Raw genomic sequence first — 288,358 nt, 5'->3', positions numbered from 1 at the left:
TTCCACCACTTCTTGCTGCTACCCCCTTTGACTTTCTCCTGCTGCCTGGAATACAGACATGATGGATGGAGATTCAGCAGCTATCCTGAGAGAATAAGGACAAAGTTCATATCCTAAGAATGGCAGAGCAGAAAGCTAGAAGTGCCTGAGTCTAGATAGGCTTTGTGGAGCTCTCATCTATTTCACCTGGACTTACGTTACTTGAGGAAAATAAAAATCCCTATCTATTTAAGGTGCTGCTGTTTGGAATTTGGGTTGTCAAATCTAGTCTCAGATGGATAACACTGAGTTAAACAGAGAAAGCAGGATCTTGGACACGATGTGTTCAGATTAATATCTTCACTTGCCCTGGTTTCAGAGACATCAAAATCTCAGACCGGAAGAATCCGAGGCTTCCTGCCTGAAGACTTAGTGAAGGAAAAGGACATTGAACTGAGAACTCAGAAAACTGGATTCCAAGAAAACTGGGTTCCAAGTCCCTTTCTGCCATTCACTAGTTGTGTAGTTTGGACAAGTTGGGTAGTTTCACAGGGGCTCAACTTCCCTTAATTATAAAGACAGAGAGTAGAAGTAGATCTCAAAGTTTCCTTCTCTTGTTCTAAGCCACCGTTTCTCTCAACCCATGACTGAGTCTACACTGGAAGTGGATCTGTGTAGAGTCACATTTTGGGGCAGTAGTTACAGGTTGGGATGTTGTGGGTGGCACAAGTATGAGAAATAGCTTTGCTTTTAAAGGCTATTTCTTGCTACGTATAATCCAGTTTACTAAGGATTTTCTTCATACAAAAGTCTTTGTATTTTTTTGTGAGTTGATTATTGGCTTAATTAGTATAATTAAGCAGAATTACAAAATTAGTGCAGATCTCTGTAATTAGGTACCAATAATGTGTAATTAAGTAACTACATCTTGTAATTATAGACTTGAAAATGCAGTGCCACTTTAGAGTCTTTGTTCTATTTTGTCAAAAAGTTGTTCTAAATCTACACACAGAAAATTTAAGACATTCACTTTACCCCATAGTTGAATGGGTGTTTTTTTATTCCTGTAAATTATTAACAACACTGTTTTTCCCTATTAGATAAAAATAACATTGTATTTTATTTTCCAATCAAACAGCTTTTTTTGTGGAGGGTCACAGAGTTAAAATAAATTTCCTTCACACTTTAAGAAAAAGTAGTTGTGACTCAAAAATCAAGTCGAGGGTCTGAGAAATGAAAGGAGAGAAATGCTGGTTTCAGTTTAGAGCATATAAAATCAGAGCTGGCAGGCTTGAGAAGAGTGATTTGAATTCTAGAAAAGGAAACCCAGAATAGCACTACATGAATCACACTGAAGTCACATCATTAGTTGTTGGAAGTAGAGTTTGGCTAATTTTCCAGGTATTTTATATACATTTTGTTTGCATCCAAAATTTTAGATGCATAATATTTTTGTCATTTGACAAATTTATTACAAGGGTTCCAAGATGATGGAAATGCTCCAGATTTGTGACATCCCTAGTCTTTTCAAATAGATTTGCAAGAATGGTCCTCCAGAGAGAGCACCCCGAAAGCTTCAAAGGGAATCTTCTGCTCCTGTTCTGTTCTAAAGAATAGCAGGTCCTATTGCTGTGTGAATGGGTTAGGAGCTGGGTGTAGTCGCCGTGTTGGTGGAGTAGAAAACCATAAATAGTGACTCACATTCGAGGCTGAAGCAAAATGATATGGCCTCTAATGCTCCCCTTCCTTACAACTTGAGGGTTGTGACTTCCTTAGAACTTAGAACTCCTAAGAGGTAGATGAAACGCCCTAGGCTGGGAGTTGGTGTATACTTAATTTGGGTGCAAGTTCTCCCTTTGACTAGTCTTGTGATTTTTCTGTTTCCTCACCTGGGATATGTACCTAAAAAGTGGTTCTTTTAGTTTATCTAGTTGTCAGGGTCAAATGGACAAAGGGTATGGAAAAGACCAAAGACAGTTGTAAAGCATATCTTTGTGTTAGGTTTTATTTCCTATTATTATTTGGGGATATGGGAGATTTGGGGGATGCCCTTCCATTTTCTTCGTGTAGGTCACTACTCCTCTTATTTATACAGATGTAGCTTTTTAATGAAACACCCTCATTTTTCAGATGAAACTGAGGCCCAGAGAAGTCAAGTGGTTTGTGTAAGGTTCAAAGTTGTCTAGCGATGGAGCCATTTTTAGAATGCAATGTTTTTTGACTTCCCATCAAGTGCCCTTTCCAATCACTCTTATTACTTATGGCTAGTGTTGTCCTTGGGGACTGATGGGAGTTGGGGAACCATCTATCCTCGTGGATATATCTCTAGGAGTAAAGCAGACCGTTCTTATGTTGACATTTTCCTGGAGGAGATCTGGATGTCCATGCTTCTCAGTATACATCTGAGACTAGATTTGACAACCCAAATTCCAAACAGCCCTTTTCCTGAAAGATAGGAGGAGGCAAGAATTGCATTTGTTGAACTAAGATGACGCTTTCTCGGGTGAATTATGAAAACTTGGGTTGAAGAGGAAAAGCATAGGGTGAACTGGCTCTGCCTTACGCAGTGTGTGGGACGATAGTCTGGGGACTTGAGATGAGAATAGAGGGGGTGAAGTTGTTAGGGCAGTGGAGGAGATACTGGGTGTCAAGGAGCTTTTTATTGTATAACGGAAGGAGTTCCGTGGCTTTGGGTAGAGCAGGTTGGTGGTAGATCCAGAGCTATGGTGTATAAATACTCTAGTTATTATGTTTTTGTAACACAAGTTGAAATATGCTTTTTTATGTCTCCACTGGTTACCATTTGCTAACTCTTAACTGAGATGTTTGTTGATCTGCTTTAGGACTTTCTCTTACAGTTGGTGGAAAGAGTGCTCTTCCCTTAGGATTGGATAAAAGGATTCAGTTTGGATGACTGAACCCACTCTGTGGAATGGATATACAATTTACAGAGGACTTAACTTAGATATAGCTTATAGGCAGAACTACAACCATGGTATAGTATGATTTTTATTACCTCATCTCTCCTTACTAAGAAATGGAAAAAATTTGAGACATTTCTAGTTTCTATTCAGCTTCTCTTCTTTCAACACTTTAATTTTTAACTTCTTGTCTGTGCTTCCCTGCACTTTGCATTCCACACTAAACTGCCTTAGAAAGTTTTCTTTAATTGAACGATGAACTGTGGTGTCGATGAAGGAGACTATTCAGTGTCTTTACATACAGTTATTCAAGTTCAGACTGGATTTCTAAATGGACCACTTCTCTGAAGCTCTAGTTACCTTAATTCCCATTCCTAATATCATGCTAAAACTTCTAACTCACACTTTAAACAATGCCTGCCACTTCTTTGGTATTGGGAAAGCCTATTGGGCTTTATATCTCTGCACAGGCTGAACTACTCGGAATTGTTCTGTGGCAACAAGTTTACCAACCCTAAATTTTGTTGACCAGATGAGAACAATGGCTAGGAAGTTTAATCACTGTCTATAGACGTGCATCAAATTATATGAAATTCTTTTATCATCTGGTATTGATGAACAGGACATCATATATTTTGTCTACCCTGGATCAAGGGCATTGTATTTTCCGTTTAATTATTTTAAGCCCACTATGTTAGGTCAGAAACAGTGAAGGGTCTGAGATTTTATTCTACATGCAAGCTAATGAGTCATCCTGCCATTGCGTGTCCTCTGTGTATATGTGTGTGTACTAACAGAAAACCGAAGACCTCTGGGTCAGACACAAAGACAGTTCATTATGTACAGAAAAACCTGCAGCTTCTTAGCTCTAGTTCTCCAAGCCCCAATCTGCACGTGGTGATACGGTGAGGGCCAGATAGTAACTGCGCATGTGGTAGGGTGCATTACAGGAGAGGAACTCCACAATAAGGAAGCTCTGATCTTACATAGGGCCTCTGGCAACTTGCCCATCCTTCACTTCCAAAAGAAAGAGACCTCTCTTTAGTCTCTTTAGATCTTTCTTTAGTAAACCAGTCTTTTTCAGGTTGGGAAGGAGTCTTTACCTCTACTACCCTGGAATGTCTCTGGGGAGGGGTCTTTAAACTTTCCCATATTGGTCAGGAAACAGATCCTTCCTCGGACGTGGAGGGATACACTGTGTCTAGTTTCCAAAGTTGTTTGCTAGTCGAACATTCTGGAAGAGATAGTTTGAGATGTGCATAAACATCAGACTCATGAAGGATTATCTCTCAACATATATGTAGACAACATCTTCCCCATAAACAAATTAATAAAAAAACAAAAACACATAAACGTTTGAGGCTCCTCGTGAACTATAGGATAAAATCTAAACTTCTTAGCCTGGCGTTCAAGGCCCTTCTCTCTCTGTCTGCCTTCTACAATTCCCCATCTCTAATCCTCTGCTTGGACATAACTGACTTCTCAGTGCTGTCTTTTCCTTTCTGCATCGTCTTTCTCATGGCCTTCATTCTCGCTTTCCCCTGCTTTTGGAGTGCCTTCCCTCATCTCCTTTCTATTTTATTAATTCCTTCCCATATTTCAAGAACTAGTTCATCAAGGGTGCATCACGCATCAGACACCCATTCTTTCCAGTTGTAGGGTAGGTACATCTTCCTATCTGAGCTAATACTAAAACCTGGCATTCATTGTATGCAAAAGCATACATACAGTGTGACCTGATTTCCTTGCAAGGAGACTATCACCCCCAGGGCTCAGCTATTTTAAGGTCAGGATGCAGTGGTGAGTAGAGTGGATCACACTGGTCTGTGGCCTGGTTAGCCTGGTACCTCAGTCCTTCACAGGCCCCTTAGATTAAAAGCAGGTTGCTGAGGAAGCCAAGGCTGCGGACTGTATTCTGATCCCCTAAACTCAGGATTAAAATGCGCCCCCAGCCTCTTCAGCTATGTCCCACTTCCAGCTCCAATCAGCCTTCTAGAGAAGGGCTTCTCAGAGCTTAACATGCGTGAGAAATACCTGAGGAACCTTATTTAGTAGGTCTGGGGAAGGACTTCAGAATTTGTATGTCTAAAAAGCTCCTGAGTTATACTGATGCTGCTGGGCCATGGATCACACTTTAAGAGGAAAGGTTCTAGATAATTTTTAGGGATCAGGGTATGTGTGTACATACATGTGAATCTCTGCAAATGCTGTTTACCTAGAAAAAGAATCCAGAAAAGGAACTGATGTTTCTGAGCATATTATATCAGAGGCAGGATTTTTTTTCTTTTCCATTTTACAGCTGAGAAAACTGAGATTAGAAAGGATAAATCTTTCTGATAATAAGCAAAAGAGCTAGAACCCATACTCATTCCTTCTCATTCCAAGTCCTCAGTCTGTCCACCACACTAAGGTCAAGGTATTTCAGGCCTGTTGACTGACACGTGGAAATAATACCCTAGGCAGCCCGCAGGCCCTGAATAACTATGCAGTGCTTTCAGTTGAGGTGTCTTGCGGAGCAGGCAGGCGGGGTATGTGGTCAGCTTGGATCCAGTTGACGAGAGCCCCTTGGAAGACAAGGTACCTTGTATACAGAAGCATGTTGGAAAGTTCACGGAGTTCTCTTCTTGCTCTGTAACTTTCTCTGAATTTTCCAGGCCATGTAATCCTCTGTAGTTTCCAAAACCTAATAGCTTTTATTTTATTATTTATTTATTGAAGTATAGTTGATTTACAATGTTGTGTTAATTACTGCTCTACAGCAAAGTGATTTGGTTATACAAATATATACCTTCTCTTTTAATATATATTCTTTTCCATTATGGTTTATCATAGGATATTGAATATAGTTCCCTGTGCTGTACAGTAGGACCTTGTTGTTTATCCATTCTATATATAATAGCTTACATCTGCTAACCCCAACCTCCCACTCCATCTCTCCCCTAGCCCCCTCCCCCTGGCAACCACCAGTCTGTTCTCTATGTCCGTGATTCTGTTTCTGAGATAGGTTCATTTGTATCATATGTTAGATTCCACATATAAGCGATATCATATGGTATTTGTCCTTTTCTGACTTACTTCACTTAGTATGATAATCTCCAGTTGCATCCATGTTGCTGCAAATGGCATTGTTTTGTTCTTTTTTATGACTGGGTAGTATTCCATCGTATATATGTACCACATCTTCTTCCTGCATTCATCTGTCGATGGACATTTAGACATTTAGGTTGTTTCCATGTCTTGGCTATTTGTGAATAGTGCTGCTATGAACATAGGGGTGCATGTATCTTTTTGAATTATAGTTTTGTCCAAATATATGCCCAGGAGCAGATTTGCTGGAGAACCTAATAGCTTTTAATGGTTTTTTCCAGTGTTTATTCATTGCTCTCCTGATTAAGGTATTTAGCTTTTAACCACATGGCATATACAGTGGGAAGTCAATACCAGGAAATAGCCTCATGGGGCTGGACAGAGGTGCTGCCCCTCCCCTGGCCTCCTTCTCCTCCCCTCCCTGCCCCAGCCCTACCTTCTCCTGACCACACCTGTGGTCTCTGTGCGGTCTTGGGGGTAGAGACTGGCCAGTGAGCCATGGGCAGAGTTGTTTCAACCCTCATCTTCTGGTACTCCCTTCACTAGCAAGGGCTCCCTGAAAGTCCAGGACTCCTGGACCATCAGTCCCACTTGCAAAAGCAAGTGAGCTCAGTGGCTCTCAGACTTAGCAACGTGTCACAGTCACTTGGGGAACTGAAAAAAAATACTGATTCCCAGCCTCACTCGGCTCTAGTGATTCTGAGTCTCTGTAGATGGGGATCCCATACTCTGGCTTCTTAGAAGAGCTACCTGGGTGGTACTGAAACAGCTGGTTCTTTGACCAGCCTTCAGGGCTCTTGTGTGTAGGAGGGAAAAGACCCTCACACCAGGTTGGCAGTCAGGGTTGATTCCTATCACCACTTATTTCCTGGGCCCTCAGGCAGGGTCATTTTCCCCTGTCCTAGGTCTCTGTTTTCACATGTATAAAATGAGGGATCAGGTTAGGTAATATATTTGACTGCCTATGGTTTTAAGTTTCAAAGACTCCACTGGGGTTGCTGTGGCCCTAGAGAAAGCTCAGAGTGGCCTCAGGGTCGCAGTCACCAAAGGTCCTCCGAAGTGTGGCTCCCTTTTTAGTCTTGCTTGTTCCCCTCTTCAGGCATAAGACAGAGTTCTTCCCCTCCAGGGCGCTGTAGGACGAGCCACTGCCGGTGTTTGTACTACTTCCAGGGCTCACCTCCTTCCCCACTAGTCATGTGGAGACACTAGATATTACCTTTTGGGGGTTAGTAATATTTTAACTGGTTTAATTCGATTTTGCCTAAACTTACTCAGCATTACGACATGTCTAGCCCTCTGCAAGAGTTTATGAGCTACAGTTCCTATAGTGGCTGGAGTGGCTTTCCATCTGGCTGCGGCAACATGATGTCAATATGCTGAACAGAATAGGGATTCCAGGTGGGTATCGTAGGTGTTCAGGGATGGGAAGATGGGAATGGGCTGGGAAGCTGGGAAGGCTTCATGGAGAACCTGGTGTAGTTTTAACTGAGATTCTAGGCACAGGCAGAAGTCCCAGATGGGCAGAGATAGAAGAAGGAGGAGGCTAATGTAGGAAGACAGATCATCCTGGACACACATCCTGGGCCATTTCTAGAACAGGCAGGAGGAGACTAACTGGAAGGAACATACTGGGGAGTGTAAGATGAGGCCAGGGTGATAAACTGACATGCTGAAGGATTCAGACCCTGTCCTGTGGCAACAGGGAGTCATGGTAGACTCTTGAATGAGGTAGGGATGTGATAAAAGCATTGTTCTGGGAAGACAGTTTGGGTAAGAGTATACCGAATAATCTAGAGAAGAGAGAAAGCTATCGTAGTATTAGTCAAGGAGTTAATCCGTGGCTGTGGCTGCTGTCCTGAGAGCCCAGTTCTGGGGCTGCCTTGGCTTTTTGGCCTGATGAAAACCCTTCACCTCGGATTGGATTCCTCTGGTGCAATATGACCTCAGTCAATTGAGTACACATCCACCCAAACACTTCTCTGTCTGCAGCATTCAGTTAGGTTCTCTAGAGGATATGACGATAATCAGGACAGCGACCCTCCTTTCAAGATTGTAATCTGGTAAATAGCTGTGTTCCTGACCTCTGTGACCTGGCCCCATGCCAGTAAGGTTCAGGAACTGTCTGTCATGCATCTGTTCCCGTATCCATTCTCTGAGTACCTTATTGTGCACTAGGAACTATCAAAGGCAATAATGAGAATTCAACTCACTAACTCTCATGAACCTCAGGGTTTATGTGGAGAAACCTGTGGACTTGGGATGACAAAATTAACAGTCGCCTGCTGAATGATGAGATCTCCACTCTTAATGAAATGGAAGCCAAAGAAGGAAGAGAAGGTGGTGATGAGAGAGGCCGGAGAAGCCTTTGTTACTGAGCAAAAGGGCTCGTGTGCCCATGGGACAGAAAGCCAAACTCTGATGGCAGGTGTTTGCAGCAAAGCAAGGGTTTATTGCTGGGTGCCAAGCAAGGGAGTGGGAGACAAGTCTTGGATCCACTCCGAATTGGTCTTTGAGTGACAGGTTTTTATAAAGGGGAAGAACTAAGAAGTTGGGATTAATCATCTTCTTGTAACATTTCTTAATCATAGTTTTGGGAGCCCGAATGCCTAAGGTTTACAAGTCTCTGGTCTGGTGGCCCATGATCTAGGGGGTCTGGTAGCTCACCTTGCCCTGGAGAAACAACCTGAGTCTGTATGTTAACATACAGACATAATGTTATTGACCACAGCAATTTTAGTCCTCTGACTCTGTTTGATTATTGTTCAGTTAGCACAGGATTGAGGTCAGAGGCAACAAGAAAGGGGATAACATTTTGGATAGAGAGGTTAATCATAAACTCGGCAGGGGAACTCGGTTTTAGGAGCGCTCGGTTTCACCTTCCTGGAGGAGCCGAGACCTCATCTAGCAAGGAGAGAGGATGTGCTCAGAACAGCTCAGAGCAGCTGCAATATGACGCAAGCCAGAAACGTCATTTTAAGTTTTCGAGTAGCCACATTAAAAAACTAAAAAGAAATAGGCGAAATTCGTTTTGATATGTTTTATTTAACCTAATACAACCGAAGTATCAACATTATTATTTCAACATGTAAGCAATATAGAAATTATTAATGAGGTATTTTACCATCTTTGTTTTTTTTTTTGGTACTGAATCTTTGATGATTTTAGACGTGTATCTTACACATACAGCTCATCTCGCTTTGGACTAGCCACATTTCAAGTGCTCAATAGCAACATGTAATGGACATCACAGGAGGGTGGGTAGACAAGCAATTCCACATAGCGGTATTAACCCTAAATATATGGGTCTCAGTGCAGCTGTCACAGGAGGGAAAAGCCCTGGGCCCAAGGAAGCAGACACACTATGGGAATAAAAATAAGTTCCAGGGACTTAAAAGACTTGGCACAGGGAGGTACCCATGTTTTCTGACACAACAAATTGTAAATGGCTCTGGGAGAAAAGAGGCCCTGAATAGGAGCTGCATTTCCAGAGAAATGAGAGTCCTTAAAGCTGTCTGAATAGAAAATAAGGTTATCATTATTCCTTATCATTAGAAGAGAGAAGAATATTAAAAGGACTCAGTTCAGCTTGAATAAAAAAGATAAATTTCAAGGAAACTGGCGTACAGTTTATCCATGGCTGGATTTGCTGTAATAAAGTCAGCCAGGGAATAAGCCCGGTGATTTACAGGGAGCTTGCTTCTGTAAAATTTACAAACTGCTGTGATAAAATGTCACCTTTTATGATGCGTTCCACCCGGGCTGCATATATAAAAGGCACTGCAATGGAAAGAGTTGCAAAAACAAAGCAGTGGCCTGGCTCCCCAGCTGCCTTTGTCTGCTTTTCCAGCAGAACTGGGGATTTATGGAAAGATGACCCAACCACTCGCCTTTTACAGTTGTGGTTTGCAAACTGCCAGTGAAATGGCATCATTTCCTTTGGTTTTATTTTGCCTCCTCAGGGACTGCTTTCAATAATTTCGACTAGGAAAGCTTGGGGTGGGGTGCAAAAGGCTGGGATGAGAGAGACAAGACCCCTGATTCCAAGGGTTTCCAATCCAGTGGGGAAAGCAAGCATGCCCCCGAGTGATTTAACACAAATGTGGCAGGTAGGAACGTTTAATACAATCCATGTCATAATCCTTTACTTTTCTAGATCAAAATTTATCTGCTCTGAGTCTCCATCTGCCTGTTTGGTGGGAAATTAAATCCCAGTCCTTACTGGGGTTCCTTCCCTACTCTATGAGATCATAGATGAATCCTGGACTTTCACAGTACCCCAAGCCCAGGAGAGCCAGGTCCTCGGGACATGATTTGTCCATCTTCACATTTGTCCTTTTGCCTTCACAGTGGCCCTGTTGAGAATGATCCTGTCCGTCTGCCTCTCAGTCCTCGTGTTCTGGGGGAGTCACAGGGATAGCCCTCTGGTACCTCCCCCAGTGACCGCAGCCATCCACCCAACAGCCCCAAACAGATCTCCTATCCCCACCCACCCAGGGCACTGCCTCTCAGTGAGGCCACTGGCATCTCGCCTTAACACCAGTCTCAAAGGAAACTTCACTCTCCTCAAGTCGGTGGCTTCTCTCTCCCCTCTCAGCACTCAAATCCATGTCCCCTTTTCAGCAACCCCAGCTCTATGTTCCTCAGTGGATCTGAAATATAAATTCTGTGTGTGTGTGTGTGTGTGTGTGTCTGTGCACATATGTGCATGTATGTGTGTAAAGATAAACTTGGATCTTGAAAAAAAAGCGATGTTGGCTCCTTTGTCCCGAGGTGGATGTAGGGAAATCAGTGTTCACACCAGTTACTTAGTTTCTCTTCTGATAATTTTTTTGGCTATACTAGGTAGACAAGGAGCTGTGTTATAACGAGGCTAGAAGCAAAGTGCCTGGGGATGTCAAGGGTGAGAGAGAGAGGACTTTGAACATGGAGGAGCCAGGGGAGGCTCCAGGGAAGAGGTGAGGTCTAGATCAGGCTGTGAAGGACAAGAGAAGCTTGCTCTGTAGGCAAGGTCAGTTCGGGCGAGGTTAATTCAGGCCTGAGCTGGGCCTGCAGTGGGGGGATGGGCCGGGAAAGAACCTTCCCTTTGTGTGTGGGTGAGATGGGAGGCTGTGGAGGAGGAGGAAGTGGGGCTACAGGGTTTGGATACAAGGAAGTGGGGTGGTGGCTGCTGTGTGGGTCGCTAAGCAATGTGAAGTGTACTGTCATGTGGCTATATCAAGTACTTAAGCTCATCCTTGGCAGTTCTCAAGTAGTAGATGTAATTTAGCTTATGAAACTGGATACGTGGTATGTGGGTGGCACTGAAAACAAAAATGCATTCCTGAGACGCTGCCACAAAAATGTTTGTCCATCAGATAACAGGAAAAAATCCAGGCTGTCATAGCCAGACAGGTACTTGGATAACTTCATCCAAAGAGTGCTCCTTGACATTAACTTACCCAATACCTAACTCTCCATTGCACCGAGGGCCTTGGGCAGTGTGCAACACTGAGATCCCTCCCAATACCCTAATCCCTACCCACTCCCCTTGCCCCTCTTTCTCTGTTGTGCAGGTACTGATGTCCGGCTCCTGCCTGTTAGACCTGGCAATCCTGGAAGGAGGAGGGCCGGTCTCTCAGGAGGCAGAGTCCAACAGAGGCTCCTGGGGTTGCCTTGGCCAGGGAGGCTGGCAGCTGGAGACAGGCTTTCAGGAAGGAGAACCCCGGGATACGGTAGTGGGAAAACCACTATTATAGTCAGTAGCAAGTTGGGAACAGACAACAAAACAAGCAAGCAATCCATTTAGAGGCAAGGAGAATTGAGAGTAAATCAGTTCAGGAATGGGATCAGGTCAGTGGTTCAGAACCCAGGCTTAATCAGCAGCAGAATACTGAATTCCTTGGTTACGTACTGCTTGGTATGTATGATGCTGGGTGGCCATGGGGATTTGCAGGGACTGTAGACCTAGTTTGCTAAAGAGGGAATGAAGCTGGTTGCTTTGAACTTCCACTTGCCCTGAGATCTGAACCCTCTTAGCTGGAAAAGGGAAACATCAGCTTCCTTGTTCCACTCTTCCTTGGTTAGAAGGTGCCAGGGGGTCTGGTAAGAGAGTAGCCTGGACGGCTGGATAAGGTCCCAAATCCAAACTGTTGGGCAGCCCTTCTGTGTCTCGGTTCTCTGCATCCTCAGTCATCAGGCTTCGGGAACTGTCCATTAAGGATCTGTCACTTGCAAAAGATGTATCTCCCAAATTAAGAGTTTAACTAGATTTTATTCTGGGAATTGAGCAAGAATTGGCAATAATTTAGCTTATAAAACTGTAGTTTAATGAAAGTATAGGACAATAGGCCTGGAAGAGGCTTTTTACTATCATAAGATGAGAGTTTCTATGGGTGTTCTGACAGATTTACTGTTGTTTAAACTTAATAAACGATTTCTGTTTTAGCGTTGTTACTGTTCCCGTGGTTATAGGACACTCTATATTGTTTTATTATATTATCCCTCCCCCTCGGTTTTTATGGTGGCATTTTTCTCTTTGCTTATCTTGTAAATATACACATTTCTTCTGATCCTCCCATCTCTTCCAGGCACATGTAGAAATACCAGTTTGTCAGTACATGGGGTGGAATTTGCCCCAACCCATCCTTCCTTTCTTCCTTCTGGCTCATAAGGGCAGATTCTTCTTGAAGTCAGTACCCTCCTCCCAAATTGTTTTCATTTCTTCCCTCAAGCCATCCAAATAAAAATAACAGTTATAAGGTCTTATGCTTATAAAGCATTTTTAGCTTTAAAATATGTTGTCTGGTGTGACCTTTATGATTGTCTGTGTGATGGGCCGTATGGAGGATGGGGATGTATTACTGTCTCCATTTTACATTGGGAAACGCAGTTCTCAGAGGATAAATAGGATGCTGAGGATTGCTTAGCAAGTCAGTGGTAGAGGCTGGACCAGAGCTCAGGTTTCCTGGCCGGTGGTCAAGGCACTTCCCAGGTTGGAAGGGCTGGGTGGAGGCAGAAGGACCAGTCATCAAAGTGGTAGCCTGTTGGCCATGGAATACTCCATCACTGTTCCATTACCCACTCAACAGATAATACAGAGCCTTAGCCTGTCTTTTCTTCTCTTCTTATTCCCCAAGAGAGAAATCGCTGCCAGGAAGGAAAAGCAAATTTAAATCTATATCCTCCACTGTCACTGGACAGAGCCCATCAACATTAGGTGGACAGCAAGGTGGTCAGCATTATGTAGGGGAGTTAGGACTGGCTGGAAGGGAAACCAGGTCAAGTAGGAAAGGAATGGAAGAGAACCAATACCTGTGCCTGGTACCTCGTCTCAGTTAATTCTTTTAACAGCCCTGCAAGGTAGGTGAGTCCCAACTTCCAAAGACAAATCTGGACAAAAAGAGTCAGGGACAAAAATGGGGGTCAAGCACCCAAGCATGTGACAGCACTAGATTCAAATTTTCCTCTAAAACCCAGAGTCTTGGGCCCCTGTCCACTTGTCCACCTTTTACCCGTTTTTCTTCCTCAGTACCCAGGAGCCCATATCTCTCATGAGAGTCCCCATTCCCTCCCAGGACTAGGGGTTTAAAATTTGGTAACGTCTGATCAGAGTCAAAGTATCGTTAAGAGATAAAGGGCTAACAAACCTAAACCTTTTGTCTGTATTTGAATTTTAAAGAAGATTAAGTAAACTATTGTTTTAGATTAATCTTTTTCTGGAGGATGATTTGGGATGGGAAAAGGTGAAATGACTGTTCCTGGAGCCTCTGGCAGCCAATCAGGATGAAGCTGCAGTCCTCATCCATCAACATCCATCAGCTGCCGGCTCCTCAGATACGATGGAAAGATCTTTTCCAGTTCTAACACTCTATGTTTCTATGACTGAATTCACCTAAGTTGGCCTCTGTCTGGGCCTGGACCCTGTGCTCCGTTCAGGAAGGACATGCACCAAGCCTGTGCTTCTCATCTAGCTTTTTATTTGTTGCAGCTGGTCCCTTACCCAGTTCACCTCCTCCTTCCTGTGGATAAGCTCAATTACAGCCCTCGGGGAATTTCCTGCCCAAAGTCCTTAACCCAGCTGAAGATCCAGAGTCTGGGGGAGAAGGGGGCTTCGGCTTATCAGGGTTCACACTCTCTACTATGTCTCTTTATGTTTTCCCTCCCTCTTAAGTCTTTTAAGATTTCTGGGATTTGAGTTTCAGAATGATAGGGAGAGAGCGCTTTTCCTAGAGACTGGGCATTCTCCTTGACCTGTAAAGATCCCGTTTACCTCTCTAGTTTACTGAGGCTTCGTACAGTGTAACTTTCTTTCCTCTCTTCTTTTCCTTTCCTTCCCTCCCATTCTTCTTTTTTAAAATTTGTTCATAAGGTTTTTGCTGAACCCTATCAGAGGGAATGCTAAGCAGGATGGATCACGGGGGTCACCCTAGGAAACACTGTGATGTTCTTAGGGTCTGTGCCCTGCCTGGTTCAGAAGTGCCGGAACTGCTAACTTGGGGTTGAGCTTCGGGATTTCTTATATTCCAGGAGAGTATTTTTCCTATTATTAGTAGTAGTCTTTTTTTCTGCTCTATCAGCCTGAGCCTTCCTAGCTCCAGGTGACTATCCGATTCACCACCAATATTTTAATTTCAGCCAATTCTGCTATTTCTCTGAGCTCCAAGTCAGCATCCCAGATCTCAGCCTCATAATTCTGAGAGGAGGTGTAGGGCGTGGGCCCAGGCTCCGATATGGCTGGTTACAACCCACAGTAATTATTCTGTAAGCACAGAATTGAATTTGCACTAAAAACCAACTGCCAGGGCCAAGACAGCTTTTGGGCAATGATTATGGATTGCTGACAATAAAGTACTGCCAAAAATTGTTTGAGGAGGTGACAGACAGAGTCAACGTATCACTTCATGAAGTATTTACTGAGATACTAAGATACTTCGGGTCAGTGACTGTGTTTTACTCATCTTTAATTCCCAGTGCAGAGCTCAGCTCTGAGAATATAGAGGCATGGATACTTTGAGTAGGATTAATGGATAAATGAATGGATAAATATGTGCATGGCACTGATTGTAGAGAGGCGAAATCAGAGGCTGGGAACATTTTCAAAAGGCCATGGTAATCGTAGGATAAAATGACATGGTGATTGATCACATATGGAGGGAAGGAAATAATAAAAATTGATTTTAAGTTTATTATTAAAACTTTGGAGAATGGAGACATTATGTCTTTGGAAATAGAAGAGATAGATAAGACAGCTGGATTGAGGTGGGGGGAGGAGATGTCAACATTAGTATAGGCATGTAGAGATTGAAGTGATACTGGGACATCCAGATGAACACGCAGAACAGGCAGCTAGAGAAAGGATGGGAGATCAAGACAGAGGCCTGGGCTTGGGGTGGGGATGCTGACGTTCTTTTCTAGTAGGTGGTATTTTCTGTGGAAGAAAATTAGATATCTAAGGGAGGGAGTGCAGAGAGAATAAAAGAATGTCTGAAGAATGTGACTTGATGGGAAACTATGAAGCCTTTATATGGGGCTGATGGGTTAGTCTAAATATACTTCAGTGACACAGAAAACTAAATTAGTTATGGTACCATTTCCAATGCTATACACCAATTCCTGATGACCACTGTTTAAGAGTACTTCTGTCTGCAAGCCAAGAATGAATCTTTATATGTGGTATAGAGATCCACCCATTCATCTACCCACCCATCCATGTCTGTTTACCTCCACATCCATCCATCTATCCATCCTTCCATCAACCTACCCTCCCACTCACCCATCCATAATCTCTCCAACATTTATGGAATGGCTTTTCTAGGGTAGGCTAAGGAGCAGAGACTTTTTAGCACTACTGATAAATCTTAACACGCAGCCACATTTGTACTGAGTCTGCCCACATGTGTGTCCCGGTAGTAGCAACTCCTCACCATGTCTACCTCCTTTTCCTTCTGCTCCAGATCATATGAAAATGTGACACCCCACAACCTGCTGTGTCCTTGTGGTAAATTTCCCTTCTGTAACCACTTCTCCCTCTTGAGCCTTCTTTTTTTTTGTTTTTTTTTTTTTTGCGGTACGCGGGCCTCTCACTGCTGTGGCCTCTCCCGTTGCGGAGCACAGGCCCCGGACGCGCAGGCTCAGCGGCCATGGCTCATGGGCCCAGCCGCTCCGTGGCACGTGGGATCCTCCCGGACTGGGGCACGAACCCGTGTCCCCTGCATTGGCAGGCGGACTCTCAACCACTGCGCCACCAGGGAAGCCCTTGAGCCTTCTTGTTACCAGCTCAGTGTAGCTCCTGCCCAAGCCCGCTCTTCCCAGGAGATGCCTTGGTTTTCAGTCCACCTCCCAAACAAAACAAAACTTAGGACAAAGTCAGTAACCCTAGAATTCCATTCTCTGGTAATCCTTTTGCAGCTGCCCATCTGCTGGGGCGGGGGGTTCCCATTTATAGAAGGCACTTAGAGTGAGATAGCTTACCTTGAAGGGCTAATAGCAACTCTGGTTGACTCATGGGGAGATATTTGGGTAGGGCGTCTTCCCAGAGCTCCTCCAGCCCCTCTGTGATGCCTATTCTGCGGTACGCGGGCTTCTCACTGTTGTGGCCTCTCCCGTCGCGGAGCACAGGCTCCGGACGCGCAGGCTCAGCGGCCATGGCTCATGGGCCGAGCCGCTCCGCGGCATGTGGGGTCTTCCCGGACCGGGGCACAAACCCGTGTCCCCTGCATCGGCAGGCGGACTCTCAACCACTGCGCCACCAGGGAAGCCCGTTGTGATGCCTATTCTGGCAAGGCTGGTCTTTGAACAAGTCACAGTGGTTAACACCATGGACTTTGGAATTGAATAAGCTTGATTTGAAGCTGGCTTTGCCAGTTCCCATCTGTGTGACCTTAGATACTTTCTGTTACTTCTCTGAGCCCCCTTTTCTGCATTACCAAAGTGCTGATGGTATCTATCTCACAGGGCTGAATGAAAGTTAAATGGAACAGTAACAATATAGCTGTTTATCTGTGGTGCTTAGTGTGTACCAGGAACCAGTCTAAGTGATCACTATGGGAATTACATAATTTAATCCCTTATAACAACTATATTATCCCCATTTGGTAGCTAAGGCTCAGAGGGGCTAAGTAACTTGCCAGGGTCACACAGTTAGCGAGTGGCAGAGTTGAGCATGACTCTGACAGTAAGATTTTGTAGCCATGCTCTTAACCAGTTCACCATATTGCCTCCTAGATCCTGAGGGTTAAGCCCTTGACGTGTGGTTAGCACTCAGTAACTGTCAACCATTACCGTACAAATATCCTCCCTAAGGCCTAAATTTATTCAGTGCTTTTACTCATTTACTTATTCACTCACTCAATTTCTAGGATATAAGCTCCATGTAGGCAGGAATGGGATTTTTGTCTGTTTTACTTAACTGTTGCATTCTTGGTGTCTAGAACAGAGGTTGGTATAGAATAAGCACTCAATAAATTGGTAAAGGAATGCATCTACTCACTCACCCATTTGTCAGAAAAGGTGTATTAAGCACCTTCTAAGTGCGAGACTCTGTGCCGGGTGCTGTGATGGGTTAGAGTCCCTGACCTCAGGGAGCTCATGATCTGACAAGGGAAACAAACTTGTGAGCCAGTAACTCAATTTCAATATGATGTATCCAAGCGTTACCGAGCGCTGGGGTGAATGGATGAGACCCCTATCTATTCCTTCGGGATGCTGCCTAATGTTCACTTAGTGTTGCTACCTGCTGTCTCTCAAGTCAGCAAGTTCCTATCTGTTAGAGTGAGTTTACATTCAGCCGGATGAGGTACAAGTTCCTGCAAAGAGGAGGAGGAGGTGGCGGCAGGGCTGAGGCTGGAAGTGTTTTGCTGGGCAGGCCGTGCACTGCACAGCTCTAGGGGGTGCCATTCATGTAGACTCTGATGGGAGTGGTGCCATCATAGTTGTGCAACATGGCAGCCCTGTGACAGCAGCCTTTAAGGCCACCTCTGAATCATTTCTTTCACTAGGGACCTTGGGGATTGCAGATGACTAAGACAAAACCTCTGAGGGCACTTCCCAATGCATTTTTCTTGGTCCCAGTGACCTGTGTGAAGAGCCAGGCACATAAGCAGTATGAACGGCCTGCATTGCTAAAGGGAATGAACTCCACTGGGGTCCAGTCGCTGTTTAAGCCTTCGTTGGGTGCGGGCCACAGTGACATCGCTGACATCATCAGGGACATGACTCTGACCTCCAGGTTCCTCCTTATGACGGCCTTGGGCACCTTTTATTTGCCACGTACTCTACTCAGTACCATATTGTCGCCTAATAGGGTGGGGAGCAAGTTCAGTCCTTGGCAACCTAGTGGAATTGAAATGAGCAGTTTGGGGTTTTTTAAAAACGAGTTTTCTCATGCTTTCTCAGCTCTTCCTACTGGGAACTGGGGCGAAGCTTCTGAAACTCATTACCCTGGGATGGCAGGGACTCCATGCCAAGGGGACCCTAGGGTTGTAGCAGAAGACTTTGGAAAACAATGATACCTGTCCCCAAAGGGAGGAGGATGCTCCGGTGATGGGATTTTTGTCTTGCTGAGTAGGCTGTGTCCCTTACATTAGAGCTTATAAACGTGCCCTGTATCTGGGCGTGGGGCTCCTGGTACGGTGTGTGCCTCATCCTTCTTTCCAGGACCTAATGCCACCGTATAGGGTTTTAAGGCAACCCCAAAGTTTGGCCCTCTCCATGGCAAATTAGTTCCTGTCTTCTGACCTGGAACTCCAAAGAATGGGTCAGTGTTTCAGAGTATGGTGGAAAAGTTAGAAAACTGAGCCCTAGACTTGTCCCTGTCACTCTCTGGCCATGTAAGTTTGGGGTAAGTCAATTTCCATTCTGGGTCACAGTTTCTCCATCTGTAAATGGTATCATCACATCACTTAGGCCTTCCTCCTTGAGCTTTTATGAGGATAGAACAAGATAATGAATGAGAAGGGATTGGAAGCAATATTTGTGCTATAGGAAGGAGTCATGTTGCATGTTGGCTGTTTCAGCATGGTTTGACTTGATCACATGGGCCTCTGGACACAGAGAGGTGCTTTTTAGTTTCCAGATATCAGGGATTGAGCCCAGTGGTAGGTAGGACCAGTGAGAAGCATCTTAAGCTTCCTTTGGAATAAAGAGTAAAGTCTGGATTTTTAATGGGCTACATTAGTTAGAGTAATACTGGTGGCTGTAAGAAATAAAACCCCAAAGTATCAGTAGCTTAAAACACACTAGAAGTTTGTTTCTCACTCATTAACAATCAAATGCATGTCAAATGCATGTGTTTATTGTCAGTGGGTGGGTTTTCTCCTTGCAGTGTTTGGAGACCCAGGTTTCTTCCATCTTATGGCTTCACCATCCCCTTAGGGCAGTGGTTCTCAAGCTTGGTTTCCCTTGCAGCTTTAAAAAGGATTCTTGGTTCCCACCCCAGAGATTCTGATTTAATTGGTTTCTGGTGTGGCCATTACGTTGGGTTTTTTTAAAGCCTCAGGTGATTCTAATGTGTAGTTAAGTTTGGGCACGCCCACACTTCGTGGCGTCCTCGCACTCGGTGGCGTCCTCTCCTTTCTAACATGAGAAGGAGAAAGAAACAGAAGAGGGTGCATTTACTTCTTAAAAACGTCAGCCCATGTTTGGTGGACATCGCTTCTGCTCACCACCCTGGCTGCAAGGTAGGCTGTGAGATATGGCCCCAGGTCCGGCGCTGTTTCCCCATTTGCCAGCAATGGTTGTGTACTTTGGAAGGCGAGCATTTTGGTCTGTTATTTATCTGTGTCCCCGGGGCCAACAAATTGACTTACCCAGATGCTAAGAGACCTAACCTGTGGCACAGAAGCTTCGAGCCGTAGTCAGTTCAAAGAGGCTTTCCTGAGGGTTGGCAGAGGAAAGGCTATCACCTAATTGTCTGGGGTCTGGTGGCTGTGGCTACCCACTTTCTTGTTTATATCCTGGGATTAGAGAATAGTTTCTCGTTGTAAAGAGCACAGACTTTGCAGGCAGGCAAACTTGGTTGAAATCCTCACTTACTGTTATTAAATGTGTGGGGCATGTTAATCAACATCTGTAAACTTCACTCTTCCCAAATGTAAAGTATATATAATTACATCTAAGTTGAAAGGTTTTATAATAATCACACACAAATGCCTACCTTGCCTTAAATAAGATAATGTCTGTTATGGTGCTAAAAATGACAGGCATAGGGCAGGGGTAGGATCCTTGGAGGATCTTCTCTCAGAAGGGAGGGATGGTGGGGCTCCCTGCAGTGGCGGGGTACCAGGGAGTGAGGAGAGAGGCTGAGTTTCACTGCTAGGCTGAGAAGCAGCCTCAGGACCACACGTGCCCGGTTAGGTTGGAATAATGGGACTGGCTTCCCCCAACAGATGGGACCCTCCTGGATCAGGCTTCTCTGCTCAGTCCAGGGGCATCAGCCCCCTCTTTCCTTTACATCTCCCCAGTCCCAGCTCCCCACCCCGCCAAGGAGGAGACTTAACTTCTAGGTCCTAAGCAGCTTGGGAGAAAGACTCCTACCCCGGAGCAAGACTGTTGCAGCAGGGCTTGGGCTCATCAGAAGCCTGGCTGGAGGCTTCCCGCTGGGGTTGCTGCAGCTGCCGCCTGGGGCTGTTGATAAGGAAGATGGGGAGATAGCAGGACGCCTTCCTGTTAGTGCCTGTGAAGAGCCGGCCTGTGCAGATAACAGCCTGTCAGCTCATAGCCTGGAGTGTGACAAGACTGCCTTTGTGTGGCTCTAATTAGCTCTGTATGTGTCTGGTTGGCAGTGGCGGTGGGGAGGACAGTGGCTGTCGGAGGAGAGAGGCCTGGGCAGGACTGTGGAAACTGACAAAGATGCTTTTGGGGGGCTTTCCCTCTCCCGTCTTCACGACTCTTTCCTTTTCAGCTACTCAGCCCCTTTGGTTTCTACCACAACCCCTTTCTCCATGGGTTGACTTGGATGAGGTGGGGCTGAGGTTACTCCAGGTTATTTGAGGTGATTATCTCCTAGGAACCCAAGACAGGAAAGGTGAAGCAGCTTCTGCTGGGGGGTAGGGGGGCGCACTGCCTGACGTCTCATGCTGATGGGTCTGCCACACTCCGGGAAGACGGCAGCAGGACTACAACATCATCAGTACCCCTGGGGAACCGCCCCCCCCCACTCACCTTATAGTTTCTCTTTTGGGGTCCTTTAAGACCATATCTTTTTGTTTCTCCTGGTATGCAAGTCTGCAGATAAAGCTTCTGTGGTCCTTCGTACAAATTGCTGAAAATGACATCAAGCACCTAGTGTGTGCGATGCACCGTGCTTGACACAGTTTCTAGGGATGGTTCAGGCTTCACAGCAGACGTTCAGGGTGTCTATTTTTATCCCATTTTTACTGATGAGAAGAGGGTCCTGGAGAAGCTAAGGAATGTGTCGAGTGTCATACATCTTGTTAAGAGGTGCTGGACTGTCTGTTTTCAAAGCTGCCTCCTCTGTGCTCTGGTCCCCAGCTGGTTTTCTAAAGCACCTTTGTAGATGAACAGTGCATTGTATAATAAGAGAAGGCATGCTGTTTTATGAGGCAGAATTTTATAATCCCGAATCCAAACATATCATTCTCTATCCTCTTAAAAAAAATTATTATCTGGAGTTAGAAAATTAAACCCTAAGATCCCAACATGCCTCCTGCATCTCCTTGGCCTAAGATCGCTTTTCCCAGATGACACCCCATTATTTTGGTACAGTATTCAGCAAGCCCGCTCCTATTTCCTCTTATACTCTGGCCAACCAGTACTAAGCAGTTTCAGTTTGTTTCTTAAACTATGTTCTCAGCCAGTGTCTAAGATGGGGCTCAACCAATATGATGGGATATGGTGGGTGTGTGAGCCGTCTGGGACAGAAGGATCAGAAGTTCTGGAGGGCGTGTGTATATTTTAAAAAGCATATTCAATGTTGTAATTACTTTGATTTGTTTTAGTCATAATACTTGTGATAATGTTAAATAATAGTCGTAAGTTAATCCTGAGAAATATAAAAATTTACAATAATGTGTGAACGTTGAACATAAAATGACCTTTCTCCAAATTTTTAAATTCTAACATTAATTCTAATGTGGCTGTGACAAAGGAATGATGAAATGTCTACAGTGAGGCAGGCCAGTGAGAGAGATGAGCGGGAGAAGTTATAGGAGCCAGAGAGTTTCTGGGACTCACCCCCAAGTCATCCCCCGCAGAGCCCAAGGACGGGTTTGAGTAGCCTGGGGAGATTAGAGTCCTCAGTCCTCCTCTTGACCCTCCAGGTGGTAACTGTCTCCATGAATGCTCTTTAGAAGACTGCCATCAGGTGGTGTGTTTGTGGTGGGGATGCGGGGATAATGAAGGGCAGGAGAACTTGTTTGGAATGGAGGGCGAACCCATTGGAATGGAGAGAAAACCCGCTGGACCATTTTGTTCTAATTGTCAGGGAGGACGTGGTTGCAGGTATACTCGCAATGTGTTGATTTGTGATCAGTGTGTAGAGGAAGCAGGACTTGTGTGGGAAAGAGAACACCACATCACCTACATTCAGATGTAACTCATTGAGGAGCTCTTTCTCGGCCCCTGGAGGACTGTTCTGAAAAGCTCCATGGCTTTTATGCTCATCCTCAGGAAATACAGTCCAGTGGACTCGATCAGTTACACTCCTCAATCCAGGAATCAGAATATCCAGTCCAAAATACGTGTTAAGTCTTGAACATAGGAGCTCTTCTCCTGCGTCGCCCCCGTGATTGCACCTGTCTCACTCTGGAAGTCCCCACGTAGGACTTGCCTTGTGCTTCTCCTGCCCACCCTGAGCCTCTGTTTGTTGCTGTTTTGATCTCCTAGGGACTGGTGTGAGAAGAGGGGAGGGGATAGCTAGTTTTCATTCGCTGGGTTGGCTGCATTCTTTCCGGGACTGGAAAGTAGTTAAAGAAGCCTTTGAGTGTTGACTACTGTTGGTAAGCTCTTTGGGGTTTCCCTGATGGGTCCCCTTCCCTGCCCTGCTATTCCAGGTGTTCCCTTGGGGTTCCTTCCTCAGCTTCTGGACACTGTGTGCTCTTTCAGCTGAGGTCTTCCCATCCTTCCAGGCCACCTCTCAGGGCCCACGATGACCCCATGCAGGTTTTCATCCGTGGGTGGCGCATGTGTGGCTCACAGGGAGATCTTCCAACATTCCTTGGGAGTATAGGTGCATCCTAAAGCAGTGACCTCTCTCAGCTTCCACCAAGCAGTTGCTCTTTCTTGACTTCTACATTTCCTGGGCAGGAATAAGACCTCAGTCTACAGTCCCTGTGATCTTCCCGGATGTGAGTCAGGCACCTGTCTTCAGCATCTCCCAGCTGCAGAAATCACACTTCAGAGCATCCAGTGGTTGCCTTGGGGCCCTTCTCTAGGTGAACTGTTAGAGGCAGCACATCCCTATCCCTGAACAGAGAAGGGCAGGGTGGGGAATCACAGCTCACAGCCCCTCTCTCCGAGGAAATCTCAACCAACTTCTCTTAAAATCCTTCTCTAACCCAGTTTTGTATCCTTGATCTTGTTGTGGGGTCCACACATCACGGACTAGGTTCTCCTTCATTTTCTGTAAATTCTTACCCTATGTGTGTCTGCTTGGGAGGTCTGCTTACCACTTCCTTTGATATCCCGATATCTATGGCATTTCTGTCAAAACTGCAGCAGAAAGAATGCTGTTCTAATATCCTTTGCGTGATCCATCTGAATCTGGCTGTCATTCTTCAAGTAGACGCTTTGCTGAGTGGAGATACAGTAGACTTGACAGCAGTTGATCTGAGGGTTCCCGCTGTACCAGTCACAAGGCAGTAGGGATTGGGGGTGGCATAGTACAGAAGGGCACAGATGATCAGGGGAAATAAATGGATGGAGGAAAGGGCACCTGATGTACCCTGTGGTGATAGAATCCCTTGGCTGAGGCTTTGACCCCATGTGAGAACTGCAGTCTCCCAGGGGTGGGACTCTAACCCTTCGATCAGCATCAGCCCATGTCCCTAAGCCACAGGCACTTGGCAAGGGCACAGGGCTCCCCTAGGAGCAGGAGGGGACTTTCTGGGACGCTAACACTTTGATTCACTGCAGAACCTCCAAAGCACATCCTCCATCATGGTCCTGACTTGGCCTTTTCTCAGCTCCTTGTGCATTTTATCACTGTGTCCTATTGAAATCAGGTATAAAAATGGGCCAAATTTATACAGCTCTTGGGGGCAGGGCCCAGGGATGAGTGCAGGTTGCCTGAGTCCTGGGGCTGGCAAATCCAAGGGGATGTCCCCATTGCCAAGAAATGCCTCTTGCATTGCAAGCAGTCCGCCTAGTAGAGAGCTCCACTCTGAGTGAGGACCTCAGTACAGAGCTCTGAGGAGGCACAAACTCCTTCAGAATCTCCATGCTTTGGTCTGTTGGCTCCTTGCAGTGGAAAGCAGCACCATGCAGGGTTTAGGAACCCTATTCCTGGGGTCAGGTGACCTTGGTTTGAATCTCTACCATTTAAATGTCAAATTGTATAATGTTGAGCAGGTTTTTCTCTGGGCCTTAGTTTTCCCATCTGGGAAATGGGGGAGTAATAGCAACATGATTAATTGAGAAAAATCCTTGCAAATCACATGGCACATAACTCTCTCTCTAACCATTACTCTTGTGAAATTACATTGTGGAAGCCCCAGAAAGACACTAGTTGGTACTCAGAAACAACTCCTTCTGAACTCGTTATGTTATTGGCCTCTTGTCTGTCCTCCTTTTTGCCCCCCTACATCTCCTTTCACTTTGGCACATAGAACTATTGCCAGATGAATTATTTGAGATGAAAACATTTTAACTTATTTGAACTCTCAAAAAATTAAAATGCCCTATGTTTTATTCACCAAAACAAACCAACAAAAACACAAAACAGCAACAGCGCTTCTCATCACTGCCCCCCTACCCTCACCCAAAATACACAACACTCCACAGGCAACCCAGGTAGTGGGAGAATCTTTCTTGGGGATAGACCCTTAAGTTGTCAATCAACCACAGAATTAATAATATCCACGCCCCCATGGTTTTAGCACAATGGCCTGCTGTCTCATTCCATCGGAGTGCAGGTCCTGTCTTTCTTGGAATTGCATTTCCCTAAAAGCAACCTGGATTAGTGAGCGAGGGGCAGTGAGAAGGAACCCCATTAAACTGGGCAATCCTATTTAGGAACCATGTTTGATCCCCAGTTTTCCCTGCCCACATACCCCCAGCCCCATCTACAATCTTAATATTTGTAGTTGCAGTTTGCTGCTCCAGTAGAAAAAGCCAGAGTGTTCACAAATTGCCTCATAAAAGAAACTCCATGTAGAAAGTCTTATTCACTAAGGATTTATTAGCTCTTTACACTCTGGAAGCCTGGAGTTTTAATTATTCCAGAAATCCCTAAGTTTTAATTACTTAAATAGATGGTGGGGGTGGAGATAGGGCCGACATCTCTACAAATTCATTGTCCAAGAAGATTAACAGTAAAATGTGCAGGTAATGTAAGCTCTGTATGTGGCCAGAGGCAGGGTGGAACAATAAAGAAAGGTCCCACTTGAAGAGTTAAGTGTCAGTAGGAGGCAACTTTGTCAAGGTGGTGTCAAGGGTCCAGATGAGTAACTGTGAGCTGAATGGTATAATGGTGAGAGCCAGGTGTTGAGAGGAGGATTGGTCAGGGTACAATGGGCTGGTCAGGGAAGGCTCCATGGAAAGCAGAATTTTAACTGGGCCTACAAGCATGAGTTTTATTTGGACAGGCAAAGAGGAAGGGGAAATGCTTCAACTTTCTATCTCCCTCCACCCTGCCCCCAAGGCTTAAGAACTGAGTAACTAATGCAGGTCTAAGGGAAAATAAAAGTTGGAAGTTATTTAGTACTGGAAGTACAATCCAGAGCAATTAGGCAAGAAAAAGCAATAAAAGGAATCACAAATTGGAAAGGAAGAAGTAAAATTGTCACTATTTGCAAATCATATATGTAGAAAACCCTAAAGACTCCATGAAAAACCTGTTAGAAGTAACGAACAAATTTAGTAAAGTTTCAGGGTATAGAATTGTTGCACAAAAATCTGTTGCACTTCTATGCACTAATAATGAACTATCAGGGAAATTAAAACAATCCCACTTACAATTGCATCAGAAAGAATAAAATACCTGGAAATAGATTTAACCAAGGAAGTGAAAGACCTGTATGTTGTAAACTACAAGACATTAATTAAAGAAATTGAAGACACAAATAAATGGAAAAATATTCCATGTTCATAGATTGGAAGAATTAATAGTCAAAATGCCCATACCACCCAAAGCAATCTACAGATTCAATGCAATCCCTATCAAAATTCCAATGGCATTTTTCACAGAAATAGAACAAACCTAAAATTTGTATGGAACCATAAAAGACCACGAATAGCCAAAGCAGTCTTGAGAAAGAAGAACAAAGCTGGAGGCATCACACTGCCTGATTTTAAAGTATATTACAAAGCTATAGTAATTAACACAATAGGTATTGGCATGAAAACAGACACACAGATAAATGGAATAGAAGAGAGAGCCCAGAAATAAACCCACTCATATATGGGCAATTTCTGACAAAGGATATACAGTGGGGAAATGTACAATGGGGAAAAGGATATACAGGGGTATACAATGGGGAAAAGAACAGTCTCTTCAGTAAATGGTGTTGGGAAAATTGGACAGCCACATGTAAATGAAACCAGACCATTATATTAGACCATGAAAAAAAATTAACTCAAAATGGATTAAAGACTTGAATGTAAGACTGAAACCATTAAACTCCCAGAAGAAAACATAGTTGGTAAGCTCCTTGGCATAGGTACTGGTGACGATTTTTTGAATCTGACACCCAAAACAAAAGCAACAAAAGTAAAAATAAACAAGTGGGACTATGTGAAACTAAAAAGCTTCTGCACAGTAAAGGAGACCATCAACAAAATGAAAAGGCAACCTACTGAATTGGGGGAAATATTTGTAAATCACATATCTTTATAAGCCCCAAACCTAATTTTGTCCGTTTACTTTGCCTACTTTATATTGTCTATTTTATCAGAAGATATTATATCACACTCTACTCAGAGGCTCTTGACCGAATACTGGAAATGAAAAAGAAGTTTATCAATCCTTCCCACCATTCTAGTGCCAAAGCTAGGAGAAATGTCCCACAATCAGCCATGGTCACCACAAAGTGACAAGGTAAGTCCACATAGACCATCCCTATGTTTTCAGGAAGAGCTGAGGTAAAGGAATTCTGAAATAGTTACGTACAGTACAGTTTTGGAGAATCTGTTTTTAAAAAAATTGTAAGTTATGTATGTATTTTTTGTATTTAGTAGCAACTATGGCAGGTGTCTCCTGAATTTTTTTGGTGGGGGGTTATTTCAACAACCTGAAAAACATTCACAAATGTGGAAGTGGGATCCAAAGACCTCTGAGGACCAAGGAGAGGAGCTGGCACAAAGCCTGTGAATATCACTCTGTAAGAGAGGCTGCAGGGGCACCTCCTGGCCAGAGTCTATTTTGAGTTATATGAAAATCAAGGTTTGCCGAGGCAAAGCAAGGAAGGGGAAGAATGGAGATGGAGGGAGGGAGGGCTGCTTGAAGCTGACGCTCTGAGAAGTTCCTGAAAAGAGGAAGAAGATAGAACAATTGGAAGCCGCTCAGTGTAGAAGCAAAATCTTCCATCTTGATTACGATACCATAGAATAATCCATATCGAGATGAGGCTAAGATCAATGAAATCAATATCAAGATTAGGGATATTAAGAAAAGCTTAAAAGATGTACTTTTTTTTTCCCCATTTAGGTCGAGGAAGAATTTTAGATTTCTCTAAAAGTTGGTCTCAATGGGATGCGAGAAATAGGTGAGGGAGATTAAAAGGTGCTAACTTCCAGTTACAAAATGAGTCTTGGGTATGCACCGTGTGGGGAATATAGTCAATAATAATGTAATATCTTTCTGTGGCAAAAAAAAAAAAAAAGTTGGTCAGCAATGTATTGGCATGTAAAGGGGGAGTGTGAATGCCTGCTTCGGAAGGAGGGACCTCTCTCCTGGGGACTTACTGTGTTGGGTGCCCTCAGCCATTGTATCCTTTGATCATCACAGCTCTGGTGAGATATTCCATTTTATCTTTGTGGAAACTGAGGCTCAGAGAGATCAGGTAACTTGCTTGTAGTCATACAGCTGCTGAGTAGTTGAGGAAGGATTCAAACCCACTCCTTAGGCCATTATAAATTCTACCACCATTTATGTAGAAACCTTGTTTTTCAATAATGCTCATGTCAGAGGTTTTGTTGTTCTACTTTCTGTGGGTCCTCTGCTGGGAACCTGAAATAAAACCACCTGAGGACAGGCACTAGCTTGGTTTAATGTGAAGAATCAGCGTCTGTGCCATCCAGTATTTAATAAAGGTTTTCCAAGGATAGGAGGATGAGCTGTGATAATTCATATACAGTGCCTTGCACATAAGAATTCAGTAACTGATATCTATCATGACGATAATGATGATGGTAATGAAGATGATTAAACAGTCTCTGCCCAGAAGGATTTCCTCTGACAGACTATTGATTTCTGCAAAAGAATCGGCTTTGTAGGATAGATATTGTCATCTCCACATCATTAATTATGAAGCATTTATCAAGTGGAGATGAGCAAACAAGGCTCTGGAGCCCAGAGCTTAACCTCTTGTTCTGCTGCCTCCCTGTGCTGCTCCAGGGCTGGACAAGGTACGTTTTGTTTTGGTTTCTTGAGTCAGTGAGAAACATTAGAGGCTTCTCTCCTCTCAGAGCTAACTTGCTGAATGATCTTGCAGAGATTTTCCTTTAAGAATATTCCCAGTCGCTTCTGCTGAGTGACAGGTGTCCTCTTAGCCAGTAATCTCTGGCTCTCCTTTTGCATATCTGGCCCATCTTCCCTTGACCTTTATCCCCTCCATCCCCTTTGTGATGACAGAATACTCTGCATGGTGAAGACCCTCATCTTGGCCCGAGGGAAGGAGAGGGGGCACCATCTTTTGGCCTTGACTTCCATACAAGAACACCAGGTGGGGAATTAATTGCCAAATGAATTATACTAAAAGTAATTGCTAGAGGACTTCAGAGGAGGAGCAGGTTTTATATCTGGGCTGGGGTGGTCAGGTAGACTTCTTGGAGAACATGGGTCCTGAACTGGTGGGGCCTGAACTGGTCCTTCAGAGTTGACTGGTCCTTAAAGCTAGACTCCTTAGCATTGAATCTCAGCTCTGCCACTTAGTACCTGTGTGACCTTGGTAGGTTTTTTTTTTTTTTTTTTAAATCTTTCTGTGCCTCAGTTTCCTCATTTGTAAAATAGGGATAATAATGGTACCTGCCCCGTAAGGTTGTTGTGAGGATTAAATGGGTTGGTAGATCTCAAGTGCTGAGAACAGTGCCTAGCGTCTAGGAAGAGTTCAATAAATATTTAGCTATTTTTACTGAAGACTGGGGGATGATCTGGATAGAGTGACGCCAGATCTCAGAGGCAGGAGAGAGAATTCAGGTCAAGTTTATGTTCCCTCGCAGCCAGGGCAGGAGACCTGACTCATCCTGCTTCACTAGTGACACAGCTGAGGACAAAATGTTTATTGTTTGTTTTCCCCAAAGGCATAAGTGGCTCCTGGGGTGACTGCAACGTGGAAAACAGTTTTCTGAAGAGCTTAATTTGCTCTGTGGGAATATATTTGGGCCTGGGAAAATGCGGGCCCTGAGGGGGGACATTTTTGTTTCTTTTAGAAAACATGGCCTGCTGGGAATCCAGAAGACTTGCGTGCTCAGCTTCACTAAAAGCCATGCCTGAGCCCAGCTGTTGGTTTACATATGGTTTATAGGGAAGACCTGGGTCTAACCTGATCTTGCATCTGTTCTGAGGCAACATCTGGATTCTTTTCACTACTCAGTAGGCATTTATTGCTTATCTTCAGTGTGCCACTGAAGTTTCTGCCTCTACAGAGCTGCCAATTTCCTAGGTGACAGACAAGTAAAGAGGCAATTACATTGAAGTGTGACAAATGCTCTCATGGGGGAAGTGTAGGGTACCTTGGGAGCAAGTGGGAGGGGACAACCAATCTAGTCCAGGACAATGGAAGAAGGGACTTGCAAATTGAGCCCCAAAGGAGGAGGGGGAATTAGCCTAGAGCAGCAGGGTTGGTGGTGAGGGACAGCTGGTGTACTGGCCTGCTGACGTGGGCCAAGGTTAACGCTGTGTGTGTATGTGAGCCCAGGTGTGTGTGTGAAGGGGAAGAAAGAGGCGAGAGGGGCAGTCTGGGGGAGTGAAGAGAGACCTGATCTGGATTAAGGAGAGGAATCCAGTTTTTGCAATATTTTACTGGCCGACTTTGGGCAAGTCACTTCACGGGTATGGAACTTAATTTCTTCATCTGTGAAATGGAGGTGAGAATATAAATTTGGCCTATTTCCTAAGGCTATTTCCTAATAATAGATATGAAAGGGCTTAAAACATACATTACTATATTCTTTTAAGGAATTATCATTGTCATCATATGATTTCATTTTGTAAGGCTGACAGTACTTCTTTCATAAACCCACGGTACCATGGGTATGTCAAAGTGAGTGATTAGGAATCACGTGACGTCATGAACAATATCTATAATGCTTCCAATGCCATTATCAGAAGCAGAGAAGTACAGCTTCTCGTTGTGGTGGTTGACAGTGTTAGTCTATTAGCAGACAGAGTAAGTGGTCACCTTTGCTGTGCCTTCCTCCTGTCCTACAGCCATCCTCCACCTACTCATGCCCCAGAGGTGATGACTGACAGGATATGCAGAAAAGATGGAGACTCTTTCTTTCTAAATCCCAGTTACCACACATCAGTCCTTGCTATTTTCCATTACTTGTTTACAGAGATTACTTGGTCAGATGGCTCAGCTGATGGTGGGAATATTGTGGGCAGTGGAACAACATGATATAGGAGGGGGACTTTTTCCTCAGCAGAGAGGTGATGGGAGGACTTCAGACGCAAGCTCTAGGCATGAGAGGATGGTAATCTTGTGATCTGGTAAGGCAAGTAGTCTTCCATCCCAATCCTAGTTTCAAGGTCACTGTGTGACCTTGGCGGGTTACTTTCCTTCTTTTATTTTATTTTTTTAACATCTTTATTGGAGTATAATTGCTTTACAATGGTGCGTTAGTTTCTGCTTTATAACAAAGTGAATCAGCTATACATATACATACATCCCCATATCTCCTCCCTCTTGCGTCTCCCTCCTACCCTCCCTTTCCGACCCCTCTAGGTGGTCACAGAGGACCGAGCTGATCTCCCTGTGCCATGCGGCTGCTTCCCACTAGCTATCTGTTTTACGTTTGGTAGCGTATATATGTCCATGCCACTCTCTCACTTCGTCCCAGCTTACCCGTCCCCCTCCTCGTGACCTCAAGCCCATTCTCTACATCTGTGTCTTTATTCCTGTCCTGCCCTTTCGTTCTTCAGAACTATTTTTTTGTTTTTGTTTTTTAGATTCCATATATATGTGTCAGCATATAGTATTTGTTTTTCTCTTTCTGACTTACTTCACTCTGTATGACAGACTCTAGGTCTATCTGCCTCACTACGAATCATGCAGTTTCGTTTCTTTTTATGGCTGAGTAATATTCCATTGTATATATGTGCCACATCTTCTTTATCCATTCATCTGTCGATGGACACTTAGGTTGCTTCCATGTTCTGGCCATTGTAAATAGAGCTGCAATGAACATTGTGGTACATGACTCTTTTTGAATTATGGTTTTCTCAGGGGATATGCCCAGTAGTGGGATTGCTGAGTCAAATGGTAGTTCTATTCTTAGTTTTTTTAAGGCACCTCCGTACTGTTCTCCATAGTGGCTGTATCAATTTACTACTTTCCTTCTTGAAGCCTCGGTCTCTTTATAAGCTGGTGATAATAATATACCAATTTTATAGAGTTGTTGTAAGAATTATTAAAAAGTAAAATCATGACATACAAATATAAAATGAACACCTGTCAAAGATTGTGTATAACTCATTAATTTAAAAGGAAAGCAGTAAGATGATACTACTGGCTTAAAGGAGAATTCAAAGAACCACATGTGATATAGGCAATAAGGAATGTCGAAATGAATTTAAAAATAGGTGCAGACTGAGTTTATCCACAAGGCAGTAATCAATTGCATTCCACTGGGCACATTTCATTTGCATTTCAACTGACAAATTTATTTGCATTGTTATTAGTTTTCTACATATCACAGAGTTGTAGAATAGGTAAAAAAAGAAATCATAACCCAGCTCATGCCCAATTTTCTATTGAAAAAATCCTGTAATCTTTTTGGTCCATTTCAAAGTCTTTCTCACACTTAATTAAATAGAGGTAATGCATATAGAGTGCTTGGCAAAGAGTAAGTGCTCAATAAAAGCTAGCTATTATAAAAGTCAGTGAAATTAATAGTAATAATAAAAATCTTTTGCACTGCTGGCAGAGTTATCATCCTGAAGTGAAGCTTCTCAAAAACTTTCAGTGACTCATCATTGTCTCTGAAATAAATTCTACACTTCTTAGCTGGACATTTAAGGTTCTCTGATCTGTCCCCATCCAGACTTGCCAGTTCATTTCCTACACCTAACTCCCTGCAAGATCTGTCATGGTGCCTGGAATTTCACCCTTAGGGATCAAGCTTTGTGGATATTGAAGACTTTTGGGTCTCTGAGCACTCCCTCTGAAAATGTAAATGCCACCAAAGGAGAATTTTGCCTGGACATGATCTGGCAGCACCACAGTTGTCCAACTAGTAAGTGTATCAGTCTGCTCAGGCTGCTACAACAAAATACCATAGGCTGGTGACTTAAACAACAGACATTTACCTTCTCACAGTTCGGGAGACTAGAAGTCCATGATCAAGGTGCCAGCTGATTTGATTTCTGATGAGCGCTCCCTTTGAGGTTTGCAGACAGCTGTCCTCACATGGCCTTTCCTCTGTGCATGAGGAGGGAGAGAAAGATCTCTGTTGGCTCTTGCTCCTCTTATAAGGGCACTAGTCCTATTGGATCAGGGCACCACCCTTATGATATTTTTTAACCTTAATTACGTCCCTAGAGGCCCTATCTCCGAATATAGTTATATTGGGGGTTAGGGCTTCAACCTTTGGATTTTAGGGGGATACAATTCAGTCCATAACAGCAAGGTACAAGAAAACAGAAGGTGACCAAAAATGGAGATGGGGAAGTCTGGCCTCATCATTATACCACAAACCAGTTCTGCTGAGCTTTCCTTGTGGTAAGACCAGCTCTCACCGGGATGACTCTGCACATGGCTCCCATATCTCAGAACACCAACCCCAGATGGGGAAGATGGTAGGTGGGTGGACTGGGTTCTTTCTTGCCATCTCTCAGCCTCCAGTGGGTGTCTCACTTAATTTAAAAACCTTGGACAGTTGCCTAGGTCTGGCTGAGATTTTCACTGGGAGAGAAATACCTAGCAATGCTACCAGGGTCTCTTTACAGGTTCTTAAGATGATATGGTTTACATTTCTCGGCAGCTGAAACATGATTTTCTTTGTTCACACGTTTGATTTTTTTTTTTTTGGTCCAGATGTGTTTGTTTCAAAGAGGTCTTTCTTTCATACCACCTTTTTAGAGACATTATAGGGAATAATTTGGCTTAATCACAATAATCTAGCCCATCTTCATGCTAATAGGTGAAAAAAAATTACAAAATAAACATATAGCTTTTGGGTAGTCAAGCACCCGGGATTAGCGAATGAAGTTTTTGATCTTGGGAAAAGTATTATTTTTCATAGTGTGTTATATGCCAAACTTAATGACCAAGGTTTGCAGGCAGACATTTGGGTACTTTCAGGAGCAAATTTAGGGTAGGCACGATCATATGAAATTGTTTGCCAAGTGAGTGCAAATCATTTCCTATTATTGTGGTTTATTAATTGGAAGCCCAGTGGATGAGAGTGTTAACTGGTACTTACATTAGTTGAGGCAGCGAGACATAGTGAAAAAGGAGAAAAAAGATGACATACTAGATTTGTAGTCTAACAGATCAGAGTTTGTCACTAGCTCTGACATTGGGTAAGTCCCTTAATTTTCTAGGCCACAGTTCCCTTATCTATTAAATGAATGTTGATGATCTCTAAGGTTCTGTATTAGTATAGTTCTTGTTGCTATAACAAGCTCCACAATTCTAGTGGCATAACACAATAAAGATACTTAAAATAATTTTGATTGAATTTTTATCCTAATTGAATTGTAACAAGCATGTTGAAAAATGTACACATCAAAGATTGTAGCTCAATTAAGTTACTAAAAGTGAACACTCATGCAACCAGTACTCCAGGAACACCTTTTGTTTGCCCCTGACCACTCCCCTCTCCAAATTCCTCAAAGCAACCACTATTCTGATTTCTAATACCTTAAATTAGTTTTGCTTGTTTTTATATAAATGGAATCATATAGTAAGTATAGTTTTGTGTTTGGCTACTCTAAGGAAGATTCAAGTATGAGATTCATATATATTGTTGCATGTAGCTATAATTCACTAATTTTGATATTGTGTGAATACATCAAAATTTATCCATCATTTGATGGTTATTATGAATAATACTGCTATGAACATTGTTGTACATTCTTAAAAAATTTTTATTGAAGTATAATTGATTTACAATATTATATTAGTTTCAGGTGTACAACATAGTGATTCGATATTTTTATAGATTAGACTCCATTTAAAGTTATTACAAAATAATATATTTCCCTGTCTTGTACAGTATATCCTCACTGCTAATTTACTTTATGCATACTAGTATGTATCTCATAATTCCCTATCCCTATCTTGCCCCTACACCCTTCCCTCCCCCCACAGGTTGCCACTAGCTTGTTCTCTATATGTGTGAGTCTGCTGCTTTTTTGTTACACACACTCATTTGTTTTATTTTTTATATTCCACATATAAATGATAAAAGAGTATTTGGCTTTTTCTGACTTATTTCACTTAGCATAATACCCTATAGGTCCGTCCACATTGTTGCAAATAGCAGAATTTCATTCTTTTTTCATGGCTGAGTAATATTCCATTGTATATATTTATACACCATATCTTCTTTTATCTATTCATCTTTTGATAGACACAGGTTGCTTTCATATCTTGGCTATTGTAAATAATGCTGCGCTGAACATTGGGGTGTATCTATTTTTCGTATCAGTGTTTTCGTTTTCAATGGATATGTACCTGGGAGTAGAATTGCTGAATCATATGGTAGTTCTATTTTTAGTTTTTTGAGGAACCTCCATACTGTTTTCCATTGTGGCTGCACCAATTTACATTCCCACCAACAGTGTACTGGAGTTCCCTTTTCTTCATGTCCTTACCAACATTTGTTATTTGTAGACTTTTTGATAATAGCCTTTTTGAGAGGTGTGAGTTGATATCTCATTGTGGTTTTGATTTGCGTTTCTCTAATAATTTGCAATGTTGAGCAGTGTTCCATATGCCTGTTGGCCATCTGTATGTCTTCTTTGGAAAAATGTCTGTTCAGGTCTCCCACCCATTTTTAATTGGGTCGTTTGTTTTTTTGATATTGAGGTGTATAAGCCGTTTGTATATTTTGGATATTAACCCCTTATTTGTCATGTCATTTGCAAATATTTTCTCCGGTTCAGTAAGTTGTCTTTTTGTTTTGTCGATGGTTTCCTTTGATGTGCAAAAGCATTTAAGTTTAATTAGGTCCCATTTGTTTATTTTTGCTTTTCTTTCTTTTGCCTTAGGAGACAGATCCAAAAAAATATTGCTGCAATTTATGTCAGTGTTCTGCCTATGTTCTCTTCTAGGAGTTTTATGGTTTCAGGTCCTACATGTAGGTTTTTAATCCATTTTGAGTTTACTCTTGTGTGTGGTGTGAGAAAATGTTGTAATTTCATTCTTTTACATGTACTATAGCTGTCCAGTTTTCCCAGCACCACTTATTGAAGAGACTGTCTTTTCTCCATTGTATATTCTTGCCTCTTGTTGAAGACTACTTCACTGTTAAGTGCGTGGGTTTATTTCTGGGCTCTTTATTCCGTTGATATTTGTCTTTTTTTTGCCAGTACCATGCTGTTTTGATTACTTTGTAGTATAGTCTGAAGTCAGGGAGTGTGATACCTTCAGCTTTGTTCTTTTTTTTCTCAAGATTGCTTTGGCAATTTGGGGTCTTTTGTGGTTCCATATAGATTTTAGGATGATTTGTTCTACTCCTGTGAAAAATGTCATGGGTATTTTGATAGAGATTGCATTAGATCAGTAGATTGCTTTGGGTAGTATGGCCATTTTAACAATATTCTTCCAATCCAAGAACATGGATATCTTTCCATTCTTTTGTATCATCCTCAATTTCTTTCTTACCATATAATCAGTCATATTTACTTTATTTATTATGTTGTCTTTTATAACCTTGTTTTTTATTTCCTTATTTGTCATGGACTGAGATTAGAGTATCCTAAGGCTGATGTGTTTTTTCTCTACTTCTCTTTGAATCACCTAGACATTTTGTTTTATGAGTATTACTCTAGAGTTCATAGATGTTCATACTCTTTTATCTTCTTTGAGATTTGCACCCTTCGGCAATATAAAATATCCTTCTTTGCCTTGTTAAATACTTTTTGACCTGAATCCAACTTTTGTATAACATTCAGATGATGATTTTTTAAAAAAAATTTTTATATGCTATTGGGGAGGAAGAAATTTTCCTCTACCCTTCTAGGTTCTTCTGGCTGCTCTAAGAATTAAATTTACATGAGACAGATTAGCAGGAGAAAATCAAACAAAAGTTTAATAACATATACATGGTAGGGACCCAGAAAAACTGAGTAACTTGCCAAAATGACCAAAGCCCTCACCTTAAATACCATCATCAGCTAAAGACCAAAATGAATGTTGAGAGTGGGGAGAGTCAGTTTTGGAGGTTACAGGAAAACACAGTAAACAAAGAACAGGATGTGATGCAGGTTTAAGTCATTGCCTTCTCCACTGATAAGAGTTTCTAGAGATTTGGTCATCCTCTTAGTACAGCCAAGGAGACACCCGTACAAATGGAGATTTCCCTTATAAATGTAAATGTTTCTTACAAAAGGGCAACTCCTGCTTGGTTTTCAGAGTTTCTCCCATGTCTGCTGTTTCTTAGAAAATAACCACCTTTAAATATTACGCCAATGACACATGTTGGGGTGGCAAAGTTTGCTCTCCTGCGATGCATTTGCCTAGTATATTTTTGTCTATTCTATTATTTTCATCTTTTCTGAGACTCTATATTCAACAGAGACTTGAACTATATGTTGTGATCCAATCTGAATGTATTTTTTCTCTAAAGAGATAAATTTAGCCCATTCACATTTATTGATATGATAAATATAAAATACCTCAATCCTCTATTTCTTTACATAGGATCTATTAATTTTCTGATGGCCAATGGATAGAATTAATGTATTATCTTTTCCTCTTTTCTCTGCTCCACCTCCTGATACTCCATTTATATTATCTTTCTTATGTCTGAGTTTGTACTGTTCTGTATAATTTGGTCTTTGTCACTTGATTTTTTTTTATGCTTAAATAATATCCTTTATTCTCAGCAGAATAATTGTATCTACCTACCTCTCATCTTCTTTCTTCCTTCTTCTGTCAGTTTTTGTTACAATTCCACATTGTCAGGACATATAAAATTTACCTTTTGCTCTGTTACCTTATACTCACATTTGTTTTAGTCTTAGCAATGCATTTAGATAGAGTAAACTGCTCTCCACAAGTCCTTTTTCCATCATTTTTTCAGTAATGTCTTAGTTGGATGAAGTTTAGCTTCTACTAATTTCCTTAAGAAGGGTTTATGCCAATGATCCTATCTGTTTTATTTAATGTATATCACAGTTTTATTTAAACTTAAAAATCTTTGAGTCTTTCTTTTTTTTGTGGATTTCATAGGTGTTATGCCACTCTTTTTTCCACTACTGAATTTGCTGTGAAGAGGTCCAAGGCCGAGCTTGTTTTTCCCTTTGAACTTTGTGACTCTTTTTTCTAGCCACCCAAAAGGTTCCTTCTTCATCTTTGATATTGATGCAGAAAACTTGGCCTCTGTGCAGCAGTGCCTAATCAAATCTCAGAGACAGAGTTTTGGGTGAAGTAGAAAACAATAGCTTTATTGCTTTGCCAGGCAAAGGGGGACACAGTGGGCTGTTGCCCTGGAAACTGTGTGTCCCAACCCAGGAGGATTTGGTAAAGAGTTTTATAGCAATGGTTCACGGGTGGGGTTGCTAATAAGATTAGGATCTGTGCAGGGCCTGCACTCCTTTAATCTGGTCTCAGGTAATCTCTTGATGAACTTCTCTGGTTCCTTTAATCAGGTGGTCTTTTCTGGAATGAAGAATGCTAACTCCATTTGTTGGGGGTTTTGGTTCTGTAAAGAGCTCAAAGATACTGTTACATGTATCCCTTGAGGCAGAACCAGGACCCTGCCCTGAGGCTGCACTATTGTTTCTTGGCTGCTCCTCCCTTGTCTCTGCATCCACTCCTTCCTCTGATTAGCAGCTGTTTGAACCTGCCCTTTGGAACTCAGGGAAGGTCATGGAGGCCTGACAGAAAGGCTTCTGTACCCAGGAGCCCCACAGGGTCCTGCTCGGTTTTAATATCTGGAATATTTATTAGGATATGTCTTGGTACTGGCCGTTCAACGTCATTTATCTCTAATATATGATGTGCCCTTTCAATAGGTAGGTTCAAGTTTTTAAAAATTATATCTTACAGTATTGTGGAAATAAACTCAGAGCACCCAAGCAACAACGAACCAAGGCTATTTATTCAGAGCTTACTATACAAGGAAGTCAGTAAATATCATTTGTGTTTGACAGAAACTCAAAGTAGGCAGAGGAGTGGGAAAGCTTTATGGTGGCCAAAAGGGTAGACTTCAGGTGTGCCCTGACTGGAGGAAGATTTGGGCGTGGGGAAACTTTAGGCAGTCTAACGATAAGCGGGGTATCCTATGTGACTGGTTTGGGGAGCATATTTGGCTTTCTCTGATTATTTCTAAATGCAAGTGTGGGCAGAATTAAGGAGGCTGGCAGTACTGATCAGGTCCTGATCAGCCCGTTTTGGGCTACTTGCTACTAGGAGAATTGTTCCGTTTCCTGGGCTGCAGAAAGTGAAGCATAATTGTATTCTTACATGTGGTCCGAATATTGTCCAATTGTATATTCAGTCTCACTTTTTATTTCTTCCATTATTTACACTTTCTTCCTTGGCATTCTAATTATGCTTACTTTGACTACCCTTTATCTTCATATCAATCATCTCTCAAGTCCTTTTAAACGTTCACTTTTCCTGTGTCTTTTTTTATGTCTCATACAGTGTTCACTGGTGTTTAGTTTTCCTTTTGCTCCTCCTGATTTTGCCTTTCTTTTTGCGATTGCTTTATTTCTATTTGTTCTACTTCATTCCCGAATGCTGCCAGTCCATATTTAATCTCCTTTTCTTGTGCTATGCATTCCCTGAGCTCTTGCATCTGTGCTTTATACTCCCGTTTAATAGGAGGAATTGTTTTATTAGGTATTTTAAATTTCCATCACAGTTTCATTTTCTCCATGACAACACTGTTCTGTGTTCTTCATACCCATTTGCTTTTCTTGATTTTTTTCTTCATTTAAAAATTCTTATATTATCTTTGTGTAAATCCTATGCTTTCAAAAAAATTATTCAACTTTAAAGGAGGCAAGTTATTCTTGGTCTACTAAATGTTATATAAGGGAGGAGCCAAGGCTATTTAGATTAAATTTTTTTGTTTGTTTTTGTTCGGTGATCCAGGGTTTTGTGTGTGAGTTTATTTAGACTTCTCTTCATCTAGTGAAGAGAGTCAGGTTTGTTGCTCTTTATTTATTATTTATTTACTATTACTATTATATGTATGACTGTCTTCTCCTCTGATGCCACAGACACAGACTGAAAACATGCGATTTATCCCAGCCTCTGTTTCTGGTATCTCACTAGTGCATCCCAGTTTGTATATTCCTGTCCTTCCTATTACAAACTAACATTTACATCATGGTGTGTACCCCTCATGGTGTACCCCTCACCTTCAAGAAGTATATGTTGCCTCATACTTTAGGGTAGCTGTGGCTGAGTCTTCCTTTGCAGAATCTTTTTTTTTCTTTTTTCCTGCTTCTTCCTACATGGCCCCTTCTCACTTACAGTGGTTGTTTAAAGCTCTTGCATTTTTGGGCGTGGGAGTGAAGGTGGGGAACTGAGGTTTTAACTGTCTACCAGTTGTTGAAAATGGACTTTGTTTCTTTTTGTTCTTGCCACTTTTGGATGATTTTGTATATTTTTTTAGGAAAATAAGAGGGAAATGTTGATTCTTTGCCATCATGTTGAAACCATTTCAAAGTTGCCCTGTAAGGGACACAGGGAAAGATGGCATCTGGCAGTGACTGGGAATGTCCCATGGCATGGCTGACTCAAAAGAAGGGATTCCCAACACTTCTGTGGCCAGATCAGTCTCTTACTCTGATCTGTTCCCCCACTTCAAGTGGCATTTAAATCGTTGCACGGTATTCCTCATTTAAAAAAAAAAACTTAATTATAAGGTATAACAATCAGGCCTCTGAGGTCTGCCTTTAGAAAAAAATACATCTTCTTTATCTTTTTATTGTCACATGGTGGAAGACAGACTGCAGATCAGTGTTAGAATTAGTATTTTGGGGAGAAATTGAGAAATAAAGTTTAGACTTTGGTCTTGGTGGCATATGATAGATAAAATATTAGGGGGGAAAACTGCGGTTGGGTGGGGATGGTGGTGTGCTGAATTGGGCGATGGGATTGACATGTATACACTGATGTGTATAAAATTGATGACTAATAAGAACCTGCAGTATAAAAAAATGAACAAACAAAACAACTAATACTAAACTTTCATTGGGTTATTTGTATGGAAATATGTTCATATAAATGTTTCAGACATTACTTGAAATTTCTAAAAATCTTATATGTTCTGGTATAATGTTATAAGTCATAATTCTAGTTATTACTTTAAAATGTATATCTCAGAAATAACTAAATTTCCTTGTCAATTGCATTATTATGAACTTTCATCAAATCTTTAACTGTGGTCATTTTTAAGTCTTTTGTCATTTACAGACAGTTCTGGGTGTACCCTGATGCTTTTGCAAATGTGTTCCTATAAAAGAGTTTCATCTTCAAGGAATTCATGGAAAAGACTGTCAAGTACAGGTTTCTGGTAACTGACTATACTGCTGAACTGAATGAATAAGCATTTTCAGAACGCTAATGGAAAACTGATGAACTCATAAAAGTGCTAACAAAAGATCAAGATGAAAAAAAAATTACATGGGACTGAGTGAACTGGTGAGGATGATTATAATTTTGGTGACTTTCTGTTTGAATTAAAAAAAAAAAATCCCACAAAGACTCAGAGGCAAAGAACATACAAATCAATTTTCACTGCAAAGTAAAGGAGTGTTATAGTGGAGGACTACTGGACTGAATGTCAATATTATGACATAGTATAAGAGTGTTTTTGTGTTTGGTAATTGCAATCATTGTTGCTTTTGTTGTGGTCATCCATTTATAATGCTTGGTGTCAGTCTATTTATCTCTTGTAAAAATAAAATACAGTGGGTGTGTGTGAAAAAAAAAGTAAAAAAAAATTTTTTTTCTCATTGAGTCAACTTTTCCTATAAAATCATCCTAGATCTGGTCTTAGAAGAAGATGAAAAGACAGTAATCTTTGGAATGTGATTTTGAGAGGAAAGCCCCCTGGAAACCCGGCCCCCCCCTACCCCCCCCCCCCCCCCGCCCACAGTGTGTCATCCAGGGGCTCTTTTTCCTGCTTGAGTTTGCAAGGACAGCCATCAGTTTGCAAGGACAGCCATCAGTTTGCAAGGAATCCCTTCAAGCCTGCCCCTTCAGTCCTCTTGCAGATTTCCACGGGCAAGGCAAAGCACTAAGGATGCGTTCTAATCAGTACTGAACTATTAGCCATTCTTCTTCTCATTTGATTCTGTTAAAAATCAAAACTGAACAGAGTTAATTTAAATATCTAAATGGTTTTAGTCAATGATTCATGAATCAGGCAGCATTCCATCTAGCAACTAGAAGGGTTCTCTGAGGGGGTTATACAAAATGGGAGGTTTTTATAGGAAGAAAGGTGGGGCAGGGAAGCTATTAGCAAAAGAAAAGAGAGGATTATTTTTAGGCCAGGACATATTTTTTTTTGTGGGAGGAAGAGAATGGTACAGGTTTTATCATGCAGATTGCCCCTTCTTCCTCTGGGGGATGGAGAGGGCTCACGTGGCAGATTACTTCCAAACTGGTTGATTAAGTTTATATTTCTGGGGAAGGTTGAAACCACAGTGAGGTTGGGTATTAAATCTCAGTTTGGTATCATAGGCTTTTAGCATAAATGATACTATTTTGGGCCTGTGGTTTTTCTATTTAACAATTCTCACAGTAGTTCTTTGAACAAAACCTCCCAGACAGTTTTCTGGCTCTTCCTCCTAGGGTGACAGCTGTTGGAGCTGAGGGCAGGCTGACCTCAAATATGCCTCAAGGGTATATTGATTATTTTGAATTAAAGTTTCTTAAGAAATGGCCAATGCAAGGGAGACACTTTGACCCTCCTCTCTCTCCCTGAAAATAGGAACTCTCCCATGTGAAAGGTGCCTTCCCTGTGCCAGGGGATAGAAGGACACCCTTATCACCAGAGATAGGGAATTAGGGGATGAGAAACCTGTATTTAAAAACAAAACAAAACAAAAAACAAACAAACAAAAACACCCCTTCTTCTTTAATTTACTATCCCAAGCCCAAACTTCACTTAAATTCCTTACTAATTAAGCGCCCAAAGCCTAAGTTTCTTTGTCCTATCAATTCCTCACAATTTTGTTTCTCTGTGTTGGGGAACAAAACTTGCCACACTAAAATGTGTCTTTTTAGCATACAGATTGTTTTGAGCTGAAAACAGTCAAGGCCCAGAAGACTCAGGAAGAAACTGTGACCTTAACTGCCTAAAAGAATTTAGATAGAGGGCCTGTTCCTGGAATAGAGCTATCATCAGTGATATCTGCAAAGAATATGGGCTGTGGTGGTAGTGGTAAACTTAGTGGAGCCTAGAGATCAGAGTCCATTCTGTGTCCCAATCTCTGCAAGGCCCAGCAAATATTTATCACACATTTGATTTTCCATCTCCATGTGCATTACCTTCCTCCCCTTTGAGGTTCCAAACCACTATCCCCAATATTCCCTTTTGTCTTTAGCTGAACATGATATTTGAGGTGAGGGTTTTGGTCATTTTGGTGAGTCTTTCCCATGTATACATGCCATTAGACTTTTGTCCACCAGCGGGTAGACAGCAGAAGCAAGAAGAACTACAATTCTGCACCCTGTGCAAGGAAAGCGACATCCACAGAAAGATAGACAAAATGAAAAGGCAGAGGATTTGGTACCAGATGAAGGAACAAGATAAAACCCCAGAAAAACAATTAAATGAAGTGGAGATAGACAACCTTCCAGAAAAAGAATTCAGAATAATGATAGTGAAGATGATCCAGGACCTCAGAAACAGAGTGGAGGCAAAGATCAAGAAGATGAAAGAAATGTTTAACAAAGACCTAGAAGAATTAAAGAACAAACAGAGATGAACAGTACCATAACTAAAATGAAAAATATACTAGAAGGAATCAATAGCAGAATAACTGAGGCAGAAGAACGGATAAGTGACCTGGAAGACAGAATGGTGGAATTCACTGCCACGGAACAGAATAAAGAATGAAAAGAAATGAAGACAGCCTAAGAGACCTCTGGTACAACATTAAATGCACCAACATTTGCATTATAGGGGTCGCAGAAGGAGGAGAGAGAGAAAAAGGACCAGAGAAAATATTTGAGGAGATTATAGTCGAAAACTTCCCTAACATGGGAAAGGAAATAGTCACCCAAGTCCAGGAAGCACAGAGGGTCCCAGGCAGGATAAACCCAAGGAGAAACACACCAAGACACATAGTAATCAAACTGACAAAAATTAAAGACAAAGAAAAATTATTGAAAGCAACAAGGGAAAAATGACAAACATACAAGGGAACTCCCATAAGGTTAACAGCTGATTTCTCAGCAGAAACTCTACGAGCCAGAAGGGAGTGACACGATATATTTAAAGTGATGAAAGGGAAGAAACTACAACCAAGATTACTCTACCCAGCAAGGATCTCATTCGGATTCGACAGAGAAATCAAAAGCTTTACAGACAAGCAAAAGCTAAGAGAATTCAGCACCACTAAACCATCTGTACAACAAATGCTAAAGGAACTTCTCTAAGTGGGAAACCAAAGAGAAGGAAAGGACCTACAAAAATACAGCCATAACAATTAAGAAAATGGTAGTACAGATATACATATTGATAATTACCTTAACCATGAATGGATTAAATGCTCCAACCAAAGGACACAGGCTCACTGAATGGATACAAAAACAAGACCCATCTGTATGCTGTCTACAAGAGACCCACTTTAGACCTAGGGACACATGCAGACTGAAAATGAGGGGATAGAAAAAGATATTCTATGCTAATGGAAATCAAAAGAAAGCTGGAGTAGCAATACTCAGATCAGATAAAATAAACTTTAAAGAATATTACAAGAGACAAGGAAGGACACTACATCATGATCAAGGGATCAATCCAAGAAGAAGATATAACAATTATAAATATATATGCACCCAACATAGGAGCACCTCAATACATAAGGCAACTGCTAACAGCTATAAAAGAGGAAATCAACAGTAACACAAAAATAGTGAGGAACTTTAACACCTCACTTACACCAATGGACAGATCATCCAAACAGAAAATTAATAAGGAAACACAAGCTTTAAATGACACAATAGACCAGATAGATTTAATTGATATTTATACATAGGTTTTTTTTTTTAAAAAAATATTTATTTATTTATTTATTTTTGGCTGTGTTGGGTCTTCATTTCTGTGCGAGGGCTTTCTCTAGTTGCAGCAAATGAGGGCCACTCTTTATCACGGTGCGCGGGCCTCTCACTATCGCGGCCTCTCGTTGTGGAGCACAGGCTTCAGACACGCAGGCTCAGTAGTTGTGGCTCACGGGCCTAGTTGCTCCGTGGCATGTGGGATCTTCCCAGACCACGGCTCAAACCTGTGTCCTCTGCATTGGCAGGCAGATTCTCAACCACCGTGCCACCAGGGAAGCCCGATTTAATTGATATTTATAGGACATTCCATCCAAAAATGGCAGGTTGCACTTTCTTCTCAAGGGCACATGGAACGTTCTTCAGGATAGATCACATCTTGGGTCAGAAATCATGGCTTGGTAAATTTAAGAAAATTGAAATTATATCAAGCATCTTTTCTGACCACAGTGCTATGAGATTAGAAATCAATTACAGGGAGAAAAATGTAAAAAACACAAACACATGGAGGCTAAAGAATACGTTACTAAATAACCAAGAGAGCACTGAAGAAATCAAAGAGGAAGTCAAAAAATACCTAGAGACAAATTGCAATGAAAACATGACGATCCAAAACCTATGGGATGCAGCAAAAGCAGTTCTAAGACGGAAGTTTATAGCAATACAAGACTACCTCAAGAAACAAGAAAAATCGCAAATAAACAATCTACCCTTACACCTAATGGAGCTAGAGAAAGAAGAACAAACAAAACCCAAAATTAGTATAAGGAAAGAAATCATAAAGATCAGAGCAGAAATAAATGAAATAGAAACAAAGGAAATAGTAGCAAAGATCAATAAAAGTAAAAGCTGGTTCTTTGAGAAGATAAAATTGATAAACCTTTATCCAGCCTCATCAAGAAATAGAGGGAGAGGATTCAGATCAATAAAATTAGAAATGAAACAGGAGAAGTTACAGTGGACACTGCAGAAATACAAAGCACCCTAAGAGGCCACTACAAGCAACTCTATGCCAATAAAATGGACAACCTGCAAGAAATGGACAAATTCTTAGAAAGGTATAACCTTGCAAGACTGAACCAGGAAGAAAGAGAAAATATGAACAGACCAGTCACAAGTAATGAAGTTGAAACTGATTTAAAATCTTCCAGCAAACCAAAGTCCAGGACCAGACAGCTTCACAGGTGAATTCTATCAAACATTTAGAGAAGAGCTAACACCCATCCTTCTCAAGCTCTTCCAAAAAATTGCAGAGGGAGAAACACTCCCAAACTCATTCTATGAGGCCAGCATCACCCTGATACCAAAACCAGACAAAGATACTACAAAAAAAGAAAATTACAGAGCAATATCACTGATGAATATAGATGCAGAAATCCTCAACAAAATACTAGCAAACAACAACACATGCAACAACACATTAAAAGGATCATACACCATGATCAAGTGGGATTTATCCCAGGGATGCAAGGATTCTTCAATATATACAAATCAATCAGTATGATACACCATATTAAAAAAATTGAAGAATAAAAACCATATGATCATCTCAATAGATGCAGAAAAAGCTTTTGACGAAATTCAACACGCATTTATGATAAAAACTCTCCAGAAAGTAGGCATAGAGGGAACCTATCTCAACATAATAAAGGCCATATATGACAAATCCACAGCAAACATCATTCTCAATGGTGAAAAATTGAAAGCATTTCCTCTAAGATCAGGAGCAAGACAAGGATGTCCACTCTCGCCACTATTATTCAACATAGTTTTGGAAGTCCTAGCCATGGCAATCAGAGAATAAAAAGAAATAAAAGGAATACAAATTGGAAATGAAGAAGTAAAACTGTCACTGTTTGCAGATGACATGATACTATACATAGAGAATTCTAAAGATGTTACCAGAAAACTACTAGAGCTAATCAATGAATTTGGTAAAGTAGCAGGACACAAAATCAATGCACAGAAGTCTCTGGCATTCCTATGCATTAATGATGAAAAGTCTGAAAGAGAAATTAAGGAAACACACCCATTTACCATTGTAAAAAAAAGAATAAAATACCTAGGAATAAACCTACCTACGGAGACAAAAGACCTGTATACAGAAAACTATAAGACACTGATGAAGGAAATTAAAGATGATACAGATGGAGAGATATACCATGTTCTTGGATTGGAAGAATCAACATTGTGAAAATGGCTATACTACCCAATGCAATCCATAGATTCAGTGTAATCCCTATCAAACTACCAATGGCATTTTTCACAGAAGTAGAACAAAAAATTTTACAATTTGTATGGAAACACAAAAGACCTTGAATAGCCAAAGCAATCTTGAGAAAGGAAAATGGAGCTGGAGGAATCAGGCTCCTGGGCTTCAGGCTATACTGTAGCTTTGTCGAGACAGTATAGTACTGGCACAAAAACAGAAATATAGATCAATGGAACAGGATAGAAAGCCCTGGTCAACTAATCTATGACAAAGGAGGCAAGGATATACAATGGAGAAAAGACAGTCTCTTCAGTAAGTGGTGCTGGGAAAACTGGACAGCTACATGTAAAAGAATGAAATTAGAACACTCCCTAACACCATACACAAAAATAAACTCAAAATGGATTAAAGACCTAAATGTAAGGCCAAACACTATAAAACTCTTAGAGGAAAACATAGGCAGAACACTCTATGACATAAATCACAGCAAGATCCTTTTTGACCCACCTCCTAGAGAAATAGAAATAAAAACAAAAATAAACAAATGGGACCTAATGAAACTTAAAAGCTTTTGCACAGCCAAGAAAACCATAAACAAGACGAAAAGACAATCCTCAGAATGGGAGAAAATATTTGCAAACGAAACAACCGACAAAGCATTAATCTCCAAAATTTACAAGCAGCTCCTGCAGCTCAATATCAAAAAAACAAACAACCCAATCCAACAATGGGCAGAAGACCTAAATAGACATTTCTCCAAAGAAGATATACAGATTGCCAACAAACACATGAAAGAATGCTCAACATCACTAATCATTAGAGAAATGCAAATCAAAACCACAATGAGATATCATCTCACACCGGTCAGAAAGGCCATCATCAAAAAATCTGTAAACAGTGAATGCTGGAGAGGGTGTGGAGAAAAGGGAACACTCTTGCACTGTTGGTGGAAATGTAAATTGATACAGCCACTATGGAGAACAATATGGAGGTTCCTTAAAAATCTAAAAATAGAGCTACCATACGACCCAGCAATCCCACTACTGGGCATATACCCTGAGAAAACCATAATTCAAAAAGAGTCATGTACCACAATGTTCATTGCAGCTCTATTTACAGTAGCTGGGACATGGAATCAATCTAAGTATCCATTGACAGATGAATGGATAAAGAAGATGTGGCACATATGTACAATGGATTATTACTCAACCATAAAAAGAAATGAAATTGAGTTATTTGTGGTGAGGTGGCTGGACCTCGAGTCTGTATACAGAGTGAAGTAAGTCAGAAAGAGAAAAACAAATACCATATGCTAACATATATATGGAATCTAAAAAAAAAAAAAATGGTTGTGAAGAACCTAGGGGCAGGGCAGGAATAAAGACACAGATGTAGAGAATGGACCTGAGGACACGGGGAGGGGGAAGGGTAAGCTGGGACGAAGTGAGAGTGGCATGGACATATATACACTACCAAATATAGAATAGACAGCTAGTGGGAAGCAAGCTGCATAGCACCGGGAGATCAGCTCGGTGCTTTGTGACCACCTAGAGGGGTGGGATAGGGAGGGTGGGAGGGAGGGAGATGCAAGAGGGAAGAGATAGATGGGAACATATGTATAGCTGATTCACTTTGTTATAAAGCAGAAAGTAACACACCATTGTAAAGCAATTATACTCCAAGAAAGATGTTAAAAAATATGCTAAAAAAAAAACCCGATGCTGAGGAGAGGAGGCTTGTGCCAAATTGCCACTGTTTCTGTCCCCTGTCCGAGTTTCATTCACTTGGGACCTCTCTAGATTTTGACTATTAACTGGTTCCCGGCTAAGGCAGTGGCTTGTGACTACTGATGATATTACCTCTCTCAGAAAAAATTGTGTTACAATAGCAGAGGCTTGGGCATAAACACACTGCCCTCATGCTAAGGCATCAGTGGGGCCTTTCACAGGCTCTTCCTTTCCTACTGGCTCAAACCAAGCTCTGTGAATGGAAAACCTACACCCTCTCTCTCCCACATACACATACAGGTACTGCTCTACTGACAGAAGCTTCTTGTAACTGATAAGCTTCCTAATAAATGCTCTTAATAAATGCATGCCCACCCACTCCATTCCCCAGTCGCACTTAAACTTCAACCCAGGTAGGCTCCCTCTTTCTCTGGACTTCCATTTCATCAGAGAATGAATTAGTCCCTCAACTTGAAGCAAACCTGATGAGTGAGCTATCCCTAGAATCCAACACTGTTAAAACATTGAGCAGATTATGTCAGTTCTCTGCCTAAAACCCTTCAAAGCCGTCCCATTTCCAATGGAATAAAAACTCCTTAACCTGTGCTCGGGGCCTTGCCTGCTGTGCGCTGCCCACTTCTCCATTTTCCTCTCCTATAGGCTCCTGTTTGCAATGGCACCTTTCAATTCCAGGAACTGAAAGCTGGTCCCATCTCAGGGATTTTACACACAGTATTCCTCTGCTGGGAACACTGGTCCCTTTTCAATTGACTAGTCTGTTACATGACAGCTCAAATGTCACTTCCTCAGAATAGGTTGTCTAAAGCAGATTCTAAATTAAGTTGCTTTCGTTAGGCTACATAACACATTCTTGTTTGTGTTTTTGCTGATTTAATATTTTTCTCTCCATGTAGACAGTCAGCTCCATGAAGAGAAGGACCACAGTTCATTACTAAACACCTAAGCCTACCATCATAATCATACCTGGCACATGAAGTGCACCCGATAAATATTGGCTAAATATGTTTTCCTAATTGTTTCCTATCTATCTATCTGTAATTTTTCCTCTCTCCCCATCATGCAAACTCTTGGGGACCAAGATTTCTGCTTCTCCTGTTTCTACCACAGCACCTAGTACAGGGTCCACTCAATAACTGTTCATCTGAAGCACTGTTTTCAACACATAGAGAAGGGACCTTGGGGAATCGGCTTCATGAGAGGCTATTTCTTTAATTTTATAGTTTTCTTACATAGGATATAATGTCGTTTTTAAAAATAGACTTTATTTTTTAGGGCAGTTTTTTAGAGCAGCTACATCACAGCAAAACTGAGCAGCAAGTACAGAGAATTTTCCCATATACCCCCTGACTCTGCACATACATAGCCTTTCATGCCATCAACACCTCCCATCAGAGAGGTACACTTGTTACAATGGATGAACCTGCACTGACACATCAGTATCACTTAAAGTCTGTAGTTTGTGTTAGGGTTCATTCCTGGTGTTATAATTCCATGGGTTTGGACTAAGGTACAATGACACGTATCCACCATTATAGTATCATACAAGATAGTTTCACCACTCTAAAAATCCTCTGTGCTCTGCCTGTTCATTGCTCCCTACCCCGTAAGCCCCTGAATACCACTGATCTTTACTGTCCCCATAGTTTTGCCTTCTCCAGAGCATCATATAATTGGAATCAAATAGTATGTAGCCTTATCAGATTGGCTTCTTTCACTTAGTTGCATTTAAGTTTCTTAATATAGTTTTTTTTTTTTAAGCTATAATAGTATTTAACTCGATGTATGTCTCATGGTCCCTGCACCTCTAGATGAAAAAGTGGTCCGTGGTCAGTTAGCTTGGAAAGCCTGAGTACCCTCTCCTTCTTAGGGAGGGTCAGGTTCACACTGCATTATTAGCATTGTTAACCCACTGTTTGCCTCAGAGACTTTTCCAGTGAGAGCTATTAGTTCTTTGCCATGGGATGTGGTCCATGAAACCTTTTTGGAACCCAGTCCCTTGTCTTACTCCCTCTTCTTCTGTTTTGGTTCCTCCTCAGAGACAGTGGCTCATTATATCCTCTTTAACTCTTCTGGTGGAAATAATACCAGAAAGTACTTCATAAAGCAATATTTTAGCAGTACCACCTGTTCTGTGTACACCTGTTGCTGTGGTAACAACAGAAACAGCCAAACACTAGATAACACAAACCAGCAGGCAGAACTAAATTTGCTTTTAATAAATTCATGGTTGCCTTGGGAAAGCTGGGCATGCTGATGAGATGTTAATTTAAGTTCTTGGAAGAATTGCGATATGACTGAAGGCAGAGTCAGTGGCTGAAAGTTTCTATCCATATAGCATGGTCAAGGTCATTTGAGTACACGTCAAGCAAGCTAATGTCAGAAGCTGGCTACCATCTGCCAATTTTGTGCAAGTATGACAATGTATTGACATTTCCGTTCAAGTTTGATAACTGGTTTATTCCCCCTCTGTTATGTAAAGTTGGGACTCTTATGTCAGGTATTGGCAGTTGCCCCAGTGGATGTTCTATTGTGTCACACCCCTGAGTACATCTTTTTCCTTCTCTCTGCAATACTCTTCCCCATCTCAACTGAAAAACACTCATCTCTCAAGACCCAACCTAAGTTGTCTTTTTTTGGTGAGGCTTTGCTTGACTCCTAACCATCCTCTCTTCCCACAGAACTTTGAGTTTTGTTATAACTCTCACCTCTCTCACTGTTTCACAAAAATTCTTGTCATGCTAGATTGTGAATTTCTTGAGGATAGTCACAATGTCATATTTCTCTACCCCAGAAACCAGTCCCACGTCTGGCACGTAGTAAGCACTCTAAAGCATTCTGTAATAAATGTTTGTTAAACAAAAGAAAGAATAAATGAATAAATCAATCACTCAAGTATATAAGGCCTTAAAAATCAGAAGTTAATACTGAGGATATGAGCAAACGCAAATCTTTTTGATTGCTTTTTAGGCTTAATTAGCATCAGTTGATGGGAATACCTTTTAGTAAGGACAATAAACATAATTTAGACTTTCAGGTTTCCAACTAAATGATCAAAGCAGGCACACAGTACTAACTTTGCCTCCAAGTAACAAAAGTTGTTCGTTTCACACTTTTTGCTATGGCAAAGCACATGTACAATTTTTTGCCTAATTAACTCTCAAAAGTTTAGAAGTTGTTTCTTAATTTATGAAAATGATTTTAAAGCTAAGCAAGAGTTTAACATTTACGGAAACAATTTCCTTTTGCTTTTCTGCTTTTTGCCATCAACTATGCAAAAATTGGAATTTCTCTGAGTTTCATTACAGGTCACATATGAAAGGTAGAGCAGAAAAACTAAGAAACTAAAGGTTCGAGATGATGATGGAGATTTTGTTCTGTTGAATCAAGGAGACAAGGATGAGAATGTTGAAGTTTTCCTTTGTGCCTTTCCTCATTTCTTATATTTGTTTGTTTTCTCTTTCTCGACAGTAACAAATAAAACCCATCAGAGCAAGTCTGCTATCTCATTTGGTCCCTGCTATATTGCCAGTGCCTGGTAAATGCCTGGTATGTGATAGGTTCTCAGCAAATATACAGAGAACAAATAATAGTTGAAAAACTGTGGTCAGAGTGGAAGAGAATGAGGGCCTGAATCAGAGTAGTGGCCTTGGGGAGAGAAGGGAGAAAGGGACGGGGAGAGATCAATGCAGATACAGACCTGACTGCTCCTGGAGATGGTTAGATGAGAGTGCATTGGGAAAAGGAGTTAAAAGAGCAACAGAATATGGAGACTGATGGATTGAAATGGTGAATAAAGGGCAGTGGAGTTGGAGGGTAAGTTGCTGCTCTCTGATTTAGGCATGTTGAGTTTGAAATTCCAGTGGGGAGATATCCAGTAGGCAGTTAAAAATGTGACACTAGCGCTTAAAAGAAGTCAGGAATGGAGATACCGACATGATAGTTGAAGGCACAAATGTGATGGATTGTCAGGATAAAGTGAAAAGAATAAAAGGAGTCCCAAGCTAGATCTTTGGGGGATATATCCATAGCTTCAGAGGCATGGTGGTGGTGGGGGGACTAAAACTAGAGGCGTGATCAGAGAGGTATGCATATCATCAAGAGAGTATATAGGTCAAGGAATTAAAGATAGAGAGTTTGAGGAAGAGCACTTGGTCAAGGGTGCTAAAAGCTTCAGAGAAGCTCATGTTTAGGACCGAAAAAAGATGACAGAATTTAGCACTTAAAAATATTTGTTTAATAGGAAGACAGCGGATTCTATGGAATAGTGAATGGTGTGCAGAAGCAGGCTTGCTAGAGGACTGTTCAATACTTACCTAGCATATTCATGTTATTTTTGAAGCCTAGAGCATGTGTTCAAAAAATACTTGATGTTTGAGCGTAGAATCAGAATTCATGTTATTTTTAGAAGTAGCTTGTTTTGCTTGAGTAGTGCTTGCTCAATTTTCAGGAAGTTGCTAAGATGCTTTGAGGTCCTTTAGTGAAGTAGAGTCTAGTACTTACCCCGAGTTGTGTTCATCTATAATGATCTGCCATGTGGTCCGTATCTAGTCTTCTCTTGATGCTTCTTTGCATGTCAAGCTCTAGGCTAAGAACAGTCCACTGGCAGGGTAGATCATTACCTATACATGAGTCTAAGTGTATTGACTTAGTAAATGCCTAAATCTTAAAATCATTTAAAAATTACTCTGTTTTATATAGTTAAAAATTCCTTATTTCCTCTGTAAATTATTTCTGTATGTTTGATGGAAATAATGGCGGGGTGAGAGGTGGGCATAGGAAGAGGGCAAAAGGGGTGCAAGGATCTGCCAAGATGTGGTGTGTAGCCTGTAGTTAGTAGCGCTTACCACTAGATGGTGACCTTGCATTGGCCTGGAGATTGCCTGTTAACAAAGGGTGGCAGAAAGTCAACTGTGGGGGGTTGAAACCCACCACAGTGAAATAGAGAAGCTTTTTAGAGGTTGTGAAATAAAATGGTTGATGAGATTTGAAGTAATAAAAGTCGAGAAATGCCATTGTCCTCCCAACTCTTTGCACAGGCGATGATGCATTGAGAATACTTGAGCATCTGGTTAAAAACCTACAGTGTTGGGCGATGGGGAGAAGACTGTTTTAGGAAGTACAAAAGCTGCATTCTAGTTCACCCGTTGCCACTTGTTTGTGGTATATTTGGCAAGTCATTTAACTTCTAGGAGCCTCAGTTGCTTCATCTGTAAAATGGGAGATGATGATACCTAACTTGTCAGAGGCTGGGCCAGTTTTCCCCAAGACCTTCTCCTGAGGTTCAGTGTTTCTTAGAAAGGAGAAGGAAGGGACTAAAGGATCTTGGTTGGTCATTATCTACTTTTCTCAATTTTTAACTTTCTTTTTTTAGTCAGGTGGATGGAGTCTTAGTAGATATTTTTCTCATTGGGAGAACCATATGTATGAGTTTTGGCTACAGGTTGGGAACAGAGAAGGAAATAAAGGCAAAGGCTGAGAAGGGAAAACATTCTGTAATGGTGTTTTGTGTGTGTGTGTGTGTGTGTGTGTCTGTCTGTCTGTCTGTCTGTGTCTGCCTGCGTGTGGGTCTACTTAGATCTAGAACCAAAGAGAGGAGGAGAAATCAGAAATTTCCTGGGATTCATTATCACTGGGAATTGTATCGTTATTGACCTGTATTGATGGTCTCATGTCCCTGTTTTACAGTAGAGGGACTTGGGGGAAGTCTTGTAATGTTCAATATATTAAAGATTTACTTTCAATCTCACCATTAATATAATTCATAATGACAGCATTTTTATTTCATGCTTATTCAAAGCACTTTGTATGAGGAACACTTTAACTGTTTATCCAGAAGTGATTTGGCTTTTAAATTGATATTATTTCATTAGGTGAAAATAATGTCTCCAGCAGGGCAAATTCCCAGGAGTCTCAAGTCATGGCCGCCTTTCTCAGTTTTCCATGGGATAGTGTGCAGATACTGAGTTGACTTTGGCAGAATAAGGGAGCTTGATTCTGTCCTCTGTAATCCAGAATTTCTGTAATTGAGCCATGGGAGTGTCTTGCTCAGTCTCAGAGTAATTAGTGTTTACCCAGAATTCATTGAAGGAACCAGATTGTAGCCTTTCTGATATGAGAACCCATGAAACCCTGAAGGACTCTTTGTCCCAGCCATTGTTCATATCTTTTCATTGGAACAGAATAAATAAAATTAGAATAGGTATTTGATATCAGAGAGGGAAAGGAACAGAGAGCTATGAAAATGTGAAAAGATACGTTAAAAGTAAAGGTGAATTAAATGAGGTCACAGACTGTGCCCTATAGGATATATTTCTGTGAGCGTGTATTCATTCCTCTCAGGAGTTATTGCCTTTGGGCAATCGTTGGAAGTAGTCAGACGTTCTCTCTCTAGTGCCCCTGGTGAGCTTTGATTAAATTAAATTGCTTCTAGAGTTCTCTCTTTGGCTTGAGGATGGTCAGGAAAGCTGTGCAGCCTGAGCTGGGAGCTGGCATGTAATCTAGCTCTGTACTCAGTCATCAATACCTTTGTCTCAGTGTATTTTAAAAAAACTTCTCTTGACAAGGTTTTTATTGTATAGCCTCAATATACCTGGGGTCCCTTATCACTCAGTATTTGCATGGTGTTGGCTTTCTTCTCTGAACTCAACAGTGGAGATGTCACAGGAAAAAAAGATTGGTGGATCTCAGCCGTTTTCATTAACTAATGCAAAAACTGTGAGAACCCTAGGGAGATGAATGTGTTTTGTTGCCAGACTGGAGCGGAAGAAGGCCAGGGACATCTGAGGGATTGGCTGGCAGAGATTTTGAGTGTGTCCTTTCTCTTCCCCACATTACTCTGGTGATGCATTTCCTGCCTTCTTTGTGGACAGGAAAGCAGTGGCACCAGGCAGAAGTGGCAGGGTAGTGCCAGGGCAACCCCAGAGCCAAAGTGAGAAGCCAGTAGCCACAATACCTTTGTGCCCCCTGAGCGCTCCCTTATCGAGCCTTCTCCTTCCATCCTGTGGGCTAGGCAGTGATACGAGAGACTATCTGTGCTTACAAGAACATGCCTGGTGATGAGATGTTCCCTAGGCCGGGTTGTTGGTGGTGGTCAGAAAATGATTGAATTCAGGTTGCAAACTTTGAGATATTTTTCCTTGAAGATCATCTTCCTTTAATTCACTTGGAAAACAAGCAAAGCCTAAGTTTTTACATCTCTCTCAGGTATTAGCAAAACAGTTGATAGTCCTAAAGGAATACAAGATGAGCTTACAAGGAAAAATGGTGAGATATGTGAGGAGTAAATGTTCTATGAAGAAATTTAACAAATAAGATAAACCAGGGGAAATAGAATGAACAATAATTTAAAAATTAAGCATAGTAAATATCCTTAGAGATAAAGGAGAATATTGAAAAAAATAAAGGAGAAGCAAATAGGAAGAGAAACCAGTTGGAAATATTGGGTACCTAAATATAATTGTTGAAATAAAGAACTCAGTGGATGGGCTGTATATGGGAATGGATACAGCCAAAGAACACTTTAGTAGGCTGAAATACTGGAGGGAGGAGTTTTCTCAGAAGGCATTGGAAAAGGATGAAAGATGGCAGTTTGAGAGAGACGAAGGATTGAAGTAGAAGTGGAAATTTGCATCAACAGAATCACAGAAGATCTTGAACTGACAGGACACAGTGTGTGGAAGAGGAGAGGTGACCTCACACAGAAACATTCCACAGTGACAGTAAAGAATATAAAGAAAAAGAGAAAATTCTGAAAGATTTCAAAAATAGAAAAGCACATTACCCAAAAGGAGCAAGAAAATCAGATTATAATCAGACTTTGTATGATTATACTTGCATACCTTGTATGACCATATGTATAATCAGCAGCTACACCAGATATGGGAAAGCAGTGAATTAATATCTTCAAAATGTTGAAGAAAAGACAATAAAACTAGAGTTTTATAGTGAGCAAAATTATTATTTAAATGGGAGGCTGGAATACAGATATTTGGGGGCATACATTGTCTCCTAGTAATTACTACCAAGGGTTTACTTTGAAAGAAGTGAAGGATGTATTCCAGCTAGAAATGAAGTGAATCTGGGAGGAAGCGGTTAAATTCAGGAAGAAAGGTAAATAAGCAATGAACAAACACAGAATGCACATCAGTTTGAGTAAAAAAGAGTACTTAAAAAAACTGGCCATGAAACTATGCCACAAAGGATTCATCATTAAATTCTAAAGAATCAACTTTATTCAGACCAGTTCTCCAATATGAAGAAATAGTTCAACAGTAATTAAAAGCAACTTATATGTTTATTGGTGTTTTTAAAAGAATGGTGCAGTGATCATTTTTGTACATGTCTTTTTGTGCATAAGGATAAGACTTTTCCTTGGAACATATTCTAGAAGTCAAAATTCTAAGTTTCATGATATGTGCATCTTTACTTGATACAGCCAAGTTGATTTCTAAAGTTCCATGAATCTCTACCTGTGAACTAAAGCTGGGAATTTCATTGGAATTGCATTGAATTTATACAGTCATTTGGTGGGAGGGGATAATATCTTTACAATATTAAAAGTTCACGTTGGCGAACATTATTTTATCTTCACTTAGGTCTATTCTCAATAAGTTTTATAATTTTCTTTGTGAAAGTCTTACACTTCTTTTCTTATATTTACTCCTATGCTTTATAGGTTTCATTGCTATCATGAGGGGTTTTTTTTCCCCCTCCTCTGCTATGTTTTCTAATTGCTACTAAAGGAACACTATCAGACTTCTTTTGTGGATTGTCAAAAAATTGAGGTATAATTTACACACAATAAAATGCACAGATCTTAAGTGTTCAGTATGGTAGGTTTGATAATTGTTTACATCTGTGTAACCACCACACAAACCATAGACTATGTCCATCACCATAGAATGTTCCCCTTTCCAGTCAAGGCCTCATCCCAAGACAATCACTTACCATAGAATGTTCCCCTTTCTAGTCAAGGCCTCATCCCAAGACAATCATTTTGGACTTCTGTCACCACAGGTTAGTCTTGCCTGTTCTTGAACTTTATAAAAATGGAATCATACAGTATTTACTCCTTTGTGCCTGGCTTCATTCATTTCACATAATGTTTTTGAGATTTACCAGTGTGCGGTATGTATCAGTAGTTTATTCATTTTTATTCTGAATAATATTCCATTGTTTAAATATACCAAAGTTTATATATGCATTTGCATTCACCTTTTTTTAATAACCTTTTTTTTTTTTTTTTTGTGGTACGCGGGCCTCACTGTTGTGGCCTCTCCCGTTGCGGAGCACAGGCTCCGGACACGCAGGCTCAGCGGCCATGGCTCACGGGCCCAGCCGCTCCACGGCATGTGGGATCTTCCCGAACTGGGGCACAAACCTGTGTCCCCTGCATCGGCAGGCGGACTCTCAACCACTGCGCCACCAGGGAAGCCCTCCATTCATCTCTTGATGGACATTTGGGTTTGGAAACGTTTTTGGTTTTATGAATAAGAGTGCTATGTACATATCTTTTTTTGAAGTATTTTAAACGAATTTGTGTAAATATCTAAGAATGGGGTTGTTGGGGCATATGGTAGATGTGTTTGTTATCCTCTTATTTCTTAGATTATCTTTTTATTGTTCATTTGTAGTTTTTTAATGTACAATCCTTTGTCAGATATATATTTTGAGGGTATTTTTTTCTCAGCCTTTGGCTTGTGTTTTAATTTTCTTAATGTGTCTTAATTTTGATCAAATCCAAATGATCATTTTTTTTTTTAATAATTAGCACTTTTAGGGTATAAGAAATCTTGGCTGACTTTAAGGTCATGAAGATAATTTTCTGTGTTTTATTTAAAAGCTTTATAGTTTTAGCTTTTACAAGCTAAAAGTTATATTGCCATTTTTATTTTGTTGTGTTTCCGTTAAGTGATTATCCTTTTGTTTTAAGCATACATTTTTTTTCTTTTTGGTGGCAAAATATTTTATTGCTGCCATCCCCACGGTGGACCACTGGGGGTTATGAGGATTGAAGTTGGTAAGCATACATTGTTTACTAAATTTTTTTCTCCATCTAAAGTTATTTTCTTTCTTTCCTTATCCAAGACATAAGGAGTTAATACTCTATACAGTTTGAACAACTTGGTATTGATTTTTAAGCAACAAAAAAACAGTTGTTCTTAAAAGACTCAATAGTTGATGACATTGACTCATATATGTTGTTTCTGTGCTTACCACTACTTCTTACACCCCCTATTTCCCTGTGAATTTACTTCCTCTCACAGGTTTAAGGTGGTCAACTCTCACAGTCATTGTAGTCTGGAAAGTCTGCTTTGCCCTCATACTTGAACAATGTTGGCAGAAAGAGTACAGAACTGTCCATTTTGAAGCTATAGCCGAGTTTTACTAAGTATTGATTTCTGTTGATAATCCTGCCTTCCTGGTTGGTCCTTTGTGACTGACTCTCCCACTAGGGCCCATGCTGGGCTCTCACTGTCTTCTGGGCTGTGCCCTAGCAATGGAGGAGTCTGAGTCATGTGACATGGACTGGGTTGTTCTTCAGCACTCCTTCATTTCCTTCCAGCTGTTTCTTCTCAAGGATGTCTTGAGTTTGCATAACTCACTGAGGACGTATGAAGGCCTTGAGTTTGGTTAATTCACTCTCTCCAAAGTTCTCATGTTGCCCATCTGGCTGCCCAATAAGTTCTCATTTTACGTGCGTCTACCCTGTCTCCCCAGCACCCTGACTCTCCTTCCTCTATCAGGCAAGCCCTTGTGTGCCCTGTTCTCTAAGAGTAAAGCAATAAGAGGCAGCAGGAGCTCAGTTAATTAAATCACTCTGAGTTAGACACTTTTCCCAAGAAACTTTTACATTTCAACTGGGCCAATATTCATGATGTTTGGGTAGTTTCCAGTGTTCTTTCATGCATTCTAAATCATACATTCTTTCCAGAAATAGGATATTTCCCCTTATTTATAGTTGCAGAAGCTGAGACTCCTAGACAGAAATTGAGAATCCTAGTGATTTCCTTAAGGTCACAAAACCACTGAGGGGTTTAAACTTCAAACTAGGTCTTTGGGCATGTTGTTCCTTGCTCTTTCCACCATAATGCATCTGATTGATAGGGTGGGGATTTCAGGTATTGCAGGACACTGGTAGGGATGGGACTCTGGATTTGGTGGGGGAGAGGGTGGTGGTGATGAGGGAAAGAGGTGAGTAAGCTTTACTTCCCTTCAAATCACATCATGTGTGGGACACTCCCACCACACCTGCAGCCTGCAGATCATAGTGTCCTAACTAATTATCCATAGACAGCAAAGCATACACTAATAATCTTCTTATGATCCTTCATCTTTGGTCATGCATCGATACAGGCACAGACCTCCCTTTTATTCTGTTGAGGGTGAGAAGCATTTTATGAATTCTACAGCATCTTAGGAAAAGACTCCGAGAGTCATTGGCAATGGTCAGGTTTGCAAATATTTGCTAGACTTGGAGATAGTTGTTGAACATGTGGAATGAAAGTGGATTGTCACATAAACTGCAGAGGCACACTGAAGGGATGGAGGGAGTCATGGAAAGAGCTGTGGTTTGCAACTAGACAGATCCTTTATCATCCTGTCTCAGCATACATCCCCTTCCCAGATCCTCCTGATTATATCCCTCTGTTCATTTATTTATAGCACTGTACCAATCTGTCTTTATGTTGCTTCTTTCTTCACTTAGTTGTTCATTATCTGCCTTCCCAGGCAGAAGGCGATCTTCATCTGGGCAGTGGCCACCTTGGCTATTGTGTTTATGTCTGTATCCAGGAGTCTGGCATAATACTCAGAACATACTAGGAGCTCAATAACCATTGAAGGAAGGGAAAGAGGGAGGGAGGAAGGGAGGGATGAATCAATCCTGGCTCTGCCACTTGCCAGCCATGTAATGTTGGATAACTTCTTTCCCTTTTCCTCCTAGCTTTATTGAGATAAAATTGACATTATAAATTTAAGGTATACAGCATAATGATTTGGTATATGTATTTATTGAGAAATGATTACCATACTGTTTTAATTACTATAGCTTTGTAATATAGTTTGAAATCAGGAAGTGTGATGCGTCCACCTTTGTTCTTTCTCAGGATTGCTTTGACTATTCATGGTTTTTTGTGGTTCCATATGAATTTTAGGATTTTTTTTTCTATTTCTGTAAAAAACATGCTGTTGGAATCTTGATAGAGATTGCATTGAATCAATAGATGGCTTTGGGGAGTATGGAAATTTTAACAACGTTAATTCTAATCCATGAACAATCTTTCTGTTTGTGTCTTCAGTTTTTTTCATACCTGTCTTACAGTTTTCTTTGTACAGATCATTCTGTACAATAAATTCAGGTTAAATTTATTCCTAAATATTTTATTGTTTTTAACACTATTGTAAATGGGATTGTTTTCTTTTTCAGATAATATATTGTTAGTATATAGACGTGCACCTGATTTTTGTATGTTGATTTTTGTATCCTGTAGTTTCACTGAATTCACTGATTAGATATAACAGGCTTTTGGTGGAGTCTTTAGAGTTTTCTATATACAAAATCATGTCGTCTGCACACAGAGATAATTTTACTTCCTGTTTTCCAGTTCTGAATTCTTTTTTTCTTTTTTTTTTGGGGGGCGGTACGTGGGCGTCTCACTGTTGTGGCCTCTCCCATTGCAGAGCACAGGCTCCGGACGTGCAGGCTCAGCGGCCATGGCTCACGGGCCTAGCCGCTCCGCGGCATGTGGGATCTTCCCGGACCAGGGCATGAACCCGCGTCCCCCGCATCGGCAGGCGGACTCTCAACCACTGCACCACCAGGGAAGCCCCTGAATCCTTTTATTTCTTTTTCTTGCCTGATTTCTCTGGCTTAAGACTTCTAGTACATGTTGAATAGAAGTGTTGGGGGTAGGCACCCATGTCTTGTTCCTTATCTTAGAGGAAAAGCTTTCAACCTTTCACCATTGAGTATGATGTTAGCTGTGGGCTTGTCATATATAACCTTTATTATGTTGAGGTATGTTCCTTCTATACTCAATTTGTTGAGCATTTTTATCATGAATGGATGTTCAGTTCTGTTAAATGCATCTATTGAGATGATCATGAGTTTTATTCTTCAATCTATTCACATTATGTACTACATTCATTGATTTATGTATGTTGAACCATCCTTGCATCCCAGGGATGAGTACCACTTGATCAGGGTATATGATCCTTTTAATATGCTGTTGAATTCGGTTTGTTAGAATTTTACTAAGAATTTTTGCATCTACATTCATAAAGGATATTGGCCTTTAGTTTTTGTTTCTTGTAGTGTCATTATCTGGCTTTGTATCAGACTAATGCTGGCCTCATAAGATGAATTTGGAAGTGTTCAGCTTTTTGGAAGAGTTTGAGAACTATGGTAATGATTCTTCTTTAAGTGTTTGGTATAATTCACCAGTAAAACCATCTGGTTCTGGGCTTCTCTTTGTTGAGATGTTTTTGATTACTGATTCAGTCTTCTTATTGGTCTGTTCAGATTTTTTATTTCATCGTGATTCAGTCTGGTGGTTGTATTTTTTAGTAATTTAATCTGTTTCTTCTGGGTTGTCCTATTTGTTGATGTATAATTGTTCATAATAGTCTCATTATCCTTTGTCTTTCTGTGGTATCAATTGTAATGTCTCCTCTTTCAGTTGTAATTTTATTTATTTGGGTCCTCTCTTTTCTTTTGTTGCTTAGTCTAGCTAGAGGTTTGCCAATTTTCAAAGAGCCAACGTTTACTTTTTTTTTTTTAATTTATTTTATTTAGTTATTTTTGGCCGTGTTGGGTCTTTGTTTTTGTGTGTGGGCTTTCTCTAGTTGTGGTGAGCGGGGGCCACTCCTCATCATGGTGCACGGGCCTCTCACTGTCGTGGCCTCTCTTGTTGTGGAGCACAAGCTCCAGACGCGCAGGCTTAGTAGTTGTGGCTCACGGGCCTAGTTGCTCCGTGGCATGTGGGATCTTCCCAGACCAGGGCTCAAACCCGTGTCCCCTGCATTGGCAGGCAGATTCTCAACCACTGCGCCACCAGGGAAGCCCCAACTTCTAGTTTTGTTAATCTTTTCTGTTATTTTCCTGTTCTGTCTTTCACTTATCTGCTCTGGTCTTTAGTTCCTTCCTTCTGCTAACTTTGGGTTAGTTCTTCCTTTTTCAGTTCCTTGAGATATAAAGTTAGGTTGTTTGAGAGCTTTCTTTTTTCTTAATGTAGGCATTTATCACTATAAATTTTCCTCTCATAACTGCTTTTGCTGCATCTCATAAGTGTTGGTATGTTGAATTTCCATTTTCATTTGCCTCAAGATATTTCTTTATTTCCCTTTTGATTTCTTCTTTAATCCATTGGATGTTCAGGAGCATTTTTGTTTAACTTCAATGTATTTGTGAACTTTCTAGCTTTTCTCCTGTTACTGATTTCTAGTTTCATACAATTGTGGTCAGCAAATATATTTGATAAAATTTCTATCTTGAATTTGTTGCAACTTTTTTTGGGATTGATTATATGCTTGATCTGCCCTCACAGATGTGAGACCTCAGGCTCTCACAGGCCACAAGAGTATTTGTAGGCAAAGGAAGTAGTAGGGATGCTGAAAACCTTCCTTCCCTTTGCCAATGTTCCCATTACACCCCATCCCTCCATTACTATGTGGAAGCTGTTGTGATTGTAGTTTGTATATTAAAGAATTTTTGTATTAAAATGCGTGTCTAAAAATAAAAAATATTTTATCTAGGGGGAAAAAAAGCCTTGAAAACCTTCGGTAGTTTTCTCAGTAGTAGGGATGGGGGGGCATCAGTCCATCTCCAGTTCTTCATGCAGACCCATCATTAACATCTGCAGTATTCAGGTAAGGGTGCCAATGGAGGTATTGGACCCTAGCTCCTCCCTTCTCCTCCCATCCTGATTCCATCCAGCCTGGGGCCGCCCCAGCCTGTGCCTCTGACCTCCCTCAACATCCTGTGAACTGTGATCCTCAGGCCTTGTGGTATGCACACTGGGGGTGTGGTTCACCAATTTGGGCAGGAGATTTGGGGGGCCCTAAATATCAGCACATTCAGTGTAGGCTTGGGTGGTCGTGTTCCCTTGGCCTTGTGGACTCCTAGACCCCTTGGCTCTGGGTGGGGCATGACTGCAGAAGGCCAGAGTGGTGTCCAGGGCAGGGACCTAGTTGCCCAGATCTAAGGGCACTTCTGTCCTCATATTGCTTTGTTGTGATGACTGATTGTGGCAAAGAAAAGGGCCCAGGCCATGGAATGGTCTTATTCTCTTTAAACAATGGCTCTTTTAGGGATGAACAAAAATACACTTAAAGTAAAGATTATTCCCTTCTTGAGGAAATAATTTAGTTTTCAAATTCCTTCTTAACTACCTCGGCCCACAGCCAAGTTTGGCCCACGATTTAGGGCTCTCTTGGGTTAGAGTACACTTCATGGACTTCATCGTTTTTCCTTCTGGCTTTTGCTGAGCTCAGCTGCCTGCCAGTCAGGGGGATCCTGTGCTTGGAGTCAGGAGGAAAAATGTTGTACAGGGAATTAGTAAAAATCCTACTTGAGTGCTGGGCTTTGCTTTGTGATTCTATTTTCCTTGTTCATTGGATTAAATTCACACCATCAAGGCTTCGCTGTGACCTCTGAACACCAGCTGTGAGAGAACGTGGTCGCTGGTTAGCTGTTGGTCCGGTCCTGCTGCCGGAAGTGTCTCATTTAGGCTACTGCCCTTCATTTCATGCTGAGACTGGTGTTTCCAATATCTCTACTTTTAAGTAATTCTAGGAGTGGGAGAGCAGGAGACTGGAATTCTAGTCTTACTCTGCCTTCCCTTAGTATGTCCAAACCTCTGAACGGTGATTTCTTCTTTTTATAACAAAAGAATACTTCCTACCTCACAGAAATGTTTTGAGGACCTAATGAGCCAATGAAAGTCAATGTCTTCTCGAATGCGTAAAACTCACTGAAATTTAAGAGATTATTATCACTGTGGTGTGAACCATTTATCATCTCCTTTACAAAATGACAGCTCTGCAGGAGAGCAGCTTTGGAGCAGGGAGGATGGAGAGACAGTGGTGGAGGATGTAAAGTGTGGGCTGGGGAAACCAGAAGGATGGGGGTCCAAGGAGGATGAGGTGGAGCAAACTGTTAAAGGAAATGAAAGTGGCTGAATTCAAGATCTCCTAGTGTTCAACGAAGGCTAGGCCAGGCCATCCACGCACAACAGCTCAATGAATACTTACTACAAACTTTCCAGTACTTTTCTGCCACTTCACCTTCACCTTTCCAGAAGTAAAGCTATCACAATGACCTGGCTCCCTGTAGTTTTTGTCCTTGTCCCTTACTACTCTCTCCCACACCCCTTTCTCTGCTCCGGCCACACTGACCTTATTTTGCTGGAACTCAACGAGCTTATCGTAGCTGGAGGGCTTTTGTGCTTGCTCTTCCCTCTGCCTGGACCAACCTTCCCTCAATATTCACGTCTCACTTTCCACTTCCTTCCTGTTTTTAGTCAAACGTCACCTTTTCAGGGAGGCCTTTAATTATTCCCTGACAGTTTATATCATATCCTGCTTCCTTGATCGGTGCTTTGTCCTGGGCACTTACCACTGTCCAGCATTCAGTACATTTTACTTATTTCGCTTGTATGTCCTCTGTTCCCTCTCCTAGAATGTAAACTCCATGAGGGCAGAATTTTTGTTTGATTATTTACCACTGTTCTTCCAGTGACTGGAAAATTCTGGCTTACACTAGGCGCTCAGTAGATATTCTTTGAGTGAATGAATGCAAAACAGAACTGTGTGGGCTTCTTCAGAGTTTTTGATTTCTGGAGGTAGCCACCAGTGATGTAATTTATCCCAACAGCAAATATTTACACAATTCCAAATGCTAACCGTTATGTCTTTCGATTAGATTCCCTCCCACAAGTAAATTGGCTCTTGAATTTTGATCTAAAGCTGTTCACTGAAATACATAGCAAACTAAGCTGCCTTAAGCACTCCAGACATCCTAGGAAAGAGGGATTAACACACCAGCCTGACTGACCCACAGCCAATGTTCTTTTAGCTTAAGGTGCATGGGGCTCTTCCAGGGCTGTTTCCTGGAAGCACTACCATGGACTGTGGCATTGGGGAGCCTGGGCTGGAAGCAGCCCCCTGCTATATTTGGAATAAATGGAGAGGAGGATTTTGTCAGAATTTCTGCAGGGATGTGGTCTGTGAAGGATTCCCATCACTTTATAGGCAGAGACAGTGTATTCTTATTGGTATTTTTCAAGTTTTCTTCCTTCCTCTCCTTCCTTCTCTTCCTCCTCCTCTCCCCCACCTAAAGGAAAACAGAAACATATAACCCCATTTGGTAGATTGATTTTTGGGAGACTAGGAACCCTGTGGTACAGCTTATGCTGTTTACGAAACAACTTAAAACCTTCTTTACCCAAGCCTCATCTTTATGCACCTCATTAATACATGGAAGTTTAAATGACCCTAGCTAATGATACATGGGGGAAAAAATTGCCTGAAAGTTCTCTAAATGCAGAGCCAGAAATGCTCTTTGCATCTTATTATGTGGAAAATATCACTAAAAAGAAGATGATTTTTATAATATTCTCTCTTTGTATTTGTTTATGAAGAATGCGTCAAGATTCAAGGAACCCTGTGTTGTAAAGAAAACAGAAGAAAAGGAAGCAAGCGCACACAAATCGTGCTCTTACAGACTTTGGGATTGAGTGCATTTTTGAGACTTTTCTATCCCAGAACAGAACACGCAGAGGCTGTGGGTAATGCTATTGGAGAGAATAGAATATTATGAAGACCTGGGGTCCTGAAGAAGATCAAGCTGTCCTTATACTGATGTCTGAAGTGAGGAGGCCTTGAAGACCTTCAGCAATATTTTTCCATTACTAATCCTTTGAACCAGATCTTGGGGATCCAGATCATGTTACATAGAGCCCTGGGAAGTCTAAACACCATGGTCTGACTAGTGGGCCTTTCTACTGGGATCTAAGACTCAGGCCATTCAGTGTTTTGAGTTGAACCCTTTGCAACAAGTTGTAAGCATTTTAAGCCCAAGATGGGCAAGTTCTAGCCCAAAGAGATGCAGTCTGGGCCTGGCTCCCTTCCACAGTGCTCCTTTGTTTAACTTGTCCTGCCCTTGTCTCTCTCCTTCTCCTCATGTCTTCCTTCTTCCTATCCTAGTGCGTTTCTTTTGTTACTTTTTTTCTTTATTCTCCTTTTTCTTTTCTGCGTCTTGCCTCAAACAGGGCATTTCTTGGGCAATGTTTTTCTTTTCTACGTCTTGCCTCAAACAGGGCATTTCTTGGGCAATGTCTGACTCTAGAGGTTGCTTTCAGATCTGAGAAACTTTTAAAGTTTGTTCCAGGGAGGAGTAGAAGAGACTAACATGGGGAGGAGGAGAGGGGCTAGGTGGAGGGAGAGAGGAGAGAGGGACGAGGACACAGAATGCGAGGTGTCAGTGTGCCGTGTGCATCTGACCTGGAGCCTCACGGTCTTCATCCCGCGGGAGGGGATCTGAATTGACTCAGGGTGGAGGATGAGGTTGCCATCATTCCTCCCGCTGTAGCTCCTCCTCTGCCGCCCTGGCTGGCAGAGCCATCCTGCTGTCCTAGAGGCTAAATATGGCACAGCTTCCTTGTCCCACCTCCCTTACAGCCAGGGTAGCAATCTTCAGGAATGGGGAGGAAGGAATGTTTGCTGAGGGCCTTTGGGGAGAAATTTTCTCCCCTTGAAAAGAAAGGTGCATGGAGGAAAGACCTCTCTTCTTTGTTTCTGGATTTGTTCATGCCTACCTGTGGTGTCTGGAACTGCTACAGCAACCTTGCTACCGTGAGGGAAGCGTGGCTGAACACTCCAAGGATGGTGGGGCAAAAACATGGATAGGTCTTAGGTCCTTGAGACCATTAAGCTGCCCATCCAAGTCTGGAGCATCTTATATAATTGGCCTCATTACTTAAGGTATTTTTAGTTGGAATTTCTGCTGCTTGCAGCTGACTGAATACATTTTGATGAGAACCAGCAAGCATGACCTCATGGTTGGGCTTTACTTTGTGCTGACTTCTGGTTAGTTTCTTTAATGTTATATATTAAACAGACACAACTTTCTATGTATTTGTCCTGTTTATCTAATGCTCTCTTCCCTCTCTATCTGGATCGCTATCCAGAGTCGGAAACTTCATTCTTTGCTTGTCTCCATAAATTTTCCTAATAAAATGAAATACTTCATAAACCCAAAGCTTGCAGCTATCACACTAGAATAAAAAAATCAGTTTCAGTGGTGTTTTGCTGATTTTCTCATGAATGCTAAATGATGTTGGCCTAAATAAGGCAGAGTATCACTTCTGGTATGATCTGTTATATCTTGCTGATGCAAGCACAAGAAGGGCTTTTCCTCTTGTTTTATTCCACCCTCCATGTATCCCTTCCAGAAACAGGGTCTGAAGGGTACCTTACATTTAACATATGGAGCCCTGTGGTGAAATACAGTCTCCAGTGCCATCACCCCTCCTCCCATTATTGCTTCTGAAGGTGGCAAGATAAAAATTGTTTATTAATCTGTATACCCAGTTCATCATTTCACTCTGTTCCCTAAGAGCTTCTGGATTTACTCATTCAGTTTCTTTGCTCTGACCCCTCCAAGGAGGATCCTATACTGTCTGACAGCTTCTTGGGATTCAGTGAAGGAGAATCAGGAGGAATGGGGCGTTGAGGAGGAAGGTGATATGAGAGGCTGGCCAGGATGGGACTGAAGGAGTTTATGGTGGGTTAAAGTTTGAGGAAAGATACATGGGAGCAGGTCCAGGTTGAGGCTGGGGGGTGGGAGGTAAACATGCAGGGCTGGCATTCACCCAGTTTGTATCAGGATGGCCCAATGGATTGCTCACAGCCAGGGTTCATTCTGAGATCAGTACCTGGGTTGTAACAGTTGTTAATATTTTGACTATCACCTCTGGAGACATGTGTACTTTAAGAATTCTCTGGCAGATAATTGGCCCTCTATGGTGTTCAGGATTATAAATAAAAGTTTTAGAAAAAGAACAATTTGGGATAACATTTTGGCATTTATTTTGGTTGTGTTTCTTTTCTTTTTTTGTTTTTCTGTTCCTTTCCTTCCCCTTTCCTCCTTCCCCATCCCCCTTTCTCCATTTTCCCTTCCCCCCTTCCTTTTTCTTTTATTTTCCTGGGTCACCACTTACACTGAAGCATCACCCTGGGAGGTGCAGACTAGAGGTGTTACCTCTAGTCTGTATTGTTACTGTTACTGTTTTGTATTGTTACTGTATTGTTACTGTTTAGGGGCAAGAGTAACTGATACACTGGACTCAAGTTGTTTTTCATTCAAATACAGGAAACAGAGAAAGTGTTTTTCCCTTAGGACTTGTCTGAAGGGTTTAGAAACACTGAATTTAGCTACCTATAAATATATTTGCTTACTTGAGAAAAGTCTCCTCTCTTACCAGGAAGTGTAGTGACAGAGTAATGCAACAAAAGTCTTCTGAGCTTCTCTTGGTATAAGTTTATCTTTGAACATATTCTTGACTCTCAGAACCACTGTCTGTTAAACCACTGGGTCATCAGCAGCTATGCTGTGAAATAATTAACACTGTATCCTGTTTTTCATTTAACTGCTGCTTGCTTTTGAGTCCAAATTCAGAAATACATTCCCTCTGGCCACAAACAAGGAAGAAAAATGATTGCAGATGGAGTTGGGAGAGCCCAAGAGTGCGGCAGCGTGGCATGGGGGCCTGGGGAGGACAAAGCTAAATAAAAATGCTTCATTTTCACATAGCTCTAGACCTGTGCTCTCCAATAGACATATAACATGAGCCACAAACATGATCAACTTAGGTAATTTTATTTTATTTATTTATTTTTACTGGAGTATCATTGCTTTACAATGGTGTGTTAGTTTCTGCTTTATAACAAAGTGAGTCAGCTATACATATATATACATCCCCATATCTCCTCTCTCTTCTATCTCCCTTCCACCCTCCCTATCCCACCCCTCTAGGTGGTTACGAAGCACCAAGCTGATCTCCCTGTGCTATGCGGCTGCTTCCCACTAGCTATCTGTTTTACATTTGCTAGTATATATAAGTCCATGCCACTCTCTCACTTTGTCCCAGTTTGCCTTTCCCCATCCCCGTGTCCTCAAGTCCACTCTCTAGGTCTGCGTCTTTATTCCTGTCCTGCCCGTAGGTTCTTCATAACCTTTTTTTTTTTAAGATTCCATATATATGAGTTAGCATATGATATTTGTTTTTTTCTTTCTGGCTTACTTCACTCTGTATGACAGACTCTAGGTCCATCCACCTCACTACAAATAACTCAATTTCGTTTCTTTTTATGGCTGAGTAATATTCCATTGTATATATGTGCCACATCTTCTTTATCCATTCAGTATGGAGGTTCCTTAAAAAACTAAAAGTAGAACTACCATATGACCCAGCAATCCCACTACTGGCACTTAGGTAATTTTAAATATTCTAGTAGCCTCATTAAAGGATATTAAAAAAATGGATGAAATTAATTTTAAAATATATTTGTCTCAGTATGTCCAAAATAATATTGTTCCAAGATGTAATCAATATCAAGATTTTTGAGATACTGTAATTCTCTTTTCTCTGCACTAAGTATTTGAAAGGCAGTGTGTCTTTTACTTACAGCATGTCTCAGTTCAGGCTTGCCAGATTTCAAGTGCTCAATAGCTACATGTGGCTAATGGCTCCCGTACTGATCAGCTCAGCTCTGTACTATTTCTACGGTACTTATTCCATTTCTCACTAATGCTCATAATAGGTCAAGATGGTGCCAGGTCACATCAGCAGAGGTGATTGCTTTTTCTTCAGCCCTCTAAGGACTCCCCTGTTAATACATTTGGGACCAACTTTTGAAATGGGGCAAGAGAAGGAGGGATTGGCTTTGACATGGAAAGAGGATACTCTCCGAGGAGACTCGGAGCTTTGTGGGCTGGTCATGGCACAGTGCTTGATGGGGATTTGTGGTTGGTGTCTATGATCCAGATTATCCAGATGGAGTCAAAGGGGAAAATAGGGGAAGTATAGTTATGTGTCAGGAGTAATATGATGTGATGGAATGAGTTCTAGATATTGTTCGGGAGAACTGGGCACTAGTCCAGGCATTGATCTGGGAGGAGAGAAGTAAATTGACATTCAACAAGCCTATTACAGCATCAGGCACTTTACACCTATTTTCTTTTCCAATTCTTATAGTAAGCCCAATAGTTAGATGTTATAATCAACTCCCATTTACAGAGGAAGACACTGAGCCTAGGGAGGAGGAGTCCTGGCTTATCATGGAGTAAGAATAAAATCTCGGCTCCGATTCCAAAGCTGCTGTTTTTAACATTATAATCCATATGCATGCCATATAGGTTGTGTCTTCTGTCAGGGTTTGACTGAAGAAGCAAAAGCAGTCATGCATGCATGTAGGTATATATGGGGTAAATATTTGTTACAGGGAATTGGCTTACATGCTGGTGGGGATTGGTTAAGTGGTCTCTGTAAGGATGTTGTCTCTACATCTGATGCTAGAGCTTGAAGTCCATAGGGCAGGCAGTCATAAGGGAAGACCACGAGCATGCTTGAAGCCAAGCCACAGGCACGAGACGGACCCCCACAAGGTCAAACCGAGCTCCATTTCTGTTATTGTGGCTTCTGACCTTGGTGATTGGGGTTCTTCATCCTGGAGCTAATAAACATGTATATTTGGCTTAGGAAGCAGAGAACCTGAAGAAGATTTCAGGGGATAGTGGAGCCATTGCAGGCCCAGCTGTTGCATCACAGAAGTGAGCTGAACCAGCAGCTGAGCGACAAAGCGTAAGTGAGAAAATGGCTGCAGCTTCCCTTCCACCCTCCTACATTCCTGAGAATCATCCCTGTGGCCCACATGGGAAGCATATAAGAAAGGGAATTCTGGCAAGTGTAGTTCAGCCTACTCAAGTTGACACATTACAAAGCCATCACATCGGTGCTCAGTAGATATTCGTTGAGTGAATGAATGAATGAATGAATGAGTGTTGTGTGGCATCTCTTGGAAGTTCCCTGGGAGTCAGAACACTTAATTTTGGCTCTGCCTCTTGTAAGCCAAGCAATTTTGAGCAAGTCACGTAACCCTTCGAGTCTTGTTTTTCTCATCTATAAAACTCCAAGAATAATTCCTGTTCTGCCTGTTTAATAGGACTTTTCTAGGGATCGGCTGAGATGACCCGAACAAAAGCACTTTGAACATTTATAAAGGATAAAACAAATGCGATGTAGCATTACATTATTTTAATTATTAATGTTGTTATTAATACTTCAGCTTCCTAATGAATCACATAGATTTAATAGTTTCTGACTAATTTACCTTATGGATGTGCCCGGAAGATTAAATTAGATGAAGCACGTAGAAGTGCTCTGTCAGCTATGCCATGGCATATTCTTCAAAGGCAAGACTTAATTGTCATTCAACACTCAGAAACGTTTGCACAGTGTGTTTTAGTTCTGGGCTAAATGGCTTAGGGGGATAAGTGTGTAATTGGAACCATTGGTAACCCTGGGAACTGGAGGGCAGTGGCCATTCCTTGGATGAAAGTTGTGGGCAGTGGATGAGGTTTCTGTCCTATAGGTCTGGGCTTGCATTTCATAGAAGCCAAACTTGCTCAGCAGAATGAAGAAATCCCTGCGGAAGTTCTTGGTGAAGATAGCGTAGAGAAAGGGGTTGGCACAGGAGTTGATGGGGTAGAACAGGACCAGGAGGATCTTTGACTTGGACACAGTGATGAGGGGCACCTTGAGGGAGGCAGAGATGGCAAAGAAGGAGATGGGCGCCATGCAGAGGAAGTCAGTGAAGATGAGCATGGCCATGCGCTTGGCAATCTTGGTGTCACTAGAGGAGGATGTGATGTTGGGGTTTCTCACCGTGAGGTAGATGTGAGTGTAGCAGCCACAGATGACCACAAAGGCCAGGACGTTGAGCACAAGGAGGGACATAACATACAGTTGTGACAAGGGGCTGTCAATATCCATAGGCAGGCAGATGCTCACCTTCATGTAGCTGCTGATGCCAAAGATGGGAAAGAGGGCGACTGCACAAGCAAAGATCCAGCCCACCAGCATGACGCTGGTAGCATGGCGGAGCTGTACTTTGCGTTCTAGCTGCATGGCATGGGTGATGGTGTGCCATCTTTCCAGCGTGATGGCTGTCAGAGTGTAGACTGAGAGCTCACTGGCAAAGACGGTGAAGAAGCCGGCAGCATCACAGCCTGCTCCAGTTTGCCAGTCAATGGCGTAGTTGTGGTACTGGCTTTTGGTGTGGACATCAACTGATGCTATGAGCAGCAGGTAGATCCCAATGCAGAGGTCGGCAAAGGCCAAGTTGCACATAAGGAACCGGGGGACTGTGAGTTTGTACTGGCTGGTGATCAGTATTAAGAGCACTAAGATGTTCCCAGTGATGGCCAGGATGCTAATGAACCATATCAGGACCCTGAGAATATCATACCCCATGATATCTTCGCATGGATTGAATGCATCTGGCTCGGGGGAGCAAGTGATGTCAACCACTTCATTGCATAAGTCATAGTCAGATTCACTGTACATCATGTCAAATCCTTTGGCGTAGCTGGACTCATCGTCTTCTGCCAGAGAGACTCTCTGACCCCTAGCCTGAGTCATATCATCGACTTCTTGCCTTAAGATAGATGTGTTGCAAATTGGATGCAGGTCAGAGCTAGAAAAATACAAAAAGGAATAGAATCAATATGTTGGATGCAGATTGGCAAATATATCACTGTCTTTACACGGGGTAGAGAGTGGGGTTTCTTCCTGAGAGTTTTTATTTTTTTCTTCTTCTAACAGTTTGTCTGCCCTTGAGGCTAAACTCAAGGGTTAATGCTGCTTACTGTAAATGAACAGAACAACTCGTGCATATATTCCTAGAGTTGGATGGTCCACTGGGGAAACCATCTGGCCACAACCTGAATGTGGGGAGGAAGGCGCCTGGGACTAGCTAAGCTTTGCTGTTAAGTGCAAATAATTTACAGACGATATCAACTCTACCCTCACCCTTCCCCATCTCCATTCAGCTCTCTCTTCGTATGCCTGAGTAGGGTATACCCCCTTTCCTCTACTATAAACTCCAGTCCTGGAAGATCTGGACTGTTCTCTGACTCAAATAAGAGTTTATTTTATCTACATAAATTAGAAGATCAGAGGCTGTAGTTGGTTCCCAGCCAGCCCTGTCCCTGGCTCTTTGGTACTCAGGCTACCAGGAGGTCTGCTAATTTGCCTGTAAATGTTAGTGAGGGGCTTATTTTTTATTATTTCACTCCCCAGGGGCCACAACAAGCCTCAGGCATGTATTTGCAAGGTAATCCTGGCTCTCTCACGTTAAGTAGTTCGCTAGTGAGTGCCCAAAAGGGCAAGTGCAGGTGCAAGGGGGCCTAATTTATTCCAAGATTGTAACTCATTCCCTGAGGAGCTACCTCTTCTCGGGCTCACATTTCTGTCTCAGCTTTCCCTTTAAACCCCAATGTACAAGAGGCCTCGTCAAGAGAACAGAGGCACTTGCAGAAGGGATTTGAATGAAAGCCAGATGATAAATGTTCCATCCAGACAAGTGGACAGTGCATGTAGAGCCAGAGGGTACTAGTTCTGTTTTGAAGCAAAAGCTTAAGGAATGGGAATGTTTCACATTGGGTCTTCTTTTGGATGGAAATGCGTGTGTGTACACACAGACACACACACACACACACACACACAGACACACACACACACACACACACACACACACACACACACACACACCATTCCCTTCCTCCCTCCCTGAAGGGCAAGCTCACAGCAATGGTATTGCATTTCTCCCGGGCCTTAACGTAATCTCTTAAGTGAGTGGGGAGGTGAGCGTTAAAACTCTTCAAAGACCCCCCTCCCCAATAAGACCGAGAGAGTGACTGGGGCGTGGACGAGGTGAAGATTCCATTAGGTACTAAACGATGAGGGCTGGCCAAGTGTGCCAGCAGACCCGGACTGAACTTTTCCACATCAACCTCTAGGAGAAGGGGCTGTTAGTGAGAACCCTCTCCTTTCTCTCCCCTCCAGAAAGTGAACCGAATTGCCAGAACGTCATTTTCCCTTGGATCAAGGGACTCCTTTTTTTTTTTTCTTTCCTGGATAATGTGTCATTTGTTGTTTTAGAGACTGATAGAGCTTCTCACAGCAGTCACAGTTTACACTAAGGCGGTTAAACAGTTAACATACGTGTAATTGAAAATGTGCAGAAAATCTTTTGGTGTAGTCAGAGATCTTACAAGAAAGGTGAGGCAAGTTCAGAGATGGGCAAAGAGGGGACAAGAGAATTACTTTGTTTCTTATTCTAACTCCCAGTTCCTAAACCCTGTCATTGGATTAGCGGCAGCCCAGTTCTAGGAACAGGAAGTAAGTAACCTGGTGCCAACAGACTGTGATTCGGTTCACTGAAACAGATCTGACCATCTAGACAGACACAGCCTTCACTTCCCGGGGCTTATGTTGGCTTCGGTGAAGGTGCTTATTTTTGATACTGCTACGAACATATTTTAAATATAGATGCTTTCCTTTCCTGAAACAGAAGTGACCGAGTGACATGAGTGGGGGAAGGGTAAACAATGTATGTCTCTTAGAGAAGAACAGAAAGAAAAATGGAAGCAGGGGAAATAAAATCACGCCTCTGCAGTACCTCGGCAAATCCTAAGTATTATAAAGAGTTGGGAATTCAGTTTGGGGTGAGGTTAAAAAGTAGTACTCTTGGATCCCAATAAATCAATGAACAGATACTTGGGAAATGCATGGCGGAGTGGCCGAGAGCCTGAGCTTTGCAGACAGACAGACCAGAGAGTTTGGATCTGAGTTTGTTTGGTGTTTGTCAAGTTATTTACTGTCTCTGAGCCTCAGTTTCTGCCTTTGTGAGAAGGGAATAAAAATGGTGTTTTTACCTTTGTGAAAATTAAATGAGATAAAGCTGCAGAGTATCACAGTGCCTGGCAGTGAGTCCTTGACAAGTATCAGCAATATGAAGAGAGAGGATGTGGTCACTTACTGAGTTCATGTTGAGGTCTAGGCCCTATATGAGTACTCAATGAATATGCCACAGTGCATCAGTTTAAAATCTAGCCGGGAAGAAAAGGCCTAAATACAATAAATAACAAAACTAGGGCAAAATATCAATGCAAGCTGAGTATGGACATAACTGGTTAAATGACAGATGAGGGGCATGGTTAATAAGGTCGTTCCATGAGAGTCCACAGGGTCCATGGGCCAAAATGTCACAGTCACAAGGGCCTAACATTTACACTTTGGGCATTATTTCCAAACGGGGATTGGAGGAACAATTTCATCACACAACTTTAAACTCAAATGTCATTACCTAACCACACCTACAGTTATCTTCTGAATAGCAGAACCATATTGCTTTGGGTTTGTGAATTTGTTAAACATAAAGACTAAACACCATTGCTATTTTTGTTACCCCGTTTTGGCATGTCTTCCTAGAAGAGGCGTGGGCCTCTCCTTTGCCGCACCTGACGAGCCCTGATGTAAGTTACAATAGGGACCTAGAGAGGGTGAGAGCCTGGTGGTCTGGAGGGATCAGGGAAGCCTTCAAGTCACGGTACAGTGTAAGGCAGATGCGGAGATTTCTAGTCGGGAGAGCCCTGAGGCCACATCTACACTACGAAGGGGAGTCTGAGCAACAGAGGAAGAGGATATATTTCTCTGGGGTGTGGGCGCTGAGGCAGACAACACATGATGTGCAGCTCCTCAGTGGTCTTAACGTCCTCTGAGATTTCTCCTGGAGGGTATTTAGTTCCAGGGTTTTGGCAGTGAAATGGGTATCTTTCTTGCCCTGGCTGGAATATCTCTTCCTGGAATATAAAAGAGGCGGGCCTTGCTGCCTTAGCCCAAGCCCTTAAGAATTCTAGTCATTAGGAAGAAATCCCCTGGCCCTTGAGCTAATCTGTGAGGAGTGTCTGATTCTGGAGAGTTCCCCAATGATGCATGCTAATTCTGAAGAGCGGCTCCTTTTCCGCAGATCCTTTAAATGGGTCTGAGTGTGGGCTGCTAGTTAACTTAGGGTGTGTACTGTTTGGTTGTTTCACTTTGCTTTAGAGGAGGGGGCACGTCTGCATGTTAAGGCTGAATAATAGCGACTGCGTTGAGCAGTTGAAAGAGTATCCCAGAAGCTGTATTCGTGCTGGGCTACTGTACAAGAGTGGGAATGAGGTGTCATCTGATTGAGTGCCACGGTGTGGTATGAATTTTATCAGTGAGTTTAGGAGAGGCAGAAAGCTTTGAGAATTCCTGATACCCAGTAAACTATATCTCCAGTGGATCCTTTAAATACCTGAACATGTAATCTCTAAAGTACTCCCTCTCCACTCTCTCCAGAACCTCAACTTTTTAACCCGTCACCCACTAGGACTTGGCTTTGTTTGGACTACCCTCTGTAATTTGGGGCTCCGGGAACCTGAGCAGCCTGGAAAGCCAAAGTGAACAGGTGTCACAATCTTAGTCCCCCCTCTGAGGTGCTAAGCTCCAAAGATGGGTTAGGGAGGTTTCGAGTTGCTGGGATGTGTTGCGGGTGTGTGCGTCAGTCTTTGCTATGGCATCTATGCTTCTCCCTTCCAAAGCTGACTTTGATGGTCCCTGGCACACTTATGGGGTGCAGAGTTTGGAACTTGAAGGATAAATCCATGTCGGGACAAAGGGAAAAGGGAACAAATATTTATTAAGCATCAGCTGCGAGTCAGGCTTGCTTGGTGTTTTTTATGTTAGCTCATTTAATATTTGGTAGGTAGCCTGCCATGTGGGTAGCCCTCTCCTGTGAGCCCATTTTCAGAGAGAACACTAAAGCTTTGATCTAGACTCTGCCTAAGGGATTTCATCGTGGGTGCCTCTGCCAGGGGATCCTCTTCATGCCACACAGGTGTAGAAGTTGTGGACCAAGGTCTGCGTTGGAGAAATGCCCAAGTGGGGCTCGGGGGCGGACACGAGAAGACTCACATCTGCCGCCTCCAGTTGGTAAAGATGCAGCAGTGGCTGGGGTAGGTGAGGCTGGCCTCCACGAGTGTGACAAAAGCTTCCAGACTGGGGAGCTTTTTTAAGTTGTGAGTTGACTTGGCCCGCAGCTTCTTAAGATTTCCTAAGCCATAGCTGGGCAGGGAATGGATCCTCGTTCTTGAAATATCTCTGTAAGGAGAAAAGGTAAACATAACCTGATTACTATGGGCCTAACATTTTCTGCTCTGTTAGCCGTCAACATAACAGCTACAGTAGTAATATTTTTACCGGGGTGAGGAGGGAGACTCCAATTCATCCAGCACGCCTTGGTCAGATTAATATTTGGCTAAAGGGACATTTGGCCCTTATATTTGTGGTAGGAGGAGATAGATAACATGCCACTCTGTATCCTGGATGTACTTGCATCCTGGCTGATCTGGGGCTTAAATGTATCTCTTTTCCCCTTCCACAGTCTATCTATAGAATAGATACCCACGAATTTGCATAGGACCAAGGAAGTGAGATCATTTCCTCCTCACCATAAAACTAGATGTAAAAATATATCCAGTGAGCTGGGGTGGCATCTGTGGCCATATTTCAGCAAAGGATGCAAAGAGAACACACCATAAGGGGAAAAGGTATCTGGTGGGCAACAGAGGTACCCTCAGCACAAAGTCAAAGTGGCAATAGAGAGTGGTGGTGGTGCGCGTGGCATCCACAGCCAGACTTGCCTGCTCGTGTACCCTGCCCCTCTATCTATTAGACTGGTGACCTTGGTCAAGTTATCTCATTTCTCCATGTGTCAGTTTCCTCGGCTATAAAACAGGAATGATAATCATACCTACCTCAGAGGGTTGTTGTGAGAATTAAATGAGCTAACGTTCATAGAGAACTTCCTGACCAACAGACAGCACTTGATGACTGGCCGCTGTTATCAGAAAACATCTCACACACACACACACACACACGCAGTTGTTCTTGCTTTGTCGGAGAGCCTCTGCCTTGGTGAACCAGGAGGTCTATATGGAAACCAATGTAAATGGTCATTTTAACCAGGTCCCTGTCACTGGAGGGTTCCAGAGTCCCATCCTTTCTGGCAGCAACACCAGTAACATGGGCCATTTTCTGGAGGCACCGTTGGCAGCTGAAACCCTCAAAACAACCTGATCAGTGGGGTGGGAGTGAAGAGATTTAAATGGCATCAGCTTAGACCTGTTGGGCCCAGAAAGTTGGCCGTAAATGAGTACTTCTGATGGGAGTGGTAGCAAGTGATGACCAGGATGGATTCATTTCAAGCATCCTTGGATATACTCAGTGAAGGAGAATCTTCTAATGTCTGCATTTCCTGTAAGTCAAAGCACTGGGCACTAGGAGCAATGAAACTCGGGGGTGTGAATATATATCTGCTCCCCCGTATGTTCTCCCAGTCTGGTGAAAATTACTTTCTCAAAGCCTGGTTTTCATTGTGCCATTCATTCTCTTGCTCAAAAGTTTATAATGCTTCCTGTTGTTCAATGAAACCTACTCGTAGCTGCTGCCTTATTGTCACTTCCCTTTCCCAATCAAACTTCTTATACTAGTTGTCCATACTTGACGTCACCATTTCCTCATTTCCTAATCCAACTCAGTTTCTTCCCAGTCCCTAGAGAAACAATACACACTAAGGTAGCTATGATGACCAGCACATCACAGCCCGCGCTTTGTACTTCATTAGAAGTTCTAACCTTAGTTCTTCATTGGAAGTTGCTCTTAGTTCTAACCTTCTTGATTTCTCAATTACATTTCACCCGTAAAACACTCCTCCTTCCTGAGACAGTCTTTTTCTTGGCATCACATTCTTTTCAATTTCTTCTGACATCTACTTTGACTTATTTCTGATTTTTTCTTTTTCCTTTATCTATCGGAGTTCCTCTAAACTCAGGCCCCTTTCTGACTGTACATAATCTTCCCAGGTGATCTCACCCACTTCCTTGGTTTCAGATACCAGGTATATGCTGATGGCTTCCCAATGTATATCCCAGTTCAGGTACTACTTCTGAACTCCAAGCCCAGATAATCCACTGTCCATCAGATCCCACTCTTTTGATCACTTGCAAATATCAAAACTGAATTCACCATCTTCCTTGTAAATATGTTCGTCCTTTTGCTTTTCTTATCTTAGCAAATGATTCCTTCATCTCCCCCTGTCGTTCAGGATAGAAGCCTGGGAGTCATCCTTCACCCCTCCCCCCTCCCTCCCTCCCTCGGACTCAGTTTTCTTCTTCTCACAAGCCTAACTTTTACATTTGTTTCAAATCGGTCCGCTTTTTTTGCCACAGCTTTAGTCTAAGTCACCATAATCTCTGCCTAGAGAGAAAGGCAACAGTCTCATAACTGTTCTTCTCATGACCATTGTATTAAGGTTCTTCAGAGAAACAGAACCACTAGGATATATAGAGATATATAAGAGGAGATTTATTACGGAATTTGGCTCATGTGACTTTGGAGGCCGACAAGTCTCATGATATGCCATCTACAAGCTGGAGAACCAGGAAAGTTGGTGGTATAATTCAGTCGGAGACAAAGACCTGAGAACCAGAACAGCCACTGGTTTAAGTCTCAGAGTCTGAAGGCCCAAGAAGCAGGACCCCTGACGCACAAGGCCAGGAGAAGATGGATGTTCCAGCTCAGGAAGAAAAGCACATTTGCCCTTCCTCTGCCTTTTTGTTCTATTAGGGCCCTCAACTGGTTAGATGATGCCCACCCACACAGGGAGGATGAATCTTCTTTACTCAGTCTATTGATTCCAATGCTAATCTCTTCTGAAAACACTCTCATAGGCACACTCAGAAATAATATTTTACCAGCTATCTGGGCATCCCATGGCCCAGTCAACTTGACACATAAAATTAATCATCGTGGCCATCTAGCTCTCTCTCTAATGCAATCTTTACACTGCAGGTTGGGTGATATTTTAAAAATGCCAATTAATTGTGACTTCCTGCCTATAACCAGTCAGTTGTTCCCCATTACACTTCCAATGAAGTACAAAGCATTGGACATGATGTGCTGGTCTTGCCTCACTTCTCTCATATCCGTTCTGTGCCCTTTTCTGTGTTCTGCTCTGTATTGCAGGAGAGGTGGCCTCCAAGGGTTCCATTTCCCAGGTACCACCTTGTCAATCAGCTTTCAGTTGGTTTCAGCAGATGGCACTGGTGGGACTGGAGGGTGGGTGGAAGGGTGAACTTAGGCATTTCTCATTCCTTCTTTACCTAGGCAGCAGCTCCTCTGTGATTGCAGCTGTCATCAAACAGATCTGCTGAGGATCCAGCAGCTACCAGTCGTCCCAGTTCCCACATCCTCACTGGGCCCTTAAGTCCTAGGACTAGTAGCGATAATCTCAGGACTGCTAAAGCCCTGCTTGATATTTAGACAAATTTACATGATCAGGGTTAAGGATTACCATTTATGTACAACCTATGTAAATTTTACTTAGTTGCTTTCCTTGTTAGATGCCAAATAGATCAAATTTGTCAATGCTATTCAAATACTTCAGTGTGCTTGCTGATTTTTTTGCTTGCTTGTTCTATCACTCCTGAGAAAAGTACACTAAAATCTCCGACTATGATTTTGGATTGGTATACTACTACTTCAAGTTTTGTCAATTTTTGCTTTACATATTTTTGAGGATAATTTTTTAGGTACATATAAATATAGAATTTTTGCATCTTCCTGGTGACTTTCTTTATATCTAGTCTTTGTCTCCTGACTCTTTGGACATTTCTTCTTTGCTGGTTCCTTCCTGAACTCCAACTTTTCGACCCATGGGCTCAGAGCCTAGCCTTCTTTCCTCCATTTTCACTTAGACTGTAGGTGAACTCCTCTAGTCTTATGACTTAGACACCATTTATATGCTGATGTCCCCTCCCCGCTCCCAATTTTTATCTTGAGGCTGCTTTTCTCTCCTAACTCCGGACTCATATTTCAGCTACCTCCTTATAATCTCTACTTGGATGTCGAATAAGAAGGTGAAGCTTTAGGCATTAAAAATTGAGCTCCCGATATCTCCCCAAACCTGCTCTACTTACAGCCTTTCCAGTTGTTCCTGCAAAAACTTGGAAGTCATCCTTGACTCCTCTTTCTCTCACACCCCACATGCAAACCCTCAGCAAAATAACTTGGCTTTACCTTCCACATAGATCTGGAATTTAACTACTGCTCACAACAGTCATTGCCATCACCATGAGGTAGAAGTTCTCGGTGTTCCAAGGTCTCTTTTCTAGTTCTTGCCTACGTATTCTAATTCTTCAGAGCTGGGGTCCCTGGAGATAAGTGTCTGATCCATGAACCTGTGTCCTTGTGAGGAGTCTTCGCTCTCTGCTGCTGAAAGATCCAGGTGTCCTGTCCTGTTCTCCACTTAGCCTTTCCAGTGTTGCAGAGCTTCTCAACTGTATTCTCTGCCCTAAAATAACGTTTCTAGTTTCTCTCTTCAGGCAATTAGCTCCTCTGACCAGTTCTGCTATTGATACTCTGTTCCCGGAGATGAAGTTCTTGTTTTGCCTGGTCTATGGGGTCGTCTTTTTCCCCTCATATATGGAAGGGAGCAAAGATTGCCTGTTTTGTCTAAAGCAGTTCAAGGCTTCCTCCAAGGAATGAGGTGAAGGTATAAACAAAGTGCTTCAGGAATAATTTAAACCAGGGCAATCATTTATTACCTGCCGTCAACATTTTTCATATTTCTAAAATCAAGTGATACAAAACAGACTATCCTTTCTTAGTTATGCCTTCCCCCCCTTGATTTTAAAATATACAAAAATCACAGTAATTGAATATTTCCAAAAATAAACAGATTTTTGTATTCTGTGCAGTGCCATGCTATTCTCTCATTGACTCTGTAGTCGATTAAAGATGACTGTAAATTCTTTATACTCTTCCATAGAGGGTCTGTTTGCCCTTCCCTTGAATCCAGGCTGAACTGTGATGTCTCTGGCCTATAGCAGAGTATGATGAAAGTGTTGCTGTACCAGTTCTGGACCTTGCCTTTCAGAGCACTGATAGCTTCTAAATTGGTCTTATAGAGCCCTAAGCTGTAGTGAAAGAACTCTGATGCCCTGAGAGTGCCATGCTGGAAAAAGTCTAAGCCATGCACAGAGGGTTCTGGAGGACGAGGTGCCGTGTGTGTGTGTGTGTGTGTGTCTGTAAAGAGGTACCAAGGAGGACAGATGCACCAGATATATGGGTGAAGGGTACAACTTGGAGTAGACCCCCCGGACCCAGCCACCTGAACCGACATCACATGGATCAGAGACAAGCCACCCAAACTTCTAAAACATAAAACTGTGGGGAAAATGGAATGATTGTTTTAAGGCACTGAGTTTAAGGATAGCTTTTATGCAGAAATAGAGTACCCAAACAGACTTGCATTGACATCTCTGAGATTCTGTCATCCCCATCATTTTTAACAGCTGTAGATGTATTTTTCCTTGAATGCCATTAAGAGTGCAGTAGCACTATAGTCTGTATACTTTCTGCCTCTCTCACGTACCATCTTTTGCTTTATATACTAGCTGTTTGTATTTGCATTTTCTCTCTCCTGGAGGGCAGAGGGCTCCTTGCATTCTCAGCAGTGCCTTTCACATAGTAAGCACCCAGAAAATTGTTGCTTTGTTCAAAGATAGGCTGGGGAATGGCACTGATGGAGGATTGGGAAAGGAACTAGATAGATCACCCCAGCCAGCTGTGATGTCTTCTGACCTCTAGCACTTACAGAGACTCTAGTACCTTGTATTATCTCTTCTGCTGTTTCATACTATTCAGCTTTTCATGTATATTGGTTTTGTTTCCTCAGCCAGGTTTCAGATGCTCTGAGAGCAGGGATTACTAAGATACTTTTGTGTTCTACACGGTATTAATATTTGGCACAGAGCTGGGTTCGTGAAATCTACTCAGTGGATACTTGTCTGATTAGCAGAGATGCCTCAGCATCATAAAAAAAAAATGAGAAGTTGAAGCAAGTCTCACAGAAGAGCAGTTCTAAAGGGAGAAAGATGCAAGGCAGATTGAGGAAATCTGGATTTAAAGGGGGCTCAGCCAAACGGTGCTTCTGCAGCAGGCAATTATATGTGACTGAGAGTATCAAAGGAATCAAGGAAGAGAGCATCCTTGTGCAAAGTTTACACGGAGATAGACACAGATTGAAGACGAAATAGACTAATGTGTGTGTGGGTTGACCTGCGTGCAATCCAGTGACTAGGTGTTGGATGGGGAAGCCTGCTCGGGAAGCGTTGGTGCCTCTCTGTCTGCTGAGTGTTCTGGAGTTAGCTTGTATTTCGGCTTCCTCCTCATTACAGCTCCAAAACATGTGAGCTGCTGTCTTTTTCACTAGGTGGCTTCGCTTCTGGGGGACTATGGCGTCTTGTCAGTGTCCTGGGATCCCGAGCGTCTGCTGGTGGATGTTGAAAGGAGGGAGTGGTTGGTAGGAGAGAGATGCAGAGTCACTTAGAGTTTGGTAAAGCACAAGTCTTTAGCAGAAGTGGTTCCTGGGTGATAGGGAAATAAAAGTGTTTGTAGAAGTGTTTACTTCAAGCTTACTGCATACTTGCTGGGGTGAGCAAACATGGAAACTATCATAAGGCTTCCATATTTTGGACTGGCAGAAAAATGTTTCTCTGGTATCTCCACGGATTAAGAAAAGTCCATAGACATTTATATCAGCAGGGGAAGGGGTAATCATGGGCTGGTGTTTTTAATCCTTGTCTTTCAGGCTGGTCTCATGCCGGCAGCCTTTCTTTTTAAGGTGCCACTTTGGTTAACATTTCAGCACATGCTACATTCTGGCTGGTTTTGAGAATTTAAATCCTGAAACGTAGTACCAAAGGAGACTCATAAGACAATGGCTGAAGAGATTTAGTAATCCTGAACTGTTTCAACATTGTTAGGGTTCTTGATTTTGAGATACAAAGTAGAAAGGGAAACAGCAGTCAGTAATAAGACACTGAGTCAGGAGAGTTAAACTGTGCTCTGTGCCCCATTTAATAAAGTGTGTTATAGCCAGTGCCACAAATTTGATTTGAACAATTTCTACTTTTCCCAGCAAAGATATTGTTACAGGTCAATCATTTCCATAAGTGAGAGCACATTTCTGGTGTATGCTACACTGACAAATGGCTAGAAGACCTCTCTTTTATGATCCCAGGCGGAATAAAAAGGCAATTTGCTTATCTATAGGACTGTGCGTACACTGGTAATGGAAGAGAATCATTCTTATACAAATACCTCAGTGTTTGAATCTGAACTATCAAATGAATCTGAGCTATAGCCACATCAATTTGATAAACCATCAGAATATGATTGTACCGGCTCCAGACTGCAAAGGCAATGCATTAAATTTTCCCCACAGGAAATGGTTTCCCAAGGAAACAGCAGTTGCTTGATTGCTAAAAAAAAAAAAAAAAAAAAAGAAGGAAGGAAGAAAAAGAAAACTTAAGTGAGTTCAGAATATCTCGTGAAAACTCAGATGGCTACTGATGTTCAAGGTCAAGACTCATGAGGGGGAAGTCAGGATGCTAGACTGCTCCTCGGAAGCTCAATGGAGATTGTCTGTGTGCCCCTAGCTTTCTCTGCATCTATTTCTCTTTGCAGTGGAACATCTTATCCTTGCACCCTCAGGTGTTCAGAGGCTCCCTGTTTTGCACTCAACTAAAATTTTTGCCTTCAGGAAAGGAGTTATGTTTGGTTTGAGTGCCCTCCCCTTAACTCTTTTAGAATCCCTTGCATATATCTCCTGGGGACAAAACACTGAGCCTGTTGGGGAGGGAGATTTCACCACAGTTAGCTCTTGGAGGAGATATTCTGGAGACCCGGCCAAGCTTCCCCATTCCCAGCACTGGTTCTAGGGCAGTGATTCTCAGTGTGCTTTCTGTACCAGCAACGTCAGCTTCACCTGCAAAGTTGTTAGAGGTGCAGGTTCTCAGGCCCACCCCTGACCTGCTGAATCAAAAATTCTGGGGGTGGGGATCAGCCATCTAGGGTTTTACAAGCGTGCCGGGTGATTCTGATGCAAGGTCAAATTTAGAACCATGGCTTGAGGGCAGCTGAGGACCGCTCACAGCGTAGGTGGCCCGTAGCCGAGTTCTGCTCTGGATTTGCCCTCGCCTGACTCACCTGACTCACCCGAGACTTGGCTCTTCCTCAGGGCCAGCCTGTACCCAGTGACTGTTGATGAAAAGGCCTGGCCCCTTACCTTCAGTCAATTTTGAAGGGGCATCTTAATGCCAGAGCTCCCCATAGGATCAGCGGAAGCTTCTGTTGCAAATGCATTGTAATTCAACTTCCCTGTTAGCCTGCTTCTGCGTCCATCAAGCACTCCCCACAGACTCCAAGAGCGCTCTCCAGTAAACCTTTTGCATGCAAATATCAACATCACAGTCTGATTTTCTGGGAGGGGAATCTGACCCGAGCCACCGTCACAGCCCTAACCTGAGCCGCATCTACTGTGGGCTGAGTGGTCTGCACACACTCCTTCTGCAACCCGTGAACCCACAGCACCAGCATGGGCTGGTCCTCTGCACACGCTAAACAAGCAGCTCTCAGGCCAGGGTTTCGCGGGGGTTGGCGCATCAGGTTTGCAGAAGTAGGGGATGGGATAGGCCCTAGAGTCCCAGGTTAGCAGCCAGAGAGGCTGGTAAGACATCTGCGGACTAACCTGAAAGCCCCAGAAAAGGAGGCTTGTTGTTAAGCTGATCAACCCACTTGCCCCTAAGGGGAGGAGAAGGAGACCAGCAGTTACAGGCTGGGCTTTCGGCCAGGACATTGCACGTATGTCCTCATGCATTGAAATGAAAAGATGTAGGAATGTATTATCACTCTCTACCTTTTTAAGTCATGGCAAGTGCTTCGTAATTCCTTTGGATTTTCTATCCATTTTATTCACTGTTTCTGTGGTAAAAGGGTGGAAAGTGGGCCTGTAACTCGAGGACCCTGCAGAACTGCTGGGGATGACGGCATCCCTTCCTGCCGGCATTCGTGGCAGGGCTGGCTGTGGATTCATGTTTGTGTTTTCCACTGGACACTGATCAGACACACCGCCCAGTGCCTCAGCCTGGGACCTGCTTGTCAACTGCAGGGGGCGTTCTTCTATGCTGTGTGTGTGTGTGTGTGTGTGTGTGTCACTTACTGGTGTTCTTGGGCTCAGGGGTCTGGTGTTTGTAGTTATCTTCCCCCCTATTTTAGTTCACAGTTAATTTTAGGGGCCCTTTTAGATGTTTGATTGGACATGTTTATGTACTTTTGGTGACATGGTATGTTGGGACTACATGGGGTATAAGGCAAGACACCTAGTTGCTGGTTTAAGCTCTGCCACTTAACGGCAGCGGTGTGATCGACAGCAGGTCACTTCGCATTTCTGTCTCTAGTTTCCTCAGCTGGGTAATGAGCTAGGTGGGGATCCTGTCCAGCTTGAGTGTTCTCAGTAGCAGACAGTGGTTAAGGTGCTGTGATTTTATAGTGTACCTGGTACAGGTCACATACGAAGACCTACCCCATCACAGGTATGTTCTTACGTAACAGATAGAGGGGCCTGTTTAGGCACATTCAAAACCCTCAGGACTGTTAGCTAAGTGAAATTGACACACTGCTCTTCTGCTGGTCAAAGGCATCAAAAGCACTTTCTCTAAGTCTGTCTGTCTCCCAGGTACTCTAAGAATAAGAAACATTGACTAAGCGTTACAAGTTCTGAAGACTCTGTATATTGGAACTCAGGGACTCTATGCCTGGCGCTTCCCGTTTGTTACACCCGTGTCCTACTTGGTGCCTCATAGGGCACATCGTGACCTGATATTATGAAGTTGCATATTTAGTTCTATTGTCTGACTCCCCCTTATGAGAATGTAAGCTTTCTGTGAGGAAAAACTTTTGTTCCTTGCACTATATACAGTGCATAGCACATGGCTGGTGCTTAAGATCTATCTGAGTGAATCAATGAGTGAATATAAAAATATAAATATGTATATATACACACATATATAATATTATTAAGCTTCAAACAGTATTAGGAAATAGGTATTATTGTTTCTGCCGTTTGTTTGTTTCTGCCCTTCTTTAGGTGAGGAAACCGAGGTTTAGAGAGGTGAAAGAACTGGTTTTAAACTTCGGTAGTCTGCTCTGGCATCTGTGCTTTAATCATGTGGGCACTCCCTTCGTTTGTACATATTGCCTATCTGAAACCACGCATTCTGGAATAATCTTTGAACTTCTTCAAAGAGACAGAGTCCCATATAAGGTCACAACATATCCTTTATCATCAGTAATAACCATTTATGGAGTTCCTGCGCTACCATACAGGATCTCATTCCAGAGATGCCTGGGTTCCAGCCTGAAGGAGAATACAGTCGCCCCTTGGTGTCTGTTGGGGATTGGTTCCAGGACCCACCACAGATACCAGAATCCACGGATGCCCAAGTTTCATAGCCCTGTCCTCCTTATCCATGATTCCACATCGAGGATTCAACCAACCACAGATAGTATATATTTATTGAAAAATATCCACATGTAAGTGGACTCAGTTCAAACCTGTGTTGTTCAAGGGTCAACTGGATAAGCTCTTTGGTGAAAATGAAGTGATGTTGATAGATGGTACGTAGATAGGTAGATAATATATATACTGACTGCCAAGTAAGAGGTGCTGGCTAGTGGCTCCCAAATGCCCCAGCTGGCCTTAGGCAGGCTATGTGAGGATCATCTAACAAACCTTTACGTCTAGTCACATGTTTATCTATTTCTTTGCTCACTATTTCTTCTTGGATCTGACTCCTTCCTTCCAGATTCCTTTCTTATTCCTACAGTACATTTGTCAGTAGATGTAGTGGGTCTTGCTTGAGAGCCTAGGAAAACACATTTTTAAAAAGCTCTTGCAGATTTGGGCCCCTGTAGCCATGAAGACTGTGTGAATCACAGAAGGAGGCATTCACTGTTGGCTGAGATTGTCAGGGAAGAGGTGGGTGACCCTTGTGGAAGGGCAGGGGCTGATGAGAAGAGAATAGGGGAAAGTCACTCTTGGGGGGAGAAATGGAGATGAGGAAGCAGTAATAGGAGGAGAGGTGCTGATGCAAGGCTGAGAGGCACTGGATACATCCCAAGAGATCTGGAATCGAGACAAAGAGGATCCAGGCATAAATGTATGTGTATATCTCACTGGTTTGAGGGAAACTCCTGGACACTGAGAGTGAGGAAGGAGAGATGTGCTTTCCCTTTCAGGGAAGAGATGTATAGCAGAGTGGTTAAGAGTGTACTATGAGTTAGACCAGTTTGGTGTGGAATCTGTGCTCTAAGATTTCTGTGACCTTGGATGAATTGACCCCTCCAGGGAAGCCCGTTTTTTCTTCTCTAAAATGGGACTAATAGCTCCCACCACAGAGGTTATTGTAAGGATTAAATTAGAAAATTCATCTTAAGTTTTTAAAACACTGGCTGGGACTTGGTAAGTGCTCATTAAATGTTAGTTGTTGTTGTTACTCTTGCTACTTTACTGAAATTTAGAATGTGGATCAGCCCTAAATTGTCCTATAAATCTTTGCAGATGACACAAATAAAATTTGATCTTAATTGCCAGCCCTGCGTCATAAGCTTCCCTGAATTGGAGAAAGTTGACTTCTAAAACGTAAGATGCTGATCTCTTGCACACGGAAGTGGGGGAAGCTACTCACAGAATGACTGGTCCAGAGGCTCCCTGGAAAACATCATTAGGCAATTCTTCCAAATTATTGTTATCACTTAGATTCCTGGGGATGGAGTTGAGGGAAGAAGAAGGGAAACACAAAGCCATGTAAACATTACTGTTGTAAGAGCCATTTCCCTCTAAATGACCTGGAAGAATAGTCAGGGCTACTTACAGCTCATCTAGTTGGGTTCCATTGAATGCACAGTTGTGTATTTCTTGAATCCCATTCTTACTCAGCCATCTGAAATAAAAGACCCATTAAAAAACCAATACTGTCGGATGCAAACAATACATGGGTCTCATAATTGGAAGCACTGGGGCAGGGTCAGACAGCACAGGTCAGTGGCATAAATAAAATACCACCCTTAAAGCTTGGGGTTGGGGTGGAAGGGAGACTGATTTATCACTGTATAACCTTTTGTAACATCGGAAGTTTGCGTTATGCGCATGTATTATTCAGAGAAATAAATGAAATTTAATTTTGAGAAGGCACACTTAGGCATAGCAGCCTGGATCCCAGAAGGTCTTTGCACATATCAGTTGTGTGCAGAGACAATGCCATGGAGAGAGCAGACAAAGATCTGTCCTGTCCTGAAGGACAGAAATCATACAGTTATCGAGCAAGTGTTTATAAGAGAAGTTGTATCACCTTTCTGTATGGCCTTAAGCCTCTCACTCAGGCTCATTCACAGCAGCAGGCCTGGCTGTCATCAAAAAGTGATCTAATTAAGCTGTCAGACAACCTGCACATCTCCCGTGACCTACAGGGACTTGGTTATTGGTGGTTTGTGGAGGTGGCTCTGGGTTAAGCCAGAAAGGAAGAGAAATCAGTGATAGAGACTGTGGGTCGTGGCGGGGTGAGGTTGTGTGAGTGGGCGCGGGGGGGAGGCTCTGGGGGAGGGGGGGGCTGGATGTGGAACAGTCATCCTGATTGTGCCAAGAAGGTCAGTGAGCAGGTTTGCCTGGACAGGGGAGCCCAAGGACACCTTGGGCTGACAGCGCTGCATTGCTGTGCCCCTAGATGGATCTGAAAACAAAAGCAGAAATCCAAGGTCGGGAGAGCTCAGCCTGAAGAGCCTCTGATCCGTTGCTCTTGATTTGCTGTCAGGTCCTTTCCCTTGTCAGGCTCAGTAGGTGTACAAATAACACTGTTCCAAAAGCTGACCCAGAGAAGTTTCCGTGTGTTCAGGACATCGATGGTTTCCGGTGCTGCAGTGGGTAGCTCAACACACTTAAAATCACAGGAGGACAACCGCGTGTGTTTTTCTTCCTCTGGAAAGCCAGTTAGCTGAAAATCCACACAGGAGTAATGCAAGTCTTTCAAAACATTAGCAACCAATTGGTGGCTTCCGATGGCCAAGAAGTGTCTGTGCATCCCAAGTCCTGCCTGCCCTACGCCTACCCAAGTGTCCCCAGCACATCCAGCCTCCGGACTGATTTGTCAGCCTATTCCTGGGGGGGGTGACAGTTGCTGGAGCAGCTGCCCGTAACCTGTGGGAGGTGGATCCTGGGGGTTTTGGATCAAAGGGGTCAGCAAACTTTTTCTGTAGGAGGCCCAATAATAAATTTTAGGTTTTGTGGGGTTAAGAAGCAAAATGAGAATATTATTGTTACATAGGTAATTTATATAGGTACTTATAAAACAATTGCCACGAAATTTTTATTGACCGAACTTAAAGTATAATAGTAATAATTGAGCACAATTTTTTTTTGTAGTATAGGTCTACTATTGAAAAGAATGAATTTTTTTCTTTTGTTGGAGGTAACATTTTGCTTCATTTAGGTTTAGTGTTTGTGTTCCCTACCATCAAAATCTTCACTTATAAAAGCTAGTCCTAGATCAGGGACCAGATATGCCCCATTGGGTGTAGTTGGCTGACCCTTGACCCAACAAAAGCAGTGTGCAACTCCATATGAGCTCTACCTAACTTTTTTTCTATAGACCAGATAATTAACATTTTCTGCATGTATATGTCAGGCAAATAGATGTTGCTATGATTAAATAAAATGCAGACTAATTTAAAAGAATTATTGTATTTAAAGTAGCCCTTTGTCTTTATGGATTTTCTTAATCAGTAGATGCCATCACATGGGGAGCGGGTGGCATTTTTTGATGTCAACAGATCAGCACACAAAAAACATACTATGCACAGAATTCTTGCCCTGAGTTTACATTAGGCTGTAAGACTCTCAAACTACTACCAGAGAAGCTGATATTTATCACCTATATGCCTAGTTTCTTAAGAGAGGTAGTGCTGGTTTACAACCAACCTCATGATGATGGTGACGACAAACAGGGCAGAGCGTCAGCTAGGGAGTAACGGAATCATGCTTTCCTCAGTCGTTTTGTTTTGTCCCTTCCCTGGTGTGTTCACTCAGTGCAGGCTCAGGAGGCTCCAGAAGCAGAGTCTGCCCTCATCCTAAAGAATGAAGGTGCTGGGGGACCTGGTCCATGAAATCTCCTTGAGGGGCAGGCAAGTGAGATGGAAGCCAGTTGAGGAAGGGAGGAAATGCACAGGAAGTGAGCAGTTCCTGTGGCCGGGCTGTGCTGGGAGATGGCACACATGTAACCTCATTTCATCTCTTCTGAATTAGCCCATTCTGCTGGTCGGCCATAGCTAGGTATTTCCCTGTTCAGAATTTCTGGTTGCAGGGCAGAGTAGGGGTGGCTGCTAGCCAAGTGTCTGATAATCCTTCATTGTTGGGCTGTTTTGAAAACAATATATATTTATATATATAGAACAGGGCTTCACGATTTTGAAAGATGCCAATGTATAGAAAGCTTTTCCAGTCATCAGAGCCATTTTGCCAGGCTTTTTTTTTTTTTTTTTTTTTGCGGTACTTGGGCCTCTCACTGTTGTGGCCTCTCCCGTTGTGGAGCACAGGCTCTGGACGTGCAGGCTCAGCGGCCATGGCTCACGGGCCCAGCTGCTCCGCGGCATGTGGGATCTTCCCGGACCGGGACACGAACCCGTGTCCCCTGCATCGGCAGGCGAACTCTCAACCACTGCACCACCAGGGAAGCCCCAGGCTTTTTTTTTTCTTCCTGAGTACCCTTGGATGTCCCTAGGAGGAGGAAGTGCCCCTGCATCCAGACATAGCGCCTGGACTAAGCACAACTGGAGACTTAAATTGTGGTGAATGTGGATCTTCTGATTCTGTTATCTATGGATTAAGTGCCATCTGAGGTTAAAAAAATGCTGACTCTTAAGAAAGCTGTCCTCGCTAGGAGAGTATGCTCTCAGCTCTGGGGAACCACACAGTATCCGTGGACAGGAATCAGTGAAGGGTGGCTATGATCTCTATGCTTCTTTTGTAGTTTTGGGCTTGCGGGACACTCTCCAAAGTTCTTACTTTCTGAAATTCTTTTCCTCCACTTGGGAAAAGTTAAGACTAGGTAGATCAGGACAGGTTGCCTTCTGTCTTATGTTCTGGACAAAAAGGATGTGTGTCAGTATGCAAAACTGTGAGAACGTTATTAGTACAAACGGACTTTTTTAAAAAATTGAGATAATGGACATCTAACATTGTATTAATTTCAGGTTACCACTTATATATTTTCTGTAAAATACTCTGGGAGTTCCCTGGTGGTCTAGTGTTAGGACTCTGTGCTTTCACTGCTGTGGCCTGGGTTCAATCCCAGGTCAGGGAACTAAGATCTCACAAGCCGCGTGCCGCAGCCCAAAAAAAACGCTGTTAATAAACTTGCCACATGAACTAATTTTGAATCACTATATTTAAAAATGACACATATGTTTAGAGCAGCGTTTTTTTTAATATAAATTTATTTATTTACTTATGGCTGCGTTGGGTCTTCGTTGCTGCGTGCAGGCTTTTCTCTAGTTGCGGCGAGTGGGGGCTACTCTTTGTTGCGGTGTGTGGGCTTCTCATTGCGGTGGCTTCTCTTGTTGCGGAGCACGGGCTCTAGGCACGTGGGCTTCAGTAGTTGTGGCACGTGAGCTCAGTAGTTGTGGCTTGTAGGCTCTAGAGCACAGGCTCAGTAGTTGTGGTGCACGGACTTAGTTGCTCCGCGGCATGTAGGATCTTCCCGGACCAGGGCTCGAACCCGTGTCCCCTGCATTGGCAGGCGGATTCTTAACCACTGCACCACCAGGGAAGTCCCTAGAGCAACATTTAAAGAAGCACAAGCATCCAGGTACAACTGATTACGTTTATCACTAATCTCCTCCCTCCATTATGTAGCCAAGGAGTCCTTTTGCTGCAACACACCAGGCCGGTTATTACTCAGGTACTCACTATTTTCCAAAAGTTCCTTTTTAGCTTTTTTTTTTTTTTTTTTAAACCTCTTTGGCCTTGAAGATTCTGTTTCCTCTGCTCGTCCTTTGCCAATGCTGTGGCTAAATCCCACTCGTCTTTTAATGGCCATCTTCGACCCAACATCCTTTCTCAGCCACCTTCCTTCCCTCATTGAACTCTTCCTTCAAGCCTCGCGTCAAATCACATTATACCTTCTTTATGCTTAGAACAATTGCTTTTATTTTGCACATATTTCATGCTGCTTTTTTCCTTTGCTTTCCCTTTCTCTCAGACTTCTCACACCCCATCAACTCTTTCCAACACATACACACACAGAGATTCCAAATATCATGAGCATATTAAGTGAGAGGATTAGGTATTACCTACAATTTTGTCCTACTACTATGTACTCTGAGTACAGGCCTTTGATTTTATTTTTTTCCTTCATACGTCCTATTTCTCTGCTAATCTCTTTCAAACCTTTTCTGTTGTTCTCTGTAATAAATTTACATCAAATATTGTGCTTTATTCTGCAATATGTTCTCATCTCTGCCCCTCCCACCACCTTGCTCCTTTGTTTTGTTTTTTTGTTATTTTGGTACAGATGGGTCTCTAAATCGTATTATTGTTTTGAGAAAGGCTAAAATTCTTTCTGGACTAGAACTTACCTTTTGTACATATCAGCATATTGAAACACATGTATATTTTTAAAAAAACACAACATGTGTGAAATGTAAAGAGAAAATACTTTTCTTACAGGTGTAATTGCAATTACCAGTTCCCCAAATGTCATTCTATGCATCTAACTTCCATGGGTCCCACAAACACTTGGGTAACCCCTAGTGCCCTATTTCTTGGCCATCTCGGGAAGCACGTAAACTGCCACGCAGGCTACTGGCACAAACAATTAGAAGGTAGTCCGTTAATAATGCAGAATGCACTTAAAAACTTTCCCAAAAGTCAGAGAGATTAACTCAAGGTCATTAAAAAACGTGATTGTTTCAAGAAAATGAGAAGTCATCTTATATGCTCAGCGTGGGGCTGAACAGAAGCTGCTTGGCATGGTTATGAGGGAATATCCATGTCTTCTTGATTCAGACTCCTTCTTGGTCTTTTTCTTTGGGCAACAAAAGCCTTGCCAGGCAATAACTAGCTTTATTGATGCGTGAGTTGTTCTGGCCCTCAGAACAGATGTTGCATCACAGGAGACCATCATTCAAAGAGCAATTTTAAATACTTGAATTGCACCACAGAATCATAAATTATTAACATGTCTCCATGTTGTGATTTGGAAATGTAAAGATGGGAAATGAGAGAAAAACACAGAACCAGAGAGAAACTGGAAAGGTGAAATGCCAAAGTTACCCAAACAAAAAAAAGGAGCATACCATTATGAGAAAGAAATCATTACATGAAAAACCAAATGTTCCTCCATTGGAGTTTTTTCCTTTACTTACAGAATCATACTTTCAAAGCTTAGCCCCACGAAAGAATTTCTTTCAACTGTGTGGATGTTTATATTATCTTGAATATCTCTAGAAGAAAGTACAGACAAATTAGGTATTTATGTCAGCTCCACTCCATGTCACCTCCCCACAAGCAGTCTACTTGGCATGGTGTAGTCTTTAGCTGAGGTAATGTTGGAATAGCTGTTGTTCTGAAAGGTTGATGAGCTCAATGTTTGGGAAGTGAATGGCATCTCATTTACCTTTAGTATATCAGTTCTTCTTAACAGTGGAATTGCAGACATGCAGCCTCTTCCCTCTCTGAAAGTCTTCTTAGCTAATTCAACTGTGCTGAGGTTCTAACAGACTCATTTGTTACCCTTGCCTCCACAGTTGGTACCTGATCAATAGGACAAAGTCACTTAAGCTGACCTTTCATCTCCAGACCAAACTTCTCCATCCACCTTACTTGGGCCTTCATCTTCCTCCATCTCAATTCCCTTCTCAAAGCTAGTTTCCTTCCTCTGTTCTCCTTGGGTCACAGAAATTTTTATCGTTGGTTTTTCTCCTCCTGACTGAAAGGATGAAGAAAGTCTCGGTTTTCTGTTTGTACCCCTCATCCTCTGAAGCTTCCCTGTTGGGTCTGATCTAACATGTAAATGTAAAAAGAGTAAATTGCTTGGAACAATTTGAGAAATGGGGGATATTCTCTAGTTTTCCCTCTCCCTCCCTCTCTCCTTCCTTCCTCAGCTCATTGCATCTCTTCCCTACCTCTTCCTTTTGGCTCTGTCCAGATTCCTACAATTTCACTATGGAAAATAAACTTGCTGTTATACATTGCCTTTTCTCTTGCTCTTTCAAAAGACATCGTCATTAACAGTTCACTGTGAGTTTGTCAGGTGGTTTCTTTATGCTTAGGGCAGCATGGGAATTCTGGAGGGAAGAGGAGACGATGGTGGAAGACAAAGGGGGTTACAGGAGGGAGGTATGTAAGGTACTAAATAGTGAAGAAAGGGGAGACTTCCTGATTTGCTACAAGCTGGCTCTGTTGACAACTGTCTTACTGAGGAGCCTGCTGACTTTCTCCAAACTGAGATTAGCTGGCCTTAAGGTAAAACCGAGGACACGTGCTGTTTGCCTTCCTACCTCTGCTCACCCAGAGCAACATCTTTGGAGGATGTAGACTACACAGTGCATATTGCAGGCCCAGAGGCTGTTGGGCAGGACAGCTATCGAGTAAAGAGTTGGTAACCACTCTTCAAACTTACAGTAACACCTTTTGGAGAGATTGAATCTTGTGAACAGCTGGCAAGTGCTTAATACCTGTGTTGGATATTAACCTAGAAAGAGACAAACTGAGAGTGAGTGAAAAACGAAGCTGGTTATTTTAACAATTGCTAGAGTCTAAGCTTTCCAAATTCAAAATATCAATTTTGAGCTTTCAGAAAAACCTACCAGAAAATCCCATAATACACTTGAATCATGCTAATGTTTTCTATTTTAAGACTCTAACCAGGATATAGGAAGCTACTGATACCTTAGAGAAAGGAAACTTACACTTCAGGCACAAAGATCTGTTAGTATACCACAAGGCATACCTTTTTTTTTTTTTTATTAACATCTTTATTGGAGTATAATTGCTTTACAATGGTGTGTTAGTTTCTGCTTTATAACAAAGTGAATCAGCTATACATGTACATATGTTCCCATATCTCTTTCCTCTTGTGTCTCCCTCCCTCCCACCCTCCCTGTCCCACCCCTCTAGGTGGTCACAAAGCTGATCTCCCTGTGCTATACGGCTGCCTCCCACTAGCTATCTATTTTACGTTTGGTAGTGTATATATGTCCATGCCACTCTCTCACTTTGTCACAGCTTACCCTTCCCCCTCCCCATATCCTCAAGTCTATTCTCTAGTAGGTCTCTGTGTTTATCCCAGTCTTGCCCCTAGGTTCTTCATGACCTTTTTTTTTTTTCTTAGATTCCATATATATGTGTTAGCATATGGTATTTGTTTTCCTTTCTGACTTACTTTACTCTGTACGACAGACTCAAGGTCCATCCACCTCACTACAAATAACTCAATTTCATTTCTTTTTATGGCTGAGTAGTATTCCATTGTACATGTGCCACATCTTCTTTATCCATTCATCTGTTGATGGACACTTAGGTTGCTTCCATGTCCTGGCTATTGTAAATAGAGCTGCAATGAACATTTTGGTACATGACTCTTTTTGAATTATGGTTTTCTCAGGGTATATGCCCAGTAGTGGGATTGCAGGGTCATATGGTAGTTCTATTTTTAGGTTTTAAGGAACCTCCATACTGTTCTCCATAGTGGCTGAACCAATTCACATTCCCACCAGCAGTGCAAGAGTGTTCCCGTTTCTCCACACCCTCTCCAGCATTTATTGTTTCTAGATTTTTTGATGATGCCCATTCTGACTGGTGTGAGATGATATCTCATTGTAGTTTTGATTTGCATTTCTCTAATGATTAATGATGTTGAACATTCTTTCATGTGTTTGTTGGCAGTCTGTATATCTTCTTTGGAGAAATGTCTGTTTAGGTCTTCTGCCCATTTTTGGATTGGGTTGTTTGTTTTTTTGTTATTGAGCTGCATGAGCTGCTTGTAAATTTTGGAGATTAATCCTTTGTCAGTTGCTTCATTTGCAAATATTTTCTCCCATTCTGAGGGTTGTCTTTTGGTCTTGTTTATGGTTTCCTTGGCTGTGCAAAAGCTTTGAAGTTTCATTAGGTCCCATTTGTTTATTTTTGTTTTTATTTCCATTTCTCTAGGAGGTGGGTCAAAAGGATCTTGCTGTGATTTATGTCATAGAGTGTTCTACCTATGTTTTCCTCTAAGAGTTTGATAGTGTCTGGCCTTACACTTAGGTCTTTAATCCATTTTGAGCTTATTTTTGTGTGTGATGTTAGGGAGTGTTCTAATTTCATACTTTTACATGTACCTGTCCAGTTTTCCCAGCACCACTTATTGAAGGGGCTGTCTTTTCTCCACTGTATATTCTTGCCTCCTTTATCAAAGATAAGGTGACCGTATGTGCGTGGGTTTATCTCTAGCCTTTCTATCCTGTTCCGTTGATCTAGATTTCTGTTTTTGTGCCAGTACCATACTGTCTTGATTACTGTAGCTTTGTAGTATAGTCTGAAGTCAGGGAGCCTGATTCCTCCAGCTCCATTTTTCGTTCTCAAGATTGCTTTGGCTATTCGGGGTCTTTTGTGTTTCCATACAAATCGTGAAATTTTTTGTTCTAGTTCTGTGAAAAATGCCAGTGGTAATTTGGTAGGGATTTGATTAAATCTGTAGGTTGCTTTGGGTAGTAGAGTCATTTTCACAATGTTGATTCTTCCAATTCAAGACCATGGTATATCTCTCCATCTATTTGTATCATCTTTAATTTCTTTCATCAGTGTCTTATAATTTTCTGCATGCAGGTCTTTTGTCTCCTTAGGTAGGTTTATTCCTAGATATTTTATTCTTTTTGTTGCAGTGGTAAATGGAAGTGTTTTCTTAATTTCACTTTCAGATTTTTCATCATTAGTGTATAGGAATGCCAGAGATTTCTGTGCATTAATTTTGTATCCTGCTACTTTACCAAATTCATTGATTAGCTCTAGTAGTTTTCTGGTGGCATCTTTAGGATTCTCTATGTATAGTATCATGTCATCTGCAAACAGTGACAGCTTTACTTCTTCTTTTCTGATTAGGATTCCTTGTATTTCTCTTTCTTCTCTGATTCCTGTGGCTAAAACTTCCAAAACTATGTTGAATAAGAGTGGTGAGAGTGGGCAACCTTGTCTTGTTCCTGATCTTAGTGGAAATGGTTTCAGTTTTTCCCCATCGAGGATGATGTTGGCTGTGGGTTTGTCATATATGGCCTTTATTATGTTGAGGAAAGTTCCCTCTATGCCTACTTTCTGGAGGGTTTTTATCATAAATGGGTGTTGAATTTTGTTGAAAGCTTTCTCTGCATCTATTGAGATGATCATACGGTTTTTCTCTTTCGGTTTGTTAATATGGTGTATCACATCGATTGATTTGCATATATTGAAGAATCCTTGCATTCCTGGAATAAACCCCACTTGATCATGGTGTATGGTCCTTTTAATGTGCTGTTGGATTCTGTTTGCTAGTATTTTGTTGAGGATTTTTGCATCTATGTTCATCAGTGATATTGGCCTGTAGTTTTCTTTCTTTGTGACATCTTTGTCTGGTTTTGGTATCAGGATGATGGTGGCCTTGTAGAATGAGTTTGGGAGTGTTCCTCCCCCTGCTATATTTTGGAAGAGTTTGAGAAGGATAGGTGTTAGCTCTTCTCTAAATGTTTGATAGAATTCACCTGTGAAGCCCTCTGGTCCTGAGCTTTTGTTTGTTGGAAGATTTTTAATCACAGTTTCAATTTCAGTGCTTGTGATTGGTCTGTTCATATTTTCTGTTTCTTCCTGGTTCATTCTTGGCAGTTGTGCATTTCTAAGAATTTGTACACTTCTTCCAGGTTGTCCATTTTGTTGGCATAGAGTTGCATGAGAGAGTAACCTCTCATGATCCTTTGTATTTCTGCAGTGTCAGTTGTTACTTCTCCTTTTTCACTTCTAATTCTATTGATTTGAGTCTTCTCCCTCTTTTTCTTGATGAGTCTGGATAATGGTTTATCAATTTTGTTTATCTTCTCAAAGAAGCAGCTTTTAGTTTTATTGATCTTTGCTATCATTTCCTTCATTTCTTTTCCATTTATTTCTGATCTGATCTTTATGATTTCTTTCCTTCTGCTAACTTTGGGGTTTTTTGTTCTTTTTTGTCTAATTGCTTTAGGTGCAAGGTTAGATTGTTTATTCAAGATGTTTCCTGTTTCTTAAGGTAGGATTGTATTGCTATAAACTTCCCTCTTAGAACTGCTTTTGCTGCATCCCGTAGGTTTTGGGTCATCGTGTCTCCATTGTCATTTGTTTCTACGTAGTTTTTGATTTCCTCTTTGATTTCTTCAGTGATCACTTCGTTATTAAGTAGTGTATTGTTTAGCCTCCATGTGTTTGTAGTTTTTACAGATCTTTTCCTGTACTTGATATCTAGTCTCATTGCATTGTGGTTGGAAAAGATACTTGATACGATTTCAATTTTCTTAAATTTACCAAGGCTTGATTTGTGACCCAAGATATGATCTATCCTGGAGAATGTTCCATGAGCACTTGAGAAGAATGTGTATTCTGTTGTTTTTGGATGGAATGCCCTATAAATATCAATTAAGTCCATCTTGTTTAATGTATCATTTAAAGCTTGTGCTTCCTTGTTTATTTTCATTTTGGATGGTCTGTCCATTGGTGAAAGTGGGGTGTTAAATTCCCCTACTATGATTGTGTTACTGTTGATTTCCCCTTTTATGGCTGTTAGCATTTGCCTTATGTATTGAGGTGCTCCTGTGTTGGGTGCATAAATATTTACAATTGTTATATCTTCTTCTTGGATTGATCCCTTGATCATTATGTAGTGTCCTTCTTTGTCTCTTGTAATAGTCTTTATTTTAAAGTCAATTTTGTCTGATATGAGAATTGCTACTCCAGCTTTCTTTTGGTTTCCATGTGCATGGAATATCTTTTTCCATCCCCTTACTTTCAGTCTGTCTGTGTCTCTAGGTCTGAAGTGGGTCTCTTGTATACAGCATATATATAGGTCTTGTTTCGCATCCATTCAGCCAATCTGTGTCTTTTGGTGGGAGCATTTAGTCCATTTACATTTAAGGTAATTATTGATATGTATGTTCCTATTCCCATTTTCTTAATTGTTTTGGGTTCGTTATTGTAGGTCTTTTCCTTCTCTTGTGTTTCCTGCCTAGAGAAGTTCCTTTAGCATTTGTTTTAAAGCTGCTTTGTTGGTCCTGAGCTGTCTCAGCTTTTGCTTGTCTGTAAAGGTTTTAGTTTCTCCATCAAATCTGAAGAGATCCTTGCTGGGTAGAGTAATCTTGGTTGTAGGTTTTTCTCCTTCATCTCTTTAAATATGTCCTGCCACTCCTTTCTCGCTTGCTGAGTTTCTGCTGAAAGATCAGCTGTTGTTCTTATGGGGATTCCCTTGTGTGTTATTTGTTGTGTTTCCCTTGCTGCTTTTAATATGTTTTCTTTGTATTTAATTTTTGACAGTTTGATTAATATGTGTCTTGTCGTGTTTCTCCTTGGATTTATCCTGTATGGGACTCTCTGTGCTTCCTGGACTTGATTAACTATTTCCTTTCCCATATTAGGGAAGTTTTCAAGTATAATCTCTTCAAATATTTTCTCAGTCCCTTTCTTTTTCTTTTCTTCTTCTGGGACACCTATAATTCGAATGTTGGTGTTTTTAATGTTAATGCTATCTTAAGAAAAGATAAATTAACATGATCCAAAAGCAGCTTGCAACTAGAAAACAGAATTTTCCTAAATCATCCCCTGTTTCCAATTTCCACATACTCTTTGAAGAACTGCCTCTTCTCCAAGTGATTCTGTTGAGATTAGGGCATGAGTTCCACATCCTTTGACCTCAGAGTATGTATGTGACCTAAGCTGGGCTCATCAGACCCTCTCCTGGGAAGAAGTTGAAGGTTGGTTACAGATGAGTCCACTGATACCATCACTCTCAAGTGAAAGTCCACATATTTCTACAGCTGAGATTTCCAGAGCTATATTGGATCATTTCCAAGGCCTGTGTGTCTTGGCCTGGGTTCCCCAGGAAGCAGAGCCTGAGATAAAAGCTGGCTTGCATTTAGTATATTTGATAATATGTGTTCAGAGAGTTTGGGACAGGTGGAATGAAACAGAGATGGAAGAAAGGGAATCAGTACAAGAATGAGTTACTGTACTGTATTGAGTTGTCGACCACTACTAGTGACTGGTCTTTAATGCCAAGGACTTGACTTAGGAGATTTTCAAAATGGGTATCAGAACTATTGCTCTGAATGGGGGAAAAGGGGAGGCATTTATCCACTGACTAGTATTTCCGGTTGGTGGAAGGTATCCCCATGGTGTTAAGTCCACTCTGACGTGCACACTTGTGGGTACCCAGCAAGTTCCTACTGGGCATCACTTACAGTGGTGTAGAAGAAGCCCCAGGACTAGAAATGAGAGGTACACAAGGCCAGAGTAGCTGCTCTACAGTTGAAATTAAGCTGCATTAAGCTGGTTGAAATTTGGGTGGAACTGGCTTCCATAGCAGTGGTGAAAAAGATTTTCAAGTTGACCCATGAGAGTTGTCTGACACACTGTTCTTCAGTATTTCCCGGGCTCCTGTAGGTTACTCAGAATCCTTCCAGTTCCTTCCCACTCCCATTTCCCTTTTCTCTGTGTGCCTTACCTAAGACAAAGTTGGTCTTAGTTGCCTGCAACCTAACGAACCTTCACCGGTGCACTCATCATTGTGAAAGATCGTGTGTCTTTTGGGTTTATGATTCTAGGGGAGACTTCAGTGTCTTGTTCTCTGCTGCTGTCTTCAGAAAGCCAGTGCATTCTCCCTACAGGTCCCTGAGAACCTGTAATGGTTCTTAGATGTTTTGCTCCTTCTTGGTTCCCAAGTGATCCACACAGAACCCATTCTGGTCAGTTCTTCCTTTGATTATTTCATTAGCCCTTGAGATCGTCTCCCTTTGTTTATTTGTGGGAAAGAGCTGTTAACGTGCTTTTGTTAGGAATTTGTTGTTATTTACTTTAAAAATTTTCACAGTGAAAAATAAATTGTTTTGTGTAGAGACCTGAGTGAACACAAGCATATACAGCTGTTTAAATACTGGCACACTCAAGATACAGCCAAGTTCCAGAACCCTCCAAGTTATGTTGTGTTGCCCTTTGTAGTTACCTCTCCTTCTACTTCCTATTCCTACCAACCACTGATCAGTTTCTATTTCTATAATTTTGCCTTTTCCAAAATGTCATATCGGTGCAACCATATGTTATGGAACTTCTTTCATACAGTATAATGCATTTGAGATTCTTCCATGTTATTGTACTTATCAGTAGTTCACTGGGGTTTTTTTGTGAATATTTATTTATTTAATTTATATTGGCTGCTCTGGGTCTTAGTTGCGGCATGCATGTGGGATATAGTACCCTGACCAGGGTTCGAACCTGGGCCCCCTGCATTGGGAGATGGAGTCTTACCTGGTGGACCACCAGGGAAGTCCCAGTAGTTCACTGTTTTTTATTGCAGACTAGTCTTCCATTGTAAGGATATACCACAGTTTGTTTATTCATTCGTAGGTTGAAGGACATGTAGGTTGTTTCCAGTTTTTGTGATTATAAAAAAGCTGCTTTAAAAATTTGTGTATAGTGTGTGTGTGTGTGCGAGAGAGAGAGAGAGAGAGAGACAGACAGAGAGACAGAGACAGAGACTGAGACTGACAGAGGGAGGGAGGGAGGGAGAGAGGGAACATTTCTACTTTTCTTGGGTAAATACGTATGAGTGGGATTACTAGGTCGATGGTAAGTGTATGTTTAACTTTATTAGAAACTGCCCAACTGTTTTCCAAAGTGGCTCTACCATTTTGCACTCTCACTAGCAATGTATGAGAGTTCTAGTGGCTCAACATCCTTTGGTTATTTTAAAAAGTATATTCTTTGAATATAAAAGTAATACATATGTATTGTGAAACTTTTGGAAAATATGGAAACATCTACAGCAGACAGTAAAAATCACTTCTAGTTTCACTACCCAGAGATAGCTTCTGTTAACATCTGGAGTTTGAAGTTTCTAACCAAAACAAATAACTTCCATGATGGCTCTCCACCACCTCTGAGTTTCTACACAGAGAAGTTCCAACAGAAACATTGCCATAACTAAATATCTGCTAGCTTGACACAGGCTTATTCTACATTTGTTAAATAATCATATCCAGCCTTCTACTATTTTTAGATCTCTTCCCATGGGTCTATGCAGTATTCTTTTAATGAGACATCAAAGCAAGGACCATACTTAATATTCTTTGACAATCTATACTACTGGTGCAGATTGGGAATACAGTATGTGCTCATAAAATATTAGGTTAATTGGTTGTTGGTTCTAAAACATTTCTTGCTTCTGTCACGAAGAATGTATTAAAACGCTTATGCAGTGAATTTACTTGTCAGGTATCACGGATACTTGGAGTAATTAATCTTAAACAGAGGCAAGGAGGTCTGGAGGCCAGGAATCAGGAGAATGTACATGCCAGCTCTGGCATGAACTAGATGCAAGCCATTTCATCTTTCCAGACTGGAAAGGCTGTGGAGTGTGTGAATATCAAGGTAGATATTATATCAGACACCGCTGAGCCCTGCTTCACATCCTCTTGCTCCATCTTTTACTCTAGCGGTTACCATAGCAACCATCTACATACGGATTTAACTTAGCAGACACTGGCCCTCAGTTATGCTGGGTATCTCTCATTCTGTATCCTCGGCTCCTCTACCACCTCTGAGTAGGACCCTTATGGGAATCTGCTCAACTATTTTGAGGCATGGGACAGATTGGGAGGTACAAGGGAGTTAGCACCCCATAGTGCACCACCTCTTCTAGTGGTGAACTCTTCCACTCCTTGGGTGAACAACTCTTAATGTATTCTAAATGACAGCTTAGATGGGCTCTAGCATAATTGGGCCTTGATTTCCTGGTGACATTCAGCCGATAATACATTCTTGAGTTGCCTTTCCCTCATTCCTTCTTTTCTTCTTAGTCATCTAATCTCTTTTCTCCAGTTTGAATGTAAAATAAAATACTCACTTGTTAAGTCCTTGCTCAGACATGTTTTGGATCACCTAGACTGAGACCGATACTAACTTGTACTGAATTTCGCATTTTACACAGACTCACTGATGGTTGCCATTTGCCTTCACTCCAAATCTGTCTCCACTTGCAGCCCAGCCTTGTTTCTCTTCCTTCTTTTACAGTAAAGTTTCTAGAAAGAGTTGTCTGCGTATGCTATCTTCATTTTCTCATGTTCTATTCCTCTTTAATTTGTTGAGGATGCTCCAGTTTGTTTTCATTCTGTACCTCTCCACTGAAACTACTTTTGTCATGCCCCAAATGTACCAACCCATAAACAATGAATCTAATGAACAATTTAAATTCTCATGTTTTAGACCTTTCAGGAGAATTCAGTACTCTCTGCCAGACTCTCTCTTCTCTTAGTTTCTGTCCAATCACACTTTTCTATTATTCCACCTCTTTCTTTGTTACTCCTTTTAAGTTTTTTGTTGTTGACGCCCCCTCCTCTAGACATACTCTGGAGCCTTCTGCCTTTTTTCTCTATAGTCTTGCTGGGAAGGTCTCATTTTCCCCATGGCTTCAAGTAGTATCAATATGATGACGACTCCTAGATTTATACTTGACTTCTGACCCCTCTAGTTTATCCTAGTTAAAGTTTACTTTACATATCCTCTTCTGAATGTCTCATTGACATAGCAAACTAAACTAGTTCCCACCATCACTTTCACAAAACTGCTCCTCTCAATTCTTCCTCATAAACAGCACTCCCATCTATCAGTTATTTGTTAGAAATGTGACATTAAACTTGGCTTTGTCACCCCCATTCCCCAACATCCAGTCCATCTCAACATCATCTTAGATTCCATTTCCATACAGTTTCTTCCATCTCGACTGACGTCATTCTAGAACAAGCCACCATCATCTTTCCTCTAGATTTCTGCAATAGTCTCCTCCTTTCCACACATTTAATCTTGTCTTTTCAAACCCATTCTCCATACAGCACACAGAGCATTCTTTTAAAAAATGTAAATAAGATGACATTAGTCCTTTGCTTTTCTTTAGTTGTTTCCTATAATAAAATTTATACTCCTTCCTACTTGCACTTGAACCCTCAACTCATGCCATTCACCCAATTCACTTCAGCACCAGTGGCTTTCTTTCAGTTCTTCACATGCACTAAGTTCTTCCCTGTATCCAGGCATTTGCACATGCTCTATCTGGAAGGCTCACCACCCACACATCACCTGGCCAACCTCAACTCATCCTTCAGGGTTCAGTTACAAATGTCGTTTCTTCAGAGAAGAGCTCCCTGATTGCCAGTCTAAATTAAGGTTCCGATTTATTCCCAGTATAATCATATTCCTTTTTAGCACTTTTCCCTTATTAGCACTCATCAAGATTCTCAATTGTATATTATCTTGCGTTCATGTGTCTATTCAACGTCTGTCTCTTCAACCAGATTGTGAACGACATGATGATGGAAATCATGTTTCTTCTGAAAACTCAACGTTTTCACAGTGGTTGGCGCATGTATAGTGCTTGATGTGTATCAGGCCAGGCAGTGTGTTATGGGCTGTCAAGAGGTGAGCACAGAAAAGGAATCATTCACTAGCTGTGTTCATCACACCTAACTGATTTGACATTATATGGATAACAACTTGGCTCTTTTTCTGTTAGTGAATGAGTAAGAATTTTATATAATTGAAGGAGGGAAGAATTTATGATTGTCAATGAGAAGAGTACAAGTACGTTATTTAATATCAATAGTATGAGCTCCCAAAGCCACTATACTTATGGGACATCTGTAAGTGTCTATAGATGCACACTGAAATTTTTGGTCTTTATAGAAGAGAAAACACACAGCAAAAATGGCTAAGATTATTCCAGTAGTTCTGAGTTTAAGGCACTTAAAAAGATCTAGTGACCATCTAGTGAGATGGATTATTGGTAATAACTCTACAGCTGAAACTCTCCATAACCCCAAGGTAACTCAGGAAATGGAGTTCGGATGAACACTTAGTTTTCAATTCATTTTTCCCCTTTGATCAACAAATTCATGTCTGCTGGAGGCTGGAAGTGGGTAATCAGCTAGGAGCTCTATGTCTCAATGGGTTTGCTTTGGTCAGATGACTGTTTGCTGTGAAATTATTTTGATTCACTCAACCGCAGTTTATCTTCAAGAAGAGGTAAAGACCTGAGGGCCAAATGTCAGCAAATTTAAGTTCTGCAAATGGATCTTCTAAAGAAAGGTAACTGGCTCACAAGCCTCTCTAGTCAACATTCTGAGCTGGTGTTAACACCTTTCACGCCTAACCGTCACCAGTCTTGAGGTTACAGTGATGAAAATGGGTACTTCGCCTTCCAGGATGAACTTAGTGAGGCCCCTTCAATTGATGGGAACCAGTCCCACTATGTCCTGCTCCCTAACTAGATACTATACTTGCTTTCATGAACAGTTGACCGCAAAGCTCTAAGGCTCATTGTCCTAAACATCATTAGTGCTTTCATGAATCTTCAACAGTGCTGGTGGGTTGTTTTTTCTTAAATTTGTAGTGTGTGTGTGCTCACTTGTTTTGCATTGGGCTATACATCTTCTCTTCATACAACCTCCATCCCATCCAAGAGAGGACACCAAAGACCATGCCCAAACCACCAAAGACCCATGTCTTCAGGGTTTGCAGGTGAATTAAGGAGTTAAGACTAGTATAGTGGAAATACTCAGACAGGTCTAGTGCTAAAATCTATGTTACTGACTGTGAGTGTCTTAAGAGTTCAGTGAAGGGGAGAGCAGAATGGGTTGGATTAGTCAAGGAAGGAGAGCAAACAAGATTTCTGAGAGAGTATAAAGCTTACTGGCCTGAACTAGGGAAGTGAGTGTGTGTAGCTTAGACCACAGGAGGTTTGTAGGAGGTGGGACACAGAGGAAAAGAGGATGGAAAGGGAAGGAGGAGGCAGTATCTCAAGAATCTTTAAGACCAGGTAAAGGACTTGATGCCTAAGTGTTTAGAAGCCACTCTGAGGTGCTGTAATGGGAAGTAAGAAGACTTGGGGACCCCCGGAGCAGAGGTGGCCCATATTTTCACCATCCCATAACCCTGACTTCACAGTAGTGGTCAGGACAAACCAATGGGTAGTTATTGAGAACCTACTGCATAACTCGCTGAACTGAGAAAAGTCAGGTAGAACAACATATCACTCTCCATCACACATGCTAACCAAGAATGCAATTCTTTATTCCACTCAGAATCCACTGTGGCAGGGAATGCTGAATTCTGAGACTGTGCGAACCAGTTTTCTTTTAGTTTGGACACGGAGACAGAAACAGATTCCATACCATGGCCTTAAGGGCCCACTGAGATATTTTAGGCAAATTTGATTTAAGAATGGGACGCTGCCAGTTGTGTGTCTAGGTTAGGGGTTTACTATTTTTGCCAAAGCACATTTCCTAGAAACCAAGACTGAGGGTTTGAACTTGAACTCCTTTTTCCATCTTCTAATTGATTTCCCGTGATATAAGCTTTGTTTGCACCTAATTTAAGTCTTTGTCTCCCTTACTTTTTTACATTTTTAATTACATTTTCCTGTCTCTTAGGTAAAATGTACTTCTTCCTTCTGACCACTCTGGGAGAAGTTAATTATCCAATGATACATAAGAAGGAGAATCGTGGACTATACTTAATTAATATATGAGAAGCCTCCTTACCTTTTGAGGCTCACTGATATTGAGTTTTCTATTAACTGTAGATCCTTATTGACTGGGAATTTGCATCTCTACATACACCATTAGAAAAGATGCTAACATATACTTTCCAAATCATTAAATAAAGATTTGATTAGGTGTAAAATCACGTAAGCTTGGAGTTAGATGGGAGTGTGTGTAATAAGCTGTAGTTCAATGAAAAGGGCCTTAGACTTAAGATGAGGGACCCTGGATTTAAGTGCTTTCTCTCTCACTAGTTGGATGGTGCTGAGCAGTTCACTTCCTTTTTCAGAGCCTCGGTTTCTCTTTCTGTAAAATGAGCTTGGGTAAGGAATTACCTGAGACAGTGGGAGAGCCTTGTTTCCTGCCTCCCCAGTCTCATGTCTTCAAAGCTGGAAATATTTAACTCATATTCAGATCAGACGTGCCTCAGTCTCCATGGAAACCAGACTCCTTAGCAATCAGGGGGAATTTAATGAGCCCGAAGGCAGGATTTTGAAGATCTCAGCCTTATTAGCCTGGCTGCAGATTCTGTTTTGACCTAATATTCTGGTTAAACAATCGGGCTCTGGTCCTATTCTCAGATAGGACGAGTAGCGTAGCTTTAAACTAGCAGCTCTGTTGCTAGAGGATCTGGGTTCAAGTCCTGACTGTACCACTTTTTAAGCTGTATGGCCTTAAGGAGTTAGTTGAAGTCTGTAGGACTCAGATCCTTTATCTATTATTCAGGGAAATGATTTACCTAACAGGAAACCTTAGCACTGTGTCCAGGCACTGTTATTGGTCATGGTTCAGTCACATTCCATTGCTATAACTGAGACCTTGTCTGATTTCCTGGTTTCCCTAGAACCTGGGCCATGCCTTGCTTTCCCCCAGTTCTCTTGGGCACTGAGATGCTGTTTCCGTGTCTGGGTCCTTGTTGTCCTTGTGGGACCTCCATGATGCCTGGGCAGGCTGGTCTGTTATCTGCTGCCTGAGGCTCTCTGTGCCCTGTTGCAACCACTGGAAGCCGCAGCTGAATTTCCCAGATTCCTCCTTCCCCCTTTCTTTAATTTCCTCCTTCTTCTTTGGACAAACCTGCCTGGATAAACCTTCTTGCCTGTCAGATTCTGTTTAGTGTCTGGGTCCTGATCATACTATTACCTAGAGGCTTGTTGGTCATCTCGAGGAAAATTACTACAAAGAGTTGACAAAATGCAAGATGACTTACAAATTAAAAGAAAGTACAAGTGTTCCAATTGGTTGAGTTTTTCTGTGATGACAAATGACTATCAGAAATAATGTTACAAAGCAGATATTTTCAAATTAGACATATTTGATTTATCTCTTTAAGGGAAAGGTGATGTATTAATAATGAGGAAGAATACAACAGCATTTCAAAGGAAAGAATTCGGGAAAAAATGGAAGTTAATTTATTGCTAAAAATGATGCATGTCATCAGTTATGAAAACTCTCACATTGCATATTTTAAAAACAAGGATATGCAATTTTCTAACTTGTTTATATTTTTTCACTGGGTTTTGAACACTTTGATTAGAAATATAAAAATACAACATCATTCAGGTTTGTAAGAACATCTGTTTGGCATTAGGGAAGAAAATTTACTAGCTGAATTTCATAAAAATATTTGCATGAAAGAGTAGGATTGAACATGGAGTCTGGGTGACTCAGAGTGCAGCTATAGGCTGGTCTTCCATTAGACCTATTTGTTTTAGTGAGGTTTTGTTCTCAGCTTTGACAGCCATTGAAATCTATTATTGAAGTGACCTGTGAATTGCTTTTCTGAGTATTAAACTAAGGATTAAAAAATAACGAAACAGGGGCTTCCCTGGAGGCGCAGTGGTTGGGAGTCCGCCTGCCGATGGAGGGGACGCGGGTTCGTGCCCCGGTCCGGGAGGATCCCACGTGCCACCGAGCGGCTGGGCCCGTGGGCCGTGGCCGCTGGGGCTGCGCGTCCAGAGCCTGTGCTCCGCAATGGGAGAGGCCACAGCAGTGAGAGGCCCGCGTACCGCAAAAAAAAAAAAAAAAAATGAAACACATCCTATGGTATTGCTTTCTCTAAAATACTGTTATAATTAGAGCAAACTAGGTTTATTGTGCCATATAAAATGGTATATAATAAGGCAAGGTGTACATGTAAAACATATGATTTATTCACCTTTATTTCATACTTTAAAATATAATTTTTGTGTATATATGTATCTACTTTATAAATAAACTTATTTTGGGATATAGGGTTTTTGTTGTTGTTTTCTGGTGTTTTTTTTAGCTGATGGGGTGAAGAATCAAGACTGTGTTGTTCACTATGTAGGATATTTTACTTGGGAAGAGAAGCCTGTGATTCTGAAGAGATTCCAGGTGGAAATAGTAATAGGTTTGTGCTGTGTTGCTTGGGAAAGTAGGTATAGGATTAATAATAATAACGGTCAACATTTATTCAACACTTCCTATGTACCAGGTACCACACCAAGCACTTAACATTGATTATTTTATTTATTCCTCTCCTCCACCTTAGGAGATGGGCATCATTACCATCCTCATATCAGAGTGGAGGAGGCTTAGCCGAGAGGTCCACTTTCACAAAGATGCACATAAGGGGGCAGAGCTAGAGGTTGAATCCACATCTTTCTGACTCTAAAGTTTGTGCTCCTAGTGTGATCAGACCGAAGAATGAATTGTACTGCAAAGCACTTGGTTCCCTACCTTTGGAAATGTGTCTGTGTGGCTGGGTTTCTTCATGAGGGGTGTGATATTGTTATTTATGATACAAAATATATATTTGGTCTCCATTCCCCTTACTGGCATAGACCTTCTGGGTGGGGAGCAAGGTGGGCTTGGAGAAGGCATGGAAGCTCTGAATCCTTTCCCCATACCTTGCCCTATGCATCTCTTCCATTTGGCTGTTCCTAAGTTGTATCCTTTTGTAATAAGCTGGTAATCTAGTAAGCAAAATGTTTCCCTGAGTTCTGTGAGCCTTTCCAGCAAATTAACCAAACTCAAAGAGGGGTCATTGAAAGCTCCAATCTGTAGCTGTTTGGTCAGGAGCACAGGTGACAACCTGGACTTGCAGTTGGTGTCTGAAGGGGGACAGTCTTGTTGAATCATAGGGTACCCAGCTGGTGTCTGAGAATTGCTTGGATGTGTGAGGGGAAACCCCACACATTGGAACGGGGTGTAGAATTGGAAAGGGGAGTTGGACTCTGTGACCTCTAAGGTGACTTCCAACTGAGAAACTTGGAGCATTTCTTCATAAATGCTGTTTCCAAAGGTTATAAATGCTTTGCTTACAAATGAAAGGCCACAGTCATCAAATAAGTCTAGGAAGTGCTGGATTAATAAGGTTAAACAGTTTCTTTCCTGCAGGATTCTCAGAGCCTTTACCACAATATTATTCATTGTAAATGCCCAAGAGGAGGAAGTAGTGTGCTGTCTTTCCCCAAACATATTGACCCTGGATTCTTCCTTTATTGTAGAGTATCTCCTGAGTGTGGTGTTTCCTAGTTCAACCTTGGAAGCCCTGCTAGAAGCTAGAGTATTTAGGCTGATTTATGCTAATTCTCCAAAAATGCTGTTACCATTTAGAACATGGTTGGCAAACTCTCTCTTAGACAGAGTGTTCTGTTAGTCAGCCCCCTGTATTCCTCTACCATGATATAAATCAGAAAGTTTACAGAACCACACTGGTGAAAAGGCACACTCTGTCAAATGAACTTTGATCCAATTTCTCCCGGCATTTCAGGCATTTTAGGATGGGCCCCTTCAGGGTACAACCTAAAGAGGGAAGGTTGGTACAACCTAAAGAGGGAAGAGTCTCTGAATAACTCCCCTGCAGCTGTACAGGGTCTGTCAGTCACAGGATCAGATTCCTACTCCTAGCCCAACAGTTAACCTCTCTACTACACACCCTGTCTGGGTAAGAAGAAGTCATGTTCTCTGATGGCAAAATGAATCAAAGGAGGACTAAACTGAAGAGAAATCTTTGACAAAATGGGCCTGAATGTAGAAAACAACAAAGTTTGTGATGGGTTACTGAGCAGCTCTCACTTTGTTGTTATTCGTCCTTTCAATTTGGAGCCTGCAACACGATGCCTTCGTGGCTAGGGCAGGTCTCAGTGTAACAGGATATCAGAGTTGGAGTTTTTCCTGAGATGCCGAGGTATGAGACATGCTATAGTCCAGGTTCCTAGAAACCAGTTACACAACTCTTAACCTCTCGTGCACAGTGGGCGTGAAAACGGTGTAGGAACCTTGTGAGAAGGGTTCCTGGAGACGCCTGAGAATCTGCCCTTCCCAGCCCCCCACCCTGGGGAAGGGTGGGAGCTGTTGTTGTGTCACTTCGGTTGAGAGAAGGACTTTAAGAAAACCACGTGGCAACTTTCATCACTGTCTCCTCCTGCTTGGGGACACAGTGACCAGTGTCTGACTTGGACCCGGGTGAGAGGCTGCCTAAAGTGGCAATAGACCAGAGGACTGGTATTTGGGAAGTAACTGAAGTCCTAGGAACTGATTACACAGGTCACAGTTCTGACCCAGACTTCTAGGAAGAAAAGGCTGGAAAATCACCTTATCTTATATTTGTGTAGCTCAAGTGACAGAGTTATTTCATATTACCTCATTTGACTTTACTGTGAGTTTCTAAGGTGAATACAATTATGATTCCCGTCTTACAGATAAGGGAGGCAACACTCATAGAAGGTAAATGAATCACCCAAATTTCTAAGCTCAAACCAGAAAGAATCATAGTTAATGCTTTCCAATTACCTTACCACATGTCAGGCACCATCATACAGGCCTTGCCTGTACAGAGTCACTTATTCCTGCCCACAACTCCATGAAGAAGATACTATTATTAGCTCCATTTTCTAGATAAGGAAACTGAGGCTTAGGGAGTTTCAGTTAACTTGTTTGCTAGCAAGTGGAAGAAATGGGATCGAAACCTGGGCCCTCGGACTCCCATGCCTCTTGGTGATCTTTCCATGATACCACACTGGCTACATAAGGACTTTTAAAACCTAAAGATCTCTCCAAGTTAGATTCACTGCTAACAGAGTGTTCCTAAGAGGTAATCTTTTGGGATCTTCTTGGATGCCAATGTACGAATAACTTTAGTCAGACTGCCAATCTGTGGCAAGCAGTTATTTTTAAATTACACAGGGGAGTCGCAAAAGAGTTAATATTCTAAACAGTTTGCACACCCTTCCCCACAACTCATTTCAAGCATTCATTATTTAGAAAGCTATTTCTTAGGCACACTTCAACATAGCCGCGTAGATGATCACAAGTTCCAAATGGCAAACAGGAATCAGGTGTCACTCTTGCGCTCAGAACACTGGGTACGTTGACATTGGCTTCACCCACACTCCGCACCTTCCCAGCCGCGGAGCTCCAGAAAGTGGGGAGAACCGGGATGGAGTCAGACACTCCTGGCCTCAGATCTCAGTTCTGCCAACTACAGGATCTCTGAGTTTCAAATTCCTCATTTATAAATTGGGCAAAGTACACACCTCACTGTTTTGGAAGGTTGGAAGATGAGTTGTGAGAACAAAATACCTAGTTTAGGGTCTGCCATCTAGTAGATGTTCAATTAGTATCAGTTTCCCTGTCTCTCCTGCTCCAAGATCCTTTCTTAATCCCATTTGGGGAATTAGGGCAATTCAGTCAGCATCTCTGAACCTCAAGTTTCCCACCTGTGAGATGGAACCATCAGTAAATATCTCAGAGGGCTTTTGTAAGACTATGTAAATTAATATAAAGTGAAAGTGCTTTCTAAATTGTGATTTCTGTGTCCCACCCCATATCCGCCAGCAGTGCCCTGTCCAATCAGCAGTGCTTGCACTTGTTTGCCATTTTGAACTTTCAAAGTGTCCCTGCACCCTGACTCATCTTCTCCCTTCCTTTCTCTTCCTTACAACTTTTGAAGGAGATGGGGCTGTCCCTTTCCTCTCCATCTTACATGAGGTCCAGAGAGGTCTCGTTACTTGCTTACACACGCAGGACCACGGCTGGAGCCTGAGCGTGCGGGTCTCCCATAAAGAGAAGAGCTTTTCCTTGGTGTCCAGGCGGCTCCTGTGGTTTGGCCCTTGTCCAGAGAGACTGTGCTGGGTGAGCTTTGTGAGGGAGGCTGCCTAATTTTATCTTTGAATCCCAACTGGTGGGGGAGGAGCTCAGCCGCTCTTGAACTAGACATTATTTGTGGGGTGTTTGCTGTGGGTGACCTCATGATTAAACCGCAGCAGAACATTTTTGTAATGTCTGCTGGGGATGAAAATATTCTTCCTTAGACCATTTGTCACTGCGGTGTTCACACTCTGTAATGCCCCAAGATACTTCTCTAAAAACAGCAGCTGCTTCCCTTCCACTGCCCAGACAGAAAGATTCAAATCCAGGCCCGTCCACATTTTCATTAAGGACCTGCTGTGTGCACACCCTTCTGTAGAAGCTCAGAGATGAGCTAGATGCAGCCTTTGCTCTGGATTAGAGGGCAGTTGAATCAGGTGATGCCCTCTCCTGCCACTTCACTGCTCCCCAGTCTTGAGCCAGCTGATCTGGCTGGCCGAGGAGCCCCCTGGAATGCCTGCCTCCTATAGCCATGCCCACGGGAAGACAACATCTTCCCAGGTGGACAAGCCAAGGGTTTGGGAGCAGCGGGGCCATGTGGCTAGAAGATGCCTGTGTTCTTAGCTTACAACCTAAGAGCACACACTGTGAAAGATAAAGCAGATGAGATGAATGAGGGCAGCAAGGAACAAATGGGTCCCTCAACAAGCGTTACAGAGTGAGGCGAGAACCAGGTGCACAAGAGGTCTGGCGTGAGAAATCACAGCCAGTGTTCTCTAAAAGGAGAAATAAATAGCTGAACGCCTTTTTTTGTGCCACGTACTGGGGGTATGGCCGTGAAGACCACCTGGTCCCCATCCTGGAGGAGCACACAATCTGGTAACCAGAGTTGACTGCGTGATGCCCTCCGCTCTCTCCTGCCCACCCCCTGTTGCCCACGGCACTGCCCAACCTCCTCTGACCCATCTCTGCTTCCAGGGGCTGCCCCATCCCGACAGAGACGGTAGCTGACGGTTCTTGTGTTAGCTCCAATATCTTAATATGTGGCCTCTTCCAGGGATAATTGCAAATCTAAAAGGGTCAGAAAGGACCAAAATACCTTTGAAACCTTCCTATATTGAATTGAGGCTGCAGTGGTGGAAGAAGAGACAGAAGTTTATTTTCCACGGAGGTGGGGCTTCACTTGACGCCCTTCAGATTATCGCCAGCTAAGCTGTCTCTCCTTCTGCCTGTGCCTGGGGCCAACCCTGCCAGGGATTTGCCCTCCCAGGCCAGCTCCAGTGGCTGCTGGGCGTTGTCTGCCTCTTAAGCCTGGTGCCACATCCAGTACCTCTGAGGCTCCACTAAGGCTGGCTGTGCTCATTTTGTAAGGGGCCGAAGTGGCAGGGCTCATTCTGTGAGTCCCCTTTAGCTTAAGAAGCAGAGCTTCTGCTGTGTTTCATTTGAGAGTCATTTACAGCCGGTTTAAGTGTTGGATGCCTCTGAAGGATCTCAGCATATAAAGGGTCTCCTTGAATCCTGGGGAAGAGGAGCCTGTTCTGGGAAGCAGAGTGGCCTGCAGGAGGCTGGATTTTCCTGTCTTATAGAGGGACTTTCTCCTTCCATACAAGGCCCTTTGTGCTGGATCTGAATATGCAGAACTCAGGACAGGACAGTGACTCTGGGATCCCCAGATTTGTGAAGAACACAGTTCAGACACCAAGCACCTGAGGGCTAGAAGAGATCTAAGAGGATGTACAGTCCCTTCTCCTCTTTCATCAGCCTCTTGAAGCATATTTTATGATTTCCATTTTGTAGGTGAAGAAACCGAGACTTGAAGCGATCAGCCCATCACTGTCTGGGGGGAGGTGAAGGTGATCTTAGCCATGAGGAAGAGGGCAGGGCTGAGCTTCATGCAGCTAATCGGAGGCTTGTTTCTCTCGGAACCCTCTCTCGGCTTGTCTTTACATCTGGTGACGACAGATGTCTTATCTCAGAATTAACGAGGTGAGGATATACCTACCTCATCAGAGGTATATCCTGTGAAAATATAATCCAGAGACTGCAAGCGGCTGGAGTAGGTGGTCACCTACATGCTATATGAGTGGATCCTGTTGGACTCTCTTTCTCTCTCAGAAGCCTCACGCCTGGGAGTCTATCATTATCAATTCTTGGGTTTCGCATTGCCTTTTCCAGGCTCCTTTTTAAAAATGTGCCACCTCCCTTGAGAAGAAGACCATCAATCTGAACATACTGATGTGAATTGATAGATGCAGTAATTGCCTTGCTGATGGAGAAGGCCTGAGCTTCTTGGTGCACAAAGCACTAAACAGGTCAGAGGAATGAAGAGCAGAGGTTAGCAGCATGAAAATGTCACCATTGTTACAAGCAGGCCCCAAGACAAGAGGAAGTTCTCGCTCTCCTGGGGCCGACATGCTCAGGCTGAAATCTCATGCTGAACTCCAGTGTTCCACAAGGAAAATCTGGCCATCTTCTCCTGGAGTTGACAATGGCAGGCAAAGTTGGCTCTGCTAGACAGATTACCGATAAAAGAAGCAATTGTGTAATTTCCATTGTGCCCAGACATCCTTGTAGTCATGACAACATCCTTAGACGTTTACAACACTGGCAGCCAGGGAGGTGGCTAATAATTTCTTCCCAATACTCACAGCCACTGTGTAAGGTGATTTCTGGTCCAGACTGAATTCTGGATGAGTACGGTCTGCAGGGTGATTCTGTGTGGGAGTCACTAGGGGGAAGGGAGGCTTTGGGGGTTACTAGAGGTGAGTGGGCAAAACTCACTGCATTCACTTGGGTCGTCCGACCTAGAGGGAAATCATATGCCGGTTGTTCAGTTTTGGAAACGTGTCCCCCGTTGAACCGTGCCTTTCTGTTCCTCCAGGTGCCACCATTACTGTACTCCTGCATTATGGCAACTGGTCCTTAGCAGGTCTCCCTTGAGTATAGTCTATACCCTGTTACCTGTCAATCTACAGTCCAAATCATTGTCATCCTGGCACTCTGCTGCTCAAGAAGCTCTTTTTCTAAAAACAATTGAAGTATAGTTGATTTACAATGCTGTGTTAGTTTCAGGTGTACAGCAAAGTGATTCACTTATACACATATGTATCTATTCTTTTTCAGATCCTTTTCCCTTATAGGTCATTACAAAATATTGAGTATAGTTCCCTGTGCTATACAGTAGGTGCTTGTTGGTAAGACTCTCTTATAGCTTATTCTCTGCTCCTAAACTCCTTGCTTAAATTTAGTTTTCCAATCTCACCAAACCCAATCCATCCTGATATAGTCAAACTCCTTCTCAGTGTACACCTTCTTTTTATTGAGCCTCAGTATCTCGTCATCTTCTGCCTATTCCATGGCCCTTTTATGTTCTATGCATTTACTCACCTCTTTCTTTCACAGAAAATTCCTTCTTTTCTGTCTTTCTAAATTTTATTCATCCCCCAAGTTGCAGCTAAATTCTCCCTACCTTGAAAGAAGCTTTCCTTGATTAGTCCAACCCAAGGCATTGGATCAGTCCTCTTATCTATGGCCAGTGCCACACAGCTTGAAAGATGTATTATATTCAGGTGTTAATGAATGATAGTCTTTTCTCCCCAGAAGACTGAGCTCCTTGTTTTGGGAGCTGTCCGTAGATGACTCCTTTATCTCTCACAAGGCCATCCCCTCTATCCTTTCTCCACCACCCTTTTTAAACCATCACTCTACTTTCCCTACTTTATTTTTCTTCATATCACTATCACCACGGACATTATACAACATCATTTGTCTCTCCAATTAGAATGTAAGTTCCATAAGGGCAGAGGCTTAATCTGTCTTGTCATCTTTTGTACACCCAAGAAACATCACAATAAAGCCTGGGATATAGTATGGCCTCAGTAAATGATTGTTGAATGATTGGCTGAATGAATGAGTCCTTACTGACTGGCTACTTCACATCCGAAATGATGGAGGAGAAGTGGGAAGGCACCGATCCTTTCTACTGTGCGCGTGGCTGCGGTAACTTTGAAAAATGAACCCAAGTATGGCTCTTTCCCGACCACCACAGAGAACCAAATGTTGCTGAACATCAAAAGTATCGGAACAGTCCACAGGGACATTGCACATTCCTGTCCGAAGAGCTCTGTGACCAGGGAGTACAGGCATGGCCAGCTGGCTTCTGTAATTGCTTGTACTTTTACTGCCCTGCTTACTCCTTGGATTGTTGTGAGGTTCAAATGCAATGAAGTATGATAAAAAGAGTTAAATTGTAAATCAACATAAAAATAGGAAGCATTATCCAACCAGTTGGTTGATGGGGATGGCATGAGGTATTGTGGACCGCTAGTGTTGAAAATGAGCAAAAGGAAGGGTTAGGATTATGCAGGATTATGTAATTTCACTTGTTCGGAGGGACCTTTCTGGATTTGTCAGGAGTTTGGTAAGAAGGATGCCTTTTACTTTTGAGAAACACAAATGATATATTTTCATGTGTGAATGCTGATCAGTGGGTTCTGTCCAAAAGAAACAAGGCCTTCAAAACCTTAGAAATATTAGAAGGGGAAGGAGATATCACCACCACCAACACATCATCATCATCGTCGTCAAATTAATCCTTACAAGACTCTCAGAGATAGGTATTCTTTTTTTTTTCTTTTTGCAGAGGAGAGAACTGAGATACATAGAGATGGAGTCCCTTACACAGGTTCCCTTAGCTAGTAAATGATAGAGTCAGGAATTTAATAAGAATTGCTAACATTTATTGAGAATTTTTAAAATGTCAGTCATTCTTTTCAGTACTTCATTTAATACAATGCAGAGATGCAGGCAATGTTATTCCTCATTTATAGAAAGGAAAACTGAGACCTAGAGAAATGAAGCCAGTTACCCAAGGTCACACAACTAAGAAGGGTAGGAACCGAGACCTGAGCCCAGCCAGATGGCCCTGGAGCCTCTGTGCTTCCTTGTTATTCTGTGCCACCTCCTGAATCCCTGCCCTCTGTCCCTTTTGCCATGCGATGTCCAACAAATGGCTTAACTTTTGTAACCAAAGAAGCTACTCTCATCACTCCTACCAAAGCAAATGAAAGAGAGGAATGCAGAAAAGAGAGAGAGGGACTTGGGAGGGGTGGGGGAAGAAACAGCCAGAAATGCTGAGGTGAGTCCCAGTGAAGACTCTCCTGGAATCATCCCTGGCTGGAGAAGGCAGATGGCGTGGCTGCCATGAACGGCCCCCTAAGAAGCTCTAAGAGTCCCCCACGTGAGAGGAAGATAGTTGTCAGTTGAGGGTGCGGGCCCACCCAGCTGTGTGAAGCGTTTGCCAAGATGGAATTAAGGTTTATTGAGTAGCAAAGAGCAACATCCAGCTGCCTAAGAATTACGCTGACAGGATGCAAAGGCAAGAGAATATTGTGTAAACCTTATTTACAGATCAACAGATAATCTTTCATACGCAAAAGATCAGCTCCAGGAAGGCAGAGTGGTAAAGAAAGAAATACTGCTTTGCAAATACAATATTGACTTGAAAAAATCCACCCAGATGAATCCTTTGATGTATATTCTTCTAGTCAAAGTACATTTCTTTATTCATGAGTTTTTTTCTCCCCCCCCTAACCATTTCAGGTTCCTTAATGAAGGATGAAGGGAATAATGAAGAACGCTGATTTCTAGTTGTCTTGAATTCTGTGCCGTCAAATGATCAGCATGAAATGGAATCAACGCTGAGAATCTCAGAATAACATTTCTAAGTGTGTGTGTGTGTATGCAGCGCTTAGGGTTCTCAAGTCAAATGACAGCTCACCCCTACCCCTTGTAATTTCCTGCTCTGCTGGCTGTGATGATAAACATTTAACCTGGCTTAAGGAAATAAACAACTACTCCATCCTACCGGTCCCCTCTGGATTCCTTCATCCATTTTGTGTTTCCTCTTTGCCTTGAAGCAAGTAGTTCATCATTCCCAAGAATATCTGAAGTCGTTGCCACCCACCTCTACCTGGTTGCTGGATTGCGAAGCTGTTCGTGACCGCTGCTCAGACACAAATAAGAATGGAAAAAGAAGGAAGCTTAACTGGGCTTCTTTTCCACGAAATCATCTTTTAGATTAGAGGACCAACTCTGAATTCAGGTGACTCCTCTTAGCAGTTTGGAAAACACTTCAAAGGACCACGGTCTGAGAGACCTGAATAGATGTCTTGCTGGTAGTGTCTTTGGAGTGAAAAGTTGCTCTAGTTCCCAGGGTCGCCCTGTGCTGCATTCCGGGAGGAGTGTACAGCTGGGAAAAGCCCACCCTGGGCAATAAGTCCGAAGGCTTAAGATGGACGGCTCTCCGTCCCAACTTCCCGAGGGGGATCAGCATGGCAGTGGATGTGAAAGGACCTCATACTCTGTAGGATTATGTAAGTATATATATTTTTCAGAGCCGTCGAGGAGGATCATTTAACAGTGACACAATTCCTCTAAACTGCTTACAAGTTCTTTCCTTTCTCCAGTTAGAAAGCATGTTTCAGATACTCTGAGAACGATAACCTCCTTTTAGGAACAGATGTGGCTGGAAGTGGTCACCTCCAGCTTTGTCTGGACTTAATGGGGGAGCCAGGTGTGCCTGAGGATTACTGAACACCTTGAAATGAGAAAAGGACACAAAGGGGAGGCCGGACTTGATGACAGGTGACACATTTCCAGAGTCAAAGTCGGAGACTTGTCCCCTCTGTTCTGCCAGAGTTCCCCCTTCAGTCTAGGGCTGTGCCTTCCACGCCCACATCCTCCCAAGTTCCTCCCCAGCCCTCATCCCCTAGAGGGAGGGCTGAGGGTCCTTATTAATAAGAACATATGTTGCTGGCCACAAGGTGCAGGCTAATATGAGGGTCAAATGCTGGAGCTCTTGATTTCAAACTTTGCAGTGATTGCTCGTCCCTTGGTCATGTGCTCCCAGGCCCCCATTCTCAGACCTGCTGTTATCATCATAGCTGTGGAATGTGTGAGTGAGGGGGTCCCTATCTTCTCGAACCTCTCCTCTGCAGGAGCGCTTCTCATGAGCCACATGTGACAGTTTGTGAATAGGGGTGTCCCTTTGCATATCCTAATGTGCTTTTGTTCTGCTATGGAAGGCTCTGTGGCCGCCCCTATTCCACTCAGACTTTTTCTAAGAGGAAGGGGAGAGGAGAAGGAAGGGAAGAATGGCAATTGGGAGGGGAAGAAGAAAAGAAGAAGGGGTGAAGGAAACCACCTGGGTAATAGGTAGTTTTAAGAATTTTATGTCTATATAGTTCTTTATGGTTTATACACTAAAAACAACTTGCAAAATGTTTCTACAGGCATAATCTTATTTAGTTTTTACAACCACCCAATTTACAGATGAGGCTTAGACAAGGTAATGGTTATCTAGCTAATGAATAACAACATCCCATCTGGAATCCAGTCCTTCTGACGTCATATGTAGTTTTTTCTTTTTCTTTTCTATACTGCTCCATTAAATATAAAGGCATGTCCCAAAGTCCTTTTTTTTTTTTTTTTTTAAACTCATGCCAAACACTCTGGGTGAAAGCTGAAGGTCTTAGGGGCCACCATAACTCTGTATTAAACCCTTATTGGACTTTTTCTGAGGGTGGACTTGTAGACTTTGACTGGTTGGCCAGAGAGAGGATCCTACAAATAGTTAGTACATTTATTAATGTTTTTGAGCAGTTTGTAGTTTACAGTATATTTTCCCATGTAAACCTCACTTGAGAGTCCTATAAGCTATGCACCTCTCAGAAATCCAGTGATTGGCCCAAGAGTAAATGGTGGAGTCAGGATGAGGTCCTAGATTTTTTTTTTCAATCCTAAGGCCCATGCTTTTTCTGTTACCTCAGATTTCCTCCACTGCTATGTACCTAACCCAGGTTAGATTCTACAGAGAGTATAGCAAAGTCCATTTAGAGAGCCACGGCTCCTGAGTCAGTCATGACCCTGACCTCTGAGCATGAATGGCTACATAATTTGTGAGGTGCAGTGCAAAATGAAAATGCAGGGCTCCTCGTTCAAAGCTGTTTAAGTGTTTCAGGATGGCGACAGCCGAGTATTATACCTGGGGCGAGGCCCTCTGAGCGTGGGTGCCTTTAGAGCATGGAGCCCCATGAGACTGCCCTGGTTGCGTGCCAGTGAAGCTGGTCCTGCCTCTGACATGAGCTCAGGAGTGGAAGACCTTGTTTCTCTCTCAGATCCTTTCTGGGGCTCCTATCAGAGAGCAGAAGTTCCAGGTCGTAGGGACTTTGTTCTGTTAAATCTTTTATTCCCTCAGTCAGCCTCCATTCAGTGAGCTAAACCACAGTGGCCCAGTGTTCCTTATTTTACTTGCTAACTCCAGGTCTCCTGGATCAAAAGTTAGGGACAGAGTCATAATATCACTAGTAGCTAATCTTTATTGAGCATTTACTGTGATGTCACAGGAACTGTGCAGAACTTTCTACATGCTTTAAATTGATTGCAAGGATGGCCTCAATTCCCTATCCTTCCCTGTATCCACACACCTTGTCTTGTGACTTTGCAGCTTTTTCCATCAAGTAGTGGAGTCTGGTTCTCCACCTCTTGAACCTCAGCTGGTCCCATGAATTGCTTTGGCTAATAAGATTCAACAGAAGAAATGGTGTGCGAATTCAGGGTTTAGGTCTCAAGAGGCTTGCAAACTTACTCTCTCTCTTGGAACCCCAGGACAGCCATGTGAACAAGCCTGTGTGAGTTGGCTGGAAACGAACACCACTTGGTGGAGAGCTGTCATCCCAAACCGAGACCACCCAGAGCAGCCAGCACCCACTTCACCTGCCAACTAACTTCAAATACATGTGTGAGCTTAGCTGAGGTTAGGCCAACAGAGTCCAGCTCAGCAGAACCATTCCAGTGATCAACTCAGACAGGTAAAAATGATACATCGTTGTTGCTTAAAAACTGTCTTTTGGGGGTAGGTGGTTATGCATTATTATTATGTTAATAGATAACAGATACACATTCACCATGATTTCCATTCTCTTGACAAGGAAACAGGCTTTAAGAGGTTAAATTCTTGCCTGTGATCAGTAGCTAATAAATGGGTCCAGAAAGTTTGACTCCATAGGTCAAATTCTTATCTGTTATTCTGTGGGGCCCCATCACAGCACTCAGGGCTCTGACAAGCCCTCAGCAAATCTGAAAGCTGTTTGAGTGGAAGAAGCAGAGTTTTTGCAAATGGAGGCAGGCCCATGGGATAAAGCTCAAACACCAGGAATCTCTCTGCTGATAAAAATACCATGTCTATTATTAACCAAAACTTTTAATATAAAACACTGTAATCTATCAAAGAAAAAAATGCTTAAATGCAGAACAAGAGAGACGATGTCTTTGAGGTCAAGGTCACAAGCTAAATGCTAGCAGAAAATTTGGCTGTATCTCATTAACACTAAATTATGACTGAGTTCTGCAAGAGGTCCTTGTGACAATCCCATTAATGCAAATGGCATTCCTTATGATGTCTGTTTTTGTAAATGAAAACAAAATGCAATTATGTCAGTGGAATTCACTCATTAAACTAAACTAAAATCCACCAGCAAGTGTCTCCCCACTTCCACTTCTGCCCCACATCTTTGATTAAAAGCAGTTGTTCCCCAGAGTTGCAAATGGATATTTTGCTAAAATATGAGTGCACAATTTGATCATAGAGCGGGCACAGGAGTTCTTACAGATATCGGAGGTTGGGAAGGTTCTGGAAGGCATCAGGGTCGATGTATAGCAGGTTGTTGGCTTTTTCAATTCTACTGTAAAAGAGGAAAGAACATGCACGTGACCTCAACGGTAAGGAATGCTATGGTGTTTTTCACATTATGCAAAGAGTATGTTAATGTCATTCACCCATCCATCCATCTATTCATCCATCCATCGTTTCAACAAAAATTGAGCATACACGCGGTGTCTTTTACTATACTAAACCGCGCAAACAAAATATTAACCCTGTCCCATATAACTCTCATCACTGAAGTCTTCCTGGAACCTATTCATCAGAGACAAAGTGCTGACTGGGTGAGTCATTTCCACTGAGCACAGTTGAGTATTTAACCATTAAGGATCTCCCAGGGTCTGAGGAGGCTAAGAGGGTAGGGACAAGACTAATGGGGGAAACGAGTTTTTGTCCGGTTGGGAGACAAGAGAGAAGGGCATGGAAAACAACAAAAGAGGGTGGGGAAGGAAAAAAGCTGAAGGGCCAAAGGAGATCAGAGAAAAGGAGAGTGAAGGGGCAAAGGAAAACAAAGACTGGGGGAAAACCAGGGGGCATCTCTGACTTTCACTGTGCAGTCCCAGCAGACAGCAGCTGGGAATGTGCCAGTGAGTCCCCTCACGCTCACTCTGAGGCTGCTCTCTCACAGCTCATGGGAAGTGATGGCTTCTGCCCCAGGTTGACCTGCACTGTGTCCTGATCTGGACACAGTGCAGTTCTGGAGGTGGGCATGTTCACATTTGGATTCCGACAGAGAGAGTCTGCCCTTTCCCCATCTTGCTAGATCAATGTATATTTGCAGAGATGCTCTGTGTTAATTACTTCCTCCCTGTTTCATTAGCTTAATGTTGCAGTAACCTGTAGCTACCCAGATCCAAGTACCAGGTAATTAATCATTTTAAGTACGGTCAGTGCTACATGGGGGTGAGCACCTCTCCATTCAGCGAAGAGATGAAAGAGCCATCCCATTAGCTCCACTGCCCGTTGAAGAGCATAGAGGGATGCCTGCTTGACCTTGCCCGGAGGGCCAGCTGCCCTTTGGTTCATTTCTCTGATATGCTCTGTGGGTTCTGAGACCCTGGTCAGATCTCTTTTCCCGACTAGGGTAAGGAAAGGCCAAGCAGAGTGAGAAGGAAGGAAGGAGCACGAGGGCAATGGGAGGAGGGAGGGAAGGCGTCAGTTGCAGAGGCTTAATGACAACGAGGAAGAATGAGAGTGGGATGCGGAGTGAGTAGGAGAGAAAGGAAGGAGGTCTGCCAAGATGGACAGACTGTCATTCCTAAACAAATTCATATGGATGTATGTATGCATATATGAATTACGCATGTGTGTGTGGGTATGTATATATGCTTGACAAGCGCTTAAAAAGTGTTCAAAAAGATATGAAGGAGTCAGGAGATTTATGTTCAAGTCCTTATCCTGCTGTGGATTTGGCTGGGTGACCAGACAAGCCTCACAACTTCTCTCTTTCTTTCCTCACCTGTAAAATTAGGGAAGTGGGTCACTGGCTTTCCTAACTGTGCTCCATGAGAATTTCGTGAGATATTAATCAATGCTTCACAGAGAAACCTTTCCAATGACATTAGCTGAGAAACTCTTAATATGATATCCTTCTTGGAGATTCCAAGTGTATATTCGCATATTACAGGCTCTGAGTGAATCTGTCCAACTTAACCTTATTTGACCATAGACTTTTTTCCTTTTTTGGAGCCCTTAATAATTTTCCAAGTGTTTAATGACACACAGAATATACTTTGGAAAATTTTGCACCAGATTGTCTGTGAAGTCTCTTCTGGCTTTGATAACCTATGGTAATTAGAGACTGGTATGAAACAGAGGTGGATCTGTGTGAGTATTGGCATGTATGTAAAACTAGAATGTCAACAAGAGGAAGTAAATTTGGTTGGAGTAGTAAAGAGGCCAAGGATTGTGATGATCTTACTGTGTGCCGGTTGATGTGTTAGATCTGTTTAACATTTATCATCTCATTTATTCATCACAGGGATCCTGTGAGGCATGCAATTTTATTATTCTCACTTACAGATAAGAAAACTAAGTCTTAGCATGATTTTGTATCTTGGCCAAGGTTTCATGGTGGGTATATGGAGTCAGACTAAGACTGCCCATCTTCAGCTACATCATGGGGGATTTATTCTGGGCTTTGACTGTGGAATAAATTTGAATGAGAGGATGAGGTAGACGTACTTGCAGTCACAGAGCTAGATTCTTGAGTCTACTACGCAAGAAATTCTGGGAGGGAAGAAGCAGGATAAGACCAAGCTCTGGAATGGGACCTGGATCACCAGGCAGAGACACATGACTTTGGACTTTTGGACTGACTTTGACATCTTAAAATGAAATTCTAGGGGTCTGGGGGCAGAGCAGAGCCAGGGCCTCCCAGGAATATAAGTGAACTTTAAAGCTATGGCCGAGAACAGCCATGAGCAAACAGGTTCTTGCTTACATTTCATGTAGTTTGGGCAGATTGGAGAACACATTTGCCTCTATCACTTCCAAGACATCATTCTGCGAGATCTCTCTGCAAAGAAAGAAATATAATTCAGGTCAGTTCAGTTACACTCCAGAAGTGGATTTAGAGCTCAGCATAGAGCCTTGTGCCTACAGTGATTCATGAGACACACAGAACTCTGTTCCTCCTCACAAAAAAGGCAGCTGTAATGATGAGGCAAAGCTAGCAAATGAGATGTTAATACTTGCAGAACAATGAGAGGATAAACCCAAGGCAGTCATTCAGGTCAGAGGTTATTCAGTCTACAAATGTAGAGAGGGAAAGAAACTTGGTTAAAGATATTTAGGGAATATGGGGGATGGGAACAAACTTTACATTCCCTAGACCAGGGGTCAGCAAACGTCTTCTACAGGACCAGGCAGTAATTTTTTTTTTTTTCTTTTTTGGCTTTGTGGATCATTTGGTCTCTGTTGCAACCACTCAGTTGATATTGTCGTGTAAAAGTGGTCATAGATATCATGTGAGTCAATGAGCATGCCTCTGTTCCAGTCAGACTTTATTCATAAAAGCAGGGGGCAGGCTGGATTTTGTGTCATGGGCTGTAGTAGTTCAGTGACCCTGCCCTAGACCACGGAGGCAAGTTCTTCATTCTGCTAATCTGGCTTTGGGAGATGAGAACCTCAATTCAGTCTCTTTTAAAGAAACATCCATGCCATTACCTAAGCGGCGTTAGTTATTCCAGGAACTTTGGCATTAATGTTGTCTTGGCCTAAAATCCCCAGAAAAGATCCTTCAGATCCCAGCTTATTTCCTCCTGAAGTAATTTGAGGGGAGTGGAGGATGAAGTCCCCTCTGCAGAAGCCCAGAGCTTATGAGGAGAGAAGGGTGGCTTAATGAGTTAATGTTTATAAAGTGGCTCAAAGGTGAAACACGATATTATTAGGCCTCCTGAGGAAGACTCTCACGCAGTTTTAAGAGCATCTCAGGAAATCTCATAGGCAGCATGCACTCAAATTGGCTGAGATGAAGCGCTGTCTGCTGGCCTGGGATTTAGCTGAGAAGCAATAGAAAGGCTCTTGATCAAGGGAAGAGCCTGGAGGGCAGGGCAGGGCAGGTAGAGGGCCTGTTGAGGGAGGGGAAGTATGGTTGTGAGTGCAGTCAGCTCAGGGAGGGAAACTGGTAACATCGGGGGCTTGTCAACTCAGAGGTTGGCAGGGTCGTTTCTCACACTCCCCCGTGAGTGCAGAGACATTTTGTGAGAGAAAAGCACCTCTTATTCTATGGTAGCTTCCTTTGTGATTCATTTGGTAAAGTGAATTGGTCTTCACAATTTTCATAGTTGAACATAGATGAGGGTGGTGTGTACATGTGTGTATTTAATAGGACATGTTGGCCATTGGGCATTTATTTTGCTCCTCTGTCCTTCAAGTGGAAAGAGTACTGGGAGGTGCAGAAATGAGAAGGAGTAGGAAAGGAGTGGTAGACCTTGAAAAATGAGACATTTATTTGAACACTTAAAGGAGTCAAGTGAAAGAGTTGCACAGGTAGAAAATAAGCATGGAGGAAAGCACTAGATGACAGAGAGGGTTTAAATGCAAATAGGCCCATATTGTCCAAAAGCTATTTCCAGGTTCACTTACAGGCTCTGGTAGGTTTGGTCACCCCCTTGCGGTAATATCTCAGTCTAATACTGCCTAAAAGGTGGACATTCCGCCTTAACTGAATTCATGTACCAAGCATTCCATTATATGGATTTTTTTTTTCCAAAGAGAACTTAAAATTATTAAAACAAACTAGCCAAGAAACACTTCTAAATCAATTATTTCAGAAGGCAGTTCATATTTTGTGGCCTCAACTTCAAGGACAGGAGAGGGTATTGGGGTTGGGTGGAGGCTGAGGGAACCTTTGGCTAGAGGAGGCTTGGGGGGAGGTGAACAGCATGCAGTAGTGGAAAAACACCTCACTGGAAAATTCACGGATCTTGCTCCAGTTCAACCCAGTTCTGCTTCTAGTTATTTCTACTCTCGTTGACTAGGTATCTACTCTTTACCAGCCACTCTACATACATTGTCTCCGATCCCTTTAGCATGCCTGTGAAGTCAGTGTTTTAATCTCCATGTTAATAAACAGCCCCATCTGTATGCAGAACCAGCTGTGGCTGACTGCCGGGCTGGAATAGTTTCTTCTACATGCCCTGCCTCCCAGGGCCACGCTGGGCCTAATATTTCCACTCCTATATATTTACTCAAAAGAAATAAAAACTCATGCCCTCCCAAAGAGTTGTACAGAGATGTTCATAGCAACTTTATTTGTAATAGCCCCAAACTGGGAACAGCCCAATGGATGAACTGTGGAATATCCATACAGTGGGATATTACTCATCCATAAAGTGGAACAAAAACCAACATAGTTGAATCTTTAAAAAATTATGCTGAGTGAAAGAATGCAGACAGGAAAGAAAGCATACTGTCTGATTCCATTTATCTGAGGGTCTAGAAGAAGAAAAACTAATATGCAGTGATAGAAATCAGAGTAATTATCACCTGGGGCCTGGGATGGAGGTTGCTGGCAGGGAAGAGGCAGAGAGCTTTCTGGGATGATGGAAATGTTCTATATCAAGATTGGGGAGGTCTGAACATGAGTTTGTCTAACTTATTGAACTTTTTGTTTTTTTTAAGTTATTTTTGGCTGCGTTGGGTCTTTGTTGCTGTGTACCGGCTTTCTCTAGTTGCGGCCAGCTTGGCTACTCTTCATTGCGGTGCGTGGGCTTCTCGTTGCGGAGCACAGGCTCAAGGTGCGTGGGCTCAGTAGTTGTGATGCACGGGCTTAGTTGCTCCGCGGCATGTGGGATCTTCCCGGAACAGGGCTCGAACCCGTGTCCCCTGCATTGGCAGGCGGATTCTTAACCACTGTGCCACGAGGGAAGTCCTAACTTATTGAACTTTAAGTTTAAAATGAATGCATATATTTTATTGTATATGAAACATACCTTAATACAGTTATTTAAACAGTGTCTTTCATTCAAAAGAAGGAGAGTAAATTCCATTTTGTTCGTGTTTTGAGAACTCTGAATTAAGAGAATTAATGGAAGGATGTTGGTTATATTGTCTGGCCAGAAGGTGGTGTTCAAATCCTAGCTCTATCCTGGAGCTTCTAGATGAGGTTCCTTCCCTCCTGGCTGTTCTCCCTGCAACCTCCCATTCCCTCTCCACAATCTATAAAGTGCATAGCTGAACTAGGTCAGAGGATCAGAGTTTCTCAACTCTGGAGGCACATTAGAATCTTCTGGTGGACCTTTAAAAAACTTCCGAAGCCTGAGTTCACATCGGAGAGTTGGATTTATTTAGTCTGGGGTGAAACTCTGGTGTTATTTTATTTTATTTTATTTTTCCCTTTAATTCTCCAAGCAATGGTGATTCTAATGTGCATGGTCTCTGGTGGTCTCTGTGGTCAAAACTATTTTCATAATCGTGCTAAAATATAATTTTTTCACTCATTCTATGAGCATACAGTGGAGCCCAGGGGCTAGTTGATGTGTGGATGCAGAAGTAGATATGAGACTCCATCTGTCTTCTATTAAACAAGATGTTAAAATGTTTTGAAAATATGTAAAAAACTATGGTACTCTTCTCCCTAATATTTTTTTGAACATGGTTATTTTGCATAACAACTGTTATTTATGTTATTATGTAGAGATTTATTATTGTTTTAAAATGGACTAGCAAAATATTTCCCAGTTTGAATTTCTAGAATGGTAAGTGTCAGTAGCTATAAGCTACATAAGCAAAATCTGTTTGGTGTCTTTAATAACTTTTAAGATGTAAAGAGATCCTGAGCCCAGAAAGTTTGGGAACTGTCCAATGCAGGCATTGAACGCTGTTCTTTTTGGGTGAGGGATCCTGATTCTGTGGAAAGCTTATTTCCAGAGATGAGGCTCTCATCTCAGACGATACTTCTCAGTTGTTCATGCATATATGAATCACCTGGGGATCGTGTTGAAATGCGGATTCTCAATGGGAAGATCTTGAGTGGGGTCTGAGGTTCTGCCTTTTTAATGCCTCAGGGTGATAGGGATGGTGCTAGTCTTGAGACCACACTTTGGATTGCAAGGTTCTTTAGAAGAATGGTAGTAACACCCTAACAGGCCTTTCTCCCCAACACACACCCAGTGGTGGGTATGAAAAGCATGATAGAGGAAGAGTGAAGTACTTGATTTTAAAAACCCTTTATCCCCTCTGGAAACCCTTCCCTTACTCTCTTATTGAAGTTTTTCTGTCCTCTAGATTCTCACAAGACTTCTTTCGTTTCTCAGTTAAAGCAATTACCATGTTGTTTTGTCATTGCTGTTTTCTGTGGGGGTTCTCATTGTCTAATTACCTAACCTGACTTTGAGTTCCTGGGTGGTATCTTATCCATCTATCTTTCTATCTCTAGCATCTAGTGGTACGTTGGCGTGTGATAGGTACTCAATAAATGCTTAGTGGGTGGATGTGTAGATGAAGAAGAAGTCATCTTCAGGTTCAGAAACAGCATCTGAAAAGCTGCAAAGGAGATGAAGTTTGTCTTCTGTAGTCTTTCAGCCCCCTTTCTGTAGCCAACGTGCCCAAGTATGGTATGTGATGGCCAAACCTAGCTTGTCTGTGAGTTAGATTTTTGTCCCAGGGATTTTTCTACATTTAATACACAGCAGGCAAGGGACACATACATGGATTTGGTCTATGTATGGATGTCTAATAGAGTCTGGATGCTTTTAGCTCTACCCCTACGGGTCATAGCATTTCCAACTCCTCTCTGGCTCACAGATGAGGTCCTTGAATTTACAAAACACCCATAGAGGAGAAAACGGGAGAGATGACTGGTGTGCCTGTAGGAGTTCTTAAAGCATTTGACTGGGTGTTAGATCTCTTCTGTGCATGGAATTCCACGTTTCTTTGAAGGCAGGGGAGATGTGCTTGCGTGAAGTGCTAGAGATTATCAGGACATTCCCTCTGGAGTGAGTTTCAGAGCCACAATCAAATTCTACTCCAGATTGCATTGTTCTGGCCAATGAAGTGGTATTCATATACAAGTACACTTGTGGGTGGGGGTCGGGTCAATAGGAGGGACTTTAGGGAGAGAATGAGCTTGTAGCATTCAGCTGGGTCCAGCCTGAAATGTCAACGTATCCTAGAGTGATATTCATTTGTCCACCATTTCACCTGACACTCAGTTGCCAAATGCTGGGACTGTTTCATTCAGAGAAGAGATGCTGCAGGTTTGTGGGATTAGGAAAAACTGAAGAACTGTTACCAGCGATTCAGGACCTCCCTAGAATTTCAACGACATGTATGAATTGGAGAGCAGGATGTAATAAGAAATCAAACACTCACAGAAACATTGTCTTTGCTTTTTTTCTGATATAGGAGATATTCTCCAACCAGGTTTTCTCCTCTTTTCCCTTGTCCCCTGACCTTCCTTAGAGCATTTTCCTTCAGTAAATCTGACATATCCCTCCCTAACTGGGCATTCACCTGCATTAAAATATTTTTTTTCTTTCTTTCTTTTTTTTTTTTTTGGCGGTACGTGGGCCTCTCACTGTTGTGGCCTCTCCCGTCGTGGAGCACAGGCTCCAGACGCACAGGCTCAGCGGCCATGGCTCACGGGCCCAGCCGCTCCGCGGCATGTGGGATCTTCCCGGACCGGGCACAAACCCGTGTCCCGTGCATCGGCAGGCGGACTCTCAACCACTGCGCCACCAGGGAAGCCCTAAAATATTTTTCATACTCACTGAATCAGATTTCTTTCTTTTGTCTTTAATAACCTCAGGCTAAATTTAGTTGACTGTTTCTCTTCCCTGAGTCCCCTGTGGGACACCCTCACACACTCTCACATAGCCCTCAGACCACGCTGGGTTTGCTTTCTGGTTTGTCTCTTTCACCAGGTAAAGAACTCCTGGAGGATGGTGACATTGCCTTTGATCTTAGTATTTCTGCTCCCAGCCAAGTGTTTGCTGAATGAGTGAATTATCTTCGAAAGATTATAAAAGATTTTCCACCTTTGCTCTTGCACAATAAAGCTGTGTTCTTGAAAATTCGCAGTAAACAGAGTATTTGCAAATCAAAATGTGTATTAACGCAAGAAGGGAGCTTCTGGTTTCGCAGAGCCTAGGAGTGAATTTTTAAAAGAGTGAAGAGCTAATCCAACAAGTGTTCAACAAGTTTTGATTAAGCAGCTTTGGTATTTCAGGTACTAGGCTTCGCTCTAAAGACGAATAAAATGGGTTCTGGGTTTTATCAATTGTCTTTAACTCAGCGAGTCTAGTATTCTAGGCTTTCCTTAACTGGGTGCTATCTTTAGTTGATGGGCTACGTCTGAGTTACTAGAAAGAATAAAATGGATTGTTGGTATGTTGTATTTGAATATAACTACAGATATATAAATAATATACTTTCATATATAGTATATATAATATATAATTATATATGTATTATACATTGTGTTATATACATGCTTATATATTATACACACATAAGTGTGTGTATATATATTATATATGTTATATATAATATATATGTTATATATAAAATATATATATAATATATATATGTATTTCTACCATATGTCTACTCCTTTAATTCTTCTGGAAATGTGCTAAATAAGTAAATACAGAACAGGGTGGGTGAAAATGTCCATGAAAATACGTTCCAGTAAATTTCATAAATCTCTCCAAATATATACTTCCACCCTTATTTAGAATTCCCTTAAGATCAGATCTGGAGACCTTACAATAGAGACCTGAGTTTGAATCCTGCCTCCATTTCTTACTAGCTGTACAACTGTGGCAAGTTACAGCAGAGTCTCTCTGAGCTTCAGTTTCCTTGCCTGTAAAATGGGAATAATTGCTATATCACAGGGATGTCAAAGGTATTAAATAAGATGGTATGTGTGAAAGCACAACGCCTCTCATGTGGTAAACTCAAATATCGCTGTGCCTGCTTCCGTCTCTCTGTGGAGTTGAGGACTGAAGTCCTCTGCATCTGGGAAATACTGGGCTCGCTGATCACTGAACTGGGGAAAACGGTGTGAGCAAGTGTTCTAGGAATGCTTCTCTTGACCCTGCCCGCACATCATTTAAATTCTTAAGCCAGGCTATGGGATTATCCCAGATACCATCCTGAGTCTTAACCACAGTGAGACCTGCCATCTGGTCTGTTGGCCAACAAAGGAGATTAGGCAGAGCACGTAGGTGCCCCAACAAGCATGTCTCCACCACTGAAGTCCTAATCTAAAAAGGAAGCTGGTCCCTTTGGGAGAGGGTCAATACAGAGCGGAACCTGTTGTCAGGGTGGGGTAAGGACATTGCCAATAGGCTCCTCTCACTTCCCCAGGTGGCAGCAGGTAGGTGCCTTCCTTTCCTGACATGTCCCATCTGCTTCCTTCTCCCTGGGCAAAGTGCGTCTTTGCTAAAGATGCTGTAAAGATGTCCCCAAATGAGACAGAAATTAAAGCACCCTCAGTGACTCGAATTCAACCCCTTCACTTTTAAATTCATCAACAACAAACTTGTGTCCATTTTTAATTTTGTCTTCATTTGAAATGTTAAGTAATAATCTATATTTTGGAATATTTCCCTTGCTTTGCTCAGCAGGTGAGGAAAGGAACTAAAACTCACAGACATAATAGCTAACGTTTATTATGCACTTCTTATGTGCCAAGCGATTTTTCTGCACTTTACATTTGTTAAGTTGCTTAATCCTCACAACAACCCTTTGAGGGAAGTACCATCCTTGACCCCTTTACAGAAGAGGAAAATGAGGCATACAGAGGTTAAGTAATTTCCCCAGTGCCACAGAGCCAGTGAGCAAAGTCGACCCAGGATATGAACGCACCATTCATGGGGCCTCAAAAAGATGGCAGAAATCAGATAGGCCATATTTCCAGTGACCCGGAAAACTATTTCCACTTCAGAAGATCTTGTTGTTATTGTTTTAATTTCCAATAGAGTATAAACTTTTGGCTCAGCAACATGCCTATAAAACAACTAAATACTGCCCCCTTCCTCCACGCTGCATGGTACTTGAGTTCTGATGAGGCAAAATACGTCAGCGTGCTAAGTCAACTTCTACAGATAAATCAAAGTCCCAAGCAGTGACTCATAGGGTAAGTGCTTTTTTAGGGCATTCTCTATGCAAGGGCAAAACACGTAAGACAATAAAAAGCAGTGCCCCTGCCTTCCCAGAGTCTGCACTTTAGTTGGGTAGAAGCAACATGCATGGGAAGTTGGGCATGCACAGTCAGTAGAAGTGGAAGAAAGTATGAGAGGAATGTCCAACACAGAGCAGGGCAAACAGTGGGCATTCAACACCTTTTATTTTCCCTCTCACACCCTCGCTAAATGTCAGCATTTCTCAAGCTCTGTCTTAGTATCCCTTTAGATTTCCCTGTTAGAACCTCTCTGTTGATGCCTCACATGTCAGCAGAACAAGTTTCCCTCTTAGACTGGAGACCCATGTCTGCAATGGCCAAAGCCATGTTCTGCATACCCTTGATGGACAACTAGTCTGGAGCAGGCTTATTATTTTCCTCTCCCAATTCTCCATCACATCCCCCCACCCAGGCACAACCCCAGACACCAGCTGCATTGTCATTCCTATTGGTTCATTGGACCAACCCTAGCTTTAAATCTTGGGGTCATCTCTGACTCCTTTTCGACATTTAACAGATTCTAAATCTTCTCAATTACTTTTTTTTTCTTTTTTTTTTTAGTATTTCTTGCAAATATCCCTTCATTTCCCACCATCATTATCGTAATTATGGCTCTTTGCAATTTCCGCTGGACCAGCGGTACTTAACAGTCATGTGATGACTCAGGATTTGGGTCTGATGTGGGTCATGAATCATCTTTTTTTTCAAACAAATTAAATGTCCCAGTGGCCAATGATTTACTCAAAAATTTGGAGTAGATTCAAGGATGTATATATGTATATACAGAGGAAAAAAATATATATATATATATTTTTTAACAAGAAAGTGGAATGGCTAGTGGGGAAAAGAGTGGAGTAGAAAGTGAGGACCTGGGGCTTCCCTGGTGGTGCAGTGGTGAAGAATTCGCCTGCCAATGCAGGAGACACAGGTTCAAGCCCTGGTCCGGGAAGATCCCACATCGTGGAGCAACTAAGCCCGTGCACCACAACTACTGAGCCTGCACTCTAGAGCCTGCAAGCCATAACTACTGAGCCCGCATGCCACAACTACTGAAGCCTGTGCACCTAGAGCCCATGCTCTGCAACAAGAGAAGCCACTGCAATGAGAAGCCCGCGCACCGCAACGAAGAGTAGTCCCCGCTCGCTGAAACTAGAGAAAGCCCATGCGCAGCAACGAAGACCCAATGCAGCCAAAGATTAAAAAAAAAAAAAGAAAAGGAAAAAAAGTGAAGGCCTGGAGTTTACTCTGCCTGGATACAGGAGTGTAGTGAATATTTATGCTTGGGAGCCATGAGTAGGGAAGGTAAATGGAATTAAAAGAGGATGATAAAAAGGGAAGGAGGAAGAAAGAGCAGGAGGTAAAGGGAAAGAGGTTTTCTGGAGGTAGAATGATATTAGAAGTTAGAAAAGGTAGGTAATTTCTTTATTACTCTGTATTCCTGTCAGAAATTATTTAAACAGGAATTCATTACATTCTAAGTGATGGGAGATAAGGGGTTGGGCAGGTGATAAGTGAGGGGACGTTGATTGGGTCACTTGGCTTCAGTGCGGGCTGCCAGCTTTAGCAGAGGACAAAGAAGGGGAGGTGGGAGGGCTGGAGGTGTCTCTGACCCACAGGGATGGGTAAATTGTCTATAGGTTTGGGACCCCGGCAAGTTTGAGCTGTGTAACTCAAGGCTGCAGGAATAAAGATGATGGTGATAATTACCTTTATTAGACAGTTACTGTGAGGCGGGCATAGTGCTAAATGTTCTACATGGGTAATCTCACTAATGGCCTCGTCTTATCAGGGCCCTGCTGACTTGTATGTCTAAGTTCATATGCACGTGTTAGTGGCAGCATGAACCTGGAAGCCAGATAGGCCTGGATTCAAATTCTAGCTTTATCATTGCCTAGTTGTGTGACCTTAGACAGGTCAGGTAACCTCTATGAGTTTTATTTCAATGGGGGTAATTATAGCTACCTTTTAGGGTTTTATGAGAATTATGGATATAACATATGGCACGGAAGAGGTTTCTAGCTGCCCACCATAGTCTATTTTCCCCTCTTATTTCTGGGGGCACAGCTTGACTGTGTTTCCTGGCAATCTTGCTGTTAGGTATAGCCTTGAGGGGAGAAGGCTTCCGCTAAGGAATGGGAGCAGAAGTGACGTGTGCTGTGCCAGGTTTGCCCGTAACCCCTCTCGTGTGCTCCTCTGTGCTCTGTCTCCCATCCAACCTGGCTGAAGGTGCCAGGACAACCCTGGGGGCCAGGATTGAAAACGGAGAAGCTGCTGGTGGCTTGGGGTCCTAAATCAAGTGCTGAGAAGTACCACCCGACTACGAGGTGAGAAAGAAAGAAACTTGTTCTTAAGGTCCCTGACATTATGGAGTTCGTGGTTGACATCTAACCACTCTGATACCTAAGGTAGGAGTCTAGCATCCAGCATCCTGTCTGTATTTGCTCAACAAATGCTCCTCCCATCCGGGCAGGTATGAGTTTTGCATCTACCATCTGCTGAAAAATGGGTATATACAGTAGGTGTTGAGTACATTTTTGTTGGCTGGCTAGTTAGGAGTCCTGTAGAAGTGTCGCTTGGCCAAACTGGGAGGAAACAAACAACAACCCAAAAAATCCCTCCTCAAAACTGTCTGTATGTGACCTCGTTTAGCCAGAGACCCCTGTTCCTCGGTGACACAGTATTTACTCCCTGTGATTGAATCGCTTGGCCTCTTGTGGGCAACACACCAGCTGGCTGCTCCTTATTGAATTATGGGCCCTTGGCTTTTTTTTCTCTCTTTTTCAATTATTTCATGAAAAAAAATGCCAGAAAGAACAACTTTTTAACAATGGGGACTACTAAATCCATTAGCACACAGACCCTGGGAGGGTGTTCAGGTTAAGAAATTTGAACCCTCAGCTCTGTAACCTCCAGCAGTGCAGAGGTGCGTGAGGTGAGGTCTCCCTAGTGGGCAAAAGCAAGTCCTTCATCACTTTGGCAAATCACTGGAGCTCTCTGAGATCCATTTTCCTCTGTAAGATGTTGCTAAGGCCCTCTGTCCCTCAGTACATTTTACACTCGATCCTTTGTAGTTGGCAGGGCTATTGAAGATCACATGAATAATGCATGTCACGCGGGAAGAAAAAAGCACATAGTGTTATGCAAAGGTCGTGCTGCTTACTGTTATTTTTATTACTTCAGTGGGGTCAGGAGACCTCAGTTCTAGTCCTGACTCTGCCACTAATTAACCACTTTCCTTGAGTCAAATCAGTTACCTTCTCTGGGCCTTTGCTCCTCATCTATAAAACAACACTGTTGATCCAGATGACCTCGTGGGTCCATTCTAGCCCTAAAATTCAGTGATTTTAATTATATCTATGATTCTGTTATTAAAAGGCAGCCACCCACATTGTTGGCAGTCCTCCATGACAGCCAGCTTCCATTTCTAAAAAGCCGGGCTGAAGGCAAGGGAGCCATGAAGCCTCCTGATTAAGGAACTGCACCCGTTCCCTTACGAGCAGGTCTGTGGGCGGACCCAGGAGGGAGCAACGGGACGGTAGCCCCCAAGGGCCATCCTTCCTGAGCCCTGCACAAGGTGAGAAAGTGCCCTCGCCTGAGCCATCAGACTCCTGAAGACAGTGTTTGTTTTATTGTCAGCTTAAAGAGGGCGTCATTGATCTTCCTGTAAGCCAGTGTTGATTTCTTCCTTGTCATACATCCCGAGCCTCTTTACCAAAGAAACTCAAATCTGTGTGTGTGTGTGTGTGTTGTGTGTATGTGTGTGTGTGAGGTGGGGGGGGGCAGGGAGGCAGTTGTTGTAGGCTTTTCTGTCCACTTGTGTCGCCCAGCAGCCCCTCAAAAGCTTCCTTAATTATTTTCTCTGGGCTCTATCACGCCTTTCTGCTACCCTTGCCACACTTGTAACGTAATTCGCCCTTCCCCAGCGGGCTTTCGTCCTCCTTCCAGCCTCTGTCTTCACTCTGCAGTTCATAATTACTCTCGCTTTTATGCCCCTCCATTTTCCACCTCATTAATTCTTACTCTCAGCACAAGAGCGTCTCCTTTATGGGTTGCAGTGAAGGAACTACAAGGAACTCACATTTGGCTCCTTCTGAATTTGAGTCGCTTTGATTGTCTTGTTTTCCTCTTTCGAGGTGCTTGAGTCTAGGGCCCTCATAAGCACCCTGCATGCAGAGCTGTTATCCACCCTGCCCCTTGCTACCTTTTCTGAATTTCTTTGAATTTAGAAATTCAGGGGCCTAATTTCATCAACCCCCTATTTAATGGATTTTATATCCGTTTCTGAGCAGTAGGTTTCCCTCTCCCATCCCAAATGGTGGTTGAAGGCCCTACTCCAGGGCCTCCTTTGCCTCCCGATGGTCCTGAAAGTGTCCCTGTTTTTACAGCTAAGAGACCTGTATGGTCAGGAAAAAGAAAGGAAGTTTTTAAAAAGAGCTTCCTATTTTATGAAACTCTGCCGTGCCTGGAGAAATCTGTGGTCATTCTAGAAAGTGAGGAGGAAAGTGGATTCTTTTCCAAGCTGAATCTTCGGTTCAGTTGGTTAAGGCCACCCAAGATGTTGGGGATCATCAGCCTCGTTCAGTATATGTCCAGGCCTCTTCCGTGCCTTGGAAACCTTTGTTTAAACAAAAGCTTAGAGAGTAGCAAAACAAATAATGATGGAATTGTTCCCGTCAAGGTCTAGGGCGTTGGCTGTGTGGGGCAGAAGAAGACAACCCAGATCTCCTTCCTCACTCCAGCAGCTTCTGAGGGGCGCTTCCTTCTCCTATGCGTGTGTGTAATTTAATTGTGAAATATGCATTTGTCTGGTCCCAAGATAATTTCAAGTAATGGAGATCCTTTTAGGAAGACATCTTTTGGAAAAGTTTTTTAATCTTATTTTTGTAATGCCACTGAAATGAGAATTTCAGGGTATCAGAAAAGGAAGGAAAGGACTTCAGTGGTTATCTTCTGAATTTACTTTCCTGTACATGCCTCCTCTCCCCTTTTTTCAAACAGATAAAATAACAAAGGCACAAGAAGCTGTAATTACATGGGTAGTTAATAATTGTGCTGGTCTCGGCTGAGATGTTCTTTACCTATGATGACAAGAGTGCCTTTTCATTCATCCACTCAAATTCCGTTATATGGGTCTCCTTGCTGGAGCTGTAGAAACAATGTCAAGGCTAACCGAGTTCCAGGAGAGGGGATATCTATATTATGAGCCAGACAACAGAGCTAGCACTGTAGACCCGTACAAGTACTTGTAGACCCATTCAAGCTGTGTGAAGCTGGCAAAGTTACTTAACCTCTCTGAGCCTCAGTTTTCTCATATGTGAAATGAGGGCAGTGGTATTTATCTTGCAAAACTTTGTGAGGATTAAATATTAAATAATTACATATTAATAAGTGTTAAAAGAAATGCTATTTATTATCATTGTTGTTATTTTTCTCTCAAGTCTAGTCTAGTGACTATAGATCCCTTAGAGTCAAGGACTTGGTTGTCTTCATAGCTTGTCACCTGTGCCTCTAGCAGGTACACCAGAAATGTGTGCTGAATGGACAGATGACATTTGCAGCCTTTGAAGTCCTTTGCTTTGTATTGATTCAACATGTATTTTTACCCTCACATTTGAGTAGTTGAGCAGGGAGGAAACCCTTTCCAATTTTAAGGCGCAATCTTTAAAGTTTTCTCCAAGGACGCCTTCCCTAATGCTGCAGAATTAAGATAGTTGCCTTCCTCCGAGCTTCCCTCCTGCACTCCTTGTGTCTTTGTCATAGTGGGACTAACAGTCACGTTAGCTGTGCTTATGGCTGCAGGCCCCTGAGGTCTGGAGCTGTGGCCCCTGTCAAACTTTCAATAGCGCTAGGCCCAGGCATCGTACTCAGCAGGCTTTCAAATGTATTGAGTTGGAGGGAACAGGTATTACACAGTGTTTTAGTATATTGGGCACCAAATCTTAAATTCCTTTGCAGACCTTTTCTTCAGACATATTCAAAAGAATACAATTCCTGCCTTCAAGGAACTTTTAATGCAACAGGTAATTGCACTGTTGTCTTCTCCATGGTGACTGATTTTCAAGGCTTCCTGTTCAACAAGTGATTGTTGATTGACTAAATGAATGAGAGACGCGAAAGCTGTTATCTTGTTTATCAGTGAAGAATGATTAAGCACAGAAAGGTTAGGTGATTTACCTCAGGCCACACAGCAAGTTAAAGAGAAGTAAAACCTGGGTCTGCCAACTCCCATGCTGATGTTCTTTCAAGCACCCAGTGCAGCATCCCAGATCTCATACCTAATTTTAAGCTATGAATAGCCACCTCCTTCTTGCTTGCCCATGATACATTTTCTTTCTTTCTTTTTTTCTAAAAAAGTGTAAATATCTGGAGGAAAAGAAAAACCTTCTGACCAAATGTGCCTTTGGTAGAAATTCTGGTACCAATTTATTACATCAAATCCGGATTTAGATTTCAGAATCCATTTGAATATATTCATTTCACAATTTGTATATCTAACTACCTTTTCCTCTGTCGCCAACCACAAGCAACTTCCCTCCATTTAGGATCATTGTGTCTTTAAATCTAAGACCTAAGACGCAGGAATTACCATAGCAACTTGCTTTCCAGTTAGACGGCAATTGCTGACAATCAATATGATTAGACAAGGTCAGTGACAGAGAAGGCCCCACAGTGTTTAAAGAGAGCTGAGGAAGTGCAGGGATGAGGAAATGAGAAAATGATTGGAAAAATGTCTCCCCAGGGTTGAGTATGAGCTCCTTATTGCTTGCTGCTTGTGTAACCTAAGGAGACGTCTCATAGTAGCAACAGTTTCCAACCTGCCAGCAAGAGCTGGGGGAGGCTGAGAGATGTTTAGTTGTTTTGGTTTTCCTTTTTTCTGGTCCCCAAACACTTTACAAAACTAAAGACTGAAAATCACCGACTTGAAAGTGAGGATAAATAGTAGCTGAAGGGGGACTTAATGAAGAGGCAAACCAGGGCAGCTGTTTTCAGACCAGAGCGGGAACGAGGGTGTTTGTGAGGAAAGGGGAGGGTCCACAGCTAAGTTTGCCTGGAGTGGGGCTGTGGAACTGGGGTAGCTCCAGGCATCATGGTAAGTGTCGCTGGCCTCGAACCCTGCATCATTTAAGCCCCTTTCTGTAGCTTCCTCTCCCCCTCTTCCTGTACTGATCTCTGCTTTAAAGAAGAAAACCTCATTCATACCAAAGCGTCAGCATCTGGTAACTGATTACAATTTGATTGCAGGGGACAGCATTGCATTTTAATAGGGAGCAAAGCGTAAGCACAACAGTCATTGTGTCTGTTAGGCCCAGAGGAGCAGATAGCAGAAGTACTTCTGGCTCCTTTCTGGAACTCCTGAAAATCACATCTGTGCCCTACCAAGATTTCATAGCAGGCTGGTTTAACATGAGGACCTCACTCACTTAAGGAGAAGATGAAATGAGGTGATTGTTCTAGTGGCTGAATTGTAGACACTTCTCGGGCACAAGGCCACACCATAGAAAGCAAATGCAAACCCACACACCCTGGGAGCGTTTGTGTGGAGGAGAGAAGACCCGACTTCTGGAGGGCTCGCATGTTTGCTATCCAGCAGGAGAGCCTAGAGCGAGTAACTTCCTGCCTGATACTCCCTGTCTGTCTCTCCCCTTCCCGAGCTATTCTCTGCCCGAGGGCTGAGTGGAATGAAGGCAGTTCTAACATGGGAAGGATGAAAGCTGGAGCCCTTGGAAGGCGGTGTGAGGTCAAGCCTTGGGTTATCAGTTTTCGCCTGACCCCTAAGAAACCCTGAGTCGTCAAGGAAAGCCAACCTGTTAATCCTGTGGTTGACACGTCCGTACCTCTCTCCTCTAGCAGAGAGTCTCTGTGGTACTTGAAGCGAAGCGAGGTAGTGGGTGCAGGATCCACAGCTGGCGTCTAGGTTTAGTCTTCCACTTACTTATCAGTAGTGTGACCTGGGACGAGACTCTTGACTCTCCAAACCTCATGTGTAAAGTGAATAAACAACTCTTGTATCTACTTCATACAATCCAAATCAGACGTGATGCCTGTGAAAGCATCTGGCAAACTGGAAAGCCTTAAACACATGAGCCCATTTTTGGAACGATTACAGCGATTACTCTCAGTGCTGTTATGACTGGTATCTTTCTCTGAGCAGACCCCCACTCCCTGCCCCATTCTGTACTCCTTTCCCTCATTTCCATTATGCTTTTCCTCCAGACACCAGTTTTTGAGATAAAACTCGTGACTCAGAACCAACTTGATCAATTCACCCCAAGAACTGTTACTGTAGGCCCAACATTTCTCTCCTCCAGAGAAATAGATAGAGGGGTTGGAGAGAGGGTGACATTTAACATATAAAATGCTGCGGGGAGGTAGAATTTAGGCATTAAGGATGAGTCGGAGAAGGTGTTTTAGTCAAAAATTGTATTTTGTGGAGGTGACCCCTGCCAGTGCCTCTCACGTAATGCTGCAGGTGGTGCCGCTTCCTCTACCGACCCAGGTGGCTACCCGCTGTCACATTTGACATGTTTGTGTCTTTAAGCACCGGTGCTGGTTTTCATAGGCTTTATGCTTTATACAAAGTGTTGCTCTTTTAGAACATGGGATGACTGTGTTACAGATAAACTGTGTTCTGATTTGCTGCTGGAAAGACACATCACCGAGAATTGCAGGAGAGGAGAGAGAGCAGATATCCTAACGAGGCCCTGAGGAGGTCCTTGTGTGCAACTTTCCCCTGTAGGCATAGTTTTCTCCAGTGCTTTATTTGATTTCACACTGCCTTTCATTTTCAAAGGGTCTTTACTAGGAACAGAAGGGAACAAGGGCAATGAACACTTGATGTACGTTAACATCATGCCCATCTAAGGGGCAAAGCTGTGGGGTGTAACTCTTTGGCAGTATCCTCTTCCCTGCCTTCCACCAGGAGAGCGTTTTGGGTCTCAGAGGAGGTCAGGGTGATGCCTATATTGGTTTTAACCATGCCTTCACCCCTCCTGTGCCGAGTGGCATTTAAGGCTATGAATCCACCCTGATTCCTAGTCTTCTATCAAAACTTATCTGCCTGTGAGTTTATCGTATTATGGAACTTTAGAACTACAGAATAAATCCTGGTAAGAGGAGAGACCCAAGAGATCATTTGTTTCCAACTCTCTTATGAATCGAAGACCACAAGAGGGTGATTGTTTCCTAGCTGCTCAAGACTTGCGTGGGTGCTGGTACTTTATATTTCCAGGCATCAGTTTTGCATTTTTATGAAGGACTGCAATCTTCGAACCATGAGTAAGGTGAGAGTTCCAAGCACACCAGCTGGCCGGTAGGACAGAGATTTGAGACAATAGTGCATTTTAAATACATCTTAGATCACAAGATGTATAACTTGATGCCATCTGCTCGAGGTGACTATCACCAGCAATTTCAAATGTGTAGCTTTCATTTGAAAAGGTGAACACCACTTCTCTCCCTCTCATTATTCTCTCTCTCCATCATCCATAATCAATTTGTGGACAGGTAGATATAGATACTATATATACTAGATTCTAACAAAAAGAAAGGTTCCCACATGTTTTAGATTATCTGCTATGGACATGAACCAACATCTTTAGCCATGATTATTTATATTACATGGAACAATCAACAGGGTTAATTATTGTCATGAGGGAAACAGTGCTTGACATCTTGCTGCTCAAAAAAATTATTTTCTTTCTCTTTGGGGATCTAAAATTTATTCCCACCAAGACGGAATTTGTTATCTTTGATTTCTGTTTCATCACCTTCAGTCATCCTTTATGTTCATTGTCTGTTTGTATATTTACTATCCACCCTTCACTTAAACATTGTACCATGTTGGAGCTGTGAATGTCCCCCAAAGATTTATTCAAAGAGGCACAGAGTCTCCTCCTAAGTATTCTTGCTGCCAGCCATCAGTTCTGCATTATTTTACTTTGATACCTCAGCTTCTCAAAAGCCTGCTTGAACATTGGAACTTCAGATTCTATTACGATTCTGGGAGTCTAACTATGATTCTCACTGCAGCTTGTCCCAAAACACAAATGCCCTCATACATATAACCACTTGGAGCTAGTGGGAAGGGAAAGCTGGAACGGGCTTGGCACTGGAGACGGATGGCAGCGACTTGAAAGTCAGGATCAGAAGGGGAGCAACCATTATGCCACATGCCCTTCTGTCTAACCTTTGGATCAACTCCTCTTCCCTCTCTTCACAGGCGGTGCCCATCTATAAACTGGTAAAGCCAGTTTAATGCCCCGTGCTAGACAGGGTGAGGGGTAGGAGTCAGAAGAACTGTTCTCTACCTACTTTTCCTATTAACTAGCCTATCGGCCCATGGGCTAATAACTTAAATGGGGTATGCCTGTTCCTGTGATTTATGTGAAGATGATAATACCTATTTCATCCCTTTTCTAGGATGGTGTGAGGATCAGCTTAGCAACATGTGCTAAATGGATAAATGAACAGTAGGTGGGAAAGTGCTTTGAATAGTTAAATGTATTTTCGAAAGGCAAAGCATATAACTAATGCAGGCATAATGTTACCTAGCTTTGGAGTTGCTATGGTAATATGATTGCCCAGTTTGTGATTGGACTCACTCAGTTATCGTTCTCAGCTCTATTATCCCAACCGCACCTTCTCATCCCATAGATTTAAGATATTTTTCTGTTCTTTGTTTTGGATTCTCAGCTGTTCTTACATGTGAATGACAAGAATTAGCTTGTTCACTTTCTGTTGCTGAATACATCCTTTGATGTTTAGATCTGATTTATATGGGAGCTTTGACTTCACAAGTGTGTGTGTGTGTGTGTGTGTGTGTGTGTGTGTGTATGAGAAAAGTTGCCTTTGGTGTCCTCAGCACCTTGTTTCTACAACGTCTTCCCTCTTTCTATCATTCCTTCTTCCTCGAGATGCTCGGTACCATCAGGCAGCTCCAGTTTGTCAAGGTAGAAGGTAATCTAAACTGTATCTTCCACTAAGATGTTGGTTACCTCCTTCTGACATCTTCCTATTTTCAAAGGAGAGCCAGGGGAAGGTGATTTACTACCATAAAGCATGAAACAGTGGTGTTGGGAGTTTGGGCTAATATGGAAGTCTGGGATGAGGGTCTCTCTACCTCCAGGCACATAGAAATACTGGATAAAAAGGTCAAACAGCCAATCAAGAAACTATGTAAGTAACACTGTCCTTAACCTGGTCAGAATGGTTAAGTGTACATTGAAGCCAAAGGGCAAAGAAAAAATTATAATTAGGTTAATGGCTGGGTCTTGGAGCTTCACCACCCACTTGGGAAGATGAGCCCAAATTTCAGATATGTCTTTGTCTGAGAGGAGCTAGAACTGACCTACCTGCATAAAGTCAAGAATCAGGAAAGGCTGCACATTAGTGAAATGGAGGACTCTAGAATTCCATTAAGTGACCAGGGAGAACCTCAAAGAAGCAGCTGGGGTGGAAATAGTCACCTGCAGGTATTTATAATAGCAGGTCATCATCACGTGATTACATTGGATGAGAATTTACAGTGACTTCAAGCCAAAAAAATTACTAGAAAAGTCATCCCGAACTGGAGAAAATGAGGACGCTCAGTAGCAGCAAATGAGAAACTGTGAAGACGTTTCCATACTAGAGCACGGGACTCCCACAGTGGACCACACCTCGTCACTCCTAAGATGCATGGGCTGAGAGTAAATGTTACAAATCGTACGAGGAAATACCACGTGAGAGAGAATGACTATACCTCCTTGATTGGGGATTAAAATAAGATTGAAAGAGATTTAAAATTAAATATTTTAAAATTCTCAGATAAAGGAAGATACAGAAATCACAAGATAAAACAGGATAGTGTGAAAAAGGACAGACTTGAGAAAAGAATTAATGAAAAATATTGATGTAAGAACATACAGTCAGGTAATTAAAAACTTAATTGGATTTAATAATGGACTAGTTATAATGAAAAACAAAATGAATGAACTGGAAAGTAGGTAAGGCATGCAAAATATAGTATAAGAATTTCCAGTATAGATCTAGTAGGAGATCCAGAAGGAGAGAAGAAAGAATAAAAAAGAGGGTAGAGATAATAATAAAAGCTTTTCCAGAGCTGAGGAAAGACTGCCTTAGTTTGAGGAAACCACTAAGTCACAAGCATAAAAAATAAAAACAAATCTACACTCAATAGTGAAAGTATAAGCAAAGGGAAAGAAGATCTTAAAAGCTATCAGAGGGCTTCCCTGGTGGCGCAGTGGTTGAGAATCTGCCTGCCAATGCAGGGGACACGGGTTCGAGCCCTGGACTGGGAAGATCCCACATGCCGCGGAGCAATTGGGCCCATGAGCCACAACTACTGAGCCTGCGCCTCTGGAGCCTGTGCTCTGCAACGAGAGGCCGCGATAGTGAGAGGCTCGCGCACCGTGATGAAGAGTGGCTCCCGCTCGCCGCAACTAGAGAAAGCCCTCGCACAGAAACAAAGACCCAACACAGCAAAAATAAATAAATTTATTAAAAAAAAAAGCTATCAGAGAGGAAAGATAGACTGCCAAAAACTAGACTGACAGCACACTTCACATAAGCAACAGTACTTACCAGAAGATAATAGAGTTACTTGCTGAGTGTAAATTCTGGTCGACCCAGGGTTATAAATTCACCTAGCTTATTATTAATAGTTCAGTAGGCGACAGGGGTGACATTTTCAAATACGCGAAGACTGAAGAAAGCGTACTACTCATACATGGACAATTTGATTTTGTTTTCCACAATTAAGATAGGACTTTTTATGATTGAAACAGTACAGTAGAAAAAACGAACAATGCAGAAAGTTATAAAGAACAATTATATTATGAAGAACAATTTTCGTCAACAGGAAGGAAATTGAACCCAGAAGAAACAAGTAGAGTTTAAGAGCAAAATTCCTGGCAAAATGATAGTAATATTGGTCAATTATTCAATTTAAGTGGTGCTAATTTGGGGCTATTTAAAAACTAGATAGAACTAAAGTGCTGGACAGAAATGACATGGAAAATTGCAAGGGGAGATGCTGTGTTCAGGTAAAGTGATGTTGATAACTTTGGGGAGTTGATAAATATATTTAAAAATGATAAAATAGCTATAAAATAGAACGTAACTTCTAGAATAGAAGAGAGGAAAAAATAGAGACCAAAGAAGTTGTAATGGTGACATTTCAAGCACTAACAGGAAAGGTTTTATTATTGGATGTGTATACGTGTATATATGTGTGTATGTGCTGGATGCCAAAGGTCCTCTGATAGCTCACAAATCTATTTCCATGAAGCCCTACGCATATCCCAATTGTAAATCTGAAACAAATTTTAACACCTGCATAGGCTCAGAATGGCAGTTTTTCCACAGTACTCTGTTGTAGCAAGTACAATTACACATGTTGCTGCAGCCAGCTGATTCTTTACCTCTGAGAAACCAGGCTGCAGGTGCCGCTAGGGGCCCTTTTACATCCTTGTTTTCTGGTCAGTTTTCAAGGGAGTCCAAGGTCTCCTTTTTTCTTGTGTAGCCGGGCTTGTTTTCTAGAGAGCTGCCATCTTTTACATTGATTTCCGTGTAATGATATTCACTATCCATTGACAATAAAGATAACGTATGCCTTTTAGATCTCTATCTACGGTGCTTTCCAGGTTCAGCCTTCATGGAGGTGGGCACAGGGCAACACACACACACACACACACACACACACACACACACACACACACACACGATGATCTATTCTCTCATCTTCTTTCCAAAATGATTAACAAAGTACTTTTCTTGCGTATGTGACTCTTCAGTGTTTTTCTCCTGCATTCTGCAAGCCTTTTCATTCAAACTAGAGGTGACATGTTCCCTGTAGGCTCCTACTTTTTCCCGAGCTGGTATCTGATCTCTTCCACTTATCATAGTCATAGATGAGTTCTAATTTTCCTAAATTAGGGATTCTTACCCCTGTCTTTTAACACTTTATCATCCATCAGTTTCCTCTAAAACATTTTGTCAACATACAGTTACGTGAAAAAAGGAGGTTACAAAAGAGCATGCATAATATCTCATTTTAATTAAAAAAATGTACGTCAGCAGAGAAAAAATTGTGAAAGGCTGCTCACCAATGTATTAACAGTGGGCACATATGTTATTGTAGAATCACGTGGAATCATCATTCTTCCTGCATTGTTTGTTTTTTTCTATAGCAAGCATGTATTACTTTTATAATCACACACAAAAAATCCTATCTTAATTGTGAAAACCAAAACCATTGCATCAGGGACAGCATTCCTTGTTCCACAACTTGGGGGAGTCTATGGGTTGACAAAGGCAGTGCCTTGTGAAATAATATACATTGTGGTTTGGGGAGCTACCTGAAAAAAAACTGTTGTTGCCTACTTTGTTTTTCCTATTCAATTGCAGTTAGGTTTATCCTAGGAATAGGCTCACAGACGTGTTGCAGTGGTGGCCACAGACATATTATGGCATGGTAAGGCCAATGTGGAATTTGAGCATCTTGTGAATTACTGGACCACAGACCAGGGAGTAAGTCTTAGAAGAGACACTCCTGATCCCCTTACCCTGCTCTAATTTTTCTCCACCCACCACTGCTCAGAACTTATCATCTCTATATGTTACTTGATCTTAAAAACAATTTATTGTTCATTTCCTGTCTCTTACTCCAAGAATCTAAACTCCAGGGCAAGGGCAAGGATCTCTGCCTTGGTCAGTGTTGTCTCTCTAGTGTCTGGCACACAGTAGGTGCTCAGTAAGTATGTATGGAAGGAAGGAATACATGCTAAATTGTTCTGTACGTGGCGAGAGGAGTGGTAACCCTGAAGGTAGGGGAACAGTGTGAGTAGAGATGAGAAGGCAAGAAAGGAGATAGCATGGATATGGGGCCATGAGGAGCCTGACTTGGCCGGCAGGGAGGGCCCTTCAAGGTAAGTGTTAGCTAAGTTGGATGGCTGGGCTGGGGAGAAATGATGAAAGGGACTTGAAAATAAAACAGGAGAGAATCAAAGTAAGGAGGGGGCACACTCAGGGCATGTACTGAGACTAATGCAGGATTTTCTAATGTGGCGTTAAGTCAGGGCTCTGGCATTGATACAGAGGAAATGGTTTCTCACTCTGAATTACTTTAAAGGGAAAGTGGACACTGGTACAAAATTTGGAAAAGGAGTGGGCTAGATTGTTTCTTTTATTGTCTGTCTGTGATGATATTACCCGAGTCAAACATTCAGGGTTTAAAGGCTTTGAATTCGGAATCATTTTCACTTCAAACCACCTGACAATGCCAGACAGCTATACTCGGACAGAAACAGAACACTTAAGGAGATACAGACCTTTTTTAGGCTCATCTGAAACTCTAATTAAATGAAATGGATCTGTGCCTCGAGCTTAGCTCTGGTTTTTTTTCGTACACTGCATTCTAGAGGCACATTGTGAATATGTATTTGAACATTTTGGTGGTGCTCATTTGTGATGAGTATGGATAGAAATGGAATTCACTCAGTATAAAAATGTTTACATGCTACAGTGAGCACGCCTCTGCTGTTTCTGAAAAGAGACAGCATGCCTTTTTGCTTAGTCCAGCTTCTGAGGGTGGCATGTCAGGGAGCTCCTCCGGCCGTGCAGAAATCCTGAGTTATACTAGAAAATGGAATTTGCAGTTAGGATGGGCAGAACCGAGACCGTGTCTCCGTTCCAGAAATGTGCCTATCTCTTATAAGATTTCCAAGCTGCATGAAGAATTATTTCAGTCCTCATATTATCTTTGATTTATGGCCCTAGGGGATTTTATATTTTTAATATTACTAGATTATTCTAAAGAAGACCCAAGATTGGGGTTGCTGGGAAACAATGCGATGGAATATTCTAGAATTGAAAAGGAGTCTGGTCTGAGGAGTTCTAGACCAAGAAATGTATTTTTTCCTTGAGACTACCCCCTGACATCCTTGCCTGAAGGGAAGGGAATAGACTCTCTCAGCCTAGGAGGGAGCTTCCTTCCTCCCTCATCATGGAACACTTACTTTTAAGAAGTGAAGAGGGAGAAATGGTGCAACGATAGTGGCTTAAGGTACCTTCACCACCTTCCCACCACGTACATAGCAATTCATCTTGGAAATGTTTCCAGAGACACGGACAAGGCAAGCGCCCATTCTTCCATATCATATTTTATACTGTAGAATCTAGAACTGGTGCTTTTGAAACTCTACCTTCCCCAATTTTACCCAGTGACATAGGTCTGGGGCATTTAAGTCGTGGCTTTAAAGGTGATCGTCTACTCTTGTGTTTAAGAATTATTTGGAGTGAGAATCAGGAGAGATTAGATGTTGATGGGGAGTGAAGACGTTCTGAATGCCAAAGAAGGGATGATAGAACAAGAACAGAGAAACACTGAACCTGAAAATAGGATTGTCAGAGCAGTGTGTGGTATAAGTCTCACAAGGGGACTGTGGCAATCTGACAAAAGTTGGTGGTCAAAATTTATCACTGCTCTTGAAGAAGAACAGAAAAATTCATTGCATCCACATTTTCTCCTCTGTATGGGATGGCTACAGAACCCACACATATGTTTGTTGCTCTATATTTTGAAGTCTTCAAAGGCGTGGTTTTGCTTTTAATCATACATTAGTGAATGTTGGAACAGCAATTTCTTTTTTTTTAATAGCTCTAAATGTGGCATCTTAAGTTCGAAAGAGCCAAATACATTCCTAGGGTTGGTCATCCCTAGACTCCTGGGGCAGAAGCAGGAACAGGAGCAGGTTTGGACTAAAAAGACAGAGTTAATGAGGAAGGACTGAGGAAGCGGCATATTTAGTTCAGTCATATCCCACCATTTGCATTGTTCAAATAGAGGACTGCCAAGAGGCAGGGACCAGCTATAGTATTATGTCACCCATGAACTCACTGATCAGACGGAGCCTGTTTTTCATCTTGACACTGACAACAGTTCATGGAAAAAAAGCAGAATATGGCAGCTCTTAGAGCATTTTTAAAAGCACACTAAGACCTTCTCATATTTCTGCAGTGGAGACAACTGGGCTTGGCAATGGTGAGCATTCACTTGGCTTTCTCCAGAGGAGATCAGGAAAACACTTGCGTCTGGTCAGGAGCAGAATATTTCCCTTTCTGACTTGCTTGCTGTCCAAGTTTAGGGAGCACTGAGGAATTTTAGGGACAGCCTAAGGGACATCTGTCTATGGAGAGCTGGCCTTCTTAACAACAGTTCCCCCAAATCAATGAGACTAAACAGTTTTAGATGTAATTTGAGTCTGTCTATTGTACACCGACCATTACACTATCTGGATATTGATGGACAGTCTCCTAGCATCTTGACTACAGAGTCATGGGTGGGGCATTAAAAGATACAGTATCTTTTAGTATCCTGGTGAATTCAGGTACAGTTATCCCAGTGCATGAATCTTCTTTTCTTCTACTCCTGTTTGAACTTTCTGAGCTCAGTGGGAGCCCTTTGTGCATAATGTGATCAAAAGACAAGGACTGTGGGAGCCTGCAGACCTCTTTAGGGAGACCTCAGATCCTCATTATGACTTTGAATTTGTTTCATGAATATCTGCCACTCAGAACGCTTGACCTCTCTCCTCTTTTTTTTTCTTTTTTTTAATAAGCTTTGCCATTCTTATTTCTTTTCTTTTTTTGGTTTTAAATTTTATTTTTGCCTGCATTGGGTCTTTGTTGCTGCACGCAGGCTTTTCTCTAGTTGTGGCGAGCAGGGGCTACTCTTCTTTGCGGTGTGCGGGCTTCTCATTGTGGTGGCTTCTCTTGTTGTGGAGCACAGGCTCTAGGTGCATGGGCTTCAGTAGTTGTGGCACACGGGCTCAGTAGTTGTGACACACGGGCTTAGTTGCTCCGCAGCATGTGGGATCTTCCCGGACCAGGGCTCGAATCCGTGTCCCCTGCATTGGCAGGTGGATTCTTAAGCACTGCGCCACGAGGGAAGCCCTGCCCTCTCTCCTTTGATTATGGAAATCTCCACAAAACCTCTTCTGGCTTATCTGCAACTAACTCCCATCGCTTCAAACTGCTTTCAGCACCCAAGATCTGGACAGCAACATTTAGAGGTTGCTTGTGTTCTGGTTTGTGACCTCTGTTTCACATGAATTCCTTTTATTTCTATAACTAAATCACAAACTTCTTAGGAGCTAGAACCAAATCCTGCATTCTCTTTCAGCTTCTAATATGGAAGACTGACTGAAAGATGAATGGATAGATAGATTGGTAAGAGGAGCTTAGGAACATCTAATAAGAATGAATCTGAGGGCTTCCCTGATGGTGCAGTGGTTGAGAGTCCGCCTGCCGATGCGGGGGACGCGGGTTCATGTCCCGGTCCAGGAAGATCCCACGTGCCACGGAGCGGCTGGGCCCATGAGCCATGGCCGCTGGGCCTGCGCGTCCGGAGCCTGTGCTCTGCAACGGGAGAGGCCACAACAGTGAGAGGCCCGTGTACCGCAAAAATAAATAAATAAATAAAGAATGAATCTGAGAGTTTGTGAAGTGTTCTTTCTGATTGCACAAAGTCATAAGCAGGTGGGGGAGATTCACATTTCCAGTTGGTGAGGATCACCTATTCTGCTTATTACCATTCCCTTCAGAAACCCTCTCACCCTCCCACCTTCCCTTGTTACTTATATACACCACACTTAAAATTGGAGGCATAACCTTGTTCAAGAATCTGCAAAACAGGAACATGGTAATGAACTCTTGTTGCTGCTATAAACTTGATGAATGGCTTGTGGTGGAAGGGCATTAAATGGCAATCTCAGTCCAGTGATTAGCTCTGTGGCATTCTTCCCTTGGAACTCATGAAGACCAACATAACTTTCATTCTGCTCCAGGTGTCCTGTGAGCTTCGTTGATTGTGCCAGGAATGTTTCTTGTCCTTGGCTGGAAGGATAAGGAACAAAGAAGGTCTCTTTGTTTCTTTCCAGCATTCCCACTGCCTTACTCCATCTCTCTTCCCCAAACCCGTATCACTCACGACTCTAGCTGTACTTGATCTTGAATGAAACGTGTGCTACCTTGACCTACACTTTCCCTTTGACCTGTGTTCACTTCAGACTGCAAGGACATAAATGCCTGTATTCAGTCTCCTACTTTTTGCCTGAGATATACATATCCTTCTGCCACAAGAAGGAGTGCTGAGGCTCAGTTTGCCCAGATGAGCCTTACAATGCGTTTGCTCCTGAAATAGTTGTAAGTGAATTGCAATTTTCAGTGTCCAGCAGTGTTTCCAGAGTACCGGTAGAGGGACATTCAGACACCGAGACAGTACTTTCATGAGTGACTAATTATACTAAAAAAATGACGACAGTTTTTACTATTAAATGTGGTCTGACAATGACAAAGAAAATAAGAAAACTTTTTCCCATTACCTGTCATTTGGTTATAGCAGTGGAGCACACGTTTATGCATTTGTTCTGCGCTTTTCTTTAATTGATTCATGTGTATTTTATCGACAACTACACTAGAGCAGGGATTGTGGTCCATTTCTCTTGAATCCTCCACCATACACCTCCTTACACAGGACTAGTATTTTTTAGATCTTATAACTCCTTCTAGACCGGACTAGCGATGTTGGTATCACCTGGGAGCTGGTTAGCACTGCAGAATTTTGGGTCCCACCCAGACCTCCTTAGTCAGACTCTCCATAAGAGTTAGATTCCCCAGGTGATTTGTATACACATTAAGATTTGAGATGCCGTGATGTAGGAGACACTTAGTAGAAGGTCATAAAATGCTCACTGCATTTAACTAAAAGAAAAATCCTTTCTTACAGAGATGAAATGCTGTATCTTGCCTAGGAAGTTCTGGTTGAATCTACATGTTACTAGAATGTTAATTCCAAGGAGAGACAAAGGGAAGTAGGCAAAAACAGGAAGAAGAAAAGCCAATAAATATAGCTGACTTAGGAAATTTCCATTAAAAAATGATGTTTTGATGAAATAGCATGGGCCAGTTTTTAATAATGGACCCTTCGTATTAGAGCATTTCCTCTTTGGCATGAAAAAGGCCAGTTTTGCACTTGGATTTTCACTTCTTGGACCAGACATCCATCCATTCCTAGGGCGTCTTCCCCCCCCCCCCCACTGCCAAGTGCTCAAGACTGAGTGGAAAGTATGAGAAATGCTGAGCACCTGTATACAAAGTTTATGTACTTGGCAGAAATATAAGGGTTACTTTTTTCTTCTGACTTGGACACTCTGTTACTATCCTACACTGATGTGACTGTAAGACTCTCAAGATGTAATTTCTCTTTAATAAATGAGAGACAGCATTGCAAAAAGCAAAGCATTACATGGAGAAAACGCACGGCGTGTGGCATCTGAGAAATCCCACCTCTATCACTTCGTAGGTGTTGATCTCAGACCAGTCACCAAACTTCTCTGAATTTCATTTCCTCACCTGTGAGGTGGGCTCAAATTCTTGCCCCAGCTGCCAGTGAAGGGTTGGTGTGTGAGATTAAATAAGCTAATAGGTATATGAGGCAGTTTTGAAGTTGTAAAATAGGAAACCGATGCAAAGCTATTCAAACTACTACTATGAATAAAATGGACGAGGACTCTGTGACTCCTACTTCACTCTATTAGAGAACAAGATTATCACTATCCTATATCATTTATTATCTGGACTCCTTTTGTTGCATTCACAGATATCACAGAATAATAGATTACTTTGTGAACATGGGAGTCAGAAAGCCTGGTTTTCAGGTTTCACCATCCCAGCCCTACCCTTTATTAGATGTGTGACATTGGGCAAGTCACATAACCCCTTTGACTTCAGTCTTCTTTCTGTAAAATTGGGATGATGAGGTTATGGTAATTAAATAAGATAGTGCATGTAAAGTGGCTTATCTCAGTTTCTGGCAAAATAATCACTCAACAAATGACAGCCGATTGTTGCTGTTCTCCTTGAGAACTCCTGGAGAGCAGGAACTTTGTATCTTCATCTTTATTGCCCAGAATATCTAGCAGTGACTGGCACACAAGCTTCATCAAATCATTGCTCATCTAATTAATGTATTTTGTGACTCAAGAAGAATTTGTGGAATTTTTGGCTGATAGATGGATTATGCTTCTCTGAGTTTGCCTGGTCTCTCTCAAGGTTGCTCACAAATAGAATAGACCAAACACAACAGCATATACACTAGTCAGAGGAGGTGTCCCCGGCTTGAGGAAGCATATTAGCTCTACAGGCCTCATCCTCACAGGTGTTCAGGGAGTGATGGAAGTCACAATCATTTACTCTGTGAACCCTGATAAATCACTTGATGGATTAGCTGGTGTCATCCATCAGGCTGCACTTGTCTTGAGTACTTGACTGAAGCCTATAAATCTCTTCTCTTTAAAAAGCTCCAGCCAGTGATTTTTGATTTGGCCTCATTTCCTTGAAGTTAGTGAAGAACTTACCCTTGATGCAGGATTTTTTTTTATTGTTATTGTTATGGAACTTGGTGCTGCAGTAAACCACCATCCCTTTTCCCCCCAAAGCAACTGTCTGCTTTACTAAATGGAAGGTCACATCTTAAGTGTTTTATCTGATTGGACTGAGAAGTTATATGTGCATATGAAGAGAAGCAGGGAAGACAGTATAAGGGGACACATCTTAAACAAATACATGAAGACTGGAACCCCAATTTATTTTTTATTTTTTTTGTGGTATGCGGGCCTCCCACTGTTGCGGCCTCTGCCATTGTGGAGCACAGGCTCCAGACGCGCAGGCTCAGCGGCCATGGCTCACAGGCCTAGCCGCTCGGTGACATGTGGGATCTTCCCGGACCGGGGCACGAACCCGTGTCCCCTGCATCGGCAGGTGGACTCTCAACCACTGCGTCACCAGGGAAGCCCAGAACCCCAAAATTTTAACATTCAGTAAAGGAAAAACAAAACAGACACCAGCCTGAGTTCTCCACCTGGTGTCAGACCGTGAGGGGGCCCATTCTCAGTAGATGGAATCTTGAAGGCACTAATGTTTGTGATTACAGGAAGCTCATTTTCCCCTCAAATTTCTGTTCATGTACACATGGACTTTGCAGTGCAAACAAGTAAGTCAGTCTAGATATGATTCTTCAGGTATTAAAGCGAATCTCCTTAAGCACATGTGCCACATTGACTAAAATCCCACCATTAGCAATTCAATCCTTTGGAAATGGCATCACCCACTTCATGGCTTTTTAAAAAGGCAAATTGTCTTGGAGTATCTAATTCAGAACTCCTTAGAATTTCAATGCCATTACATTATGCAGATGTTGTTATCGTTACTGGGAAAGAAGAATGAAGAACAAGATAAAAAAGGTACTGAGAGCCTGATTTGGGGAAGAGGTTCTGAAAAGTTGGGAAAGGACCGCAGGGGCAGAGATGACAAATTCACAAACGTTGCCTGCCATTATTTTTCCAGTGTGCCCAGTCCCATGCTAGGTGCGTTGGAGAGGAATATGAGAAGAGAGAAAGGCAAAATCTGTAATCAGTCTGTAGTTGAGCTGAGATACCATGAATGGGAAGCAGAGCACATGTGCTGTCTTTATAATTCATACCTTGCGTTTGTATGCACTTTTAACTTTTCAAAGCATGCTCGCATCCAGGCACAAATTACATGTTTGTGAAACACTTGACATCAACAATTGCTATCTCTGTGCCCAGACTCTCTCAGAATCTCAGACCCACTGGGGTGGTTAACTTCCACTTTATTCATTTAGGCTTCTCTGGCATTTGTCCCTCACTCTTCTGCTTTTTCTCTCTGCCTGTTTAACCTCTGGAATGGTTTGAACGGTAAAACCCCATCTCTGATCGTTCAGTTTCTGTGTAGGCTCTAGCCAGAGTGGATCTGAGCACCACAGAAGAGGTTTCTGGAGTATAAGATTCAGGTAGTTTGTTTGTTACGGGTGGTGGGCAGGCAGGTGGGGGTGTGTCCTATTCGAGTCTTTTACTGCTGAAGGCATCTTATTAAGTCATAAACAGCCCAGATGGATGTGGTTGTGATGGGCATGGGCTAAATGAGGAAATAAAAATAAATAGTTTGTGCATCGATCGGAGCTTGTGTTCAGATTGCATCTTTTTATTTTAATACTACCCTATTAGAAAAAAAAACCTAGCAAGAGTCTGTAGGGCAGAGCCACGAGGCTATTTTTCACTTGAGTGTTATGCTACCTTAATTGTGTCTTCTCTGAGTAGACACAAACAATGAGTTACTGGCAGAGAGAACAAAAAGGCCAGTTCATTTTCTGGTATATCTGTGAGCCCTGACAAACATAACACATTTGAAGGTCTTTCCCACAGCTTGCCTTGTCAAGAAAGGTCAGAAGGGCAAGCAGAAGTCTTAGAAGAAAGAGAAGGTGACATTGCTTGGCTGTTGATTAAGAAATGGAAGGAGATTGTATTTGATGGTAAGCCAAAAGTCTGGCTTGAGTAAACTCTGTGAAATCTTGCCACCTGTAAGCTTTAGCTGCTGAATTAAAGGCAGCGAGCAGAGGTCACCAGGACCGTGAATGCCTTAGAGCATCAAGTAGCCAAGAGGCTGGAGGATCCTAGAGATGGAAGATGGTAATGAGGGCATATCTGTGCTTTCCAAGCAAGGGAGCATCTACAACATACATACTATACATACATACTATAAGCTTGCTAGTTCACAGTGGGGGCTATGGACTGAGTGTTGATGTCTCTCCCACCCCCACCCCAAATTCATATGTTTAGGCCCTAATTCCCAGTGTGGTGGAATTTGGAGATGGGGACTTTGGGAAATAATTGGATAAGGTCATGGAGGTGGAGCTCTCATGATGGGATTGGTGCCCACATAAGGGGATAAAGAGACCAGAGCTCTCTCTTAACCATGTGGAGATACAGAAAAAAGGCAGGGAGTGGGTTCTTCCACTTGGACTTCTAATCTTGGACTCTTAGAACTGTGAGATTTAAATGTCTGTTGTTTAAGCCACCCAATCCAGTATTTTATTACAGCAGCCTGAGCTGATTAAGTCAATGGGGCTCTCATCTGTGTTCTTTCAGTATTGCCTTTTTTGGAATCTCTTCCAGCAAAGGAAACCCTACTCTACCTTCATGGATAAAACAGAAGGGACTGAGATGTGGACAGTTGCAATGAATATAAGGTTGAAGGCATCCATAAAATTACTAGATCTCAGGAACTCTGTTTCCTTTATCAGACTCCTCCCCACCATGCACACATAGAAAGAAATCAAAGTGAAAACAAACGAAAAAACAAAACAAAACCAAGTATATAAATGCAAAGCTAATAAATTATTCTCTTTTCTTATCTGGTCAGCTATTAGATATTGTAGAGTTTATTTTGAGGACCCACCTAGAAACAGTTGAAAATAAGGAGACTTAATGGAAATACTAAAACCACATCAACCCAAAAAGTGACAAGAAAATGGCTTCTTGTGTTCTTGGTTGAAGCAGTAAATACAACAAAAATACTTATTTTCAGAATATTTATGGAGAACAGGAAATGAGATAAGGACTTTCACCTTCTAGACACTAACTCATGATTGACCTGGGTCAATAATGACAACTTAATTGACCCAACTTTTACATTTCCCAACTGCTGACTAAGTTAATTTGCAACTTAACAGGCAGCCCAGTTTGCAAAGCCTTGAACTAAAGCCAGTCTCAGCAGGATCTTTACCCAGAAATGAGTTGGTATACTGAAACTTGAAGGTGAAAAAAATATTCCAAGAAGAGGCTTCCTCTCCTCTGCGACTGTCCCAGGAGAGGTTTCCTCTCCTCTATGACTGTCTCCTCTAGACTCTAGGTTCTGGTTTATGGCAATTCCAAGTGTTTAGGCACAGAAATCCTCTCTTCTAATTTTAAATGACATCAAAGGAAGCTTTCACAGCCTTAATCCTCCCCTTTGTCGCTTTTTACTTTAGTAGAATGATTCTGGAAAATGGTAGACGCCAACAAAAAGGAAGCCTTGTGTAGCCGAAAGAACCAGATTACCTTGGGTTCAAGTCCTAGCTTCCCTGCAAAAGAACCCTCTGATGCTAGTTGATTGTTTACCTTTTCTGAATGTCAGTATCCCTGTCTATAAAGTGCAGATTAACTGAAATGTATTTAAAACACCTGGCCCCAAATAGGTGCCGAAAAATTGTTGATTTTAGACAATCAGCTTCATTTATTGAAGTGTAATTTAACAAATAATACTGTTCACTCATTTTAACTCTTCCAGGAGTTTTTTTTACAAATTCATATATTTTGTAACAACCATCACAATCAAGATATAGAACATCTCCATCAGCCCTAAAATTTCCTTTGCACCCCTTCCCAGACAATCCCCACCATCACCCTTGGCCCCAAGTACTGATGTGCTTCCTGTCACAATAGATTAGATATTCTTTCTTCAAGTTTCATGTAAATAGAATTATTTACTGTATGGTATATTCTTTTGTGTTTCGCTTCTTTGCCGTAGTAGAAATGCTTGAGACTCATCCATGTGGTTGCGTCAGTAGTTTATTCCCTTTTATTACTTATTCACACTCCGTTGTATGAATAGAACATAATTTGTTTACCCAGTGACCTGGTGATGAGTACTTGGATTGTTTTTAGTTTGGAGCTATTATGAATAAACTCTGTTATGAACATTCTTGAACAAGTCTTTGTGTAGACATATGTTTTCATTTCTCTTGGATAAATACTTTATAAGGAACTGTCAAACTGTTTCCCAAAAGGGTTGTACTATTTTGCAGTCTCACCAGATAAATACGAGAGTTCCAGTCACTCCGCAGTTTCACCAATGCCTATATTGTGAGTCTTTAATTCTAGCTATTCTAGTGGGTATGGGTATGTAATGGTATTCCTTTAAGGTTTTAAAATTCATTTCTGTAATGGCCACTAATATTGGATATCTTTTTATGTGCTTATTGTCCATTTGTGTATCTTTGGCAAGTATCCATTCAGATCTTTTGCCTATTTGCAATTGGATTGTTTATCTACTTATTTTTCACTTTTAAGAGTTCTTTATATATTCTTAATACAAGTCCTTTTTCAGAAGCGTGTTTTGGAAATATTTTTCTCCCCGCCTGTGGCTTGGTTTTTCATTTTCCTGATAGCTGTTCTTTTGAAGAGCAGAGATTTTATTTTCACTTCATCAAAATAAAATCTGATCTTATGCTTATTGTGTCCTATTTAAGAAACGTTTGCCTATCCCGAGATTGTGAAGATTTTCTCCTACATTTTCTTCTAGATGTTTTAAAGTTTTAGCTTTTACATTTAAGACTATGATCTGTTCAGAGGTAGATTTTGTATATGACATGAGGTAAGGGTTGAGGCTTATTTTTTTTTCCCCATGTGAATACCGAGTTGATTCAGCACCGTTTGTGGAAAAAAAGTATTCTTTCCTTATTGTAACCAACTCTTTCAAGACACAGAGGATGAGGGGACATTTCCCAACTCATTTTATAGCACCAGTATAACAAAACAAAACAGAGCAATTATAAGAAAAGAAATATACAGGCTGACATCTCTACAAATATAGGCACAAAAATTCTTAACAAAATATTAGTCAATCAAAATCTGTGTGTGCAAGTGAACTGTAACAGATCCAAGTCAGATAGTTAGTTGCTCAAAATAACCCATGTAATTTCCATCACGCCCACTATGACACTCAAACTTTTCCCCATGGCCTATAAGGTTCTCCATGACCTTACCCCAGCTGCTTCTACGACCTCATCTCCTATCACCTCCCCTCTGTTTGTTCTCCTTCAACCACACCATGTAGGTACACTATACGTGTTGTGGTGAATACTCTTTCTACGAATTGGATTCAGACTTAAATATCATCCACTCGGTAGCTTTCACCTGTGAACGTACGTTAGCATCATCAAGGGAGTTTTAAAAAATGATCAATCCTTGGCCCTACCCTAGACAGATAGAATGAAAAAAATCCCTGGAAATGACAGTCAAGCTTGTGCATTATTTTTTAAAATAAGTTTTTAGAAGTTCCCCAGAGGATTCTAAAGTACAACCTGAACCTCATTATCACTTTTTTTTTTTTTTTTGCCCTGGGATTCAGATCCCCTCTTCCCATATGGAGGTCCAGCCACTCCAACACTGGCCTTCAGTTTTTTATCAGGAGCCTGTAGAATCATCAGCCTTTCCTTCTTGCTTTATTTCAGTAAGTGGGACTCAAGGCTGCTTTGCCCATTAACTCTCAGAATCACAGACAGTCAGAGTAGGAACAGACCTAAGGAAATGTTAGGGAGGCAAAGCCCGTTGGGACCCAAATTTTCTAGCACCGGTGCCATTAGTATTTTAGTTACCTGACTTATTTCCTTTCCCTTTATCTGTGCTGAGTGAGCCCGAAGAACTGAGAATTGGAGGATATCAGCTTTTTTAGTGTGCTTGCAACTGTTTTCATTCAATAAATGTCTTCCTCTACAAGTCCCTCTATTAACTTTTCTTCCCCCAGTGATCTGGGGGTGGAGGCTGGAGTGTCAGACTAGTATTCTCATTTTCATATGCGAATAAATCACTTGATTATACTTTTTGTCCTTATGTTATCATGAATATTTCAGATGAATTTTATATGGTTCATATTTATGGTTTGGGAGCTGTTTCACATTTTGGCTCATTGCCGTCTCATCTGCATATACCACATCTCAGCTGATGTTGATTGGTCTCATTTACATATTCATCATCTCCTATTTTCAAAGATATTTTATTATACGCTGGCTTTTCTTCCCCCTCCAGTGTTACAATAGCATGTAGATGTGTTTTTAAATTGCACTCATTTCCATACATAACTTTTCTGGTTACCATAAATCACTACATTGTCACCTCCTCCCCCCCACCCTATTTAGTGTAGTCTTCACACTTTATACCAAGCTGATATATGACTCCAAGATAATTAAAGATAAGGTAAACAGTTTACAGTGCACTTTGAAAAGCCACTTCACACTGCAGAGAGTTTAATGATTTCCTTGTCCCCCAGTCAGTCCCAAAACAGTGAAGAGTCAGGAGGTTTGAGAGAGTGATGCTGAGGAAAGCTAAGGTGTGACAGTGGTCATTTCATTTCTATTGGAGAATCTCCTGCTCCACTTCTACCAAAAGACTCCATTCCCTCTTGACTTCTTATAGAAGCAGAGGCGGGTGGGTTAAGCTGGATTAATGAAAGATGGATTAGCATGGATTGGGGCAGAGTTACTGGATTCTTCCAATTATTCTAACAGGAGGAAGGGGGAAGAATCAAACGTAGCAAATCCCCAGCTACCCAGGTCACAAAGCCCTCTCTCTTCTGGATGAGAAGAGGACTAATTTTCTTTTTAGACATTCATTGTTTGCTCCCAACTACCAGCATCTAGTCTCCACTTTTTTTTTTCATCAGTGGCCTCAGTTTTTGTTTGTGGATCTCCCTCCCCCCATTCCAAATCCATGTGGTTGGGGTAGGTGTTCTCACCTCTAGGTATGGAGCCCGTTACCCAGGCCACAGCCAATTTGAACATTACGTTCTCTTAGCTGCAGTGGTTGGTCCAGGGATGGTTGTGTGATCTAAGCAAGTCAGACCTAAATCTTAAGACTTTTATGGGATTGAGCAAGAAAAAGGGCAGCACATTCCCCCTGAATAGAACCTGAGATGATGTTTGAAGGCTTTCTTGCCACCAAGGGTGGGGCTCAGGGCTGGAATGAACATAGTGAAGGGAGACCGGAGAGAGGGGGAGAGGCTGAGTCCTAAGGACCTTGAACCTGAATAGAGCTGTTTCTAAAGCCATTCCTTCTCGCTGACCATCAAGTTAAATGAGCCATTAAACTCCCTTCTTTTCTTCAGCCTGTTTGAGGTTTACTTTCTTTTGCCCTCACACAACAGAAAGAGTCCGAACAAATACAATGTTTGTATCACTTATTTTGCACGTATTGTCCTGTACATTTTTGTCCTGGGTTTGATTTTAAACTATAGCCATGTAAGTACCTAGATCAGAGCAGAGTTTCAGCCAGTGTTTGTATGTCTGTTAACTCCTCCATCAGTTATCATTATCATTCCTAAGACTTAGTATTTTCTTGTTATATCTGGGTATCTTCTCTCTCCAACTACTTATATTTGTTCATTTTTATTTGTGCATTTATCAGATATTTATTGTGGGTACCTGACTCTGTGTGAGACACCAGGGATCCAATAATGAGTGAAAGCAATCACATCCTTGTGCTCGTGGAACTTACAGTCCAATAGGGGAGTTAGAGATTAATTCAAGTAATACATAAGTAAGTGTAAGAGTGTTAAAATGATAGTCACCACCTAGAGTCTAGTGGTGATATGAGAGTGTATTATACTAGCAGGAGGTTTTGTCCTAGTTGGGGAGGTCAGGGGGAGCGTTCCTGGGCAAGTGATGCTGGTGTCAGGGTCTGAAGAATGAGGAGGAACTTAGTAAATTAAGAGGGCAGAGTGGAAAGGAAGCTCTAGTCAGAAGGAGCAAGCAAGGCCCATGGTAGGCTGCATAACATGGTACCTCTTATGAACTGAAGAAGAGCCAGTAGAGCAAAGGACAAAATGGGAGCAGTGTAGTTTCTTTTTTATGTTAAGAGCAGCAGTAAGGTATGGAGAGAGAGAGAGAGAGAGGGAGAGGGAGAGGGGGAGGGGGAGGGGAGGGGGAGGGGGAGGGAGAGAGAGAGAGGGAGAGAGAGAGCTCGCGCGCGCGTGTGTGTGTGTACCAGGTGTACCAGGTGTTGAGGGTGACATGATTAGGTCTGAATTTAGAAAATGTCGCTCTGGTTGCTGTGTAGAGAATGGATGAGGGCGAGGGGAGAGCCTGCTGGTGGATGGGGAGGCACAAGTAGAAGACTGGTGCCGTTTTCCAGGACAAGATAATGGTAGCTGGAGAAGGAGACGAGCGGATAGATTAGAGGTGAAGCCAGGAGATAAAACAACAGGACTTGGTGTTGTACTTAATACAAAGTTAAGTTACACTCTGACCTTGCTCTGAAAGAACAATCTTAAGGATCTGGAAAAACGTGTCAACTCCAAATGCAATCTGATAAATACGCTATTGGAAGCACTGGGAGAGTTCTGGAAAGGCTGTGCGGGGGTTGGGGGGTAAACATTTGCTCTGCCTCTTGGGGGAAAAGCAGGCTTCTACCAAGTGGAATTTTAGGCAGAAGGACAGCATCTATATAAGACCGGTGTGAAAGTATATTTGTTCACTTGTTCATTTATACCTTCACCTGCACCTATTTTTTGGTCTACGTGCCAGGCATTGTCCAAAGAACGAGCCATCACATTCTAAATAAGCAATACGATGTCTGGTAATGGTAGTGCTTGGGAAATGGCAAATCTTCCTACCTGGCAAAAGTGTGGGGTATACTGTGTATGACTGGAGATAATGAGCTTTGATTTCTGTGTCGGAGACTTAAGACTGAAACCCATAGCAGTGATGGTCCCTAGAGGGACCCAAAGTCCCTGCAAGGGACTTTGAGCAGAGCAGTCTGGAAACAGAGTGGTGGGAGATTGGAGCTGGGGCAGGCAGAGCAGCCTCACGCAGCAGGCTATGCAAGTGACTTTAAACCTCATAGCTGCAGGGGTAAGATGAGGACAGGGTTCCAGAGATAGTTTTGAGAGGGAGTCAATAGAACTGGAAGAGCACCTGCACAGAAGAAAGAGAGAAGGCACATGAGTCAAGGGAGACTGAATTTTCTTGCTTGGGAATCTGGGCAGATGGTGATGTTATTCACTGGGCAATATGGGAAGATGAGAAATTTAAGGGTAAAGATAATGAGTTTGTCTGGATATGCTGAATTTGAGGCACTTGTGGTTCACTTAAGAGTAGATATTGAGGAATCCCTCCATTTCAAAACAAGGATTGTGGCCTCAGAAGCGAGGTGGGGTTTGCAGATGAAGGTTTAGGAGCCCTGGTAGTAAGATATCATGGATAAATAATAATGAGGATGTGACTATAAAAAAAGAAAATGGCCAAAACTGGCACCCTGGAATATCTGAACTTTTGAGGAGCAACTGAGGAAAAAGAAAAGGGACAGAACTGGTTATGGAGTAGTCTGGAAGGTTCAGAGGACAGGCAGGAGGATGTGGTGTCGCCGACGTTAAAAGGGGAAGGAGTATGGAGAAGGATGGCATGAACGGTCAGTGTAATCAATAGCTACCTATCGGTTAAATACTAAGAGGACAAAGTAGAAGTCGTTAGTTCTGACAGTTTCGGTATTGTTGGGACCTTGGACAGAGTAATTTAGTGTTAGAGAATTTGTGGTTGAATAGCAAGAGGACAGGCTGAGGAGCGATTGAAAGGAAAGGATAGAGAGGCAGTGAACACGGGCTGCTTTTTCAAAAGAGTGGCAGTGATGGGGAAGAGAGAGGACGGTAGCAGGGAAGGAAAGCAGGATTTATCCAGAAAGCTTTCTCCCCTTCCTTTTAATAAGGATATGTGAAACTGGGCTACATGTGCAGAATGAGTGAAAGGGATTTTGTGATTTGTGAAGAGGGAGATATTGAAGAGGAAGCCAATATTTATGAAGTTCAGAAAACTGGTTAAAAACTGGAGGAAGAACATAAATGAAGAACATAAATGTGGAAAGGAGATGAGAGCTTATCAGTGACCAAGAATAGGAGGTGAGACAATGGATGAAGGTGAGCATAGGGACTGAAGGGTACAAATAGTCTGTTCAGAGTTCAGTTTGATACTGGGTTCTCTGCTCTGGAATGTTTTGGAAATCTTAGGACATAAAAAGTATTGAAAACATAAGATTAATTTTTCTGGCATCTGTGGCAGTGCAGGCTGACTAATAAAGGCGTGAGGTAGAAATGGACAACCTGTGTCTGAGGAAGTTGAGTTTCTGAACCAGCTGTTCTATTTCTGATATTATTGCTATGTCAGCTCAGGTCAACTAGCTATCGCCAAAGGAAGGTCTCATGGTAGCCTGAGTACTCGAGAGGTCAGTCACATTTGCTGGATTGGATTTATTAAGGTGAATTATTTGTGGTACCTGGGATTCCTGTCTTTAGAATTATTTCTATGTAATTACAGAACTTTTGTGGGGGGAGACCTATCCAATAGTCACCTAGTCTCTTAATTCCAGGCAGGGCAATGGCTGATCCATTCAGGAATACACCTTGAGTCAAAAGCTCTCCAACTCTGTTCCTTCCCTGTTTTCCTTGGTGAGCTCTGCTCAGATGAGTGCCCCATCTCCCAGTTCCTATGCATGTTGAATGTCTTCCAGAATTGTAAACATTGAAGACTCAGGTCTTAAACTGGGCTCTCATCCAACTGGAAGATGCTTGTGCATAGAAATTAGAGATCACATAAGCTACCTCCCCCTTTAAAATCTCTTCCCTTAATACACAGGTGAGGAAGCCAAGGTTCTGAGAGATAAGGTGATTTAATCAAGGTTACACAGTAAGTTTATATTAAAATTAACACTCAGACCCAGGATTCTGACGAACCTCCTCTAAGCAGTTGGCATAACTGCTCAAACACATTGCCACTCTCTCTGCTTTGTGTTTCTTTCATTAATGGATTTCTTTCTCGCTTCCTCAGACCTGGGCAAGTGTTCTTTTTAAAAGTGCAGTGAAAGAACCAAGACAAAAATTGAATGACTTAGAGGAGAAGCTTATATAACTGGGGGCGGGGGGGGTTGGGCGTTGCTTTATTCTTATAATGAAAAAAACATTCTTTTCTGTGTAATCCATCTATATTACTTTACTTCCTGTCATTAAGTTCTAGATTCTGGCTGTGGTGAAAAACACTTTTCCCATCCCTAAAAGCTTAGGGGATAGGATCAAGGACCTTCAAAGGCAGAGTGGGTTACTTTAAGCATGAAAGAATTTGCTGTTTTTTCTTACTCTACCCTACTTTGAGAAAAGCCTATTTGGGGAAACCCCTACATTACACTAGCCCAGTAGAAAGCGAGTGTTCACGTTAACAAAGTCTCCTCTTTTCAAAGGAAATTGCCCTCAGTGCTCTAAACTTTCCCAATACTTTTGAATGTTTATATATCACTTACCACTCGTCAGCATGGCTTAGGAACAAGAAGTCCAGAAAATCTCTAAAGCACAAATGTTAGGCCCTGCTGTCAATTAAAATTAATCAGAGTTAATAATAATTAACTCTATGAATAGTTAATTCATAGAGAGGATCTCTTAAAAAGAATGGATGTCAGCAGAGAAAATAGGCTTTGATTTATAAAACTTTCACTCACAGGTACTTTAGGAGCAACACCTTATAGCAAAAAAGTGAGAATTGCTTGGATTCACCTTATGCTGATTTCAGTGGCCACATGCTGGAAGATTTCTCACTACTGTTTAGGACCTGTGGTAAGGAAAGACAGTGGGACAAGGTGCAAAACCTTCGCTTGGTGCGTTATTCTGGTTCCTAAGTACAGAGAATCATGCTAGATGTGGTCTGAGGTTGCTGCCCGTAGCCCATGTGAAGCATTCACCCACGGCTCAGGTACATACATTTTCTCCAGGTCCCCAAATCCCGAAAATGCTCCTTTTGGGATGACTTGAAGCTTGGTGAGAACAAACCTCCTGAAAAGAGAGTGGACAAAAAATATCACAACCTACCCATTCATTGATAAGGCATCGAGTGCCTAATGTATAATAGCAGATAACAGCCAAGATATACCAAGTGCTTGCCATTTAGTAGTGCTTACGATTGCTTCTCCGTGGTCTCTTTCCACCCACACCACAAAGCAGTGATGTTGGCAGTATTGTTATCCCCATTTTGTATAAGAGGAAACTGAGGTTTAAGGAGGTTAGGAAACTTGCCCAGGGTCACATGGCTAATACGTGGCAGAGCTAGGATATGAACCTTCTTGTCACCACTACTCCATTTGACTCCTACAGCTCTGTGAGGCCCCTTCTCTTTCTCCATTCCAACTCCCAATACCTCCTCCCTATTATCCTTCTTAGCTGACCTTGCTTCTTACTTCAGAGAAAATGAAACCAGTAGAAGAGAACTTCCTCATGCTCTCACATGGCTCCCAGCCATCCTCCCAACTGTACCTGGGCTTTATATACCTTGCCTTCCCTCCTGGTACCATGGGTGAGCTGTCCAGGGTCCTGACTAAAAACAGTCCCTCCGACCCCTGCCATATCTCTTTCCTTGTCTTGTAGTGAAGGTAGCCACTACAGCAATTCCCCCCTTTCTTTCATACATTTCCTTCCCATCAGTATACAGACATGCCTTAATTTCTCCCATCTAAGAAAAGTCTTAACCTCAGCCACCTTCATCTTTTGCCATTTTCTGCTGCTTGAAATATTTGCCTCACACCTGCCTCAAGATTCCTTCCAATGGCTCCTCATCTCAGTCAGGAAAAAAACCCTCTTGTATTGTGTTGACCAAAAGGTTCATTCGTTTTTTTCTGTAAGATGGATCTAGTAACACTTAGTTGTCTTTAACTTCATTCAAAACAATTTTGTTAGATTGTATGTGACAGCTGTCATATCAGCGTGCAATGAAAAAAAGACTTATCAAAATTGGTGAATTTTTGTGTGGCCATTTTGATATTGAAGATGGAAGAAAAAAAGCAACATTGTCGGCATATTATGCATTATTATTTCAAGAAAGGTAAAAATGGGACTGAAGTACAAAAAAAGATTTGTGCAGTGTATGGAGAAGGTGCTGTGACTGATGGAATATGTCAGTGGTTTGTGAAGTTTTGTGCTGGAGATTTCTCGTTGGATGATGCTCCACGGTCGGGTAGACCAGTTGAAGTTGATAGCGATCAAATCGAGACATTAACTGAGAACAATCAATGTTATACCATGAGGGAGATAGCCGACATACTCAAAATATCCAAATCAAGCCTTGAAAATCATTGGCACCAGCTTGGTTATGTTGATCACTTTGCTGTCTGGGTTCCACATAAAGCGAAAAAAAACCCTTCTTGACCATATTTCTGCATGCGATTCTCTACTTAAACATAACAAAAACATTCCGTTTTTAAAACAAATTGTGACTGGCGATGAAAAGTGGATACTGTACAATAATGTGGAACAGAAGAGATCGTGGGGCAAGCGAAATGAACCACCACCAACCGCATCAAGGCCAGTCTTCATTCAAAGAAGGTAATGTTGTGTATATGGTGGGATTGGAAGGGAGTCCTCTATTATGAGCTCCTTCCAGAAAACCAAACAATTAATTCCAACAGCTACTGCTCCCAGTAGACCAACTGAAAGCAGCACTCAATGAAAAGCATCAGGAATTAGTCAACAGAAAATGCATAATCTTCCATCAGGATAATGCAAGACCGCACGTTTATTTGATGACCAGGCAAAAACTGTTACAGCTTGGCTGGGAAGTTGATTCATCTGTTGTATTCACCAGACATTGCACCTTGGGATTTCCATTTATTTCAGCCTTTACAAAATTCTCTTAATGGAAAAATTTCAATTCCCTGGAAGACTGTAAAAGGCACCTGGAACAGTTCTTTGCTCAAAAAGATAAAAAGTTTTGGGAAGATGGAATCATGAAGTTGCCTGAAAAATGGCAGAAGCTAGTGGAACAAAAGGATGAATACATTGTTCAATAAAGTTCCTGGTGAAAATCAAAAGTGTGTCTTTTATTTTTACTTAAAAATCAAAGTCACATTTTGGCCAACCCAATATATCATGGCCTGCAGGACCCTATAGGATCTTCCCACTCTCCCTTCCCGTATCTCCTCTAACCTCAATTTTGACAGCTCACACCATTGCTTATCTCATTCTCTTCATAGTAATCTCTTGCTATTCTTTGTACATGCCAGGTTCCTTCTTGCCTAATATTTCTGCATTTGCAATTCTCTCTTCCTGGAGCATTCCTCTCTCAGATATCCTCGTTGCTTGCTCTTTGGTCCAGCTGCTTACTCACATGTCACTTTCTCAGTGAGGCTTTCCCTAACCACCCTATTTAAAATGACAATTTTCCCAACTTAGTCCCTTAACCCCTTTCTTCGTAGTACTTCTGACATGTTGTACTTTATATTATCTATTTATGTATTCATATACTTATTTATTTTTTACCCATAGCTAGAATGCAAGCTCTGTGAAGGGAGGAATTTTTGTCTGATTTGTCTACTGTTGTATACCAAATGCCTAGAACAGTGGCTGGTACATGACACATATTCAGAAAAACATTTCTTGAATGGCTATTGAAGTCTGAGAGTTCAGGGCTTGAGGGTAGCATTACAAGCGACTCTTTGGGAATCTCTACAGTGGGAATACTATTTCTTCCTCTGCCTTTCCTCCCTCCCACTTTCTCTTACTTTGCAATTGGTTAATAGGGAGTTGGTTTTCTTTCCACTTTAATCCTTCCTTCTGCAAGGCAGTCTGTCAGTAGGAATTCAGAACTGTGGACTTGGATAGTTTCACAAACTTTCATTGCTTTTATTCCTATTATTTATTGGTATCATACGTGAAATTCCCATTTCACATAAAGTTATTGTTCAGGCAAACAGTTCTTTTCTTCCACTTTGTTTGTTTGCCTTTGGCCACCACGTGCACCAGCTCCATGGTGAGGATTCATGAGAGAGAATCCTGTGCACTTTTCTCGCTCTGGAGGAGTTCATATACATGGGAAGGCAAAAACAGAAGCCTTGGAATCACCAGGAAACAGATGCGGGATATAGTTGATGTAATAACTATAGATGTTATACAGGAATGAAATGTGAAATATCCCGAAGTACATAAATATATAAGAGGAAGATTGGAAGGAGTGGGTGAATTTGAGCCTGGGTCTCAGAACTATCCGATCATACTAAAAGCATAGTCTCTGTGAAACTATTGGATCTAATTTAGGATTGAGTGTAATGGTTCTAGAACAGTATCAACTTCTAGAACACTCGTCTGAAAAGAGTCAAGGTCAGTTCATAGTCTCATAATGTACTCAATCTTAGTTAACATAGACAAGTTCCTTTTGTTCCTATTTATCACAAGACAGAAGAATGATGAAAACAAATTGGTAAAAGCAAATAATAAAATTGCTTTAAACTACCCAATCAGTCTAAAATTTCAAGGGAGTTGAAATATTAGGGTAAATATTAGTTAATAAGATGTGCAAAGAGTAGAATCTTGGATAATTGACTCTATTTAATAACGGGTCAACTAGATAGTTCTCTTTGGTTCAACTCTAGTAGCAGGCACATTTTCTAAAAATTTCAACATCTGTGCCTGTATTAAGTGGTTCAAACTAATTAATATAATTAAATGTTTTTGAAGATTGAAAGTCTTGACTTCCATTTCCTGAAATGCTATAAATTAGATAACCTGAAGATATTTCCACCAAAGATCACCCAGACATTGTCTATAAAACATAACCACTATTGTTTTAATTGCATAGCTGAGCTTATTAGAAAATATAAGAAATTCCTAGGGTCCTACAGTAGAACAACTGAAAACCAGATGGAACCTTGAGTTGTGAATGTAAACAGAATTCTAAGAGGGTTAAATTGAAGTCAGTGTATTTGGCGGGGTGGGGAAGAAGGGAGGAGTGGGGAGAGGGTTGTCTGGACTTGGTAGACAAGGAATTTGTGTTTTGATGCCCAACTGGTACATAAGATGAAACATGGATGATGGAATGCAAAGATCTGTTTCTGTGTGTCATTTGTCTGTCTACCTAGCTACCTGCCTACCTACCTATCACATGTGCATTCTAGAAAGAAAGATACAGAAAATGGAGAACAGGCAACTTTCAATGAAATAACATGTGGATAATTTCCAGAAATTATGAAAGGCATAACTCCTCAGATTCAGAAATCTCAACAAGTTCCAGGAAGGATAACAAATCCACTGCTGGATACCTGTGAATTAAAACTGTAGAGCCAAAAAAGAAAATATTTTAAATGCAATCAGAGAAAAAAAGACATATTATCTTCAAAGAAAAAACAATTAGAAAACTTCGTAAAAATATCTTCAAAATTATTAGAGAAAATAACTGCCAGTTTAGAATCCTGTGCCCAGAAATAATCATTCAAACGTGAGGGTAAAATAAAGACACTTTTAGACAGATTTAATTAGCCATTAACAAAGTTTTAAGCAAAAGAATTCCCTTAGAAAATAAGATAATTTAATCCAGTAGGAAGTCTCCAAAAATAAGAAGGAATAGTGAACAAAGAAATTAATGCTCCTTATTGAATAGATTTGTTTTTCATAATGGTTGGAAAATTCACCTATTTAATAAGGAACACTAAAAAAGTGTTGACCAAGAAGTGGGTCACAAAGGAAAGCAAATTGTTATCAAACAAATCATTTTCTTTGACAATGATGCATTTGAATTACTTAGAAGTCAGTAATAAGAGATAATTATCCCCACCGCCCCGCCACATGTACACACGCATTTGGAGAGCCAAAACAAAACCAAATCAAACAAACAAAACACTCTTTTAAATCATACATGGGTCAAAGGAGAAATTACATTAATAATTGGAAATTATTTGGAATTGAATCATGATGAAAATGCAACATATCAAACTTATGAGATGCAGCTAAACTGCTTCTTATAGAGAAATTTGTAGCTTTAAATTATTATGCCAGAAAAAGAGACAAAAAAGATGGAAAATTAATGTGCTAACACAGGAAAGTAGTGAAAGAACAACAGAATTGTGTTAACAGAAAACTATAAAGCAATGTTCATTCCATTTCTGGCTAGAACTTAAAATGCAAACTCAAAAGCATTGAGTTTTTTAATAAAAAAAAAGGTAAAATGAGGGGCTGTTGATAGAGATGTTTTGAGAAGATAAACACTCATGTAGACATTAAAACTTGATATATAGAGTTTAAGTTTTAATTTTTCATTTTAGAAATAAAGCAAATGAGAGTCTAACAGATTAACTTTAAACACATTGCAAAATTTGTTTGCCTTGAGAGAAGAAACCTAGAAGAGTAGAGAGGAAACAATAATAAAGATAAGAGCAGAAATACATTAGAGAGGATCAACAAAATCAAAAGCTAACTCTTTGGAAAGATTAAGAGACTAAAAAGAAATCTGTTCGTATCAACCAAGGGGAAAAAAACCCCAATAAAACAATGAGAGACATGAAAAATGTTTTACAAATAAAACATGTTTTAAATCAGAGAGCCCTAAGAACAATTTTATAACATTAGATTTTAAAAAATCAGTATGGATAATTTTCCTAGAAATATATACTTACTAAAACTGACTCATGAAGATGTAGAAAACTGAACAGATCTATAATGATCAACAAATTGGATTGGTAGTTTAAAACCTATTCACCAAAAACAAGGTCAGCATCGTATGATTTTAGAAGTAAATTCTACCCCTTTAAAGTGATGGAAAATCTCAATCTTTTACAAACTATTCCAGAGACTAGCAAAAGATGGAATGTTCTTCAACCCATTTAATGTGGCTGGTGTAACACCAGTAATAAAATAGACAAGGACAATAAAAGAATGGAAAGATTTAGACCAATCTCACTTATTAACGTAATTGGAAAAAATCTGAAATAGTGTAGTGACAGTGTATATCCAAATGGAGGCTAAACGAATAATGTATCATTATCATTTGGTTTTGTCCCAGATTTCAAGGGTTGCTAAATATTAGATAACTCTATTAAAGGAAATTTCCACATTAAGAAATTAAAAGTGAAAAATCACATGATTTTATTAATAGGCATAGAAAATATATTTGGTAAAAACCCAAAACATTTTGACAAATGAGAAAAGGGGGGAATATTCTTAATCTGATAAGGGGTAAAATCTATCAACCACTACAATAAATATCATGCTCAGTGATGAAATATTAGACACATTCCAGTTAAAGTTAGGAATGAGGCAAGGATGTCTACTATTATACCTTCCATTCAGTATTGTGCTAGATGCCCTAGCCTGTACAGTAAGATAAAAAAAAATATATAGGGCTTCCCTGGTGGCGCAGTGGTTGAGAGTCTGCCTGCCGATGCAGGGGACGTGGGTTCGTGCCCCGGTCCGGGAAGATCCCACATGCCGCGGAGTGGCTGGGCCCACGAGCCATGGCTGCTGAGCCTGCGCGTCTGGAGCCTGTGCTCCGCAATGGGAGAGGCCACAACAGTGAGAGGCCCGCGTACCACAAAGAAAAAAAAAAAATGTATGGAGGAAGATGTGGATTAATCAATAAGGGATGCTGAAACTATTGATTATCCTTGTGGATAAAAATAACACCTTTGCTTATTACCATATTAAAATCTTAGCTTCAGGTTTATTAAAAATCTAAATGAGGCAAATCAACACTTTAAAATTTTTAAATAAAATATAACATTCTATTGAGGAGACTTTCTTTAAAAAGGACACAGAAATTGAAAAGCTGATAGATTGGACAATAATAAACTTAAATTTTCTCTAAAACAAAGATATATTGTAGGTTGGAGAAGGATATTTGCAACACATACAACTAACATGGGTTAGCGTCCAGAATACAAAGAACTTTACAAAATTATGAGAAAAATACAAACAACCCAGTAGAAAGATAGGCAAAAGATACGAACAGGCAGTTCAAATAGGAGAAAATGCAAATGGCCAATAAACATATGCAAAGATGCTCAACTTCACTAGTAATCAAGAAAATGCAAATTTAAGCAATAATTAGGTACCTTTAAACACCATCATATTGGCGAACGATAAAAGGAAGACCTCACAATAACAGTGCTGGTGAGGCAGTGGAATAATAGGACATTTTCTACACTCTTGAAGGGTAATTTTCTACAAGTACTTTCAGTAGCCATTTGGCAAAATGTATTAAAGTCAAAGAAACAAATGCCTTTGAATCCAGTTATTCTATGTCTCCTGGCCACATGTGCGCCTGGAGACGGGTAAAAGATTAACCACTGCAACATCATTTGTAATCGTAGAAAACTGGAGACAAATGCTCATAAACAAGGGGATGAATAAATATTAATAAACTATGATATATTGACACAATGCCAAATTATAAAGCAGTGAAAAGGAACAAATTGACTGGAGCTACATACAACAATCTGGATAAATTCCCAAAGCATAATGTTGAGAAAAAAAAAGTCAATTATATGCACAGTATGTGCAGTATGATATGATTTTCATAGAGGTTAACAACATACAAAATAAAACAGTGTACTGTTTTTTATGAATCTTGTTTTTTCATTCCATATTTTTGATGTTTTGACATCTTGGGGTTTGCTGACTCTGGAGGGACCACTCCTCCTAGGGCTAACTCCTAGAGATAGCAAACAACTGGCCTGAGAGTGTGCCTTTCTTATGCAAACCAACTAATCCATACCCCCAAGCACCTCCTTTAAGGGGCCCTTACACTCTGGGCCACCATTCCTCTGTCCTAATCATCCCAGGGAAGCTCCTACACCACAGAGTCCACTGAAATTATTTACACTAGCCAATCCTAAACCTGTTTACCCTGTTTCACCCATTTTTTTTCCCTTGGAAGCCACAATAAAATGTTTTCCCCCAGCTCCCTCTGCCTCATGACCAACCCTGGTGCTTCCCCATGTGCCCCCTTCTCCTGGGAGCTGTGAGAATAACAAACTATCTTTTCAATGGTAGTTTTCTCCTAATCTTTTGGCCTCACCATACTCAAATAGTAATAAAACCTATATTGCAAAACATGTTTAGAGATGCATACATATCTATCAAAAGGAAAATTCTGAGAATCACAACACCAAAGTCAGCATAGTGTTTACCTCTGTGACAAGAAGAAAAGGAGTGAAACACAACTATATCTAAAATGTTTTGTATTTTTAAAAAAGATCTAAACCATTTTGACCAAACGTTAAGAGTTGGCAAAGCTGAGCGGTGCTTTATGAGTGTTTATGATACCATTCTCTACGCTTCATACTTGAAATATTTCATAATTAGTTTTTCAAGATTGAAATTCTCACCAGGCCATATCCCAAGCATCATTTATTTATCTGTTTGTTTTTAAACAGGGAGAGCTATTTAAAAGTATCATCATACCCTTCATGTCAGATGGCAACTTTACTTCACTCTGTTAAGGGGGCATGAAGTGCCTGAACGATTTCTGTAAAGATGCACAGTTCATCAAGATGGCCCTGAAAAGAAAATTTTCTTCACTATATTGCAAGTTACTTAATGTCTCTTCCATGATAAATGGGGTGGGTGGGGTTTATTTTTTTTTTTCCTGGAATGGAGAAGCTTTAGGATTCCCTTGAACTCTGTCTCTGTCAGAAGCAATCCATATCTTGGGCAGTCCATTCACCCTTGGCCAAATTTAATTCCTCTTTGTGGATTAAAGGAGAATAGTTTAAAAGATCCCATAAAAAGCTTTCTGGCAGCCTGGAAAACAGCCAATATTCTTTTTGAGGAAGCTGCCTTTTTATGATGTGGCCCAAGTTTAAATGACACTGGGCTCTGTGTTCTTTGAATTTCACACAAGTTTAAAAAATTAAAGTGCGAACAGCTTGGCCCAGGATATACAAAAAGAAATTGATCATCATCCTGACCTCAAAATGCCAAGAGTTTTTGTGCTTCACACTCTTTAGGTCAAACTGCTACCCTAATTAACTTTCTGGGAATGTGTCCAGGAAAACTATCTAAGGGGGTGGATTGAACTAAATGAGGAAATCATCCAGAAAAAAAGAGAGTTTAAATAACTTGCTTTGGCTTTTTACCATGACCCAGGAGATAACTACCCCGCTGTCAAAATCATTTAGGCACCTAATTGGTTGTATTTCTCATGTTGTTACACATGAGTCTTGAAGCCAGTGGGGCAGCCAATAGTAGGAAGGAAGAGGTGGGAAGGTAGGAAGAGGTGGGAAGGTAGGAAGAAGAGGTGGCTTCCTTATATAACTGGACTTTAAGGTTTTTTTAAAGAAAAAAAAAAACTTCACATTTTGGCATAAGTCTTAACTGCCTAGATGTGGGGTGCTTTGTAATGTGTAATTTGAGGTGCTCTGTAAAACACAGAGAAATTGGTTCAACTAGCATTAGCCCTTCATCCACCTTCCGGCTGTGTATGAAAATGCCAGTGATTCATTGGGGGTTGCAAAGCCTCTCATGGGGTTTCTTGGGATAGAGGTGTCAGTGTTCTTTGTATCCTTCTTCCATAGTGTGGTGGAGACTCTTCTCCTTAACCTTAAGCCAAATGTATTAAAGCAGAGGTATTAGGAGAACTATTTAAAGGGGTTGTCACTCATTTCCTACAAATCTGGAAGACATAGAGCCTGGCTTAGGACTAAAGTCTGACCTCTAAAGGTGAGAAGTGGCCAGCTGCTTTGGGAGAGGGCTGCAGTTCCACAGAACCCACAGTTCCACAGTGTGGGTTTCCCAGAAGCCGGACCTATACCCAGCTGAAGGGAGCTGGATTCTCATCCTCAAAAAAATGGACTTGCCTACATAGTGACCAGACCCCAAAAGAAAACCTGTCTGGAGCTTCTACTCCCGGAAGCCAGTGAGAGGAAGGAACTGCTCTCCCAGAACCACAGATGGAGGTCATAAGAATTAGCCTTTGAATATCTGCCACACCCAGAGGGGTCCAAAGCCAGGTGGCCACTGTGCCATCAGTGCTGGATCCAGTTCCTTTCCCTCCAGTCTCTCTACCTCCTAGGCCCAAGCCAGGCAAGGCCAGAAACAACAGCAAGTTGGGGAGGAATTAATAAGGAAGAGAGAAGAAACACCCCCTTCCTCACCAGTTACAGGTTTCTGAGTCTGAAGTGGGCCCAAACAGTGGAATAGGGAGGTTTTAAATAGGATGAAAAAGTGGACCTTTAATAATAGTCAACACTAGACTTTCATGACATTTATGAGACTGGAACAGCTGTGGCACCTGCCCCGAATTTCATCTGGGATGGGGGAAAATAAGTCAACAGAGTAGGGTTTGCCTGCCAGTGGTAGGAAAGAAGAGAGCTACTTCTGGTTGTACCCTGTTGAATCCATCTTGATCAATATGTTATGATTTCTGAGTTGGTGAAAACCTTCCCCAAGTCTTCCTCTGTAGAACTTTATCTGTGAGAGAAAAAGTATTATGAACTTAAGTGGGAGAAGGAATGGAAAGCATTCTTACTCTTATTTCCTCCCCTGTTATTTAGCTCTTATTCCCTGGACTGTCAATGAACAATTTAGGACAGAGAGGGTAATTTGGCTTCTCCTTTTGGTGCAGTTTGACGTAGAAGAAACGTTTGCAAGTCAGAGCCCCAGCCATGGGGATTATCTACATAATAGCAGAATGGCTGGCTAAAGGAAGGGAAATGATTGCCCAGATGTTCAGTTTCCATTGACCTTCTATTCAGTTAAAGTTCCAGATAATCTGTCTCATGTAGACACTGCCACATGCCATTGTGTCAACTCGCGATACCATGATGTTTTCTTTAGGAGAGAAAATTTATGGTTGTAGGATAGAAACGCATGAGGCGGGCGCCACTCCAAACCCAGCTCCCAGGACACCTCGCTGTCCCCTGAGTCTCCAGGATTTCCCCTCACCAACCTTCCTGGAGTGGTGATTCTTCAATTTTACCATCTCCAGTGAACAGGGATTTCTAATATCTCTTTTGAATCTGCTTTCCTTTTTATTCCACTTATGTCCCCTTATCTCAACATCTGTGCTGGGCTGATAAAGGGGATGTTGGCTCTCCTGCTAACTGTATATCACTGCTGACTTTATCTCCTCCTTTGTATAACCTTTATATCAAGGTGTTGGAGACTTATTTTTCCTGTCTCCCTCCTCCCTTGTTTGCACTGAGTGGCCCTGGAATTATTCTCTACACCACGTTTTATCACCTGTTCACTTTCATTTTATCAGCTTTGCACTTTCGTCATCTTACCTGAATCTGATGCCTTATTTGTAACTCATTTATATGAAAGCTCGGGATGAAGAAGGAACATGGTGAAGAGAAAAGACCACTAGGGTAAAAAATTAGAAATCTGGGTTCCATTCTGGCTCTGCTACAAAGTATGCAAATAACTGAGAAAAGTCAGGTCCAATCTGTAAAGTGAGGGGGATGGGCCCGCTGATCTGTAAAGCCCTAGAAGATAGATTTTACACTGTGGTTATGTAGTGGAATCATACTCAAATGCTCTCCCATTTCAGTCACATTCTGTTTAAAGCAAAAGGAATAATTTTACATTAAGTGCTCAACACAGAATGAAGCCCATCATAGGGGATTACTGAATGATAGCTAGCCCTCCTTTTTCTCTAGTCAAGGTTAAAATCACTTGAGCCTGCCCTTTCCTTCCCATCCCTCTGCCACCACTCAGGCAAGACCCTCATCCCCTCATGTCTACAGCCTTGGCTGTGACCTACTAACAGGATTTCCTCCTCTGGTCTCTACTGTCTAGTCTGTCTCATCTAAGACCAGAGTGTTCCTTCTAACACTGCTTGCCTCAACACTCTCCTACTCAAAAGCAAGACAAAACAAAAGAAAAAAAGCCAACAAAGATTAAAGACACGTAAAGCCCCTTCAATTGCTTGCCAGTACCTCTGGGAATCTTAACTCATTTGTCATCCATTTGAGGCACTCCACAGTCTGCCTCCACTACTTTTCAGAGAAATGTTCTACTACTTCCTACATAGAAACTCTAGCCAGGGCCTCACCATTAATACGTGGCTTGTGTTGTATATGTACTGAAATTCCATGGGTGTATGTCCAGTCTCCCTAAGTATATGGAATGGTCTCACAGAGCAGGAACCATACCCCTTGTCTGTATTCCAAAGGGCCTCATTTTATCACTGCTTTGTGTATTTCGAATATTAATGCATGTTAGTAGATGGGGGATGATGTACATAATGGCAATAGCTCTAAGTTTTAGGTGTATGAGCATCTCTAAATCACAGAATTTTTGGCCCTTTAAAGTTATTCCAACCATACCAATCAGTTTTGTTCAAAACAATACCTAGAACATACATGAATGATGAAAAAGAAATCCAGCTTTCTAGGAATTTAATACAGACTTGGTGAAGAATATAGAAAGGGTTTCTTAGGATATGGGAGAGCAGTTGGTAGAAAGTAAAAACTGCAAACTATTGGCCCATGAATTGAATCCGGCTCCAGACATGTTTTGTTCAGCCCACACAGTATTTTAAAGAAATTTGAATTGGTTGCCAGCACTTCAAATTGTGAAAGTTCATCTAAAATTGCAGATTTGTGGCCTCTCTTGAAGACTTAGAATATCTAGCAACACTGGGCTCCATTCCCACATAACTGCGGTTGGCTACAGTTGAGTGATGGCTGACACAGCATCAGCTACCGGTTGGTCAGATTCCTTGCTGGCTCGTTCTTCTGTCTTGTGCCCTACGACTTTGTGTTTGGGATTTCTGGTACTTGAAAAGCTAGTCTGAATGGGTTTGAACCTTTTAGAACCCAGTGGTTCTCAACCTTGGGTGCATATGAGAATCACTTGGGGCTGTTTTTGTTGCTGTTGTTTTCTACATACTTATAAATGCCTGAGCCCCACCTGTGGGTGGGTGGTGCAGTCAGGAATCCTTATTTTAAAAGCTCCCTAGGTGATTCTCATGCATTGTGAACATTAGGAACACCTGCTTTGGAGGGACAGCACAAAGAACCAGCAGCAAGCTGCCTTGATCAGTAGTTAGGGAGTTGGCATGATGGGGAAGGTGTTTACAAAGCTGCTCCTATCCCAAATCTAATTCCCCTCAGTACATGGTTGAGGGGTAATCTAAGCAGTTCCTTATAATCTAGGAGCAGTAGGAAACCCTAAATTAGACATCACCATGATTCACTGGAATAACAGCACATACATAGGACATGTGCATGTTCCCTTGGAGACCTCCTTCTTCAGTCAATGGAGCTTAAGTTTTTGGCTGGGGCTGGATCAGGGTGGAGAGGACTTGAGCTCAGAGGGTGTATAGTGCTATGAATAAGAGTCATGTATTTCACAGTAAAGAAGGAGGACATTGAATGAAAGTGAGACAGCAAGCCAGAGAGGGGAGTCCAAGGGACAGGACCAGAGGCAGATTTTGAAAGTCAGAGTCAGAGAAAGTCCATTTGTTCTTTTGACAAATATTTATTTATCGTGTTCCTACTTATATGTCTGACACTGTTCTAGGCCCTGATGACATAGTGGTAACAAAGACAAAGTGTCTTCTCCGATGAGTTTATATTCTAGCCAGAGAAGTAAGGAACGAGAAAAAATTTGAGAAAAAAAGCAGGTACAGTCATGGGGCAATTACTTGGAATGAAAGGAAGGTCAGTGATGTATAAATGAACAGCTATAAAGAAGAAACAGTTCTTTAAAAATTATATCCTATGGATTGATGGAGAGAGAGAGAGAGAGGAGGGAGGCAGGGAAGGAGGGGGTGGGAGAGAGAGCGAATGAGCTACCATATACAGTTATTCATTTACTGATCAACTACTAATGACACACATTATCTAAAGTTCTGGGAAAAGCAATGGTGAGCAAGATACATTTCTTGCCCTACCAATTTTAATTCTATTGTGATATACATATACATATATATATAATCTAATAATTATAGTACAGAGTGTATGGTGATGATGACAATGGGCATTTTTAGCGCTTGCTGTGTCAGGCACTATGCTAAATATTTCATTTGCATGACTTCCCTAGTGGTGCAGTGGTTAAGAATCCACCCGCCGATGCAGGGGACACGGGTTCAAACCCTGGTCTGGGAAGATCCCACATGCCGCGGAGCAACTAAGCCCGTGTGCCACAACTACTGAGCATGCGCTCTAGAGCCTGTGAACCACAACTACTGAGCCCATGTGACACAACTACTGAAGCCCGTGTGCCTAGAGCCTGTGCTCTGCAACAGTCGAAGCCACTGCAATGAGAAGCCCGCGCACCGCAATGAAGAGTAGCCCCTGCTCACCGCAACTGGAGAAAGCCTGCGCGCAGCAAGGAAGACCCAACACATCCAAAATTAATAAATAAATAAATAAGTGGATTAGTCCACAGCATGGAATATTTCATTTGCATTATCTAATATAATCCTCAAAAACCACCTTATGAAGTAACTATACTTGTATCTATTTATAGATGAGAGCATTGAGTTAAGAGTGGTGTAGCAAGTTGATCAAGGACACAGTGGCAGATCTGATTTTCAAAGTCAAGTCTGGCCCCCAAAGCCCATGCTCACATATGTATATGTGAATTCATATATACATGAGAGGGATAAGAGATTGGGGCCAGGGCTGGTAAGATTTTAATGGGGGCAAGTGGGATGAATGAGATCAAAGCAGATCTGGAGCTTAGATGTTTTTTTAAAAAGCAGTACCAGGTTAAGTTAATTCAAAGGGGGGACCGCAGTCATTTCAGGTTGTGCTGGGAATTTGGGAAAACACAAAGATGGCTCAAGAAGGTGCAAGGGAAAATCTTATTAGAAATTCCTCTGAAGGCCAGTCTTACTACATTAATTCAGAACTGGATTTTTGTTACTCTAGATTCTGGGTCTTGGTCTGCATAGAATTCAGGGCTGCCCTTACTCTATTGGAGTGAATAAACAGAATTCCACTTTAATGACTCGCCAGGGTCTCAGACAGCATTTGATAAAATGGCAAATATATTAAGCCTCTGAAGCAGTTCTTTCGGTCCCCTTGGTTAATGTCAACCTGGTTTAACTGTGATTTTTATTGACAACATTTAGCTCAAGAGGGAATAATGAAAGGCGACTGGCACGTAAAGGTCAGTGTGGGGTAACTTCTGCTCAGATATAGGAGGATTAACTAGGGATAAACTTCCTTCTGGAATCTATGGGCTCTGCCTGACTGTGACAGTCACTGAGAATGAAACCACAAGAACAGCACCAAAAAAAGTCATCACTGCTCCATGAACCAAAGATAAGTTTAAGTCTTTCATAATGCACTTAAAACTAATTTCCGTTTTCTATTTGTGAGTTTCACACATTTAATCAAAAAGCATATGCGTTGAATAATTATCTTTTACTGACTGTAAAATGCAAATGTCGAATGTTCAAATGAACTCTGTTAGAGACAAGAACAAATGAATGAAACTATTTAAAATAGATTCAGAGAAAAGCAAACAAGACATTGCTCAGAATGCAACCCTGGATCCAAAATCACTCCTCAGATAATAAAAATGTTATTTATTACAGGATTTTGAAGAATGCTTTATTTAATCGTTAAGGTAATAATCTGATGATATCTATACCTAATCCTTAAGACCAACATGTATTTTGACAGAAAAAGATTCTTGAAAAATTTAATTTCCTCTGTGAGGATAAGAAGAAAGCATTATTTAACATTGTTTCTTTTGAATATGGACCAGAGATTTTACTGGAACTCAAGATAAATACCTCTGCTTTGCATCAGAAGAACATTAACTATTAAGCACACATGATGCTTCTCTAGATACTAACTGCTAGCACAGAGCAGATCCTGAATAAATAGTTCCTACATTGTAATAGAGGCAAAGCATTATTTGTCTATACGACTTAACTGGTAGAAATAAAGAGTAATGGCCAGTAGAAACACAAGGACTCTATACTTCATTAAAAATATTACAGTCTATAAATGATAATTTCTAGATTAACTGTGTGTGACAAATGCAACAATGATGTAATAGTATTGGTACCTTGCATTTAACAAAGAGGGTCATGTCTCCAATTTTTTGAGCATGGGATGTATTTCAGTTTACTCTAGGAATGAAATCTCTATCTTGGCTTTTGACATTTCCAATTTTGAAAACACCCATTGATCTAAGAAATAAATGTTCCTGTTAAACGAGGCCTTTGTACTAAGTGAAGACTAAAACGTGGTGAAGAGCTGGGTCATTGCTGGTGGGATGCACTCTCCACCAGACTTTTCTAATTCTAAGCTGTGCAAAGCACATGGATCCTAGCTCGTGGGGACACTGACCAATGGCAAGGGGCTTAGCCTTGGCTGAGAGGAATAAAAAATGGGGGAAGTGAAGTAACATTTGGTGAAGACTTGCTATGTACAGCCATTGTTCAAGGCTGTTTACCACATGCTCTTACTTTTTTTTTTTTCTTGCGGTACGTGGGCCCCTCACTGTTGTGGCCTCTCCCGTTGCGGAGCGCAGGCTCCGGACGCGCAGGCCCAGCGGCCGTGGCCCACGGGCCCAGACGCCCCGCAGCACGTGGGATCCTCCCGGACGGGGGCACGAACCCTTGTCCGCTGCATCGGCAGACGGACCCTCAACCACTGCGCCACCAGGGAAGCCCCTGCTCTTACTTTTTAGTTCTCACTGCAGCGTAGCAAAGTAAATTAGGTTTTTTCAAACTAACATACAGTTTGAGTGTATGTGTACAATTCTAAGAGTTTTAACACATGAGTAGATTCATGTAACCCTCACCACCACAGTCAGGATACAGAACAGTTCCATCCCATCTCCACAAAACTCACTGTGTTGCCCCTTTAAAGTCACACTGATTCCCACCCCTCCCCTCCCCTCCCCTCCCCCACAAGTCTTAAGCCCTGGTAACCACTGATCTGTGTTCTGTTGCTACAGTTTTGCCTTTCTCAAATATTATATAAATGGTACGACCCAGTATATTACCTTTTGAGACTGGCTCTTTTCCATCAGTACTCTTCAATTAAGTTTGTCTTGTATATCAATAGTTTGTTTCTTTTTGTTGCTGAATAGTATTTCATTGTATGTATATACTACAATTTGTTTACTTATTCACTTGTTGAAGGACATTTGGGTTGTTTCCATTTTTGAGCGATTAGGACTAGAGCTACTGTAAACACTGATGTGCAGGGTTTTGTATGAATATACATTTTGACTTTTCTAGGATAAATACCTAGGAGTGAAATTACTGGGTTATATGGTAAATGTAAATTTAACTGTATAGGAAACTGCCAAGTTATTTTGCAGAACAGCTTTACCATTTTGCAGTCTCACTAGTTGTATGTGACAGTTCCAGGTGTGCTGCATTCTTGTCAGCATTTGGCAGTATCAGTTTTGTTTTGTTTTTATTTTAGCTGTGCAGTTTTATCACATTGAGATTTTAATTACTTCCTTAATGGCCACTGAGGTTGAGCATCTCTTTATGTGCATCTTTTTGTCCCTTATATCTTCTTTGGTGAAGTGTCTGTTCATATCTTTACCCTGACATTTTTTTTTGTTGTTTCCTTTCTGCTGAGTTCTGTTTTCCTTTTTTAGAACATAATCTGGATACATGTTCCTTCTTAGATATGTGATTTACAAATATTTTCTCCCACTCTGTAGTTTGTCTTTCATACTCCTGATAGTATGTTACACAGAGCAAAAGTTTTTAATTTTGATAAAGTCCAATTTATCTGTTGTTTCTTTTATGGGTAGTACTTTTAATGTTATATCTAAAAACTCTTTGCCTAACTCCAGGTCATAGAGATTTTCTCCAATGTGTTCTAAGAATTTTATAATTTTATATTTTACATTTAGATTTATGATCCATTTTGGGTTTGTGGTTAATTTTTGTATAAGGGGTGAGGTTTAGGTCAAGCTTCTTTTTTTGGATATGGTCCAACAGTATTTGTTTAAAAAGACTATCCTTTTGCCATTGAATCACTTTTGCACTTAAATCAATCAGCCATAATTGTGTGGGTTTATTATTGGACTCTCTAATCTGTTACATTGATCTGTGTCTATCCCTTTGCCAATGCCATATTTTCTTGATTACACTAGTTTTATAGTAAGTTTTGAAATTTCATAATGTGAATTCTCTTTATTCTTTTTTAGAATTGTTTTGGCTATTTTAATTCCTTTGCCTTTCCATATAAATTTTAAAATCAACTAATCTGTATTTATAAAAAACCTACTGGGATTTTGAATGAAATTATATTAACCTACAGATCAGTTTGGGGAGAATTGACATCTTAACTATATTACTTTTTCCAATTATGAACACAACAGAGTATATCTCTTTTATTTAGGTCTTCTTTGGTTTCTTTCATCAGCATTTTGTAGCTATCAGGATACAGATCCTTTATTTTACAGGGTTTATAACTAAGAAGTTCATTTTTTTTAAATTGATTGTCAATGGTATTGGATTTTATTTTCTAATTGTTGTTCATTGTTAATTTAATATAAAATGATTTTTACTTGTTGCATCCTGCAGCTTTCCTAAACTCACTTATTACTTCTGGGACCATTTTTTTGAGATTGCATGGACTTTCTATATAGACAATCATATCATCTATTAATGGAAACAATTTTATTTCTTATTTTCCAATCTGAATGCCTTTTATTTATCTTTCTTGCCATATTGTACTGGAAAGGTTTCCAGTACTATGTTAAAGGGAAGTGGTGAGAGTGGACATTCTTGCTTTATTCCTGATCGACATTCTTGCCTTTCACCTCTCATGATTATGATATTAGTGGTAGCTATTTTTCTTGATGCTCTTTATCAAGTAGGAAGTTACCTTCTATTCCAGGTTTTCTGAGTGTTTTACTATGAGTGGATATTGAATTATTTTCAAATGCTTTTTCTACATTAATTTATATAATCTTGTTGTTTTCTTTAGTCTTTTCAGTCTGCAGGTTGCATTGCTTGATTTTCAAATATTAAAAGTCTTGCATTCTTGGGATAAACCCTACTTGGTCATTGTGTGTAATTCTTATTATATGTTGCTGGTTTTGATTTGCTTATATGTTGTTGAAGGTTTATCATCTGTGTTCATGGGGGGTATTAGTCCTTAGTTTTCTTCTGTTGCACTATCTCTGTCTAGTTTTGATATCAGAGCAATGCTGGCCTCATAAAATGAGTTTGGAAATGTCAGTTAGATCCACTTGACTGATGATGTTGTTCATTCTTCTAGATCCTTACTGATGTTATACCTACTTGCTCTTTTCATTACTGAGAAAGGAATGTTAAAGCCTCCAAATATAGCTGTAGATTTGTCCATTTCTCATTTCAGTTGTATCAATTTTTGCTTCATATATTTTGAAGCAATGTTGTCAGGTGCATACACATTTAAAATTATTAAGTCTTCTTGACCCTTTTGTCATTATGTATTGTGTCTTTTTATTCTTAGTAGTTTTCTTTGCTCTGAAGTCTACTATTTCTTTGCTCTGATGTTTGATATTAATGTAGCCACTCCTACTTTGTTTTGATCAGTGTTTGCATGATATATCTTTATTCATCCTTTATTTTCAACCTTCCTATAACATTATATTTAAAGTAGATTTCGTTTAGTGTATAGTTTAATGTCTTTATTTTAATTTGGGTGCTTAAGTTATTTACACATATGGTAAATTATTAATATGTTTAGACTTAGGTCTATCATTTTCTAATTTGTTTCTTCTATTTTTTTACTCTGTTACCCCTTTCCTTCCTTCTTTTGGATTATTTCAATTTTTTTCAAATTTTATTTGACCATATTTCTTTATATAAATATTAAGTGGTTGCTCTAGGGATTAAAATATTCACACTTAAAATTTCAGAATCCACTTAGAATTTATATTTTATGATTTCAAGATGAATGTAGAAACCTTACCATCATATAGTTCTTTTAACTTTCTTTCGTGTTGTACTTGTCATATGCATTTCATCTACATATATTGAAAAACCTATCAGATAAAGTTAGTTTGTTGTATTTATCTACATATTTCAGATATTTTATTATTTATATGTGTCTCTCTCTATTATATATATTATTTAATATATACTATTAGCTGTTAATGTTCTAAGTTTACTTTTGGAATAACTTTCCTTCAAACCGAAGAACTTTCTTCAGAATTTCTTTTAGGGCAGTTTTGCTAGCAACAAATTCTCTTGGATTTCTTTCTTTTGATAATGTTTTATTTTATCTCTTTCCTTTAAGGCTATTTTCATAGGACATGGAATTCTGGGTTTTTCTTTTAGAACTTTAAAATGTTGTTCCATGAATGAAAAGAAAAACACAACATACTAAAGCTTATGGGATACCAACAAATTAGATAACCTAGGTTAAATGGACAAGTTCCTAGGAAGACACAAACTACCAAAACCTACTAAAGAATAAACAGAAAATCTGAATGGATACAATAAATCAATACGCTGAATTAGTAAGCAAAAAATCTTTTCACATAGAAAAGCCCAGGACAAGATGTCTTCACTGGTGAATTCTGTCAATTGTTTAAAGAAGAATTAACCCCTTTTTCACAAAATTCAAAAATTCAAATCCTTCACAAAAGTTTTTAAAATATAGAAGATGAATGAGTAGTTTCTAATTTATTCCATGAGACAAGTATTACTCTAATACCAAAATCAAAGACATCACAAGAAAATAAAATTACATACCAGTAACGCTTATGAATACAGATGCAAAAACCCTCAACAAAATATAAGCAAACCAAATCCAATAACATATAGAAAAGATTGTACACCATGATCAAGTGGAATTTATGCCAGGAATACATGGTTGGTTTAACATGCAAAAATCAATATGTTACATTATAATAATAGGATAGAGGACAGAAATGATATTATCACCCCAAGAGGTGCAGAAAAAGCATTTGACAAAATCCAGCATTGAACAGACTAGGAACAAATGCATGCTTCCTCGAGCTGATAAACGGCATCTATGAATACCTCACAGCTAAAAACATACTTAATGGTGTAAGACTGAAAACTTATCACCAAAATCAGGAACAGGACAAAGATGTCCACTCACAATTTCAGTTTAATAATACTGGAGGTTCGAGCCAGAGCAATTAAGTAAGAAAAATAAATAAAAGACCTCCAGATTGAAAAAGAAGTAAAACTATCTCTTTTCACAGATGACATGATCTGTGAAAAGAGATAATTATAATACAGAAAATTCTGTATCATAGTTTAGTTGTGATACAGAAAATTCTAAGGAATCCACAAAAAATATTAGAGCTGATAAGTTCATCAAGGTTGCAGAAAAATCAATTGTATTTTTATACAGTTGCAATAAAGAATTCAAAAACAGAAGGAAGAAAACAATTCCATTTACAATAGCATGAAAAACAATAAAATACTTAGAAATAAACTTAATAAAAACAGTGTTAAATTTCTACTCTGAAAAACTACAAAATATTGTTGAAAGAAATTAAAGAAGACCTAAATAAATGGAAAGACATCCTGTTTTATGGAACGGAAGACTGAATTACTATTGATATGAAAATACTCTCCAAATTAATCTACAGATTTAAAGCAATGCCTATTAAATCTCTGCTCTTTTTTTTTTAAAACAGAAATTAACAAGATGATTCTAGAATCCATATGATAATGCAAGGGACTCAGAATAGCCAAAATAATCATGAAAAAGACCAAAGTTGGAGGACTTACACTTTCTGATTTAAAAAGTAACTACATTACAGTAAGCAAGTTCATGTGGTACTGGCAAAAGGATAAAAATATAGATTAATGAAATAGAACTGAGAGGCCAGAAGTAAGCCCACAGATTTTTGGGCAATTGACTTTTGACAAGGCATTTTAGTGGGAGGAAGAACAGCCTTTTCAACGAATGGCATTGGCACAACTGAATAGCCATATGCAAAAGAAGGGAATTGAACCACTACCGCACACCATATACAAAAGTAACTCAAAATAGATCAAAGATCTAAATGTAAGAGCGAAAACTTTAAAAGTCTCAGAAGTAAATCCCTGTGTCCTTAGATTAGTTCTTTCCTTATTAAATATGATACCAAAAGCAAAAGTGACAAAAGAAAAATAAAGTTGTAATTCATCAAAAATAAAAATGTTTGTGCTTTAAAGGACACTGTCAAGAAAGTGAAGAGTTATCCCACAGATAGGGAAAAATATTTGTAGATCATATATATGATAAGGGTCTTGTATCCACTATATATATATATATATATATATATATATATATATATATATATATATATAATTCAACAATAAGACAAATAATCCAATTTAAAAATAGGCAGGGGACTTGAATAGATATTTCTTCAATAAAGATATACAAATGGCCAATAAGTGTGTGAAAAGGTATTCTACATCTTTAGTCATTAGGGAAATGCAAATTGAAGCCACACTGAGATGCCACTTCACATCCACTAGATCACTGTAATAAAAAAGATGGAAAATAACATGTGTTGATGAGGATACATTAGAATATTCTTACATTGCTAGTGCAAATGTATAATGACGTAGGTACTTAGAAAGAATTGCTATGATGGTTCTTCGGAAAGTTTGTAGAGCTCTCGTATAATCCATCAATTCCATTCCTATGTATCAGTATATACCCAAGAGAATGGAAAACATATATCTACAAAAAACAAGTACATGAATGTTCATAGCAACATTATTCATAATAGTCAAAAGTGGAAACAACCCAAATGTCCATCAGTGGATGAATGGATAAATAAAATGTGGTATATCCACACAATGGAATGCTACTTGGCTATAAAATGGAATGAAGTACTGATAGATGATATAACATAGTTGAACTCTGAAAACATTATGCTAAGTAAAAGAGCAGACATAATAGGCCACATATTGCATGATTAGTTTACGTGAACTGCCTGTAGTAAGCAAATAGAGGCAAAAAGTATTTTAGTGTTTTCCAAGGGATGGAGGGAGAAGAAGATTGGGTGATTACTAATGCATATGGAGTGTCTTTTTGTGATGAAAACATTCTGGAATTATATAGTGGGGATGGTTGTAAAACCTAGTGAATATACTAAAAATAACTGAATTGTTCACTTTAAAAGAGTGAATTTTATGGTATGTGAATATCTATCTCAATACAGCATAATAATAATAACAATAATACTAATACTAATAACTGTTGTACTTCTTTCCGGCTTCCATATTTTCTGATGAGAAATCCATACTCATTTGAATTGTTATTCCCTTATATGAAACGTGCTGTTTTTCTGCTTTCAGTAAATTTTTTTTAAAGCATTACTTTTTTTTATCGCTTTTATTTTTTTTAATTAATTAATTTATTTCCTTTACTTTTTTGGCTGCATTGGATCTTAGCTGTGGGATTTTCGTTGAGGCAAGTGGGATCTTTTGTTGCAGCACGGGCTCTTCATTGTGGCCCGCGGGCTTCTCTCTAGTTGTGGCACGCAGTCTTCTCTTCTCTCTAGTTGTGGCTCATGGGCTTCTCTCTAGTTATAGTGTGTGGATTTTCTCTCTCTAGCTGTGACACGTGGGCTCTGTAGTTTGTGGCACTCGGGCTCTCTTGCTGAGGTGCGCAAGCTCAGTAGTTGTGGTGCGAGGGCTTGGTTGCCCCGCGGCATGTGGGATCCTAGTTCCCCGACTAGGGATTGAACCCGCATCCCCTGCATTGGAAGGCAGATTCTTTACCACTGGACCAATAGGGAAGTCCCCAGTAAATTTTCTTTTTCTTTAGTTTTCATCAGTTAAATTATATTATTCTGGACATGGATTTCTTTGAGTCTTTCCTGTTTGAGATTTGCTAAATTTCTTGAATCTGTAGGTTTATGTATTTCACCAAAATTGAGACGTTTTCAGCTAGTTTTTCCATTCTATTTTCTGCTTCAGCTTCTTTTTCCTCTCCTCCTGGAACTCAGATAATACAAATAATAGACCTTATGAAATTGACCCACAGGTTCCTGAGACTCTGTTCATTTCTCTTCTTTCTTTTCTCTGTTTTTCAGGTTGGATAATTCCTCCTGATCTATGTTTAAGCTTTTGACCAGGATCTTGGATTTAGTAGAAAATGGATGAACTTTTGGATAATTTGGAACTGTAGTGGCTATTTGGAGGAATCTTTCACTTAGATAAGGTAGTCTACCTTAGGGGAACTCTTAAAAAGAGAGGATTCCTAACCTCTCAGAGACAATAGAATGCATTCTTTGATTGGTATGCAGAAAAATGACTCCAGAAATAACTTCTCTGAGTCCTTGCGGCATGTAAATAAAAAATATTTGGTAAAAACTTTAGCCATCTTAGCAGGTAACTAACTTATTCTGTCTCCTAGGAACACAATTTGGATCCAGCTTTTCTTTTGAGTTTTGTGTTATTGTACCAGATACATGCTTAAAATTTTAAAATGAAAGCTGTAAGATCCCTGTTTGCATCTGTCTGTATGTTTATGTACATCTATGTATGTATGTATATTATGTATATGTGATATTTTTTAAAAGCTCTATTTAATTGGTTTTAAAAATAAGCCAATTAAGTATTCCTAAATTAGGTATTATATAAAGTATTCCTAAAACTCTCAGAAATATAGAGGCTAGCCCAAAGGTTTTCCAAGCTCACACGATCTAGGATAATATTCAATAAATAAAAGCTAATTTAAGTTTGTTGGTTTAGTTAAAACAGGCATGTTCTCAGAGTTGGCAACATAAAATATAATTCAAACATACTGCTTTTTCTACCCAGATTTACTAGTCAATTAAGCTCATGCTATCTCTATGTTACAAAATTTGTCAGCAAGAAAAATAACTAAAGATGATGGTTAGCTGTTTAACATCTAATCCAAGCATACTTGTTTAGAAAAACAAGTAATTTAAATAAATGTAAATAAGATAAACGTTTATACTAAATTAAGTTAAATGATGGATATTCATTGAATATAGGTCATTTCTATACTAGAACATAAATAGCTAAACATAACTTTAGCTACCATTGGCTTGTTAATTTTTACAGATGAAAAATATCTGGGTCTATTGATAAATATGTCTTTTGCCACATTAAAAAATTATACTATGAAAAGGTGTTAAAAATTATAATTTTTTTATAATTATGTATTCATAAATTTGCTAATCTACAAGATGCTGATATATGACAGACAGTTCCTAATTGCCTGCTTCCTAGTTTTCACTAGAAAATATAGGTTACTAATAGTTAAATTTTATGATCAATATGTAAAAATAAAACTACTAGAAACAGTTAAGAGTGAAGGGAAACAGCCTTGTATACAAAGTCTGGCAGGAAAAGGGGATGTGTTTTTAAATGAAGAGCATGCAAGGAATATAAGATGTGTTTTTGTTAAAGAAAAAAGGGAGTAATTTTGTCCTAAAGTAAAATGGCTGGTTGTTCTAGAATGAAAAAGAAAAAAAAAGAAATCGGACAAAATATAAATGGATATAGAAAGTTGCAGAAGGTTTGTGGAAAGGAAATTATTTGTTGTGAGATCAAGGCTAACAAATTCAATGGATTTATTTATGAGTTTTTAAAATGTGCTCCATAAGGTACTGATTAAAAAAAACCCTTGAGTTTAATTTTCTCTCTGTTAAAATGAGAAAATTTCTTAAACTATTAGTCTGCTCTTAATAAGAGATTGTAAAAGATTTTTTTTGTGATCTGCCTAGGAAACAAAGATCCTTTGTCTTATCAAAATAATTTCCTGTGCACATAGTCTTTATCAGGTCTTTGATTGTTTAGAAAAACAGAGTCTTTTCACTGTTAAAAGAGTTGAGGTTTGTTTTGTTGTTTTTTTTTAACAGTTACTTGATCTTCTGTATTTGGTTTTGAAATCTTTTAATTGTCACTGTGGTTGAATGATTAAGTTTTGTTTCCCAGTGGCCTATGATCCTGTTTGATCAAGTGTTTTAAATCTTTTGACATTTTTGACAGACTGCCCCAAATCAAGTCTGAATGAAGTCTTTTTTTCGGTTTTTCCAGAGGGGCCTTGGAAGATCTCAAAAGATTTGTTCTCTCTTCTTAGAAAAAGAGAAATATTAAATTAATAGGCTTATTTGATATATTCAATTACATTGGAAACATTGTCAAATAAAAGTGATGATTAACCTTCTTTAGGTTATATATGCATGCGTATATATTACTAATGTTCCCCAAACTATACAAAATTCTGTAAGATTTGTCAGTGTCCTTAGTCTATATAATCAGTCATAATTCCAGTTTTTTCTTAAAATATTGCATATCACAAAAATAACCAAATTCCTTTGTCAATTGCATTATCATGAACTCTCACCGTATCTTTAACAGTGGTCATTTTAATTATAGACAGTTACTCTTTTACTTTCATGCTTTCCTGAAAGCTTTTGCAAGCAGCTATGATTTAAAATTGCAAGAGATTAATGGGAAAGACCCTGAAAAGTACTCTAGAATACAGGTTTCTGATAACTTTAAGATCATAACACTGACCTATGTAGGAATTTCTAAAATTCTAATTGAAAAACCGATGGATTCTTAAAACTGCTAACCAAGCAAAACAAGAATTAGTTACATGGAACTGAATGAACTTATGGAAGTGATTACAATTTTTATGACTTCGTTTGAAACATTACTGGTTCTTCAATGTTTTGTTTTCTAGCTGTAAAGAACCTGTGCCCCACCCCTCCCCCCACCAATCTCAGTCTCTCTCTCTCTCCCTTTTTCTCGCCTATCCATAATTTATACCTGTTTGGTAAAGTATACTTTTATAAGCAAAGTAAAACACTTATCTTTTTCTCCTTACCTGATCCCTCCAGAATACTCTTATTGAGTGTTCTCATTTTCATGGCAATATGGGTATTTAGATAAGTTCAGTAAGAATTTGTATTCCTTATAACAAGATACAATTGGGCAAGTCTTTAACTTAGCTTCTTAGCCTAAAGAGACTTTTAAAGATATAATCTTAAATTCCTTATTACTAGACAGTTTTAAAGAACTAAGGTTGACTTTATGGAAAAAGGAAAAAGGAAAGCCCTTTTTAAAGAACTAAGGTTGACGTTATGGAAAAAGGAAAGGTTGACTTTATGGAGCCAGGAAAGCCCCTTGGATATTAATAAAGCTTTGGCTGGAATATCATATTTGAGAATATCGCATAGACTCACTATTCTTGATGCACTATGTAAATCATCAGGCCAACTGTAATGAGACTAGACTTGTTTACAGACAAATTAGTCTTACCGTGATTGTCTTTGATAAAAATGAGATGACTATAGAAAAGAAGAGAAGAGTAAAAAGTAGAGAAGAGTAGAAAACTATAAGTGCTCTTGTTATCAGATTCTAGTTGTGTTCATTGTCTTTGAGGTTTTGTTATCTATCTGTAAACTTCAGAGAAATCACAGCAGGTCATGTATGTACAACCTTCTGTGTGGTTGTACTTCTCTGTGGGCCACTCAGTTCAACAGGACACCCAGTGACATCATCAAAGACATTCAAACTGCAAACCAGAAAAATCCATCCGATTGGAACTGCCGTTCCCATTCTACTATCTAAAGATGCTTTGAGCTCAAATCTAGAAAAGTTCTTGACTGGCTGCTCTCTAGACTTGGAAACAGAGTTTATAATTTGCTCCAACTATTAAGCTTTATTTTTCTTTTGTTTCTATAGGAATCCCTCTTATAAAATACCCGATTCCTTACACCAGTAGAGTTCTAACCCAGGTGGAAGCTCGCCTGCAGCACCACCTCCTGAAATGAAACATCCCCCTGCTCTAAATGATTATGATGTGGTTCAGTAATATAAAGCACTAATACAATACTCAAAGGCTTATTTCCACCAAATCTAAAAAGCTTTCTGTGATCTGCATCCAAAAGAAGACAATATGTCCCATACGCTAGAACATGGAGTCTTTAATTTATTGAAGAAGTCGCTGATAAAAGACTGCATTTAAACCTCCTTAAAAGAGACCTTATCTGCTTATCTACAATTTCAACAAGAATCTATGAATTTTTTAAGACAGAATTGTATTTGACAGTTGCATAACCTTAGACCATTTACTGGCTGAATGAGAAAGGATATATATTATTGCTAATATGTCATGTTGTGTCTATGTAAATAACTCAGGAAAAAAATGGAAACTTAATTCACGTTATCCAAAAAACACAGATTGGCTTTGAAAAGTAAAACTTGAATCTGGGGACTTTCCTGGTGACGCAGTGGTTAAGAATCCGCCTGCCAATGCAGGGGACATGGGTTCAATCCCTGATGCAGGAAGATCCCACATGCTGTGGAGCAACTAAGCCTGTGTGCCATAACTACTGAGCCTGCGCTCTAGAGCCCGTGAGCCACAACTACTTAGCCCACCTGCTACAACTACTGAAGCCCGTGCTCCTAGAGGCCATGCTCCGCAATAAGAGAAGCCACCGCAATGCGAAGCCCGCGCACCACAAGGAAGAGTAGCTCCCGCTCGCGGCAACTAGAGAAAGCCTGCACGCAGCAACGAAGACCCAACCCGCGGCCAAAAATAAATAAATAAATTTATTAAAAAAAAAAAAAACTTGAATCTGATTATAACTTCTTTGATTTTTTTAGTTGGTTAAATCTTAGTTCCTAAGAATATCTAGTCTGGGGAGTTTTTCAGTACTTGGCTTATTATTCTACGCATAGTCATGGTATTAACCTCCCAAGTGCATCGTGTCCTCTTCGAGGGTTTTAAGTGCCTTTTGGCAGCCACTCACACTTCAAATGAAATCCATCAGGATTAGACAGCTTGAAGAACTCAGTCATCTGACTGCCCATGTCTATGATGCCTGTGCGAGTATTGGAAACAGTGACTTTATGACCATCTGTCCCAGCAACTATATTAATAGCGGTACCGAGAGTAATGCTATACTCTTTGTTCACACCCTCAGCTTGCAGAAAGAATGACCAAAAGGGAAGAATTATTAAAATTAAAAAAATGGAGACCAGGGTTGAAGATCCCTCAGGCAGACAAAACCAGTTAAGCCACATAAGAGAAGCCGTCTTGCATATTTCATGAATATAAGCAAAATTTAATTTAGGCTATTTCTTGCAAATGCCTCTGATAATCATAAATGAAAGTTAACGACACCTTCCTAAAATGATATGTGATAATAACTTTCAACCTCCCCTGTCGTCTGGAGACCTCCATTATAATAACCAATCACTGTAAAAGTCCTCATTTTTACTTTACAAGCCGCCCTGTAACATAACATCCTGCTTCTGAGAGTCAATACCAGTTTCAGGTTTGCAGTATCCCAGTTCGTGAACAGTTTGTTTCTTGCTCAATAAAATATTCATATCAAGTAAAGCTCTCTGAATTTTCTTTTGACAGTAGGAAAGGTCATTGTCTAAGCAAACCCTCACATGGAAGAAAATTAAAGTAGGTTTAATCTTTACGAAATGCTGACCCTGGGCCCAATGACCTCTTGGAGCAAGGGGTGGTCCTAGAAGCTGGCCAACTGCTGTTCTCCAGAGTCCCAGCAGGCTGATCAGATGAACAGGCCCACCGGGACTTTCTCGTCAGCCACTGCCATTTCCTTCCCACTGACAGAGAATTGCTACGCGTTGAGTAGGAGCAGGTGGTGCTGTGGAGAGGCCACCTGAGCCAGAATTCTCCGTGAAGGAGAAAAATGGTGAAAACACGAGGGTACTCTGCTTGGTCAGGGTTCAAAACAATCCTCCACGGAAGGTTGCTTTGAGAGCCATTCTGCTTCCATGCTCTTTCACATCCATCAAAGCTTTTCTTTTACGTAGAAAAAAAGGAAAAGTTTAAGAAAGAGAAACTGTTTCATTCAGTCTTGTCTTTGCATTCTTTGCAAGCTGTAACCTTGACAGAAGCAAGTTGATTAGCATAGTTAATAAGGGAAAAATAGTTTGCAGAAAGGCATCGTGTTCCAGAGGGTAGGTGGCATCGTGTGCTAAGGGGACCGGAGAATGCCATGAACGTGAGGAGGATGGGAGTTGCTTCAGTGGGTCTTTCTTTTGGTTCCTGTCTACCTCTGACTATTGTCCTCAAAGGAGCAGGGTAGAGAGAAGGGAGCAGTCACCCCATCCCACCCAGACAGTCCAGCTGGTCCAGCTTTGCCTGGCCCCAAGGTACAGGTGGTGGGGGAAGATGGAGCACATTGGTGGTGGAGAGGAGACCAGCCTTCCAAAACCGCTTGGGGCGTGTGGAGGGTGAGAAGCGTTTGGCACTGGGACTCCAGAATTAAAGTTTAGTGAATCCAGGTAACAGAAATATCTGTTCTGAGTAGAAAACCCCACAGGTTCGAAGACTTTGGGGAAAAGGGCTTAAGCCATCCATCCTGGACAGGACAAGGGCAGGGGATGAGGGTTTGGGGCCAATCATACTTTGTTCTTCTCAAAGAAGCATAACACAGAGCATGAAGATTGTGTGTTATTTTCACCAATGTAGTCTGGTTTATGTGAATATCAGGGATGGCCTTGAAAAGCTAAAGCCAGCCTGTATTGAAAGAGCAGGGGTGGTGTCCTCTTTGCCTTGGTGTCCTGGGGGAGGGCTGTTGGTATTTATAACCTCAATCATGTTCCATTGGAAAGCTCCCCTCCTTCACTTTCTCCACTACCTGCTGCCACCCCATTCCTCCTGAGACCAGATGCCTTATTCCTCCCCTTTTGTGCTTGAAAAACAGAAATTGACAATTAAACTTCAAAAGTCAGGGGGCCGAGAAAAAAATAAAGAGAAAAGATTTAAATGAGGAAAACAAAGTTTCTGCTTTCTCAGAAAGATCAGCCTCTACAAGCCAACTCTTAACAATGTGCCTGTTGGTTCCCACCCCCCAAACGCTCCGTCTCAGTCTCAACACTGATACATTCAGTCTTTTGGGACAAAGCACCTCTGTCCTCGTGAGCAGCACTCCCCTGCCAGCCAGCTGGGAGCTGCCGGACCCAAGGCCACCAGGCGGACAAACAAAACTCTTCGAGGAGGTCCGTCTGGATGTACTCGATTCACTGTGGGGGTCTGGTTGGTTTCGTCTGCTTCCAAGTGGAAATGGGAGTTGAAGAACACTGATGCAGAAGAGGTTCATGGCAAGCTGAGGGTACTCCTCCCCCCAGCCATTCGGCAAGCTAGAATTTACCCAGAGAGTGAACTGTGTGGCCTTAAGCACATCACTTGGAACCCCTCCAGATCTCAGTTTTCTCCCCTGTAAAATGGGCATATCACCATCTGCTCGCCTTCTGACCAGGTTATTAGGAAGGCCAAATGAAGGAATATTTGGTAACTATTAAATACCATACAGGTATTTTTAGAGACACCTTCCTAGTGTGGTTTCAGGAGTGTGAAGCTAAGGCTCTCTACCTGCCCACCTCTTCTTCCTTAGCCTTAAGGCCTGAAATAGCTTGAAAAGGAAGCAAGTCTTCATGTTTACTAATAAGATGCCACCTGACATGCAGTTACTCCAGGGAGGCGATGTGCAGTGATACACTTAGGGCTCTGGATGAGTGACTGCATCAGAGGTGCAGAGCCAGGTGTGATAGGAGGAGGGAAAGAGAGAACTCTTACAGTTGGAATGTGGGTGCATAGGGAAGGATGAAGGTGAGGAAGACAAGATTCCCGGGATAAACCTCACTTATTTTACAGTTTGGCTGGGGACTGATCCAGCCATTCAGGGGTTTTCTTCAGACATACAGATTGAAATTATTAAGGAAGAAGAAAGATATATTTCATCCCATCTGGCTCTTAAGGAGGTTTGATGCCGTGGAAAGCGGCATTTTATTAAACCCCACCAAACCCCAGGCCCACGGGCATGGAGCAACATTCTTGCCACACAATCTATGCCCCTGGCCATTACCCACAGTTCGCTCATTAGGATTTGCCCAGACAACCTCAGTGTAGTTTATTTCCTGAGACATTTCTTGCCTGATGATCTAACCTCTCCTCTAATCCAAAGCTTCCTAACCCATGTGCCACGTCACACTGGTGGGCTACAAGGACGCTATATGTGTGCAGACCCTTTCAGCCCCCTGGGCGGCTGTGTGGCACCAGGATAGCCTCTCACCTTAGGCAGTGCTGGAACCATCCCGTCATTGCCTAAGTCTGTGTGTGCCATGATGTGAACAAAATTGGAAAGCATTGCTCTAGTCCACGTTCTACAACATCTAAAGAAAACGTTCGCAATGCAAATCCTGCCCCATCCTTTCCTTTCAGGGACGCCTTATTACCCATAGAATAAAGTTCAGGCTCTTCAGCAGGAAGGTTGTGAATGAGCCCTGTGTGATCTGGCTTCCGCTTTTCCTCCCAGTCCTCAAGCTGCCTGCTGTTTCCTGAATGCAACATGCTACTCTTTTTTTTTTTTTTTTGTGGTACGCGGGCCTCTCACTGTTGTGGCCTCTCCCGTTGCGGAGCACAGGCTCCGGACGCGCAGGCCCAGTGGCCATGGCTCACGGGCCCAGCCGCTCTGCGGCATGTGGGATCTTCCCGGACCGGGGCACGAACCTGTGTCCCCTGCATCGGTAGGCGGACTCTCAAGCACTGCGCCACCAGGGAAGCCCCCATGCTACTCTTTTCTCTGCTTTTTGCACTTGCTGTTTCCTCTGCTTAAAATGGCCTTCCTTTTTAGTTCTCATGGGGATTTCTTCCCTTCCTTTAAAATTCGTCTCCACTATCACTTCCTCTGGGCAGGTGTCTCTGGTCTCTGACCTCCTTAGGCTCTGCTAAGCCTTTATTTGGACGCGCTCCTGTGACCTTGCACATACCATCTTACGGCGTTTATCTTAACTGCTGTGATCATTTGTGGACCTATTTTACTCCATTATAATTAGCCCCAGGAGGGTAGGCTCTGTGTTTCATTTATCTTGAGACTTGAAAATAATAGGTGTTTAACAGTTACTTATTGGAGAATAATTGATCCATCTATAATGTTACAAAAGAAATTGTTTGATTTTCAGATGAAAGCTGATGGACAATGTTAAATCACAGAATTCTTATTAGTGATCACTAAATTGTATTGGAAATGTACTATGTGACAAGCACACAGTGTGGAGAGTTTTATGCGCCTACTTTGTAGTCCTACAGTGTAAAAACAACGATCTCCAATTTTCCAGGTGAGGAAAATGAGGCTGAGAGAGATTAGGTGACTTTGCCCAGTTCACAAAATTATTTAGCAGCAAAGATATGTTTCATTCAAGGCATTTCTGCCTTCAGAGATGGAGTTCTTTCTTCTCTCCCACTGCAGCTTTGAAATGCACATTGGGCTATATGTTGAGTACACACTCCTTACCTGGACACTTCAGTACCTGTCAATACCAAAGTGTGTTTGCTTCCAAGTCTCACATGCATTTTGCTTCCCTCACCCCTTGCTCTGCTCTATTTGGCTAAACCCAGCCTAGAACCTTGGCACCTTTGGATCTGGTCATAAAGCAGGCAAAGGGCTGAGGAGGATCGTTAAGTGTTGACTATGTCCCATCTGTAATTTCTCCTGCCAAGAATCTATTGTGTAGAAGCTAAGCATAAGGGTTTTCAGAAATGAAAGTGGAACAGAGCAAAGCACACTGTAGAGGGTGGGTAAGGAGACCTGCACGGCTAGTGTCGGGTGTGCTATTGAGAACACTGAGCCTGGCCTTGCACGGAGGGAAAAATCATGACCTAAAGGTAAAGGTACCTGTCATAGTGAGAATGATGATGAGGGGATATACACCAGAGATAGTTAAAAGAGTCAAAAGCCAGATGCCTTGTGTGGGGAGGGGGTTTAAATGGGAAATTTCTGTACCTTCCTGTCAATTTTGTTAGAAACCTAAAACTGCCAAAAAAAAAAAAAAGTCTTAAAAAAAAGAACACTCAGTGTTCTTAGGCAGACGTGTTAGGCAGACGTTTGGCAACACTTTTGTTTCAGATATATATATGTATATAGACACACACATATATATATATACACGCATATATATATACACACGTATGTGTGTGTGTTTGTTGGATTGTGATGTAAAATGTATTTTTTAGGTCAAAAGAGTTTGCAAGCCACTGTAGTTAAGTTATACTTGCAAATAAAAGCTCAAATTAACCTCAGAAAAACTTAGATGCTTAAATAGATGCAGGACATTGAAAAGTCATTGATACATTTACTCTAAACATTTATAACCTAATATGTGCCAGGTGGGTAACAAAAGGACAGGACCAAAGGGACAATTAGGACAGTTGGGGGAAGGGGGCAAGTCTAGTTTTGGATATGTAGACCAGACATACTGAGAGCCAGTCAAATAAAGAGAAAACCACCAGTCACAAAAAGTTTCCAGCACCTGACACAAACCTACACAGCTCAGTGTCACTTCTTCTGAGAAGGCCTCTCTAATCCCTTAGAAATTAAGGGCTTTCTCCTTCCCACCACCATGATGGGGATAGGGGAAGCCATTCTGCCACATTAGGAAAATGAAACTAAAATTTCAAGTTAGGAAAAGGATAAAATATCATCCAGTAAAAAAAAAAAAAAAAAAAATGTTTCCACTTCTCCTGGGAAATCAGGACAAATCTGTTCAGGTGGGACCAGAGATAAGGAGTAAGGAAAAGAGGCTGTCTAGGATAAGGGCAGTGGGCTATATAGGTGGCAAAGCATGCAGGAGTGCCTGAGAGGCAGGCCAGGACAGTTGCAGGAGGAGAATGCCAAGAAGAGTGCATTTGGGAGCAGAATTTGCATGTTGCAAACCGAGTCATTCAAGAATTCTCATGTTTACATGTGGTCTACACCCTTTATATTTAATACAGCATTACTCAGTAACAACAGCCAACATTAACTTGGTGCCTACTCCCTGCAAAGCACGGTTCTAAGTGTTTTACCTTTATAATCCATCTAATCCTTTCAATAACCCATGAGGTAGGGACAATCTCCACCCTCATTTTATAGGCGAGAAGACTGAGCACAAAGCAGATACACTTTAGGAAGTAGCAGACTCAAGACTTGAACACAGGCGGTCTGTCCCTAACGCTGATCCTTAACCACTTAATATACTGCCTCTGCTCGTTAAATTCTTCAGTGTACGTTTCTGTGATGAGTATTTGTCTTGTAAATCATTTATTTTCAGGCAAGTATATGACATTTGTCAATATCCCATAAAAGTAAAGTAGCTGGCACAATTCAAGGAAAACGGAATGGGAGGAGGTTTAACATCTAGTTAGTTGTTAGTTGATTGCCCATTTGTCACCCTCACTAGGTTTTAAGTCTCTTGAGGATCAAGGGTCCTGTTTTCTCCCTTGATCTCCCTTATAGCAGGTGGTTTAGATCTTCACACAAAGCAGGTGATCATAAACACCTTTCAGTCAGTTCCTCCCTCCCAGCAATTTACAGTTTCCAGACATACCAGGGTTTGTCAGAATCACCAGGCCCACCTCCTTGTGCTACCCTCCCATGGCCTGGAGTGGTTGCCGGGAAATGGCTGCCAAGCCAGGAACAACATTTCCAGGCCCCCGCATCCTGGTGGGGCTGTATGGAATTCTGGAAATGGAATTGAGCGAAAGAGCTACCCAGCCAGAATTTGCTGGAAGGAGAGAGAAATTTTTGTCATGTTAAGCCACTGTGATTTGGGGAGGTTGCTTGTTAATAGCAGTTGAGTCTACCCGTACGAAGACACGGTGATTTCTTTAACTAAAAAAAAAGAAGGAAATGGGATTCCGAGTCTGCATCACATATGGCTTTTGGCCATGTAGCTTAACTGGAGGCAGAAGACCCCAGGGACTTGTTTTTGTCCAGATTAGTTATTTGTCACTGTCTTGTCCTTATCCAATCATTAGAACACAGGAGAACCCCTGTTCTGAGTGTCAGAGAGAATGGCAGCCCCAGGACGCTTCTCTGACAGACAAAGGGCTATTGTATAATCAACCATTATGTCATCCCTTCGCAGTGCCTGTTCTGCCTCCTGTTCTTTTTTGGCCGGCCCTGTGAAGAAAACAGGTGAGGGGAATTTTTGTTTTAATCCGCTGACCGTTGTTCTCCCCTGAGTGTTTTGCCTTTAAAATGCCTTTGGTCTTCAAATGCAGACTGATCATAGTTTTTGCTGAAAGAATCATCATCTCCTTGCTGCTCAGCTGGTCACTTTGTCTCTCTCTCTGGCAGCGGCAAGTATTATTATTAGACGATTTCTCTTCTCTCCCAGGGGAAAGAGCAGAAGGTGACAAACACACTTTTTCTGGTGGCTTTTGTGTCTGAACCCTCCACGCAGTGGAGGAGACAGCCACTGCCCAGGGTGGCAGGTTTATTGATCCAGATCGTCAGCAGGGAGGCCTCTCCCAACACAGTCTGGCAGCTGGCACTCCCCACGACTCCTCAGCAAGCATCCATTACGAGCTTGCACAGAAGGCCCCAGGAGCCATAACAGGAGAGCTGGCAGGGAAATTCTCCATATTCTGTACACACGCCCACTGAGCTCGGCTTCTGCAACGTGTCTTTTTTTCTTCTTAGTAATTACGTCCTACACTTGAACAGTACATTGTCTTTACAAAGTGAGTCCGTGTGGCTCTCCCCGTGGGCTTCTCACATCCTGGTGAAGTAACGGGGGCAGGTTCTATTACTCCCAATTTATAGAGGAGGAAGCGAAGTATAAAGCAATTTACTTAAGGTAACACAGCGTCTGAGTGCTAGGGATCCAGGGAGGAGACTCTTACACATTCTCTTCACTTCATGGTGTCACTTCTCATAGAAAATGAGCTGAAGCCTTGGGTGGTGTGTGAGCCTGCTTCCACTGGAGTCCTCAAGTCCAGCAAAGAGAAAAATCCCCTGCTAATCGTTACGTTACCGTTCACAAAACTACAAATCCGTATGCCCAAGGTACTTCAGGATAATGTATATGTATCGTAGTAAGGAGGCAAAGTTGGGTAAGAGAAAATGTCACTTTTTTCCAATAAAATACATCTGAAAATATGGGTAATTAATAATAGTCTGGGATTTTCTTTAAAATAATATAGTAGAGGAGGATTTGGGGGGAGTGGGGGGACCTAGATGAAACAAGGTTGGCCATTTATTGATAATTGTTGAAGTTGAGTCTTAGGGACGTTGGAGTTATTATGTCACTTTCTGCACAGGTTTGAATATTTAAATATTTTCAACACAAAATGCTAAACATATAAAGATGCATTGATAGGGTAGAGAAGCCCCTGTCTTTGGAATCTGTAAGTAGAAGTCGGAGACCCCTTGGTGAGCATATGTACGAGAGCACCAGGTGAGAGGACCCCCGCCCAAAACCACTAGAAGCAGAGGCTGGCTGCCACTGTGTTTTTATTTTGGGGAGAGAAACTTTCCCATAGTAACTAAGTAAAGGAGATGGTAAATCCTTCTTGCTCCTACCAGCTTTTGTTATTGTGAAGCATGCTTTATTTAGGTTTTCGAGTTGCACCAAGTATTTGGATGAACTGGTGGTCATGCTGTGTGTTTGAAAGCTGCATTAATGCCAAATAGGCCATTAGGGATCCAGCCCTGAGAACCTTTATTCCTGAGACAAATCCCAAATGCCCTGTTGGGAGAAAGCAATCGGAGAGGAAAAGAAAAGCCCCCAGGAATGTGAGAGGAGAAGAAGATAGGAGGGTTGGTAGACCACGTTGGAACAGCAGGAAGGAGGGAGGCGTGACAGCACTCTGGGAGCTGTGATGTAAGGGTTGGGGATGGAGGCATTGAGGGCAGGGTGCCCTTCATCACCAGCCTTAGCTACCGGTGACCTTGAGGGGAGGCCACTGCCTCCAGGCCTGTGAGGCTGACAGCTCCCAGAGCCAGTTCTGCCTGACAGGGCTAAGCCATTTGAACACATTGCTTATTCTGCTGACAAGGCACGGGTTGGAAATCTGTAGATGGCCTGTCTATGGTTCTGTGCAAGTCTGGAAGGCCTGAGGTGGGGGGATGTTGGGGAGAGAAGAGGCTGAGCCCTGAGAAGTTTACATTCTGAGCTTCTGTGAGTCCTTGTCTCGTCGGTGCCGGAATTTTTTTTTTTTTTTTTGCCTGCATACATATAGAATTCTATTATGTGGTTGCCTTGCACTGGAAAAACATCACCAAAATAAGACATAGCCTGGGGACATTCATATCATTATCTGTCAGGTTATGCTGGTTTATTACTGACACATAACGTAACACATAAAGGACTTCTCTCCAGAAAACTATGTCAGTGCCGGAATTTAAAAGGATGATTATTTGTGAAAACAGTTCATCCCGCTGCATTCCCACCTTACGTTCTGGGAAGCTGCGGATTCACACAGACAGGGAGAGAGCTGATGTTAACTCAGCAGGTTAGGAGATGAGATTGAAATCAAAAACAATTCAAGCTTTTTAAAAATTTGTTTTCCTTTTGCCTAAATGTATTTTTTCCCCCTTTAACTAGAGGATAACTAAATAGGGCCTGTGAGAACATGAGTTTGTTCATTTGGTCCACTCCCACCCCCAGCAACTTGTCTTAATTGAGCTAGTAGTTTCATTAGAGACATGGCTGCTGGTTTCCTATATGACAGTGACATTTTGTGGGAGGTGGTTTCTGAACTAAACCTGTGCAGAAGAGGACCCCAGGACCTCCAAGGAAGCCCTTGGAGCTCAGGTACACAGGTCCTGACACAGGTGCGAGACTTACTGGCAGTAAATTCTGCCTTTCCCTTGATTACATGCAAAACGCCTTTAATGTTTTCCACCCATTAATCTCCTGTCATTCTCAAGTGACCTGGGAGTGGTCTCAGTGAGCCTTTTACTCCCATTTAGAAGGTAGACTAATTAAGGCTTAGAGCTGTGGCAGAGCTGGTTAAGAGCTCATTTCCCCAGATCCCGGGTCACAGCAGCAAAGCATGCTGCCGTTCCAGTTAGCAGGGCTGTTATGCTCTCATGCCTCCCTTGCTGCAGACTTGCTTTCCAGCAAATCCATCTTTTTCCCTCCCTTCTTGGTTACCAGAGGGTGGCGCAGAGACCACCGTGCAAACAAATAACTTTGTAACCCTAGCATTACCACATTGCCAGTACAAACACCTGCACCTATGGAAGCTTTGCTGAGTCTCAGGTCACAGGGCCGAGTGTTACCTAAATGCTAAACATGGTGATTGAAGAACAATCAATTCTGCATCCTGGGGAGCCTCTGTGGACTCATACGTTCATTCTAGACCAAGACAACATTCTCTTAATGCATCGCTTGGACATAATGCGTCAGAACCAGCCTGCTCTATTTTCCTTTGTTTATAAATCACAGTCTTGCCTTTGGGGAAGTGCTTCAGAGAAAAAAAGAATCAACAAGCAGGTTTGCACATTAGCTTGGAGTCCCATGTTTAAACTTTGGCTCCAATACTTAACAGCTATGTGACCTAGGGTAAACGAGTTACTGTTTCTGAGTCTAGGTTGCCACAGCTCTAAACAATAAAAAGAGTACTTAAAGGGGACCATATTTGTGAAGATGTCTTGGAAAGGGTAATAAAGATGATAGCAACAATCATAATACTTTTATATTATTGAAGAAGTAAGAAGTTGGGATGGTTTTTCACTCTGCCTTGGGGAAGCTGAGATGCCCTGAATTCCAATCAAAGCAGAAATCTTATGGGGGGGAGGGTGCATTAAAAGCATACTGGGCTCAGAGCTGAATGCTGTTACAATGATCAAACAGGCCTTTGATTGTGGTAAAAACAATATGACACAAAGGAATAAGGATCCTTTGAAAGATATACAGATATACAGAAAAAGTATCATTATCTAATGCTGAGACACAAAGGACTAAAATTTGATTTAAGTCATTTGGTGGACAAATTTGTTCATCCTTCTTCCTGCTCTTAAAGAATGATCCAATGGAAGCCCAGTTCTAGGGGACAGGAGGTACACAGGAAGCAGACGGCCCCCTCCAACCACAGAGTGGTGAGTGGAGAGCACCTGGCTTACAGGAAGAAGGGCAGATGGAAAAAAGACTTGGCCACGGCATGGCCCTTCACGGGACCCAACCAGAACCTCTGGAGGGGTGAGAGCAGAGAGAGTTTACTGCAGCCAGATGCACCTCCTTAATACCTCCAGACATGTTCTGAACACCAACTCTGAACCCAGCACTTTATACATGGGAAACATGCCAATCACCAGTGATATTCATCATTATCTCACCCCAAGTTCAAAGAGGTAGATCATTCATTCACTCAGCATGTATTTACTGAGCATCTTCTATGTGCCAGACAGTGTTCCAGGTTAGTGGAAAGAGGGAAGAACCGGGTTGACAATGGTCCCGGTTTGTGTGGACTGTGAAATCTAAAGGATGCGATGACTGTAATTTGAGGTAAGTGCTGGGGTGAAAGCAAAGACGGGGCTGTTGCTGTGAAGATGAGAGGAAAATGACAAGGAAAAGCTTCTCTTGATGAGGACTCACTTTGGGGAATTGTTGGTAACAGCTGAGACTTGAAACTAGGACTTGAAACACATGCATTCCAGTAGGACACAGATCTAGAGACACAACCCCCTTAAATCATGCTGTCTTATATCATGAAAAGGGAAACAAAACCATTCTGTCAGGATCTCCTGCCCTCCTTGCATCATTAGTAAGAGTTGGCTTTTAGCACTGAGGTTTCCGCACTTGCTCTGTTGATTTACGGAAGACCTGGTTTATGTCAGTCATGGTGCCAACTTCAGGGGCTAAGACAATGAATAAGGTAGTTGTTGCTCTCAAGGACCCAATCTAGAGGTTAGAAAGAAAAGTGATTTGGTGTGATATGTGCAGTGACACAGGTGCAGGGGTGGCTCTAGGACCCCTGAAAAAGGGGCAGCTTATGGAGCCTGTGGGATCTTGAAGACTTCTGAGAGGAGGTGAATCTGTACCAAATCCTGTAGGTGTATTTGTATTAAAATAAAATAGGTAATCAGAACAGGGGAGGGAGGGACAAGACTATTTTGGTAGGGGGAGCTTCTTGTTCTGAGACTTGCAAAGAAGAGGAAACTTGGCATTTTCCAGGAACTGCAGGAAAAATCATCGTGGGTAGACCAGAAGCGTGAGGAATGTGTAAGAACTGAGGCTGTGTGTGAGCAAGAGTCAACTCAGGAATGCTCTTGCCAAGCTGTATTGGGGAATCTCGGGTATACAGGGAGCCCGGAGAGGGTTTAAGCAGGGCTCTGAAATGGTCAGACTTGAGTTTCGGAAGTCCCCTCTGCTGCTCTGTGGCGATGGGTGGGAGGGATGAGATTGAGGCAGGACACCATGATGAGTTCGAAGGCTCCAGCAAACACATGGCTCAGAAGCGACCTGGTGAGGTTAAGGGCATGGCTTTAGCGTTAGACAGATCGGGGTCTCAGTCTTTGCTATGCTATTCCTATGCTATGTATCCTTTAAACATGAGTTTTCCTCTCTGTAAAATGAGGATAAAAATAGTGCTTCCTAATAAGCATGTTGTGAAGATTAAATGAGGTGTTGTGAATGCATGTGAAGTTCTTAGCACAGGGCCTACACGCGGTAGTTGGAAAAGCAAGCTAGAATTCCCCCCCCCCCCCCCCCCCGATACGCGGGCCTCTCACTGTTGTGGTCCCTCCCGCTGCGGAGCACAGGCTCCGGATGCGCAGGCTCAGCGGCCATGGCTCACGGGCCCAGCCGCTCCGCGGCATGTGGGATCTTCCCGGACCGGGGCACGAACCCGTGTCCGCTGCATCGGCAGGCGGACTCTCAACCACTGCGCCACCAGGGAAGCCCTAGAATTTTTTTATAACCTCCAATTATGTCACCAATAGCTTTTCATGTGACCACATTTTGCTACCGTATGTCTTAGAGTAATGTTCTTAGTTCAAGATTCTGGCCTCCTTCCCCAACATCTGCTTTGTTGACTTCAATTAGAAGCCAAAAAGCAAACAAAGGAACGATCACTCTGCCCTGTTGTATTTCTGTCTGAGACTGATAAGGATGGAGTCATTTTCAGTCCAACTAGCTCTAGGAGTAAGAGAAACACATGAGGAAGGAGAGCTTGGGGAGGAGAGGGGTTCTTTTCTCTTTTCAACTACTGCTAGGTAAACATGGCCCTGGTGCTTTGTGAACGCCCAACTGGTGTTAGCTAGGATTGTTATTGTTGGCTTGGTCAGAGTTTGGAGGCTGCCTGCCCACAATCAGGCCAAGAAAAAGGTTCACAGGTTTTAGATGAAAAATCACTGAGGGCAACTCTGGCATATGCAGCTTCTATGTTTAATACTCACCCTTCCAGGCTACCAGGATGATGTTTCCAAAACAAAGCAACCCCTTCTATCGCCACTACACGCACCCCTTTGCATCTCTGGTCTGTCATTGGTGTCATTGAAGGAACTCCTCTATTGAATGGGACACACCTGCTAACACCTTTCATTTGATTTGGCGTTCTCTGGCTCTACTGAACTATAATAATAGTTCACGGATGACAGAGTAGAAGCAAAGAAAAATTAGTTTATACGGGGGTAATCATTTTACCATCTACTCCTCTGGAATTCAGTCTGAACCATACAAACTAGCAGCTGCTCCTGTTTACCTGTGCTGAGGACTAACCAGAGTTCTAAAGAGCAGAGCTTTATTCCAGATAACTGGGGCATCTGGAAGCACTGGGCAATGCAACTGAAGAGGAAGAAAAAAGGTTTAGTGCTATTGAGCACTTGATAAATGTGTACCAATGAGTTAGACTGACTATACCACCGAGGAGATGATGTACGTCATCTTCGCTCTCATTCTGTTCTTCAAATCTCTTTGCATATGTGCCCCTATGGCCACCTTCACTGTTTATTTTGCTTGACCATTCTTAGAAGTGAATTATTATTTTTTTTTATTTTATTTTATTTTTTTTAGAAGTGAATTATTTCATCTCAACTTTTCTCCTGATCCCATGTTATCATTTTTATTGACTACTCCCATGGACTCTGTTTTGTATCACAGCAGTACTCACCCACTATGGCAAAGGGAGAGAGAGAAAAAAAACCCAGTGCAAAGGAAAGGTATGGGATTATTTTAGGAAACTATGAAGTGGCACCGCAACTTCATCACTTAGCAATATTGCTGAGCCTTTCACTAAGAGCTAGGGTGACATACAGATGTATGGGATCCAGATGATTTTAACATTTAGAGATTTGGAAGTGTTTGAATTTAGTTGATGAGTAGATGTGGCCAGTAGCTTTGGGACATCTCTTTAAAAATGCTGATTTGATGGATGATTGAGTGAGAAGAGGATGCCCCTAGGAACCTGATTTGTGTGTGGAATGCCTGGAAGCAGTCAGCTCAGGGAAAACTCAGGAAGATCTTTAACCTCTCCCAAGAATGTGGATGGTGTTTGAGCACACTGAAGGGAGGGACTCTAGGTGGAAGTTGAGGGAACTTTTTCCACGGGAGGGGTGAGGAGTGGAGGGGCAGTGGAGGAGTTGGGGGAGATGGAGACAGGCTTAGGGTGTGTCAGGGACAGTGGCCAACACCGGAGGCTTTGGTTCACGGCCAGCTGAATGGGACGTAGTGAAGTAAGAGTTCTCTCTTCTCAGTGCAACTAATGAGCTATTGCCCATGAGAGACAGTGGATCCTCACCCCCATGGCTCTCATCATGGCAGCAGTGGGACTGGAGAGGCATCATATGGAGTGACTTCATGGGCAGTGGACGTTGGCAAGTTGGCCAGAACCAGAGGACCACGTCTGACCACATGTGATCCTCCCCCAGAAATTGCCAGTGTATCTCAGGGACCCTTTACAGGCGAAGTGAAAGCTGACTTTGTAAAGGGAGTGAGGGAGTTGGGCAAGAAATAAGATACTTTATAATTTACTGTTACTACAATATGATTTGTTTCTACTACGCTGGTGGAATTTGAGGAAATTTAGGTTAGATATATTGGAAAATGTTCCATAAGCAAATAATGCATAATTTGGCCAAACATTCAGATAAGAAGCATCCTCTGGTTTTGGTTTGGGTTTTTTATTTTTTTAATTGTTTTGTTTTTATTTTGTTTTTGTTTTGTTTTTTTTTTATCATTCCCATCACCTTCTTTTTTTCCGGTAAGTTTCATGCTGAAAGCCTAAATCATTTCCTTAATGTTCCTTTCTAACCCATCAATTCTACCTACCTCACACCTGCAGAGTTTCCTCCCTTTTTTCCAATGACACATTTAAAATCACTGGTTTGTTTTGTTTTGTTTGACCAAATCTGTTAGCACTGAATTATCTTCCCAGATTCTTGTGCAAATATTATGTAAACATTTATAATAGATTGCCACTGAAATCCCAGGTAACACACATTGCCCTTGGGCACCCTCCCTTTGCAGCTGTTATGATGGTAAGAGATGATTTTCAACATCAAAAAAGTGGACAGAAGTAAAAAGTGAACAAAGAGCCCAGACTCAGGGCTTAAAGCTGTGTGTGCCGGAATGTCGTGCAACCTCTCTGAGTCTCAGTTTCCCCATATTCAAACTGGGTCTAATAATATTCTCTACATCCTGGGGTCACTGTGAGGATTAAATGTGAGAACGTGATCACAGCACACAGCTGTGGCAACACATACAGAGGCTCAGTGAAGAAGGAAACCCTTACAGCGCCGTGCTCTAGGTGTAGAATTTCAACTTCTAAATCAGGATGATAGTGGAATCCCTTGTGAATCAAAACTGGGGGGAAATGTACTGTGGCCCTCTGAAGATGATACTAAAGAATTCTGCTTTCTGTCCTTGGACCAGGTGGCCCTTTGTGGTTAACTGACACTTCAACATAAGTCAGCAGGGAACCTGGCACTTTGAATTATATAGATGCAGTGATGTAACATTATGTCCTTGAAAGAGCTAGAGAATTTGGTGGGGTTAAGTAGCACTCAGTAGAATTCTAGCAATTTCTAGAATCAAGAGGTCTGTGCTACAGTTGAAATAGGATGGACTAGGAGGCAGACACACTTTCTGGGGTCAAATCTTGGCTCAGTGATGCACCAGTCACACCATGGACAAATCTTACAGTCTTCCTGGGCCTCGCTGTCTTGTGTACCAAGAGGCTTTAATGCCAGCTGTCTCGCGAGGTTGTTTTGGGCTAATCACAGTTGCTGACGTATAGTAGGTGCTGGGTAAATCTTGGTTTCCTTTCCATTGTGCTTCCGCCTTCTACGTTCTACACCAACGTTATGCTCAGTATATGTTAATTGAGTATTAGAATATGAGAGCAAAATGCATTGCAATGTTCCAGGAAGACACTGGTGAATCTGGGTTTTTCTTCTTTGCCTAATAAATTAGCAGGAATTAGAAATCTTTTTGAGACTTCCAGACAGCGAGTAATTACGAACCAAATTATTCTACTTTGTTTGCATGGTCACCCTTTGAAGGAAGAATTGCTAAAGTATTTGACAAGCTGTTCTGGTGAAGTTCTTGTGTGTTGTGGTATATAGGTGGTACTATTTTTTGAGCAGCATCTATGTAACAGACACCAGACTGAGTAATTTACATAACCTACCTTTGGTCTTCACAGCAAGCTTGGATTCAGATTCTGTTTTCATTTTAAAGTGTATACTTTTGGGCAAATCATTCAGTTTCCTCATCAGTACAGAATAATAACCTCTGTATTACTGCTATAATCTGAATGTTTGTGTCCCCTAAATTGGCATGCTAAAATTCTAACCCCCAAGGTGATGGTATTAGGAGGTAGGGCCTTTGTAAGATGATTAGGTCATGAGGGTAGCTCGAGCCCTTATGAATGAGATCAGTGCCCTTATAAAAGAGGCCCCAGAGAGATACCTTGCCCCTTCTACTATGCGAGGATGCAGTGAGAAGGTGCTCTGAACCAAAAAGTAGGTTCCCATCATACACTGAATCTGCCCGCACCTTGAACTTGGTCTTTTTCACCTCCAGAGCTGTGAGAAATGCATTTCTGTTGTTTGTCAAGTCACCGAGTCTATGGTATTTTGTTATAGCAGCCCAAATGGACTGAAATACTCGCACATTGTGAGAATCAAATGAGATAATGCCTGTCGGAGTGCTTTGCAAACCGTCAGGTACTCTGTAAATGTTAGCTATTGTTATGAATTAAAAGAACCATTAGGAACAGAAATCTGGGCTATTTTGATGTCTCTAAAAGCCTTAGCCCTGTGCATCACTATAGTTGAGAGCAGTGCAGGAAGGGACTAATCTTTTGGGGGGTATCTACTATATTCTAGATGTTCAGTGAGAGCTTTTGCATACACGTTCCTGGAGTTCTGGGTATCAGTGGTAGACTCTTCAATAACTTCCTTTGCCTTCAAGTTGTCATTCTGAGTGCCTCAGTGCATATGAAAAATGCAGCTCAGGGGCAGAGCTACATGCATAGCTATCTAAACTTCAACATCAAAGTCCATCACAGGAAGACTGAGGACCACCACATCAAAATCCCCAAGTCTTTCATTCTTAATAACAGAGGTCTTTTTCCCTTAAGAAAAATACCCATAAGGTAACATCTCTTCTCTGCCTCATCCTTTCGTGATCTGTGTCTTCAGGACAAAAATGAGCCCACTTTTTCTTGAACGGGATGCTTTTCCAGTGATTTATTTATTTATTTGAGAAAATTGTCATCCAAAGCACTTCAATCAAATCTCCTTTTGTACTTCTCCTCCCCGATGCCCGCTCAGCCAGGCGACATGCATGCCACTTCAAATTGCTCCTAACTAAAGAATCAGAACACTTGCTGCAGCTTGTTTTCTTTTATCCGTTTCTTGGTGCTTTCAGAATCCTGGCACTGATGGCGTGAAAGGTGAGCTTTTTTCTTTCTCAGCTTTGGGATAAAATATGCTTTGCCTAAAGCACGCTCTGAGCATTTTCCTTTGTACCTTCGAGATGGAAAAAAAAGAGCTGGGAACAGACTGAAAGACCTACGTGTGCATGTTCTTGGCTGGCAACGGAATGAGCTGGTGCCTTTCTGATGTTGCTGACGGAACTGCCATCCTCCTAATGGAGGGGTGGGGGGAAGGCCCTGGCCTTCTCTAGGAATGGGGCCACAGAGGGACTACCAGCTTGTGAAACAGCGAGCCAGCCTCCATGGTTACGACAGTCGGGTTTGTCTTTGACTGTCTCTTGTTCTCAGCCCTCATTACCACAAAATCCAATTGCTTCTTCCTTGGAAAATTCTCCTGGATCCACCCTTTCTTCTCCATTTCTACTTTTATTCTGGTCCAGAGTCTTGTTCACCTCATGACCGAATAACTGTAATGGCCTCTGTTCTGGTCTCCATTTCACCAGTTTCTCTCTTTTCCAGTTTGTCTTGAACACTTACTTTCAAGCCAAGGCTCCAAAAACATGACTTCACACTCCTGCTCCCAGGCCTACAATGGCTTTCTGTCCTGCTCAACTGAACCTACAATCCTCCACCTCACTTTCAAAGTCCCTCCTGGTGAAGAGGTCTCACTTCTGCTGAAGATCAAGGTCCAAAACCTTGGGTGCCATTCTTGGTTTTGCCAAATTCTGGCTCTGGGCCTTTGGGAAGGTCGCCTCAGCCCTTTGGAATATCAACTTCGACATTTATAAACCGAAGGATGTAGACAGAGCTGGCGGCCCAGGGGACATGGCAGAGTCCGGAAAATCTCTCCTGCGCCTCTGTGTCAAATGGGGACTGTACAAGTACATCTTTTGGAATCTTGGCAAGAAACGGAGTAGGTATTTGTACCACTCCTAATGGAATTGTCTACAATGGAAGCTGGGAAGATGACAAGGGTGGAAGGTGAAGGGCAATATACTGCTGTCCAAGGACTAGAATGGTGTGGTCACTTTCACTTCACAGCTGCTCCAGGCCTGAGACTAAAGCTCCACATGTAGATAATTCTGCATTAAAGTTTTAATGTGGTAATTGCAGCTTTTAGCTGTAAGGAAAACAACTAAATCTGTCATCTGAAATAACTTCCTACACTACCTATATATTATAATTTTGCCAATAAAACCATCACTCGTTTTAAAAATAGATAAATAAAATGAAAGGATGTAGTAGCTATGTTGGGGTCTATCTGCCTAGCCCACTGGCATCCTTTTCTCTAAGAACTGTAGTATTTCTCTCTCCTCATTTCCCTCAGTGCTTTCCTCCTTCCCTCTCCCCCTTCTTCCCTCCCTTCCTCCTTTTATCCACGTTTTGATTAGAGATAGAAACATTCAGGGCATGAGGCATTCAAGTGACTTACTTGAGTCATATAAACACTATGTTCTATACACATTATGGCCGTAAAGTCTGTTTTAAAAGGAATCATGCCCTCCAAGCAAGGTTCAGATGTCAGGGAGCTCCACCCAGAGTTGCTTTCTGGGGGAGGGGGCAGGGAGGGAGAGGGGGAGATGGAGTAGAAGCGCCAGGACTTTGCCAAGGGGCAGGACAAAGCGAAGAGTGTTGGTGATGAAAATGAACAGATGCAGCAGTTTTCTTCAGGGGAGAGAGGGTCCTCCCTGAACCATCACTAAAAAAGAGGGTACATGGTTTACGTCCGTAGCCAGAGGGAACTTGCTTAGCTATTAGGAGGCATTTAAAAAAGCGAATCCTGAGATATAATGTAATTATTCAGAAGCTCTTTTTTGTTTTTAAGTGTAAGCTTTTAGTGTAACATTCTAAGAGCTAGGGACAGACATAAGTTTAGCCTGGGCAGCATCAGAAAACAAGAATGTAGTTAAATATCCAAATCACGATCTGTAGACTATGGAATGATTTTTAAGAAGATAAAGGTCTGTTTTCTTTAAGGTTACATCTGTCTCATAATCGTTACTGTGCCTCCCCTCCACCCCAGCCTTCACCTCTTTAAGGAATTTTAAGGCCATCCACTGCCTCAAATTTCCAGGGCTCTTGGTTTTAAATATTGGACTTAGGAAAGGAAAGCCAGGAATTATCACACACATACACACCCACTGAAATGGCCCTCACTCCTGGGTTGTGCCACTCGCTGTAGTGATGAGGATACAATGTCAGCTGCTGACAGACCTAAAGCCTAGGAGACTGCGGATGGCTGATGGGCTCTGTTAACCTCTGCTTCTCCTCCTCTCGGGGCAGGGTCTACAGGGCAAGCTGTCAATAAAAAGACACCTGGTCCTTTAGCTTTTCCCTGCTGCCACTTAATCATGACAAGCCTGAAAAAAGAGGCTGGCAAAAAATGCAGGACTTTCACTGCACAGGTGAGATTCCTAGAATCACATATGACAAAGCTGTCAGAGCCTCTGGAAGTGGTAGGCTGGGAAGGACAGTGACCGTGTCATGAAGCTGGTGTGATTATTAAAGGGTTGAATGATTTCAGTCAGAGTTCATTCTCAGGGCTCAAATTTTCCTGCTGTTTGGTGGGGAGGGAGGTGACCTCAGGGATTCTCGTGTTCAGTTCTGTGACTTTATAGGAGCGTAAACTGAGGCCCTTAGCTGTTAGATGACTTTCCTAGGTTGAATAAGAAGGTGCTCTTGGGATTAGAACCAGATCCCGGGTCTTCTCACGCCTAGTCCTGGGATCCTTCCCCGATGCTGTTTGGCCTCCTTGCCCCGTGATACACCTATCATACGGTGGAACGTGAGGGTTTCAGAGATGGCCTGCAGGCCTGCCCCGCAGGGAGGCATCTGTCCTTTCTCTCTGCTTCCTGAACTCACCAGAAAAATTGTCGACTTCCGTCAAGGTGCCAGAGACATGGTGAGGGACCAAGGATGGGTTTGCACAAACTTGTGGAAGCCAAGGGACTCTAAAGAGCTGGGATCTTCAGAACTAGAATACAGTAATTAGAATCACGTGTGTGGTTCTGATTCTCTAGGATGATTAGAGCACCTCTATGTGCGGGGCTCAGTGGAGGCACTCAGTCATGCCTCACTGATGGGAGCAGAAAATTCAGCAGTGGACAGGCCTTTTGGTGCACACAGGGCAGGGAGATGACGCCATGTCAGTGTTCCTGCATTCTGATAGTATGAACATGGTGTCCAGCACTAACGAGGGCCTCTGTGTCCCAAGACATTAATTGAACATTTTCAACATTATAGGGCTATGTTTTGGATTATAAAGTATAGATAAATATAAATATGAGATTATGTATTATTTTTAAAAACCTTTTATTTTATGACATTCCCAGAAATTAGAACCCTGACGTACCTACACTCTGTACAGTATGGTTCAGCAGATCCTACCAGGGTCAAACTTCAGGAAGTCCAAGAGATGTGAAATCTGGATGTCTTAAAAATGTTTACATTAAGGAGATTGGAACAGGTTTATAATTGCACGTCTTCCAGAGGGGAAAAAATTCCTCCTTTCTGCTGTTTCTCCGTTTCCTTAAATTGTTGTCATTATCCTTTCTTAAAACTTTTATTTAAGCTGTGGTTATAAACTCTTTTTCTTCCCTGCCCGTGATGTCTTGCAATGGTTAACAGCAGTGTCTTGGGGTCTTGCTTCCTGAGTCCAAAAATCCTGGATGTGCCCCTTGGGCAAATTACTTAATTGCTTTATGCCTAGTTGATTTATCTGAAAGTGTGGGTAATAGTGGGGCTTGCCCCAAGGGGTTGCTATGAGGAGTAAAAAAGATGCTACAGTGAGACACTTAGAGCTGTGCCTGTCATTCTACTTACACAGTACACATAAGCCCAATTATTTGTCTTTACTGTTGTTTTGTCTGGAGTCTCTGCTCTGCTCCCACTTTGCTATCTGTCCTTGGGAAATCACTTAACCTCTGGTCCTCAGCAGCCAGGAGGGCCTGGACTCCCTGATCATGCTGAGTTCTGGCCCTGATTAGCTAGTGAATGGCACATCCTTACCTTCCTTCTGCTTTCGTGATAGCTACTCTGTCAGTGCAGAGAAGTCCAATTCAATTCATTTCAATCCAATCCAATTCAATTTAACTCATCAGTTCAACTCAGTGCAAGCCATTCATTTCATTTATTCAGAAATATCGCTTGCGGTAGGTCTAAGACATGCATGATACTTGCCAGACCTAAGACAGGGGCATGGGCATCCTTGTTTTTGAGGGTCTTACAAATCTAAATGCTTTCTGTAGATGTCACATCTTTCTAAGTAGAAAGAAAATGAAAAAGACTCTATCCCTTTAGGAGTTTAAAGGAGTTTTCCTTTAAACAATCTTGAGAAAAACAACATGGAGCCAGTCTCGAGGAAATGCAATTCTGATATCTAAGTAATTGTAATTATTCCCTACTCAAGGGGGGCAGTTCCTAAAGGCTGGCAAATCTTCCCCAAAGGCTGCAGGAGACAAGCTATTCAACTTCGGTGAAAACAAGATGGTGGCTGTCGGCTATCTGTCAAAGTGTTCAGACAACAGCAGAATCAACAAAGTCCCAATTATGATTCGAGGGAGGATTTTGTATTTAGTTAAAAGGAATTGATTTCCCCTGGAGTGTCACTTACACCATAATGATTATTGGAAGGGAGACAACTTAAGAGTGATGCAAAAACAAAAGTAGATGGTAGTATATATATGTCAATGCTACTCTCTCACTTTGTCCCAGTTTACCTTTCCCCCTCCCCGTGTCCTCAAGTCCATTATCTATGTCTGCATCTTTATTCCTGTCCTGCCCCTAGGTTCAAATGTAAAATAGATAGCTAGTGGGAAGCAGCCACATAGCACAGGGAGATCAGCTCCGTGCTTTGTGTCCACCTAGAGGGGTGGGATAGGGAGGGTGGGAGGGAGACACAAGAGGGAGGAGATATGGGGATATATGTATACGTATAGGGGATTCACTTTGTTATACAGCAGAAACTAACACACCATTCCAAAGCAATTATACTCCAATGAAGATGTTAAAAAAAAAAAAAAAAGTAGATGGGCTTCCATCAGTAGCTGATCTTGACTGCTCACCTTGAAAGCAGAGTTAGAAGAAGACAATAGATGGGGAGGCAGAATATTTGGAACATTTTCTTGATATTTATTGTTTTATGCTCAATTATTCATTCATTTTTTTCCTTTCTTTTGAAAAACAGTTGGGTTGGGGATCAACAAACAAAATGGCTAATTTCAGGTTAATTCTAGGAAAAGTTATCTAGATCTAATTGGCGTCTATTTGCTTAGTGTGTGAAAGAGTAAATTAGCCCAATGTTTAAGTAAGTTTCTCTGAAAGAATTATTTATTTCAGAAACATATGGTTTTAGATCCAAAGATCTCCTAGGCGTAATACAACCTCAGCTAGACAATTGAAATAAATAATTGAGTAAAAAACTGATTCTATTTGAAAATACTTCTAGTGACTTAAGTAATTTGTATTTCTTAACTACAAAATTAGTTCTTCAGACAAGAAGAACTAATTCTCCAGACAATTGAAATAAATAATTGAGTAAAAAACTGATTCTATTTGAAAATACTTCTAGTGACTTAAGTAATTTGTATTTCTTAACTACAAAATCAGGCTGGGTCTAGTCTGTTCTGCATTCAGTCAAAGAGATTTGTAAAGCCATTTAACACACTCCACTAAATTTCTCTGAATCATGCCTTGGTTCTTTCTACCCAAACCTCCACTAATTATTAAAACAGAACATTTTTTTTTCCCTGCTAGATAATCTTTCTTGAATTTGGAGATCTGGAATGGAAATGCTCCAATTTCCCCCACTCTCACCCAAGTGCTACACTTGGCACATTTTGAGAAATGAAATCGATAATTCAGAAACAATACTATTTCCTTCCGGAGAAAAAGCTATTTCTTTGATTTGCTGCTGTTGGACTAGCTCTCCAGGTGTTCTTTCTATCTACTAAGCATCTTCCCTCACTGTCACATATTTAAATCTTTTTTTTTTAATATCCACCACATGTGTCACCTATTCAAGGAAGTACCCTTGTTTGTTTATTGCAAGTGTCTCCCTTCAAGGAACTTCCACAGTAGTCAAATTTTGTCCTGAATTCTCTGTCCTTATTGTGTTATCACATGATCACTTGAAAAGCCTTGTTCTCTTTTTCTATGTCTCTGTGTGTGTCTACTCTCTTCAGCTACATTAAAAGGGTCATATGTCAGGGCTGCAAAATTGGCTCTTATATCCCAGCAAATGGCTGTACACACAGTAAGTATTCAATAAAGTGTGATGCGTGTAGTAGCAGGTCGTGTATGATGTACCGCTTTGTTTAGGGTCTCAGTGATTTTTCGGGGAGGATGCTGAACTCAAGATTTTGATATTGCTTTTGGCTTGTTTTCCATTTGGTACAACTGCATGCTCCCTGTTGCTGAAATTACTTCAGTCAAATGGTCAGGACTGTCAACGCACAGGGAGAAGGTCATTTTGTCTCTAGCCTGCTCAGGAGAAAAGAAATCCGTTTTTCTCTTTTGATCTAATAAACTAGAACAACCCTGGAAACCATCCTTTCAGATATAATTCCATTTCCACTTGTTTTGCTCACCATATCACAATGTTTAAGAAACTGTTATGCCTGCCAAAAAAGCAGTTAGTGGCCTTATTTGGTAGGTGATAGAGCCATTACTATTCACCAGACCAACATTTAGGACATGTGTACTGAATTATTTAAAACTAATAATGTATATGAAAAACATTAAAGTAAAAATGGGGTGAAAAATTTATTCCTGGCTTGCCCAACTGTCCTCCTTTGTTCAAGGGCACACCAAGAACTTCAGAGAGGATAATCCTGGGTACCTGACTGCTTTTCTGCTTTCAGTCACAACCAGCTCCCCCTTTGCTTTGCTTGATCAAGAACATAGTGGTGTGATTGATTTTCAGCATGACTGTGTGAGGAGCTCAGCTGACCAGCTCTGTAGTGAACCTGGTAAAAATTATAAAAACAAAGCAAACCAACCAGAGAAGAAAGAAAACTATTCAAAGCCTCTGGAAATGGTCCTAAGGGCAAAGAGCAAAGGAGGAAACATCTATTCAAGAAAATCTATGAAAATCTAGTTAAAAAGAGGCAAGAGTGTGTTACTTAAATCAAAACTACGGCCTCCCTCTCCCCTCCCACCTCAGAGAAGTGGAGACTCTACTCCAGAATGCAAGAAGTCAAGAACACAGGGTTTCGTCTCTTCCCAGCTTCCAGGTGGAGGGCTTTCTTCCAGGAGAAGCAGGACTTCAGCATTTCTCATTCTGCCTCCAGCTGCTTGTTTGCTGAGGCTGCATTCTGGGCAAGTGTGGTTGGGAAGTGGGGGCTCCTTTCTTTTTACCAAGGCACACTTGTGCACCAGAGGCTCTATCTTGGGTATGGCCTGCTGAGAATATTGGAGATCCAAAACTCTTGCCAGGGCTCATGAGGTGGTGGTTCCAAGCCAAAAGAATCAAGCTAAGACCATCTCAGGTTGTTACTCTACCTTCCTTCAAGTGTTTAACTCCTGGAATGAGGGTCTCAGAGAGAAGTTTGCCTTTGAATCCACTCCTGGCTCCAGAGCCCTGGCTGAGATTTTGCCCGAAGTGAGAAGCAGACTGTGAAATACGTATCTGGTATTCTCTTCCCAAGGGAACTGATTTCATTTGCAGCAGAGGATGGAGACGTTTAAGCCTGAGAGCACTCTCAAGAACAGCAAAGGTATGGTAAAGGCAATTGGGATATTCATGGATCTAATAGATATATAACGTAGGACAATTAGTTTGCAGGAGAGAACCGGGGGACTAAGACAGCTGGAAGGAGTCCCCCTGGGGTCAGAATGGATATCAAACATTGACCCCGTAAATGATTTCTTTGAAGGAGCCACAATTTGACTGGTTTAGTTTATAGAGGAATTTGTGCCCTGGGAATTGTTGAAAGTAGTAGCATAATCTGCCTGCAAGTAGTAAAGTTTAACATCTGGCTGTGGTCAGGGAAAGAATGGAAGAGAGCCCTGCCAATACCTTGTCTTCCCAGGGTGACTGTGGACATATTCAAAGCTGTGCCTTCTTGATAATCAACATCAAATGCTTTCACTAAAATAATCTAGCCAGTAGTCACTAAACAACAAACAATCAAACAGCACTAATAAGTCATGGAGGTGGAACCAGTACCCAGAATGCTACAATAGATTGTCTGAAAGGTTGTTTCCAGCAAAAAAACAAAAAGAAGAAAAAGAAAGAAAAAAAAACCAAACAAACCGAAAATCAAAGGGATACAAAGAAACAGGAAAATAAAACAGGCAACAGAAACTGCCTGTGAGAATAACCAGATGTCAGATTTAACAGAAATATATTTGAACATAGTCATTATGAATATTCACAGAAGTAAAGAAAAGCATGATTAAAGAAATAGAGGAAAATATGCTGGCAATATTGCATCAAAAAGAGAATATAAATAGATAGCAATTATTTTAAAAAATAAAATGAAATTAAAAAAAATCACGAGTGTCTCAAATCACAGTAGATTTGAACTTGCAGAAGAAAGAAATAGAAAAATTGAAAATAAACCAATAGTGATTATGCAAGCCAAAAACAGAAAAAAAGAATGAAGAAAAATGAAGAGAACCTCAGAGAAATATGCAACAAAGTTGAGCACACCAATATATGCATAATGGAAGTATTGGGGAGAGGAGAAAGAAAAAAGAAGAAAAAATATTTGGAAAAATAATAGCTGAAAACCTCCTAGATTTATTGAAAACATCTAGTAAGCTCAACATTATTTCAGTAGAATATACACAAAGAGACCCATAAACAGACACAATATAGTAAAAATGCTGAAAATCAAAGACAAGGAGAAAATCTTGAAAGCAGCAAGAGAAAAATGACTCATTACTTACAAGGGACCCTCAACAAGGTTAACAGCTCACTTCTCATCAGAAACAATGGAGGCCAGAGGTAGAGCTGGGATAACATATTTATAGTGTTCAAAGAAAAAAAAACCCTGTTAACCAAGAACACTATAACCAGAAACCCATGTTTCAAAAATGAAGACAAAATAAAGGTTTTCCAAGGTAAATGAAAGCTTAGAGAATTTCTTGCTATTAGACCTGCCTTATAAGAAATGTTAAAGGAAGTTTTTCAGGCTGAAACAAGTGACCCCTGATAGTAATTCAAATCCACACAAACAAAAAGCATTGGTAAAGGTAATTATGTAATTAGAAAAGACTCTATAACTGCAGACTTTTTTCTTTTCTTCTCTTAATTGTTAAGGAGTAGAGCTATATAGGGGTAACACATTCCACACCATACGCTTGCGCTTGCGCTTGCTCGCTCTCTCTCTCTTTCTCGTTAACCTAGCTGATTCTGGTAAGATGCATATCATAAACCTTAGAGCAACCACTAGAAAAACAAAATCTCAAAAATACAGTAAAAAGTCATTAAAAAATTTAAAAGCTACATTAGAAAAGATTCACTTGATGTGAAAGAAAGTAGTAAATGAGGAATAGAGGAGGAAAAAAGACATGAGACATACAGAAAACAAAAAGTCAGATGTAAATAAAACCAAAGTCAGATGAAAACAAAAATGGCGAATGTAAATCCACCTATATCAGTAATAACATTAAATGTGAATGGATCAAACAATCCAGTCATAAGACAGAGATGATCAAACTAGACTAAAAATATGATCTAGCCATATATTTTCTAAAGGACACACATTAAATTCAAAGGCACAAATAGATTCAAAGTAAAAGGATTGAAATAGTATATACATCATGCAAATAGCAGCCATAGGAAATCTGGAGTAGCTACACAAATACCAGCTATACTAATACCCGTCACAGGAAATCTGGAGTAGCTATACCAATACAAGAAAAAAGAGACTTTAAAACAAAACAGTGTTGCTAGATATAAAGAGGAATATTTTATGAGGATAACAGTTTCTATCCATCAGGAAGATGTACCAGTTAAAAACATATATATACCTAATAACAGAGCACCATATACGTTAAGCAAAAACTGACAGAAATTAAGAAATAGGTTATTTGACAATAAAAGTTGAAGACTTCAATACCCTGCTTTCAATAATAGAACAACTAGACAGAAGATCAACAAATATATAGGAGACTTGAACAATGCTATAAACCAACTAGATCTAACAGACATGTATAGAACCCTCAACCCAACAAAAAGAGATTATACAGTCTTCTCAAGTGCACATGGAACATTCTCCATATAACCAAGACAGTTTGGTACTGATACGAGGATAGATATATAGATCAATGGAACAGAATTTAGAGTCCAGAGATAAATTCATATCTCTGTGGACAAATAATTTTCAACAAAGGTGCCAAGACTATTCAGTAGGGGAAAAATAGTCTTTTCAACAAATGGCGTTGGGACAACTGGATAGCCACATGCAAAAAATGATTTTGGACAATTATCTGACATCATATACAAAAATTAACTCAAAGTGGATCAAAGAGCAACATGTAAGATCTAAAACTTTAAGTCTCAGAAGAAAACATAGAAATAAATTTTTGTGACCTTGGATTTGGCAAGGAATTCTTGGATATGAAACCAAAACCAAATATCACAACAACAAAAAATACACTGGATTTTATCAATATTAAAAAGCTTTGTGCTTCAAAGGACACCACCAAGAAGGTGAAAATACAACTCACACAATGGGGCAAAATATTTGCAGATCATACATCTGATAAGGGACTTGTATCTAGAATGTACCACAAATTCTCACAACTCAGTAATAAAAAGATATTGTTAAAATGACACTACCCAAGGCAATCTACAGATTTAATGTAATCCCTCTCAAAATACCAATGTCATTTTTTACAGAAGTAGAAAAAATAAGTTAAAAATTTGTATGGAAACCCAGAAGACTCCAAATAGCCAAAACAATCTTGAGAAAGAAGAACAGAGCTGAAGGAATCATGTGCCCTGACTTCAGACTATACTACAAAGCTACAGTAATCAAAACAATATGATACTGGCACAAAAACAGACACATAGATCAATGGAACAGAATAGAGTCCAGAACTAAACCAATAAACTTGTGGCCAATTACTCTTCAACAAAGGAGTCAAGAATATACAATGGAGAAAAGACAATCTCTTCAGTAAGTGGTGCTGGGAAAACTGGAAAACTACATGTAAAACAAAGAAATTAGAACATTCTCTGACACCATATACAAAAATAAACTCAAAACGGATTAAAGACCTAAATATAGGAGCAGAAACCATAAGACTCCGAGAGGAAAACATAGGCAGATAGGTTTATTCTTTAAAGAGAGTAGAATAGAGAGTTTCTGAACTGGAGATCGCAGAGACCACTTATGGCTGCCGGATGCTGAGACCCCCAGCCCTTTTCCCCAGCCATCAGAATGCTGGCAGTAGGGCTTCACCCTCCAGGTAGGAGCTTGGAAGAATCTTCTCCAGGGACTTTGCCCAGCCCAAGAGGCAAGACCTAGATATTGACATAATGATTCCCCGACTCAGTGGCCCAGCCCCTCCTTTTATTTATACTTCTGTGGCTCTTGTTTTGTTTCTTCTTACCCTATAGCTCTGCTTCCAGAGCTACTTTGTAATTTTCCTATCTGGTTATCATAACTGTTTGTTCTCTTTCCTCTTGTGCCTAATATTTGTTTGGGGGAGTCAGATGCCATTCTAAGACGGTATGTTCTTATTGAAGGAGCTCAGCCGATTTTCACAATCAGGGGCCTGATAAACAATTTTGCTACTGTGTGCAGGATTCCAGATGACCGCTTTGCTGTTCACCATAAATCTCATATTTGCTTTCATTGCCTTTCCAGTTTGTTTTCTAAATTAAAAGAGTGTTTCTTGTTGTATTTTCTGCCGCACCCGCCCCCTCCCCCTCCCCAATATATTTACTTACGGAAAGTCTACACTGCTTGCCCATAAAAGAAACACCAATTAAATGAAGAAAGAAACACCATAAAGAAACACCAATTAAATTCCTTCCTGCCCTGAGCAGAAATTAGCCTTGGTGGGCATATGGCAGTGGCAAGGGTTTGGGGCTGACTGTTGATACTTGCTCAGGCTGTGATCTGATGATGGAGAGTGATCATTTTTTTTTTTTTGCATTCAATTTGTTTTTCTATTCTAAACATAGCCATGCAAAAACAGTTTGAAATTTAGAAGGAAGAGAAATTGCTTATAAATTCAACAGCATTCAAGAATTTCTTATTAGTGACCTGCTTATGCCAATGTAGACGTTTTTAAGGTATATCATTTTCAGAAGAGACATCTGGGCTTTGTTAAGACTAACTCTGTGTGATTACCAGATTAGATGACGTTCAGCTTCTCTGAAGGGAAGCTGTCATACACTGTGCATTGACACGTAAGCTCCTTTTACCCACTGTCTCCCCAATATCACTTAATAGTGTTCACGGGCGCAAGCAGCTTTGGGAAATTATGAGGGTAGCAAAGAAAACAGTGCAGCCTAAGCTTCCACTTTTGGTGCTGTTTTCCACCTTCTGTACCCTTCTCCTCTATCCCAACTCAAAGGACCCAGACCCTTGTATTTGCCCAATTTGAAAATTTCTAGTCAAACTTAAATATTTGGACATCTGCCAGTTAAGCCTTACCATAAATTTGCTGGTGTTCGTTTGTCGTTCTGTTTTATTTGAGGGCTGTGTTTTCCTTGTAAAATAAAGATAGGAGTTTCTGACCTTTTAAAAAAATAAGGTGTCTGGAAGTGGCCCTGCACAGTTCCTGAAATCAACCCTAGGTGGTCAAAAGAGCAAATCTATTGTAGATGGGACAGGCAGACACCCGTCTTCGCATCCATTTTTTCTCCGGCATCAGGCAGGCAGACGTCTCCTCATTGACCTTCATTAGGCATCTGTTTCTTCCAGCTATCACAGTCTATGATTTCAGATTGTACAAGGCAACTTGCAATTAATTGTCAAATGAGTGGTTTTGACAGTGACCGTTCCGGGTTCTGAGGGGGATTTTTATTGTTGTGGGTAAAAGTGAGGAAAAGCATTATTGTCGTTTCTTGTTTGATACTCTTCTCTTTTAGCAGCTCCATGAGAACAGGCCCCTTGCCTCCCCCATTGATTCTTTTCTCCCAAGTGTCCAGTATAGTGCCTTGCACAAATATAATCAATAAATGTTTGATGTTGAAAGACAACTTCATGAAAAATGAGCATCTTTACCTGGTCTCAAAAGCTGACTCTATTAGAGTAGGATTCATTTCAGGTTGGAGAAAATAATAGTATTTAGGTAGGGGAATATAAGGTATGTTTGGGAGCTGGGCATTAGGAAATAGTCCGTAGAGCAAAGCGTAGAAAGGCTAGAAGCTGAGAGAGAAGACAGGAGACTTAAATTTGAGGACAAAATATGTAGGAACTTAATGTCAAACTTATGACTTTGGACTTTTGTCCTGAATCTGGGCATTGGAGCCCACAGAGGAATTAAACCAGAGCCAGGACTCAGAGCAGAGGGTTGGGAGGGGAGAAGGCTGAAGGCATAGAGGCTGATTCAGAAGCTGTTACCCTGAGCTGATGAGTGAAGCACAAGTACAGGCACCCTGTCTTCTAGGGATGTGATCCTATCTTCTGAACCAAAACTTAGGAGACTTTCTTAGAAGGGACAGGATATTTTATCCTGGGGCCACTCCTGAAATCTAGTGCTCAAGGCTCTGGCTCTCCTTTTATTTTTTCAATGCCCTTCTATTCCAGGAGGTTCTGTATGAAATGTTCCATGACCTCCAATCAGCCTCTGTTTATCTAGTTACAAAGTCATTTTTGGAGCTGGGATCCCTCACAAAGTCTTTGTTTAAAACCCCAAACTGAAAGTAACCATAGAGAGGTGTCTGTGGGGAGGTTTTCCGTGTTGCATTTATAAATAACAGAACTTAACAGAACTGTCTATTAAGCCTAAGAACCACACCCCCCTTCAAAATCCCACAACTGAAATACAGAAATTTAGGAATTACATACATGTTGGACTCTGGAGACCTAAAAAAAGCCTGTTGGTTTTGGGAAGTTTGATGCCTGAAGATGTTTGTAAAATCAAAGCATCTTAAAATTGAAAGAAACCCCAGCACTGTTTTACTTCCACCTTTCACCAGTCTACTGATGAATTTTCTCTCCCATATCCTCAGTTGATCTCTCTGATTCATTGAAACAGCTGAACTTTTAGGGTTCCTATTTCTTAGAGGTTTTCATCAGTCTTAGCATCAAGGAGATACAAAAGTTGGCTCATGCTGTATGTTTTCCAGATTTGTGATAACAGGCTTCTGTGATGGCTGTGTGTTGGCTCTAGCTGAAAAGAGAGCCAACTCTGGGAGAGGGTATGAGAGAGAGTAGACGCTAGCCACTCCTGAGACTAAAACCATAATTGACTTCAGGTCTATGGCAAGGGTTTGGTTGCTTTACTCAAAAAGAGTTTTTGAACATCCCTTGAAGACTTTCAGATCAGTTGCCATATTCCATATGAAAGAACAAGGTAATGACATGTTCAGGTCAGAGACCCACAACATGCCCAGAGATACTTCAGGGAGAGGTCGGATTAAGAAGAAACATCCAATTCTCATTATGGTCATCAGATCCTAAGCAATTAAAAATAATTACTCTCTTTCCTAGGTGACCTTATGGGACATATAAGCTAGAATCTAGTCTAAATAAGCTAAATTGGAGAGTTTAAATCTAACAGCTTACAAATAAATAGTCCAATCAACCACAGTGACTGGATAACCTAGTTAGTGGTTTTGGAGAAGGATAATCAAACGTTAAATGAATTTTCCATTTGCTGCCAAGATTTCCTGCTTCTGAAGCTTAGGCTTCTTTGGCAGAAGACTTGGGGGAGGAAGGACAGCACTGACCTTTAGGTAAGCAAGGGGATTTTATCATCACCAAGTAGTGCAGTTCTACACTGTCAAACCCTTACTTTTCAATAGCTGAAATGACTCTGTAAATTACAGCTCTTAGCCAATTCCCAGAGTAGATTTCATCTTCTACTTTAAAGAATTTATTTCCGCTGCAATATAATTTTTACTTTTCCCCTTTCAAGTTACTGCATTCTATAGCTGTTCCTTTTTCTGATTCCTCTGCAGGAAATAGAAACCTTCCTTACCCCAGTCCGATTAAATTCCAAATGTTGGACATAGACGTATCATTTCTCACTAAAGTAGGTGCAGGGTTTTGTTTTGAGAGGAAAGATTATGTATGCATTAGCATGAAAACTGTGCTGTTTGTCTCTTTCAAAGAAATATCTAAACAAGACAGTAAGAGTCTCCAGATATAGGCACCCAGAGCAACCTGCACAGTGGGGTGTTTGGTTTTAATATCCAAGCAGACTACAATAATCAAAGCACATCTGGGAAACACAAGAAACCTAACATTCAGGCTTTGGAATTTGACCTTAATTGGCAAAAATTATATTTCTTTGAACATTTTTGTCTGGTTTAAAGTGATTTTGTTTAGGTAATTTCACTCATCCTTTCAGTATTCTTTTTAGAAATAGAGAGACAGGTATTATTAAGTCAAGAGAACTGAGTGGCGTGCCTAAAATATAGAATATTCAGCTTTTAACTTAGTAGACTTTGTTTCTAGTCTATGTATCTCTCTTTCTGAATAAATTAATGGATTCCAGAATGATATACAGGCATTTAAAACAAAATAAACACATAAAAAAGCGAAGAAAACAAGGAAACTATCAAATCCTATAGTAGTTCACCACAGGGAGAGCAATAATCATCTTTTATAAGAATCTTTTCTTCGATACTGAGGAGCGGAGCAAATAAATAGATGCAATTCCCCCTTATTTATTGTACCATTTGTTCTACATGTAATCGAGGCCCCAGAAACTACATTGCATTGAGCCAGGCACAATAAGGAGTACAAAGGAAATTTTCACTTCAGTTGTGGAAATAAGATACATATGAAAAATTAAGGGCAAAGCAAGATTATAAAATGAACGGCACCGGGATTCAGATTAAATGAAAATGTAATGTTCAGGGAAGCAACCTTTGAGTAAGCTTATGATAAGTAGCTTGGATTTCAAGAGACAAAGAAGAAATTGAAGATTACATAAGCAAGTGGTATGACGTAAACATCTCGGGACACAAACTGAGCTTGAGAGCAAGTCTGTATCAGCCTGGCGGAGTAGATGGCTCCTGTTGGTGAAAGGTGAGAGGTAAAGTCTGAAAGATGAGCCACGGAATGATTTTGAACTGGGGAATCGTAACATGGTGGCAGTGGTGTTTAATGGAGAAGCCTAGAATGGCGATGTTCAGGCTGGTTTGGAGAAGAGAGAGATTGGTAGCAAGGAGGTAGATTAGCACATAATTATTTAATCCAGGCTTTAGATGTTCAGATCCCAAACAAAGAAGATGGCAAAGAAAAAAAAGAATTACTTCTTGTAGCAGTATGAAGGGAGTTTGTAAAACATTAGATGTGGGCAATTGGAAACATGAAACCTACATGATGAGGTGAATTGAATTATCAATATTCAACAAATGAAGACGTCAACAGTGGCTTTAGTAGTTTTGTAATCCATCCCTTTCTACACCTCTGAAAGAGTAACACCTAGTTCTGTGTGGCTTTAGTCCATAGTTCAGAACCATCTCCTTCATGAGGACACATGGTGGTCTTAAATAGTTGCTTGTCAGGCGTAAAGCAATGAAAATCAGCCAGAGGTCCACCTTTAGCTGTTATTGAGCACTGAACTGGGAGTCAGGGGAACTGGGCTGCAAGTGCAGACTTTACAGGGGATCTGTACTGGTGGCTGGGGTTGGATAGACCAACTTCGAACCAGCCTTTCTCAAACTGTTCTCAGAATATTAATCCTGGAAGACGCTCTTAAAGAAAAAATTCCACAATTGAAATTGTTTGCAAGCATCAAAAAATCTATTTTCCTCTTGGAGACCACAGAATCTTATTGGCATAGCGAAAGGCTTTCCTTTTGGCATAATACTGATAACATCCCTCCGAACGAAGGACCTACTAAGGAAAGACTAAACTAGTTCCTATCTAAACAATAGTCTATGGTTATGGGATATGGCTAGTGATCTAAACCAAAACAGCAAAACAAGGAATATATAGCAAAGGAAGAAAATAAAAGGGAAAAATATAATTAGATAATTAGAAGTAAGTGCTGGTCAGTTGAGATGGCAATGAGATACAGGAACTTGCTGTGAGGAGAGGGGTCAACACAGGCAGCCTATAATATAATCTCAGTACAGATCTCCCTACGCCAAGAGTGGCCATCAGTGGGGTCTTTTCTTCTAGTATTGTGGCCATCTGACCCTGCTGGAGAAAAAGATATCTGTATCCACACAGTCACTTAGACTTAAAATTTCAAGTTTTGAATGGGTGTTCACATTCTTCTTAGAAATTCTAACTCCAGGAAGAATTAAGCGAGATCAAAGGGGCCTTTCTAGATTCATTGACTGCCCCCAGGTAAAGCTGAGTTTCTAAGTTAAGTCTGAAATCAAAAATCCTTTGCCCATGGTCAGGATGAAACCTGCTCCTTGAGTTCTTGGAAAATATTGAAAGCCTAAAGGAACACATTTTCTTACTCGGAAAGTAAGGGCATGGAGAGGGAGAGCTCCGGCCACTGGGAGGAGGAGGAGATCATTCTTAAATCAGTGGGTTGCTGTAAACTATCTCAAAGTTATGAAGAGCTTTATATCCATTTTTCAAATCATTCTCATTCCTATTGATTCATTTGATCATCCTGAATGCCCTCTGTGGTGTTTTTTTCTCTAGTATTTTACAGATGACGAAAGCAGCAATCCCCCCCTCCCCTGCCACTTGCGAGGCATTGTGCTGGATGTTTTAATACTCCATTTAATCCTCACAGCAACTCTGGAAAAGGTACACATTGCAATTTCCATGATACAGCCAAGAGCCCACGTGATAGAACAAAAAGCAGTGTCATAGTCTGGGTTAGAACCCAGGTCTCTTGCAATCTGGCGTCCACACTCTTCCATCTCTGACTTGTCGTAATCAATTAAAGGCCCACCTGTGACTATAACCTGAGAATTCCCTCCACTCCTGACCCTGCTCACCTAGTTGAGTACTTTATTCACGGTGCTATGTTGTCTCAGGCTGCCTAAACCCTACTGAAGCCAGAAATATTTAGCCACTCTCAGCTATAGTCTAAATCAGAAGTGGGTATTCCACAGACTGCGGCTCACATCTGGCTACTCCCTGTTGTTCTATGCAGAATGAAAAAAATTCTCTCTTCTAGTGAAGAGATACCAGAAAGCAGACAGCCGAGCACAGAAGGGAGTTTTGGATAGAGGAGTATCACCGTAAAATTAAGTCCTGTTAGAGGCTGTCTGCTTTAGCGACTGGTTGGCACTGCTTGGCCCATGGGGAAACATTGAAAAAAGAGAAGGGCCAGGAGAGGTAGAAATTGTGTGTGTGTTGGGGGGCTGTATCATTTAGCGTTCACCACCATCCGACTAAGCAGGTCGTATTAAACCCTCTAGAAGTTAGGAACCTGAGGCTCAAAAGAGGTTAAGTAATTGTTCAAAGTCGCTTAGGGATGGGTGACTTCTTATAGGAGCTCAGGTACACCGGCTTCCTCCTGTGTTTATGATCAAGTAACAAAGCAGACTCTGCGTAGGTGCGTTCTTCCTTATAATCGGGAGTAGCTGTCCGAGGCGGTTCAGCCAAAACACACAGTTGGTCACTTATTTTCCCTGCCGCTGCAGCTGCCTTTGGGTAGGAATGGAGGGCTTGTGACGTCAAGGGAAAAAGGAGCAAGCAGAACCGAGTCAGTCTTGCGGCCGTTTGTCCCTGAATGAAAATCTCAAGTGCAACACCATCGTGTTTGAGTGTAGGTAAGGTAATTGGTAAACAAAAAGGTGACCACCTTCTGCAGTAACATAAGAGTCATGCATAGCTTTGGGGAACCAAGATTAAAACAGGCTTCCAGAATAGCAGCTTCTGTTTCAAATCCTTGGGATAAAACCACTGAGCAGATCTACAGTCTCTCAGCCACCACTTGCCAGTTCTCGGGGGAAGTATCAATAGTAATTGGACAATTAAACAGTTCCGCTTTCCTCTTGCTCTAATGCAGTGGACATGGGACTTTAAGGGAAGAATAGTTGACTGTGAGGCAAAAGGCCTGCTTTCTAGTTTAGGCTCTGTCTCAACTCATTGTGAGAGTTTGGGCAATTCTCTTTACTCTCCAGACCCTGGATTCCTCCATTGCAAAATAAAGAGATAGAGTGAAATGATGTCTAAGATCTTGTCCAATTCCTAGAGTCCGTCTACTTCCTATTAAAATAGTTTAGTAAAAATCTGAAGTTGGGAATCACATTTTCCCAGGGGTATGAAAGATTATCCTGTCTCTCTCCATCCCTCTCTGCCTCCTTTTCTCTTTTCTTTCTTCCTTTTTTCACACCCCTTCCCTCCCTTACAATTCCTTTTTCCCCAGGAAGCAGAGTCTCAGTTCAGGGATTACTTGCTGGTACCTCCAAAGCAGTAGTGACTCTTGCCTTCTTGAATTCAGTGTCCTCAGGAAACACACCGCGCTTTCCACTTAAATCGAAGGCATCTTTCTCCCTCCAATCCTAACTCTTCTAGGTTTCTGATTTTTCTTAGTTTTGTTTTTCTGGTTTCACCAAAGAGTCTATGGCACCCAAGAGCAGAAGTGTTGAAAACAACGAAAAACTCTTCCCTTTGCATTTGGATTTGGGTCTCCGTGCTGCCCTTCCCCGACAATTCTGAGACAAAGTCTCACTACGATCCTTAGAGAACTGCAGGGCGGGAGTGTTGGGCCGGGGGAGTTTGTTTTATGTAAGCCTTTGGTCAGGGCCGAAATATTTTAGCCCAACAGTTATCAGTCCAATGTGAAAATAATAATAGCATGCAACACACAAATACCGGCCACGCTGTCGTTCCCACTGCCTCTGATACTCACAGTTCAACCGCATTCCTGGGGAGGTCGGAGGGAATCTCTGTCACCTTGCTCTCCTGGCAGAGGAGAACCCTGTTACAGCAGTGGCAGATCCGATGATGACATCCTGAGCCCAAGCTCAGGAATGTGAGCAAGGCCACCAGGAGCAAGGCCATGTTTATTTATCTATCCACCTGCTTTCTTCCTGCGTCTGCAGAGAAAAACCGGCACAGGTTTCAGAGGCTCCCCACCGAGCCCTTGTGAGAAGAGATCTGCCTTGGGAGCTGGTAGGGTCACGTGACCCACCCAGGGATGCTTTCCCCCCCCACCCTTCAGTCACTTCCAGACAAATAGCAAAACGCCTGTGTGCTAGCATTGATTTTAGGGGAAGCAAGATAAGTTACTCCCTTATCTTTCTTGACTGAGTTTATTACACCCTGACCCAAGGAAGACGGCAAATAGAACCTTGATGCATGTCTGGAATAGTTTATATTAATTTGACTGTAGAAATGTCCTTCCTGGTCACTATTTTTGTCTCAAACCAGTGACATGACTGGTCACCGACTTTGACTTTCTCCAAAAACGACACAGTCTGGAATGTGAAACATCACTAAGAGTGTCACTGGGTGAAGGGCAGGGACCTGTTTCCAGTCTTGGCCTCAGCGTCTTCCTCTAGTCCACTTGATATAAAACCAGAACTTCTGGGTTGTACTCATTGATCCTCTTCCTTGCTGGAATTACTAACCAAAAATGGTGTTGCTCGGAAGACAGGCAGTGGGTTAGTGAGCCCCAGGCAGCTCGTGTTAGGTAGAAGGCACTTCTGAGAGGGGAGTCCACAGAGATAACTGACTCCTCTGAGCGACCTGTGGAATGGGCTGTGTTTTCAGTGGGGTTTAGTAGATGCCAGCTGTCCGCTCTCTATGGCATAGCCTTTCTGGCTTCTCTCATTTCCAGGCTTTGAAGATTGCCTTTGACTTTTGGAAGCTGGCACAAATGAATTTATTTAATCTATGCTTTTAACTTAGTTTTAAATGTTCTCTGTAGGTGGCGATCGTGGCGCTTTTGTTGACACTCGCCATCAAGGAGATGGCGAGGATCTGAGGAACGTTTGGCCACACTGTCAGTAAAGGGGCCTTCAACTTTCAACTCCAGAACCTATGAAGTTTAAAAGGCAGAATATTCTCTAAGATCCTGCCTAAAGCTTATTACTTGCTAAAATTAGCTTCAACACTATCTTTAAGTAATTAGTTGCATAAAATTGAGTTATGTGAAAATACTAAGCAGTATATATTGATCCCACTCCTTTCTTCCTCTCTACTAGCTTGGCAAGGAATAATGACATATGATGAATGGATTAAATACTCATTAAGGGAAAAACAGAAGCAAGTGACTTTTAGGGTGAAGTTGTTCCCTGGCTTCTTCTGGGAGCAACGGATTCATTCTAACTCCGGGACTGGAAGGTCAAGGCAGTATCTATATAGACTCTATATGCCAGCAGTTTTGGCTAACATGAACAGTTAAATTATTTCATTCACCAATTGATGCATGGAGTCATAGTCTTTCAGATGTGGAAGGGTCTTCATTCGATAAATTCACTAAGGCTTAAGTTTACTTTAAAATATCCACGTTGATTTAAAGGGGTTGACTTACCTCTGTTTGACTAACTCCACTGACCAAAAAACTCATTACCAGTCGAACTTCTCACCCGTACACCTACCCCACAAATCCCCACTGAGATGTTGGAGAGCTCTAGTTATAACTAAATTAGTCCTCATACAACGAGCATAAATTTGAGCATAAATGAGTTACAAATTTTTTTAACTGAGATGTTGATTTTAAAACTATGTCCTCTTCACGATTGACAGTGACATATATAACGTAAATGTAAATTATTAAGCAAGATAATAGAACAGTTGTAGACTGAAGAAATAGATGCCAATGACATTGCATCTATGTAGTTGTTTCTCCTTTATCCCTTTCATGTTCCTATGCCTAGAAGTGACCCTTAATCTGAATTTTGTGTTTATTATTCCTTTGTTTTTTAAAATTAATTTTATTACCAAAGTATGCATCTCCAAACAGTATATTGCTCAATTTTGCCTGTTTTTGAGTTTTATACAAATTGTATTTCTCTTAACTAGTTTTTGGTTACTTGCTATTTTACACTATGACATTTTAAAGGACCTTCCATATTTCTATATGTAGCTGTAATTTGTAAAATTTCACTACTGCGTAATATTCCATTATATAAATATACTACCATTTATGTTTTCATTCTCCTGTGATCTTTCTTTATTCTGAGGCCATAAAAATATTCTCCTGTGTTTTCTTCTAAAACTTTTATAGTTTTACTCTGCACATTTAAGTCTTTAATTTATTAGGTATTAATATTTATGTGTGGTATGTGTCGAGAACCCAATTTCGGTATTATTCAATGGCATATGGTTTTTATCCACATGGATAAACAATTTTCCCAGAACCACTTTTTGAATAGACTCTCTTTTTTTTCTTTCATTTGTAAAGTTATCACATCTCAAGTAACTACTATTTTGCATAGGTTTGCATTTAAGCTCTTTTATGTATAGACCATCATCCTTTTTATATGCACCAATGCTATACTGTCTTAATTACTAGAACTTTAAAATCGTCTTGACATGTGGTAAGAAAATTTCTTCTTTTCTAATTCCTTCCTTCCTCCTTCTTCCCTCTCCCTCTCCTTCCCTCCTTCTTCCCTCTCCCTCTCCTTCCCTCCCCTCTCCCTCCCTCATTCTCTCTTCCTTCTCTCTGTCTCTTTCTCTCTCTCTCCTCTCTCTCTCTTCCTTTCTTTTTCTTCTCTGGTTGGGATACCCAGTGCAATGATGAGTAGAAGTTATGATGAGCATTCTTGTCATGTCCCTGATTTTAGAGAAAATGTTTTCTAATTTTTCACCTTTAAAATGATATTTCTTATAGGCTTTTGATGCCTACTAGGTTAGATATCAGGTTAAAGATTGTAGAAAAGTTTTCTAAGAAATTTTTTCTTACCATGAATAGAAATGAATATCATCAAATGCCTTTTCTGCATTTGTTTTACCCCTAACCTATTAATTTTCTGAGTTACAATGATAATGATAGTTTTGAAATCATATTCCTAGGATTAACAGACTTTGTTAAAAGTTACTGTTATTTTATAAGCCAACAGATTTGACTTCCAGTATTTTATTTAGAATTTTGGCGTCTGTGTTCATAAGCAATTTGTAATTTAGTAATGAGTAATGTAATTTCTAATTTTCCTTTCTCTTGTTGTCCTTATATGGTTTGGTATCATGGGTGTATTTACCTCACAGACTGAGTTGGGCCATTATCCCTCTTATTTTGCTCTTAGGAAAAAACTGTTTCAGATTAGAATAATCTATTCCTTGAAACTATGGATTTACTTACCTGTAAACCATCCAAGCCTGGTCTTATGGGGTGTGTGTGTGTGTGTGTGTGTAGATTTAAAAATATTCATTCAACTTCTTTAGTTGTTATTGGGCTATTCAAACTTCCTGTTTCTTAAATTTTACACTATAAGTTTTCTAGGAATTTTCCATTTCATTCAAGTTTTTAAATGTATTGTGATCAAGGTTTTTAGTATTCTCTTTTTAAATCTTTTAAAAACTATTTCTAGTGATCTTTATTTCTGTCCATTTTCTTCGTATTAGCCAACCTTGCCAAATTTTTTTCTATTAATTGTCCTCTCACGGACTGACTTCTGCCTTTGCCAGTCATATTCTATCTTTATTTTCCTTTTCCACAGTTTTTCCTATTGTTTTCTCATCTGTTTTCTTTTTGCTCTTTTTTTTTTTAACCTCTTATTTGGATGTCAGTTCATTTGTTTTTCAGCCCTTCCTCCTTCCTAATATATATATGTATACTTATATATAAGTATATATATATATATACACACACACATACTTAATCTGTAAATTTCCCTGTAGTATTTGCCTTAGCTCTATCCCATAAATATTGATGAGTAAATTTTTCATTATCGCTAAGTCCTAAGTATTCCTCAATTTTCCACTATGATTTCTTCTTTAACTCCCAGATAATTGAGATGTATGGTTTTGAAATCTACAAAATACAGATATTTAAATGTATCTGTTTGTTACTGACCTCTGATTCAAGTTGCATAATGGTCAGAGAATGTGCTATTGATTTTTCCCCCAAATATGTTGATATGTGTTTTATGGCTTAATACAGTTAAATTTTGTAAATATTCAGTGTGAGCTTGAGAAGGATCGGCATTCTCTGTTTACCTGTGACAGGCTCTATATTTGTCCCATAAATCCAGTATATTATTATTTTCCTAAAATTGTCTATATATCAGTATTTACTAACATTTTAAGTTTTAATTAAACGAATGAAGGGATTTCTGTTGAAATTTCACATGATCAGAATGACACAATTTGTCCCTATATTTTTCTTCACATATAAATGATACTTGGGGCATACACCTTTAAGATGGAATATATACATGGTGAATTAAACCTTCTCTAATTTTGTAGCATCTTACTGTACACATAGTATTGTCTTTTATCTTAAAATCTATCTGTCCGATATTAGCATAGAGATACCACCTTTTCATTTGATAAATATTTTTCTAGTATAATTTTTTCTACCTTTGTGCTTTCAACCTTTCTGTGTCTTTATGTTTTAGGCATGTCTTTTATAACCACTGGTAGAATTTTATAACCACTTAGCTGAATTTTTTGTTTTAATACATTCTTACAATCTCTTTTAACAGATGGCCTTAATAATTTACATTTATTCTGATTATTGATCCATATGGATGCTTTTTTCCTGCCATGCAGCTTGCTTTCTACTTTGTTCTAATTTTACATACTCTATTTTTTTCCCTTTTTTGTCTTTTATTCGTTGAATCTTGTGTGTTTGTCTCTTTTATTGCTTTGTTTTGTTTTCTTATTCTATTTTGTTCCGTCTACCATTTTGGATGTTATAGACTTTCCTTATTAATTTTAATGGTTACTCTGAAATTTTTACCTCATACTTTAGCTTATACCTTTTATTTAAAAAGTTTAATTTTATCAGTATTTAAAATCTCTTCCTGAAAGGTGCATGGACTTTAAACTTTTAAGCCTACTCACTGGCTAGATAAAATGTATTTTTTTGCTGTCCAGTATTTTAGTTCTGTCATTATTATATATCTTCATTATTTTATACGTTCAATATTTGCTTAGATTCTCTGCCACTTTGGACATGTTAATGGATCTCCAAGGAGTTTGTATTCTCATTTTCCTTTATCAATACTGCATTGGAAAGCTTTGAGAAGCTTTGCTTATGACCAAATATAATCTCTTTCCAAAGATAAGCCTCAAAATAATGGAAGACAGCTATTTTCAGGGAAATGCTGGTAAATGTTTAACAATCAGCCTTCCAGGGAAAAAAGTCCTTGTTTATAGTGTTTGTTAATTTCCACGGTGTAAATTCTCCTGCCATAGCTTATATCAAGCTACCAATGTGATGTCAACCAGCTTGCTAAATTCCTCAGCATTTGTCTATCTGCTCTTATGAGTTGGTAAGAGCTGGTGGTTCTAGCACATCACTGGCTATTTTGTACCTCTTGAATCATCTTTTTACTTGTTTAGATGATCCCCGATTCCTTCAAGCCATTCCTTACCTGACATAGCTTTGAGTGTGTGATAGTTTATCTGGATCTTCACTTTGGAATAATCTCCAACATGGGTTGCTATATCTCAGGGGCCGAAGCCTAGAGTGTTATTTGGGGTTGTTTACCATCATCATGAGTTCTGTGAGCTTTATGAGAGTCTGGCTGGATGGGAACTGTTGTAGGATGTGCATATATAGACATACTCTCAGAAGCAGCTATTTGGAATTGTGTCTTCTCAAATGATCGCAGAATCGGGCATAGCAATTGTGGCAGCAATGTTTGGCTCTGATATTGGATACTGAAGGGAAAAACCCTTCTCTAACATAAAAGGGAATCTAATACATGGAAAATGAGGCTCTAAATGAGCTTACCAGGAGATTAGTGGTGATAAACCTGAATTAAATGCCTTATTTCTGAGTGTTTAGTCCTGAAAAATTATGTGGGATACAGATCTTTTGCTTCCCCTGTATATCTCCCACCAAACCCTCATCATTCTTTATATCCTGTCATTAGCTTCCCTTGCCTTTTCTTTTACTTATTCTCTTTCGAGAAGAGCTTTCTTTGGAGGTCATTTGCCAGTTCTTCCTTGCATCCGCGGACACCTTGTATTCGGCACTGCCATCAGGTTGCTCAGATTTCCCTGTAGATTTCTGAGAGATTAAGAACAATGCAAGCATCGGGTGATGATGATTATGGTTATGGCTGTCGTCTTAAGAATGTGTTCTTAGGAATCTATCTCTTAGGAAATCAGGGTCCCTTTTAGCTTCCTGATTTCATAAGTTAAAGTTTGTCAGATCACAGAGATCGTGAATCTCAGAGGTGAGGTAGCCTGTCTGCACCATTGGAATGGAGGACTAAGTGCAGTTTCTTCTGGCGGCTTTTAGTCTGTGGACTCTGATGGTCTCACACAACTGTGTGCAGTTCTTCACCCAGGAAAGTTTGTCACAGGTGGGAAATTTGAAGTGGCTTATAAATCTGAAAAATTAATTTCCAAACCAATTTTCTTTTCATTTCATGTAGTCATGTAAAGATAGGGTCTCTGGGGTCACTGGGAGAACATCTGTGTGTCTGCTCATTGGGCAGAAAGCTGTCCTGTTGATGGAGATAACTTCTGTTGCAATCTATGGGTCATGCCAAGTCACAAGGCTAGATCGGATTCAAGGGCTGGGAAACAGACTCCGCCTTGGTGAGAGGAACACAAAGGTACATGGCAAAGTGGCGTGCACACACGGGGAAATAATTGCAGCCACTTCTGCCGATATTTACTGCAGTTATCTAAGCAGTTAGAGAGGACATCATTGTTTATGCTAGGTAATTTTTGCTTCTTCTTTTCTTAATGTTTTCCAAAGTACCAGTTAGGCCAACTAATAGAGATACTGGCGATGATAATGTTGGAGATTCGTTTTCAGCCTTTGGTAGTTTGTTCAATTATTAACTAACCATGTTGCTACCCCAAGAAAGACAATAATGTAAGCTGATCATTTTAACACTATGATGTTTTCAAATGACCAAAGATATTTATTTTCCATTCAGAAATTTGTATCTGGTAGGTTTGTATTTATTTAAAAAAACTAAATTCCTTTTCTCCTTTTATACATTGTTATACTGTAATTTCAGTTGTTCATGTGAATCTAATGTAGACTTGCTATAATATTAGTGGCCTTAGTGAGGTATACTATGAGACTTACGGCAGGAATAAAAATTCCTTGTGATATGACAAGAGCATAAAGGTATCATTTATGAATATGCAGTAAAACGTGATAATCTTTGGACACGAAGTCTTTCAAGTAGCAGCCTTGAATCCACTTTATTATTTAAGATTATATTATAATCTTAATTACAGTTCCTATTATACTTATTTTTTTATACATTAAGCTTTATTTATTGACATTTTATTGTTCTATCATATAATTTCTAATAAGAATTAGGTGGGATCATGTAAACCTGGTAGGGCATTACATAGGAGCCTAGCACACCAGCCCCACCAGTCATACCTGGCACGTTTTCATATTGAGACAGACAGTCATTTAGGCCGTAATGTTAATGAACCCTCTTGGGTTGAGCAGTGCACGACCTGTACAGCTGCACCTGACGGTCCTACACCAGGGAATCAGGTTGGGTACCAGTGATTAGTGCTTGACCCGGTGACGGTAAGTTTATTGGACAGTAGCAGTGGAGGCTGAGGAGAAGCACTTTGACAAAATACCCAGAGTGCTGGGGTGGTGGTCCAGAGGAGCATCCTTTAGGACATCACACAACTGATCATCTACATTACCTATTCCTAAGGTCAAGAAAGGAAGAAGCAGTGCACTGGAGTTGGGAGACCTGGGCTCTGTCCATAACTCTGTCACTCCTGTGGCATCCCTGGAGATTTTTAATCATCTGCAAGTCAGTTTCTTCTCCTCCAACATGGGAGTGTAAACACTTAACCTACAGGGCTGTTGTGAAGACAGCCTGGGATTCACATGTGAAAGCACTGTGACAGAGCCTGGTGTCAATGTGTGCTATTCTTCTTGTGGCTGTTGTGATGAAAAGGAAAGGTAAACAGCTCATCACTGGAGGAGAGAATCTTTTTCATGACGACTTTCCATTTGGTTTATGTGGTGAGGTGGTAGGCGAACAACTTTGGCTGCATGATTGTTTAACCCTGTGTGCCCCTGACCTTGTCCGAGCCAGTCATCACCATTACTCCAGGGGCAACACCGACCTTCACGGACCCTTGTCTCCCCTTCTTGGACCCTTTCTCCCACTCAGGACTTGGGGAGTTCAAGGCCAGCCTGTTGTGGGCAGAGAGATGATGTAGCCTCCCAATGTGTCCTTGACTGATTGGGTAACAAACGAAGTATACGGTCAAAACAAAAATGTTACAATGAAGACTAATGATAGGTGAAGGGGAGGCCTGTTTGTGAGCCTGATGGCCAATTGGTGCCACTTTTGAACAAACAAAGCGGAGTTTGAAATTCTTGCATTAGTTTAATTTCTCATAGATGTGGAATGTCTCAGGCTCTTTTAAAAACACAATGGGGAGAATGCAAATCACATCTTAGTCATTGCAAATGATCTTTGGTCCTGTGTTCTGACCCCCAACATTTCTAGGCTTCAGAGTAAGTTGAAATTGAAAGGGAGCACACTTGGGAATTGGGGTGCACTGATATAAGGGTCAGATGCATCGTATGTTCCAACACCAGGCAGGGGCTGGTGGAAAGCAGGGTAGTGACTGCATCTAGTCACTGGTTTGATCCTGGGAAGTTTCATGAAAAATTCAAGGGCAATGAATGTTTTCAGGAATGGTTGTAGTGAAGCCATTATTAATATAAATCTACACCTGGTATCTTCCAAAAATTTAGCCCTAGGAATTGGTGCGTACCAAAGTCTAGGATCCTGCCCCTTGCCTCGAGGAGCTTAAACGTTTGGTTATGACAACGTGACTGTACAACGTATGATGTTCTTTACTTCACAGGAATATAACCAAGAATTAAAGTATTGCCTTATACCTAATTACAAACTATGTAGGCTGCGGTGCTCCAGGAAACACTGATTTTGAACTGAATCTCCATAGCTGTGAAGATAAATAGTTTTGGCAGTTTTCTGACTTAGCTGTTTCCTGCACCCACTTAGACCTCTCCACCAAAGCTCCAGTTAAACAAAATATCTTAAATATGAATATATACGTACATATATATATGCAGTATACAGACATATTCCAAAGAATGGCATGGTAGAGTAGGGTCGCTGTTTATGAAAGCATGAGTGTCAGCGGCCAGCAACACAGCATTGCAGGCTAAACTCCCAGGGTCTATTTTCTGTTTCTGTTCTTTGGAATGAAGAAAAGTAATACTGACATTCCATTATTCATGGACATGGTTAAAGAAAAGAGAAGCAGTGAAATTTCACTGCTTTCAGAGGATAGTTTATTTTGATTCCACATAGGGCCCTGGGCCTCTGCCTCACAATGATGTCCCTTTCCCTGTCGATACCTCAGCAACCCTGGTGCTGTGATGTCTCAGTGCCCTCTAGGGTAAGGGAAAGAGCTGGCAGAACCTAGCCATCAGTATTCCCTGGGCTTGGGAGGCAGCTGGTCAATTGATCAGGAACGTGTGGAAGGCCTGCTTTGTGTCTTGCACTCTGGAACCTTGGGTGCGGTGAGCGAAGCTGAGGTAGAAAATGGAGACTCTGTTCTCAGGGGATTGCTGATGCACAGGATCGACGGGAGCTGGGCCTATATACACAGGGTCCCGTGTAGATAAGATGTGCAGAATGCAGAGCACAGCTTATGTTTATTTTGTGCTAACTTTGCACTAGACCCCAGGCTCAATACTTGCATAACCTCTGGTCCTTCTACCAACGCTACAAGGCAGCTCTGATTATTCTCATTTTGTGGATGGAAAAACTGAGGCTTAGAAAGGGTAAGTGTATCTGCCCTGGGTCACACGGCTGGCAACTGATAAGCCTAGAATTGGAATATGAATGGTATCCCTCTGAAGTCAGAGCACCTCTGCTTAGGTGCAGCAGGGCCTTGGAAAGCAAGGCAGCCTGGGAGGCGGGGCCGGATGCAGCAGGCTGGGGATGGTTGGCAGGCAGGCTGACTGGCACAGTGACTTCTGCTGGGCTGTGCTCAGCCACCTTCCAGGGAAGAGGAACCCCTCCCTCTGTTGCTCCTTGGTGACCCTGGAAGGCAGTGGACCCTCATTTTTTTCTGCGGGATAGCCCTGCTGAATCATTCCAACCACATTGTGGCCAACTTACCTACTACCTTAATGTTCTATTTTTATTTTTGTGGCTCTCAGCAGGACATAGCTCAGCTTTAATGGCAGCTTTTAGAGTGAGGTTTTTAAAGAACCCATTTAATTTATCATGTAAACTAGGACAATTTTGAGAGTGAAAGGGAAATCTGCTAATAATTATGCCAGGGCTATCCTGGGCACCCAAAGCTATGGTCACCCTACCGATATTGGATCAAAGGATGGAGCTACCATGGAAATAAGACCTGCATTATTCAGACAAGAACATCTTTAGAATAGGGAGCAGCGAAATGGAAGTAAGCTTCTTCTACTACAGCAGTGTTATCTTCTGTCTGATGTTAGGGCATGAATTAGGACAACTTAAGTCCCTCAACCTTCACCCACCTTGGACAAGGCCAAGGCAGCTCTGATTTACCATGTCAGAGTGACATTGTTATGTGGAGACCTCGTGCTTACTGCCAAACTTAATGAATCTGGACTGTTCTAACTTACAGGAGTTAAAGAACTTCTTATTCTTGAAGATCTTTGAACATTTTTGCTTACAATTTATAAATTGGACTATAGCAAGGCATGCTGGGGTTTCCCTTAATAGGTCAGCTAACCAAAGGCATTGCAAGAATCTGGAAAATGTCACATATTGCTGGTCCGGGACTCCAAAAGTGGGGAGATAAGGAGTGGAGAGGAGGAGAGGGAGGGAAGAAAGGAGGAAGGAAGGGAGGGAGGACCGACTAGATGGCTTTAAGCCAAAAAAATCTAGGAACGTCTTGTGACAGTGGACATCTAGCCCAGGATCCTGCTCTTTTTAATCCCTGACCCTCTTGTCGTTTGTTCTCTTTGGGCTGACAAGTGGGTGCTGATTCGTGACAGCATCATTGATCAAATGACATGTTGTCTTGTATCATGTCTGATAATAAAGAAATGTAAAAATGCTTCTAGGCTTAACTTGACAGTATCCATTTAGACGGTAGCTTCTAGTCCTAAATCTTTCCGAGAATGACAGAAAATTCCCTTTGTCTAAAACATGAGTGTTTTCCATCACTAATACCCCAAATAATGCTTGGTCTGAGACCAGGCTCCTCAATAATTTCCATCAAACGACTCCTAATGGGGGGAGGGGTGGGTTTCCAAAGACATCCTCAATAAAGTCAGCATTGCTTTGAGCCTCTTATTTTATATTATAAATGCATGCAAATATGTATATGTATGCAAATATTCTATTTTACAATATACCCATGTTTGCTATAGAGTTTGTCAAAATATCTTTAGTAAGAGTTATATGCAAAGACGACGTCCCATTTTTATTCTGCAGTTTCATATTATCCCTGACATAAGACCACATCCTCCATTTCAAGAATGAGGGAATAAAACCTCCCCACAGCGCTGACAGGAGGGAGGAGTTGATTATTTTTGGAGTCAGAGTTCTAGAGTTTTGCTTCTGAAAGTCAAATAAAAACCTGGACATATTGATTTTATTTCAAAACTTTTTTTTCCTCCAAATTCTTCAGAAGATCAGAAATATAGTATCAGATAAACAAGTGATTCTGACCATGTTATCGCACACAGTATTGACCTGCAAGGAGCCAGGGAGAGGAAACAAGGAGAGAAATATCATAACACGATTTTGGTACCAACCAAATAAAACCCTTAGTGACTCTTTTCTCCCACATGGCTCCATCTCCCTAAACAGTTCATTGGTTTTTATCAGAAGGGTAGTTTACAATTTGGAATTTCAGGGTACAGTAGGATTAAAATAAAGTCACAAAATTCACACTCAACTCTGAATTTTCCCTTCTCTCTCTTTTTTTTTTTTTTTTTTTGATGGAGATGTGTTTGTCCTTCCCTGAGGGAAGGACAGGTGAGTATGAACTTTGGTATTCTTGGAGTAGACTTAAAAAAGAGATGTACTTTCAAATTCTTTTGATGTTCTAATGAGAACATAATTAACCTCAGGATAAATCTGTCGGCATAATATAGTCCTTCCCTGTATATTACTGTCAGTATCCTAAATACTAAAAACAGAAAACAAAAAATGAATCACCTCCCTAAAACCAAAACAAAGCAATAAAACTGAAGATGTTGATAACATTAAAGGAAAAAAGCCAATTTGATTTTAGAAAACATTTCCCCATTTTCTCTACATTTTAAGTACATATGTTGATGTAGATAATCAGATTTATCTTCCACAGTAGAGTCCTTCTATATTTATTTAGTCACTGGAATTCAGTCTTATCACATGAGAGATTTGATCCCGAGAATGCCTGATACCATTCGCACCATCTACTCTGATAACGGTTGAACACAAATGCCTTCTCAGCTATATTAGTGCCTTTCATTCATTGTCCAGACCTCTGCTGAGTTTCTCTTAGGCCCCGTGCTTGATGCTGAAGAGTTGAAAATGGATTGAAACATACTCCCTGTCTTCTGATATCATAGTCCAGAGTAGAGACAGACAGGTAAGGTGTGCTGGACCATGTGAGGTCAACTCGGCCAAATCTGGGAACTGTGTTTCCCAGGAAAACCTTGCCTGACTCCTTTTCCAAAAGAAAAAATCCTTACATGTGGTTTGGCCATCACAAATGAAGCCGAATCCATTGCTCTCAGGTCTTTGTGGTCAACTACGGCCATGGACAGAGGCACGGGTACCTGCTGGGCTCCAGCCATTCTCTCTTCCATTCCTCATCCAGCTTGTCTTCATGCAGTGGCTCCAGGCCCACGACCAGGTTCTTGGCTGGTGACCCATCAAGCCTACAGCTGTGCAGAGGCAACTTCTTCCCCAGAGGGGGGCAGTTTCCAAAGACTTCCCTATGAGCTCTCTTTTTGGGGTCCCACTTTGGTGGCTTCTTGGATTTGTCTTTGAGCTGCCACCCCTTTGCTCCATGGAGCCTGGCTAATGACTTTTTCTGACCCTTCAACTTCCCCTTCCAGATCATCTCTTCCCCAGCTCCTGGCGTACTTGTATACAGTCTAACTCCTATAATAAAGCCTTTATTTCCATACTACTTATAGTGGCCCTGTTTTCCTGTCTGAATATTATTCAAACCACTATGAGAGGATGCTATAATAAAGGCAAGTGGTGGGCACAAAGGAAGATCAGAAAGGAGTGGTGTCTCACACAGATTGGCAGTGCTGCAGGCATGGTCAGGGGAGGTTACCTCGAGGTGGGGCTGGATGGGCAAAGAAGGGAAGGGCACTCCATAGAGATGGCATGAACATTTTGGAGCTGCAAATAATTCTGGATCATACGATACACGTTGAGAGGTGTAGTGGGAGATAAATCTGGAGAGGTTAGGCAGGAGCCAGATTATAAAATCATTTTGTGCCTCTGGCCAAGGAGTCTGTGTTTGTGGATAATGGGGAACCTTGGGGTGTTTTTTTTTTTTTTTTTTTGCGGTACGCGGGCCTCTCACTGTTGTGGCCTCTCCCGTTGCGGAGCCCAGGCTCCGGACGCGCAGGCTCAGCGGCCATGGCTCACGGGCCCAGCCGCTCCGCGGCATGTGGGATCTTCCCGGACCGGGGCACGAACCGGCGTCCCCTGCATCAGCAGGCGGACTCTCAACCACTGCGCCACCAGGGAAGCCCTTGGAGTGTTTTTAAACAAGGAAAACTTTGGGGAGACTTACTTTGGAAAATTTCTCTGGCAGTTATATAGAAGCTGAATTGGAGAGAAGCAAGACTAAAGGCAAGAGGACCAAGGAGACAATTGCATTAGAACAAAGTAAAACAAAAATGTAATAAAACAGCCTGGGCTCACTGATGCAGGGGAAGAGGGACCAGAGAGAAAGAGGGAACATCATATAATGGGCTGAAGGAAGAAATTTGTGAAAGAAGCTGCTGAGGAAGGGTCAGAGAGGTTGTAGGATAATAAGAATGGGAGCAAACGGAGGGGAGGACATTAAGAGAGGAAAGTGGTCAACATTGCAAAGAAATCGGAAGGACAGGAAATTGCCCATTCTTTTTTTTTAAACCAAGTATATGTTATTGGTAACCATAAGGTGGCGTAGTTCTACCTTATTGTATTATTATTCTTTCACTAGCTTTCTGGACACAGAATCTCTGGAGAAAATTGCATTATGTGTATAGTGAACTTCGGCAATGAAGGGAACAAAGCAGTCTTAGCCCCTTAGTCTTAGTGATCAGCTAATTTTCCTGGTTCACAGAGTCCAGCTCATCCACAAATAAGAGAAAATGTGCTGAGCAAGGTCTTAGAAAACACCTCCCCCCACTATCCCTCAAGAGAAGTCAATTCTGATTCTTATCAGTAGTAGGCCATTTCAAACCTTTCAATAACTTGTCAATAACTTGGATGATGAAGAGAGAGAGGTGGGAAGTGAGATAGCTTTTACTAAATCTGACGCTTGCTTTGTTTTTGCCTCTTCAGTCAGAAAACACAGTTTTAGATTTCTCTGAGTCATCATCTTCCTTCGAGAGACAAACTGAATGGGGTGATTCTCCATCAGTCTCTGCTGTAGCCCAGGTGACCCAAGGAGGAAGTTAAAGCCACTTCGCCATGTTGATAGGAAAAGCCCACAGAGGCTGAAACCCAGAGTACAATCTTCCTCTTCCTTATTAGCAGAGGAAGTTAATTATATGTTACTGTCTTTGCTTCTTTTTGCATTCAGTTCACAGAGATTCATTTTTTCCTCTGCTTTCTCCTGATGTTTTTTTAAAAAATGCTGTTTCTTTCTTTTGGTAAATCTATTCATTTACTTTATAAGGAGTGGGATGAACCACAGTCCCCATGGAGCAATTCCTACTTTCCAGGGGTCTGTGACTGAGGAACTACTGCTCTAGGTTAGCAAGGGCTTGTTACAGAGAGGGAACATTTTGAGGCATCATATCCTTTCCTTTTATACAAATAGATTACAAACCTGGAAACGACATTTCATACTTTGAGCTCCTATTGTTAAAAGGCAACCCTCCCAAACTGCCTATCACCCCCTCACCCTCCCAACATATACACACACATGACCACCACTAGATTTTAAGAGCCTTGAAGGCTGAGGCCATGCTTTGTTTACCTTTGTAATATATATCAACAATATATCTCCTCAAGTCTGAGATATTCTCATTTAAATAATACCACTTAAGGAATATTAATTATTAATCTTACTTTAGAACAGTTATCTAAATCTTTAGGGGCCCGGTCTGCCTTACAACGAATTCAATCAAAATATGCAAACTTCAGCCTACGCCATCTGCATTCACATTTGTGGGGAAACCACGGTTTTCTCTGAGAACAATTGTTGGCATCAACATCTGCTTTTGTGTGTGTAACTGAAGGGTCTATCCTGTTGATTTCTCCCAAACCAAGGAAGTCTGTTTCAAAAGATTCTAACAATACCCAAATAGAAGTTTTCCCATTAAAATAAAACATTTAAAGTTTGTCTTTATGGGTACCCTATTACATGAGTATTTGTTGAATTAATAAATGAATTTTAGGGAATTCCCTGGCAGTCCGGCAGTTAGGACTCAGTGTTTTCACTGCCGTGAGGCTGGGTTCAATCCCTGGTCAGGGAACTAAGATCTCGCGAGCAACATGGCATGGCCAAAAAAAAAAAAAAAAAGGTGGGGGGGGGATTTTAAAGTCCTATGATATTAAAAAAAATCACCTTTAATAATTGCATCTCAAACCAATGGCAAAGAGAGTAAGTGGCAATGGGCAGAGAAGTTAACCTAAACTTCTCCATCATAAGGAGTACTGTTACTGTTATTGTTGTTGCTATTTGTAAGATAAGAGGCTCCAGTATTATATCTTAATACAAATACATACTGGCTCCTTTTAAAAAAATTTATTTTATTGAAGTATAGTTGATTTACAGTGTTGTGTTAATTTCTACTGTACAGCAAACTGCTTCATTTATACATACATATAAATTCTTTTTCATATTCTTTTTTCCATTATGGTTTATCACAGGATATTGAATATAGTTCCCTGTGCTCTACAGTAGGATCTTGTTGTTTATCCGTTCTGTATATAATAGTTTGCATCTGCTAACCCCAAACTCCCTATCCATCCCTCCCCTCCACCCCCATAATGGCTCTTGATTCTTCCTTTGTTCTTGTGTACCCTCCTCCCTCTCTAGTCATATTAATAATGTGGGGGTCCCCTGCTGCTGCAAAGTGGGCAGGTCTGTTAGTCAGATGAGCTCGTGTGTTTTAATGAGAACAGTAGGAACCCAGAGCCCAGGAATCATGTGTTCACCTTCTGGAGCTGTAACTTCTTCCTTCAATGATGTCAGACCAGTCAATTCTTTCTGCTACAATTTCATCAATCTAAAGAGGGTGATGAGGCTTCTCTCCCTACAAGGAAAAGCATGACAAGTCCACGCAGGGCTCAGGGCCATTGCTTTCCTTACTGATGTACCTCTTCTGGGGAAACCTGGGCGCTGGGAAACAGGAGTTTCTTTGTCAGAGGGTGGGGCATATAGAAACAGGAATGTGGGGCTGGGTTTAGGGTCCAGTAGAAAGGTGACTCTAGGACCAAGGTTTTTTTTTTTTGTTTTGGCTGGACTGGGGCTTCGTTGCTGCACGCGGGCTTTCTCTAGTTGCGGCAAGCAGAGGGCTACTGTTCGTTGTGGTGCGCTGGCTTCTCATTGCGGTGGCTTCTCTTGTTGCAGAGCACGGGCTCTAGGTGCACGGGCTTCAGTAGTTGCAGCACGCAGGCTCAGTAGTTGTGGTGCACGGGCTTAGTTGCTCTGCGGCATGTGGGATCTTCCTGAACCAGGGATCGAACCTGTGTCGAACCTACGTTGGCAGGCGGCTTCTTAACCACTTAACCACTTCTTAACCACTGCGCCACCAGGGAAGCCCCAGGACCAAGGTTTTTTTTTTTTTTTTTTTTTTTTTTTAAGGTTTTTTAATAGCAGAGAATTCTTCAAGGAGCTGCGCCCCTCTCTGTGCACGGAATGCTGGGAAATCAGCAGCCTTGGTCCATGTTTCTCAAACTGGAACGCATGGGCAAATATCTCAGAAAAGAAGTTTTAAAAGTCGGTGTGGCATTTCAAAGATAATCTAATAAATTAACAGGCATGTTCTGAATTATTTTAACATCAGTCATTCCAAGAACTGCCACATAATATCCACGTGGACATTTGCATTTGTTTTTAGAAATTTCGTTTTGACTAAGTGAAGATCAAATGACTTCAGAGATTGATGCACTAATAAAAGTATCACAGGAAGAAATACAGTGGGAGAACTGAGCCATCAGAGTGCAAGGGCCTAAATGCACATCACACTCAAAGCAGGATACTCCTGCGCAGCCCTCCCCCTGATTACACGGATAGCCGCCACAGAACCCATCATTGAACAAGCCATACCATCCGTACTCATTCACTTTAAGCATGGCCAGACACAGGAAATGAGACCTGCTTCTGGCAATCAGGGTTTATTCAATGAAAATGTCAGTAATGCTGCAAGCATAACCCTCTTTTCAAGTAAACAAGACACCATTACAGAGTTATCAAATGACACTTAATTAAAATTGACACTTGAAGATTGTTCTTTGGCAGCTTTTTGGAAACATGTGAGGTCTATTTATTGTGAACCAGCAAGCAAAGCCTTGAAATAATTAATAACATACTTACGCTAACAGGCATTATCTGATTTACTGAAGCCAAAATACATGCAAAAATTATATTAAATGCAGAACCTGACCTGAGGCTCATCTTTCTCCTATTAAAACCCACACTGGCAATCTAGTTTCAGCAGAAGAACATCCTTCATCACACTGAATTAATGTTTTTAATTGGAATGTTATGGGTCTTATAGTTTAGTTATTAAATATTTCTAATATATATGTTTGGTTTTGGTTCCATTATTTTAGAATGAGTTTAGAGGTAATTTTATATTCACATTTTGATAACATTGTAATAAAAGTATTTAAGTCAATACTGGAAGTGCACCAGATTTTTATTTTTCTTTAAAGGGGTCTGTGCATCCTTCAAATTTAGGAGACATTGTTATAGGGGTTAAGAGCATAGCATTCGTAATCAGGGAGACCTGGGTTCAAATCTATGCTTTGTTGCTTAAAAACAGTAAACTTGAGCACGTTATTGAACTGAATTGTGCTTCATTTTCCTGATTTAATAAAGAGGTATAATAATAATACTTCATCATGGGGTTATTGTGAGGAATAAACAAAATGATAGCTTCCCAGTATATGATCTTGGGCACATAGTAAGTGCTTAGAAAAAGTTAGCCATTATTATCATCATTATTATTTTTTTTTTTTTTTGTGGTACGCAGGCCTCTCACTGTTGTGGCCTCTCCCGTTGCGGAGCACAGGCTCTGGACGTGCAGGCTCAGTGGCCATGGCTCACGGGCCCAGCTGCTCCGCGGCACGTGGGATCTTCCCGGACCGGGGCACGAACCCGTGTCCCCTGCATCGGCAGGCGGACTCCCAACCACTGCACCACCAGGGAAGGCCATCATTATTATTTTTTAAACTTTGGTCTGAGGGACCCAAGGGATGGCAGAGCCATTCAAGTAGATAAGAATTGCTGTAGCAGTAGCTGCTAGGAGCCATTACTGTCAACAAGAGCAATGTCTTTTAAGGAGTGCTGGGCCTGAGCAGCCTCAGTAACTCCCAGAGGGAGTAGTTTTCACCCAAGTAGCAGTCTGGTACAACCACACTCTTTGCGAGCAGCCGAAGCTGTCAGTCTGGTGAGACCTTAATACCTGGAGGCCCCACCCTCTCTAACAGCCCTGAAGTGTCGGTCACCTCTGAGGAAGAAAACCATGGTCCAGTACCTGTTGTTGCTTTGACTGTTGCTTCCAGAACTTTCTTGATGTGCTCAGCATGGCTGCCTGCCCTGTGCTCTCACAGTCACCCCTAGCATGTGACCCATTATATAGATTTTCTGGTCTTGGTTCTTGATTTTGTTCAGATTATGTCTGTTGTGGCCATTCACGGGACATCCAGCCTCACCTACTGTGTTTTCTGGGACCTCTGTGGCTGTCATCCTCTGTGGGTTCCGTCAAATCCTAATCAGGGAAACTAGAGACTTTCTGTGGGCATGAGATGGCTGGTGGGAGCATTTCATAGTGTCAGTTATCTTCTACCATTGTTCTCTTTTCATGCCTGGAGGTTTGTTGAAATATACCTATGAGTCCAAGACCTAACAGCAGTCCTGATTAGATCATCCAGTGGGGTCCTCCAACTCTAACTCCCCCTGCAGTTTTTGGATCACAAGTTTTTCAGATTTGGTCCAGATACCTCAGAGCTACTGTCCTGCAAAGCAGGAAGGCTGGGTAGATACCAATGGCTTAAGCCGACCTGGAGAGAAAGGAGGCAGAAACCTGTAAGGATTATGGAGGAGAAGAAAAAAGGGGCTGTTTCAGCCTTGCAGAGCACGCAGAATGTTCACTGTATGATGATTTTTTAAAAATCATTTGCAGAGCTGGTTCAGCTCCCACAGAAAGCCAGCCTGATTCCTTATCACATGATCTACAGCAAGATTTGCTGATCCGGACACCTGGCTAGAGTTGCATTAGCATGTAGCACACATACCCCTCTCTTCCCAAACCCACAAACCCCTCCGGACCGCTTTTTTTCCTCCTCCTCCTTTTTCCTAGAGCATCTCAAAGCCTTCTGTGATCCCAGAGAGCATGAATTATTCACTATATGTAGCATCAGGCTTCAAAGCATACTTTTTAAAAAGTAAATCTGCCCAAACCATCCAAGGCTTTGCCTCGGCCTTCACTGTCATCAACTGGATGGTCATCTTTAGAATCACTACCCATCTTCCTTCCTGCCATCTTGTTGTTGGCTTGGTTCCCCTTCCTACCTCCCTCCACCTTTACAAGTAACACAGGTGCTCATCCTATCTTGCCTCAGGCATGTCCTGCTCAAGGGTGTGGTTTACACATATAGCCATGATCCGTGTAAATGTCATCATTTTCATTTTAAAGGGCTCCATGATCACAGTGGAAGTATATAACATCTCTCTCACTCAGTGTCAGCCCAGCTGCAAATTCTACTCACTGAGGTAATGACCACCTACCTGCATGTCTTTAGCATTTATTAAGATTTAGGAAGCACCCACAGCTTAGGTTTGCTTTCTGGCACTGCCATTAATTAAATGTATGAGCTTCCTTCGGTCAATCATGTAACTTTCTGAGTCCCGGTTTCTTCATCTGCAAAAGAGGATCTAGCAACAAGGTGGAAGTTAAAGACTGCATGTTTACCCAGCATCTAGCATAAAGAAAATTCTTAAATAGTGGTGTCAGTAATTTATTTAATCAGTGGTGAGTTGTTACGCATAATCTAGGTTCATGACATCTTAGCCCCTGGCTCCAGCAGTTATAGCCGGTCCAGACATCCCATGTTAGGAGCTCAGGCTCTGGTATTTATCAGATTTGAGTTCAGATCCTGTCTTGGCTACTTGACCATGTGACTTTGGGCAACTGATTTCATCTGTGAGTCGTTTCATCCCTTTAAGCTTTATTTCCTCATGTGTGAAATGGGGACCATAAAAGTGCCAACCCAGCTGTTTTTGTGCTAATCAAATAAGATATTGGATATAAAGTTTTTAGTCCAGTGCTTGACACTTGACAAATATTTGTTTTTAAACTGCAACTTAAATGCATTAACTCCGGCCATTCTGTCCTTTCTCCACAGCTATAGAGAAACGTTGAAAAATGTGTGAAGGGGAAGAGGGAAATGGCCATAGGAAAAGTGATCTGGTGTTTTCCAGACCAATCTCTTTATTTTTTTCCCCTCATTTTATTATGAAGAATTTAATACATACAAAATAATAAATATATCATATGTGAGATGTGAATCAGAATACTAATAGGGCCACTTATGAAGACACCATGAGGAATGAAAATTTACCTAAACCTTTGAAACGACTGTGAGTTCTCCTGATTCCATTTCCCTGCCTTCCCTCAGAGGTAACTACTGTCTTTGACTGTTTGTTTGTTTTTATTCCCTTATTTTCCTTTATAATGTTACCACATATGTATGTATCTCGAAACAACATATTGTCTAGCTTTGCTTTCTTTGGGACTTTATGAAAATGATATTATACTGTATACCTTCCCATTAAACTTGCTTTTCTCATTCAGCATTTGTTTCTAAGATTCGTTCATATTGTGTGGCTGCTGTTCGTTCATTTTTATTGCTGCATAGTATTCCATTATCTGAGCGGTCTAACTAAATTAGCCATTCTCTTGTCAATGAGTATTGGGACTGTTTCCATGTTTTTGCTGTTGAGAGCAAGGCTGCCATGGACACAGACATTGCCGTACATGTTTGCCGTGACTCCCTGAGTTATGCTGTCCTCCGCAACGGGAGAGGCCACAACAGTGAGAGGCCAGCGTAACGCAAAAAAAAAAAAAAAAATTGCGTTCAAACTATAGGTCAACTTAGGGATAATTTATATGTGTTCATGATATTTAGTCTTCTAATCCGAGATCGTTGTATATCATTGACCTCAAAGATCATTTATTTAGTTCTTTTATGACTTTAAATCAAGTTCTATAATTTCCTTCTACAAATGATTTTCACATCATTTGTTATTTGTATTTTTAGGTAAAATGCATATTTTATATTACTGTTGTTAATATACAGAGCATTTTCTCATTGTTTCTATTGTATAGAAATACAATTAATTATATATCAATCTTTTATCTAATTATATTTCAAAACTCATAAGTACTAACATTTTGTCTGTAGACTGCTTTTGGTTTTCACTGTAGACAATTATATAATAATTCTTGAATAATAAGATTTTGTGTCTTCTATGCCAATCCTTATACATTGGACATTTTATTCTTACTTGCTCAGATCATTAAGACCTTCAATATAATGCTTAATAGAATATATTGACTAGTGAGCACCCTTACTTTACTTTACATATATATATATATATATATATATTTATTTATTTATTTATTTATTTATTTATTTTTGCGGTATGCAGGCCTCTCACTGTTGTGGCCTCTCCTGTTGCGGAGCACAGGCTCCAGATGCGCAGGCTCAGTCAGCGGTCATGGCTCACGGGCCCAGCCGCCCCGCGGCATGTGGGATCTTCCCGGACCGGGGCATGAACCCATGTCCCCTGCATTGGCAGGCGGACTCTCAACCAATGCGCCACCAGGGAAGCCCCTTACTTTTTATTTTTAAAAGACTGTTCCAGTATTTGAATATCCAGTGGATCATGGCTGTAGATTTTTTAGTGGTCACCTTTAATCAAGTTAAGAGATATTCAGTCTTCTACGAGTTTGCTGGAAACACTTATTATAAATTGAATTTTATTAAGTACTTGTCTGCACCCTTAATGTGATCACTTGATTTTCCTCTTTTAATGCTAATATGGTAAATACCCTAATAAATTTTTTAATGCAGTATTAGTCTTGCATCCCTGTGATATATCCAACTTGATCATTATATGGTTTCATTTTTAAAACACTGCTGAATGTAATTTGCTGTTACTGTTTAAGACTTTTGTACCTATATCCAGTCCTTATCCTACTTAACCTATCAACTGCATTTGATGCCCTTGGTCACTCTGGGTTTCTTCCTTTATGTCTGATCACTCCTCAGTCAGCATTGTTAGCTCCTCCTTAGTTTCCTAACTCACAGCGTGTGTTGACCCCCAAGCTCAATCCTTGGACCTCTTCCCTTTTCTGTCCACACTCACCCTCTTCGTGATCTCATCTAGTCTCATGGCTTTAAAAACCATCCATATACTGATGACTGTCAAGTGTTTAGCTCTAGCCTGTACCACTCCTCTGAACTCCAGACTCGTGTCTAACTGCCTATACGATATCTCTCCTGGATGTCTACTTGACGTCTAAAGGTTGATGTGTCTAAATCTGAGCTTCTATCCCTCCCACTGCTCTCCCCTTTAGGAAGTGGCAAGTCCATCCTTCCAGGTGTTCAGACCAAACACCTTGGCATCTTGCTTGACTCTAATACTCTGCATCCAATCTGTCAGCACATCCCCTAGGCTTTCCCTCAAAATGAATCCAGAAACTAGCCATTTCTCACCATTTTTATAACTACCACCAAGATCGAAGCCGCTGTGATTTCTCACTTAGTTATTATAGTAACCTCCTAAGTTGTTTTGTCCCTTCAGCCTATTCACAACATAATAGAGTGTTATTATTAACATACAGATCAGATCAAATCCTCTTCCAATATTGCCCTTTCTCACTCATAGTAAAATCGAACATTTCTTACAATAGCTATGAAGCCCTACCCTGCCTGGCATCCCTTATCTCTCTGGCCTGATCTCCTACTACTCTCCCTCAGGTTTATTCTGCTCTAGGCTCCAGCCACACTGGTCCATCTTATTGGAACAATATAGGTAGACATCAGCTTCAGGCCTTTTTCACTTCCTGTCCCATCTGCCTGGAATGTTTTCCCTTCAGAGACCACATTGTTCCCTCCATCACCTCCTGGTCTTTACTCAAATGTTTCTTTCTCAGTGAGGTTTGCCATGGCCCACCTCCCTAAGATTGATACTCTAATCCCCCTCTACTCTCTTGCCTCATTTGCAGTTTTATTTTTTTCTCCTTACTACTTATCATTCTCTAATATACTGTATACTTTATTTACTTACTTAACGTCTGTCTTCTTTCAGGAGAATATAAGCTCCATGACGTGGTGGTCTCTGTTAACGTTTGTGAATATTCCACGTGTGTCTGAAAATCAAGTGTTAGGCACAGCATTCTTCACATATTCATTATTGAAGCTTGGGAATAGTAATATGCAAATCTTTATGCTTGCTGATTTTTGTTCTGCTTGATCTGTGAATCACTAAGAAAGGATTTAATACCTCCCGCAGAGCGGTAGGTTTGCCATTTTCCCTCATAGTTGTTTCAGTTTTGTTCTACATATTTCAAGATGTCTGGGGGCAATACAAATTTAGAATTATTACATCACCCAGGAAAACCAAACCTTTTCTCACTGTGGTAGGAACTCTTTTAACTCGGGTCTCATATATGTATAAAACCTATTTTGACTGGAATTATACAGATATACTAAATACCAGATATCTTTGGTTAATGTTTGCTGAGTATGTTTATTTCAACTCTTTATCCTCGACATTTCTCTGTCTTTCTGTGTGAGGCTTGCTTCATCTAAAGGGCATATATTGCTTGATTTCTTTGCAATCAAGTCTGACAGCTCATGCCATTTCCCCAGAGAGCTCAGTCCATCCTCATTTACTGTAATTTCTGAAATATTTTGATTTATTTTTATCAGCTTATTTTTAAGCTTTCCATCTGTCCCATTCTTCCTGTCTCGGATTTTCCTCCTCTCTTGGTTTCTTCTGAATTAATTGAGCTCCACTGCCCCAATTCCATTATCTACCCTCTTTAAAACTATTTGGAAGACATATATTCTACTTCGGTTTTTCATTTTTAAAAATTTAACATCCACACTTCATATACTTAAGTCTAAATTGAATGGAGTTTTACTCTCTTTCAAAACTATAAAGCCCTAGAAAAATTTTCTATTTATCATAAGATGTATGAATAGGAAGGATCCATGGACTGTGTGATAGATACAAAGGGATGAGAAGTCCCCCTCAGCTCTCTGGCTCACTTACTTGCTCTCCTATATTTTTCTGTAGAGAATTTATTATCCTCTGACTTTATCTGTTTGTTTATTGCCTGCTTTTCTATACTAACATGCAAATTTCATGGAGACAAGAATTTTTCACTGTTTTATTCACTCTTACCTACCTAGTGGGTCAGATAGTTCCTGCTTATAGTAAGTGCTCACCAAATATTGTTGAATGAACAAATGCTACAATTGCAGACAGACACTCCAAACTTACATGATATGATTGCTTAGCTTTTTAATGTTCTTATTCATTTTTAACCTCACTATTATTTTAAAAATAATATTCCAGTATTTTAAATTATTTTTCTTATTTTGTAGAAGAATTATTTGTTTAGTTTAATCTACATGCCTGGCATTTTATTTACCCACTGTTTGTCCTTAGGGTCACCTTTCTTTTGTCTTCAGTAGCATGCTTTATAAGCTTTAGTGTAGGTCTGTAGGTTGCAAACTCTTTCATTTACTATTTATGGGAGTAGTTTTATTTCATTCTTGTTATTAAAAGATAATTTTTAATGGGATAAAATGTAGGTTTGAGATGGGACACAAATGACAGTTCTGTCACAATATGAAAATATTGGAAGATACTCTTCTTCAACTTTCTGGCTTTTATTTTCCCCATCAAAAAGTTAGGTGTGGGCTTCTCTGGTGGCACAGTGGTTGAGAGTCCGCCTGCCGATGCAGGGGACACGGGTTCGTGCCCCGGTCCGGGTAGATCCCACATGCCACGGGGCGGCTGGGCCCGTGAGCCATGACCGCTGAGCCTGCGCGTCCGGAGCCTGTGCTCTGCAACGGGAGAGGCCACAACAGTGAGAGGCCCGCATACCGAAAAAAAAAAAAAAAAAAGTTAGGTGTCAATCTAAATATTGCTCTTGGTATGTAGTCTATCTGTTCTCTGTAGTCTGTTGTTACACTTAAGAACTTTTCGTTACCTTTAGTGTAATTTGATTGCACTCTACCTAAAAATGGATTTTTTTAGTATTATTCTTCTTGGGGTTGAATGACTTCCTGGATTTGAGGGTTCATGTCTTTCCCAGAGTTTGGGAAATTCTGGACACTATCTCTCTATTTATTTATTATTATTAATTTTTAAAATTTTTGAACATTTATTATGTGCTAGGTATGGTTCATAGCATTTTGAACACATTAACTCTTTTTTTTTTAACATCTTTATTGGAGTATAATTGCTTTACAATGGTGTGTTAGTTTCTGCTTTATAACAAAGTGAATCAGCTATACATATACATATATCCCCATATCTCCTCCCTCTTGCGTCTCTCTCCCACCCTCCCTATCCCACCCCTCTAGGTGGTCACAAGACAGGAATAAAGATGCAGACGTAGAGAATGGACTTGAAGACACGGAGAGTGGGAAGGGTAAACTGGGATGAAGTGAGAGAGTGGCATGGACATATGTACACTACCAAATGTAAAATAGATAGCTAGTGGGAAGCAGCCACATAGCACAGGGAGATCAGCTCGATTTATTTATTATTAATTAATTTATTTATTTTTGGCTGTGTCAGGTCTTAGTTGGGGCATGTGGGATCTTCGTTGAGGCATGCAGGATCTTCTGTTGTGGCGCATGGGCTTCTCTCTAGTTGTGGCGTGGGGGTTTTCTCTTCTCTAGTTGTGGCTTGCAGACTTGGGGGGGTGGGCTCTGTAGTTTGTGGCACGCAGGCTCTATAGTTGAGGCGCGTGAGCTCGGTAGTTGTGGCGCACAGGCTTAGTTGCTCCGCAGCAAGTTGGATCTTAGTTCCCTGACCAGGGATTGAACCCACGTCCTCTGCATTGCAAGGCAGATTCTTTACCACTGGACCACCAGGGAAGTCCCTGGACACTATCTCTTCAAATATTATCCATTCCCCATTTTCTCTTTTATTTCCTTCCACCACTGTACTTAGATATGTGTTGCTCCTTTCCCCATGTTCTTAACCTCTCTTTCCTATTTTCAGTCTTTTTGTCTCTCTGTACTTCATCCTGTTCGGTTTCATCATATCTACCTTCCAGTTACTTAGCCTCTCTTTAAACATGTCTCTTTCAATGTTTAACCGTTCAGTTACATTTTTTATTTCTGTGATCATATTCTTCAATTCTAAAAGTTCTATCTGAACCTTTATCAAACTAGTTTGTTCATTTTTGATAGTCTCCTGCTATTTATTCTTATTTTTATTTTGTATGTCTGATTTCTTTTATTTCTATTTCCACTCACTTTCACTGTCTGTTAGAGCGTAAGAGGCCTGTGCTGAGGTGTGTTCCTCCTAAGGGGTGTACTTTTGATTCTTCAGGCATCTAAGGGCATTACTACAGAACCAGGTCTAATTTAAATTAAAATGGTAAGGTTGTGTTTTTTTTCAATTGCAAAAAAAAGTGTAAATTCAGACCCAAACTCATGTGAATCTCAGGGGGTCGAGAGCAAAGGGCATCCTTGTTTTTTGACTCTACTGGGTAGCTTTTCTTCTGATTCACCACATATACCCCTTCCTGAGCCCTTACTTGGTGTGGGATGATCAATGATCCAGTGCTCTGTGACGCACATGTATAGGCTTAGTTAAACTTCCCCCTCATCGGCTGACGCTTTGGCCCAGATGGATTCCTGGATGTGTCTTGGGTATGTAACAGCTATAGTGCTGGTTTATCTCCCCAGACTCACATTCTCATTTTTTTCTGAAGTTAGAGGAATTCATTTACTTTATTCTAGTTTTATTTGTTAATTTATAAAGGTCCTTTAAAAATACTTTGGCTAACATTTTTAGATTTTCTGTAACAGTGTGTTGTAGGATTTCTGTTACATTGTTGGAAACAAAACTGTGGAACAATCTTTCTTGATAGTATTTCCCAAAAACTAATTACCATCCACCGAGGCAGGGGAAGAGCAAGATAAATAGCCTTGTCCATGTGCTCTGTGATCATGAGGTCAGGGAGACCAGACTAGATTGTTGGCATCTTCCCTCAGTTCTGTGACTCTGTCTCTGCTGTACCTTGAATCACTTCTCTGTTCTCTTCTACAGATCCCGACAAATCTCAGCTCCTGTACAACGCACCCCTCTGTGGCTCAGCATGGGGTATGATGTAGCATCTGGAGTCAAACAATGACCCTTACAATTCTTGTTGATTTAAAAGCTTACTGTATTATAATGTTACAGCAGCCAATACTATGGGAGACTAACAGAGATGGTTGTTTTCTCTCCCCAGTTCAGGAGCTGTAGTATTTATTTTGTGGCAACTCACCTGTGTGTGGCTGAGTCCTTGCTTTATTCATGCAAATATAGCCTGGCAGGGAGTGTACCACAAGCCTGTAAAGGTTGTTGCAAAATCCACAATCTATTGCTCCATAATGGCTATTCTGAAGTTTATGCTTTTTATCCTCTTCCTCTGTCTTACCATTAGAAGAAGATTCTGTGAAGTTGTAGAGTTTTAGCAGAGTTTTGGATAAGCACTTCCACTGGGAACTCTGGTCATCATACCCTTTCTGTCTAGGGTCCAGCTTGTTGAAGTGATTAGAATGAGGTTAATACTCACCAGAGGGCCATCGTGGTTGACGTGGCCATTTATCACAGTCACAAAAGTAGCCAATATATCAGAAAAAGTGGCCAGAGAGGCCACTCAGTGGTTCACTGAGTCACAGAGCGTCTCAGCATTGAGATGGATATTTTGGCAGTGGATCTCCTGGCTCCTGGGGACAGAAGAACAGAAGAGAGAGTGTTCTCCTATCCTGGCTTCCTTGCCTTGCTTTCATGTGTACTTGTGCATCTTCTGCCCCAGTCATCTGGTTCCAGAATGTTCCAGTGGGAAGAGATCCCAGAAGCCATCATGAGTTTCATGTTTCCCTTTTATTTAAGAAAATTCTGCTACACAGAAAATAAAAGAAACAAATATATAAGGTAGAGATAAGACTAATTATAGACAGTAGGTAAGCAAGTGGCTTGTGAGTCACAGTGAAAACTCATAAAGAGTAAGTTAGTAACCTGTGAGGCACAGTAGAACTAGCTAGAATGAATGGAACATTTGTACCAGATGAACTCCTGCAATGTGAGGTTGGTCCCTATCTGCTACACAAGTTTTGACACTCACCTTCAAAAGCTACTCTAATGTATCTTATTGTGCTTACGGAGGACTGAGTTCCTTTATAGGTTCCTCTCCTATTTTTCCTGAAGATAAGCTTCCTCACATTCACCAGGGTGGTCTACTCACTGTTTGTGCCTCCTTTGCCCCTACTTCCTCATCCCCCCATGCTGGGGTACAGCACGTGTGTTTGGAGCCTTCTAAAGCTGTGGGGTCTCATTTCTCTGGTTCCACTGTAGAGCCAACCAAATGCATCCAGCACACATTATGACCCAATACGGCCTCCAGATGGCCGTCTGACATGTGGCCTCAGAGGTTAGAGAAACGGGTGATGGCAGCTTTTTAACTAGGGTTAACTCTCTTGCCTGCCTTACTCATATACCGTGGGGGCCATCTGAGCCAGGAAGACTACCCAGAAGTGCCAGTCTATAGTTCTTATCTTCCGATTCAAAAGACAGATTGTATACTTGCCTTTGCTTGCTCATATTTCAGTCTTCCAAATAGAATACTGGCAGGAAGTCGCTCTTAGTAAGAAAAGGTCATTACTTCCCTTTTTCATTTGCTAGCTCCCAGATGGTTAGTTTAAAATGCACTGTCTTTGCTCTTCCTTCTCTGTCTCAGCAGTAAGGAATTTGGGATATGAGTCTTTAAGGTCAGATAAATCAGAAACTGGGAGTTCCATAAAGCTGAACATGTCAGATGTTAAGGTTGTGGACGTTGGGTATACGTGTCTGTTCATGCCTGCTCTGTCCAGCTCAGCAAAGAATTGTGGGCCTTTGGTGAGGGATCGGGCTGCACTCATGCTCTCTTTTCTGGGGAAAGTGCTCCCACTATATTCTGTGATCCTGGTGGGGCTTCCTGTCAGAGCACCTAGCCTCACCAGCCATTGGGATGGACATGTGATCAAGACCAGCAATTTCCCTATCTTTTCTGGTAGTATTCATAGCGCCTGGTTGAACTGGAGAGAGAAGGGAGCCCTGCCTCTGAGTTCATGAACTAGGAAAAGTATGAGCTGAGATTTGATGCTCCCGCCTTAGGGAGAATCATTGTCTGTAGCAGGAGAGAATAAAATCTGAGACAATTAGAACTGAGAGAAGATCATATCAGTGTCAACTCCTTGTTTTAGTTCTCAGTGGTACCAGAGCTGCGCTTGTCTTCTTAGCTGTACTCGTTTCTATGAGCCCATTCAGTTAAAGGGGACAATAAGCCCCTTTTGGTGTAAGCTAGTTTGTGTTCAGTTTCTTTTACGTATGTAGAGATTTCTGAGAAAACAGACGTTAGTCACTGGAACTGGAGCATTACCATCATCAGGCACCAGGATTCAGAACTGGCTGATTTCAGGTAGAGTGTGGTTAGAAAGATTGCTTTCAACTGGGCTGGGGAAATGGAATTATTGTTATGTAATCTCATGGACGATGTAATTATTGTCATATAATGCTTTCTTGTCACCTCTTGAGTCATAGATCAATTGTGCATACCGAGAGAGCTTTTAGGAACTTGGAACTGAGGTACGGATGGTAGAAGGTATTGGCTTCCTCTTATAGTCATCAAGGGGTTCTGATAAGGGAAAAGTCTTATTACCAGCTGACATGACTGAAACTACAAAAGAAACAGAATTCAGTATTGGTACAATAAGTCCTTTCCATCTGCCAACAGCAACCTTCTTGGTCCTGTTCAAGTTCCACCTCCTGCACAGGTCTTCTCCAACTACTCCAGCCCGCTCATTTTCAGTTCCTCATGCATTTATTGTGCGAATATTTATTTAGTGCCTTCTGAGTGCCAGAAGTTGGGCAAGGTGCCAGACGTTTCTACTGATCCTGCTGTTTCCGGGACATGATTTGTTAACATTTATTTATTGATTTGAAGTTGTCATTTAACACCATAACTCAGAACCCTAAATCTATGGCTGGTCAACAACAGTCATGTGATTTTCCCCGGGGAGGCACCACAAAAAGCAAGAGCGTATTCAGCAACATTAATTGAGGGCTCATATGCAAATTTTACATGACTTCTGCCTTTGGGGAGTTCATAGATTCCTGGGAACAGTGTTAAGTCAACACGTTGGGATCATTCTAGATTATCAAGAAACCAGCTGCTGGGTTTCCCTTTACAGGGATTATATTGTCATTCTTTCCTAAAATCAAATCAGGCCAAAAGAAACTATGATATACTCTGAACACTTGGACAAAATGCCGGCGCTACAAAATCACCTTGTGAAGAAGATGAAACTTTTTACTGTTGAATAAAGTTCCTTCAGAGGGGTTGGTATTCATATCTCCCTGCTACACATTTGCTGTTTCTCTGTGCTCTGAGAATAAGATGATGGGCCATCAACTGTCATCATCAAACGGATTTGTAAGTTTACTATTTCCTTTATTCATTCATTTGTTCATTTGTTTGTTCATCAAGTATTTTAAACGCACGCTATGTAGCAAGTTGTGTACCCGGTGAAACCAGAGGCAGCGTCAAGCTGAGAGCGAGGTAATTTGAATTACGGACCCTGCTTTGCAACTGAGTGACTGTGTGATCCTTGGCGAGTCATGAAAATGCTCTGTATCTCAAAATCTTTATCTGTGGAATGGGGATTAAAATCTGTACCTCAGGGCTTCCCTGATGGCGCAGTGGTTGGGAGTCTGCCTGCCGATGCAGGGGACACGGGTTCGTGCCCCGGTCTGGGAAGATCCCACATGCCGCGGAGCGGCTAGGCACGTGAGCCATGGCCACTGAGCCTGCGCGTCCAGAGCCTGTGCTCCGCAGCGGGAGAGGCCACAACAGTGAGAGGCCCGCGTACGGCAAAAAAAAAAAAAAAAAAAAATCTGTACCTCACAATTATAAGATGATCTAGGAGCATAAATGAAATAAATATCCATGAGTCCATACTGATATAAATTAATGGTCAAATAAATAAATAAGGGGAAAGGAGCAATTCAGAGGAATTCAGAAAATACATGTGGAAGGAATTAGGAAAATAGAATCACCTTTAGATAATTGCTGCAAGCAAAATCCCCAGTAAATGCTAAAAACGGTGGATAAAACTTTAAGGAGAAACAGCCTCCAAGTATCACCCCAAAATATTTATCAAATACTGTGGTGGTTTTAACATGTCTACAAATTATTTGATATTCCTCTTCACAGGAAATGGGGCTAATTTCCCTGTCCGTGAATGTTGGCTAGACTCAGATTCACTTCTAACAGCATACTTTGAAAGGAATAAATATCACTTTGCCCTGGCAGACCCCACCTTAGCCGCATGACCAAAGTTAACATCACCTGTAACAACTATGTTGATATTGGGTACCTCATATGATGCAATGGAAAGGGCACATTGCTTCTTTGGTATTCCCCCCCCACCCCTACAAAACTCATAACCGCAGCCTAATCGTGAGGAAACACTGGACAAACACAACCTGAGGGATATTCTGCCAACACCTGGCCAGTGTTCCTCAAATGTGTCACCATCATAAAAAAAAAAATAAAGAAAAACCTCCAAACTGTCACAGATTGGAAATGTTTAAAGAGGCTAAATGCAACGTGGGCTCTTGGAAAGGAAATCAGCAAAAGGATTAATAGATATTAGTGGAAAGTTTTGTGAAATCTGAATTAAGTTTGTAGTTTAGTTAAGAATATTGCACCAAAATTAGTTCCTTAAAGTTCTGACAAATGTACCTTGGTTATGTAAGATGTTAACATTGGGAGAAGTGAGGTGAAGGAGATGCATGAATCCTCTGAACTATCTTTGTGACTTTTCTGAAAATCTATAATTATGTCAAAATTAAGAGTTAAAAAAAATGCTGTACCTCATGATGTTGTTTAAGGGACTCCTGCCAAAATATTTGAAAATCCCTAGAAAAGTGTAAAGTATCATACATAAAATATGCCTTTTCTTTTTACTATGGGGGAATAGAAATAGTGGAGTGGGAGCAGGGGCTGCTGGCTAAACTGAGAGATGAAGGGAAATAGTTTAAGTGGCATTTTTTAAAGATCCAAAACCAGTGTCTAACTCCTGCTTATCAGAACACCAGCTTCAAGAAGGGAGAGGTTTTGTTTTGTTCAGGGCTGTATTCCAAGCCCTAGAACAGTGCGTGGCACATAGCAAGTGCTCCATAGACACTGTTGAATGAATGAATGAATGTGTGAACGAATGAATGCTGTTCTGTGTTGGTCATGAAGTGAGGCAGAGTTGGAATGTGCTGACAGCAACAAGAAGAGATGATAAACCCCCAAGTAGTGGTTAGGATGTGGGAGAATAATCTGAATCCTTGTCTGTTTGGTGAGGGGTCGGGGGTGAGGGGTGTGGTCAAGGTCAGAGCAAAATGAGGGTTATCAAAAGTAGAGGGAGGGCTTCCCTGGTGGCGCAGTGGTTGAGAGTCCACCTGCTGCTGCAGGGGCCACGGGTTCGTGCCCCGGTCCGGGAGGATCTCACATGCCGCGGAGCGGCTGGGCCCGTGAGCCATGGCCGCTGAGCCTGCGCGTCCGGAGCCTGTGCTCCGCAATGGGAGAGGCCACCACAGTGAGAGGCACGCGTACCGGGAAAAAAAAAAAAAAAAACGCCCAGGAAAGCAAGAACAGCCAAGGCGCAGAACCTGAGGTGAGTGACGAGTGTTTCAAGCAGCTCTCCGAGTCCTTAATCTTTTTCACAAATCTAGGACTGCTCCTGACCAAGGTCTCTGTTCCTCTGAATCAGTCAGCCCACTGACCGGGGGCAGGTCTTGTTACAACTAGACAGGGGTATGTATGCCCAGGTATACGACACCCTTAATCCCAGAACAGTGAGGACTATGGATTTCTGCCCCTACATTTGGGTTCCAGCTTCTGAATAGAAGCATCTTCCAAACCCATTTGGGGAGAGGTAGAGAGAACACATTTCCCCTGCCTTGGTGGAGTTATCTAGATTGTACAGCCCCCCACGCCCTTCAGAGTTGGGGTGCACAGTCTAGCATAGCTAAGCACGCTGCAGACCTAGGCTGGCAATGTTTTTAATTCTGGGGAACTTGTTCTTTTTTTAAACGCCTTTATTGGACTATAATTGCTTTACAATGGTGCTTTAGTTTCTGCTGTATAACAAAGTGTAATTCTAGGGAACTTTTAAACTGTGTTTTCTAGTTAATGACTGTTTCCTAGGTCTGGGGGTTCATCCCGCAGGCTGACCATTTGTTAGGCCTCCACCAGCACCCGTGTTTCCTGAAGGAAGCCCTGTCCCCCACAGAGCCCATAATGAGCCCTAAGGAGTGCTGGGCCAGTTAGCTGAGGCCACACCGAGTGCAGATCTGCCAGCATCTCTTCCTCCACTTATGTAACACAGAAAAATTAGCTCTTTCCTCCCCTTCTTCAGATTGATTTAATTTTTTCCTAAATTTCCAGGGCTGAGCCCCATAATGTGGGCTAAGGCCGGCTTCCAGGCTTATGACCATCATTACTGTCGACTTGCAGTTTCCAGCAGAAAGTTAGTTTTTCCCAGAGTTGGTAGCTCAGCTGTTTCATATCACAATGGGGAGGAAAAGTGGCCGGCGGGCTGTCAGACCTGATGCAAATGATATTTTATAAAAAGTGGTTTAAATTGGCTGAAGCTGTTTTTAGACTGATCGCTTAAAAAAGTATGTAGGGCATCTTTCTGACTTGCAGAAACACAGCTCCCAAGAATTAGATGTTTCATCATACACTTTGGGAGAGGTTTGTAGGTGGGCACAAGCTCATCAAAAGTAGACGAGGATTTGTTAATGTGGAAATATGTAAATTGGGTTCAGGCTGCCCTCAATTAATTGGAAGGGACTCGTGAGCTAAGTGGGGAAAAAGGGAAAGAGATATTGGAAGAATATGCTTGCATGCCCTGGAGAGTAAATCTTTGCTCTTGGTTTCCTCTGGGGCTATTTGAAGAGTTGCAGGAATTCTGCCCGAAGACACCAGAGGCAGGGCTCCTTGGCTCCTAGGGATAGCAATTACAGGTTTCCCTTGCTACCTGAAAGTAGAACGTTCCTATGCAACCTTTCTAAACTGAAATGGCGTAAAGCAAAGAAATGATTACCTCAGGACACATCTTGCTAACAGATGCACAGAACAGATTGAGATAGAGCACAGATGCTCACAAGACATCGTTCAAAGCCGTGGCGGCTTGATGTTGAGTCTAGTTCCCGGGAAAGGAGCTCAGCGGTGCTGTATTCTTGCCGCTCAGGGTGCCGATGCCTCTATCCTGGTTCAGCTCTCAGCAAAACAAATAGTGAATGCTATTTATTTTCACTTTTTGCCTTTTCATGAAAGTGAAAATCCTCTTTGGATTTTAGCAAAAACAGGTACTAATGGAGGTCTTTCGTACAAGTGAAATGGTGTAAATCAAACTTTTGAAAAGCCGGGGCTTGTCTCTCAGGTTCAGCAACAACAGAAGAGGCAAGTAGTGTTTGATAAAGGGATTTCAGGGGGAGCAGCTAACAGCTGGAGGAAGTTAACTTTCTGAGTTCTGGGAAGATTACAGTCATCCCTTGGTACCTGCCAGGGATTGGTTCCAGGGCCCACCATGGATACTAAAATTTGTGGATGTTCAGGTTCCACGGTGGGTTTTCCTTATCTGCGGGTTCCTCATCCACTGATTCAACCAACTGCAGATCGTGTACTAGGTGTGCCATCTGTGGCTGGTTGAATGTGTTGATAGGGAGCCAGCGGATGTGGAACGGTGGGACGCGAGGATACAGAGGGCCAACTGTATAGTTTTTGAAAAAGATCCATGTAAAGTGGACCCGAACAGTTCAAACCCATGTTGTTCAAGGGTCACCTGTGGTTTCCACTGAGGAACTTTGGAGTCTGTGGTTTATATTGGTATCTGGGCTACCAAATGCCCTTTTTTTCTTTCTTTCTACTCAAATCCTACTCAGTCATTTTCTGAATTCAGGGCCAGCCTAGACACAGCAAGTATGCTCGCCTCTCTAGAGCCAACCCAGGAAATGTGTCTCTTCTCCCTTGTTAAGTCTATGGAATTAGGCTGTTGGAAGCTTATCTCCAGGATAGTCTAGATGAGACACACAGTATCGAACATACCTGATCCATTTATCTCAACACAGAGATGCTGGAAATTTGTGTGAAAATGATGAATATGAGAACGGCTATAAAATCTCCCTCCTCCTGCTAGCTATCAAAAATTCTAAGTGAGCTTATTCAGTATTTCTCTGCTTCCTCCGTGGATTCATCCTAGGACTTAGGGGATAATGAGTTGGGGGTGGGGGTGGGAAGGACCAGAGGGAGATTACAAGGAGGTTTTGGGGGGTGGCTTTAGGTGGTTTGGAGGAGAGACCCAAGAGCAGGTGAAATTCACACACTGAAGAAGGAAAGAGACTTTAACAAGCGTTGCTGTTCATTAAAGTCCTTTTCATGGTGTTTGTTGGGTGTTAGAGAAAAAATAAGGTTTGGAGCTGAATTATGTTCATATTGTTTCGATTGCATGGACCATGTTTTTTGACTATGATACCATTCTGGTGTCAAATCATGTGGATCACAGCATCATAAGCATTATATTTGGTTCGTGCAGTTGGCCAGTCCACATATACAGCTGGGTCTTTACTCTCTGCCTTCTATGAGATAAGCATAAGTTGTGGTGTGAGCCCTGGAGGAATCTACTTGGGAAGACAAAAGACTGGAAACATATGTAGAGATGCTGGTCGTTCACAATGGTGATAACCGTGAGGAGAGAGGCTAAATGACACAAGGACTTCAATAGCTCCTGTTTCCTGCTGGAGCTGATCTCACCTTTGTTTGGCTTTGCAGTGTATCTAAATGCTGACCTTGGTCTTTCTGCCCTTTCTTCATGTTATAGTTCAGTGCTCTTGTTTGCTTCCTTCAGGTCATTCTTCTCTTTACCTTGTGTATCTCCCTCAATTCTGACTCCCTGCCTTGGTTCCAGCTGTCACCCTCACTTGGGGACATCCTTTCTTGTTTTTCTCATCTGTTCGCATCCTAACCATGCTTCAGGAGGTGATGCGAGGTTTTAATGATCTGTGAAACTTTTGGTTCCCAAGTTCACCAGAATCTTTCTGTGTTCATTGTACTCCATTTTTAAGTATTAATTATTTTATGCAGCTTAGTCATAAGATTGAGAAAATTAGAATCAAAATATCAGAGAGTTGGAAGGACGCTTACAGACCGTGGGTGACCACCTCCATTCATTTTTTCAGATGATACAGCTGAGGTTCAGTGACATATTGTTACTGACTTTAGAACATCCACTGGGAATATATGTTAATGTTTACAAGCTGAAAATTGCTATAGAAATAGTTGTTATTCTTGTAGTGGCAGAGTCATGTCTAGGAGCCAAGTTCTCTGACCCCTTCCTCTATCCATTATATGAAGCTGCCTCCACCAAGTTGGTATCATCCTCTAGAAGCCCTGTCTGCCCAGTTTGAGGTGAGAGATCAAAGTTTGGAGGGAAGCGTCATGTGGCAGCTGTCATGTACCAACTGCAATTTTACAAATACCCTGAGAGAGAATGTATCATACTTATTCTTACAGATGAGGACACTAAGCCTCGGAGAGGTTAAAATATTTGCCCAAGATCACACAGAAAGCAATAAAGGCAGTATTCAAATGTAGATCTGCCTAACTCAGAAGCTTGTGTGTCTCCTTTCTCGTTCCTCTATATCACGCTCCTTGATGCAGAAATAGATTCCTTTTTCTTTCATTTCCCTCAGCGTTTATCCCATCTTTGGCCACAGTATACAGTCAATCACAACGTTCCGCTTCATTGATGGCTGAGTCCTCCACAGGAAGTCTCTGTGAACCTTGTCTTTTTCAATGAACAATTTCCAAGGATGCATCTCACAAACCTTATTTTCGAATGGCTCACAATCATTAAAAAAAATCCTAGGTTAAAAAGAATTTCATATATGCTTTGGCTCTCTAGAGAAAGATGTGAGAAATTTGGCCGGTGCTTTGAACTCTTCAGTTAAAAGTCACTCTCGGAATATAAAGGACAGTTCATCTCATTTTTCAGTGGGTGAATTCTGCATGATAATTGACAAGCACAAAAATGGGGTCAGGGTCTGTCATAGCCCAAACTGTTGTGGAGAGTTGCTCTCCGCTCCAACACAAGATTGTACAATGTTGGGCTTCCCTGGTGGCTCAGTGGTAGAGAGTCCGCCTGCCGATGCAGGGGACATGGGTTCGTGCCCTGGTCCGGGAAGATCCTGCATGCTGCGGAGCGGCTGGGCCCGTGAGCCATGGCCGCTGAGCCTGCGCGTCCGGAGCCTGTGCTCCGCAACGGGAAAGGCCTGCGTACCGCAAAAAAAAAAAAAAGATTGTACATGCTGATAACAACTCTTCTGGACAATGCATAGATGCAATGACTTGAATACCTACAGTGGGCTCTGGTTAACTCAAGAGGTTCTCTTTTTTCCAGTGTCAGTAGTTTTCTCTTTGTCTCTCTCAGAAGTTTCTCTTACTGAGCCTGGCCATTTTTTCGTTAGGCCTGCTCAGTTGTCTTCATTAGATGAGATGCTCCACATGACACATTATGCTGAGGTAGCCCTAAAAAAGTATTAATGCCACTGTTCTAGGGTAAATTTATTCTTTAAGAGTGCTGTTAGAGGCATAATGTCTTTAATTCCAAAGAGCGAGTATAATTTAGGGTTCTTGGAGGTATGGAAGGCTGGTGAGAAGGTTGTTTTGGCTGAGTATCTATAGATATTAGATGGGGAAAAGGAAGGAATATATTTTTATACCTTTCAGACTACCTGTGTATCCATTAAGTACCATGCATCGAAAATGCACCCTAATTTGTAATGAGACAGTAGTGGCTATGAGATGAAGAGGTAAAGGGAAAAGGTCTGAATTAGGGGACGTCCACCATGAGACCAGACTTATTCTGCGTTATGACCTTCTCTCTTCTGTCCTAGTTGCAGACCGTACTCTTTGTGGCTATGGCTACATATGTGACTGCCGTCTGCCTCATTAGGCATCACTGCCGTTGATGTAGCCAAGCACCCATCTGGCCTTCACTCAGCATCCCTTTGTTTTCTTTTATTCTTTTCCTGGCAGCTACTGGTGAGTGATTTGCTCTCAAATGGTAATCTACACACTCAGAAATGACCCTCAGGCATACACTATACAGAACAAGGTAGCCTTCATCCAATTTTGCCTGTCACTACCTATCTCTTTCATCTAATGATGTGAGAGTCTATTTGCCAAACATCTGCAGTTTGGACTGTGGTTTTGAATGATGTCACTGGCAGATGGGTTTATTCAGCCTCTGGGGATGGCATCTCCTGATGGCCCTCCTAATGCCCCATTGTTTATTCTTTTCACTGCGAAAGTGCTCTCTTATTCATCTGAACTGTCAATTTTCCCAATACCTGTCTTTTAAATAGTAACCATTGTCTCTCTGTGTCCCTTGAGGATAGAAAGGCTAAACAGCAAGTTTTCTGCTTCTATAGCATGCAGCTGCTGAGAGAGGAGTTCTCGACTAGACCGCATCTCCATCTAAAGTGGTCTTATCCAACCTTGGCTAATTAAAGACAAAGGGATGATCTGATGGCCGATACATTCTCCTCCCGAAGGTTGGAAGGTTCATCTGCTTGACATCTGTCACAAACTACTCATTCATGACTGCTGTGTTCTCTGTAACGTCTTGGGTGCTGAGGGGCTCTGGAGCAGTTTACGAGATATTCTTGCCCTTAAGGAATTACGGTCTAATCCACCCATTCAGGAATCTGTGTGGATTATCCATTATGCACAACACATTGTGCCAGGGTATGAAATGAAAATGTGGGCCGTGTCCTTGAGTGATCACAATACAGTAAGATTAGTTATGTTCAAAACACAAGGCAATGTCTTATGAGATAAATGGCATAGGGTATGTTATAACTGTTCAGAGGCAAGGAATACCTAGCTACTTTGCAGGCATGCCACGTTTTTAATGCACAATGCCAGACTCATTTGCTTTTCTGTTTCTTTTCCTACCCTCAGTTTTGCTCTTTTGTCTTCTTCAAATAGTGTCATTCTAGCCAACAGAACTAAAATATCAATCTTTTCCTCCCCTCTCTTCTGCCTCCCCTTTCTCAACCAGATGTTGTCAATTTTATATGGTAAATGTTTCACAACACGTGCCTTCTCTTCATTAGCCCTGCCCTCTTCTCCAAGTGCACTCTCTTTTCATCTGTAATTTCTTGCAATAATTATTTCTTGCAATAATTTCTAAGTGATTGATCGGTGTACAGCTGCTTCTTCATCTAATTCATCCTCTACACTGCTGTCAGAGTTACAATTCTGATCTTATTTGACTATTTTATTTAGGTGTTCATAAGAGAAATGTTCAACTATGAAAACATGGCATATGAGAACCTGCACCAGGGGTTAGCAAACTTTCTTCCTATAAAAAGTCAGTAAATATTTTAGGCTTTGTGGACAATATAGTCTTTGTCACAACTATTCAACTTTGCACTGTAGTGCAAAAGCAGACTTAGATAATAAATAAACAAATGGACATTGCTGTGTACCAATAAAACCTTACTTATGGACACTGATATTTGAGTTTCATATAATTTACAGGTAATAGTATCCTTCATGAGAAGGATACACAAAGTAGAGTCCTTCATAAGAAGGATACATTAAGTAGTATCCTTCTTTTGATTCTTTTCAACAAGGTAAAAATGCAAAAACCATTCTTAGTGCCTGGGCCACACACACACACAAAAAAAATGGCAGGCCAGATTTGGTCCATTGGTGAAACCCTGGCCTACAGGGTCTGATCCTTCCTTACCTCACTGACACCTCATTACCTCCATTCCTTCACCTTCTCTCCAATCCTTTGTTTCTGCCACAACAGACTACTCACCTATTTCTGTGCATGTCATATACTTTCATACTTCTATACCTGTGATTCTTAACCCTGACTACCACTTGGCAAGAAGACTCAATACTGGATCCTAGGGAATCTTCTCATCTCCTTGAAACCAGCCCAAGGACTTTTGTACTTAGTCTTCCAGAAAGCCATTCTCCCGTGACTATCCATTGTCATCTCCCAAATTATCAGAAGTAGTAAAGAACTGAGCTTTTCCCTGGTTTGCGAGGTAACAAATCAGTCGGCCGCAATGTCATGGATGCCGGCTTGTTACCTCATCTTGAAGTAGAAGATGTCTTGGGATTTTTGGTTTTCTAATGATCTGTCTGGTTTTGTGGGGGCATTTGAGGAGCTTCAACAACTATGAATGACACTGTTGTAGCCGTCTTCCAGAGTCCTGCCATTTCTTTCTCTCACTGTTCTAATCTTACCTAATATGATCATCCATTATTTTTCATTGTCTGCAATTTACACTCAGCCTCAAGACCTTGTTTGGAACATATCTCTTTTTTTGTTGTTCCCTCTTCTAGTTTCTAACCCAGATACCTTTCCCAGAATATGGACATTTTATATAGTGCTATAACATAATTGACAAGGTCTTAATTCACAAAACTCAACACCTTGTGTTACTATTCATTTTGTACTTCAACTTTCTTTTTTAAAGAACAAAGTAATGCCATTTGCAGCAACATGGATGTAACTAGAGATTATCATACTAAGTGAAGTAAGTCAGAAAGACAAATACCATGTGATGTCACTTATATGTAGAATATGTATTATATGTAGAATCTAAAATATGGCACAAATGAACATATCTACAAAACAGAAACATACTCAGAGACATAGAGAACAAGCTTGGTTGCCAAGGGGAAGGTGGGGAGAGAATGGGCTGGACTGGGAGTTTGGGGTTGGTGGATGCAAACTATTACATTTAGAATGGATAAGCAGCAAGGTCCTACTGTATCCCAATCTCCTGGGATAAACCATAATGGAAAAGAATATTTAAAAAGAATGTGTGTGTGTGTAAAGCTGAGTCCCTTTGCTGCATGACAGAGATCACCACAACATTGTACGTCATCTATACTTCAATACAAGAACAACATAAACTTTCTTTTTTTTAAGATATGAATTAAGTAATCTTCTATAATGTGTTTTACTGCCTTTCAATGCAGGCTAAAAAATAGTCTAATAGCAATGACAGAAAAAAAAAATGCCAAGTTATAGTTAATGGTGTATATTAGTGTCTTTAGCTCTTTGTAAAGTTAATGAATGACCAAATCACCTTTGAAAGACAGTTGATACTGAGAAATGTCATGGGTTTCTGGCTTCTCATCCAGCTATTGAAACCCATCTTATACACAGAGTCATGTAGATTCTGTCACGCCTCATTGATGTCTTGATGAAAGTACTTAATATTTATATCATAAAGGTCCCCTTTTCAAACACAAACTGCTACAATATACTGTTTTTTAATGTTGTAAAATTTCTGAAAATATGCTGTATCCAGTGGATCAGCTTACCCATTCTGAGTCAGATGAGACTTTACTAGAAGCATGACCTGTTTGAATACCACATCAGTTCTCTTTGCTGCCATAGAATTTACCACAGACTTAGTAGTTGGTAAATTCCTTGGTCAGAAGTCTGGATGGGCATGACCAGGTCCTCTGCTGAGCTTCAACAAGACCAAACTCAAAGCAGGAGGCTGCCTGCATCCTTCTTCATGTTTTCCAAGTGGCCCTACACATGGCAGGTTGAGTCCCTCTCCTGATTCTAATGTCTCCGACTTCCCCTCAGACCACTTCTCTCTTGCATCCAGCCAGAGGCAGCTCTCTGCTTCTAAGGGCTCATATGATTAGACTTGGCCACCTTGATAATCCAGAAAAATCTCTTTACTTTAAGATTAGTAATCTTTTTTGGGTTTTTAAAATTTTCTTTCTTAATACATTTATTTATTTTTGGCTGTTTTGGGTCTTCGTTGCTGCACGTGGGCTTTCTCTAGTTGTGGCGAGCGGGAGCTACTCTTCCTTGCGGTGTGCGGGCTTCTCATTGTGGCGGCTTCTCTCGTTGTGGAGCACGGGCTCTAGGCGTGCGGGCTTCAGTAGTTGTGGCACATGAGTTCAGTAGTTGTGGCTCGTGGGTTCTAGAGCGCAGGCTCAGTAGCTGTGGCGCACAGGCTCCGCGGCATGTGGGATCTTCCCGGACCAGGGCTCGAACCTGTATCCCCTGCATTGGCAGGCAGATTCGTAACCACTGCTCCACCAGGGAAGTCCTAGTAATCTTTTTTTATCTTTTTATTTTATATTGGAGTATAGTTGATTAAGACTGTTGTGTTAATTTTAGGTGTACAGCAAAGTGATTCAGTTATACATAGACATGTAGCTATTCTTTTTCAAATTCTTTTCCCATTTAGGTTGTTACATAATATTGAGCAGAGTTCCCTGTGCTATACAGTAGGTCCTTGTTGGTTATGCATTTTAAATATAGCAGTGTGTACGTGTCAGTCCCAACCTCTCTAACTATCCCTCCTCCCTCCCCTTCCCTGCTGGTAACCATAAATTCATTCTCTAAGTCTGTGAGTCTGTTTCTTAATTACATTTGCAAAGTTTCCCTTTCCATGTAGTACACATATTCACAGATTCCAGGGATTAAGACATGGACATCTTTTGAGTACCCTTCTGCTAACTACAAATATTATTATTTTTATTCCTTGGTAGCTGGAAAACATACTAGGTTAATGAGGGTAATCAAAAAATAACATGAAAATTTATTTATTTATCATGGAGCAGGGATTTCCATGTTACCTCCTTCATTATCTCTCCATTTCATGCTTCTGTCCTGATACAGAAAAGATAGTTAATAGTTGTAACATTAGGTACCAAGGGTAAGTTTATAGAAACCTTTAGTGGGCCAACGTTAATCTCAAAGGCCAGAGACAACCCTAGAAATATAATTTTCTTTCAAAACCTCTTCCATCTCTGTTATTATGAGGATGGTATAAGAGAATCCTCAGGCAATTGACAAATTCACTTCTAACTTAAGCTAACTTAAGGAATAATAATAATAATAGCTGACATTTATTCTGCCATTAATATTCACTAGGCTATTTGATTAACTCTTCACATACCCTATCATAGTTGACATTCATAACAATTCTGTGAGGTAGAAATGATTTCTCTGGTATACAGACAAAGAGGCATTAAAGTTCAGTGACATGCCCAAGGCTTAAAAGTGGTAGAGCCAACATTTTAAAAGCCAGATGCAAAGCCTGTGCTGTTTAGAAAAAATAAGTGCTGGTTTTATTAAAGTTATACATGGAAACATTTTAAAGAGTTATGATACAAGGTTTGTTACCAAAAATAGCAGTCTTCTGCCCTCATCATTCCCTTTTTCATCTCCCAAAGACAACTGTTTCCAATCATTTTATCTGTTGGGTTGCCTCCATGGCTCTATATAACATGCTTACACTAGTATTTCTTGAGTTTTCAGTTTTAGTACTTGTCTTTTGACACTTTCCCTTGGAAAATGAGAATTTAAGTCTCTCATGTGCCTTACCTAACTTCTTTTTTAAAAACCTCCCATTTTCCCTGTTGTCATTTTGCACACCTCCTGAATTTTTTAATGCATGCTATCGTAGTTTTAATTTCCAGGAGATTTTTTTTTATCCAAATGTTGTTTTTGCACAGCATATTGTTATTATTTCTATGAGGTTATTAATGGTCTATTTGTATTTTATTATTTTGTTCTTTTTCTCCCAAGTTTCTTTCTCTATTTGTTTTGGTTTCTGCTCTTCAAGTAGTTCTTTCTTAGTTCTCTGCTGATTCTAGGCTCCCTGCTTTTATTTAAGATAATGGAAGGGCTGTTTGCATAGACTAGTTAATTGTGGGCTTCATTACATGGTGTTATAGTGGGGAATCATCAGTGTTGTATAGACACTTCCTCTAGGCCTGGTTAGATTTCCAAGAGTGACAGCACTCTGAGGTGTTGGTAAGGAAAGAGAGCTGCTGGTGGTAGGGATGCGGAATGGGTATCTCAAGATTCTATCTGCAGGCTTTCACATCTTCTCCCCTTTCTTGGTATCGCATCCCTATTCTTACCAGCGCTTTCTGTCCTCTAGATTGAAGACCCCCTGTTTTCTTCTCAGGAGAATACATCTCTAATCTTCTGATGGAATAGAAATGTTCAGTTAATCAGACAGAGGATCTTAGGGTCCAACTGCTCTGTAAACAGACTTTGATTCTCCCATTTGGAGTCCCATTTTTACCCCCACTTCCAGAGGTGATAGGTGATGCCCCTTTCTGAGCCTTTCTTGGGGTTCATAAATCAAGTTGCTTCTCAGCATTCCTTATTTCATTCAAGATGCAGCTTTCGGGGTTTGCCCTTGTGCCTCTGCTTCCCAACTTTCTCAGCGTTGTTGCTGTTGCCTCATCTCTTTTCTTTATGAGCTAAACTTCTAAAAAATTGCTTTTCTATCCTCTCAGTAGGTCTTGAAAGGGAGCAGGCGTAAACCCTTGTGCTCGCTCTGCCATCTGCCGTCTGTCGCTGGCACCCGATCCAACTGCATTATGGCTCCAGGCGTGTTGTCCTTTCAGGCTCTACCCCATCGATACTGGCATTCGCTTCGGTTGTTCATTCAGATGAACAACTCAAGTTGAAGGGTACGGGCGATACAAAAGGCCCTTTCCTACTCCAGGGCCTCATAGAGTACACTGTTGTGGAGTATGGATTCTCAGAGGCAAATATCAACACCCACACTTCCTTCCCAACAATGGCCTTCAGAAGCAGCTGCAATGCTACCACTTAGTTCAGCTTAGCGAAGGATCCTACAAGGAGTGTGGAAATTGTGGTTGAGTATTCTCCAGGCTCTTTCAGAAAGAGAGCCAGAGACGAATCTGTCTAATTGTGTTCCCTCAAGAAGGAAGAAATCCAATTACCTATATAAATCTGAGCATTAAAGCAAGACGTCCAGGTTTTTCTCTTCAGCAGTAACCATGCTATTGACAAGTTACCGGGGATCCTGAAGGCAGATAGGAAATAACTGTTACAATAATAGGTGGCAGACTGTGGTTTAATTGGAAAACCCTGAGTTCCCTTGAATCTGTACTTTTTCTTGAGCTGCTCAGTTGTTTGATATCTATGCACTAAGTACTAGCTTCAGGCCAGGCAGAGTGTGAGGCTTACGGTGTTGAAACTAAAAAGAGATGTGGGGTGACACCTGCCACAGTGCTTGGAATACCTTGGTTCTTGGTACATAGTTGTTAAAGTGAAAATATGGACCTTGCTCTCAAACAATATGTTCTCTAGACAGTAGGGCAAAGGCATTTTGTAAGAGTGCATAGAAGAAACAAAACTTTAGGTAGGTCTGAAAGCTAGAGTAACAATCAGGTGAAAATTAATTACTAACCAGTCTCCCTTCACCTGCGTATCTGAAAAACTTGATCAAGATAAGGCCAAAGTAAGTAATTGCTTGATAAAATGTTGTGCAAAATATTCAAGGCATTAAATATTGTCTGGTGTGGCTGAAGATGTCAGGGCTGCATATTTGGAATCCCAAACAATTTTGTGAATGAACAAGGGCAAGGAAACTGTTTGGATCTTAGAGCACTTATGTCTAACTGCTACACTTTTTTTCCTTCTCTTTCTCGATGAAATGAGGCTATACATGGGCATCATAGGCTCTTAAGTATTGTATATAAGGCATTTCTGAATAAACTATTTTGACTAGATTAACCAAGTTGTTCAGTCAAAAACCCATTCCTGGGCTTCCCTGGTGGCGCAGTGGTTGAGAGTCCGCCTGCCGATGCAGGGGACACGGGTTCGTGCCCCGGTCCGGGAAGATCCCACATGCCGCGGAGCGGCTGGACCCGTGAGCCATGGCCGCTGAGCCTGCGCGTCCGGAGCCTGTGCTCCACAACGGGAGAGGCCACAACAGTGAGAGCCCCGCGTACCGCAAAAAAAAACCCCAAAAAACAAACAAACCCATTCCTATTATAGGTTTGCGTGGCATTTTAAAATCGAGAATCCCTTAGTTTCATAGATGATGAAATTCATCCAGTTATCTTGTCATCATATGAATAGAATGGTAGTCTGGGGCTTAATTTGTAAAACTAATGGAAAACACTCGTGGAATTTTGTACCATGTATTCTTTTGTGGTAGTTTTAGTCTTGAAAAATATATGGCATCACTCAAAGGGAAATATTTAAACTGTTTTAATATGTGTGGCAGATACTGTTTACTGGCACATAGCCATATACCCGCCTTTCTACTGGTGGTACATTTCCTAGACCCACTTTGGGCTCAAGGGAGGTTCTGTCAGTGGGAGACCTTCATGGAGGATTAGAGGCAGGAGGGCAGTAGAAGCCATTCTGCTTCTGCTGAAACTTAGGCAGAAGAACCAGCAGTGGTAGCAGTAGGGTCATGGCTCTTGTTCAGGATTCAGTGGTACCAACAGCAAGTGTAGCCCCTTCAGATCTTGCAAGGGCACTGGCTGCTTCTTGATCTCTGGTCAATATCACCCTCCCTCTTTTGCTGCCCCAGAACTTTCAACACCTTTCTAATTTCTTGCGTTAAATCTCTCTATAGGCTATGAAGAGTGGTTTCTCTTTCGCTCCCCGGGTACTGGCTGATAAAGAACAGAATTCCTTAAAACTACAATCAGGATTTTCCTGTGTCTTTTAGTAAAAAGCGTTCTGTAATTTCTGGATATTTACCTGATACTCTGGTTTCTCTATTCTTGCCCTTCTGAGGACATTAGTTTAGTCTTATTTGGAGGTCATAAATGTAACTACATAGATATTAATCCCATGTAATCAAATAGTCTTTAACCTTATCTTATTTTTACATGGCATAAATGTACCACACTTTACTCTTCAATTGTATGTTATATATTTAAATGTTTTTGGAAAATGTTCTTGAATTAATTATCTGTTGTAGCATAACAAATTCCCTCAAAACTTAGTGGCTTAAAACGACGCTTGTTATCCCGTGGTTTCTGTAGGTCAGGAATCTGGTGTGGCTTAGCAGAGTCATCTGTCTCGGAATCTCTCTCAAGACTACAAGGTATCGACGGGTGTTTCCGCCTCACTTGAAGGCTCAACTAGTGGACGATCTGCTTCCAGCACATGATTGTTGTTTGGATTCAGTTCCTCATGGGCTGTTGGACTGAAGGCCTAAATTCCTCATGGGTTGTTCAACCTGGAAGCTGCTCTCAGTTCCTTGCCACATGGGTTTCTCAACAGGGGAGCTCACAACATGGTATGATGGCCATCTTGGAGACATAGTCTTTTATAATCTAATCTGGGAAGGGACAGTCCACCACCCTTTCCATTTTCTATTTGAGAGAAGCAGGGCATCTCATCCAGCCCACACACAAGGGGAGAGGGATCACACAAGCATGTGAATACTGGGAGGTGGGGGTCATTTGGAGTCATTTCTGAAGGTGCCAAGCACATTACTTTCCTAAACAAACAGTGCATTTCTTGATTTCTGTTTCAGTGTTTAGTAAAATATTGATGAGATTTGGGCTTTTACGTGGTGTAGTCAGCCTAATTATGTGGTTTCAGTGACTGTGTACATAAACTTATAAGCAGTAGAAACAGGCAGCCAAACAAATTAGCCCACCTCCCTTTCACCCTGGGGTGTACATTTATTTCTTGAGATTGCAGTTACTACATTGTTAGTTTGCACTTATATATTGTGTAAAATCACCACATGAATGAATCTCCTTAGCTACTACCAGTTTATGTTGAGAGATTTTCTTTAGTTAAGGAGAACTTTAGGATCTCCAAGTCAACCTCCACTCTGGAATCATCTTTTAATGGCCACAGAAATGAAGAACATGCCACCCGCAGACTTTCAGATAAACAGATCCCCATTTCCGGTGGAAATGGGAATGTCTGCTTTCAGTGGGATCTTTCAAAATTGCATCATGCTTGCACTTCAGTCTCTTCCCTAAACCCTGATAAAGAACAAAGTGCTCTCTTTGGATAGGGGCAGGTTTCTGCTATTAAAGACGCTCACATGGCAACTCTGTGCTCTCTCTCAGGAGTCCTGCCAGTGCTTTTATCATTTCAAATCTAAAAGGGGCTTAAAGTTGCTTCGTTAAAACCCTCTGTATGAAAAGTCAAAATCCTTCCATAAGTCAGAATGAGATACATCTATATAAAGATTCAGCAGTTACGTTACTTTCTAGGTAGAAAATGTATTGGCTGTGCTCCACCATATTGCATTGGAAGAAGAAAATTTTTATATAAATCTCAGATATCAGAGATATGAGCACACAAGTTTTAAACATACACACTGAAATATTTGGTACAAGGCTTTGCCTTGCATGAAGGCAGAGACAGCATTACCCAAGTGGTGAGATTTTAAGAGCAAGGGACAAACCAACACCTTAAACGAACTCTACTTCCAGTTTAAGTATGATGTGAGCTATTCTCTTATTTAAGAGTTACTGCTATGGATGAATTAATTGTCCCCTTTCCAAATGCAAATGCCTGCAGAAGGAAAAAAATGTAAGTAATTTTCAGAACTCAGTACCTTCAGATAAAGTAGTCATATTCTTTCCATAGGAAGGTTCTTGATAGATGCCAGAAGGTGGTGGGAAGAAAGCTGAGTACCTTCCCCAGGCAAGTGGATGGAGAGTGAGGGTCACAGGGCAGTTAGGCCATTGGAAGAACAGATGACAAACTAGATAAGGTGAGAAAATCTCATTAATAAGGCATTTATTTGTGTGTCAGATGTGTATCATATATACATCACATAATGCATCCTCACATCTCCCTTCATGGCTAGAAGTGGCAGAGCTGGGATTCAGATTCAGATTCAGTTCTGTCTGACACTAAAGACAGTGCTCTTTCATCACACTGTCTCAGAATTATTCTGGAATTTAAGGTGGGAAGCCCCAAAGATAGGATTGGCAACTTCCTTTCCTAAGTGTATTTATGGTGAAAGAGAAAATGTGAGAGCCATCCTATGCTAGAATTGAAATGTTTGTTACTGCCTTTAGAGAGATCACATTTGGATCAGTTTATCTTTCCCATGGAAATTGTTTGTTTGGTTATCTTAAAATTTCTATCTAGAATGCTCCAGGCCACTTGGCATAGATAGTTTAAGGGAACTGTGAGGCACCACATTTGCTCATGTGCCTCCTTTCCTTCCTGCAAATGTTGGACCAAACTACATCCTCAGAGACAGAAGCAAACGATAATTGATGGTCAGAATAATAACCCTGAAATATCAAGAAAATGTCAAATTGTGTTCAGTGGCCTATATATAATAAGACAAAAATATGCATCCTATATTTCAGAAAGATTTTTTTTTTTTTTTTTCTGTATTGGGTCTTCGTTGCTACGCGTGGGCTTTCTCTAGCTGTGGAGAGTGGAGGCTACTCTTCATCGCGGTGCTCGGGCTTCTCATTGCAGTGGCTTCTCTTGTTGCGGAGCGCGGGCTCTAGGTGCATGGGCTTCAGTAGTTGCAGCACATGGGCTCAGTAGTTGTGGCTCGCGGGCTCTAGGGTGCAGGCTTAGTAGCTGTGGTGCACGGACTTAGTTGTTCCGCGGCATGTGGGATCTTCCCGGACCAGGGCTCGAACCTGTGTCCCCTGCATTGGCAGGTGGATTCTTAACCACTGCACCACCAGGGAAGTCCCCAGAAAGATTTCTAATATGTTTATTTTTCTAAATATTGGTGCCTGAATCCATTGATGTCAACTCATTCATTGACCTGTTGCTTGATTTTAAAAAATGCCTAAGAGGTGTTTGGCATGGTTCTTGTCCTCAAGAATTTCTACTCTTGTTCATCCAACAAATATTCATTAAGTACCTACTGGATACGGGGCAGAGGTCTAGAGGCTAGAGATAGAGCAGTGAATGAACTTATATTGAACAAGAAGACAAAAAGACCTTGAAAAGTTGAGTGGGTGGCTACACGTAGTGTACAGACTCCTAAAATTTGACGATTCCACAGAGAAGGGAAGAGTACAGTATTTGGGGAGATTTGCACTTGGCCAAATAGAGGCTGATTTTAATTTCCTGAAGGGTCTAAACTTTAATTTAAAAAGATATAGCTCCTCTTAAACTTGCTGTCTGGCCCACACGTCCTTCTCCACAGGGAAACTAGCCTGCTGCCATCCACCCATCTATGCACTCATTCATTCATTTGTTCAGCGATTACCTCAGTGCCTCCTACATGCAGGACAGTGGGTTGGGTCTCGTCAATGTGTACGAACTAAAGGGCAAGCGCTGCTCCTCATGGGAAGATGCATACGTTGCAAAGTGCGAGTGAGGAAAATAGCAAAGAGTTATTTGACAGAATACATATTGAAAGGCCTCTCTTAGGAGATGACATGCATGCTTGAAATCTGATGCATGAGAAAGAGGCAGACCAGTGAAGAAGTGAAAGAAGAGAATTGCGGGCTCAGCATTCAGCTTTCACAGGGACCAACAGTGAGAGTGAGATTAGTATGTTTAAAAACGAAAACAAGACCACTTTGGCAGGTGCATTGGGGGTGAAGGTGGCAGGTTTATAGGGTTGGAGAGGTGGGCAAGAATCAGACTGTCAGTGCCTTGTAAGTCATGCTAAAGAACTTGGGTTCTATTTTAAATGAAAAGGAAGTCACTGATTGGTTTTAAGAAGAGGGTGGTCCAAATTATGTTTATAAATATCATTTTGGCTACTTTGTGGAGAATGGACTGAAGAAGGAAGAGGCTCATGGAAGACGATTAGGAGGCTTTAGTTACAGACCAGGTGAGGACATCACAAGCTTTTCACTTTGCAAAACTGGCAGGTCATAAAAATAGAGTCAGTAATTTTGCCTTTCATTTGTCTGAAGCACTTGCTCTTCTTTGAGATATTGAATCAACTCAATAGTGACAATTGGCTTTTCTCTGGGGAATCACTGACTCAATAAATTTTCAAAGCCAAGTGTCCAGTTTAACCCACAGTGGGGTCGTTTTTCCTAGATGTTCAATAGCCTCTTCTCCTATTCTCCTCCCCCTCCTCTCCCTCCCTCTTCCTCCTCTCCCTCCTCTCTCCTCCTCCCCCTCCTCCACTTTGCTCCCTCCTCCTCTCCTTCTTCTTCTTCTTCTTCTTCTTCTTCCCCCCCTTATCCTTCATCTTCTTCGTCTTCTTCTTCTCCTTCTTCTCCTTCTTCTTCTCCTTCTCCTTCTCCTCCTTCTCTTTCTCCTTCTCCTTCTCCTTCTCCTTCTCCTCCTTCTTCTCCTTCTTCTTCTCCTTCTCCTCCTTCTCCTCCTTCTCTTTCTCCTTCTCCTTCTCCTCCTTCTTCTCCTTCTTCTCCTTCTCCTCCTTCTTCTTCTTCTTCTCCTTCTTTTCCTTCTTCTTCTTCGTCTTCTTCCTCTTCTCCTTCTCCTCCTCCTCCTCCTCCTCCTCCTCCTTCTTCTTCTTCTTCTTCCCCTTCTTCCTCCTCCTCCTATTATAATTATTATTTTCCTAGTCCTCCTTGATTCTTCTAAGCAATATTTGTTATCTCATGCCACACTTACTCTCCCTCATTTCAGCTCAAATAAGAGGCTTCTCACATTCTCAGTCATCCTAGTCAAGTCAAAAGATAGATAATGACTACAGTCCATACTCTGTACAGAGCAGGAGAAGAAATGGTTCTTGTGTGATTAAGGAGATTGTATCATGTTCACTATTAACAACATGAACATGAAAACAACTTAGTGATGGAAAGTTGATTGCCAAGGGAGGGTGGAGTCAGTGAGAGAAGGAGGCATTTGCTACAGGCTGGAGGAGAGTTGACCTTCACCTGACTTACAATAATCAGGGTTCAATTCCAGAGCCTGTGAGTGGAGCAAATCCTGCCCTACCTCATAAGTATCTACCCAGGGAGGGAGAGAGGAATGGATGACAAGGATACAAACTCCCTAGGCTGTTATTAGTTGGCGTGGATTGCTATAACAAAATACCATAGACTGGGTGGATTAAACAACAGACATTTATTTTTTCACAGTCTTGGATGCTGGAAGTCCAAGATCAGCGCGCCTGCATCAGGTTTCTGGTGAGGCCTCTCTCCCTAGCTTGCAGATAGCTGCACATAGTAGAGAAAGAGAGCAATCTCTAGGGTATCTTTTCTTATAAGGACCCTAATCCCGTCAGTAGGGTTCCCATTCATGACCTCATCTAATTATCTCCCATGGGCCTCACCTCCAAATATCATCACATTAGGGATTAAGTTTTCAACATAGAAATTTTGGGGGACACAATTCAGTCCATAACAGACTGTTTCAGGCCCTGTTTCAGAATGTTTCAGACTTTTATACTTTCTTTTGTAACATGTATAAATATGCATATTTATTATGGGATTATATATCATATGAAATATTACATACATGTATAATTATTTAATTCATCTCTATCTCTTCCATGAGACTAGACTTTTTAAACATAGTGATTGAGTCCTTTGCTCATTGCTTTTTCTCTAGCTGTTTAAATGATAGGT

The 288,358-nt window shown here is 41.5% G+C and overlaps 1 protein-coding gene across 3 annotated transcripts; it reads right to left on the bottom strand.

Moving 5' to 3' along the window:
* Window positions 1–69,254: 69,254 nt before the first annotated feature.
* FSHR (follicle stimulating hormone receptor) lies at window positions 69,255–235,354 on the bottom strand. 3 transcript variants are annotated; one of them, XM_065890876.1, is made up of 11 exons: window positions 235,082–235,354; window positions 168,591–168,662; window positions 126,993–127,067; window positions 124,497–124,571; window positions 96,621–96,692; window positions 95,365–95,442; window positions 89,823–89,891; window positions 89,637–89,711; window positions 77,959–78,144; window positions 72,582–73,651; window positions 69,255–69,663 (listed from the first exon to the last, which is right to left on the bottom strand). In XM_065890876.1, the coding sequence occupies exons 1-11, from the start codon at window positions 235,231–235,233 to the stop codon at window positions 69,569–69,571; spliced, it is 2,019 nt and encodes a 672-aa protein (XP_065746948.1). In that variant the 5' UTR covers window positions 235,234–235,354; the 3' UTR covers window positions 69,255–69,568. The 3 variants fall into 3 exon arrangements, with proteins under 3 accessions (XP_065746948.1, XP_065746947.1, XP_065746949.1); XM_065890875.1 differs by lacking the exon at window positions 69,255–69,663 and having other exon boundaries at window positions 72,195–73,651; XM_065890877.1 differs by lacking the exons at window positions 69,255–69,663; window positions 95,365–95,442 and having other exon boundaries at window positions 72,418–73,651; window positions 235,082–235,233.
* Between the last annotated feature and the right edge of the window lie 53,004 nt (window positions 235,355–288,358).

The sequence above is a fragment of the Phocoena phocoena genome, chromosome 14 (genome assembly GCF_963924675.1).
Source record: "Phocoena phocoena chromosome 14, mPhoPho1.1, whole genome shotgun sequence".
In the NCBI taxonomy this organism is placed as follows: domain Eukaryota; kingdom Metazoa; phylum Chordata; class Mammalia; order Artiodactyla; family Phocoenidae; genus Phocoena; species Phocoena phocoena.
This window is presented reverse-complemented; position numbering and strand designations above follow the sequence as displayed.

Excerpts from the sequence above, each read along its gene's own strand:
- FSHR (XM_065890875.1), bottom strand. The coding sequence starts at position 235,233 with ATGGCCTTGCTCCTGGTGGCCTTGCTCACATTCCTGAGCTTGGGCTCA. Across the intron at positions 78,145-89,636 it reads GCCTCTGGACCAGTCATTCT|AGATATTTCAAGAACGAGGA; the intron begins GTGAGTAGCTTC and ends TTCTCCTTACAG. Across the intron at positions 73,652-77,958 it reads ACCAACTGGAGGCGGCAGAT|CTCTGACCTGCATCCAATTT; the intron begins GTGAGTCTTCTC and ends GTATTTTTCTAG.